The sequence below is a fragment of the Marmota monax genome, unplaced genomic scaffold, assembly GCF_021218885.2.
Source record: "Marmota monax isolate L192 unplaced genomic scaffold, Marmota_monax_Labrador192_F-V1.1 WCK01_AAM20220418_F8-fsc00051, whole genome shotgun sequence".
Lineage (NCBI taxonomy): Eukaryota > Metazoa > Chordata > Mammalia > Rodentia > Sciuridae > Marmota > Marmota monax.
This window is the reverse complement of record NW_026695202.1, coordinates 15,132,366-15,372,000: the sequence shown is the minus strand read 5'-3', so window position 1 is coordinate 15,372,000 and position 239,635 is coordinate 15,132,366. Positions and strand designations below refer to the sequence as shown.

Genomic DNA, 239,635 nt, shown 5'->3' with positions numbered 1-239,635 from the left:
GGCCCCGTCCAGCAGCCTCTTCTCAGGCCCCGCCTCCTCCCCAGAGCGTCCTCTCTCCCTGACCTGACTCAACTGTGGCCTGGGCCAGTGATTCAGGAAGGAGGAGGGTCCTGCAGTGACCGTTTTGATTGGAGCTTGTTGAAAGGATCAGCGTGGAGTCGTAAGCAGCCGGAGGCGGGGAAGTGCTTTCTTGGAAGCCAGGCAAGGAGGCAGAGTGGGACCCGGCCCTTGTGGGGGGCAGATTCTTGCCTGCACAGGGGGGCGGGTCTCGGATCTCCTGTTCTGAGGCCCCAGGGAGCTGGGGTTTGGGTGCATCCCTCAGCATCTGGTCCCCAGTCTCCTCATCCGTTGGGTGGGCATAAGGACTACTCGGCAGGCTGCTGAGACCACGCAAGGTCATGAGAGCAAAGCTCCTGTCTGCACAGTGCCCGGTCCCCCTGGTCAACGGCTCAGCGCTCATCACTGGTGTCCAGTGCCTGGAGGGCCTCAGGTACCTGCCCCAGGGCTGTTTGGAGGACTTGGGGCTCTGGGCTCTGTGTGCCCCCTGTCCACAGGGCCTCTGCATGCCCCCTTTGCTACCTTCCTCCCCTTTGAGGTCCCTCCCTGGCTCCTTGGTGGCTGGGCAGCGTGACTGCTTCTGCAGATGGAGGGCTCACTCTCCCAGAGGACACTGGCTCTTGTGGGTTGGGTCAAAGAGCTTCCCCACACCCGGGCCTCATCTGGCCTAGAGGGGTGGCTCCCCACAGCACCGATGCCTCAGTTTGGGACAGGCGGGAAGGTGGATCCAGGATACACAGGACTTGGCTAGGAAGAGACCCTGGCAGCTCTGCCTCCATTTCTTTGAAAGCTGGACTTGGCATACAGACTGTCCACCCTCTTCCTCCTGGAGATCTCCCTCTTGCCCTCTGGGCCAGCCGCAAGTGCACAGCCCACCCAGGACCTCTCCTGCCCTCTGTACCCACCGTCTGCCACCTCACTGTGGCCCTGGCTGTTTGAGCAGACGGTGGTGGCTGGGAACAGATGGTGGTTCCTGGCCACGTGTCCCCGGGGTTGGGAGGCGACAGCTGACCTGGAGGGCTGACTGTGTTCTCTGGGTCTCCAGGAGGCCCGGCCTCTCTGAGCCTCACTGTCCTTAGCTATGAAATGGGACAACCTGGCACTGGATGTGAGGGTGGGGACCCTGCCCTGTTCTCATTCACTCATTTGCCGGACTTTGTTGATTGTCCAGGTATTGACCATGGTCCCCCTTGGCAGGCGAGCGGAGCTGACTCTGCTCCAGGTCCTGCACCCCAGTCACCCCAGTTTTAGAGGAAAATTTCATTAGCCTGTTGCATTCCGCTGGGACCCCTGGTCTCTAACCTGAGCCTCTGGGTCAGGACTCACATTCCTGCTCCACAGGAGAGGACACAGGGCTAGCTGCAGCAGTGGCCCCCACCCCCAGCTCCCACGAAAGGACAGGCTGTGGAGGTGACCGGCTGTGACTTCCCACAGCTGCATCCCGTGCTGGCTGCCTGTGGAACTCACCCTGCGACCTGCAGGACAGGCCCTGTGCCCATTTCCCAGCTGACCCTACCCCGAGGCCCAGGAGCCCTTTGTGTGTGGTCCTGGGGGACGTCCTGGCCTCCCTGCCGGCTGCTGTGGAGCCCTGGGTGAGCTAGAGACTGGGCACCCAGACCCTGGCTCTGCCCCTGCTGTGGCTCGGGTGGCCCTGGATGGGCCCTGGTCCTCGCTGGGCTTCTGGTTGCCGTGGCCAGCAAGGGCCTGGGACAGAGTCACTCCCTGCTCACAGTCTGTGATGCCAGCCTCCTGGCACAGCTAGTGACCAGTCAGAGCTCAGGAAGTGCCTCTTGCATGGCGCGTTCCCAGCGTTGTCTCCAGAGCCAACAGGAACTTGGCGACGGGGCCGTGTGACTGAGCTCCCGTCCCCAGGCCCAGCCCTGCCCTCAGCCTGTGCGGACAGCAGGGGTGTTGAGCCAGCCAAGGGGCGAGTGCAGGGACGAGCCGCGGCCACCCTGCGACCCCTGCTCCCAGCCGGAGCCGGGGAAGCTCCCGACAGGTCCCTGCTGGCCTGCTGCACAACGGCCCTTGCCCTCCCCCCGAGTGGCGTCCCAGCCCATCTGGAAGCAAAGTTGGGTGTCCCCGATGAGGCCTTGGCCTCCCCAGGACACGTGGACCTGGCCACGACCCGAGGCCTCCCAGCCTCCAAGTGCGTGGCTGTGGAGGGGAGTGAAAGGTTCCCTCGTTAACTGGAAACTCCTGCTGCCTAACGAGGGAGAAGCGAGTGCTGACGAGGTCCAGAGCCCAGGTGTCTGTCTGCTGCCGTCCCAGGAGGAGGCAGGGGCTCGCCCAGGGAGAGCATGGGCTTCTGAGTGCCCTGCCCACAGGCTGGCTGGGCACACAGGCTGTGAGCCAGGGTGACATGGGGGCCAGTCACCAACTGCCCACTGTCCACGTGTCATCTGTTGTGACCCTTGTGTCCCCATTTATAGATGAGGAAGCCACTGGCCAAAGTCCAGGGGCTGGGGCTGGGGTTCAGTTTGGGGCCCCAGGACTGAACAGCACTCCAGCCCCAGCCAAGCTTGGAGGTTACCATCCAGAGGTGGCAGGAACCCTGCCAAGGGACACAGGGACAACGGCTTATCCTGTGGGCAGAGAGATGCCCCAGCTCCCAAGTCTACAGCATCAGGAAGGTGCAGATAGGACGGCAGGCCCTGAGGTCGGACGCCTCTGGTGGGGGCGCGATTCCCCCACTTGGGGAGGCTGGCAAGGCCTCACACCCCAGGAGGGACCGGCTGACCGACCCCTGCTCTGGGAACCCACAAGAAGGGTCTTGTGACATTTAGGAAAATGTGCAGAGCATTGTTTGGAGTAGCAGAAGCTGTGCATTGTCGAAGGTGCATTGGGGGACCAGCAAACACCCCGTCTCTGGAGTGTGACCAAGCCGCAGCAGGAGACACCCACCAAGCTTTAGACGAAATGCCTCTGGGATCACATCAACTAAAAAATATATATATTCAAAATACCAGATGATGTGAATGCAGAGGGCCAAACGGCGCAGCCAGGTGCTGCCCGGGTCACCCTGGATTGCTGCCTGTGGAACGTTTTCTGGTTTTGCTTTTGTTTTTTGGTTTTCCAAATATCCAGTCACGTGTCCTATTTTTACAGTGGAAGGAACACGTGAGTGCATCTCCCCGGGGGCCCAGCGCAGCCTCACGCAGGATTAAAAGAACCGTCCATAAAAGAACCATTAAAAGGATCATCTTGAGCCACATCTAGAACACCTGGGAACTGAGTCCGTCTCCACTGCGGTCTCTCGGGCGAACGCTCCCTGGTGTGGGTGGACGGACAAAGCCGCAGCTTAGCAGGGAATCATCTCCTCATGGCTCCCGTGCTCACAGTCTGCACCCACCGCGGAGCCCTGAGACTCTTCTGTCCCCTGCTCCCAGCTCCTCCCCACCCCCGCCGCCCGCTGCTCTGGGCCCTGGGCTCCCCCCGCCCAGAGCTGTCTTCTGGCTTCTGTCTCCTGTGGTCCCACAGCCTCTCCGGCTCCCCACACCCTCCACCAGGGTGGTACGTTGTCCCCGAGGGAAGACCTACATTGACACTCACTGTCACCCCGAGGCTGCGCCTGTTGGTGCTCTGCCCCAGGCCGGGCCGCCCCTGCTCACTCAGTGTCCCTGGCGCCCTGCAGCTGGAGTCGTGACCGCACCATTTCCAAATTGGCTTCTTTCCTTTTGTGACGTCCACTTGAGGTCCCTCCCCAGGTGTCTGTGGCTCCACAGCCCGTTTATTGCCAGCCCTGACTGCTATTCCACGGCTGGACGTGCCCCAGGTCATCCATCCGCTGGCTCGGGGACATCTTGGTGAATCCCGCCTTTGGCCAATCACAGAGAAAGCGGCTCTGAACGTCCACACGCGGGTTTTCGTGAGGACTTGGGTTTTCAGCCACTCTGGGTAAACCCCAAGGTCCAGCTGCCCCGTTGTGTGGCGAGAGCATTTTCAGCTGTGGGAGAAGCCACCGAGCCACCCACTGTGGCCGGGCCACCTCGCATTCGCACCAGCAAGTGCCGCACCTTGCTGTAGCTCCCGCCCGCCAGCCCTTGGTGCAGTCTCTGTGCGGGCTGCGCCCTTCTCCCCCACTGGCCTCCAGGGTTCCAGGCTCAAAACCGCCTCCTCTGAGAGGTCCTCCCCAGGCTCTGGGGAGGGGACGACCTTGTGACACCCTATTTGGTGGCTGGCTGGTCCTCTGCGCACGGCTCCAGTCTCCTTCCTCAAGGTGCCGGAGGTGTAGGGCGCGGGGCTCAGCACAGCTCTGCGGGTGAGCGGGGAGCAAACCAAGTGGTGACCTTTGACCACTGACGAGGGGTCCCCCGGGGGACAGCGATGCTGGCAGGGCAGCCTTAAAGGACTCTGGCGTTTGTGGAGGAGTGAGTGGGCTCCAGGTCGAGGGATTCAGCTCCAGAAAGAGCCCCTCGCTGCCTTCTGTGAAGTGGGCACCGCCAACCCTGTCTCCTGCTCCAGCAATGGTGGTGGGTCCCCTCAGAACAGGCTGGTGGCTGTGGGTGACAGCCAACATACCGTGTGTGTGCACGTGTGTGCGTGCTGTGCATCACCAGGTCCACCCTGAGCTGTGTCTGTCTTCTCTCCTGCCTCTGCCTTTCGAGTCCTTACCTTCCCCTGGCTCAGTAGAGAGGCCCAGCCTGGGCCCTCCCTCTGTCCCTCTCCCCAGGCTGGGGACCTTGGTACCACTTGGATTGGGGCAGGGTTGGCCTGTCTGCTCTGGGGTATCCCCTGGGCCTTGCTCTCACGGCCTGAGCCTCCAGCCAGGGAGGCAGGGCTGGGCTGTGAAATCTGGAGCAGAGACCAGCACCGACTCACCCTCTAACTCAGCCAATCTGGCCTGGCCACCCTCTCACAAGTCTTGGTCAGTCTGTAGCCATTTAGGTCAGCAGGAACAGAGGGGACACAGGAGTCAATGGTAGACATTTCCCTGGCCCCAAATAAGGGGCACTGACTTTCTAGGCTCCTGCAATCCATTCGTCCACCCATTCATGCTCCACCCATCCATCCACAATCATTCATCTGCTATCCTTCCACCTGTCAGAGGTCCACTCATTCCTCCCCATCCATCCTCCACCTACCCATCCATCCTCCACCCATCCACCCACCCATCCACTCACCCAATCATCCATCCATCTCTTCATCCATAATCCACCCACTCATCCTTCCATCCACTCACCCATCCATCCATCCGTCTATCCATCCACCCACCCCTCATTCACCCATGTCCATCCATCCATTCATCCACCCATCCATTTCCACCCATCCATCCATCAATCCATCCATCCATTCAACCGTCCACCCATCCACCCACCCACCCATGCATCCACCCATCTACCCACCCATTCATCCACTCATCCACTTAGGCATCCACCCACCCACCCACCCATCCATCCACTTGTCCATCCACCCATCATCCATCCACCCATCTACCCACCATCCATCATCCACCCATGCATCCACTCATCCACCCACCCACCTACCCATCCATCCATCCATCCATCTACCCATCCACCCACCTGTCCATTCATCCATCCATCATCCATCCATACATCCACCCATCCACCCAGGCATCCACCCATCCATCCATCCACCAGTCCATCCATCCATCCACCCACCCATTCATCCATTGTCCATCCATCCATCCATCCATCCATGCATCCATCCACCCACCCATCATCCACCCATCCATCCATCCACCCATCCATCATCCACCCATGCATTATCCTCTGTCCAACTGTCCACTCCTGCTGTTTGTCTGATGTCTGCTTTGAGGGCCCTCCTGGCCGTGGACCCAGGGGCTGCCTGTCTGGTCCCTGACTTGGTAGGGCTCATGACAGGCTGGGAGAACAGAGGTAGATGGAGAGCATGGGCCCTCATGCCAGGGGAGATGTGCTGTAACGGGGGCACCCAGTGTGGGTGGAATGTGACCTCCTGTGCTTCCTGGGGTGCTGGAGGATGTGGTCAGAGGTTCAGAGTGGGGACAAGGTGAGAGACCCAAGAGCCGCTGGGGCAGGTCTCAAACACAGCTAAGGAACCTGCAGCCTGTAACAAGCGTCAAATCCCGCACCACGACACTGGCCCTCCCACAGCGTGCGGAGTGCTCAGGGTGTTCGCGAGGCTGTACAAGTGCTAACGCGAGCTAGTCGCCCCCCATACAGCCCCCATACAGCCCGTGTCTGCCGGCAGCCGCGCCCCTGTCCCTCCACGGCACCTGGGCACGCCAACCTGCTTCCCGCATCTGGGCATTGCCAGATCCAGGCCTTGGAAACATGCCACCTGCGACCTTTGTGTCACCTTCTTCACCCGCCTCAAGTTTCCAGGGTTGGTCCTGCTGAGTCAGCCGGTCCCTCCTGTCCGTGGTCAGTTTGCTGGTCGCAGGCTGCTGGTGCTTCTCTGTTCAGGGACAGATGGTTCCCTCTGTGGCGAGTGAACCTTCATCCTGGCTGCTAGGAACACTCAGGCACGACTTCTGGACGTGTGTCTACCACTCTGGTAAATACATGGGTGCACGGGTGGGTGGAGTGGCGTGGCCGTGGTCAACCCGCAGCCGACTCCGGAGACCTGCCGGCGGCTCTCAGAACCACTGCACCGCTTTCCAGTCCCACCCCAGCGCACACGCTCACCAACGCTCGTTAGTTATTTAAACGATTTTTAATTTTAAAAAAATCTAAAATGTATTTCTATTATTATTTTCTGGTGCCAGGGATTAAACCTAGGCTTAACTGTTGAGCTGCATCCCAGCCCTTTAAAACAAGATTTATTTCTTTTAAAATTTGAGATGGGGTCTCACTAAGTGGCTTAGGGCCTCAATAAGTTGGTAAGACTGGCCTCAACTCTTGATCCTCCTGCCTCAGCCTCCTGAGCTGCGGAGATGACAGGCGTGTGTCCCTGCTTTGCCAGCTAGTTTTTAGTATAACCTCCTAGTGATCACGAAGCAGCAGTCACTGGGCTCTTCTTTGCATTTTCCTAATGATCCAGGTTGAGCACCTTTCCATGGGCTAGTTGCCGGTGGCACATCTTGTCTGGGAAAGTGGTCACTGCAAATCCTTTGGTTATTTTCTCATTGGGATATATATATATATATATATATATATTTAGTTGTCTCATTGTCATTTTTGGGGTAGTTTTTAAACAACTATATTCTGGATTTGACTTTTTGTTAGATACGTGATTCCCACATATTTCTCCTCCCCAGGAGAGCTGGGCAGGCCCGAGGAGGGACTCCCCAGGAGAGCTAGGCAGGCCCCAGGAGGGACGCAGGCGACAGCAAATGGCCTCACCTGCTCAGTCCCCAGCTCCACTCTGTCCTCGGAAGCCTCAGGGCTTACTCTGTTGGTCCCTGTGCCCTGGCACCTGAGGCCTGAGAACAGATGCCCCCAGCCCACGGGCCCTGGGCTGATACCTAAGATGACACATTATATGACTCGACCTTCCAGAACGTTCCTGCCCTGGGAGATAAAAGGCAAGGAACCTTATTGTTTCAGGGGCTTCCTGGCCACCCGCTTCCCTGAGCAGGGAGATGGCCAGTCCTCACTGGGTGTGCTGCTCACATAGGAGGTGACCGTTGGCTTCTTGTCACGGCCCGGATCTGGCATGTCCTGGAGGCTCAGGTGTTGCAAGCTTGGTCCCCAGTGCATCAAGGCTCAGGAGCGAGCTTTCAGGCCGAGGCTGGGTCTGACCTCTCCAGTGGATTAATCCACTTGATGAATAGACCCACTGACAGCTGGATGGACTGCCGGAGGGGGACCCAGCTGGAGGAGAGGGTGGGGGATGTGCCCTGGGCCGACTCACCACCTTCCAGCCGCTGCCTCCTTCTGCTGCCCAGCTGCCCTGAGTGGACAGCCCTCTCCTGCTGCGCACGTCCCCCATGGTGTCCCTGCCTGAGCCAGTCAGCCAAGGACTGCAACTCGGAACCAGAGCCAGAGGGGCCTTCCTCTCTGTCGCTCTCGCCAGGGATCTTATTCACGGCAGCCACGGCTGACCCACGCCAGGGCAGGTGGACGCCCCTTCCTTTTGAGTGTGGTTCTGCTGTGCCATGGACGTCCCTGCCCTGGTCTCTGCATTGAAATTGCTGAAACCACCCAGACCCGGCCTTGCCCTCACCGTGGCCGCCTCCTTCCCGGACACCTCAAGGCTGTCCAGGGGGCGCCTGCTGGCCGGGCTCTGTTTGCTCCCGGGCTCACCTGGCCATGGCCGGGTCCCTCAGGAGGGGTGGGGCCCTGACAAGCTCCTGACCCCTCCCCGTCTCCCTTTTGCACTTTGTGATCTACCTTTAAAAAGTGACAGCTTTGGTTTGGAGTGGTCCAGTCCCAGAGGTGCTGAGCAGAAGCACAGAGTCCCCGGGCGCTCCCAGCCCCCGCAGCGCCTCCCACCACCAGCGCCAGAGGGGCCGCCCGACACACCCCAAGTCCCTAGTTTGCTTTAGGGGTCCCTCCCTCGTCCAGCCACGGTCAGGTAGGACAGTGCTGCTGCCCCGAGCGACCTCCTCCTCTCCTGGCCCTGCAGGCTGGAGCTCTTGCCTGCCTGGGGCTTGGCCTTCCCAGGGTCCCGTGGTTGGAATCGCAGTCCGTGGCCTTTGCAGATTGGCTTCCGTCACTCAGTCACTGTGTTGGAAGCTCTCCGTGACTTCGTGAAGTGATTTTGAATGCTGTAACGGTCCCCTCTGGATGGCCAAGCTGGTTGGTCCATCACGTCCTGAAGCGCCTCCTGGCTGCGTCCCAGCGCCCCTCAGTGAATCTCAGCCGGTCTTCTCTCCCCGCTGGGCAGGTGGGAAGGAGAAGCCTGGTCCAGCCGAGGGAAGGGCCCGTGCAGAAGTCCAGCAGAGCCGGTGCCCGTGTGCCTGGAGCGGACTTCACAGGCAAGGGGAGGGGAAGCCCAGGCTGGGGCACACCAGCCTGCCAGGGCCCAGCATGCAGGGAGCTGGACCCTGAGGGTGTCCAAGGCGGGGAGAGCATGGCTTAAGAGGCAGACCAGAGACCAAGGCTGTCTGGCCTGGGGTGGGGCTCTGGGGGTGTAGGAGGCAGTGGGGAGGGGCTCGGGGAGCCCAGCTGTGGGGGCCGGACTCAGGCTCAGCCGTGCTGGGCACCGGAATCCTTTCTCATCTCCAGGCCGGGTTCTGCCGGTCCACCTGCCGGCAGCCTCTGCCCTGCTCCCTCCCAGGCCCTGCTCTCCAGCCTGGCTCTGGGGCAGTGTGACACAGTGGCCGTAGCGCCCACTGCTCTGCCCCAAGAACATGGCAGGGGATCTGCAGGGACTGTCTTGCCTTTGACATGAGCCAAGCGCTGGGCAGTTGCTCCTGTTTAATCTTCATGGTGGCCCCGGGGGACAGGTAGCACCTCCTCATCCTCTGGTGGGGAAGAGGCCAGAGGAGAGTGGAGGGGGGGCAAGGTCATCCCGGGGCAGGGGGCGGGCTGGGTGTGCAGAACGCCCCCTTGGCACGGGATTCCCTGCCCTCCCCTCCCCCTACCGCAACTCACCGTCCTCTGCACAATAAAGAGGGGTCCCTTGGTGCCTCTCCCTTCTGAAGGGCCCCCGGGGGCGTCCCTGACAGTAGGGTTGGGGGTAGCTCCTGTCTGTCTGCACAGGAAGGGGGCTGGTGGGGTGCGGGATTGGAAGCTGCGTCCGTACTGGACAGCAAACGGACCGCCCGGCCTCCTGGCGCCCCCCTAGGCCTTTACCTCTCCACCGCCCTCACTTGAGGGGGCTGTTCTTGTTGGAGCTGGACTTAGGGGCTCAGGAGGACCCTTGGCTTTTGGATGCCCACCTGGGGGTCCTGGAAGTCTTGGGGTCCCTGACACTTACCAGTAGCGGACAGATGCCCTGTCCCCCCCTCTCCTCTTCCCAGGTGGGTGTGCCGCCGGCTGCCCATGGGCCACTAGATGGCAGCAGAGCCCCACAGATCCCATCCCGAGCCCACGCGGCTGGTGCTTGGAGAGTGGAAGTCCCACCCTGGCGCTCTGCCTCCCTGGCTCCCTGTGGGCACTGCCGTCCAGGACAGAGGCCCTGCTGGGGCAGAGTGGAGCAGCCACGCCCACACCCTCTCAGTGTCCCTACACGGTCACCAGGCTGCCCTTGCAACTGTGCTGGGCAGAGTTTGGTGGGACAGGACCTGGACCCACCCTCGGGCCCTGCACACTGTGTGGGGGAGACCTAGAGTGAGGGTGCCCCGGAGGGGTGTCTCGCCCACCTGTGGTCAGGAGGTTTCCCGGGGAGGCAAGGGGGGCCAGCCGCTCCCGTGGGGATCTCAGGTGTGGCCCAGGCTGGGGTGCGGGGCTGACCCATGGCTGCAAACGGGCTTCCCCACCTGACTGCGAATCAGCAATTAAGAATCTCCAGGTGACCAGAGCAGAGCGTCCAGTCAAACGTGGGGCCCTTCAGCCTGGAGCCCATGGACTGGCCAGGCCACCCCACCACGTGCAGAGCCCTTGTTCTCTGCCTTCAGGAGGCTCCCCGTGGCCCTGTGTCCAGACCCCATTCTACAGAGGAGGAAACTGAGGCCCAGGGAGGGAAGCTGCCCCCTAACCCACCCCCAAGGGCTTCTGCTCCTCTGCTACGGCCCCAGGAGCTGCGTCATCCCGGAGGCCAGGCCCTGGCTACCTTCCCGCTTGGATCTGGATGCTTCCTGGCAGGTGTGAGGGACCCCTGAGGGGCCAGTAAGCCCCAGGCAGTGAGGGTCCAGCTGGTGAGGATGGTCAGACCATGATGCGCTTCTTTACACAAATGACAGCCTCTTGTGGGCCACCAGATTCCAGCCCACAGAATGTCCCGCAGCCAAGCAGGCTGCCTCCTTCCTGGGGACCCTCTGCCTCCTCCCCTCGCCAGCTGGGGCTCAGGAAGGCGCTGGGGCCGGCAGGGGGCGCAGTCACCCCGTCTGAGTTGTCCTCCTCTGGTCTGGGGCTACCTGAGAGCAAAGGCTTTCTGGCCCTTGGGGGAAAGGTGCCCTCTACGGCCGCACATCCTACTGGGCCCTGACGCTCTGGCCCTCCTCCTTCCCCACAGTCAACCTGAAGTGGCCCTTGGCGATGGGTGGTCCAGTCTGTTTCTCTTTGCCATGGTTCGGGTGAGTGGGCCCCGGCAATGGTGCACGAGGGGCCGGGCAGTGGGGGCCTTTTCCTTGTTACACCCTAGAGGTGCCTGGGCCACCCTACCCGGCCCACCTTCCCCTGTCCGGTCCCTTGGGACTGCTCGAGCTTGGGCAGGTGCTGGGCCAGTGATCTGTACAGAGGGCTGCTGCTGCCCGTCCCCTGCTAGTCTCCTGTGGCTGTCTTAACAGATGACCAGAAACTGGGGGTGGGGACACTTAAACACCCCAGGAGTTTATCCCTCGCAGTTCCAGGGGCCTGAGATCAGAATCCAGATGTTGGCAGAGCTGTCCCTTTGAAGGCCCCAGGAGAGCCCTTCCTGCCTCCTGGGCGCAGGTACCCTCGGCCCATGGCCACCACGCCTTCTCTGCCTCCTCTGCTTCTCCCCTTCTCCTCCTCTTTCTCCTCTCACAGGGTGCCCACTGCAGTTCAGGGCTCATCGGATGATCCAAGACCCTGTCTTCAGATAAGGTCAGGCTCCCGGATGCCAGGGGTCAGGACCTGGACGCCGACCCTGGGACAGTCCTCAGGTCACCCCGGGCGGAGCCAGAACTACAGTGTCAGGTTGCTCAGGGGACCCTCTGGGGCTGAGGACGGCCCTTTGGTCCCATCCCAGACGTCGCCAGGACACCACTCCTCCTGGAAGCCCCCTGGACCCCCGGTGGGCCTGGGCAGCCCTGCCTCTCTCCACCCGGCTCACCTCCTCGTGAGTCTGGGGCTGTCTGCCCCCCTCCCCTGGTCCAGCTGGGCCCCAGCCCACAGCCCCAGACCCCCAGCCAGTCCATGGGCTCCAGGCTGAAGGGCCCTACATTTGACTTGACGCTCTGCTCTGGTCACCTGGTGGAAGAGCCCCTTCCCCTCTGGGCAAGGGGCCTCCAGGGGCTGCAGCCCCACCCCAGCTGGATGCCCTTCCTGTCCTTTTACCAGGAAGACTCTGGGCCTGCTTCCAGGGCCGGGCCTCCAGGGCTGGGCCTCTGGCTGGGCCTCCAGCTGGGCCGCGGTCTATAGGCCTGACAAGCCTGACCTCTGGAATGAGCTGCAGGTTCCCGAAATCACCTCTTTTACCCCTGGCCTTTGTCCCCACCCTTCCCTCCTTTCTGTGGTCCCAGACCCTCAGGACCCGCTGCCAGAGGGCAGGTCAGGGCTCCCTGTGATGCTCATACTGACCAGCTGGCGCCCCCCACTCCTCCCAGGTGTCTTTCCTGGGCTCCTCCTCCTCCTTCCCTCCCTGCGACTGTCCCTTTCCTGGTCCTCATTTCCCTGACCTCGGCCGAGAGGCGCCTCCTGCGGAAGCCCACCTGGCTCCTGGCTGCGGGCGCCTCGCTCTCCTTTGAACCCTGGGAGCGCCCCTTTCTCCTGAGGTGGGTGCTCCCCCATCACCTGGGCTGTGGGGTGTGGCTCTGGTCTGCCCACCCAGTGGCCTGCAGCCCTTCTCTGGAGGCCAGGCACAGAGTCTCTGGTCTCGGAGGCCAGCACCCTGCCCAGGCCCTGAGCAGTAGCTGTGGACACGGTCAGCCAGCTGCCCTGGCCCTGACGGAGCCTGGCGGGAAGGAGTCTGGGCGTCACTGAGCCCGTGCGGTGCTGTGGGCAGCTGTGTAGGGCGTGACCCCTTCCTTGGGCCCTGTCCACCTTTGAGTTCTGACCCAGCGTGTGCGAGGCTGACCGAGAGGGGCCGCCGAGACCAGAGGCAGCGAGCTCTCCCTGCATCTGAGGCTCTGGCTTACGTGAAAAGATGCTCTGTGGTGTTATCCTGTTATCCCCTAAATCAATACGACCATTCTTAGTTTGGAAAAATGAACGCTCAGGGAGGAACCTACACCAGGCCTCAGGGACCGTGCGGGGTCTCTGCAGGTCCCTGTGCGCGGCATACCTGGCTTGTCCACAGGTGGCCTTTCTGAGGCAGGGCCTTTGGTCGCGGGTCTGTCCCCAGAGCCAGCCATTAGCTCTGGAGGAGGACAGCAGGTGCCGGGATGATGCAGCTCAGTTGCCAGGTAACGAGGGTCGCCATAGCAACGGCTGCCTCCTTGGAGGCAGCAGAAGCCTCCTTGCCCCCCACCCTGTGGACCAGGGGTGGAGATGGCGGGGTGGGGCTGCGCCCTGGCCACTGCTGCCCATCTCCTGGCTTCTCTCCCCCGCGCTCCCCTGCCTGCTCCAGGCTCGGGGGGGGGGCATGGGGTGAGGCCGGCGGGGCCGGGGGAGCCTGGGATCTCCTGCTCTTTCACTGGCTGTCCGTGCCCCTGCCCTCGGAGAGCTTTGGTTCCTCATCTGCCAGTGCAGGTGCCCATCTCTGCCCCCTTCCCCAACGGCAGTGCGTCTCCCCTGGGAGGGAGCTGCCCTGGCACATGGCTGCCAGGGCTTGTGTGGGCCCACGGCCAGGCACAAGGTGGACGTGGGGCAGTGAGGGCCAGGATGCCACAGAGCCAGGGTCCCGGCCTGCCGCAGTCCGGCTGCAGCAAAATAACCGGGGGGTGACGAGCAACTTGTGCACCTTGATACAGCAGGAGTGGGAGCCCTTTATTGTAGGGCAGGAGGGGTGTATATACATTCCACACGGCTTATCTAATTAGCATAAACTAGATACAGCAGTCAACCAATAAGGAATCTCCACACTTAATGGCTCGCTGGCGTTACTTCACAAACCACTCCCTCTGCAAAGTGCCAGGAGCCATCCTGACTTGTTTACAGACCCTAACACCGGCCAGTGGCACAGGAGCTGGGGGCCTTGGCATGTCCCTTGTCCTCTCTGGGCCTCCATTTCCTGGTCACAGCAGGTTCTCCTGGCCTGGACCTGCAAAGAGGGGTCAGCGGCCAGGGCCACAGGGAGCCCCAGAGGCTGAGGTGGGACGGCAGGCTCAGTCTCTCTGCCCGCTGCCATGAGGCCACTGTCCCCCATGGCTGCTGTGTTTCCTGGGAATGTAATTAATGATGTCCTCCCTGAGGTCATCAGGCCCTGGGCTGCGTCCATCTCTCCCCCTGGGCATTTCAGCTGCTGGGCCAGAACCCCGTGGCTTCACACGTGGCTGTCCCTGAAGTGGTGGGACCCAGCACCTCACCCTTGGCCTCTCTGTGCCTGGGTCTCAGATGGAGGCAGTGCAGGTCTGGTCGACCGGTGGTCAGGATGGGACAGGTCCAGTGGCCCAGCCCTGCTCTCCAGGACAGTGAGGAGGTCTAGGCCTCCCTCAGCAGTTTCCTTACTGGGACTCGAGGGGTGATTCTCAGGAGGCCCTACTCAGGTGGCCCTTGCGACACCCCCAGCCGGTCATGGAGCAGATGTCACTTGGGGGCCTCTGCACCCCACACCCCTGCCCACCCCAGGCCCTCCTGGCTGTCCCCGATCTCATTTTCATTTGTTCTCCGTCCTCTAGCCATTCGGTCCAGGTCACCCTGCAGTCCCTGTGTCGGTTTCTGGAGGGGCCAGGGGCTGCCCAGCTGCCCCAGCCCCTCGTGGGGCCCCAGTCCTGGGAGGCACTGCCAGAGCCCGATGTTGACGTTGGAAGCTGGGGACCCCTTCCAGGTTCCCTCATCCCCTCTGGTTGCCATGGAAACCTCCTAGCAACCACACAAACAGGATGTATCAGCCAGCCGGGCAGAGCTGCGGGAGGTGGGCAAATCCCTGGGGTCTCCAGGGTCAGGGGTGCCGTGGGCAGGCCAGGCCCAGGCTGGGAACGGGGAGCCCAGAGCCAGCTGGTCCACCCCACATTGCATTTCATTTCAAGTGACCATGGTGTCATCTACGGCACAGCTGGACCCAGCCTGTCCCAGGCACCGTGGGACCCATCTCTGTGGGCCTGAGGGTCATGGGAGCCTCCTTCACTTCCACAGGATGTGGCCCAGCTGTGTGACCCCGGGCGAGGTCACATCCTGTCCTTTGGCGTTAAGTGCACGTCATTGGCTTGAGAAAGGGACGGTGCTGGGAAGGGGCCCCCACAAGGCGCTGGCCCATCCTGACCCCATCCTGCCTCTACCCCGCAGCACACACACTGTGTGGCACTGGAGACGGACACACAGTCCCCACGGACTCACAGACACACCACGCTGCAGCCCTGTCCCACAGCCGCTCTGCGGGAAGGCCCCTGGGTCCGACGCTCGGCCAGACCTGTGGTGGGGTGAAGGGCCCGACACCCACCCCTCACAGCCCTGTGTCCTCCCCAGACCCACTTGGGCACTGTCCCCCAGTCCTGGCCCTTCTGGGCAAGGTCACATCCTGTCCTTGGTGTTAGGTGCACGTCATTGGCTTGAGAAAGGGTCGGTGCTGGGAAGGGGCCCCCCGCAAGGCGCTGACCCAGCCTGACCCCGCCTCTACCACCCCAACTGGCTGCTATACAGAGGGGGCCTGGAGCCTGGCAGGGGGACACCCCCACCTGACGGAGCCCAGGGGACCAGGCTGGACAGTCTGCAGGGCTCCTGGCCTGGGTCGAGCGCAGCGGGCTGCCCGGGTGGGGGCAGTTCCTGGGCCTCCCGGGGCCTGGGCGGGGGTGCCACCTTGGTGGGCTGGGGGGGCCAGGGTCAGCCCACGCGGCCTCCTTTTCCCTTTCTGGGGAGCAGAGTGGGGTCATCTTGATCCGCTTGTCCCCTGTACCCGGTGCCCATGGTGGCGCCTCGTCCGTATGCCCAACCTGGTGTGTGCGTGTGGAATGTGTGATCGTCCATGGGGACATGGGTGTGCACATGTGTGTGGCCTGCGTGTGACGTGTGACCCCACTGGGTGAGGTCACGTCCTGTCCTTGTCAGGTCCAGGTCACCTTGCAGTCCCTGTGTCAGTTTCTGGAGGGGCCTGGGGCTGCCCAGTTGTCCCAGACCCCTTGTGGGGGCCCAGTCTTGGGAGGCGCTTCCAGAGCCTCGATGTTGATGTTGGAAGGGGACCCACCAGGAGGTCTCAGGTCTCAGGCATCTGATTTGGCTGATGTGCTGTGTGTGTGTGTGTGTGTGTGTGTGTGTGTGTGTGTGTGTGATGTGCTGGGTGACGTGCTCGGTCCGTGCTGGGTGGCATGATGGGTGACGTGCTGGGTCCGTGATGGGTGATGTGCTGGGTGGCGTGCTGGGTGGCATGCAGGTGGAACAGGGTAGACTCATGGGGACTCAGGGTGGCGGTGGCGTCTGTCTGGGGGTTGGGGGCCCAGGGCTGAGTCGGGAAAGGCCCCAGGCTAGGATGGCCCTTCCTGCCCGAGGGGGACACGCTGCCCCACGGCCATCAGCACAGGTGCTCAGGGTCCCTCCCGGAGCCTGGCCGGTGCCCCGTGGGCTGGGGCATAGCAAGAAGGGCAGGTGGCTTCCACCCTGAGCCTGCCCTAGTGCCCACCCAGGAGCCCTATAACGCTGTCCAGGAAAGGCCACTGAAGGGACGTGGACGGAACCACTGAGCTTCCCTGCTGGGAGGGGCCAGCCGGTGGGCAGGGGCAGGTGTCCCCACGGGGGCGCTCCCCCTCGTCCCACGGTTCCCACGCTCCCGCAGCCTCTGCAGCTCTCCAGCCCTGAGGGTGGCGTCCCTCGTCCCACTGTGGACATGGCTGGCCCTGCTGACCTCGTGCCGCTCCACCTCTTGCCGAGGATTAGATGGCACTTCCTTCTCAGAGGGGCTCGGTGGGCCAGAGAGGAGCCCTGGACAAAGGACAGTGGCACAGCTATCCTGGGACACCATGCTGGGGTACGAGTGTCCCCTATGATGCAGTCTGCTGTCACCTAGTCATTAGGAGTGACCTTCTATCTCTCAGGTGTCGGTCAGCTTGCGTGGGAAGCTCTGCGGCCACCTGAGCGGGCACCCGGCGGCTGCTCCTGAGGCTCCATTTCCAGGCCCGCAGGCCCCCAGCCTGTCCCGTGTGGCTTTGAGCCCCGGTGGGCATCCTGGGCGTGTGGGGGAAGGGGGGCCTAGACACAGTGCTCCCAAGTAAGAGGGGAGGGGCTCCAGGGACAGCAGGGCTGGCGGTCACCCTGAAGGGGTCCCCACTCCCACAGGGAGCCATCGAGCCCTGGAGACAGAGGGCTGCTAGCCCTAGAGCCAGGCAGGGGCCCAGGTGTCCCCCGAATCCCGGAGACCGGGCACCAGGGGAGAAAGACCAAATCCTCTGGTTGCTCAGGGCCTGACCTGCAGGCAGGACAAAGTCCCCTCAGTCCTCTTTGCACTCCGTGACCCTCAGGAGGCCAGAGGAGGTAGCCAGGAGGTCTCAGGCATCTGATTTGGTCAAGTGCTCTCCATGGTGACCTTAGCTGGCCCCTCCAGCCACCAGGTGAGGAGGGCCAAGCTCTAGCAGTGGGTGAAGTCACACCCCCAGGCTGTGGGGCTGGAGAGACAGGTGGGGCTGGGCTTGGGCAGGGGACTCCGATTCCCACGCCCAGCGCACTCCTGGCAGGTGGCCGTGTTGAGGGTGGTAGCCACACGGCGCGCCTGTCACCACCTCCGTCGGGTGGGATGACGCGTGTGCCCTCATCCTTACTGCTGCCGTCACTCTGGTCAAGGTGGTGACCATCACAATCATCGTTTTCGATAATCACTGCTGTCGCTGCGTTTCTTTTCGTGCCTTAACCGTCACTCCTCGTTGGCACTGACTTTCCCGGCTCCGTGCCAACTCTCCAAGCAGCCGCACCCCGCACTCTGCACAGTGTCTGGAGAGGAGTTTTTCTTTTGGGTCCTGCCTTACCCCGCAGAGGCCAGCGAGGGGTGCCGCTCAACGTCCCACAGTGCACGGACCTGCCCTGCTGCAAGGCGACTGTCCAGTGCAAAATGCCCAGACCACCGAGCTTCCCGCTCAGTCCTGGGGGGTGGAGCCCCTGGGGGATTCTAGATCCTCTTTGGGCAGCTGAGTGTGGGGCCGTCAGGGCCAACGCTCCGCAGAGCAGACTTCCAGGTCTCTGCCAGATGCTGCCATTTTCCTGCCGTGAGCTGGGTCCCGTGGGCGGCTGTGACAGAATACCCCGGATGGGGCCTGGAGTGACAAACATCGGTTTCTTGCAGCTCTGGAGGCTGGAGGCCAGCACCAAGGGCTGGTCTGCTGGGTGCCTGGGAGGGCCCTCTCTGGGCTGCAGACCTCTGACTTCTTGCTGGGCACGGACCTTCTTGTGGCTCCGTCCTCCTGATCTAAATCCAATTGCCTCCCCAAGGAGCCGCTTCCCAGAGCCACGGTGTGGGAAGGTGATGCTTCAACATAGGGATTTGGGGGAACAAATGTTCAGAACACCCCCTGGGTGCTTTTTGGGTGTTTTATTGTGGGGGGGTCTGGAGATGGGGCCTGGCACATGCTAGACAAGCCTCTGCCATGGAGCTGCACCCTCAGTGCCACCTGTAGGATTTTTAGAAAAATGTTCATTGACGGGGTCTTGCTCTGCTGCCTGGCTGGGCTCCAGAGGTCCTCCTGCCTCAGCCTCCTGCGTAGCTGGGCGGGGGTGGGGGTGGCGACGGCACCACGCCTGCTTTGCTTATTTTTATTGTGTCGGGATTCCCAAATCTGCAGGGGCTGCACTGTGACCTGTACCCATGCTCACTGTCAGGTCAGGTGTCCTGCCCTTCCCCTTGGGCTTCCCCAGAGGGCACAGCCTCCTGGCTCCCAGCACCCCAGAGCGTTCCGCCTGTCCTTGAACCCCACAGGCCTGGAACCTCACAGCCGGGAGCCACGTCCACCTGCGTCCTGTCCACCTGCGTCCTGCGCAGCACCGTGTGCCGAGGCCCCCTCTCCTTCTCTGTGCAGATTCTCCTCCCTTTCCTGCTCCTCCCGCTGTGTGACTTTCTGGTCTCTTCTTCCCGGGGCGGACGTGGGATTCAGGTTAGGTCTTTAGCTACTTTGAAACGGCTGCCGTGAGGGTCCTTGCAGCCACCTGGTGAGCTCAGGTCCCTGGCCCCCGGGGTCCTCTAGGAGAGCCCCTGCCTGCTGCCCGGGGTCTGTGCGCTCAGCAGCCGGCAGATTCTTCCCACCTTTTCTGTACAGTAGTTATTTGGCATCTTAAAAATTTCTAAAAAAATGACTTTACTTTTTAGCACAATTGCAGCCTTAAGTGACATTAAGATAGTGAAGAGAGAAGGGAAAACAGAAAGCCAGACGTCCCCGACGCCCCCGCCAGCCCCCTCCACGAGCCGCCGGCATCAGGGTGGAGTTTGGCTCAAAGAATCCAGAAGCCGCCCACGTCCCGTCCCGAGGAGCCGAAGCCCACGCTGCCTTGGGTCTCCATGGTCTTTACCCCGTGTCCTGTCTCTGTCCCAGGATCCACGTGGCTTTTGGCTGTGATGTCTCCACGGGTCCCACTGGGCTGTGACAGCCATCCCTACGGGTTCCACTTGGCTGTGACAGCCGTCCCTTCGGGTTCCACTTGGCTGTGACAGCCATCCTTTTTGAAAAACGTTACCTTAAAAGCATCAAGATACTTGTAGATTCCTATGCAGTTGTAAGAAATGGACCCTGTGCATGTGGTGTCCAGGCACTCCCGTGGGAATTGTCCAGGCAAGACCCTGGCAGAAGGTCACAACCAGGCTGTGGACACTGCTGTGACCCACTGACCCTGCTATGCTGTGTGTGAGCATGTGTGCGTGTGCATGCGTGTGCATGTGTCTATGTGTGTGCATGCGTATGTGAGTATGTATGTGTGCATGTGTCTGCATGCCTGCATGTGTGTGGGTGTGTGCATCTGTATGTGCATGCGTGCGCCTGTGTGCGTGCACGTGGGTGCACGTGCGTGTGCATGCATCTGTGTGTCTGCGTATGTGTCTGCATGCGTGCGTGTGGGTGAGTGAACTCTGCAGCTTTGGCACTGATGCCTGTCCATGTCCCCACCACCACAGCCAGGGCACTGACCGGCTCTGGCCCCCAGGACACACTGCCCCCGCCCGTGGCCACGCCCCTTGGTCCTCCTGGCTCTCACCCTGCTGGGCCTCCTGGGCCTCCCATCGCTCTCCTCGCCCCTGGAGAGCCGGCAGGCTGGGTGTCCGCCTTCCTTCCCGTCCCTGCTGGGTCTTGCCCTGTGGCACGGGTGTGTCCCCTTGTCTAGCCCTTCCATCCACTTCAGGACCCCTGGACTGGGTCCAGTTTGGGGCTGTTATAGTCCAGCTGTGGTGAGCATTAGTGGAAGGGCTTCGTGTGGACACACGTCTCTGTTTCTCTGAGTTAAGGGCTTGGGAGCGCAACGCCGGGTCAACTACCCGGTTGCCTGTTCAGATTTTGAAGAGATTGCTAAGGTACCTGTAGATTCCTAGCAGTTGGAAGAAACCATGAGGCCCCTGTGCACGTGGTGTCCAGGGACTCCCTGGGGGAACCTTTGTTCAGACCCTGGCACAAGGTCACAGCCAGGCTGTGGACACTGCTGTGACCCACCGAGACCCTGCTGTGCTATGTGGCAGTGCCCTGACATTTGCACCAGCAGGGTCTGAGTGACCAGTTCTTTACATCCCAGGGCCACATGGTGCCACAGGCATAACTGAGCTGTGTGACCCTGAGTGAATGACTCAACTCCTCTGTGCCGATGTTGACAACACGAGCTCACGAGCCATCTGACGGTTGTTGTAAAGACTATCAATTAAGTGTGTGTGAGGGGTCACGGCGGTACCTGGTGGGCCGGGGTGCTCAGGCGCTGCGTGATCGCAATGGCGTGTCATGTGGTTCATCCAGTGTTGTTATTGACGGGGAACGAACCTCTACGTGGGCTGAGGTGCAGGGCCCATGTGTCCCCCAGCCTCACCACCCGCTGTCCCCCTCACCTGGAGGGAGAGCTTCCACCCCGGCTGAGCCGCCAGCAAGCCAGCCGTGTCCAGTGAGGTCGGCTGAGGAGGCTGGTCACAACTGGGCAGTGGGCAGGGGGCTGCCAGCACCTCCCCTGGCACCGTCTGTGCTGAGGCCTGGCCCTGGCGCTGCCCAAGGCCTTTCCCATCCTGCCTGCCTGGCGGCCCCTCGGGGAGCCCCTGACACCTGCAGGTGTCCCCCTTGGAAGCTGGGCCTGGGTCCCTGGGAGGCTGGTTGTGGTCCTGGGCAGAGCCTGGGCTGGTCACCTCTGAACCCTGTGGAAGGACAGGGAAAGTGTCAGTCGGTGGCGAGGACTTAGAACAAAGCAGCCCTCGCGGGAAAGAAACATCAATCAGGCACCGATGGAAACGCCTGCCAATCACCGGGGTCTCCTGGCCAATCCTGGAGCTCAGCCAGCTCCAGCGGGACAAGGGACCCTAAAAACACCTTTTCCTGTCCCAAGCCCTTCCCTTCCTGCCCAAGCCCCATAGAAGTCCAGCCCAGCCGAGCCCCACGGGTTTCTCCTCGGGCCCTCCTCCTGGCCCCTCTGTGGGTCTGACCGGGTTCCGCCCGGGAGTGAGTCTCAATAAAGCCTCGTTCGGGGCCTTTTAAATCTGCCTCCTTTGGTCGCTGCCCGCCTCGCCTGATCTCACAAGTGCCTTGCTTAGTCCCTCTGTCCATCCAGGGGCCTCGCAGAGGTCGTGAGGGGCAGGGTGTGGCATGCTCTGGGCCACGAGTGCCGGCAGCTTGGTCAGTGTCATCGAGCAGAGCCCAGGCTTGTTCCAGGGCATCTGCCCAGATGAGCCGCCCGTGCGTCCTTTCCCAGCCCCAAAGGACGCGGTTCGGGACAGGGACGGGACAAAGTCTGCAGAGCTGCCCAGACGCTGGGAGCCGGGTCAGGCTGAAAACACTGCCAGAGCCCCGCAAAAGGCGGAGGTCGGGGTGAGGCCGAGGCCTGGCAGACGGGCATCTTGTGCCCCACTTTTTGGGCTGGGGCAGGCCGCTCAGTGAGTCCCCCAGGGCCCGACTGGCAGCGGCTGCAGGAGGCTGTGCCTCTCTCCTGGTTCCCTGCCAGGCCTCAGAGGCAGGCGGCCCCTGGGGGAGCACTTCTGGGGACAGCCCGGTGGGGTGAGCATCTCCTGGCTTCTTCACTCCGCCTGAGACACCCGAGTCTCTCCAGGTGGAAGATTTTGGGTGGGGCCAGGCCGTCGCCCCAGCAAGAGGGCCCCCCCCCCCCAGCTGGCCCTCAGGGAAGTCCCTCAGTGGAGCCTGCCTTCTGATTGTCATGCAGAAGTCTGTGGCTTCTGCACCTGCACGGGAATCCTGCCAGGCAGGGGACAGGTGGCCTGGGCTTCAGGCAGGGGACAGGTGGCCGGGGCTCCTGCAGGAGGCTGCTTCAGGCTCTGAGGAGCTTGGGAAGAAGCTGGCCTTTGTCTGTCCCTCCTAAGTGACAGGGTCGACAGGGGTGGCCTGCATGGGCCCTGCAGGGCTTGGGGTGCCCCCAGGGATGGGGTGCAGGTGGGTCATGGTCAGCTCCGAGGTGGACAGGCTCTGCCCCCAGGGCACCCAGAGCTGGTGAGCAGCATCCACCCAGCAGGGGATGCAGGTCTGGGGTCCAGAGCAGCACCGGAGACCAGGGCTCCGCAGGGACAGAGAGGCTGGCCTCTGGGGGCCACTTTCCCCTTTGGCCCCAGCATCCCCTGGTCAATGAGGAGGACCCCGTGGGAGGGCAGGATGGGCACACCCCATTTATACAGGAGGCTGCTGAGGCTCAGAGCTGGCTCCCAGCCAGGACGCTGGGGCGGGGGCTTAGGAAGAGGCCCTGGCTCAGGCTCTGGGGTGGGTGGGTGGCCTGGCCGCATGGTGGCTGGCGAGGGCCCCGGGCTCAGGGGTCCAGGTCCACTTGGCCTAGCCTCGTCTGTGCCTGGCTTCCTCCTCTGCAGGGCAGCCCCCCTTTCCCTAATACTGTCACCCACAGGGAGCTGGTTTGGTGGAGAAAGATGTCCCTAGAGAGGACATCAGGATGGGAAGAGGCCCTGAGGCTGGTGGTCATTGAGTGGCTCTCTGGTTCAGTTGGGGGAGGGCTTAGGGTCACCTGCAGCCCCTGTTTTGGGGGGTCACCTGTGGTCCCTGTTTTGGGGGTCACCTGCAGCACCTGTCTTGGGTTTCACCTGTGGGGTCACCTGTGGCCCCTGTTTTTGGGTCACCTGTGGCCCCTGTCTTGGGTGTCACCTGTGGGGTCACCTGTGGCCCCTATCTTAGGTGTCACCTGTGGGGTCACCTGTGGCCCCTGTTTTTGGGTCACCTGTGGCCCCTATCTTAGGTGTCACCTGTGGGGTCACCTGTGGCCCCTGTCTTGGGGTCACCTGTGGGGTCACCTGTGGCCCCTGTCTTGGGTGTCACCTGGAGGGTCACCTGTGGCCCCTGTCTTGGGTGTCACCTGTGGGGTCACCTGTGGCCCCTGTCTTGGGGTCACCTGTGGGGTCACCTGTGGCCCCTATCTTAGGTGTCACCTGTGGGGTCACCTGTGCCCCTGTTTTTGGGTCACCTGCAGCACCTGTCTTGGGTGTCACCTGTGGGGTCACCTGTGGTCCCTGTCTTGGGGTCACCTGTGGGGTCACCTGTGGCCCCTGTCTTGGAGTCACCTGTGGGGTCACCTGTGGCCCCTGTCTTGGGGTCACCTGTGGGGTCACCTGTGGCCCCTATCTTAGGTGTCACCTGTGGGGTCACCTGTGCCCCTGTTTTTGGGTCACCTGCAGCACCTGTCTTGGGGTCACCTGTGGGGTCACCTGTGGCCCCTGTCTTGGGTGTCACCTGTGGGGTCACCTGTGGCCCCTGTTTTGGGTGTCACCTGCAGGGTCACCTGTGGCCCCTGTCTTGGGTTTCACCTGGAGGGTCACCTGTGGGGTCACCTGCAGCCCCTGTCTTGGGGTCACCTGGAGGGTCACCTGTGGGGTCACCTGTGGGGTCACCTGTGGCCCCTGTCTTGGGTGTCACCTGGAGGGTCACCTGTGGCCCCTGTCTTGGGGTCACCTGCAGGGTCACCTGTGGCCTCTGTCTTGGGTTTCACCTGTGGGGTCACCTGCAGCACCTGTCTTGGGGTCACCTGTGGGGTCACCTGTGGCCCCTGTCTTGGGGTCACCTGCGGACCCACAGCTGCTTTCCACTGCTCCTCTGCTGCCCGGAGGCTCCTCCCGGCTGGTCGGCCAGGCCCTCCCCTCAGAGGGCTCCTCCAGCCTCCCCTGGGCCACAGGTGCTCAGGGCCCGTCCTGGGCCTCCCCAGGTCCCACAGCCCCAGGTTCTGTGACTCTGACTCTGGTCTGGGCCTTCCCTGGGTCCTCCGTGACCCAAGTCCATCCCTCAGGTGGAGCCTGTCCTGGGCACCCTGCTGGCTCCTCGCCTTCTGTCCCCCCCTGCCCTGGCAGCTCCCTGCCCCTCCCAGTCCAGGTCCCCCATCTTCCCCACCCGGCCTCGGCTCCCTGGCTGTCCTGTGGCTGCTTATCTCCCCTGGACAGTCCAGGGGCGTTGGGCTCCAGGGTGGGGGCCCTGCTGCCGCTGGTGAGAGGCGGGGAGGAGGGGACACAGGTTCCATGACTGAGGCGGGGAGCCAGTGGGTGACGGGTGGGGTCAGAGAGGGGGAGGCCTGCTCTGGGCTGCTGGCTGAACCCCAGGTGGCTTGGCAGCTACTCCTGTCCCTGCTGCCCTCCGAAAGGTCTGGAGAAGGACGAGGGGGTGGGGGTCCTGGGGTCTTCCTCCCACGGCCCAGCCCTGGGCCCACTTCCCTTGGGAGAAGTCTGTCTCTGTCCCTTTTCTTAAATAAAACTTGCTGTCCCCCGGGCCTCGGCCTGTCCCAGGTGTGTGTCTTCAACAGGGGACGAGGACGAGGACCGTTCTTGATTCCCAGGACCCACGTCACTGGAAGGACGGCCTCTGGGCTCCAGGTCTCACTTCCTCAGGTGGCCGTGCACCTCCCAGTCCTCTAAGGGGGCCAGGACAGACAGACAGTCAGACGGACAGACGACCTTACGCGACACTGCTCCAGGAACCCCAAAGTGCTCCGCGAGCGTCTGCGCCTGGCAGCAGGCGGGTGGGGAGGAGGGGGCAGTGGGTCACTCAGCAGGGCCATGGAGAGTCCCGAGTGTGAATGGGCGACACTGGGGGCCGCGGTCCGTGACGTCACTGTCCTCTGGCCGGGCACACGTGCTGGCCCTGCGCATCCCGCGGAGGCCACCAGTCCTCAGAGTCTCGGCATTTCTGCAGGCCGGGCCCTGAAGTCACGGGGACAGAAGTTCAGATGGAAAATACGAAAGAAGAGAGTTCCAAACGTCCCATGGAGGGGCCCGGTGCGTGGGGACCCCGTTCTGAGCCTCTGGGGGCAGCGGGGTGCCGTGGGGAGGGGCCGCCTCTGCTCTGACATCCATTTAGTGCCATTTGAAGTGTTCTAATTAAAGCTCCCGCTCCCTCTGAAATACCAGCGATTACAAAGATGAATAATGGCATAAGGAACATCCACCTGCCTCGCGGTAAAGAGGCCCCGCGGCACCTGCTGTTAAGTGGGGATTGAGCTCCTTCCTCTCCCTGGGAGGGGGAAGGGACGCTCCCAGCCTCTGAGGGACAGGGCACTGATGGGGAGACCCGGCGTGCTGTGGCCAGCTGGCTGGGCTGGACAGTGGGGGCCAGGGTTCCAGGCTACCTCCCTGGTGATGGAGGACACACGGCTCCCTCCTCTGGGCCTCCGTTTCCCACATAAACAATGACAGTTTGGGGTGAGGTGACCTCTAAGGGCCCTGCCAACTCCGGCATGCTAGGGGGCGACCAGAGTTTCTGAGTTCTTCCCGATGAGTCGCACCTCCGTCCTGTGTCCCTGATGTCACCAAGCCGCCTGCGACCCCCGAGGTGAGACCCGCCCACCGGAAGCCACTGCCCAGGCCCCCCTCCCTTTCCCAGGGCTTTGGCTTATGGTCCACAGGCGGGTGGGCTCCGGACCCTCCCTGGCTCCCAGCGGCACCGTCCCCTCCTCTGCCTGCGCAGCCCCTGGCGGCCCCTCGTGGCCCCAGGGCTGCTGCTCCGCTCTCCGAGTTCAAACCAGCCTCTGGCCACAGTGAGCACTGTCACCCTCACCCCAGGAAGAGGAGGAAAGCAGCCACTTGTCACAAAGAGCTGCCCCTCTAGTTCGCATCCCCAAGCGAAGGGCGCGGGAGCCTTTTCCAGCGGCTGCGCCTCAGCACTGCCCAGGCCTGGGGCTCCCGGGCGTCCCCGGTCAGGAGGAGCCAGCGGTGGGCTCGCGGCGAACCTGGGGCTCCTCCTTGGGAGGCCTGGGGTTGTGACAGTGGGGCGCCATCCTGCTTCCACCCCGCCCAGGTCTGGGGATGGAAAGGCGCGTGGGTCTCCTGGCTGGGCCTGGGAGGCGCGGCTCCCGCCCCGGGCCCCTCCACGTGGGTCGGCGGCAAGGTTCACTGGCGGCTGGCGGCGAGGTCCTGACCTCTGTGCTGCTGCCTGGGGCGCGGCGGCCGTATTTCAAGGGCCTCAGTGGTGACGGTGTCAGTGGCCTCCCTGGCTCTTGGCAGGGTGGCAGGTGACAGGAAATCTGGTTCTCATTTTATGCTTCTTACTCTCATTGGTCCGTTGGCCTCGGAGATTCCGCCATCTTCTGGCATGAGGGACACCCATCACCTTGTCACTGGGTCCCAGGACTCGGCTTTGCCCGGGTTGCGGCCCGTCTCTGTCTTGGACTTGGAGGGACCCTTCCCTTGCCTTTCCCAGCACGGTGGAGGCCTGTGGGTCACCTCGTCTGCATGTGACTGGGAGTCACGGTCACCCAGGAGTGAGTCCCGTGGGTGCCAGGGCAGCCAGTGGCCCTGGCGTCCTTGGGTCTCTCTGGCTCCGTCTTTCTGGGCTGCTGCGTCTGACCAGAGCGGCTGCTTCTTCCCGCTCATGATCGAGGCTGTGGGGCCGGGGCTTGGGTTCTCCTGCTGAACACGCAAAACGAGACGAGCTCTTTCTCCTTGGAGGAGCAGGTCCCCAGCCTTCTCGGACGCCCGGCCGTCTGCAATGGAGACCCTTCTCCTTGCCTGGGGCCTGCTGCCGGTCCCTCCATTGCAACCCCTGAGATGCACTGGCCAGCCAGGCCACCCTGCCCTTAGGTTTCTACCACAGGCTGATCTCCACGTTGACGAGGGACGCCGACGCCTGTCAGGATCTGCAGTGTGCCACCCCCAAGGGCCTCAGACTGTGGCTGAACTGGAAGACAGGGCCATTAAGGTGGCTAGGCAAAACGAGGTCCGGCCGGCCACTTCCTCTTCCTCTCTGGTCCCTGTCCTGCGATGACGCGAGGGCTCCTCCATGTGCTCCCACTGTGATGTGCCCTCACCTCTGCCCAAGGCAATGGGGCCAAAGGACCAGAGGCCGAAACTTCTAACACTGTGGACCCAAATAGCCCTTTCCTCTTCATAAGGTCTTTGCCTCAGGTCCTGGACTTGGAGGGACCCTTCGCTTGCCTTTCCCAGCTGGTGGAGGCCTGCGTGGGTCACCTCGGTGGAGGCCTGTGGGTCACCTCGGTGGAGGCCTGCGTGGGTCACCTCGGCGGAGGCCTGCGTGGGTCACCTCGGCGGAGGCCTGCGTGGGTCACCTCGGCGGAGGCCTGTGGGTCACCTCGGCGGAGGCCTGCGTGGGTCACCTCGGTGGAGGCCTGCGTGGGTCACCTCGGTGGAGGCCTGCGTGGGTCACCTCGGTGGAGGCCTGTGGGTCACCTCGGTGGAGGCCTGCGTGGGTCACCTCGGTGGAGGCCTGTGGGTCACCTCGGTGGAGGCCTGCGTGGGTCACCTCGGTGGAGGCCTGTGGGTCACCTCGGTGGAGGCCTGTGGGTCACCTCGGTGGAGGCCTGCGTGGGTCACCTCGGTGGAGGCCTGTGGGTCACCTCGGTGGAGGCCTGCGTGGGTCACCTCGGTGGAGGCCTGCGTGGGTCACCTCGGTGGAGGCCTGTGGGTCACCTCGGTGGAGGCCTGCGTGGGTCACCTCGGTGAAGGCCTGTGGGTCACCTCGGTGGAGGCCTGTGGGTCACCTCGGTGGAGGCCTGCGTGGGTCACCTCGGTGGAGGCCTGCGTGGGTCACCTCGGTGGAGGCCTGTGGGTCACCTCGGTGGAGGCCTGCGTGGGTCACCTCGGTGGAGGCCTGCGTGGGTCACCTCGGTGGAGGCCTGTGGGTCACCTCGGTGGAGGCCTGCGTGGGTCACCTCGGTGGAGGCCTGCGTGGGTCACCTCGGCGGAGGCCTGCGTGGGTCACCTCGGTGGAGGCCTGTGGGTCACCTCGGTGGAGGCGAGGTGTGACAGTGACAGATGCTGAGAACACACCTGCCCTCCAGAGCAGCGTCCCGTAATGGCAGTGGCCCCAGAGACTGTGACATGCCCTGTGGGGGGCCGAGAGAGGAGGGGGTGCCTTGTCCTCTGGGTTTGTGACGCTGGATCTGGGGGGAAGGAGACAGGGAAGCAGCCCATCTCGGCTTTCAGGGAGGTGTGGGTGGGGAGGCCCAGCCGTGGCTGCGTGGGTTGGGGTGACCCAGCGGCCTGGGTGTTCACACCCTGCCTGACCAAGAGAGGCTGCCCTGCTCCTGGAAGCCACCTGCCTGCTGAGAGGGCCACTGTCCCCATGGCCTCGGCTGGCGGCTCCGACTGACCAGCTAGATCATGTGCTTCCCCGGGAGGCCTGGTCTGCACGCAGAGGCGGGTCACCTCCTCCTGTGAGGTCCCCCAGCCTCTGTGACCCGCCCCACCACAGCCGGCCACGGAGGCTCTGCCAGCCTCCCTGGTCGGCCTCTCCAGGCTCGTGTCCCCACACGTCACGCGTCCTGGCGGAGAAGGAGGCAGCTCTGTGCTGCTCCCTGGGGAGGGCTGCCCCTGGCGTGACCCTGGGCCGCCCCCTCCTCCCTCCCAACTCCCACCTGCACCTTTCACTGAGGTAATCCACGGTGGAGAGAGAACAGCCTTCCTGAGCCTAGAGCCTTCTGGAGGGTCGGGGTCCCTGAGTGTGGCCTGACTGGCCAGGGCAAGGGGACCTCATTCGTGAGCTGGTGAGGTCGGATGCATCTGGGAGATGGCCTAACCTCTACCTCCTGACATGCTTCCCCTGCTGAATCCACCCTGCCCTTGCTGTTCTCTAGCAGGCAAGTACAGTGCTACCCCAGGGCCTTTGCACCCACTGTCTCTCAAACTCCAGGGACTCAAATCACCTCTCACCAGGCTGAGGTGAAGGTCAAGGACCCCCTTGCCTCTCCTGTGGCCAGGAGTGGGGGTGCCTGGGTGCTTTAAGAAGGAACCTGAGGAAACCCCTTCTCAGGCTCTTCATCTCACCCACTGCACCCCCGGGGCTGGCTGGGCTGAGGGTCCAAGTCTGGCCCCCTTTGGAAACCTGGGGGTGCTTAGATCCCATATTTTCTTCTTCCTCCTCCTCCTTCCTTACCTCCTCCTCCTCCTCTTCCTCTCCTTGCCCTTTCCCTTCCTTTGCGCCTAGGTCTTCGGGGCTTCCGTGGGCAGAGGTAGAGCCCCGTGCCTTGGCCCTACGGTGCATGTCTGTACTGGGGGTTCCTGATTGTCCCCCGAGTCCTGCTTGCCGAGCACACCAGGGCTCTGTGTCTGCCTGGGCTTCCTTGTCCCCGAGCAGGCAGGGGCCGCTGGACACAGGTGGCTGAATCGCCAGGGGCTGAGCGGAGCCTCCACCTCCAGCCCAGCCTCGGGATTCACAGGGCCACCTGTGTGGGCCGCCGTGTGTGGCTGTGGACAGGGGCTGGGTTGGGCCAGCACCGTGCCCACGGTCCCCGTCTCCTCCGTGGCCCTGTGGAGTGTGGATGAGCCGTTCTGTTGGGCGGGCTGCAGCCCCACGTGGTCAGCTCTCGGGTCAGCTCTGTGCCTCTCCCTCATGGTGGTGACAGACTCGGGATCTGTCAGGGCCTCAGCCCGGTCCCCCACCCCGTCCAGGCCAGCCCTACCCCTGTCGGTCACGGCCTCCTGCTCCCCCGCGTGGCCGGAGCTCCCTGGGCACAGGGCTGCCTGAGCCAGCACGTGGCCCCAGAGACGGGGGACATTTGCTCTGGAGGTGGAGATGGGGACTGTGGAGTCTAACCTGCTCAGGAGGCAGGGCGGCCTGGCCCTGGGGGAAGGTTCTGGAAGAGCTGACGGGTGCTTGGGGAGGAAGCCCCTCCGTGGACAGGGCCGCTTGCTCCCTTGGCTGTGCAGACATGGCCACATGGCCGTGCCGTGGGCACACCATCTCTCAGACGTGCGGTGGGGCAGGAACGGCTGCTCGTGTTTACCCTCTAAACACGAGCGCCCGTCACCACGGCAACCGCCAGGCTGCCAGCGATCCCCCACATCTGCCGGCACCTGGCGTCCTCGGTGCGCGGTCGCCCGGTGACTCACCGCCCTCACAGATGGGGGCTGGTGCTGCGATTATCCCACCCTACAGGTGGGGAGACTGAGGCTGGGAGGGGAGGGGCTCACAGCAGGGCAGCGGGCCCCTCCCCCAGGGTGTCCAGAGCAGAGGCTTCCCATGGGGGCACCTTGGGGTCCCTGTGACCCGTGATTGGAAGCCCACAGCCCAGTTGGAAAGAGGCCTCTGCTCGCTGTCCTGGTGACCCAGAGGGCTGGAGTGGGACCCTGGGGTACCCAGGCGGAGCCCGAGGGCTCTCAGGAGGGGCGGGGTGTGCGCGGGAGAGAGGGGCCGCCCACTGGGATCTGGCTGTGGCTGTGGACAGGACACCTCCTTTGCCCCTCGGCTCCTCCTCTGGAGATGGACTGATGAGGGGTCACGTGGACACGGGGTGCTCCCTGAGGGGCCCCTCAGCCTTCACCATGCTGGCTGACGCCACGTCCCTGAGGGCTCTCTGAGCCCACCCTGTCCTGGGCCTGTGTCCAGGCCACCCCCCTGGCAGGCTGCTCCTCGGCTGCTGAGCCGACAGAGGGAGCTGGCCGAGGCAGGTGAGGCCCTGTGACCCCCGACCCCGCCAGGTTGGGCTCCAGCTCAGGGGGAGGCCTGGCCCCGGCCCCAGCCCCTCTCTGGCAGACAGGGCAGAGGGGACTGCGGTTCACAGGCTGGTCCCCAGCCCTTGCCCAGGGCCTTCCCATCCATGGCCCCCAGGGGTGGGGTGGAGAGGAAGGGCAAGGGCGGGACGGCCACGTGCCCATGTGAAGGCAGCTCCTGCCCTGGCCCGGCTGGACGCCCTCTGGGTGCTTCCCGGGATCCTACTGGGGAGTGGGTGTAAGGGTGTCTTAGGGGGACAGGGCCTGGGGCCGCAGTGGCAGGACCCAGAGCCCAGCCCTTCCTCCAGCTCCTGGGGAGGAGAGGCCGGTGCACGGAAGTGGACAGGCCAGCGCTGTCACCACTAACTGCGGCCTCAGAAATGTCAGCGGCTGCTGAAGGACCTGGGGAGAGAGGCTCCATTAGGCAGAGGCCAGAGACACGCTGCAGGCCACACAAACAGCCTCGGTGACGCGTCCGCCCACGGAGCGGGGTGACATTTGCGTCATGATTTGGTGGTCTCCTAGGAGAAGCTGCCAGAGACAGCTGCTAGTGACAGTGGGAAACACGTGCAGGACAGTCCCGCGGGGCCCGCGCCCTCTGGGGTCCCTGGGGAGGCGAGGTGGCCGGCACCCGGCGCCTTCTCCAGACTTGGTCATTCGGCAAACTGCCCGCTCTGCCCTCCCTCCACCAGCCCTCCCTGGAGCCCCGTGCCCGGGGGGCGGCCTTCTAAGGGTCCCTTTCCCCTCCCGCGCCCCAGGAGACAGGAAGCTTGCCTCCGGCTCTGCAGGACTCGGGCCGCTGGCCCCCCAGGCTGCCCCCAGCTCCTGAGGCCCCAGGCCCTGCCCTTGGTCCTCTCCCTCCTGTGACATCCCCCTCTCACCCAGTTCCCTGGCTTAACCCCCACCGACTCGGCCACCCCACCCCTCAAATCCCAGTCCCACACGTGACCTGCCACCTGTCCACCCTGGGTCCTCGTCACCCCCACCCCGCTCCATCCCTCCAGTGGCTCAGACCCCAATCTGGGGCCATCTCCCTCCCTCCCGCGCCCTAGCTCCACAGCTGGCCTCCTGGGGATCCCAGGCCCATCTTCAAAGTGCCGCCGAGTGGCCTCCCTGCCTGGACAGTCACTGACTGGCCACGGCCCCACCTCCCGGCCCCTCCCGTCCTGCTGCCCTTTCTCACCAGCGCAGCGGCCCCCGTGCTGCAGTCACAGCCTGGCCTGCGGCTTCCTGCTCAGGCAGAGGCCCCCGTCCCCTGTCCCCCCGTCCCCCGTCCCCTGTCCCCCGGTCCCCGTCCGGCTGCCCAGCTCTGTGGGCCCTGCCTGATCAGCCTCTTTGTGTCCCTGGTGAAGAGGTGAAGGGCACGCTGTGTGTGCACCTGTCCCTGGGCGTCACGGCCGGCCATCAGGGCCTGCAGGGAGGCAGTGTTCAGCTCTGGGTCAGGACAGAAGCCCTGCTGATGGGCCCCGGGGGATGGGTCCTGGGGATGGAGCAACCCTGGGGGCGGGAGGCCCAGGGACCGCCCAGGCCTGATGCTGGGACCCTGGGCAGGCTGTGACAGTGGTGGCATTCCAAAAGCACCTTGATGCAGACCCAAGAGAATGTTCTGACTGATGGGACATCAGGTCCGTGACACAGAGGGTCAAGGGTGACCCTGGCCTTGGAGCTGCGTGGCTGGAGAGAGGACCTCCACTCCCTGAGGTGGGGGTCTGGGGAGGGGGTCTGGGGGTGACAGATGTGCCAGAGGGACATGCTGACTTGGCGATGCTGGCCACTTGGTCCCCAGGGCTACGGTGTCCCCAGGTCCTCAGGACCCTGCCCCCCATCGTGGGCTAGTGTCCTCCGGAATGGCTAGGGCCTGGGTTATTGAGAAGGCCAGGGGCCATGGGCAGGCGTGGCACGGGGTCCTCTCCAGATGCCGCCCCTGCCCCTGGACTCCACCTCCAGAACCAGGGCCATGAGCTGAGCAAATCCCCGCCCCCCACACACCTGGCCAGGTGACCCACGGCGGCAGTGAGACTGCAGGAGGCAGCGGGAGGCCGGGCGGGGGGGGGGGGTCGGGGCGACTCCTCTCTCCTCTCGCAGTGCAGGAGGCCCCACGTCTGTGCTCGGGTGTCGGGAGTCGGAGGCTGGGCTCCCCCGGAGGCTCCAGGGGAGGCTCCTTCCTGCCTCATGGGGCTCCCGGTGCCGAGGCCCCAGCCTTGTCCGCCCACGTCCCTGTCCCCGCTTCTCATCAGGACACCAGTTATGGAGCGAGGCCCTGGCGCACCCGGAGTGGCCTTACGAGCCTCTCTTCACGTCCCTTCTCTCCTGTCCCACCCACGCTGCCTTCCATGGGCTCTGGAACATTCCATGCCCACTGCCCATGGCAAAGCACCAGAGGAGGCCTTGGCCTCTGCACCCTGGGAAGAGGCTGTTGGGGAGGGTCCCTCCAGGCCACCTGGGCGCTGCCAGGCAGAGTTGGCGTGTGGTGTACGTGAGCTCCCGCGGCCCCCGCGTTGGCCTTGATCTCATGGGCTGCTTGGGGATGCAGTGGGGCCACAGGTGTGACGGTGACAGCACGTGGGGTGCGCTCAGGACTTCCCGCCCCTCCTCTGGGAGGACGGCCTTTGGGTCCCCAGGGTCTGGAGGCAGGTCTCCTCCCAGGGGTGACCTGGGGGTGGCTGGTGGTGCCAAGTGAACAGGGTCTCCGGCTGCAGCACCACACGTCCAGACGGCGACCCAGAGCAGGGCCTGGGCACAGCGCACTCACAGTGGCCATGGAGGTCCTGCTGGGTGAGGAGAGGGGCCAGGGACAGCGTGGGGAAGCCGGCCGCACGGTCGCCCGACAGCTCGTCAGGCCTTGCGCTGGACAGAAGCGGCCTTTCTCCCTCTCAGGCCTATTCTGGGCTCGGCAGGCCGTGAACATCTGACCAGGAGGTCATTTTCCCCACCAGCACTGCAGCGGGCAGGTGTGCTGGCCACAGGGAGGGAGAAGGGCGGCCCGGAGCAGGGCGGGTGCAGGGCTGGGGTAGCTGCTACTCTCTTGAGTGAGGGGCTGGGGTCTGAGGCCCCCAGGTGGACCAGGTGTTGGGGGTCTGTGGCCCCAGGTGGACCAGGTGCTGGGGGGCCGGCAGTAGGGGTGGCAGCTGCCCCTGCCCACATCTTCAAAGCTGCTGGGACCCCGTGAGTCTGGAGGATGCCCTGGAGTCACCTGGCCTCCTACAGTGCCCATGCCCTGCCTCCACAGGAGTCACCCACCCCTGACTATTGAGGCACCAAGAGGCAGCCTGGCTCTTGCTGAGACCCCCTGGGCCCTCACCTGTCGGCGTCCTCCTCCTGCTGGCCCTGAGGCGGGGGCTGTTTCCATCCCTGATTTAGTGACCTGAGAACTGACCACAGCAGGCAGGTCACACTGCCTTCAAGGTCACTTCCTGGAGAGCCAACTCTCCCCTGGGATCACGGGCCGCGGGCCCTCCTCTCCTGCAGTCTGGACCCCTGCAGGGGTGGCTGGGGTGGCAGGGCCTGGCACAGCCCCCTGTCCCCACGAAGGTCTGGCCTTTCCCCCTTCTGTCCTCAGCAAGTGTAGGTGGCCCGGTCAGAGCCCTGCCCCGACAGCCACCTCCCGGACCTCCGCTGTCGGAGGGACGTGGCATCAGTGAAGTGAGGCCTGCAGCAGGGACTGTCCTGGCGATGCGGGTGACAGTGGGGGTCTCTCCCCGGAGGAGGCAGGAGGTCAGAGTCCGGGAGGGGATGTGAGGCTGGAGCCACGTGAGGCCAGCGGAGAGGGCGTGGGAGTCCCCGGAGCTGGAAGGGCAGGAGGGAGCCCCGGGTCTCCAGGAGGGCCTGGCCCGGCCACACCTGCTCATGGGCCATCGGGACTCGAGAACTGGGGAGGGCACTCGGCCCTTGAAGCCCCTGTGGAGGGCGCCCGCCTCACAGCAGAAGGGACCCCGCGGGAGGGGCCGGACAAGATTCTCTCCCCAAACCATCCCAAGTGTGCATCCCTGTTCTCAGCTGCCGGGGGACAGGCCACCTTGCTCTCCGAGTCCAGGTACGGTGACCGTGTGTGAGTGAATACTAGCGCCAGCTCCCACCCGCAGGAGGCCCAGGGGCTGGACTAGCTGCGGCAGAGGCCATCTGGGCCGTCCCTCCCCTCCTGCCCCATCCGCCCTCAGTGTCCCCTGCTGCTGCCCCACTCCTGCCCTGAGATCAGCGGTGACATCCCATCTGCACACCCAGACGCCCCATGGAGCCGCGGCTGCCAGGTGGAGTTTGTACCCAGAACCCAAAGGAATCCCCCCCCGCACCTGCTCCCCACCTGTCTGGCTGCTCAGCTGAGCGGTGGCTGGCGAGGGCCTTCGAGGGCGTGGCCTGGGCTGGAGGCTGCTGGGCCCCAGAGTTTCCAGGGGAGGAGGACCCGGAGTGGGGGCAGGGGTAGGGGGACTGGGGACTGCGTGCGGGGCTGGCACCTGGATGACCAAGGTCAGGGCGGAGTGCAGGGTGTGAAAGGGGCAGTCTTTATTTCCAGGTCATGGAGGCCAGGGCAGGGGGCAGGGGACAGACCCCACATCACTCAGCCAGGGCCCGAATGGCTGTGACCTGTGTGGGGTGGTCCTGCTCGGTCCCCACAGCAGGCCCAGGAGGGAGCTGGGCTACTGACCCCCTTCGTGGCTGCACTAGTGCTCGGGGGTGGTCCAGCGGCTGGCTGCTGGTCAGCCCAGGGCTGCATCCGGCCACCTGCTGGCTCCTCGCACTGAAGACTAGGAGCCCCCTGGGAGGGCAGGTTGGGGTACGGCCGACCCAGGCTAACAGGGGCTCCTGCGCCCAACACCCTGGGGACTTCCCACCCAAGTCCCCTGGTCGAAGCCCAGTGCCTGCCCTGCCCCCGCGGCTGGTGGCCTGGGGATCCTGCAACCCGCTAAGCTGGGCTCCTCCCCTGTATGGGGGACACCCCTCACTGGGCTGAGCGTGGAGCGAGGAGCATCCGCAGTCCCAGGTCTCTGTCCTCCCCTTCCCTTGGTTTGCCTTTGGCGGTCCCACGGCTGGTGGCTCTGCCCTGGCCTGGGCCCAATCCCCACGCACTGGGAATCGGGCTTTCCCAGAGCACCCCGGCTCCTCAGGCCCACCCTCGAGGTCCCTTGTCCCTCTGCCAGAAGCTCCGGCTGCTCCGCTGCCCGCTGCTCCGGGCCTTGGTTTCTGCAGAGCATCCTCCCTCTCTGCCTGCCTCAGACTCTGCGGAAGCTCCTGGAGGGGAAGTGGGGTGTGGTCAGTAGCCTCCATCAGCCAGGGCTCCCCGATCCTAACGCTGTCTGGTCACCCCACCTCCTGGCGTTTCTCAGCCCCAGGGCCCAGCCTGAGCCCCACTCCTGTCCCCCAGGCCCAGGGCGCTACCTGGTGGCCTGGGCTGCTGGCTTCCTCTCTGACCAGCTTTCGTCGGCCATTCCTGTGGCTCCCAGTGATGGCTCCGTGTGCTCCGCGGGCATCCAGGGTGACCGTGGCCTGGCCGGGCAGCCCCTCAGCCCGCAGGCCCATCCGTCCCAGGCTGGCAGGACGGCCACGGCAGCCCAGCCCTTCTGGTGCTCCTTCCCGGGGTCCTCCTGCCCCCCGGGGTACACCTGGGGGCTGGACAGCCCCGGCCCCCCTCTGGGGCCCTGAAACCCTGTCAGGTCCCAGAGGCAGCTGGCAGCTTGGGGGGCTTAGAGACCAGACAGTCACTTCTTGTCACCTGTAAACTGGGCTCCAGTCCCTGTGCTGGGAGGGTCAGCCGTGGTGGGGAGGCGCTGTACAGCCCCCATTCAGCATCAGGGGTGGGGTGGCTGGGAGGCTGGGAGGCTGGGAGGCTCTGTCTTGAGGCCCATTCTGGTCTCTGCTTCTTGAGGGCCTCCCCTGGCCTGGGCCAGCATTGCAGAGCTGTCACAGTGGCCCGCGGGTGGGGGCATCCTGTGGTCCCCAGTCCTGCCTTTGGTCACAGGAGTTGCAGTTAGAGGGATCCCGTCCGCCTCTGCTCTCTGGCTGGATTCCACTGCGGTTTACGTGCCTGTCCCCAGCAGGGCTCAGCGCCTGGGCCTCCCCCAGTCCCCCTGCCAGGTATCCCCACGTGGATGATGACTCCCGGGTAAACGTGTCCTCCCCCCACCCCGGGGAGCTTGGAGGTGGTGGGCAGTGGCCGAGCTGGACAGGGCCTTTTCTCCTTGTGGACGACTTTCTTTCTCATGCTGACTGCGCCCCCCTGCGGCCTCTGTGTCCTGAGTCTCCCCTTTGGGGAGCAGGGGGTTTCCGCAGGGACTTTAGGACTCGAGACTCCTCCGCAACCCGGATCAACTCCGTTCCCCGAGGCCCCCGCCCCGTGTGCTTCCCGACGGTGGGAGCTTACTGGGGGCTCTAGGTCAGGGTCACCCAGGTCCCTGTGCTGCGTTGGCTGTGCTCTGGGGACTGCTCTGGACTTCTCTTGGACCTCTTTGTCCTTTCCTCAGCGTCACTGTGACCCCACTGTCACCCCTGTGGGCCCCCAGAGGCGCGTGGGCAGTTTGTCGCTCTCCAGGGGTCGATCGAGGGCTGTTTGCCAGGCAGAGATGCTATTAGGGGAAGGGGGTGGGCAGGACTCAGACAAGTGTCCCTCTCGGGAATGGAGGGATGGACAGATGGCCGGCAGCAGAGCGCAGCGTAGAACACGGCTGGCTTGGTGTGAGAGGTCACACGGAGGCTCGGAGGGGGACCGGCCATGGTGGTGGTCGGGATGTCCTCCCTGGGAAGTGACAGCTGGACAGGGCTGGGAGGGGTGAGGTCCCTGCTGCTCTTCCCTCTGGGTGCTGTGTCCCCAGGTCCCTCCTTGGCTGTGAGGTGCCCCTTCCTGTCATCTCAGGTCCCTCTCCCCTGCGCGTCCTGTCCTCCGTGGGCCGGCTGGTGGCCTGCAGCCCCCCCCACCACGGTGGCGGTGGCATCTGTTCATCCCGCAGGGGACCTGGAGGAGTCTGTCCCGGCCGTTGGTGTATCTGCTTCCAATTTCCCTAGTTTTTCTTTTTTGATTTTCTTTGTAAAGTTGCGTCACGGTGTTTGCACCGTGATCCATGCTGGCCGTGGGTGGCTCTGGGTGCAGAGGTGAGGCCCTGGGCGGGGGAGCGCTGGGGACACTGAGTGGGCTCGAGTCCCTGCCCCAGGCCCTCCTGTGAGACGCCCTCGGGGGGCATTCACTCTGGAGCCTTGGAGGTTGTGAGGAGGCTCAGCCTGGTCCCCATGTGCCCGGCTCAGGTCCCCGCCCACCAGCTCCACTCCCCTGTGGTCAGAAAAGGAGCTCAGAGCACCCCCGCCCCGCTGGCTTCGCGGTGTGCAGAATGGAGAGGTGGGGACAGCACAGCGGCAGGAAAGGTGGGGGACACCTCACACCAGGGGACAGGTGGCCCTCGGTGACTGGCACAGATGCACGGTGGCACCCTGGGCAGGTGGCCCCTGGGTGGTGCGCTCACCTGCACGTCGGCAGGGCTGCCGCCCGGTGCCTTGGCCATCAGGGGTGTGCTCTGCTGCTGACCTTGGAGTGCGACTGTGGCCATCAGGACCAAGGGGAGGACTCTGCCTCATCCTGGGGTGGGGACAGGGTGAGGGGCCGGGAGGCTGTCCTGCCACCCTGGAGGGGCCGAGACCCTCCCCACGTGGGGCTGGAGCCTGGGGGCGTCTCCCTCCTCCTGGGGCTTCTCCGGGGCCTTGGTCAGTGCGTGGGGCGGTGCCTTCCTGCCCTGGCGTCTGTTGAGGAAGGCCAGCTCTGGGGGTCCTCGCCCCCTTTCCTGCCCTGGAGCCACTGTCTCCCACCATGGCGCCCTGACCTTGGGCCAACGTCCTCTGAAGCTCTCCAGCAGCACAACCTGGACTTTCAGCCCTAAACGGACCCAAGGTGTTGGTCATCGATGAGGAAGAACACGTCGGCGTGAGAGCAGGGCCTCCACGGGTCTGCCCCGCGGGCCCCTCGTTGCCTGTGGGACTTGGACGCATCCCTGGCCTCCTGGGCCTCGGTCCCCCTCTGCGGGAGGTGGGCTCCTTCCTTCTCCACGCAGCTGAGCAGGGCTCCTGGCATGGATGGGGCTCGTGCCCGGCACTGGCCCATGGACAGGCTGCTGTCCGCTCTGCCTGAGGGCAGCTCGGGCTTGCTGGTCAGGCTCTGGGGGCCTGGCAGCCACCTCCGGCTGCACTGGGGCCACAGCCCCTCCCTCCCCGAGGTCCCTGCTCTGGTCCGCTTTATAGGCTGTCAGCAAGGCCTTAAGACCACGCTCCCTGCCTCGTGGGGTCGGAAGAGCTTGTACCCAGCTGCTCCTTGATGCAAAGCCACTGGGTCCTTGAGAGACAGGGAGTAGGGGTGGAGGTGGGCACCAGGAGCTGAAGGGCCAGGGTTAGATGGGACGTGTCCCCAAAGCTGGTGTGAGAGCGTCAGGAGGTGTAGCGGTACTGGCCTGGGCTCCACACTGTGTGCCCCTGGACATCAGCTCTGTCCTGTGTGCCCCTGGACATCAGCTCTGTCCTGTGTGCCCCTGGACATCAGCTCTGTCCTGTGTGCCCCTGGACATCAGCTCTGTCCTGTGCCCCTGGACATCAGCTCTGTCCTGTGCGCCCCTGGACATCAGCTCTGTCCTGTGCGCCCCTGGACATCAGCTCTGTCTTGTGCCCCTGGACATCAGCTCTGTCCTGTGCGCCCCTGGACATCAGCTCTGTCCTGTGCGCCCCTGGACATCAGCTCTGTCCTGTGCGCCCCTGGACATCAGCTCTGTCCTGTGCGCCCCTGGACATCAGCTCTGTCCTGTGCCCCTGGACATCAGCTCTGTCCTGTGTGCCCCTGGACATCAGCTCTGTCCTGTGTGCTCCTGGACATCAGCTCTGTCCTGTGTGCCCCTGGACATCAGCTCTGTCCTTTGTGCCCCTGGACATCAGCTCTGTCCTGTGTGCCCCTGGACATCAGTGCTGTACAAATGAGCTTGCACAGATGCCGGCGGGTGCAGAGTCCCTGGCCCATGCTGGGTGCAGTGTGGCTTTTGAGAGGGGTGGTCCCTGAAGGCTACATGGGGCCCTGGAAGACTTAAGAACCTCTGGCAACATGTGCTGCCTCCTCCTGAGACCTCGCTCCCTGGGCATCCTGGGGGCTGGCTCAAGGGAGGAGTGGGCATGTTTCTGCTGTCCCAGGGGAGAGAAGTGGCCCAGCAGGATGCAGAGTCTGGAGCAGGAGCAGGAGGGCAAGGTGCTGGGGAGGCTGGGCTCTGGGGAGGCTGGGCTCTGGGGAGGCTGGGCTCTGGGGGAGGCTGGGCTCTGGGGTGGCTGGGCCCTGGGGGAGGCTGGGCCCTGGGGATGGCTGGGCTCTGGGGAGGTTGGGCCCTGGGGGAGGCTGGGCCCTGGGGAGGCTGGGCTCTGGGGTGGTTGGGCCCTGGTGGAGGCTGGGCTCTGGGGAGACTGGGCTCTGGGGAGGCTGGGCCCTGGGGGAGGCTGGGCCCTGGGGAGGCTGGGCTCTGGGGTGGTTGGGCCCTGGTGGAGGCTGGGCTCTGGGGAGGCTGGGCCCTGGGGGAGGCTGGGCCCTGGGGAGGCTGGGCCCTGGGGTGGTTGGGCCCTGGGGGAGGCTGGGCTCTGAGAAGGCTGGGCTCTGGGGAGGCTGGGCTCTGGGGAGGCTGGGCCCTGGGGTGGTTGGGCCCTGGGGGAGGCTGGGCTCTGAGAAGCCTGGGCTCTGGGGAGGCTGGGCTCTGGGGAGGCTGGGCCCTGGTGGAGGCTGGGCTCTGGAGTGGCTGGGCCCTGGGGGAGGCTGGCTCTGGGGTAGCTGGACCCTGGGGGAAGCTGGGCTCTGGGGTAGCTGGGCCTTGGGGGAGGCTGGGCTCTGGGGAGGCTGGGCCCTGGTGGAGGCTGGGCTCTGGGGAGGCTGGGCCCTGGGGGAGGCTGGGCTCTGGGGTGGCTGGGCCCTGGGGGAGGCTGGGCTCTGGGGTGGCTGGGCCCTGGGGGAGGCTGGGCTCTGGGGTGGCTGGGCCCTGGGGGAGGCTGGGCTCTGGGGTGGCTGGGCCCTGGGGGAGGCTGGGCTCTGGGGTGGCTGGGCCCTGGGGGAGGCTGGGCTCTGGGGAGGCTGGGCCCTGGGGGAGGCTGGGCTTTAGGAGAGGCTGGGCCCTGGACAGGCTGGACTCTGGGGCAGGTTGGGCTTGGGGAATAAGACCCTGGGCTCTGGGACAGTGGCCTGGACACTGGGGTGGAGCTGGAGGTGGGTGTTGGGGTTCGTGGGCAGAGAGAGGGCGGGAGAAGATGGGGTAGAGGAGATGCCCGGGTGGGGGTCAGGAGTGGGGGGTGGGAGAGGCTGCTGGCTGGGTGTGAGGGGAAGTGTCCACCTCAGGCCTCCCTGGGTGGGACGAGACTGTCCTCAGCTGCTCAAACAAACAAAAAAATCGACCACCAACCCAGGGCCTTGGGCTACACCGACGCCTTCTCTCACCGCCTGGAGGCCAGGAACCCAAGCCGAGGGCTCTGGGGAGGGTCCTGCTGCCCCTCCTGGGTTCTGGTGGCCCCGGGTGATTCCCGGCTCCGGACACAGCGTTCCAACCTCAGCCTCCGCCTGCAGGGGGGCTCTGTGTCCTTTCCTTCTCCTGAAAGGACACGGCCCTGGGTTTGGAGCCACCCTGAGTGCAGGACACCCTCTCTTCAGGCCCTTGACTGGGCACGTTTGCAGAGACCTCCTTTCCAAAAAGGTCACCGTCTGGCCTTGCAGCGGACGTGAGTTTTGGGGGCATGCTATGGAGCCCACATGGGGACAGGGACTTGGGTCAGGTACAGGTCCTAGAGGCTGCTGGGTCCCGAGCCCAGGGCATTGGCCACCTGGGCTCAGCCCTGCCAGAGACGGGCTCCGTGCTGATGCTGGTGTGACCGCAGCACAGCTCTAATGTCCCCCCAGGCCCAGGAGACTCAGCCCTGCTGACCGGAGACTCGTGGAGAACAGCGGATAATGAGAACTGCACCCCAAAGTGCCTGTTTTTGGGTGTTGGAAGTCATTTTCTGAACGGGGCCAATCAGCTTGAGGACCTGGGTTCAGGGAGAGGAGGAGAAGCACGTCTCTGGACCACAAGGCACAGCTGGCCCCAGGCGAGGCCACATCAGCACGAGGCCACAGGAACCCAATTGCCCTGCGGTCCTCCTGCAGGCCAGGTGTCTCTGAGCCTTCCCAGAACTGTTCTGCTCCCCAAGGCTGTCCCTGGACCCTCCAGGTAGCCCCAGGCCTGGGCTGGATAATGTGGACCCTGGCTCCTACCAGACAGGAGGCTGCCTGGCCCCGGCCTCAGGGTCCTCTTCTGTGGAAGGGACAGTGTGAGCATCGAGAGTGGCCAGAGGTGAGGGCCGGTGGGGCAGCCTGAGTGCTGTGTGAGCACATAGTAGGTGCTCAGGAAAAGCGGCAGAAGGGCCGACCAATGGAGGAGGAGCCAGATGAGAGGGAAAGGGCAGGGCTGGTCCGTCAAGGCCAGCTGCTCGGAGGGTGGCCGCGGTCTGGGCCAACACACAACACGGAGTGGTACCGCGGGCTGGCGAGAGCTGAGGGAGGTCTTGCAAACTGTTGAGTGCTGTCCGTCTGTGCTTCCTAAGTAACCAGGAAACCCTGGTGGCCAGCCTTGCCCGCTATGCCCAGCTGCCCCTTCTCGTCCCCCTGGTGCTTCTCAACGTGGAGCTCCTGGGCGCCGGCGTCCCCCGGGACCTGCCAGGAGCGCAGACGTGGGGCTCCTCCCGGATTCAGGGAGCCAGGAACTCTGGGTGGGGACGTCTGCCTGTCACACAGAAGTGCCCTGGGGAGCCCCCCAGGGTGGGAGTCTGGGCTCCCCGCTTCCTGCTCAGAGCCCCCCCATCTCCTTGGACTGCAGAGGCCTCCCCAGATCTGCCTCCAGGGGAGGGGCTGGCCTGGTCCAGGGCAGGTGTCGGGCGTCCCAGCTGGCCATCCTGGCCACCCTTGCCTTGTGCTGTCCGCGGTGCATCTGCAGCAAAGGCCATTGGTAAGGTCCAGGCGCCTGCAGCTGCCCGCTGCCCTTCACTGCGGATTCTCCTGTGGACGATTTTGGAACTGCCGCTGCTGCCCTGATTGGGTGGGCAGGTCTCTCCCTCCCCGGGCCTCAGTGTCCCCGTCTGCGGGTGGGGGCTTCTTGTCTGGACCCCAGGCTGCTGTCCCTGCGACTGGGGGCCCGCAGCCCCGTCCTCCGCTCCCCCGGGCCCTCCGCCCAGGCCTCTGTCACCTGTTTGATTTGATTTAGGGACGGGAGTCTCAATTTTTTTGGTGGTGTTGGTGCTGACGGTCTATCCCTGCTCAGTGCCAGGTGCCAGGTTGGCACTAATGTAGAAAAATTAGTCTCATCAGGGCTGTGCTCAGCGCCCTGGGTCCCCGGAGTCTCTGACACGTTAATTAAACTTGATAAATGCTCTGTCCAGAGACAGCTCTGAGCAGAGGACCGGGCACCCAATCTTATTAGCTGGACACATGCGCCAGTCAGTGGCCTGCAAGGCAGGAGCTCCTCAGGCCGCAGCCGGGGGACAGAGCTCTGTCGCTCAGAGGGGCCGTCCTGTGGCCCCTGGCTGTCGGCCGGATGCCCATGCGTCCAGGGAGGGCTCTGGGCATCAGGCCGGCTTGGTCTGAGGGACAGCACAGGCACCGTGAGACAGCCTGAGGGGGGCCCCATCTCGTCACTTGTCTCGTAGGACGCTGTTAGGTGGCTGTATTGGGCTATTTGCTTTGTTATAACCTCTGACGGCGCCTGATTCACGCATCAGGCTTCAGCACAGCTGTGTGGAGGAGAGCCCAGTGTGCGCGGTTTCCGCCTAGCTGTGACTCAGGCATCCTCTGGGGCCTTGAAATGTGTCCCTGAGGATAAGGGCACCCTTGCATTGGTGTCAACCCAGAGCCCATGTCCTTAGGAAGTCCTTCCTTGATCTCCCTCAAGGCCACTCCTCTTCCTACCTTGCTAGGAAATGACTGAAGCTGTAGGAGCCCAGATGCGGCCATGGGGGCCGGAGATGTGGTCATCGGGGCCAGAGATGCGGCCATGGGGGCGGGAGACGCAGTCACAGGGATCAGAGATGCAGTCACAGGGGCCGGAGCCGTGGTCATGGGGGCCAGGCAGCCTCGGCAGCCTCAGCAGCAGGAGTCCCCATCCGCCCGAGGCTCATGTAGGGAGGGGTGGGGCTGCGTCACATCGTCTCTGCGAAGTGGTGACAGGGAAATGCCACGGGGCTCGGGAGAAATCGGTGGCATTTGTGACAGATGGCCACGGGCCGAGTGTGCGATGTCCAGGCACGGAGCGGTTCCTACGTGTGACTTTGCTTTTCCAGAGCAGCTCAGCGGCCTCCGGCTCCCCTCCCCCGGGGTTGACCCAGGAACGGGGAGGGTGCTGTGGCCGAGGTGGACCCCGCGACCTGCAGGGCCCCCAGGGCTCCGAGGCCCGAGGCCCGAGGAAGGGCGCAGGTGAGCCCTGGGGTGAGCCAGCTCGGCCTGCTCCAGTGGGGTGGCTGTGGGCCTGCGGCTTCCCCTCTCTGGCCCTGACTCCGTCCCTTGCCATCTGAGACACTGGTGACATCAGAGCAGGGAGTCCACCATGCGGATCCCCTGGCTGAGCACTGGGGACACCGGGCGACTCAGGCCTGGCCTTGAGGATGTCTCTGTTGGAGGGACAAGCCACACACAGACCCCAGAGGGTGGCCCTGAGCCGGGGCGGGGGTGCCCTGGGGTGGGGTCACCAGGCAGAACCACCTCCAGCTACGGCGGAGCCTGTCACCCGTGGCTTGGAGGCCTGCTCTGCCGTGGATTCCAGGGGTATTGGCTCAGTTTCAGGGGCGCCCTGGTGGCTGTGCCCCTGGCACCTGCGTGGTCATCGAGCACCCATGGACCCTGCCTCTGAGCCTCGCCTGGGCACATGACACACGCAGACCCCGCTGCAGGGAGTCCCAGGTCCCCAGGGTGGCCCCCGCCCCCGCCCTGCCTCCCTGGGGGCTCATGTGCCCAAGCAGCAAGCTCCCCTGGGAGATGCAGTCCCTGGACAACTCCACCTTCTGACCACTGTGGCTGCATGCAGACTGCAGGGAACCCCAGGGTGTGCCAGGGCCCAGCGGGGCCATGGCAGAGCGTCAGCCGGCCTCGCACAGGGCTCCCGGGCATCACTTAACGAGATCTGTGAGGTCTGCCTCGTTACTTGCCAGACAGTGCCAGTGTCATGTCCACTTACAGACGAGGAAGCCGAGGCCACCATCCGCCAGCACAGAGCCTGGCTCGGGTCCCAGGGAGGCCAACTGGCGTCCAGGTGCCCAGTCTCTAGGTTGCCTGTCAGCTGGAGGGGCCTCTGGATTTTGCAGGGACACTGTACTGGGCCTCGCCTGGCACTCGGGGTCACTTCCTATGGCCAGTGCGTGCCCTGCACCCCGCCCTGCCCCACGCCCACTCAGCCCCAGCGCCCTGTTGCACCCTGAGTGACGGGAGGAGCCTCCGCCTGTGGTCAGCAGCCTCCCTCAGAAGTGTGACCATCTGCCTCAGCTGCGGGGGGCGACGGGGGGCACAGAGTCACCAGGGAGCCAGCTGCAGGCCCAGAGAGGCCCCAGCCTGGGGAGCACAGGGGCTGAAGTGTGCCCAGGACACTTGGTCCCGGCAGGGGGACAGATGGCCTTCCCAGCTCAGCCTGCTCTGGGGACGAGGCCAGGGACGTCCCTCACCTCCTCGAGCCTCGGGCTCCTCATCTGTTCACTGGCTCTGGTCTGGAGTGCGCGGCCAGCTGACCTGCAGTGGGATCTCAGGAGACAGTGTCACTCGGGCCAGGGTCTCCGCTCTGGCTGGCCCCACTCAGAGGTGGGCAGCCGTGGCAGTGTAGTCCCCAGGGGAGGCCTGCGGGCAGGGGGAAGGGGACACTCCGGGGCTCAGTGGCCAGCAGGACCCCCTCTGGCTCCCTCCGCCTGGAGAGAGGTTGGAGTTGGGACCCACACTGACTCCTGGTGGTGCAGAGCGGCTGGACCCGGTGGCGGGTGGTGGGAAGGAGTGACGGGGACGCGCTGGTGACCAGGAGGTGTGGGGGGTGGCAGACTAGGCCGAGGGCACAGGGCACACTCACGTCCCATCAGTGACCCAGCCAGGGCTCCAAGGGATAAGCCAGGCCCCGGTGGCTGGTGACAGATCAGGCCATCGCTTCTCCCTCTCAGGGAGGAGTCACTGGGCCTTCCCACCCAGTGTCCCTGCCCAGCCCGCCCACAGTGACATCGGTGTCCCCGTGCCCCCAGAGCACTGCCCTGACAAAGCCCGCCCTGAGCAGCAGTCAGAGTGCAGGACGGGCACAGGGCCCGCTGCCTTCCTGCCGCCCTGGAGCCCTGGCCATAGGACACTGGGAGGCCACCTGGAGTGTGGTCCTGTGGCCGGGCTGGAGCGCCTGAGGCTCTGGGCTCCATCCCCCCCCGCCCCCGTACAGCTCAAGCGACAGACCCAGAGACTCGGTCCTGGCACTAACTGTAGGGGGTGGGGACAGTGTCCTCGCTGTGGGGCCTTCTCTCTGTCAGTGGCCCATCAGGCAGGGTCCCCCCCCAGGGGGTCGTGGGGCCGCAGGTGCCAAGGCGGAGGTGGGAGGGGCCTCTCCTTAGTGACCGAGAGCTGTCCCCTGGTGAGGGTCCCACTCCCCAGCCTGCGCCTTGGTGCTGTGCTGGTCGAGAGCTGAGAGGTCCCCAGGGAGAGGGAGGCTGTCACCAGGACCTGCCATGGCTCCATTGACCTGGAGTCTGAGAATGCCACCGGGCCACCTTGGGAGCCTTGGTTCCCTGGTGGAGGCCGGCTGATGGCTGCGGTGGGGAGGGGACCTGGCCAGGGCGGTGGAGATGCTCTGACTCGTGTCCACGACCAAAGCCAGCTGCAGGGCACACGCAGTCCAGGAGGGAGCGCTCAGGCCTTGGGGACAGGGAGCCCGCCAGGGGTCAGGGAGTCTACTTGGGGACAGGGAGCCTGCCTGGGGTCAGGGAGTCCACCTGGGCAGGCTGAGTCGCTGGGGAGGCCTGTGGCGCAGCCTGAGGGGCCTGAGAGAGGCGTCCCCCCCAGGACGGCCACCTCCGTGGCTGTCGCTGTACTTTGTAAAACCTGGCCCTTCCTCCTCCTTCTCGGCTCTGCCCGCTATCCACACGGGTCACGGTCACCGCGCCTGACCTGCGTTTCTGTGCCGGTGTTACAGGGTGTCGGGGGAGCGACTCGGCACAGGGCTCCGCACCCCCCACAGATGGACAAAGCATCGTCCTGGGCGGGCGGGGAGGGCCCAGGACTGACCTTGAGGAGCAGCTGCCAGGCGCTGGGAGGAGGCCGCGTTTTGCTATTGTCTTTATTTGGAGTTAAACAAACGGAGTCGGGAGGTCTGTCTGGATGCCAAGTGACGACTGGTGGGAGGCGGGCGGCCAAACCGGTATGGGCGCTCCCCAGCCTCCTCCCGATCAGATAAAAGGACAGGCTCCTGCAAAGGCGCCCAGTGGGGTCCGGCCTGGCCCCGCCTCCCCCCATGGAGGAGGCAGCCCCCAGGACTCCTCACCGGGCCTCATATGCTGCTCCTCCCATGGAGGCTGAAGGCTGTGGCTTCCCCGGCCTCCGGCCTGGGCAGGGCTAGATCTGTATTTTCTTCAGTGAACCCAGACTGGACCACAGACACTGCACCCTCTGGGGCAGGGGTAACAGATCAAGGAGGGCCAGCTAGAGGTGATGCTGATGTTTGAAGCCAAGTCCTACCCGCAAAGGTGGGTGGGGGACGCTCAGGAGATGTTTTCAATTTGAAATAAGATGCTAAGGGACACACGGGTCATGTTTTGGGAGAACTTTAAAAAACTGAGGGACAATTTGCAGACTACTGCTGTTGACCACTTGGAAGTGCACAGTGAAGTGACATTTAGTGAGTTCACAGAGCCCATAACTAGCACCTCTTTTAGGTTTCCACATTCTTATCATTCCAGAGGAACACATGGATCCCCTAAAAATGGTCCTCTGCTTCAAATCGCTCGTTTGAGTTAACAGGCAGATGTCTGGTCCTGCCATGTTGGTTAGGAGGCGTGTTGGAGAGCTCTCTGTCACTATAGCAAAATACCTGAGGCAATCAGCTTATAAAAAGAAAAGGTTGGCCAGGCGTGGTGGTGGTACATGCCTGTAATCCCAGAGGCTTGGGAGGCTGAGGCAGGAGGGTTGCAAGTTCAAAGCCCTAAGCAACTCAGACTCTGTCTCAAAATAAAATATAAAAGGGAACTGGGGATGTGGCTCAGTGGTTAGCACACACCTAGGTTCAATCCCTGTTCACCCCCCATAAAAAGAGTTTTCTTGATTCACTGTCTGGAGGCTCCAGTCCAAGAAGAGGCAGCCCTGGTGCTCTGGGCAGGGCACCCGCTGCGGGGAGCCCGTGACAGAGCCGACTGTTTACATCAAGAGCCAGGAAGTAGAGAGAGAAGGGGTCCCACACCCTCTTTAAGGGATACCCCCAGTGACCTGAGAGCCTCTGCTAGCCCTGCCTCTTGAAGGTCCACTGTACTTCAACAGTGTCACCTGGTGACCAAGACTTTAGTGCCCAGATCTTAGGGGACATTATCCATATTCAACCCACAGCAGGACTGGGTGCTGAGGAAGGGGGGCGTGTGGCCCTGGGGAGGGAGGCTTTGGGCTTCGGCTGCCACCTACCCTCACTTGGGGGAGCTTCTGAACCGCGAAGCCTCCCGACCCTGGTGTGGCTGGGAATTGGAAGGAGAGACGCCTCCCCTCCTCATCACACGGCATCTTGATCAAGCTTTGCCTGAAGGCAGACAGCCCAGGCCCTTCTGCACCTTGGGAGCCGGGAAGTTCTTCTTTTGGCTCAGGTCGGTTTGATGTGACCAGCCCCATGTCCTAGTTTACGACGGGGACAGTGGAGATGAGGGAGGAGGGCTTCAGTGCTGGTCCGGCCTCTGCCTCCTCCTCCAGCCTCTGTGACCCCGAGGTGGGGCTTGAGGTGACAAGGGTCCCAGGGGCTGTGGCCTCGCGGATTAATCCACAGATGCTGAATGGACGGCTGGAGGTGGGACCTCGCAGGGGGCAGGAGTCCCTGGGGTGGCTCTGGAGGTCACCTCCCCCAGCCCCTTCCCTCCCCCCTGAGCTGGTGTCTCTCCGCGCCTGGCCCTGTGCCAGGACGCAGCCTCACCCGAGGCCCAGAGGGTGGCAGCTGCCCGGCCCGACCCTCCCCCAGGTGCTCCGTGGAGGGGGTGGTCCTCCTCCCGCCCACTCGGGTCGGCCAGGACACACAGGAAGCCCCTTTTATTCACTCCTTCATTGACTTGGCTGTGACAATGCCGGGGTCACAAAGGAACTCCGAAATCTCTCAGCAGCTCCCCTGGGGACGTGCTCCACATAACCTCCAGGGGACTTGCTGGGCCTCCTCCATCCCCAACCCGTGTTCTGCTGGGCCTGTCTGTGCGTCAGCCCGCCCCACGGCAGAACAGGGCCTGGCTGCAGCTAGGGGCTTCCCAGCGGCTCTGCCCCACCTGCCCCAGGGCCTTGTCACCTGCCCCCTCTGCTGGAAGCCCCCTGTGAGTTCCAATGGCACTTGCTCTTTTCAGAAGGGGGCGAGACGCTGCTGAGCTAGGGCCTGGGAGCCGAGAAGGGCTGGGCGCCAGGAGGCCAGTCCCACAGCAATGTCACCCAGAGCAGCTCCCACCGCACCCTGACCCTGTGAGGGAAGGCAGGGCTTCCAGCCCGGCCAGAGGACGCAATCTGCATTTGAAAATGGCCTCCCGGGCTGCCTCAGGGACAGAAAGGTGATGATGATACTTCTATTTTTAAGAAAGGCCAACCCCCCTGGTGGCACCCCGAGGAAAGGGCAGCTCCCGGTGATGGACAGCCTCCCGCCAGGGCCCATCAGTGACTCAGCAGCTGCGGAGGGTGCAGGGCCTCCTGGGGCCCCAGACCTGGTGGAGGGAGGCCGGGGCCAGGCTAGAGCTCCACCCCTGGAAGCCTTGGATTTGACTCTCTGGTTCCTGGCCCTTCTGGAACGCTGCGGTGGGCCACCCGGGGCCTGTGCTGGCCGCTGGACACAGGGCTGAGCTACCCCTGTGGTGAGGAGATGGGGCGCGCACAGCAGGGTGACCTGGGACAGAGAGCAAGGGGGTCCTGGGAGCCACAGCCGGGTGATGCTGGAGAGGGCCTGGCCCATGGGGGTCCGGGGAAGGAGGAGGGGTTGGCCCAGGGGCGGGGGGCTGCCAGGCGGAGCTCGGAGGACGCGAGGACCCAGGGCGCAGGGGCGAGTGGGGCAGGACGTGGGGCTGCCAGTCCTTGGGGGCTCTGAGCGTCCAGCTGATGAGCGTGGACTGCACCCGGGGGTCCTGTAGAACTGGGGGAGGGGCTAGGAAGGAAAGGGACCCGGCTGTCATTCACAAGTGACTCTGCATTGGAAGTCAGAGCCGAAGACCACACAGGCCTGCCCTGGGTGTCCGCCCAGGGCAAGGGCTCGGGCCCGTGAGCCTGGTGGTGAGGTCGTTAGCCCCAGTTACAGAGGAGGAGCCTGCGTCCAGAGAGGCGAAGGACGGGCCAGGCCCTCGGGACACGGGGTGCCGCCCGGAGGGCCCGTGGCCCCTCTGCTGGTCTTCACAGCCCGCAGGACCCCTCCCCACGGGGCTGGCCAGCTTGGCCCCCGGCCTCAGTGGAGTGGCGGGTGCGGAGCAGCGTGTGACAGTCCCCGCGTCCCGGGCTTGGTTGTTCTCTCTTAATCGCTTTTCTGGGGAAACAGCTGCTAGCTCATGAGCCTCCTGTGGCGTGGTCACCTGGTAGGCCATGGAGGCCCCTGCAAGTGGCCACAGGGTCCCCATCCTGAGCCTCCTGAGCCACCAGAGCCACCTGGCTCAGGATCTGTCACCCAGATCCTGGACCCTCAGGAGCTGGGAGAGATGTGGGTTCACCATCTCACAGTCCTGGACTCGGGGCTCTTTGTCACGCGGCAGTGGGTGGCTGAAGCACATGGCTGCTTGGTGGCACATCCAGGGCTCCAAGTCCCAAACTCTGGCTCTTGTTCTTCTACTCAGCCTGCCATGGTCTCGATCCCTTGCCCTGATGTCTCTTTCCTCAGACTGCAGGTCCCATCCCGTCCCATCCTGTCCCCTTCCCCCCCCCCCCCCCCCCCCCGCCGCTAGTGACAGGCCCTGGGGCTAGTGGTTGGGTCCTCATGCCACCCCGGCCCCAGTCACTGTAGCCAAGGCCGTCCTCCCAGCCTAGCTCCCGGCCCCGCCCTGGCACCACCTTCTGTGTCCTGCCTGGTCCCACCGCCTCCCACTCTCCCCTTCTCGTGGCAGGAGGGACACAGTGCTTGTCTCAGGGCCAAGTCCCTGGAAATGCCAGGTCATGGTCACACCCCGTCTACAGACAAGGAAGCCGAGCCCGGGGCTGGGGGTGGACAGAGTGGGACCCCCACTCATCCCAGCCCTGAGTCAGGCCCCGGGCTACCCCGCGTTCCCCTCGTATTGTAATCCTTGCAGGGACCCCTTGGGGTGGAGATGGGAATCCGGTGTCCGCTTCACCCATGCCTCAGTCGGTGTTGCTGTAACAAAATGCCCAAGGCGGCGTCACTTAGGAACAACTGAAATTTGCTTCCCACAGTTCTGGAGGCTGGAAGTCTGAGACCGAGGTGCTGGTGGGCCTGCGTCCAGGGAGGGGTGCTCTCTGCTCCCTGATGACTCCTGATTCTGCGTCTTTCAGAGGGACAGGGCTGTTCCACCTGGCACAGAGGCTGGAGGGCAGGGGCCCCTAAGAAGAGCACCCCGTCTTTCCCTGGGTGTGGGCAGAGGCCGGGAGCACCCGGGGCCGCAGGCTGCTGGCCGCACCCCCTGAGGCTCCCGTGTGGCGCTTTACAGACCCACACGCAGTCTGCAGGCGAAGCCAGGAAGGAGCAGCCACAGGGCCCCCTTTACAGACAGTGGACTGGGCTCCCGAGGGAGAGGTGACTAGCAAGAGACAGGTGGGCTGCCAGGGAGCTGCCCGCCCAGGGTGAAGAGCAGGGGGGCTCTCAGCAGCCAGGCTTGCCCCAGGTCACACCCAACTGGGTTCCACTGGATGGTCCAGGCTCCCAGCAGGAGCCAAGCCCAGGCCGCCATCGGCTTTGGCTTGGGAAAGGTTGAGGCAGAGAAGCTTCTAGAGCCAAATAGAGAGGCACATTCTATGGACACAGCTCAAGGGTCGGGCACAGGGTGCACAGTCACGAGAGCCCTACCCTGTCCACACTGAGAGCCGTTGGCCCACGGCTTGGTGGCCGTCCAGGGAGGTCTGTGTCTCCCTGCCTCCATGGTGAGGTTCATAATTTTTACACACTGAAGCATTTGAGCCTTTGGCTGAGAATCCAGGCCATCCATCCATTCACCCATCCACACATCCATCCATCCATCCACCATCCATTCATCCATCCATCTATCCATTCATCCATCCACCCATCCACCAACCCATCCATCCATCCATCCACCTATGCATCCATCCACCCACCCACCCACCCATCTATCCACTCATCTATCCATCCATCTATCCACCTACTCATCCACCCATCTCTCCATCCATCTATCCATCCATCCGTCCACCCATCTATCCACCCATCCACCCATCTATCCATCCATCCATCCATCCATCCATCCATCCATTCATCCACCTATTCATCCATCCATCCATCCACCCACCCATCTATCCACCTATCTATCCATCCATCCATCCATCTATCCACCTATTCATCCATCCACCTATTCATCCATCCATCCATCCATCCACCTACTCATCCACCCATCTATCCATCCACCATCCATCTATCCATCCATCCATCCATCCATCCACCCATCTATCCACCCATCTATCAATCCATCTATCCATTCACCTATCCACCTATGCATGCATGCATCCATCCATCCACCTATGCATCCATCCACCTATGCATCCATCCATCCACCCATCTATCCATCCACCCATCCATCCATCCACCCACCCACCCACCCATCTATCCACTCATCTATCCATCCATCTATCCACCTACTCATCCACCCATCCATCCATCCACCCACCCACCCATCTCTCCATCCATCCACCCATCTATCCATCCATCATCCACCCATCCACTCATCACCCATCCACCTCCCATCCGTCCATCCGTCCACCAACCCGTCCATCCGCCCACCCCCCCTCCCCTCCCTCCATGCCCGCGTCACTCTGTGCCTTCTCCTCTGCATGCCATGTGAAGATCAAGCAGTCCCTGGCCTTGGCCCCTTGCAGACTTCAAGCCCTAGAACTCTGTGCTCTTTCCTCTGTGACTGGTCTTGTCAGCAGGTGGACAGGTGAGGACAGGCAGTGAGCAGGACACATGCTGGGGAAGAGGGAAGAAGGAGAGAGACTGTGGAGGCCCTGGGTATGCTTGGGGGCCAAGGCAGGGCCAGGAGGGGCCACCTGAGATGAGGCTGGTCAGATCTGCAGGAGGCCAGGCAGGGATGGGGAGCGGGGCTTCAGGTGGGGAAAGAGGCCGCCGGAGCCGGGGCAGGGGAGGGCCAGGCTCTGCTGGGGCACACTACTGGAGCCAGGCCCAGGGGCGGGGCAGATGTGCTGCCAGGAGCTGGCCACGGGCTGGAGGGCTCGCAGGGCCAGGCTGCGGGATCGGAGGCAGCTCTGACGGGTGGTGGTGGCTGTGGGGCTGGGATCTCCCTGGGTCTGGGGCTGACTCTGGCCTCCAGGGGGGGCAGGTTGGGTAAGGAATGAAGTGCTGCCCCAGGGGGCTGTTTGGACTCCCGGGAGCGCTGTGCACCCAGGCTCTGTGGGCCTGGCCCCGCTCCCCTGTGGGAGCCTCCTTGCTGGTCCACTGACGGCCGCAGGGCCCTGTCCTCCCAGCCTGTTGCCCACCGCGGGAGCCTCCTTGAGCCTCCCTTTGCTGGCCCGGGGAGACCCCTACTAGGGTGCAGTGGGCTCACCCCAGCTGAGGCTCCAGGTCCCGGGTTTCCTTGCAGAGAGAGGAGGAAACGCAGGGTAGGTGGGGACCGAAAGCCGTCGGAGGATTGTCCAGAAGAGGGGGTGAGGGGCATGGCTGTCGGACAGCAGAGGGCCTGCCTTGCCCCGCTGCCTCCTCAGAAGAGAGTGCAATGCCCGGCCCACGGGCCAGGTGAGCTGGGCCTACAATCCTGGCTGTGGGACCCTGAGAGAGTGACTTAACCTCTCTGTGCCTCCACTGCTGCATCTGTGATGCAGGGACATGGCTCCGCCCACCTCATGGGTGACTTAGTCAGAATGGTGTCTGCCACAGCAAGTGGCCCCTCAAGGTCAACTAGAGTCACAGCTGCCATTATTCTGCAGGGGATGGTGCTGCCTGAGTTGGGCAGCGAGGCTGCTGGTGCCTAGGACTTGGGCTGAGACGGACCTAGTGGATGGCATGCAGCTCTCAGGGTGACCCCCTCTGATGGGGCAGGTGGGCGGCAGGAGGACCAGCGCCTGAGCTCCCGAAGGCCCTCCAGGGGACAGCAGGTGTGGGCTGAGCCCTGAGGCTGGGAGGGTGAGTGGGCGGATGCCCAAGGGATTTAACAACAGGCACAGAGGCAAAGGCCGTGGGGCAGGGACTGCGGACCTGGGGCTCTGGCTGACCTTGGGCTCTGGCTGACCTTCGGTTCTGGCTGACCTTGGGCTCTGGCTCACCTTGGGCTCTGCCTGACCTTGGGCTGGTGGCCCAGGCCAGGTCCCTCCTCTGCACTTAGATGTGCAGCGTTGGACGCTCCCCCACGGCCCTGGTTTCCCAGGTCAAGCAGCAGCAGCGCTCTGCCGGCCTCAGGTGAGGCTGGAGTCTGCAGACCCTCAGAGCCTCCTCGGTGCTCCCCGCCCGTCTGTCCCAGTGGGGACTGAGGAGGAGGCAGGCCCGGCGCTGGCTGCTGACAGCCTTCTAATTGGCGTGGGAAAGGGGCGTTGTGATTCCTGCTCCGACTCGCAGCTCCGATGACAGATGCTGTCAGATGCTTTTAACAAGCCCTGGGCTTTGCGGGCCAAGGTACCCCCCGGGCCAGAGCTGGGATAATTGGGTCCTTCAAAAACACCACGGAAAGAGACAGAGGCAGCCCTCTCCAGCTCCGTCGCACTCGCTGGCACAGGGTGGACTGAGGTCCCCAGCCAGACCCCGGTCAGCCTGGAAAATCCCCAGAGTCCTGTCCCCCACTGTCCCCACCCCACTCGGGGTGGTGCCCCTGCTGGCCTCAGCCCCCGGGCAGGGACGCAGGGTCCCACTACTCCCCTCCCAGGAAGCCAGTCCGCTGGGCGGGGTGGCAGGGCTGTTGGAGGAGCCCCCGGCCCCCCACTCCCTGAGCTGAAGAGCTGCTGGCTCCCCGCTCCCAGGTGGATCCCGGCACCGCTGTGCACACAGGCGCCTGCTAATCAAAATCAGGGTCGACATCTGGGGCTTTTGCTGGAGATGGCAGTTCACGCTCTGCCGTCAGCAGACAGCTGAAGCCTCGGGTTTTTCCTGAGCTCGCGGCCTTAGCTGGGCAGAGGGCTTCTGACGTCCAGATGCCTCTGTTTATCTACCCAGCACATTTGGAGAGGCTTTGAGAGGTTCTGAAGAACAAGTTTGTCCTGATAGGGACACAAACAAACACCCTCTTTTGGAGCCAGGAAAGACCATGTGAGAGTCCAGTTCTCACTTACCCGCTGTGTGTCCTCAGGCAGGGGCTCCACCTCTCTGGGCCTGTCTCCTATCTGTTGATGGGGCTGTGCGATGGCTTCACTGAAGCCCCCATTGAAGGTGGAGGAGGCCCTGAGATACACACCGCAGCTGCTGAACAGATGTTTCCAGAATAGGGTTGTTTAAGATGGCGCGCGGGGTGACAGCCGGACAGTTAACCAAGAAACCAAAAAGGAGCAGGGGCCACTCCCTCCCACGCCTGCCGGCTCCTACGCTCCTGCGCCTGGGCAGGGACGTCCAGCAGGAGGCCCGGCTTCCAGATAACCCTGGGGCCTCCCTGAGCTCCCTCCGCCCACTTGGCTCAGCGGGTTTTGGGGTGAAAGGTCCTGAGGCACAGAGAAGGCAGCCTCGAGGGGTCTGTGCGGCAGAGGCGGCCGGGGCAGAGGGTGGGAGAGGGAGACCCTGGTTCCGGAGCGGATCCTGGCCCAGGTGTAGGACGGTGTCCTCCTGAGGAGCTTCGTGTGGGGTCCGTGTGACCACCTGGACGTGGGTCTCAGTAAGGCCACTGTGGAAAAGCCAGGGGCCACCTGGTCTCTGTGACCTGAATCCAGAGGCAGGTGGGGCTCACAGAGCCACCAGGAAAGGGTGTTTCCAGGGCTGCCCCAGGCCACCCGAGCCGGAGGGAGGTGACAGGGACAGGCCTGTGCTGGAGAGCTGCCCGCTGCCCCTCTGCTCTCTGCCCACACCCAGTGAGGGGAGGGGCTGCCGCCTGCAGGGCCGCCCTGGGCTGGCCTCCTCAGTCCCTGCTCCTGCCTGGTGCCCTGGGGCTCAGTGGCTGCCCACAAAGCCCCAAGGGCCCCACTGGGCGCTCTGAGGGTCTGCAGGCTGCACGGCCCCGAGGCAGCTCGGTCAGCTCCCTGGGGGAACCCGAGTCGGCTGCAGCCCTGGCGGGGCCAGCCCTGCTCCAGGTGCCGTCCCTCCTCACAGGGGCCTCCTCCCCGGCCTCCCCCACCTGTTGCAGGCTCCGCCCCCTGACCTCCTCGCTGCCTGCCCGGGCACTCACCTTTCCTGGGCTTGCCGGGCGAGGTCCCTGAGGTCCAGGGCATCTCCTGGCCGAGTCCCCATGAGGACAGGTGGCTGAGGGCCAGATCCTCCTGAGTGAAGGTGGGATGCGCAGTGTCCCTCCTGAGTGGGTCCTGGCCGTCCAGAGCCACCGCCTATGAGAATGGAGGGTCTGCAGGCCCTCTCCAGGTCCCCTCCAGGTCCCCTCCAGTCCCCTCCAGGTCCCCACCTGGTCCCAGGTCCTCTCAACAAAGGTCCCATTTTTGCAGAGGACACTGAGGTCCTGGGGGCAAGTGCAGGGTGACGGGGAGGGGAAAGCCGAGGACATCGGCCTTTGGCTCCCAGAGGGAGGGCAGAGCAGTCGGCAGGCGCTCCAGCGGGCTGCGGGGTGGGTGGGGTGGGTCCTCTTGGCCTCCGTGGCTCTGGCCCGTGCAGCCCGCGTCTCACCCTGCTCCTCTTGCAGGGGCTCCGGCCCAGAGCCTGGCGCGGTCCTTGCGGGTACTGACTGCCATCTTTAGGAGTTCTGTGGCTGTGTGCGCGGAGCCGGGATGGAGCCCAGGCCTCGGGCACGCTGCGCAGGCTCCACCACTGCCTGGACCTTCTGAAACCTTCTTAACAATGACAGTGACGAGTTCCTCAAGTTTAAGAAGTCACGCATGTCGATCACGTACTAACACATGACGCCAACACGCAGGACGTGCCCCGTGCGTCTGTGGCGTAGTAATGCACATTAGTGAGGAGAGTGGCCACTTCCTACTGAGAAGCCTGACTGAACGGCTGGCCAGGGGTTCCGGGCGGGGGTGGCAGGACCCTGCAGGAGAGACGTGGCCTGAATGGGGTCATGGCGGGGACACCAGGCTGCCCTCTGAACTGGCCTGACACTCTCCTGCTGGACACTTGGCAGTCCTGGTTGGCACTCCGCACCCTCACCTCCGGGCCTGCTCCCGGCCTGCTCTGCTCCTGGGCACAGGGCTCCATGCTGGATCGTGAATGCCCTGGGCTCTTCGCCCACTGTTTGGGGACACGTCCTCCTCTTCCTCCTCGTCTGGGCCTACCTGCCCACATGGGGACAGCTCTTTCCGGGTGCCCCAGCTTAGGGGGCCTCCTGCCCCATCCCTCCCAGTGGCCCCCTGTCCTTCAGGGCCCATGTCACCTCAGTCACAGGACACACTCTCTGGCCACCAGTTGGTGATCTTTCTCTGCCCGTGGCATGGTGTGCCCTGTGGGCACAGGCATCTGGCACACAGGAGGGAAGGTGACAACGTCCAGAGGACAGAGGGACATTTGTCTAACCTGTCTGTTGAAGCGTGATGTGCTGGAGGACCCCACAGGCGCCTCTGAGCCTCCCTGTCCCCTCCCGGGCACTGCCCATACCCCTACTCTAGAGTCCCTGCTGCAGGTGACAGGAAAGCTGGGTGTCAGGACAGGCCCCACCACCATGGCCACGGCCGGCCACACCCTGGAAGCTGGGCCTTGGGCACGTGGCCTGCAGTCCTGCTTGGAGGCCTGGACACGGCGGAAATGCGTGCAGTCGCTCACTGAAGGTGCAGGCCACACCGGAAAGGCAGTGACCACTGCAAACCAGAGGCCACCCCTCGTGTGTCACAGAGGACAGGCTCTAGGGACACTCACACAATGGCATGTTCATGATACCAAGAATGCCAGCCAACAGCCACATGGCAGCAGGGACGTCACACCACACAGAGTGGACAATGCCAGCAGGTGAGAGGACCTGCCCCCGGGGGATCTGTGTGCAGGCCCCAGCAGGCCGGCGACCGTGGGCGCTCTGAGTGCAGATCTCCTCTGGGCCCCTGTCCCAGGCCGGGCGCCTGCAGGGGCTGGGGAGCACAGTCCAGTGCCACCACGGGTCCTCGAGGGGCCGTGCTAGCCGCAGGCTGGGGGGGCAGCCAGGTCAGGGGGCAGGGACACCATGCCCTCAGGCCCTGGGACCTGCACTGGTGGGGAGGAGGTGAGTGGGCCGGGTGGTGCTGCAGGGGACCAGGGTCACTGCAGGACGGGCCACCTCGCACCTCTCGGAAGATCCAAGGCTGGCCGGCTGCCTGGGGCCGGGCCTCTGGGTTGCGGGTCTTCATTTTTATTTATTATTTTTTTGTGCCTCGGGCGCTTACAAGGCGGCGAGGAAAGCGGTTTAGAGGTGACGTGGCAGACGGCAGACGCTGGGCAGCTGGTCCCTGGTGGCTTTGTGGGGCGCTCCCCATGCTTGGTTAGGGTCCCAGCTCCGCCTGGCCCTCCCCACCCAGCTCTGGGCCTGGGACATCGCTGTCCCTGTTCCCCCGGGGAGCCGTGACAGTGCCCCCCACGAGGAGTGAAGCAAGACAGTGGATTTGTAGATCCTGAGGTTCTTCCTGGGTCCAGGGTGCTGCTCCAGGGGACAGGGAGGTGACAGGCTGTGACCTTTGACCTCAGGGAGGTCACAGCTGGTGGGGAACTAGCCTGGTGACCAAGGATCACGGGGTGGCCCCAGACGTGCCGCGTGCAGGGGGGCAAGGGGAGGCCACGCGGGAGCTGGGTTTGAACTGGCCGGGAGGGTGCGGCAGGAGCCCGTGCAGAGCGCAGGACCCAGAGCCATCAGGAAGGCCCGGCGAGGGCAGCCGACAGCCCAGCACGGGCCCCGCTGCCCCACCCCACCTGCCCCGCTCTGGCTTCTCAGGAGACAGGCGGTGAGGCTGGACCTGGGGCCCAAGGAGGAGGGGGCTGGCGTCCTGCCCCAGGAAGATGGACACCAGCCCTGTCCAGGGGCCTGGCCCTTGTTAGAGCCTCCAGGAAAAGAGGGGCCTCAGCAAGGCTGGGGGCACTAGGGGACACTGTTGCTCAGACCCTCCCTGGTGTCTGAGGGACAAGTGGCAGGGGCTCCAGTGACAGGGCCCAGGTCTGGCAGAGGGTCCCGTGAGCCAGGGGCAGCTCCGTGTCCTGTGGCGCCTGGACGACCCTCATGCCACCACGGCCGTTTGGGAGCTGCCCACCCTCCGCCTCAGGAGCGGGGCCTGGGCCAGGATGAAGGTGGCGGGGACGGGGGACGGCATGCTGCCCCGAGGGGCCGTGCACAGTGCGGGTCACTTCCTCAGTCAGCAGACATTCATGGAGGGTGGACCACGGCCAGGCAGCGCCTCAGCAGGTCAGCGTGGCCCCCAACCCTTGGGAGCCCGTGGTCTGGGGAACCAGACAGGCAGCATGGAAGGCCATGTGCGGGCGGCCCGTGCTCCTGGGTCAGGAGGACAGGGAGAGGGACAACAGGGAAAGGCCCGTGGGTCCAGTCCAGGGGAGCAGGTCACCCCTGACGTTAGCAGGCCCAGGCCCAGACACGTCATGGACGCAGCTGAACCCTCCGACAGAGACGTACACATCTCCCCACCTCCTAGAGGACATGATCCGGTCCAGGAAGGTCCAGTCAAGTGCCCAGGGTCATGCTGTCCGGGAATGGCCAGGACAAGCTGTTGACCCAGAAGGCCTTTAGCTACTCTGCCATCTTGTGGGAACCTCCCGGGAGCCGAGTGTGGGTGCAGGGGAGAGCAAGGGCGGGTCTCCAGTGGAAGGACGGACCCGGGAGAGGGTCCTGGGTGGAACTGTCCTGCTCAGAACCCCTGCCCTCATTTCCATGTTTTCCACAGGCCTCAGTTTCATTCTGACCCTTTGGGGGTTGGGGGCACATCATGCTTTTTTGTGTCTGGCATAATATCTTAAATACTCATTTGTTACTTTGTGTATCAGTGATTATCTCCTTTTCATTGCTGAGTAGTGTTCCATTGTGTGAATAGGCTGACCCGTGTCTGTTCTCCCGTGGATGAACTGTTGCGGTATTTCCAGTTTTTTATTGTGAATTGAATCTGCTATGACTATAGGGTACAGCTCCATGTGGGGGTGTACGTCTGAATTCTTCTGAGACAAAATCTCCAGGAGTGAAGCTGCTAGATCATCTGGCAGGCGCATGTGTAATGTCACAAGAAACTGAACGGGTCTCACCTCGGTGTACCGTTTTCATTCCCATGGGAAATGGATCTGTGTCCTCTGTGGTAAAGCACACCTGACACACATATCAGCTTCATCCTTTTTAGGTGGGCAGTTCCGTGGAGTCATGTACATCCATAATGTCATGCAACTGTCCCACGTCCCACCTCCACAAATCTTTTCATCTTGTAAAACTTGAACCTTAGGCACACTCAGCAATGACTCTCCATTCTTCCTCATCCCAAGCCACGAAGTCCCCACGCACTTCGTCTCTCTGCACTTGGCCACTCTTCTTCACCTAAGTGGACTCCCACATTGTCTGTGTGTTTGGGATGGTTTATTTCCCGGAGCATAATGTCCTCAAGGTGCATCCAGGTTGTGGCATGTGGAACGTCTTCTATACCATAAACACGTGAGCTTCACAATGCTGATCTGTCAGCACTGGTTAAACCCCGGACACTGGGATTTGTGCACTGGGTGTATGTAATTATATCACACACACACACACACCCCAGACAGCACTCGCCCCACAGGACGGCTAAGATCAACTCCCCGGACGTTGTAGAGGTGTGAAGCGAGCTTCTCGGGCTCGCTGGTGGGAGGCCAAGATGTGCAGCTGCTTTGCAAACCTGTGATGTTTCTTACAAGTGAAACGTGCCCTGGTGGTCCCCGTCCGTCCTCAGGTCTACGGAGGCTGCAAGGTGGACCCTGCAGGAAGGCCGACAGCATTCGTTGTGACTAATAATGGAAGACCCAGATGCCCGTCAGGGCTGAAGGGACCCTCCACCTGTGCCCTCTCCGTAGTGCAATTCAAAGGAGCAGAGAAAGTTAACTATTGCCGCCGCCGTCAGAGTCTCCAACCTTGGCTAACCCAGGACTCGGACACGAAGACTCCCATAGGTGACGTCTTAGGACAATGAGTCTTGGGGCAGCGGTCCCCGGTGGGGCAGGTAGCCAGGGACTGACTGACTGGGGCAGGAGGGAACGTTGGGGGTGGGCGGGACCGTCCGGCCCCTCCACAGGGACTCCGTCCCATCAGGTGTATTTATCTGCTAAAGCGAATTGGGTTTCAGATCCTGCTTTGAGCTCTGGGTAAATTCTGCCCCAATACTGCAGTAAAGGGGGTGCGAAGGTTCCAGGTTCCTCGCAGGGGAGGCCGAGGAGGAGCGTGGAGGCCCCAGAGGAACTGTGCTCAACGCAGCCTGGTCAGCTCGCTGGGCCAGAGTTTTAAGGGATTTGTAGGGACTCAGTTTTTGTGCCAAATTCATACATGAAAACCTAAATCCTGGGTGCGGCTGTGTGTAGGTGACGGCGATCTCCAACCAGGAGGGGAGCCCTCGGCAGACACCAGACGCGCTGGGGTTGGCTCAGACTGCAGCCCCCAGAAGTGTGACAAACCCTGTTATCTGAGTCGCTCAGCCTGCGGCTGGTGTTTTGCCGGCCGAGACCAAGATGAGAGGTGGGATCAGGGACAACCCAGTCAGGACCCGGCCTTGCCGCTGACCAGCAGATCAGGGGCGGTGGCCGGCCCAGGGCTGGGTGCTTGGGCAGAGGCAGCACTGGGGCTCAAAGGTAGGTGGTCCTTCCGCAGCTCGCACGTACGTGTGCACCTGTGTGTGTGCGCATGTGTGTGTGTGTGTGTGCATGTGTGTGTGTGCGCATAGGGGTGGGCAGGATTCCACGAGGGGACATCTGCCGAGGGAAGAGGGAGTCCCCCAGCCGTGTCCCTGCTGTTAAACTAGCCCCTAAAACCAGGTCTCGCCCAACCTGCTCCTCCAGGAAGCCGACTCGGAGGCCAGCCCCACCTCGCGCCCGCCCCCTGGGGGTGAGGGGGGAGCCAGGCTCTGGCACGGGAGGGGCTGGGCATGGTCCCTAGAGGACAGGCTTTGCAGCCATTGCCGTCCCCACCTCCCCGTTTGGAGGACAGACCTGCGTCTGGGGTGGGTGGGAGGAAGTCCTGAGGCCCTGATGGCAGGTGGCCAGTGGGGCCGCGGGGCAGGTGGGGGTCGGACCCCTGGCTCTGGAGGCCTTTGCCCCTGAGCCTCCCCCAGGAACAGTCCCCAGCTGTTCACCAGCAGGTGATCTCTCAGGTCAAAATCCAGAGACCGCCCCGGCCCCCACAGGGAGCCCTGCCTCACCTCAGCACCAGCCTCGCGGCTGAGCCCCCTGGGTGCTGCCCTGCAGGGCGCTGGCTTTCCTGAGTGTGCTTTTACGTAAGTGCTTTTTGTCCCCATTGGAACTCAAGTCCAGAAAGACGGCCTCTCCTGTCCGTGTCCACCGGGCATGCGGAGCAGACTCTGACTAGGAACAACCCGGATCCAACAGCCTCTCATTTCAGGCTCAGGGCTTTCCTGGGCATCTGGGGCTCCGGGCTCTGTGCTGCGGCACATCGGGTCTCCATCCACGGGAGGGTCTCACCGTGCACCCACAGGGGCGGGGGGGGGTGTGCCCGGTGGACAGAGGAGCTGAGATCACTTCTGAGGATGAAAACCCCACTTCTCAGGCCCCATGTCCGAGCGCTTGTCCTGCCTCATTTCACCTCCTCTTCCCAGGGGGCTCTGGAATCACAAAAGGGTCTTTCATATGCAAACAGCACGGTTCTGCTAAGGAGACCTAGAAAGAGCCCCTGCTAAGTTCCCTCCCACTGCAAGGAAGGCAGCTGGGCGGAGGCCAAGCCTGGAGGCCGCTGTCCCTGGTGACCTGGTGAGGTGGTGGCCAGCAGGGACGTGGCTTGACCTCTCAGGAGCTTGGGTGGCTGAGTGAGCCCCTCCCCTCTGTGCCTCCATCTCCTTGTTGGTAAGATGGGGGTGATGAGGGCTAGTTTGGGGGGGGACTTGAGGGCCCTGACACCCACGGCAGCCCGGCACAGGATAGACGTTAGGTCCCAGGAGCACCTGCTCCCCGCGCTGCCCGCAGGGCCACTGCACATGCTCTGCCTCTCTGTGCCCACCCACAAAGCTCCTGAGACGGAGGAGCCCTTGGGATTCCAGGCAGAGACCCTTAGAGGGGTCGATGGCACCCAGAGTGGCCGTGATGCTGGATGCGTGCACCCTCCATTCACAACTCTGTGCCGGAGGGTCATCACTCCCCAGGGAGACAGAGGACACCTGGACTGCAGGTGCTGCCCCCAGACTCCCGAGCACCCCACAGGCACTCAGCTCCCAGGGGGCATTTGACTGTGCATCGCTGCACCTCACGTCCCTCTGACTGTCCCCAGAGTCCATTTACATGTATCACAGTCACGGCTGGTCGTGTGGCCTTCCTGATGGACACACACACCAGGTCCACAGCGGCCCAGGAGCACAGGACGGCGTGGCCGAGGACGCCTGGGCGTGTGCAGGGTCCACAGGCGCAAAGCAAGCGGGAGGTGGCCGTCACGAAGAGGGATTCCGCACAAGCCACCAGGGGAAGAGCAAGATCAAAAGGCAGTGGCGCTGGTCCCTGGGTCTTTGTGACCGTCCTGCAGCCTCCTCTACCAGCCTCCTTTTCAAGACCATCATGGGGATCTCTGGCGTTTTCCTGTGCCGAAGCTGAATGGATTTTACCAATAATGGCCGAAATGAGACAGAAATGACACCCTTCACGGCTGCCCACAAAGCGGCAACACTGCAGAGATGTCCCCCTGTTGGGAAGGAAGGTCACGGAGCCGTTGGGCCCAGAGCCCAGTTCCAGCTCCAGGAGGAGCAAGAACCCGCAAAGCCTCCATCACAGGACGCTGGGGGACATTGCCGACGGCAAGCACGATGTCCCTGCGAGCGAGGGGCAGGGGAGGCCCCACTGCAGAGAGGGGGCACCGGCTCCCGGCCGGGGTGGGACGACAGGGGTTTTGAAGAAGGTAAGTCCAGTCGGGGACAGGAGCCCCTCCACCTTCACACGGGTGGTGGCCCTCCGTCCACTTCTGTTTGTATTGGTCATTTCCCCTTTCATCAGTGTTTCCAAATGACACGTGGAGATTGTCCCTGTTTACAGGTGGCCCACGGATGCTTGAGGGCAAGGGCATGACCAGATCTAGGTCACCGGCATGACTGTCACCCCACCTACTTATTACCGTCATTTCAAAATCATCATTTACTATTTGTTTACTTGGTAAAAGGCCCTTTTGCCATGCACATTTAAAAACATGTCGTGGTTGTGGGTGGACAGCGCATCTGTGTTTTTATTTTGATGTGGTGCTGGGGATGGAACCCAGCGACTCACACGTGCCAGGCAAGCGCCCTACCACTGAGCCCCAGCCCAGCCCCGTCACCGCCCACATCTCACAGCTGAGAAGCCCAAGACTCAAGGAGGTGAGCCACCTCGTGGAGGTCACAGGGTGACCGGCTCAGGGTGGGGAGGGACAGGCTGCAGCTCTGTCCCCCGTGCTCCTTCCACGGTGCCACGTGCCTCTGTCCCAGCCGGAGCGGGAAGTGGCTGGCTCCTCCTTGGTGGTGGAGGGCACGGTTCAGGAACAGAGCCCATTCTGGAGCTGCTATGTGTATCAGTCAGCTTCCCGCTGCTGTGACTAACAGGACCTGACCTGCACCGTTATGGAGGAGGGGCCCTTTATTCGAGGGCTCACAGTTTCGGAGGTCTTGGTCCATACAAGGCAGGCTCCACTTCTCGGGGCTCAAGATGAGGTGAACATCAGGGAGGAGAGTGTGGCGGAGGGAAGCCGCGCACATCATGGTGATCAAGAAGCAGAGACAGACTCCATTCTCCAGATACAGAATATTTATACCCCAACGCTGTGCCCTGGGTCCCTCCTCCAGCCACACCCACCGCTTCAGGGACCCCAGGTCAACCCAGCGGGGATTAAGTCCTGATGGGTCAAGACTCTCCTCTGAACCTTCTCGCACGTCTCCCCCGTGAGATCCGGGGACCTCACACTGCGTTGGTGCTGGTGGGAGGAGGAGCTGGGTGGCAGGTGGGGAACTGCGCCCCCCAGGGTCGGGCCGACTCCTGCGCAGGCAGAGGAAACTGAGGGGAGCCCCCGCCGACCAGCGCCCGGACCCTCTCCAGAAGGGACAGACTGAGAGGGTGACCTGGCTGGGCAGGGGACACCTGAACCCAGGGCCCTGCTGGGGCAGGACTCGAAGGCCACTGTTTTGAGCTCTCTGCCTGTGGTCTTCAAGGCCACCCGACTCCCCCTGACCTTACGCCATAAACCTGTAGCCTGCAGACAACGCTGCCCCCCTCTCCTGGGACCCGCCCTTTGGGAGCGCTGCTTTCTCCCTATCACGCCAATAAACCCTGTCCTTGGCTCTCACCCTTGTGCCCATGGATTTCATTCTTCTAATTCATCAAACAAGGACCCACCCAACCCCACGCTCCGTGCTGCAGTGTCATCTTCTGGTGGCCAGGACGTGGTCTAGGACAGGCCCATTTGAACCAACTCTGGCCCACCAAGAAAGCCCAGTGCTGTGTAGACGCACCGCGGCTGTTTTCTGGGCTCTGAGAGACCCCACAGTGGAGCCATCTGGGGAGAAAGGGAGTTTACTTGGCCAAGATTTGGGAAGCTGTGAAGTCCACGGCCCCAGCAGGTCGGGGTGTCTGCTGAGGGCTTGGGGGCATTACCTCAGTGGCTGAGGCTGGCCATCTCCCACGTCCCCTCCACTGTCCCCTGACCCCATCCCATGTCTCAGCCATAGGTTCCAACAGCATCGTCTCAGGAGGGACCTGCTCTGAATCCTCTGAAGCCGTTTCCATCTGTCCCACCGAGGGGCCCCTCAAAGCTCCAGTGGCCACTCTCCTTTCCGCCCTCAGAGCTCTCCGCCCCAGCTCTTGGTGGGAACCACGGGCAGATGCACTGAGTCCCACGCAGCCCACGAGGACGGCGCTCCGGGGGCGGCCCTGCAGGCCAGGCTCAGCGCCCGCGGGTCCCCGAAGGCAGCACAGGCAGGCCAGGAGGGACAGCAGCCTGCAGGGGCGCGGGCCAGTTTCCACTGTGGGCAGTGAGGGCTCCTTCCCACCAGGGCCCTAGGGACAGGGTGCTCTTTGTGTAAGTTGCCAGGGCCAAAAGGAGTCACTGTGTCAAGTCCTAACAAAAAATACAGCCAGGAGGCTGGGCAGGAGGCCCAGGCACCGCGCCTGTGATAAGGGCCATTACCAGACCAGCCCTGAAGGCCCTGGGCACCAACGCCACCCTCAGGAACTCTCCCAAGGCCTCCCCCACTGCAGCCTCCCCCAGCCACGGAGGCCAGCAGACAATGGCCTGGCACACAGTCCCCTGACGGCCCGAGGCCCGCTCCTGGGTGAGCCCTGTGAGCCGTTCTCTTCCACACCTGTGCCTCTCCTTGGCCTTGACGGCCTCCCCCTGCCGAACCTCCCCGCGCACGCAGCTGGCCGCCAGGGTGCAGCGGTACCGCGGAGCAACGCTGCTGCTCGTTCCCAGGGGACCCGTCCCCCCGCTCTGCTGTCATTCAGGTCCACCAGATGCAGGGCCGTCCTCCCCTGGCCCCTGGCCCCTGGCCCCTGGCCCCGTCTGTCCCGGGTGGTCCTGGAGGACGGTGGCTCCCTGGCATTTCCAGCCCCCTCCCCCGTAGGAAGGCTGGGTGAGCTGGACTGAGGGCTGTAGCCCCTCTTGTACGTCCATTTGGTCATGCAATGTTTATGTGGTCAGCAGCAGGAGCCGATCCCAGGCAGAAGGGCGCAGAATCTGCACCTCGGGAGCAGCCTCACCAGTTGAGCAATGGAGGGGGCACAGATGCCTGCCTTCCTGGGCCTCTCAGGAGGTCACTGCGGTCCCCTCGATGGCCCCTGGAGCCCCCATGAGCTCCAGAGGCTGGGTTAGGCTCCTCCACCGAGGTTTCCCTCCACCTTGGGCCAAGTCCAGACCCTCACTTCTGTGTAGTCCTTTGTGGAGTGTGTGACAGTGACTCGGGCACTGGCCCTGGTACCTGGAACTGTCTAGAATGCCCTCAGCCGCACACTGGCCTCCTAGGCCCTCGGTGCCCCACCTCCACCAGAACCCCCGTGAGAGCACCTGTGTCCAGCTCAGGTGCACCCAGGGTCTCCGACAGTGGCTGCTGACCTAGCCCAGCCCCTACGTCACAGCGATCCTAACTGCCGGAAGGTTCCGCCTTCAGCCGTCCCTGCCCACCTGCCCAGGGCAGCTTGGTCAGTGGGCCAAACCCCTGCTGCCCTTCCTGGCGGAGGAAGTCAACCTGAACACACCCTGAATGGCTGTGGCCTCCTCTGCGGACAGACCCCAGACCCCGCCAGGCTCCTTCCCTTGCGAATCCCCTCGCCCTGGCCCACTTACTGTGTCCTCGGTACCTGGACTTGCAGATGGCGCCCACATGCGTAGTTACTGGAGGCCTCACAGCTCACAGGCCCAGTTACCGTCCCTCCGTCTGCCCACCTGCCCACAGTCTTCCTCCCCAACTCGGAATCCAGGCAGCAAACAAAATCTCTTCTGTGCCCAGGATGGCCCAGGCAGGAGGTGTGGCACCGAGTCCCCCCGGTCCTCCTGGACGCTGCAGATACCGCCGTGCTGCAAGGCTGGCGCAGGCCTGCGTCCGAGAGCACCCCCCACCTGCAGTCCTGTCCGGGGCCACAATTTCCTCCTGGTGACCACCGTCAAAATCTGGGTCTAAAATTCCTCTCACCCCCACTGGGCCACTCCACTGGCACAGAGCCGCCGGCCAGCAGCGGTTCCAGACCTCGAGTGTGGCCTCCCTTCCTCTGCACTGCCAGCGCGGGCAGCAGGGCCCGAGGCACACGGAGGGATCTGGGGCCTGTCTGGGAGCAGGAGCCTCATCTCCTGTCCTGATTAACTACTTACCTCTGGAAGGCGAGCCGCAGCTTCTGAAAAGCCGCCAGAATCTGCTCTGTACAGAGGTGTCCGGCTCCTGAGTGATGCTAACAAACGAGCCGGTCACTGACACCTCACAGCCTTCCGCACACTGGAGTCCATCCTGAGAGCTGTGGCGACTCCACCTGCCTGGCTCCATGACAGGCGGGTGACAAGAGCGGGTCTTAGGCACACAGTGAACTCTCCGTCCTTCTGTCTGCTACCGAGGGTCAGTTCCACCATGCGACCAGCGCACTGGTTTCATTAAAGAGGTTCTTGGCATAAAGTTAGCTAGTGAGATCGAAATAAACACACAGACTCAGTTACCTTTTTCTATGACCAGGTCCGAGACGGCTCCCCCTCTGGTTCCCACCTCGAACCACCAGGTAGGGCAGCAAGGATTACTCAGGGCTAGCAGGAGAGAGAGGGAGCACGCCAGGGAGTAGCCTTTTATTGGGGAACAAGAAATTCAGGGGAGAATTCCATCCAGTGAAGGTTGAGAGGGGCCGAACTCCAAGATCAGGGTCAGTGATTGGTCCCTGGGGTCAGTGGTCAGTCACACCCCCATACGGACAGGCTCTCGCACCAGGAGAGGGCCGGGAAAGCTCCGACACAGTTTAGCCAGAGCGCCTCACACCCAAACCTGGAGTTGCCCAGTCATGTGTGAGAATGGCTCCCCACAGGTCAGGGACAAACCTGCAGATTGGACGACCCGGACAGGAAATAGATTCAGAAGTCACTGCAAACTCCATGTGTATGTGTGCGTGTGTGTGCACGCGTGTGTGTGTGTGGGGGGTGTGTGTGGGGGTGGGGCAGGGCAGCACCTCAAGAAGGCAGCCGGGGTCCTGGACACTGGAACAGAAGTTCTCCAGCAGGCCCAAGGGACCGCAGCAGTGTGATGAGTAGGACGTGTGTGTTTTGGTCCCTGTCCCTGGCTCCAGCCTGAGCCCCTAGCACCACGGCCATCTCCTGGGCAGTAAAGGACTGAGGAGCAGCTCTGTGCTCATCTCGGGTCTTGCCCCTGGTTCCCAGCCCAGAGCTCCTACTCCCTAGGAATTTCCTGGGTGAAGGAGTGTCCCAGCGTCCTGGGGGGGGGGGGTGTCACCAGAAAGACCAGGCCAAGATTGGAAGCTCGGAGCTTCCAGCTCCACCCCATCCTCTGGAGCAGGGCCACGTGACGAAGTTCCCGTACGATCCCGGAACCTGGCACTTGGGGGGCTTCCAGGTTGGCAGCTTCCTCGTGCCAGGACAGCCCACCCCAAGCCGCAGGGACAGGGCTCCTGGGCACGGGCCCTTCCAGATGCCGCCCACGCACCTCATCAGGCTGCTAACATGATGTCCTTGGTAACAACTGGTGAATGTGTCCCCCTGGTTCTGGGGGCCACGAGGCAGATATTCAAAACTGAGGAGGGGTCCCGGGAAGCCCACTTTTTAGCCAAGTTGGACAGAAATGGGGAGCAGGAAGGAAGACGGACACACGGTATCTGGCCTGGCAGCCTGGAGCAGGTGTGGGGACGGCGGGGACACAATGGCCCGCCTCAGCCCTGAGTCCTCAGAGGCAGCCAGCGTCTGGGGAGAGGGACGGACACCTGCCGGAGCCAGTGAGAGCCGACAGGCCCCCCGTGCCAAGCGTGGGCACCGCCTTCTGCATCCTGGGGTTCACACTGGCAAAGACCCCCCCCCCGGGTTTCTCCCTGGTGAAGAGAGACTACATCTAAAGGGACCCTGCAGGTGGGCGTGGGACGACGGTGACGGGCTCTGCCAGTGCCCGACTCAGGCAGGAGGAGTCTGCCTTCCACAGAGGAGTGAATGGAGCCAGGGGAACCATCTGCCCTGGGCCTCCCTGACCTTTGGCCCCGATTCTCCTGCATCTGCCCCCTCCAGGAAGGGCGCTCTGAGGGTGGGGGGGGTCGGGGCGCTCTGCTCACCAGTGGGGACAGGACGTCCTGCCCACCTACCTGGGAAGGAGCCAAGGGAGACAGGACAGAAGGGAGCCACCAGCAAATCAGAACTGGGGCCTGGCTCCTGCCAGGTCAGGGGGCCCTGGGCAGGGGGTGGAGCAAAGCTATGTTCAGAATCTCCCATGAACTTCCCCGGGGCAAACGGACCTGGAGGCGGAACCGCCTTCTCCCCCTCAGCAACCACAACGCTGCTGTTAGGTGGAAACAGAGTGTCCCTAAATCCTGAAGGAAAGGCGGCCAAAGCCTAGGTCAGAGCTGAAACAAAACAAAATAAAAATGAGGAATTCTGATGCATCGTCCCTGAGAAGGCTACTAGAGGGGCATGAACCAACAGAAGGAGAGCAGAGGGGAGGAAGCAGGGCCGCCCCAGGAGATGGAGGGGCTCAGCAGGAGCCGGGGACGGAGCCCAGCACAAAGGGGCGGTTCACAGGAGGCAGAGTGGAGCTCCGCAGGGCACCACCGGAGGGAAGTGACAGGCTCTGCTGACGTGCAGCCACCGAGAGGCCACTCAGACGGTCAGTGGCAAATCTGAGACTAAACTCATGGCAGGCAACAGAAAAGAAGCGCATGCAGGGGGCATTCCTGAGTCCAGGACGGATGACCAAAGCCCAGGAAGGACAGGGATCAGACAGCGGCTTAAAGACACTAACGACTGGTGTTGACCTAGCCAGGATGAGCATCACGGGAGAGGGGAAAGGAAGAGTGTGACAGAGTGTGTGTGAGTGTGAGAGTGAGTGTGTGACTGTGTGAGTGAGAGTGAGTGTTGTGACTGTGTGAGTGTGAGAGTGTGAGTGTGTGGGAGTAGGAGTGTGAGAGTGTGTGTGTGAGTGGGAGTGTGAGAGTGAGTGTGTGAGTGTGTGACTGTGTGAGTGGGAGTGTGAGAGTGTGTGTGTGTGTGAGTGGGAGTGTGACAGTGAGTGTGTGTGACTGTGTGTGAGTGGGAGTGAGAGTGAGTGTGAGTGTGTGACTGTGTGTGTGAGTGAGAGTGTGTGGGAGTAGGAGTGTGAGAGTGTGTGTGTGAGTGGGAGTGTGAGAGTGAGTGTGTGTGTGAGAGTGTGTGTGAGAGTGAGTGTGAGTCTGTGTGTGTGAGTGTGTGACTGTGTGAGTGGGAGTGTGAGAGTGTGTGTGTGAGTGGGAGTGAGAGTGTGTGTGTGTGAGTGGGAGTGTGACAGTGAGTGTGAGTGTGTGACTGTGTGTGGGAGTGGGAGAGTGAGTGTGAGACTGTGTGTGTGAGTGGGAGTGTGAGAGTGTGTGTGAGTGGGAGTGACAGTGAGTGTGAGACTGTGTGTGGGAGTGGGAGTGTGAGAGTGTGAGTGTGTGACTGTGTGTGTGAGTGGGAGTGTGAGAGTGAGTGTGTATGTGACTATGTGTGTGAGTGGGAGTGTGTGCATGTGTGTGTGTGAATGTGAGTGAGTGTGTGAGTGTGAGTGTGTGCATAGAAGTGTTACATGTTTGGATGGACAGAGATCATCAGTCTCGGCTTGTAGTTAGAGTGCTTCTTTGGTCTTTGAGGGAGACTTGCTAACCTGATAACAGGTGGTTTTCTCCTTTATTTTCTTTAAAAGGTTTTAGAATTTTGCTGTTTATCTTTGGGTCTTTAATCTGTGCATTAGATTTTTTGGGGGGTGGGGTACCAGGGATTGAACTCGGGCACTCGATCACTGAGCCACATCCCCACCCTATTTTATATTTTCTTTAGAGACAGGGTCTCACTGAGCTGCTTAGTGCCTTGCTTTTGATGAGGCTGGCTGTGAACTCACGGTCCTCCTGCCTCAGCCTCCTCGGCCTCTGGGATTACAGGTGTGCGCCAGTGCCCCTGGCTGTGCAGTAGATTTTTGCAGAAGGTACGGAAGTAAACCGGTCACACCCTCCAACACAGCAAGGGGAAATGAGAAACATAATTAGCAGGAAAATACCCGTGAAAGAACCCTTCAGAGTACAGAGTGTATTAGAGGGTGGGGCAAAGGACAAGGAAATGTGAAGGTTGTTGAGCAACGAGGGCGCGGCTCTAGGCGCAGGGGGTCAGCCGCCTCCAGGGTCCAGGGGCGGGAGAGGAGCGCAGGTGTGTTTTTGAGATGCTCACTGAGACTAAGGTGAGGGGCCAGTCCTTGAAGGCAGGAAAACAATCAGCTCCAAACAGAATAAGTGAAAGAGTCACATTTAGGTAAAGAATAACAGGACAGAGTGAGGGGAGCGGGGGAGGGAGACCGGTGTGTGTGTGTGTGTGTGTGTGAGACAGAGAGAGAGAGAGAGAGAGCGCACAATGTATGTGTGAGAGCAAGCAAGCACAATGCTTCCACCAGCAAAATGGTCATCTAAAAACGGTGAGAAATATCAATATGCAGAAAGAAGATAACTGTCTACTTAGCAAGAACACATTATTATTTTTGTAAAGAATGAAGGTGAAATAAAGGCATCTTCAAACACTCAAAAAAATAAATAAAAGAACTGTAAGAATCTGCCCCAGTGGATTGTCATTAGAGAGAATTCTAAGTAAATATGAAAATAATAATTAAATCCGATGCATAAGAAATCACGATGCACGAAGGCAGTGAATCAGGAGAAGACTGATTAGCAGAGCACAGCGCCTGGCGGGTTAGAAAGGCGTGTGTCGGTCTTACCCATCAATGATATGGTCTGGATGTGAGGTGTCCCCCAAACCCACGTGTGAGACAGTGCGAGGCGGTTCAGAGGGGAAATGACTGGGTTAGAAGAGTCTTAACCCAGTCAATGAATTCACCCCCTGACAGGATTAACTGGGTGGTCCCTGAAGAGGGGGTGTGGCTGGAGGAGGTGATGACCCGGGCGTGGCCTTGGGGTCTACATTTGTATCTGGAGAGTGGAGTCTCTCTCTCTGAGCCTGATCACGGTCGGAGCTGCTTCCCTCTGCACAGTCTTCCACATGATGTTCAGTCTCACCTTGAGCCCCAGAGGAACCTCTGAAACCGCGAGCCCTTAAATAAACCTTCCCTCCTCTACTTTGTCCTGGTCGGATCCTTCAGTCACAGCAGTGAAGAAGTGACTGAAACAGGAGTGACAAGAATTAAAAAGCCTCTTGTGTTGCTCAGAGAGAGTCAAGATTACCAATGGATCTCAGAATTCCTTATTAAAATCACCATGGTAACCTCTGAAGGAATAAAAATGGAGTTTATGACTTTAAATTAATAGAGGAAGAAAATAGAATGAGGTAAAAGCACTTCACTCAAAGAAGTCAAGGGAGGAGAGGAAAGAGCAGAACTGGTGGGATGATTTGAAAGCACCAAAACTGTATTCTAACTACAATAAATATAAATGAAGCAATCCTAGTACTAAAAGACAAAGATCATCATACTAGATTTTACAAAACTCTAGCTACACACTATTTGTAATAGACACACCTAAAATATAAAGGCATAGAAAAATTGGATGCCACTCACTAAAAGCTCTATCAATACCAGGCCATGTGATTTCTTTGTAAAACATCTTACTGGAGATTAAAATCCTATTCACAGTGATGAACAATTCCATTAACTAAGAACTGTGTATGTACCTAATAATAGAGCATCAAAACATGAAACAAGAACTGACAGAATCACAAAGAGATCAGTCCACCACCATGTTGGAACCTTCTCTACCTCTCTCTCAGCAACTGACAGGTCGAGAAGGTGCGAGTTTGGGAGAGATACAGAACAGCTCATTAGCAAAACCATTACACTTAATTTAAATGACACACATTGAACCCAACACCAGACAACCATAGAAGACAAAGTCTTTTCAAACACAAGCGGGCCTTTATGAAAATGGATCAAAAACTGTATCATGCTCTGATCACTGTGTTTGTAATCTTGAACAAATAATTTTTAGATTATGAGAAAATCCCAGGTTTGCAAAAAGTATGCTTTCATATAAGTTGTAAGTCAAAGATCAAACTATAATGGGACTTAGAAAATAATTGATAAAACACTAAATATTAAAACCTGAGGGAAGAAGCCTAAGTCACTGCTAGGTTCCCATCCTCATCTCAGGTGGAGGGAAGGCAGCGCTGCCTGGGGAGCCGCCTGCACATTTGAGTTCCATCAGGGATGGGTCCCCCTCTCCCAGCACAAGCCCAGCACCTCCTTTGCCCCCAAGGCCATCATATGGCACCAAGGGACAACTCCCTGGGCAGCAAGTACTCCTTCACTCAGGTCACTGTCACCCACGTCCCAAGAGTGGACTCCCACACCCAAGGGTCTTCATGTCTATCCCTGAGATGGCAAGCAGCAGGCCCGCGGTGTCCCCCTCTGCAGCTCAAACCTGAGACACGGCAGCAGTGCTGCCCGGGGCTGGCCCTGCGCAGGGTCGGGGAGCACGGCCGCCGTGAGTCTCCTCTTACGGCCCTTCCTGTGTGACGTTCCCTAGGAAATCCCAGACGCTGCAAAAAGAAAGGTGAAACCCAAGAGAACACAGACTAAAGCCGGGCTGCAGGTCGGCCACCCGCAGATGGCCCTGCAGCCTCCCCGGCAGTCTCCCCCGGCTTACCGCCATTGTCCCTGGCTGTCCCAGAGGACGACGACGCGCCCTTGTCTCTCAGCCCCCCAGGTCCCCTCTTGCCTCATCCTCTCCCCTCGTCCTCCTGGTTATGGGATTCCCAATGCCCACCCCTGTCCACCCCTGAACCCAATTTCCTCAACCTCAGAAGGTGACTGCATCGGGAGCTGGTCTTTAAAGCCGTCTTTAGGGTGGACCCTAATCCGAGGACTGGGGTCCTGAGGAGATCAGGACCCAGCCGCACAGAGGGAGACCCTGTTGGGACACGGGAGAAGACACACCTACAAGCTCCGGCAGAGGCCTCAGGAGGACCCAGCCCTGCAGACACTCTGGGCTTGGCCCTCAGCCTCCAGAGCCCCTCCGCAGGGCCGGCTCTGCGCAACTCCATTCCCTCCCCAAGATACCTTATTATGTGTATGCAAATATTTCAGAATTCACCGCCCACCCCCACCCCCCTAAAAAAAAACCCTGAAACCCAGAACACTCCTGATCCCAGGCCCTTTGGTAGGGGACATCAACCTGCAGCACACTCTATCTCCCGGGGAAGGTGGGAGCAATAGAGAGATCTGGACCCAGTGTCCCCCCCAGTCACTGCCTGCACCGTCCTTCCCAGGACACGCGAGATCTGGGGGTGGGAATTCCATCTTCATCTTTACAAGCTTGTGCCAAATGGTTTTCCAAAGGGACTGGTACCAGTCCAGGTCCAAACAGAGATCCAAAGACACACGGGATCCAGGGGGCCAAAGAGAGAGGATTCCAAGGCCCTTCACACCAGCGCCCTTTAGGAACCCTGCGGAGCAGATCACCAGTGGAGGTGAGCACGTGATCAGAATTTGCATCCAAGTCACCTCTGAGAGTCTAGGAATCAAAGCAGAAGCTGCGTGGTCCACATTAGGAAACGTTCTCGTCCACAGTTGGAGAGGTGGGGCTCTGAACATTTCTGTGACAAAGCTGAGTGTGAATAGAAGAACAGGCTTCAACCCACAGGGTGTCCTTCTTGGTTTTGTTTGTCATTAATCAGCCCCTAAAAACGCTGGAACCCTCGGGAAACGGCTCGGTACATCCACCCCGAGTCCTAGTGCAGGCTGGAGTGTTGCTCAAGAATTCCTCGGAGTTTTCATTGTGTTCCATCTGCAGGAAATCTTTTAACCAAAGTGTTCAATAAATGAGTGCCAAGGACTCTGAGCCCTGGAGCCTCGGGGAAGCGGAAGGATTAGGGACACTCGGTGCCAGAAGAGAGGCTACGATCCTCCCCGGAAGCCAAGGTGGAGACAGGAATTAAGTGCGGAGAGCACCACTGGGGGAAGAGGTCCAGGGTTAAATCCACCGTTGTTTTAGGAATCCGTCAACACACGGGAGGACCTTTTCATGAGAGTCCTAGTTCTAACTGGAAAAATTTATATTTGGAAAGGAAGGAAATGAAAAGGGTTTATTACTTTGCAGCATCTAAATTTGATGAAATGTTCAAAAGAATCATGATCTTTTTTAAAGTGTCGGCTCATAGAAATATTCATAGGAGAAAGTCCCCCTGAACAGAGGCCAAAAGACTGGGGACACCTGAGCTGGACCCTTTACACATATCAGTCGAGAAGAGGAGAATCGAGAATAAATACCTGCATTTAGCCTCGTCCTCCTGAGCTTACCTGGCACCTCTGCCTGCAGAAGGAGAATCTTCTCAGTTAAAACACGGTCTGCAGAGAAGAAGAACCTGAAGACGCCAACAGATCCAAATCCACGTTCACAGAATGCAACTGTAGTGAGACGGAAAGCTACTCCGTCACCAAATCAAGAGTAAAAAGACCGCATTGAAGGAAGAAAATCAACTTCAGAAAATCATCAGGACACCTACAGGTCTACCCCTGCCATAATGTGACGCGCTGGACGATACGTAAAGTTCAGGAAACGCACGGTTTTAATTACCTTTAGCCACTTGCCCTGCAAAGCACCCCCACGCCCCTTATGCCCGATGGGCACCCTTTGCCATTCCCACCAGCAGGGAGGGTCCAGGTCCCCACACTGTCACCAGCATGGCATGATCTTTTAGATGAGGCAGCACTCAGGCTGGGAGTGACACAGGGTCTGGATCTGCGGGTCCTGGATGGCAGTCGATGCCAGTATCTTTCCTGTCTGTCTTCTCTGGAGGAGGCCCATTCAGATCCCACCAGGCTCAATGGAAACTTGGGCTGTTCATCTTTTTTTACGGAGTTGCCAGAGTCCTTGGTATACTCTGGATAGTGGACCCTCGTCAGATCCACAGGGTACAAATATTCTCTCCCCTCTGTGTGTCCGACGTCCTTCGCCACCTGGACAAGTCATCTGAAATATGAACCTTTCTATGCTGGTGAAATCCGGTTTATCAATCTTTCCTTGTGTCACTTGGACTTCAGCGACACATGGCAGAAACCATCGCTCCATTCCAGGCCACAGGCTCTGCCCCAGATTCTCTCCTGAGCCTGACAGTGCTGCCTGTCCCTCAGGCCCTCGGTCTGTCCCCAGCAGCGCTCACACACACGGCCTCTCTGTGACGTGAGGTTTCAGACATTCTTCCTTGCTTGCTGAATACTGGTGGCCCCCTGGTTGAGGAGGAGGTGACCATGTGTGAGGCTTCGTATTCTTCATCTCTACGGCTTCGAGGGCCGGTTTTGAAGTGGCAACGTGTGGCCCTTCCACCTTGTTCTCCTGAACGATCGTCTTGCCTGTGCGAGTTCCTTTGAATCTCTACATGAATCTTAGATCCAGCACACGCTGCAAGGCAGCCGGGTCTCACAGGGATCGTGTTGAATCTGCAGATAAACTTTTAAAAAACACATCTTTTTGTAGCTGCAGAAGGACAGCAGGCCTTTGTTTTGTCTGTTTTTTATGTGATGCTGAGGATGGAACCCAGCGCCTCACACGTGCTCGGCAGCGCTGGCCGGAGCCCCAGTGACCCCAGCCCTGGGGTGAGTCTGAGGAGCGCTGCTGATGCCTGGCTGGGGCCAGCAGAGGTGGCTGTCTGTCTGCCTGGTCACCCCCGCTGGGCTTCACCTAGGGAGTGGGACTGCGGTGCTGAGCTCTCTCCTGCACCTGCCGCCTGGCGGGCCGCCAGCTTCTTCCATCCAAGTCTGGGACAAGTGAGGCCCAAGAAAACCGGAGCTCGCCAGCCAGCGGCCTTCTCCCCACCTGTGGGAGTCCTGTGGGGTTTCTTGTTAGGCGTGAGCTTTGGGAAGGAACAGGGAAGAGCACATTTCCTCCATCTTCCTGGAAATGTGGGTCAGCCTTATTTTCTTTTAAAAGCCCCCGGAGCCCCTGCCTTCTCCCCACATCCTGTTCTCTTCCCAGACAGTATCAGCCTTTATTTTCACGACGCACCCGAAATATGCTCACCTTAAAGTCCTTTTTTCAGATGTTTCCATTAATTTCATCTGAAGTTACTAATTCATACTAGGATTTATTGGGGTTTGTCAGCCATTATTCTTTTTTTTTTTTTCAGACATTCAAAACTTTATTTTTTAAGAATTGCCTTCGAGGGCTGGAGATGTGGCTCAAGCGGTAGCGCGCTCACCTGGCATGCGTGCGGCCTGGGTTCAATCCTCAGCATCACATACGAACAAAGATGTTGTGTCCGCTGATAACTAAAAAATAGATATTCTCTCTCTAAAAAAAAAAATAATTAAAAAAATAATAAAAATTGCCTTCGTTATAAATTTGAATCTGGGAAGTGTGTTTTTCTCCACAAAAAGAGCATATACACAGGTTCAGCAGAGAACATCATTCTTGAAAGAACATCATTAACAAGGTCAAAGATGATATCCATTGGCATTGATCCATCTTCTAAGGGACAGAGCAATCCTGGGATCACTGAGTGCCACCGTTTGTAGGGTTGACAAAAACCAGAATCTGTGGCTTAGTTCCTCTACTTCACACCAAGCAATAAAAATCAGAAATTCCACCAAGGGAAAACGGCTCCTGGAAGAGTCCCCAGATTTTCCACTTGAGACGCTGTTGGGTTCCTGTTTCCCACTGGCCCTTGGAGGGTCTCCCCAGATGGAGATCCACGATTCTGCACCTCTTTTGTGCAAAGGTGAATGAAAACTTTGAGCAGATCAGGATACTGGGTGTGACCTCGGATATTTAAAAACACTGGTTCAGGTGAGACTGGACGTGCACCTATGGGTGTCGGTGTTTCCCAGGCCCGGGGGGGAGGGGGGGTGTAAAAGAATCTGGAGAGGCCTGGCCCTCTGCCTACAGGACAACCAGCCCCTGGACAGAGCTGCCGGGCCTGGGTCTAATCCTGACCAGGAGCCAGAATTCAGGACAGGTTTCAGACATGAGGCCATGACTGACACAAAGGGCAGGAGGCGTCCTCCTCGCTCACCAGAGACGTCACCGCTTCAGGCTACAAACCAGGGACCGCGGAGAACAGGAAGTCCTTGCCGGCTGTGCTCTTAGAGAAAACGTCTTCACGGGCTCAGGGCTCTGGTTTCCAGGTGCATCCTGGGGAAAGGCTCCGCCCCCCTGCCTTCCCCAGCTGCAGCCATTTGGGGTACCTCCCCCACTCCCTGGTCTGCAGTTCAGAAACGTGGTTTTTTAAATCCATGATCAAAGGGCCATGAGATCACGGCCGTGTTCCTCCTTGTCTCAGGATCATCCCCCCGAAATGACCGAATCGGACTTCCCACACTACTTTCTGACGTGGGGGTGACTCTTCTCTCCCCTGGCCCCCACTTCAAGCAGAAAGCCTGGCTCTGCTGCTGCCCTATGTCCTATCGTGCCTGCGACCCTGAGGCTCAGCTGTCGGTGTCTAGAGCACAGTGAAGCCCACTCTGTGAGTCCAGCGTCTTTCCACTGGTTTCTTGGTATAGTCTGCTGCCGGGTGGTCGCAGCAGGGACCCTGTGCTCATGTCAGAACACAAGTCACAGCAACATCTGGATCAAGAGCCAAATGTCCTTCCTCTGTTTTTCTTATTTTAAAAAATAATTTACTTTTGCTATATTTTATGGGCTGCAACCTTCTATCCCATTTGAAATAAAGTGAAATCCAAATCAATGAAATTTTCTTTAATTGCATGTTTTGTTCATTTCTGAGGTGAATAAAATGCACCATACATTCTGTGCCCCTAGGAATTTAAGGTGGATGGTGTCAACACACCTGGAATTCCACACCTGAGCTACAGCAGACCCCCACACCTGAGCACAGCAACCCTGACACCCTGGAGGAGAGACTGATGGGGGACCCACAGGAGAGGCCAGGATTTCTCTGTGTGTTTGGAAGCACGGAGGGAGGCTGGCAGAGAGGACCCGGCCAGTTTCTGCTTTTGAAGTCCCTGACCACAGTCACGGCTGTGCAGCTCCTGCCCACTCATACGGAAGATCTCACCAAGTTGTTTAAGGACACGGCTCCTTCTTTCTTCTTCTGCTTTGTGCCCTAGAGGTTTTCATCTGGTCACAGTGCCACAGAGCACCGTATCCAAGTGCCGACACCCCCACACCCCATTCCCACCTCAGAGTGAAAGCCAGAGGTCTGAATGAGTCCAGTCCAGTGCCAGGTCCAGTCCCCTTTCAGGCTGTGCCCTGGAAACACGGCTAGGGGGGTCCTTTCTCTCCAGCCAGGCCCGGGCTTGGAATTCCCACCAGGCGCAGCTCCGCAAGGTCAAGCTGAGAAGGCATCTGGGTCTCCAGTCACCACATTGGTGCCCTTTGGTCCACTTTCACTCTTTGGCATTTGCCCCAGGGAACCTGGCAGAGAAAGAGGTTGGGAGTTATGTGCAAGTGTGGTTTATAAAATTCCAGTGTGGAAAATAAGACACGGACCTACCCACGGGGGCATGGGCGGATAAATGGTGGTACTGGATTTCCAGACACTAGTCAGAAACTGAAAATCATGCTTCCCAACTATCCTTAGTGGGAAACCCCCCAAAATCCAATCTGTTATTAAGGTCACAAAACGGTTCATAAGGAACAAATATTAGTGCTTTGTAATAGGATATATCATAGGAAAAGGACGGGATGGAACTACAGAAATATTACTATTCCCTGGGGGAAAAAAGGTTAGATTTCTCTGACTTTTCAAGATTTGCTACAAAGAACATGTTCTACTGATTTTTATATGCAAGTACAGTAACAAAAGTCAACTTCATTTTTAAAATAACCGCGACCCCTATAAAAAGACCTTTGTAAGCACGAAAGGAACCTGCAGCACCTTCCTCGGTAAAGGTCGAACAGCAGCCACGGTTGCCGCTGATTGGCTGCCGCGGAGGGTCAAGGCCGGTCTTCAAGGAGGCGGGGCTTCGGCCCACTTCCGGGGCGGGGCCTCGGCCGCCGCCGCGCGCTCCGGAGCCGGGCAGTCTCCATGACAACCGGCAGGGCCCGAGCGCGGCCTCAGCGACGCCGCCGCAGCCGCCGCGCCGACCCCGCCCGCACAAAGGCCGCGCGGTGACCGCCTCCGCTGTCGCCCCGCCCCGCCCGGCCGGCGTCTGCACCTGCCGGAGGCCGCGCGCCGCCCGCGCCCCGAGCTGACCGGGAAGCAGTTGTGAGCGGCGCCGCAGTGACTCATCCGCCTGGTCGCGTCCCGGAGCGGGCCATCTTGGTGGCGGTCGGCGCGGCGGACCCAGCCTCGGAGACCTCAGGTACGCACCCCACCCGGCCCGGCGCCCGCGGCCGCAGGTGCACCCTTTGTTCTCCCCCAGGTGGGCGCGGGGCCCCTCCCGGCCGCGCGCCCCCGCGCCCCCGCGCGCAGCCGGAGCCGTGAAACACCCTCCGCTTGTCCCCTAGGGCCGGGAGCCAGCCCGCCTCGCCCAGCCGTGGCCCCTCGAGGTCTGCAGCGAGGAGCCGCGTCCGGAGCCGCTGGACCCCGCCGCCTGCCTGGGCTGGCCAGCCCGCCCCGCGTCCCTGCGCCTGCGTCCCGAGGCCAGATCCGGGTTTCCGCCGCCTCTGCGCTCACCCGTGGGCCTCTGCCTGCGGCTGACCTCGGCCAGCATGGTCCAGCCGCAGACCTCCAAAGCTGAAAGCACGGCCTCGGCAGCTTCTGCAAACGCCCAGATGGATGACGTGATCGACACCCTGACCTCCCTGCGCCTCACCAACTCTGCGCTGAGGCGGGAGGCCTCCACGCTGCGGGCGGAGAAGGCCAACCTCACCAACATGCTGGAGAGCGTGATGGCCGAGCTGACCTTGCTGCGCACCAGGGCGCGCATCCCCGGGGCTCTGCAGATCACCCCGCCCATCTCTGCCATCAGCTCCAACGGGACCCGACCCATGACCACACCTCCAACTTCTCTGCCAGAGCCCTTTTCTGGAGACCCAGGCCAGTTGGCGGGGTTCCTGATGCAGATGGACAGATTCATGATCTTCCAGGCCTCCCGCTTTCCGGGTGAGGCCGAGCGAGTGGCCTTCCTTGTGTCCCGACTGACAGGGGAGGCGGAGAAGTGGGCCATTCCCCACATGCAGCCAGACAGCCCCTTGCGAAACAACTATCAGGGCTTCCTGGCCGAGCTGCGGAGAACCTACAAGTCCCCGCTGAGGCATGCGCGGCGCGCCCAAATCAGGAAGACTTCCGCCTCCAACAGGGCCGTGCGCGAGCGCCAGATGCTGTGCCGACAACTGGCCGCAGCGGGAACCGGGCCCTGCCCTGTGCATCCGGCCTCCAACGGGACCAGTCCAGCGCCAGCCCTGCCCACCCGAGCCCGGAACCTTTAGGGATCCGACACCCCCCTGGTAGCATCTGCAGTCACCAGGTAGCAGAGGCTCTATGCTGCGGAGAAGAAATGTGCATACAACCGTATCGCCCCACTTGAAGACATCCCTCCCTGCCTCGCCGTCCATTGGAGGTCTTCCTTCCATCCTTCTTGGTGGTCACCCCTGTTGTGCTTCCTGTCATGGGTAGCTCTGCCTGCTGCCCACTGCATGCTTCCCTCTTGCTTGCAGCCCTCTACTCCAGTGGTCACAACCCTGCTTTCCCCGCACACTGACCCCACAGCGCCCAGGGACTATTTGGGCTGACCCTCTCAGCCCTGCTGTTTGTGGATGCTCCTACTGTACCCCTCTCTCCAGGTGCCCTCTGCAGCCCCCCTGCCGGCTGCCCTGCCCTTGGCAGTGAGCTCTGGATGGAAAGAAACAAGTTTGGCCAAGCTGGTGGCCTCTGTGTACCTGGAGAGGGTCTGGCTGCCTGCCCACCACGGATCACCAGCCTTGCCAGGACCAGTATAGCCAGCAGGGCCTTGTTGGTGGCCAAGTGAGCACTCTGCTGGGGGCAGCCCTCGCCATGCAGGTGGACACAGTCTGGCGTGCCTCATTGCTCCTCCGAGAAGGATGACCCTGCAGCTGAAGGGGAAGCTTCCAGAAGATGCCCTCCAGTGTCTGATGGCACAGGAATGGGGAATCTGCACTTGCCCACTGAGGAAGGCCACAGTAGATCTGGGACCCTGGGCAGTGTCATCAGGCTGCTGTGGCGGTCTCCAGGGGGGCGCTCACAAGCTGCTGGTGTTCAGTCACCCCTCTCCCCTCGTCACTTCATGGTGGGCCTTGCCTCGGTTGAAGCCCACTCCCTTCTCCACTCAGGTGCCACATGGCCTTCACCTCAGCCTTTCAGCCATCCACGCATCTCCAGGTCTCCAGAGATGCCACGTGGCGTGCCCTCCCCACATCTGGGCCATTTGTCCAAGAACAGATAGACTCCCTCTTAATGAGACCCCACTCCTCTGGGAAGCATCATTAAGCACTCAGACCCGGTGTCCTGCCCCTGGTCACCCCAGCCAGGGTCTGGGTGGCATGGTAAAGGTGAAGAGCTGCGGACTGCCTTGACCTGATCAGTGACGATGCAGGGCGTGGCATGCATGTCCTGATGGTGAGGGACAGAACTGCCCTGGCTCTGGGTGGATAGCCTTGGTCTCCTCTCTGAGGTACAACCAAGAAATCACACCCTCAGGGAGGCTCGGTCAGGCCCTTCAGACTGTGGTGCTCCCCCCGCATTTCAGTACCAAGCCTGCTGCATTTACAGGACACCCGACCACGGCGGGGATGGGGCACCTTCCCCTGCGTTAACCTGCTACGTGAGTGGTCCTGGCCTGACCACAGGAGGACCACATCTGCACACACTCCAGATGCCTCTGTCTTGGGATCCCAGAGGTTGGGTTCTGGGGCCCATCCCCTCTTCTGGAGAGTTTTGATGATGCTGGGAAAAGTGACCCTGATTCCAAGCAGCCACTGCCGTGTAAGGCCAGGATCTGCAGGCTGTTGGGGTCCACAGACAGGCAGCTGCTCGTGATGGGCTCTGTTAGCCCAGCCGCCCTGCTAAATAGCCGCCGGATTCAGGCTTCCGGCTCCCCTGGGGCAGCCCAGGCTGCCCAGTGGGACCATGGTGCTCAGTGTGAGGGAGGACCCCAGCACTCCAGGGCCTGCCCCTGCGCAGCTTCCCAACGCTGTCTCCACGCACAGCGCCCTCCCTCTCTAGCAGCGGTCTGGGTGAGAATGGCGCCTGCCAGGTAGAGGTGTCTCTAGGTGGTGGGTACAGTGGCATCTGGGGAGTAGGGGCTGTGGGGGGACAAGACACCTGGAAGGCTTCTCCAGGCCCAGCTCAGCCAGGGAGGAGACCAGACATGGAAACACGTGTCTGTCGTGTCACAGCCCTGGCTCTGCCTGGTGGCTCTGTGAGGGGGACCATCTGTGTTGGGCGTGGAGATTCAGAGTTGGGCTCTGCACACTCAGGACCAGAGCCCTGCGGGCCAGGCTGGCCGCCTCCCTGTCCATGGCCGCTGGCGGGCCTGCGGCTTGCTGCTGCTCTGGGTGCATTTGGTGACTTGGTGGTGTCCTTCTCTTGGTGCTTATGTTGGGGGTGGGGCTGCCATTGTGTATCCTTGGCCCTCTCGATAGCTCCCTGCACCTCGGAACCTGGAGCAGATGAGAGAGGGCCCAGGCCCCCCTCTGCCCTGGACTTGAAAGAAGCCCACACTGTCGGTGCTGAGGGACCGCTGTGGCTCTAGTGTAGGACATCTTAGTCCCTAGCCCAAAAGGCTAAGACCCAAGCCCCACGCAGCCCCCGAAGGAGACCATAGTGATGGGGCGGGTGTGGCTCTGAGGACGGTGGGGAAGGAGGTGCTTTGTACAGTACATACTTTGGGATTATTTCTCTTAATTTTAAGAAAACAAGTAACAATTTACACAGGGTCAGGAGTAGAGTTGACAGTGCATGTGAGGGAGTTCTGTTTCTCGTGTTGTTGACACTTTGGGACATGTTGTGGCTACTGTCTGGGCTGCGTGTTGCCCATCTGGAGAGTAGGCTTCGCTGCGTTCCAGGCACGGAGGTGAGGTTTGCTACAGAGCGGCTCCTGGCCAGTGTGTGGTGTGACCTTGGGATTAACTTTGTGTCCTGAAGCGTTTTGGTGACTTCTAGGAGCCAGCCTTGGCCCCAAGCGAGTATCTGTTGAGGTGTGGAGAACCCATGTGATGGTGTGGCAGGCCCACCTGACAGCAGCCCGTGGCCGGGGAGAATGGCCCCACTGCATGAGCGTGACCTAGGCACTCGGCCTGCAGGAGAGGAGGGGCTGCGGGGACACAGGCCAGGCTGGGTCAGCTCAGGGAGTGTCCCGGGGCTGGACAGAAGGGGTACACTGGGGCAGGATGCTGGGTGATGGGGGAGATCCTCACAGAGGTCCCCGTGAGGTCCCCTCTTATGGCCTGAGCCATGACTCTTGCCCTTTTCTTGGGAAGCAGTTGCTTAGGGGCTTGGAGAGGAGGTGGGAGATGGCTGCTGCGCCAGCAGGACCGTGTCCCCCCCGTGGTCAGGGCAGGGTGACCCTAGTCCGTGGCAAGTATGCTTGGAATTGAGAGCTCGGGGCAGCTTGGCAGCACTCGTGGGAGTCAGGGGCAGTGTCTCATCTCTCGGGTCCCTGTAGGATATGGCGGGGCTGGCCCTGCACAGGAGCGTTAGTGGAGGGGAGGAGACCCAGCTGCTCCACAGTGTCACTAACTTGGCAAGCCAGGGACACCGTGACCATGTCCTCCGTTCTCCGAGCAGACCTGCACAGGAAGGAGATTTTGGAGAGTCAGGTGGAGGGAGACGTACAGGGTGACACCTGGTGTCCCTCCAGCCTACCCCCACTGCCCTGCGTAGTTTCTTTGTGTTTTATTCCTTGTGACATCATTCCACGTGGCTATTGTCACCAACACGTCACGGCGTTTCCCGTTGCTGATCATCACATGTGAAGTGGCTGTGGAAGGACAGCAGAGCTGTCAGGAGCTGATGGAGCTCTGCACAGGTGTCTCCAGGTGGGCCACTTCCCCCTGACAGCCTGGGGTGGGGGACTGGATTAGAGAAGGTGGAGACCTTCGAGGTGTTCATGCTGCTGAATCCACAACACTGCCACCAGCAAGGGTCGGGCCGTCGTGCTGGTATTGGGTATTGTCATCAGGCTGAATATTTGCTAATTTGAAAATGAAAAAAATGGGCTTGTGTTTGAGTTTCGTCTCTTTGATTTCCAGCTCAGCTGAACCTCTGTTCACGCCATGCAGCTGTGTCTCCCCCCTTGTGGGTTGTCAGTGTCCTTTGCCCACCCTGCGGGGTCTGAAAGTTTGTATGAGTTCATTATCTATTAAAGACACTAACCCGGTGTGTGCTCTTGGCTCAGTTATTCCAGGTTTTGCTGGAGTCTGGACATAGCCTGCACCCCCTCAGTGCCGCCCACCAGACTGTAGCATGAGGCCACAGGGACATTGTGTCTGCCTGTAACACGGGGCCAGCAGGTGCAGGAGTGGATGGCTGGGCCTTGGGGTCCCCAGACAAGCCCCGGGCGGCCCTCACACTCTGGTCTCTGCCAGAGATCACTGAGGACCCCAAAGAGCATTTTCTCACATAGGTTTTTTTCCTACCAACACTTACCCCATTATCAATTAAAACAAAGTTTAAAAATATTATTTAAAAGATAAGATGGAGCTCATGGTATGTCGACATAAATATCAGTGTCAATGAAAACTATTTTCCAAAACAAAAGCCCAGTGGGAAGGGCAGTGTTGTTGTGCAGCTCTGCAGAGTCCTTCACTGTGGCTCGTGGGAGACGCTGGGGTCTCGGACCTGCTTCTGAACTTGGCCTTGGACCTCTGAAAAATCCCACCGAAGGCTCGAGCCAGGGGGCAGGCACGTCGTAGTTTATCACGAAAACAGTTGGCCTCAGAGACCCCCGAAAGGCCCCACTTTGAGAACCACTGGGTGTGAAGGGACAGGAGGAGACAGTCCTGCCACTTCCATGTGTCCCTTCTGTGACTTCTTTCATTGCTTTAAACCTCAGGTCCTTTCCCCTCCTAACCCTCGGCTCCATCCGGGTGGATTTGGCGTGGGGCGTGGAGCAGGCCCTGACCGTCTGTCAGAGACCCAGGGCTGTCCTTGGGGGACATGTCCCGCCCAGCGGGCTCCTCAGGGTGGCAGTCTCACCACAGCCACAACCCCTCCACCCCCTCGGGGTCCTGCATCTAGCCCCTCACCCACTCTTCAGACCTAGGGGCCTCTCCCGCTCTTAGCCATTTCACCAGATGATTAAAGTGATTCTGAGGTCCCAACACCAGCAGGGTGTGAAAGGCACCACGGCCTTGGTGGGCTGTGGGCAGGGCCCCACTGTCACCCACCAGTCGCCCCTTCGCCAGCCAGCAGCAGGCCTGGCTGGGGGCTCCACGCTGAGTCCTGTGCCTGCTGCTGCAGGAGTGGGGTAGAACTCCATGTCCCAGCTGGCTGGCCTGCTGTCCAGTGGCTGGCCACTGTCCTCGGCCACGCTCAGGTGAGTGCTTGGTGCCCTGCTGTCGTCTCCAGATGGCTGGTCCCAAGAGATTTACAAGCACCTGCCCCTGCCCTGCCCTGGTCTGACAGTGCAGAGCCGAGGGGCCAGCCCTGCCCATCCCCGCCAACTGGCCCCGTCTGAGGCTGGAGACTAGGGCCTCTGCCTCAGGGACTGCGACTCTTGCTCCTCTGGGCTTGCGTCCATCCTAAGTGACCCATGTACTAAGTGATCACCAGCAGTGTGCACACGTGACCCCATTTTGTAAGAAGAGACCAGGACACAATGGGCGTGGGGCTTGGTGGCAGAGGGCTGCCCTGGGCGCCGGGTGACTGGGCCACGCCCTGAGCAGCTGCTCTGCCAGGCCCGGGGTGGGTGCTGGGGACACAGCAGGCAGAGCTGGAGACTCCATCTCTAGCCATGCCGTCCCCTCCCAGCAACCCAGGTGTCACCTGGCCTTTCCTTCATCCCAGGCCTGGCCTGTTACCAGGCGACTGGCTTCTCCACGGTTCTCAGGCCACCCCGAGCCGCTCAGGCCTGATGGGTAGTCTTGCTGCCACCTTGCCCTCCTCCACCACCAAGACCAGGACCGGGTCGGGGGCTGCTGCGGGGCCCATCTGTGCGCCCACCCCCCACCCAGGTCACACCTACCGAAGTTGTCACCTGCCCTTGTCGCTGACCTTGCATTCCCCTCCCCACCCACTGTGCTCCTGGAGGGAGGCTGGCTCACCTGCTGTGTCCCCACGCCCAGCCCAGGCCTGGCAGAGCAGCTGCTCAGGGTGTGGCCCAGCCACCCGGCGCCCAGGGCAGCCCCCTGCCACCAAGCCCCATGGCCATTGTGACCTGGTCTCTTCTTTCTTACAAAATGGGGTCACCTGTGCACACTGCTTGGGGTCACTCAGGACACGCGGAACCCGTGAACACCATGACCTGGCCTCTGGGAACTTGACTCACAGCGGGTGGGGTTCCACCTTGGACTTGCTGCCCTGACCCCAAGGCCCGTGTCCTCGAGGTCTGGCTAGTTCACAGCCTTCGTCTCGTGAGTGACGCTGGGTGGACATCCCAGCCCTGCAGGCCCCCAGGGAGGGGGCATCTGCCGTCATGGTCCGCGGTTCCCTTCTCGCCTCTCATGAACCACGTATACAGGTGGTGAGCGTGCCCGTGTGTGGCTACCTTGCAGGGCTCACAGCGGGGGGACCGTTCCTCGGAGGATCCCACAGACGTCACGTCTGCAGCAGAGGTGCCCGTTGGCCACTGGAGACCAGAGTCCATTGTTCCCATTGGTACGTTAGAGGTTCTGATTCATTGCTATTTATTAATGTTACCATTTGTGATAGACTGAAAGTGTCCCCAACATTCATGTGTAGGGTCCTCACCCCTGCTGTGATGCGCCAGGGAGCAGGTGGTGATCAGTCCGTGAGGGGGCCTTAAGAACCTGTGGACCCCAAATTGTGGCCGAGGCTACAGCTGAGAACGAAATGCAGGAGCCAACTGTGTCTGGAGCTGGGACAGCAGCCACTGGCCACCTGTGCCCTGCATGGCCACCTATTCTGGACTACATTTCCCAGCCGCCTTTGCAGCCAGGCGTGGCTGAACCACCAGATTCTAGTAGGAGGGGACGAGGGGTCCCTGGTGCTGACCCTCTGGCCACGGTGACTTGGGGATGGGGTAGTGAAGGGGGCAGATGCACACCACGGAGGCGCCTGGGGGAGGGCTGCCGGCTGGCCAGGACACCCACTCTTGGTGTCCCCGAGCGAGAGACAGGCCCCAGGCCGGAGCTCTTAGCAGGGGGAGCCTTTGCGGAAGCCCAGGGGGGCCACCAAGAGGCCTGGTGGGCGCTGGTTTCTCCTCATGGAAGTAGCTGGGGAGGAGCCGGCTTTGAGGACCCTGTGTAGTCAAAGGCACCTCTGGGAAGGGGACAAGGGCAGGTTGGTCCTTCTGGGTGTCTAATTGGCCAGGGGACCCCCTCCCTGCCTGTCCCATGAGCAGGAGTCAAGGGGTCGGGGAGGCCAATTACCCAGTCAAGGGCCACAGCTGAAGCCGCTGTCTGCAGTTCCCAGATGTATGGAAGTGAGGCCCCGAGCTGCTCCTGCGGGGAAGGCAGTGGCACTGAGGCCACAGTGCTGCAGGACCCAGGACATACGAGAAGGCATGTGTCGGAGCGCTGTGCTGTGACCCCCACCAGCTGCAGGGCCACCAGGAAGGTGGCTGGGCAGAGGGGGCCGGGGCTTGCCGGCCTGGGAGGGCCTGAGGTGGCAGTGGGGATGGAGGAGAGCCCTTGCTCTAGCTGAACTGCCCCCCAGCTTCTCCAGGGCCACGGAGAGCTCTGGCCACAGCCCCGGTCTGTGTTCAAGCCGACTGCTCTTCAGAAATAAGCAGGGATCAGCTTAAACACCAAGAGGCCATCCTGCAGACAAACTGACCGGAAACCTTGGACTCTGACAGCAGTGTCAGCAAGGGACTCCTACCTAGCAGGACCGGGGACTCGGGGACTCGTCTACTTAAATTGTCAAATGCAAAAACCAGGACCAAGCTCCCTGGCAGCTTCGCGGCCGAAGAGAGGAGATGTGACTGGTCTGCTGGGCGCCGGGAGCCGTCGGGCCGGGAGCAGCCGCCTGGGCATGCAGCTCCCAGGGCCTGTGGGCGCCCTGGGAACCCGCACCACCAGGGCCAGGCACCTGCGGGCCTGAGGGCGGCGGACCTTCCCCTGGGGCAGGGACAACTGCATACAGCAGTCAGGGGGAGGACCAGAGGGCAGGAGAGGGCAGCGTTCCAGACGTGGGTCGGGAAGCCCTTCCTGGAGGCTGGATCTGGGCCAGGCCCGCAGGACACCCGTGGTCGGCCTGCAGGCCGGTGGGCCTAGACCTGGAGGAACGTGTTTTCAGTTTGGGGATGTAGTGAATATACGATTCTATATATTTGATAAAAGTGGCTGAATGCAGCCGGGCACTTGGCACTCACCTGTGATCCCAGCTGCTCGGGAGGCTGCGGTGGGAGGTGGGAGGATGGAAAGTTCAAAGCCAGCCTCAACAACTTGGTGAGACCCTGTCTCAATAAAAAGGAAAAGAAAGGGCTGGGGATGTGGCTCAGTGGTTAAGCACCTTGGGTTCAATCCCTGGCACGCGCGTGCGCACGCGCACACACACACACACACACAGAGCTATGTAACACATTTTACTATGCTATTAAAAAAGTTGTGTAATGATTTTATAGAATTTTGTTAAATGAAGGTGTTTTAACTTTTTTTTTTCCTGCTGTGACCAGAAGACATGACAAGAACAATTTGTGGAGGAGAAGTTTATTGGGGGCTCTTGGTTTCAGAGATCTCAGTCCACAGGGGCCGGCACTGCTGCCCTGGGTCTGAGGTAGGCAGGACACCATTTCAGAAGGGCCTGGAGAGGAGCACAGCTCAGGAGGTGACCGCCAGGAAGCAGGGAGCTCTGCCTTCCAGGGACAAGATGTAAACCCCAGGGACACACCCCCAGTGACCCACCTCCTCCAGCCACACCCTGCCTGCCCACAGTGACCACCCAGCTAATCCCTATCAGTGGATTAATCCACTAATTAGGTCCCACCTCACCTAACCCAATCCGTTCCCCTCTGAAAAGTCTTGCATTGTCTTATACACGAGCGTTTGGGGGAGACTCACATCTAAGCCCTAACAGGTCTGTAACTCCCATTGCTGTTCCTCCCTGGTTGGCGATCCGTCTATTTATCTACCTATCTACCTACCTATCTTCATTTTCTAAAACTCCAGGTGTGACTCACATACTGTGACACACTGGGAGCTTATGTGTAGCTATGTGCTGTGGCACATGTGGGCACGGAGTAAACACCACCAAACGTGGACACGGGATATCTCCGTCACCCAGAGTCCCCTGTGCCTCCTGCTCATCATCTCCCACCCCTGCCAGGCGTTTCGACAGTTCTAGACCTCCAACCCAGAGCAGGAGCCAGGCGGAGGCGGCTGGGCTTCTCGGCGCAGCAGGATGCTTCTGGGGAGAGAGGCGTCCGCCTGCTGCGTTCTTGGCCGTGGGCGGCTCGGGGTTGCTAAGGGTCCTCCAGGGACCGCTACCCTGGCTCACCGTTCCTTATGCCTTCACCTGCGGGTGGGGGTCTCCATCTGAGCAAGGTGCACAGGGGCTGCGAGCCTGCCCGCAGGACTCTCCTGCACCTGTGCTGACGCCTGCCTTGGGTGACCGTCCGGGAGTGAGATGGCCACCTCAGGGAGGGGAGTTCAGCTCCATAAGAAGCGGCAAACCCCAGTACAGGGAAGTGACTAAGAGGCCTACTGGTGGCAGCTCTCGGTGTATGAGGGTCCCTGGGACGCCCCTTCCTGTCCCCATTCTGTCCTCAGCTACTCTGGTGGAGAGACATCTCATGTGGTTCTCTTACCCAGTGAGTCCAAGCCTGCCTCTGCTGGGCATTGCTTCTTTCCCAACATTTTAGAAAAACTCAAACATACATAAAAAGTCAGAAAAACCTGTGGACATCCTTATGTCCCCCGGGGAGTCTCCTGTTGCCGTCTGCTACATTTTCTTTATCGGTATCAGGTAAGAGGTGCCTTAGTACAGTGTGCTTTTTAGGCCATCAGGATACGTCACTCAGAAGCATTTCAGCCCACATTTTACTAATCAGAGTTGGACCCCTGTTTTGGGGCGGCAGGGGGTGTTAATCTACACACAGTGAAACCGGTGCACCTCAAGTATGCCACCTTAAGCACAGCCCCTGTTGGTAGAGGGAGCATCACCTCACCCAGAATGTCCCCAGAGTCCCACCCAAGTTCCAAGTCTTTGCCAGTGCCCAGGATACAAGGATACTCTGCATTCTTCCTTAAAAATATTTAAACATTTAATTTTAACGTGTAGGTCCACGATCCACTGCAAATGGAGTTTTGTACCTGCTGGTTGGGGGGGGGGGTTGGTTTTCCCCATAGGGACTCAGCCATTGCTTCAGAACCAGTCCTCGAGAGACCTCCTGTTCCTCCCTGGACTGCCCTCGAGGAGCTGTCTGAGTCAAATCACCCAGCGCAGCTGGTCTCCTGATCCCTGCTCTGTCTCTGTGACCCTGGTGTCTGTCCAGTGCCACACCAGGCTGTTCTGATCACGGCGGCCTTCCCGTGGGCTTTGAACTCAGGGGCGGCAAATCCCTCTGACCACTCTGGTCTTCCTTTCCAAGACGACTCAGCTTGTGCAAGACTGGGCGTCCGACACAGCAGTCCCTATGTGCACCTGGAGGCCTGAGTTTATTACGATTAAGCAAAGTTAAAGATTCAGTTCCTCACCTTAAAAACGCGCAAGAGAACATTTCTGTTCCCAGAGGAAGTTCCATGGTGCTGTGCTATTTTTAGGTCCTTTGAAATTCCATATGAATTTTACTCATTTCACTCCTGTCTACAAAAAAAATCCCACAGGGGCTGACTGGGAGGACCCCGAAGCCGGAGAGCAACGTAGAGCTGAGATTTCAGTAGGACGGTCTCCCAGGCACTGGTGCCGTCGCCCCCCACTTCACCCAGGATCGAGCTTCTCCTGGCCGGTCTCTGCCCACGGCTGGTCAGTGTATTCCCCAGGACTTTCCGGTTCTTGACGCTACTGTAACTGGAGTTTTTATTGAGTTTCATCTTGTTTGTTGCTCATGTATAAAAACAAAGCTGATTTTCACATTGGCTTTTGTCCCGTGGCCTTGCTGGGACACTTGTTAGTTCTCCGTCATTTCTCAGACTCCTCAGGGATTCCGCCTGCGAGCCGCCTGACTTCTGCTTCTCATTCTGTGCCCTCTGCTTCTCTTCTTTGGGCTCCTGGAGCGCCGTGGTGTCCTGAGTGACCCACTGGCTGAATGGCTGCTGACCTGCCGGGGATGGTGCTGGGTATGTCACCTTTAAGGACAATGTTAAGCTTTCAATGGCCCATCACACTCAGGACACTTCCCTCTCTCCCTAATTGCTTAGATTAAAAAGAAAAATCATGAATGAAGTTTGGATTTTGTTAAATGCCTTTTGCACCTGTTTGAGTGATCGTTTTATTTGGTCCCACAGTTAGTTGGTTTCCAGATGACAAACCAAGCTGCGTCTTTGGGATGAACACAACTTGGTAACTAGGTCCTCTCCCTTTTACAGACTTGCTGATCCTCTGTGTCTGCCGTCAGCAGGGAAGTCGGATGGACAAAGGCTCTTTCCTGCAGTGACTGTGTGGGTGTCCCTGGGCCGAGCTCCTCCCCCCTCTGTTTCCGGACAGTCTGCGGAAGTTGAATTATTTCTTCCATCAACGTTTGATGGGAAATCTGAGTGAAGCCACCTGCGTCTGGAAGTTTCTTTCTGAGGTGCTGATCCCAGCCTCCGTTTCTCGGTGGATCGCGGACCGACTTGGGGTCTCTTTCCCTTCCAGTGAGCTTGGGGGGTCTGTCTTCCCAGGATCTGTTTGCAACGCTCTCATTCTCTGCAAGTCTGCAGGATTCGGTGGCTTCTTGTTCACCTCGTAGTATTGGCCTTCGGGACGTGCCCCTCTTTGATCATTCTGGCCAGACTTTATCAATCTGTCCATCACAGCAAAGCCCCAAGTTTTACGTCACTGGTTTCTTCTGTTTCTCTTTCCTGCTGTGGATTCTGTCCCTTTGAGAGCTTCCTCCTGCTCAGTTTACTTCTTTCTTCGTTTCCAAGTTTCCTAGGAAGGAGGGCGCCTTTAGCCTCTACTTCCCAGAAGCAGCGCGACTTGGGGGACTTGGCTCAGAGGACTCTGCCCAGCGTCTCAGGTCTGAGTGCCCCAGGGAGCTGGAGCCGGGGCTGGTGGGCTGCTGTCAAGGCTGCGCCCCATGGCGGGCCCCGAGTGGGGCCCAGGGAGCAGCTCACGGGCAGGAGGCTGCCAGTTATTCTAAATGGCCGCAGGCCCCAGAGTCAGCCTTTCAGAACTCACTGAAATGCCAGCCATTTCCCCTTACCTGACTTCACGGTGGCCCTTCCCCACTCCTTGTCTAAGTGGATAATGTGGTCTGGACATGAGGTGTCCCCCAAGTTCCTGCGTCGTTCACGCAGCACCGTCAGAGAGGCAGCGGGGGCTGAGCTGGGATGGAGTCCGCCGTCTGGCTGTGTCCAGAGGCAGACGGTGGGGCTGGGAGAGTGGGTCGCGGGTGCCCTGGAGTCCCCCCATCCTGTCCCGCCATGAGCTGGGCCACCCTCCTCCACTGTGCTCTGCCTCCCCTGGACCGAGAGCCACGGAGCCGCTGCCTACGACTGGCACCTCGGAAACCATGAGCCCACAGACTCTTCCTCCCCTCAGGGGTGCTTGCCGGGCACTTGGTCACGGAGTCACAGAGCCGACTGTCACAGCGGAGCCCTTGGAGGCCCGAGGCCACCCTGTTCCGGCCACGTGGAACTCGCGCCCTTCCTTCTCTTGTCTCTTCCTCTCAAGGACTCAGGAGAACGCTCACCTTGCAGGGTCGGGGGCTTGGCCTCCTTCTCGGGCCCAGAGAGGTGTTATCCTGGGGCTTTCTCCAGCGGAGCCTCGACTGACTCTTTAAAAGCAATTAAGGAGGAGAAACGACGTATCCTATTCCAGGCCCACAGTCTTTCATTTTTAAATATTTGCAAATCATCCTTCATTACTGTTTCTTTTCAAATATGCCTTGGCTACCTGTCCCTGCTCACTGTTTCTCACGACCTTAACTTTTTACAATGTTTATTAATTTGCTGTTTATAAAAGTAGCACATGTTCATTATTGAAAATTTAGAAAACAGTCTAAAGAAAGCAATAAGATCAATGCAGTTTCCCCACCTCTCCAGAGAGAGCTCTGCCGTTTTAAAACAGGCTCCTCTCTTCTCAGTTCTAAATACAATAACTTAGGCACAAAATAATCCATATTTGTAATAATTTGAGCGATACTAAAAAATACAGAGTAGGACATGTGAATAGCCTTTGGTCCCTTGAATGCCCTGCTGATTTTAATATGGCTTGTCCCAGCCGACTCAGGTTGAATTTGGGAGGACATGGGGTCATTAGGAGGGACGAGGTCGATCTCTCAGGGCTGGGCCGGTTGCCAGGACAGCAAGTGATTGTGAAGCAGGGTTGCCTCTCGTGTTTTGTCCCCGACCTGCCCCTCCTTGTACTGCCACGAGTGGAAACAGCACAGAGCCCCCAGTGGGACTGCACTCTCCGACTTCCCAGCCTCCAGAACCATGAGCCCAATAGAGTTTTCTTTTAAATTAGCTGGTCTCGGGTGTTTTATTATAGCAACAGAACACGGACGGACACTCCCTAATCCTCTCCCTAGGTTGTGCCCACTGTGTGACCCTGCAGGTCCCTTCAGCCTTGTCCTATACCACTCATGTACCCGCCAAGGCAGAGCTCGGCCATGTGGTCCAGCCTGAGTGGCACCACCCAAGAGGGAGATGCCTAGGGACTAGTCTTCTCCTAGTCCCAACCCTGGTCCACAATCAAGTTTGCGAGTTTTTTTTTTTTAAACAAACCTGCACATTTCTTGTTATAGTCTCTTTATTTAACTGCATCTGATTCACTTTTACTCTCTTGCTGATGGCTGCTGGGTTCATCCGTCCTTTTCTGGTGACCACAGTTCTCAAGTTTTCATGATCCCAGTAGCTTCCAGCTCTGGGGCTTCCCACTGGACAAACCCTCCCCTGGCAATGAGGCTCTCTCCCTCGGGGAGACGTGGCCTCCTGTCCCGACTCCCTTTCTCATTAAATCTAATGGGCTGAAGTCCTGGCACCAGGTGAGGGAGATGACAAATGGCCTCCTCCGCACACATCAGCCACTTCACCTTTAATCATCTGGGCTCTTCAATAGGAAATCGTCCATTTCATGGAGATTTTAAAATTCATCAGCATAGAATTGGGCCAAAGTGTTCTCTGAGGCTTTGAAGATCTCTGCGAGCGCTCGGTCCCCCTCTCTGCAGCCTTCAGCCTATTTCTGTCTTTATTGATTGGATTCGTTAGGGATCGACTAGACTAGCGTATTCGTTTGTTTTAAATAAGCTGTTGTTTAAAACCTGTCGTTCGTTCCCTCTTTCTTCTTCATTACTTCTTGATGCTTTGCCCGTCTCCTTCCTCCCACGCCGGCAGCTCCCAGCAGGTGAGGGGGACTCGGGTTCCGGCTCCTCCATTCCCAGCAGCTCCGGCCCCTTCCCGGGGTGGCGGGTGGCAGGGCTCCCCGGCGTCCAGGCCAGGAGAAGCGGACCGCAGAGGACTGTGCTTTCTTCTCCGGGGATTTTCTCACATCCTGAAAGTACCAGTGGCAATTGAGAGTGTCTGGGGCCATTTAGTTTAAGTTCCCTGACTAGTTCATGGGTTCATGACCCCACACGATCCTTTGCTCCCTCGGATCCACGTTGCAGCTGTTGCTCTGCATGACCCACTGTCACCTTTGATGCATAGCCTCCCCACAATCTAGGGTCTCAAGTCTGTCACCTCCAGGTGTCACCCAGATGTTCAACAACATCTAACCTGGTGTTGACAGTGACAGTGTGTACCACGAACCTCCAATGTCCCACAAAGATCACACCCAGGTCTCCTTCCTATGGAGGTCCTTATGGCTCCGTGTGTGGCCATGCCCCTGAGAACGGGGGACAGCAGGCTGAACACCTCACACATGCGACATGAAGGACAATAGCGCCCAACTCAGGCCTGCTGCAAATGCTCTGAAAATGCTGGCCTCCGTGTCAAGGACACGACAGGTCACACGAGAAGCGAATGACACAGAGGTGGATCCCAGACCCCAACAAGGCAGGCCACCTTCCAGATTTTGTCTTCATCATTAAAAATAAATAAATAAGCAAAGAAACGAACAAGCAAACTATAATCTCCTACCCTGGATCGTAAACAAAATCCGTGCAGGTCCCACACGAGGGGCTGATCTCTTCAGGACACTGACCGGGATCCTCTTCCTCCTTTCCTGCAGGTGCCCACCCGGAAATCAGGCTCCTTCTCTGGCTCTGGGGTGGAGGGGGCGTTGTAGTCTACGAGAAGCAGAAGTTTGTACAATTATTTCTGTCTTTAGTTCTCAGTCCAGCTAGAGAAGAGGGCTCAGTGTGCTTGGGAAGAGTCAGAAGGAAGAAGAGAACCGTGTGCTCACGGGGTGCAGCCAAGCCGGGCCTGTCTCCCAGCAGAGCCCCTGATCCAAGGAGACCTGGATCCTGGCCCTCCAGGAGACGACGGACTGTGAAGTTCAGACCAAGGTCACGTGAAGGTCTGGAATCAGCTGAAGGTGATTTTTCAGATCTTTCCAAAAGTGTAAAAAAGAACAACAAGATGTGAGCAAAGAGGGAAATCCAGGAAGGTGGGACCTGCGTCAGCGGCTCTGCACCCCCGAGAGCACGGGAAGGGGGAACGGGAGCATTTTGGCACCCGGACAGCGTGGGGGCGCGTAACTGTGGCACCCAGGACCTGCCACAGCTGGGGCTCTGACAAAATCCTCACCTGGATTTAAGGTTTTCCTCCAAAACCTAGGCATAAGGAATAAATTGTAAATAAACCAGCTCTTTTCTGTCTTAGAGCTTAGCTTCAAGAAATCAAGTTGGCGCTAAAAACCTCAGTCCCTGAAATTGGATCAAGGTAACCTAGAATGCTGACGTCCCCAAGCAACCGGAGAAGTAAAGTTCTCTTGAAAAAGATAGAGTCACCGGAGCCTCAGATCATATCTACAGGGAATTTTCAAAAACAGAAGCCAACACACAGGGAAGAAAACGCAGGAAAGAGAACCCACTGGCCGCAGCTGAAGGCCCCACGGTGTCCCAGACTGCGCGATGGCAGGACAGTCCCCAAGCAACCCGCCTGCTCTTGGGGATGAAAGTGGAACCTGAGTATACAAGCAAGGAGGCAGAACTAGGAACAGTCACAGGAAGAACTAAATAGAAACCAACAACAGAAATCAGGAACTCAGTGGTCAACAGCTGAAGAGAGACCTGGAAGTCCACCATCCACAGTGACACTCTGAGGGATGAAAGAACGGGGAGCAAGGGAGGGGACAGTTCCAGACAGCAGAGAGAGAGCAGTGACGCACCACCGGAGTCCAGCAGCCCGGGCAAGGATGGAGCAGAAGTCACACGTGACGTCATGACAGTTGGAATTGTCCAGCTGCTGACAGGTGTGAATTCCCAAGATCCGGGATTCCCAAGACTCACTGAACCCCAGCTCGGTGAGTAGGAATCCTCAGCTCTGAGGTGGCAGACGAGAATCTGGAACCAGGAGGAAGCTTCTATCCAGCCAGAAGGGAGGCGGGGGTTGGGTGGTCGAGTGGGAAACCACCCCGGGGGGGAGGGGGAGCAAGGATGCCACTGGCACCTGTGTTCAATGACACCAGAAACGAAGCCAGAGGAATTACAGGCTCAGTGTGGTGACAGAAAATAACCGCCACCCAAGGTCATATACTAGACAAACAAGCCACAACGGCAAAGAGAAGGTGGGGATTTGTACCCCCGGTGACAAAATCCCCCCGGGGGGTGGCAGAGAAGTCAGAGAGGACCCTAGACTTCCACCTTCTCCAACAGGAGCAAGTCAGAACCCCTTCCCCCACTACATGGCACCACAGGTGGCCCCATAAACTAGGTCTGAGTAAGAGCCAGAGTCTCATGACACGGGCGCCAGTGTCTGGGATTCACTGAAAGCCACTGTCACACGGAGAACAAGAGAATCTCAAGAGAAAAGACCAGCAAGGAACGCAAACCCTGAGCCAGCAGACGTGGGGTCCGTGACAAGGACTGCAGAGCAGGCTTCAGAAAAAGAGTCTCCGTGAGCGGTGGCAGCAAGATGGAACCAGTGGACAGAAGACCACAGCAAAGAACTGAGGACGCGGAGAATGAGCTGGAAAATCGTGGACTGAGCCGCAGAATGAAGCGGACTGAGGGACATGGATGGTTCTGAAGACAGAACAGCACAACTACACCCGAACAGCAGACAGAGAGAGATTTCTGGAACCTGAGCCCTAACCAGAGATCTACGTCCATGTTGTCAGAGTCTGGGAAGGAGAGGGGAAGGAGGGTGGGAGTGAAGAGCAGGGAAGAAGTCTGGCGGGAATTCCCCACTTGTGTTAAAGGACATTGACCTTGGGCTCCAGGGGTTGGACAAACCCGATGGACAAACCCAAAGCACACCCACCAAGGTGTATCGGAGCCAAACCGTGAAAACGGAAGACGGGGAGAAACCCTGAAGGCAGCGACAGAGAAATGACACCCAGACGGCGGCGTCTCCTCAGGAACCACGTGGCCAACCGTTCCAGATGCTCCAAAGGAAGGACTGACCGCCCAAACTCCTGTCCCCGGCACAAATATCCTGGGAATGAGGGACAATCAGATGTTCTCAACTGAAGGCAGACAAAGAGAATTTATTGCCAATGGACCCATCCTGCAATAGTGGCCAGAGAAATTCTTGAAATAGAAAGAAAATGATGATAGAAGGAGTCTTAGAACACCAAGGGAAAGAGTAGAACTGTGAGTGAACACAATAGGCTCTCCTTTCTAGAACCTTCTACATTATGTTCCAGGGTTGAAGTAAGACTTATAATATTGTCCAATGCGGTTCTTAACGGATGGAGAAGAAATTTAGAACAATTTCAAGCAGGCCAGTAGAGGGACTTAAAGGGGGCTGAGGTTCCCATATTTCAGTATCACTGTAGAATGTTAACAACAGTAGACCACAATAAATCACGTTTTTATATTGGAATCCTTACGGCATCCACTTTAAAAATCTATGTCATGAAGTACATGCAAATGTATTATAGATAAATCCAAACGAAATTCTACTTAAAAAGTTCAAGTGCTCCCCAGAGATGCAGGAAAAATAAAATAGAGAAACAAACTTGTAGTAGACTACAGGGTAAAATCGTAAGCTCGCAGATCACAATGACCACATTGAATGGAAACAGTCCATATGTACCAATTAAAAGACAGAGTGGCAAAGTGGATTAAAAAGTGACCCACACCATGCTGTCTAAAAGAAACCTCTCCTCAAGTAGAACTGTATACACCGGCCGAAAGTCAAGGGATACAAATATGAAGGTGAGATAGAGAGACTTTCAGACCAAAACTAAGAGAACCACTGTTAGTAAGTGGACCCTCGTAAAGGAAATTCTAAAAGTATTTATACAAGAAAATGACCCCTAGCAGAGGGGTGGACATGAGAGTGTGTGGACAGATACAGAAGGACACGGCCACAGTGAGGTATCACGTCACCTATCTGATGACTGTCATGAAGAAGGCGTAGGAAACGGTGAGGGCCTTCGTCCACTGTGGTGGCACAGGATGTCACAGACGGGGACTTTATAAAGAACAGACATTTGTTCCTCACAGTTTTGGAGGCTGGAGGCCCAAGATGAAGGCCCCACACTGGTGTCTGGAGAGGGCTGCTCTCTGCTTCCAACTTGGCACCTCGCTGTACCCCCAGAGGGGAGGGACGCTGTATCCTCACGAGGCAGAGGGTCAGAGAGCATCCCTCAACACTGAGCTCTTCAGCCGGGAGATGATCCCATTCCTGAGGCAGCTGTCCCCAGACTGGGCACCTCCCAGAGGTCACGCCTCTCAGTACTGTGGCACCAGGGTTGGGGGGTGCAGAGGAGAACTCACGCATCGCTGGTAGGAATGATCCGAGGTGCTGCCGCAGTGGACGCCGGTACAGCAGTTCTGCAAATGGGGAACCACGGAGCTCGGCAGGCCAGCAACTCTGCTGCTGGGATCCACCCAGAGAACCCCAGTCGGAGATCCGCCCGGGAACGTCTGCACAGATGTTCACAGCAGCCTTGTTCATCAGAGTCTGACCTAAAATTGATTTGGGTGGTGGCTGCACCGCCCTGCAGATGGGATTTAAAACACTGACTTGTGGTTTACGGGAGAACTTCAGGACTCGTAAATTCTGTGTCAGTAACATTGTTAAAAGCTACATGGGCGGGGGAGTAGCTCAGGGAGAGAGTGCTCACCTGACATTCATGAGGCCCTGGGTTCAACCTCCAGCCCACGCGCGCGCACACACAGGCACACACACACACACATACAGGCTTGCACACATGGGGTGTGCATTTTTAAAAGAAGTTAAGCAATACCTGCCATTAGGAAGGTGGTCGGCGTGGTTAGAAAGACCTTCCTCGCATGGTCGCCTGGGGGTGGCAAAGTCGAGGTCTAGTTCCTTAAACAAGCAAAGGAGGGATAGAGAAGTCTCTAGGAAAGGGAGAGGAGGAGAGGAAGCCAAGACAGGCAGAGATGGGATCATAAAATGCTCCAGCCCCAAGAGCAGGAACAGAGAGGAGGAGGAGCAGGGAGGAGGGGGACAGGCCACACAGACTAAGACGACAGGTCCAAGCTGGACTTATCAGAAATCACACTAAAAGTAAACGGGCCAAATTCTCCAGGTGAAAGACGAAGACTTTCCCAAACCCTGCAGGCTGCTTACGAGAGCTACGCCTGCAAGTTGAGGGTTCAGAGAATTGGAAAATAAACGATGGAAAACCATGTGTCATGTGAACACTCGCAAGAGTCAGCGTGGCCATGTCCCCAACAAGCATGGTAGCAGGAAGGAGACCAGGCTGGTGGCGGTGCAGGCCACATCCAGCTGAGCCAGACAGCAACTCAGCTTTATAGCACAGCATCGGGGGAGGCCCTGCAGCCCAACAGCACGGCCCAGCAGAGCTCAGGCCAAAGAGCCTCACAGGGGGAAGAGGGGGGACATTCTCAGGCCACTGTCACATCTCAGCGATGCACATAGCAGCCTACAGACAGCCGTGAGGATGCAGCAGGTCGGAGACACCGAGGGCACCCCTGGCCACCAAACCCGAGGCACTGCACCAGCTAAAGGATGCACCTCATTTTCAAGGTCTCGTGAAATGATTCATTTTTAAATTGCCCCTCTTTGGGCCGTGAAGGAGGCCTGACCAATGTCAAAGGACTGAGGTCACATATGGCAGCCTCCCCCAGGCATGGAGTTGCAGCTCAGGAACAAAACCGACAGCGACGTGGGGGTGCTCCACCAGACAGTGCAGGTCAGGGCAGAATCGTGCGGGTTAGAGAATATTTTGATGTGAATGAAAATAAAAGCCGGGAAAATCAAAACGCAGGCCCTGAGCAGCACCTAGAGAGCTACGGCCACCAACATGGAGAAATAACAGACCTGGGGCCAGAGCTGAGCCGTTTCACAGAGGAGATGCCGCGAGCCAACGGACGAGCTACTCCGCAAGAGGGGGCGCAGGAGAGAGCCCGGAGGTTGACACAATAGGAAAAAGCACAGGAGGGTTAATGAAATCCGAAATTAATTATTTGAAAATACTGAAGGGTCAAAGTTCACTGTCGGTGCCTGTTTCCCTGGAGACTGGCCTCCCAGTGCAGAGCTGCCTCAGTCCTGTCTGTCACAGCCAAATGGAGCCTGGGGCTTAGGACAAGGGCTTCCTGCAGTGCAAGGCTGGGGTCCTGGCCCCCACCCCTGGCAGGTGCTGGAGCACCTCTCGTGAGATGGCCAAGCTGCAGAGTTGGAGGGAGCCAGACCCTGCCTGTGACAGAGGGACACTGGTATTTACCTGACATCACAGCACCCACGCCAGAAGCCCAGGCTGTGACAGCCCCCTCCTGGTCTGAGGTCCCTTCAGGTCAGACAGTCCTGTCCAGCCACGGAGAGCAGGCGGGGTCCCAGGGAGAGCAGGAAGGGTCCCAGGGAGAGCAGGAAGGGTCCCAGGGAGAGCAGGCGGGGTCCCAGGGAGAGCAGGAAGGGTCCCAGGGAGAGCAGGCGGGGTCCCAGGGAGAGCAGGAAGGGTCCCAGGGAGAGCAGGAAGGGTCCCAGGGGGGTCCCAGGGAGAGCAGGAGGGGTCCCAGGGAGAGCAGGAAGGGTCCCAGGGAGAGCAGGCGGGGTCCCAGGGAGAGCAGGAAGGGTCCCAGGGAGAGCAGGAAGGGTCCCAGGGAGAGCAGGCGGGGTCCCAGGGAGAGCAGGAGGGGTCCCAGGGAGAGCAGGCAGGGGTCCCACAGGCGACTGTGCCCATCTTTGAGAATCTTGTCACCCACATGGCTCTAGCAAAGTCACTCTGTGTGACAACCACCCACCCTTGTCTGCATGACCAGACTCAGAGACAGAAATTGTTCAGGAGAGAGAGAGAGAGAGAGAGAGAGAGAGAGAGAGAGTGTCAGAGAGAGAGAGAACCCAGCCAAGTCCCAGCAGGCACCTCATCTGGAGCATCAGGAGGCCATCAGAGGGTGCAGCGGATCCAAGTCCTAAACCCCGAGGCTGCGCAGGTTCACTAACATGGCGCTAAGGCTTCGCACCTAGACAGAGTGGAGCTCCTGCTGTGGGGGAGCACCTGCACCATCTGTGGCCCTAAATGTCAACACGCACGTCCTTAGAGAGGGAGGGGGTTGGCCTCAGAACAGGAGGCTGTGTGACAGTGGGGGCTGGAGGGACGCACCTGGAGGTCGGGGAAGAGGCTGCAAGCTGAGCCCAGGGAGTCCCCGGCACCTGGAAGGGACCAGGACCTGGATTCCCACGGCCCTTCTGGCACTGGGTTCAGTCCAGTGTGGCCCACTTTGGTCTCTGGCCTCCAGGCTGGGCTCTTGTGTGGGTCTCGAGTGTCCCCAAAGGCCCATCTGTTAAGGCTCAGTCCCCAGCCCAGAGGGCTGTGGAGAGGTTGTGGAGCCTTTCACAGGTGGAGGGGTCACAGGGTCAGACCCTCAAAGGGGACTGTGGGACAGCAGCACCCTCCTCTTCCTGTCCTCTCTGCTTCCCAGCCGTGAGCTAAGCTGTGCTCTGCCCCTCGCTCCTGTCATGATGGGCAGCCTGGCCGCAGGCCTGAAGCCATGGCCCATCAACTCCAGACGGAAACCCCTGAAACCATGGGCCAAAATAAGCCCTTCCTCTTTTTAAGTGGGTGACCGCAGGTGTTTTGTTACAGTGATGGAAACGGACTCACACGGACTATAGGCAGATCAGTTTGTGTTGTTTTAAGACATCAGATTTATGATGAGGTGTGACATCAACGACAGGAAACTAGGTAGAGGAAACCGTGGAAAACATTACAGCTCTCTACTATGAAATTTATACGAAACAGGTGAATTTCTAGAAAAACACAATGCTCAAGATTGAAACAAGAAGAAAGGGAGAATCTGAATAATCCTGTAGTCATCGAATCTGTAACTAAAATCTTCCCACAGGGAAAACTCCAGGTCCACACGTCTTCCCTGGAGATTCTGCCTTAGGTTTGAGGAAAAGTAACACTGCTTACCCCAGCTCTGGTAGAGAAAGGGAAATTCACACACCTCGTTCTGAGAGGAGGACAACATGAGAGCAAAGCAGCAGGCAGGCAAAGATCTAAACAAGATACTAACAAGCAACCCAGCTGCAAGGCAGACTCAGCATGCTCAACGCCATCACATCAGCAATTGAAGGAGAAGCCGGGCACAGTGGTGCAGGCCTTTAATCCCAGAGGCTCAGGAGGCTGAGGCAGGAGGTTCACAAGTTCAAAGCCAGCCTCAGCAAAAGCGAGGTGCTAGGCAACTCAGTGAGGCCCTGTCTCTAAATAAAATACAAAATAGGGCTGGGGATGTGGCTCAGTGGATGAGTGGCCCTGGGCTCCAACCCTGGTGCCAAAATAAATAAATAAATAAATAAATGAGGAAAACCATGTTTACAGATTCTGAAAAAAAAAAAACACTGGATAAAGTTCAAAATCCAAAATCCATTCATGGGAAAGGGAACCCTGAGAACACTAGAAATATAAAGAAAGCCCCTTCATCCAATGAAGGGCACCAAGAAAACGACCCATAGAAGATGGGATCTCTGTCTGGGCGGCCACACCCCTGTTCTGCTGTGGCCTGGGGGCCAGGGCGCTCAGAAAGGCAATAGAAAGAGATGAAGTTGTGGGGCTGGAAAGGACTTGTCATCATCACAGAGTATGATCATGGACAGAGTGGATCTAGAGCTTCTGTGGTTATGAGAATTAACGAGAGCTTGGCAGTTGCATTTCTATATATCAGAAACAAAAAAATGAAAATTAAAAATATGCTATTTAAAAACTGAACAACTTCATGCTAGCAAACTAGATAACTTAGATATAATCGACACATTCTTAGAAAGACACAAACTTCCCAAACTGACCGAAGGAAAAATAGAAATCTAAGTAGATAAATCAAGGATGGAGTTTGTAGTATGCACACAGACAAAAACAAAAACCCCACAACTTCCCACAAAGAAAACCTTGGTCCAGATGGCTTTACTAGTGAACTCTGTCACATGTTTAAAGAATTAATACCAATTCTTCAAAGTCTTTCAAAGAATCAAATTCTGTGAGGCCAGTGTCCCTCTGACACCAAAACCAGACAGGGACTTCACAGGAAAACTACAGACTGACATCGATTATGAATACAGATGCAGAAATCCTCATTAAAATACCAGCAAACTGACCCCAGAAACATGCAAAAGGGGTCTTTGCCATGAACAACTGGGGCTTATCCCTGGAAAGCAAGGTTGGTTTAACAACCAGAAATATAATAGAAGCTAATCAATAAAACAATAAACAGAATCCACATGATCATCTCAACAGGTGTAGAAAAGGCATTTAGCAAAATTCAACACCTTTCATGATTCAAAAACAAAAACGAAACAAACATCAACAAACAAGGAATAGAAGGGGATTTCCTCCACCCAGTGACGGGCACCCGTGAAGAATGCATGGCCATCTTCCTACACGGTGGTGAGAACTGTCCCCTCCCTTCTGAGAGCAGGAGTGGGACAAGGGATCCATCCAACCCCTTCTATTCAACATGGTACTCGAGGTTCTAGCCAGGGTGGTTAGGCCAGAAAAGGGGCACTTGGGTTGGAAGTAAGAAGTCAAACTATCTCTGTTTGCAGATGACATAGTGTCATATGTAGAAAACCCCAAGCAACTCTCTAAAAATGTATGAGAAATAATAGATGAATTAGCAATCTGTTGGGATACAAGGTTGACATACAAAATCTATTACATTTCTATATATTAACAAGGAGCAATACAAAAATAAAGTTCAGAAAGCAATTGATTTTAAATTGCATAAAATAAAATAGTCTTGAACACCTGCTGTGGCTTTGTCCCGGGTTCCAGGATCATGGCCCCACACGACACAGTCTCTGGTCTTGGAGAGCTTCATGTGGGGGATGAGGAGCCGTGGGGACGCAGATCGGACAATGACAGACAAGGGTCACCTGTCAGGCGGGGTGAGTGCCATGAAGAAAACCCCTGAGCACAAGGCGCAGGGGGCAGAGAGTGATGGGCAGGCAGTGTGTGGAGGGGCCCAGCCTTCGGCAGAGAGCTCAAGGGGGGCGGGCTGAAGGGTAGAGGGGGAGGCACCCAGGCAGAGGAACAGCCCCGGGAAGCCCGCATCAGGACTTCAGTGCATCTGAGGACACAGGGGAGGGGCCGTGTGAGAGGGTCTCGCAGAATAGAGGTTGGGGACCAGAGAGCTAGTGGGGACCCGGCCTCGGGGAGGCCCCAGAAGGGCTGGGGTAAGTGCCATCAATGCCCTGGAACTCTCTTGCCAGAATCTTCCATTGCAACTGTATGTGTGTGTGTGTGTGTGTGTGTGCGTGTGAGTATGCGTGCGTGTGAGTATGCGTGTGTGAGTGAGTGTGTGTGAGTGTGCATGTGTGTGTGAGTGTGCATGCGAGTGAGTGTGCCTGTGTGTGAGTGTGTGTGAGTGTGCATGTGAGAGTGTGTGTGAGAGTGTGCGTGAGTGTGCCTGTGTGTGAGTGTGTGTGTGAGAGTGTGCATGTGTGTGTGTGTGTGTGTGTACAGGTGCTCCTCGTTCTCCGTAACCCCATCCTACATTGACAAAGCCACGGGTTGAAAACACCTTCAGGGTTGGGATGCAGCTCAGGGTCCAGCACCTGCCTCGTATTCACGAGGCCCTGGGTTTGACCCCCAGTACTGAGGGGGGAGCATTTAGTACCTTTACCCTCCCAAGCACCAGCATCCTGGCTGGGCAGGGCCGAGCACTGAGGAGCACCCTGATGTCCCCGTGGGGCTGGACCTGGGAGCTGTGCTTACTGCTGCCACCCAGCGTGGCCAAAGAGGGTCAGACCGCGCGTCATGAGCCCAGAAGAAGATCCAGACTCAGATCTGGAAGCAGCTCGCTACTGAACACACCTCAAAAATCCTCAGTCAGACGGACCACGCACGCCTGGGCCGTGGGCACCCTGCTCTGACCCTGCGTCAGGCATAGGCAGAAGACCGCGGGGTGACTGGTCCTGTGGACCTTGGCCGGGTGCCGGGGGCCGTGTGGGAGCAGTGCCCAGTGCTGTCGCCTGTGCTGTGTTCTCAGGGCCAGCCCTGGGGATGGCTTTTGGAGGGGGAGCAGGCCGGCTCTGCCACGCACGACCAACATGGGCCCCAGGGCCAGTGGCCGACAGCCCTGCACAGGCCTGGATCCAGCCGGCCTTCCTCCCCATGAAGAGTCCCGAGAAGTACCCCAAATCCAAGGGCACGGAGCTGGAGGGAGCTTCAGGCTGGATTCGTCCCCTGGTGGCTTTACAAATAGACCAGCCTCTGTGCAGGTGATATGCTCATGCTGAGGCCAAGGTTAGCGGGATGCCTAACTGGCTCAGAGGCCAGGGGAGCGCTGTGCCTTTGGGCTCCAGGCCCCAGGTTGGAAGCTGGCGAGAGGCCACCCACAGGTACTGGCAGGGTCTGCACCTGGCGGGGCTGTCCTTCAACGGAGCCTGCTGGGACAGACGGAGAGCCCAGTCCAGGGCTGCAGAGGCAGCAGCTCACACGGGAAGCCGGGGCTGGCGATGGCAGGCCGCTGGCCCAGGACCTGTGCTCACAAATGCACATGCAGATCCCCCCGGACCGGAAAGTGGCAGCTCACAGATAAATGGAAAAATCTGGAGCATAATTAACGTAATGGCCGTCTTCCGGCCCACAGAGTTCAATTTGCTGAAGCCACGTTTCACTCCAGGGCTGTCCTCCCCGCGAGGCCGGTTTCACAGAGATAAGGGGAAGCTGCTGAAGGGTGATCACTCTTGGAGACGGTCCCTGGCTGTGGGTTAGGGGGCGTCATTACTCAGACGGGGGACAATGACCGCGAATGTTGCTGGCGGGCTGGGTGTTCTGGATGTGGCTGGCCGCCCTGCTGCACTGTGGAAGGGCCAGACCTGAGTCCTCCCAGAGCAGGGGTCCCCTGCCTTCCCCACAAGGCCCAGCTGCTCTGCCCGCGGTGGGTGGGGACTGAGCTGTGTCTTGACAGAACAATCTCAGAGGTGGCCACGGTGCTGTCAGCAGCTGAGCGCGGCTGTCCCTGGTGTGGGTCACAGTGGCAATCTGCCCACTGAGAACATCTGCTTTCCCAGCATCCCTTGCAGTTAGGGGTGGCCTAGTGGCACTTTCTCATCAAAAGCATGTGAGTGAGAGCCACCGGGGCTGGCTTCTGGGAAAGTTTTTAAAAGAACCAGAGGCAGCTTCCATTTTCCTTTAGTTGACCTTTGTGTCCTTCTTCCTGCCCGGAATGCAGAAGTAGTGCCTGGATCTCAGCAGCCATTTCACATCCACTGGGATGAACGTCACAGGCTGAGGGGACAGAAGGAGCCTGACCATGGCTGATGGTTGAACCTAACCAGCTGAACCCGACCTCTGGACTTGCCTAGGTGACAAAACAAGCCCCTTACCGGCTGAGGCCCTGGGCTCAGGGCTCTGTGATACTAATGGGGACAGCGGGTAGCCCATCTCTCGGGGGCTCAGGCCAGATGTCCGGCTGGAGCAGGCCAGCCTGGGGGGCAGAGGACGTCTCCAGAGGCCTGGGCAGGTAGCTGGCCAGGGACTCTTGGGGGACCGTGCAGGGGGTCCCGCTGCTGCTGGCTGAGGGCTTGTGCTCCAGACGGCCCAGGGTTGGCTCAGGACTGTGCGTGTGACCCAGAGGGGCCCGTCAGGTCTTCCCCAAGACCTTCTGTCACACAGAGGAGCCCCCCTCCCCAGACTCGGGGGCGAGACCCTGCTGAGCTGAACTCCCAGCTGCGGAAGGGAGCAAAGGCAGACCCAGCACCCAGAGGGCACCCAGAGGGCCACCGTGTGGAGAAAGCTGTCAACCACGCGGCTGGGAGTGCAGACCGCCGCGCAGCCCAGGCTCTCCTGCGGTGGTGGGACCCTGGGAGCCGCGGGGAGCAGGCAGGCAGGCTCAGGCGCAGGCGCGGCTCTCAGGGGTTCTGGGCCACCCTGGCTGGGCCGGGCCCTCGGGGCTGGGAGAAGGTGTGGGCCCGAGCCACGTGCCGCTCCTGACGGGTCAGCAAGCCCCTGCGGAGCCGCAGCTCTGTCCTGGGCCTGGGCAGCACCCACAGCAAGTGCCTGGCAGGGCCAAGAGGCCAGCTGTGCCCTGCCTGGTCCGGGCAGCAGAGGGAGCCTCTGAAGGACCAGAGGGAGCCGGGCAGCTGCAGGGTCCTGGTGCCCCTCAGCCCCCACCGTGCACCCTGGCTGAGCACAGAGGTGACCCTGAAACCCACCACAAGGCCTCCAGGTGCAGCCTGCCTGGAGGGAAGATGGGTGGCCCCGGCCTCGCACCCTCCTGGGTAGAGGCCCCCAGCTCAGGAGCCCGTTGCTAAGAGACAGAAGGAAGCCTCCAGCTGACACTGGACACCCAGAGCAAAGGCCCTGCTTAGTAAGAACCAGGCTTTGTCCCTGGACACAGGGGTCTTTAGAGACCAAATCCCCTGGAGCTGCCGAGAATTAAAAGGACAGGAGTCCAGAGAAATCCCCAGGCTGGGGACAGCAAGGGCTCAGCCAGCGCCTGGCCCTGCCCTCTGCCCCCTCCAGGCTCTGACAGAGCAGTGGAGGAGGGGCACGAGGGAGCTCATTCCTCTCAGTCGGCCCCGGGGCCCTCACCACAGGAAGGGTGCAGGTGTCACCTGGACACCGCAGGTGCCTACTCCTAAGTGCCACCAGGTGCCTACTCCTAAGTGCCAACACACACACACTCACACCTCACTGTGTACTGCGCCACACCAAGCCACACGCCATGCACTGTGACAACTGGGCCAGATACAGTGTCCCCAGAGGCCATGCCCTTTCCTCCAGGCCGCCCTCTGCCTTTGCCTAGAAATCCTTAAGGCCCAGCGTTACATGTCAGCTGATGGGAAAGGCTGTCCCTGGAGTCCTTGTAGCCAAGAAGCCCAATGTCCCCTTCAGGGCACGGCCTGGCCTGGCCGTGGGTCCTGGGCCCCTCACAAAACCCCAGAGCAGAGTTGGCAGCTTCCCACTGAGGCCTGCTCCTCACCCCGGGCAGCTCTCCCTGTGGTCATTAAGTCAGGAGAAGGGCTGAGTGTGCTGCCCCTGCGGCCCCTCCCCTCGCCCCCTCCCCACAGGAGAAGGAGTTTCCCTCGCTCTGCTCAATTCTCCGAATTTGTCATTCTAGTTGAAATAGCCTCTTCAGTAATTTTCTTCAAAATGACCGTTTAAGATCATTCACGGTATTTCTACATGATTGCCAGTCAAAGTTAAGAATTTAGTGCTCGGGAAGGAAGCTGTCCATAAAATCAAGGGAGCCAAAGACGCTTCCTTCCTGGTGACCGCGACAGCCAGTTTTCTGCCTCCCTCCCATCCTGAGCCTGTGCCATGGGGGTCTTAGGGCTAAAGGTCCACAGTCAAGAGAACACACTGGACAAGCGTCTTGACTTCTAACTTTGCCACCCCCTGTAACTCAAGCATCTCATCTGAGCCTCAGTTTGCTCACCCTGTAAATGGGAAAAATCCTGTGACCCTGCTTACAGAGGGCAGGTCAGGAAAATAGATTGCAGTTGGCAGAGGATTTTGTGGCCGTGGAAACCACAAAACCTGAAAAAAAGCACCCAGGTGTCCAAATGTGCACGTGTGGTAAGTCCTGTGTCCCTGGCCCCGAGAGCGCGGAGCACGGGACCTGGGATGCACTCCCAAAGGTGAAGAAACTAGGAGGGGGCACCAGCAGCTCAGGGTTCAGGCGACCACTGTACTTGCTGGTTTTGGAGCTGCCACCTCCATGTCCCAGCTCTGGGCCCTGGGCACACCATGTGACATCCTGAACCCCAACTTCTTATCTTCGGAAAGTGGATCGTGGCTGCATCCTCCATATCAGCTGGATGTTTTTGGTCCAAAGCGCAGGAAACGACCCCAACACACCCCTGCAAAGGACTTTAAACAAAGCACGTTTCTTGTTCAAACGTGGGGTCTCTTCCTGGATCTCTTCCGTGACACCGGTTGGTCTAGAGCTGCTCCCAGGGCTGCCTGGTCCCCAGGCAAGTCCCTCCAGAGAGTTCCTTTGCCCAACTCTCCTGGTGTCACTCTGATTGGACCAACCTCAGCCACACCCCCAAGTCAGAACCAATCACTGGATGGCATATTCTGATTGGTTAAGCTCAGGTCACATGCTCTGGCCCTTTGCAAGTAGAGTCCCTTTCTTTGGCGTTCCAGGGGAGCGGGAAAGGGGTTGACAGCCAGGAGGCCACAGTTATCCACTGCTGTCCACCGTTGGCTCCTGAGGTTCATCAGCCCCTTCCTCCTCCCAAGAACGTCCAGACGCCCATGCCGCAAACTTGCTGTGTCCCCAAAGGGCGGCGACCCAGAACCACCAGGCTATTGCTGGGTCCCAGGGTCAGGATCACCGGCTGCCAAGTCCTTCCCTCAGGCCTGGGTGGAATGTCTCGGGGTTTAGGGAGGCAGAATAAAAGGGTTTGGCTCACCAACAGCTGCGGCCAGTGAGGAAGCTCCAGCGCAGCTCAGTCCATGGGTCTTAATGTCCTGGGACCCTGATCCCTCTGTGGTGCTCTGTCCTCTCCGAGTGTGGGCTTTTTCCTCCCCGGGATTTCCTCATGGGTGTTACGATAACTGCCACAGCTCCAAGTCACCTCACCCGTGTCCATGTTCAATGGTAGAAATGATGCGATCAACAAGGAGTTCTGAATGCGCCAGACCACCGCAGGCTGCACGCAGAGACCGCCTCAAATCGTGTGAGGAAGAAGGGGATCCAGTAGTGTCCTGTGTACCAGGTGACCCACAGGAAGGGTGACAGACCTCAAGCCCGGTTCAGCTGGGTCCCAAGGGGCAGCCTCGTTGCTGTCATCAGGTGACAGTGCCCTCTGTCTGCTCCTGCCCTACTTTGGTGGGTGCTGAGCTGGGGCTGCTCAGCAAGATGTCCACACGTGACAGCTCCAGTCCTGGAAGCCAGGGGACTCCAGGGGGTGGCTCATTCTGTGTTGTGGGGCAGCAGCCCAGAGACCCAGGAAGGGGGTACCCCGCCCCCTGCCACGGACCAGCAGGGGGCTTTCCCAGCCCATGGCCTGCAGGGGCCTGACCCCCACGCTGCCTCTGAGCCCAATTAGAGGTGGCGCCAGGGCAGGATGGACGGCAGGAAACAAACCCAGAGTGCGGCCCTCACACGCAGATGTGATCAGCGGAGCCCTGCCACGCCCCCACAGGCCAGCTGGCCACAGGACGCACAGCAGGTACAGCTGCCTGCTTGCCCAGCAGGATGTCCCTGCAGAGCTCTCCCTGTTGAAATGTCTTGGTGCCTGACACCCCAGGAGTCTCTGAAGACAGGTGTGTGGACAGCCAGGGATGGGAAAGGAGGTGAGATCTGGGGGGCCCTACTGCGTGCCAGACTGCCACCTCAGGCACCATCTCCTGACCACACGGCTGCAGTAACAAACAGCCCCAAAGTCACAATGGCTTAACTCCAAGGTAAGTTCTTGCTCATGCAGTCTGCTAACGGTGCAGGTGGTCCCCAGGGCCATGGTCTCCCAGAGATAGCTCAACATCCTGGTTGGCGGGGGCACCAACGTCCTGGAGCTGCCCATGAGGTCAGCTTGGCCATGCGGTCGAGGGAGAGAGCAGAGGCTGCCTCCTGAATGCCTCTGCTCACCTTTCCTGGTCACAGCAAGTCACCTGGGCCCACCTCACTTCAAGGGTGTGGAAGGAAGAGAGGTCCTGGAACTTGCTCATCTTTTCTGCCCCTGAGCCAGCTGGTGTGTGGTCCAGCAATGGTGAGCACCTTGTGTGGCTGTGGGTTTGGTCTCTGTTGTGCTGTGGCCTGGGTGCTGTGTGTGGCCTGGGTGGCTGGGTCATCAGGCAGAGCCCCCAGGACTGCACCCTGGTGGCCCTTGGGAAGGGGGGAGCAGAACACACAACCTTGCCTGCCCCTGTCTCTGGCCACAAGATGCCCCCGCCTGCAGGTGAGCCCCGAGTGTCCATCACTGAGAGCCTAAGGAGCCTCCTTCCTCTCCCCGTTGTCCACCTGTGCTATGAGTTATTGGCCATGTGATGCCCATGACCTCCAAGGCTCACTCATGAGCAGGGCCACGCAGGGCACAGCAGTCACATGGCCCCAGACTGTCTGGGTCCCTGCTTGTCCCAGAGGGTGGACAGGCAGCATGCTCAGGGTGGACACTGCCACAGCCACTCAGGAACTTCTCCAGCCGAACCATCTGGGGTGGACTGTCTGGCTGTCCGAGGGCACAGACACAGTGTGGGGCAGGGAGCGGAGGCCTTGTCCACCCCCTCTCTCGCTCCCTCACTGGGCAGATGGAGGCCAACATCGTGGATGAAGATCCTTTATCCTCCCACAGAAAAGGGAAGAAAACCCAGAGAGGAGGAGCCGGCCCAGCGTCACTCGGCCAGCAGAGGGCAGACCCGGGTGGTCTCCCTGCCCACCCACCCGTCTGTCGGTCCTGAGGGCTCCCTCTGCCCCTTGCCTGGTTCCTGCTCAGGAGGCTGGAGGAAGAGCCTCCCGTCCGCGTCCCCAGCCTGTCCTGCTGTCCCTTAGCCACCGCCGGGGAACCGTGACTCTCTAGCTTAGAGCAAGAGCACTCACAGTGTCACTGTTTCTGGGGTCAGGGGTCTGGGCGCTCACTGGGGTCTCATGCTCAGGTCTCAGGCTGCAGTAAAGATGGGGAGGGGGCTGGGGTCACCTTGAGGCTGCAGTGGAGGAGGCTCCATCCCAGCTCACTCGTGGGATGGTCCTTGCTGGCTACTGGCAGGGGACACCACTTCTTCACCCTCAGGTGTCCCTGGGGCAGCTCCCAATAGGGAAGCTGGCTTCTCTCAGGTGAGCTGTGGAGTGGGAAGCCGGGCAAACGTCCATCTCCGAGGTGCTGCTACGATCAAGTCACCAGGGCCAGCCAGGTCAACGGGAGGGGGACACTCGGGCCTGAGCCCCTGCAGGTGGGGTCAAGTGCACACCCTGCGTCCTAACGTGGGGCTTGGAACAAACCAGTTGGAGGTGCTGCCTGCTCGGCTTTGGCCAAGTGCCAGGGCCACAGGAGAAAGGTGAGGGGCGGGCAGAGCCAGGCTGCACCCCAGTGATCCCTCCTAAGGGACTTCAAGGGGCACAGAGGACCCCAGTCTGCCTGGGCCACGGGCAGTGAGCTGAGCACGTAGGCAGGGTGTCCGGGACCTCATCTCCATGGGAGCAGCCTGGCCCGAGTGCCCAGTCCCTGGGAGAGCACAGACTGGGGCTCTCTTGAACTCGCCCCCAGGGCTCCATGTTCCCTCCGATTGGGTGACTGGCTTGGCGGTGACGCTCGTGAACGGAATTCTGAGATGTGCCCCGGGATTGGAGTCACGCGGCGTCTCGAAGCTCCCAGACGTGGAGTGACTGCGATCTGGGGCAGTGCTCTGTCATCCCTGCAGCCTGGGCAAGGTCAGGCAGAGGCCATCTCCTCTGTGAGCCCGTGTCGGTGACTCACTGTCGTCCATCCCAGCCCCGTCCGAGCGGGTAGTGTGGTTTCAGGACTGAGGCAGGAAGGATGGACAGGACAGCGTCTGACACTCACATCTGAGGCTGCCCAGACTGGCCGTGGGACGTCACCCACTCATCCACCGGCTGGTGGCTGTCTGTCCCCTGGTCCTGTCTGGTGCGCTGCTGGCTGGGCTGTTGTCAGGTGCCATGTGATGTTCTTCCCAGACTCCCTCCCGGGTGGCACGGCGCAGGAGCTGCCACCAGCCAGGTGTCCTGAGGAGCCTCCTGCTGTCTGTCCCCGTCTCCGGAGGCTGGCGTGCTGTGTGACATGCCCAGCCAGGCCAGGGTCACGGTGGCCACCTCCTGAGTCCTGGCTCTTTCCTGATCCTTTCACCTGTCCACCTCCCTGGCCAGTGCCTCTGGTGACGCCGGTGGCCTGTCCGAGCATGACACAGACCTGGTGTGCCCAGCATCACCCAGCCTTGCTTGTGTCCCTGTTTGGGGACGTGAAGTCCCTCCTCCACGAGAGCCGCACGGTGCCCAGCCTCCTGGGCCTGAGACGCAGCTCTCAGGACCTCTGCAGCCTGGGGACGTGGACGCACCAGTGTTTGTGCCTCTCCCTGGGGTGGCACCTGGGGCCCCTTGAGAGACAGCTGAACCTGAGGAGCTCTCCAAAAGCCTGGGTCGTTGTGACAACATCAATGCTTCTCCAAGCCAGGGGACAAAGGGACACTTCCTGATGCCTTCTCCAAGCCTGGCTCCCTGCCGGGCCCTGGGCTCGGAGATGGGGGTCCGCTGGCCCTGGTGCGAGAGGAAGAGCCCACGGTGCTCTGGGGCTCCATGGGGAGCCTCCAGCAGGGGCCATGAGGACTGGGGGGGGCCTGACAGACTCAGGTGTGACCTGTCTTCCTCTGGGAACCCTGCAGTGTGGTGGCTTTAACTCCATTTTATAGAAAAGAATCCAAAGTTCTGAGAACAAAGCAGTTTCCAAAATAAACCAGGTACAGATCCCAGACGGAGGACCGAGTGTGCCTTCTATTCTCACATTCGGGGTCTGAAAGTCACTGTGACTCTGCCTCAGGCTGCCATGCTGGGGACAGAGCGGGGCCTGCTCCTGGGGGTCCCCAGAGCGCAAACCACAGGAACCTCCTGAGGCCTGAGGTCGTGTGTGGGGCCTTAACCTGGTTCCACGGCCAAAGCCGTGACCGAGCAGTGCGAATGACCCTGAGTAGCCTGAATGGGGTGGGGGGGGGCAAGCCCCTCACCCAGGCCAGGGGGAATGGGCACTTGAACTGGCCTGTCTTGGAGGCCCTCCTCTGAGGTCATGCAAGGCCATGGCCGGGGGTCTGTCCGTGACAGCTCTTCTCTCCATGTCTCTTAGAGGTATCACGGCCCCGCTCAGGCGCGGGCCCCCCTCAGGTGCCCAGAGGGTGATGTCTGAAGTGGCCGGAGCTGGCCTCGCATGCCTGATTCTGACTCAGGTCTGAGGAGTCCCCGGCCCAGGGCTGTCCCGCTCCCCCACGTGGGGGGTCCCGGCCTCTCTGAGCCTCAGCCTGCCCTCTGTAGAGAGGAGGCAGTGGCTGCTTAGGTTACTCATCTGTGGTGAGGAAGAAGCCCAGGGCCACGGCCACCACCCTGCAGGGAGGGCCTAGCAGCTCCCTGGCTGGGCTGTTGTCAGGTGCTATGTGATGTTCTTCCCAGACTCCCTCCTGTGTGGCATGGCGCAGGGGCTGCCACCAGCCAGGTGTCCTGAGTAGCCTCCTGCTGTCTGTCCCCATCTCTGGAGGCTGGCGTGCTGTGTGACATGACCAGCCTGCACCCGCACACAGAGCCGCCTTAGCCGTAAGATGGCACCAGGTCTGGGTTCCCAACAGCCTGCAGGGAGGTGTTCCTTCCTGCCTTATGCAAATGAGCAGATTTTGGCTGAGAGCGTTTGAGTCATTCGCCAAGTTTACCTTGTTCAGAGGGGGCAGCACTGGCCGCCTGGGACACAGTAGCTGGGGAGGTGAGGACAGGGTGGGGCACATGTGATCAGGGGAAGGGGCAGCGGGCTGCCCTGGCTCAGGGAGGCCAGCTCTGTCTGTAGCCCCAGACAACCATGTGGCTTGGATGCCTTCCACGTTCCCGGGAAGCAGGAGCCAGACGCCTGGGGACCAGATGCAGGCCCAGGCTCCCGGGGGATGTGATGGCAGAGCCACCTGCCGTTACTTCATTCATCCACTCATCCATTCACCAGCACGTCCACCCATCCCGCCCTGTGCCCTGCCCAGAGCTGAGGGCAGGAGAGAGATCAGAGGCCCTGCGCCCAGGCAGCTCCAAGGACCCTAGTGCAAAGGAGGCCTTGGGCACAGAGCCCCACCAGGAGTCCCCGAGCTCAGCTCACCCTCCCACCAGCGTGGGGAGCGAGCCACCATGCCAGCCAGGCCCCGGGGACCAGGCCACTCTGCTGTTGCATTTCCTTCTTTCGCTATGACAAACAGTACGTCCAGAAACACCTGGCACCCGTCTCCTGGGATACTCGGAGAAGGCCTGGGTATGCTCATCTTCACATTTACTGACTAATGACAAATTGCTTTCTAAAGTAATTGCATCAATCTACACAATTACTGTCTAACTCATTTCTGGAAATTCTATTTCATTCTTTTTCAAATCTGCCCTGGTTGGTTTCAGGATCTCTTGCTCCTCACTCACCGCCCTCCTTTGGCTTCTGTAACCCTCTGGTCTGGAGGCTGGGCTTGGTTTGGTTAGTTACTGGTTCTTGCTCCTGGCCCTGCACCTTTGTGTGTCTGGGGACTCCCGTGGGTATGGTGCTCATGGTCCTCAGAACTTTATCTCAGTCCCCTAGGGGGGGATCTGGGTTTGTTTGTGAGAAGGTGGAGAAAACCATTTTAGTCCAAGTCCTTAGCTCGGCCAGGCTTTTGCAGACAAGGCTGGAAGTGTAAATTGGGCCTGTGAACTTGTGTGGGCTGGCCTGGGGGACGAGAGTTGGGGGGATTTCCCTGTCTTCACAAAAGCCCCGAAGGCACAGGAGGTGCAGCTACGCTCGTGACTAGCCTTGTGGGTTTCTGAGGCTCATCTGAGGTCACCATGGCCAGCTGGTGACAGAGACAATGATACCTTATGGGCATCGGATTATGAAAAGAATAGTGTTCAACATTTATTAAGCACCACTGTGTGCCAAACACTCCACGGGACCGTACGTGTGACCCTGATTATGAGGTCAGCACATGGGTGACCCACCCCTCTTACAGACGAAGAAAGCTGAGGTCCAGGGAGGGCCACACCTGGCCCCAGGCCCCAGACTGGCTGCCCTCCCAGCCTCGGGCACAGAGCTGGCCTGGGTTTCTGATGTTCACGGCTTTATTATTCTGACCCCAGGGGCGCCTGGGAGCTGAGTCCCGCTGCCCGGTGGCTCCTGGGCTCCAGGCGGCGTCTCCACGGTGGAGCTGATCGGCCCTCGTCCTGGGGCAAGTCGGGGACTCATGCTGCTCTGAGCAGAGGCAGGGAAAGGAGGGGCAGGAGGAGCGCCTTGGGCACAGTGCCACTTCACGTTGGCAGCCAGGCAGCCGCTGCCCGTCCAACCGAGAGGCACTGGCAGAGCTCTGGGGACCAGCTAAGGACGAAGTCGACAGACTAAGGAAAAAATCCCTCCTCCAGAAAGACAGCTGAGCCCAGCCGCTCCTGCTCCATGGCATCCCCAACGCTGCCCGCTCCAAGTCCTGTCTGGAGTGGCCTCATCCTGTGGCAACCGCAGGGGTCACCTGCCCCTGGACACAGCAACATCAGAGGCACCAGTGAGCCCTTCGGCTCTGCCACGCTCCAGGCTGGGCCTGCCGCCCCTCAGCCCCTCTGTGAACCCCACACCCAAGGCTGGGTGGCACTGGGGACACAGAGGAGCCACGCCCAGTCTGGTACAGGGACGGGAGCTGTAGAGTGGGAGCCCAGCCTGGGCGGGGGCAGGAGGGCTTCCCAGAGGGGGTGTTGACCAAGGCTCAGCAGATGAGTGGAACCCGCAGGTGCCTCCCACCTGGTTAGCTCCTGCTTGACCTTCAGTGTCGGAATCAGTGTCGGAAGCGAAACCGGCATCACCCAGGGGCCTCAAGGGTCCCCCTTGTGTCCTCAGCTGGCTTTTAATGAGGCCTCCCAGCAACCAGGGGTGCCGCAGGAGAAGGACCAGAAGGTTCCACACACCACAAGCCACTTTTCAGGCTCTGTGCAGACACGTCACCCCCAGGATGTCATTGAATGGGGGAATCAGAAACCCAGAGGCCACTTGTCCACGGCAAAACAGTCCAAGGCAGAGCGGGGCTGGGCCCAGATCTGATGCTTCCCCTGAGGCCCGTCTTCACGAGCAGCTCAGAACCAGGGCCTGGACAGCAGCCCTGGGTCTCCAGGAGAACGTGGCCAGAGTACCAGGTGCAGGGGACAGGGGACATCTGGGACACCCAGAGGAACCCATGCACATGGCCCTCTGGGCTGAGGGTAACAGTTCTGGAGCTCTCTGGGCCTGGAGTCTGGGCCTCTGGCCACCTGCTGCTCCCCAGGGCTCAGGGCCAACCTGACAGGCTCCGAGGCTCCACCATCCCAACCCCCTGAGAGATTTCAATTTCAGGAAGATTCCAGACTTTCCCAGAGTCCCTGGCTGGACAGGGCCCTGCTTCACAGTCCCAAGAATAGAGGAAAGGGTGCCAAGACCCAGCTTCCTGGCCTCCATCACAGGAGCAAAGGCCCTCCTCCCCCTGCCTCCCCAGCCTCCTCCTCCTCCCTGCCTCCCCAGCCTCCTCCTCCTCCCTGCCTCCCCTGACTCCCCAGCCTCCTCCTCCTCCCTGCCTCCCCAGTGACTCCTCCCTGCCTCCCCTGACTCCCCAGCCTCCTCCTCCTCCCTGCCTCCCCAGTGACTCCTCCCTCCTCTCCCCTCCTCTCCCCTCCCCTCCCCTGTCCATTCCTCTCCTGCAAGCCCAGGGTGACAGCACTTGGTCTGCCTCCAGGGCTGGCCAGGAGCCCCTCTGCTCCAAGGCTCAGGCTGTGGACAGGTGGAGGAGGGTGTCTGTCTGGCCAGCCACGGAGGGCCCTGTGGGTGGCCTTGTCACCTGGTCTCTGAGAGGCACTCTGGGGAGGCGGCTGGTGGTGAAGTGCAGCCTGGCTCTTGGCAGGGCACGCAGCCTTCCCTGGGCTCACCTCCGTGTGGGGGTGGAGCAGGGGGGGATGGGGGCTCCCTGGGGGGGACACAGGCACCGTGCTCAGCGCTCTGTGATGTGAGGCATCTGTTCAGAGAGGGCTACTGAGAACGCAGAGGAGGAGGAGGGTCACCCGGCCAGGGCGACTGTGACGCCCCCCCCTCGAAGGTGACCTTAGAATTGAACTCGAAGGAGGAGGAGGCGAGCTCGGCCACAGAAGCAGGGTGGACACCTGCGTCCAGGTGGATAGACCCCTGTGGCCAGGGCAGGTGTCCAGGAGTCCAACAGCAAGTAGGACGGGGCGTGTGTGTGTGTGTGTGTGTGTGTGGAGGGACCTGAGGGTGGACAGTGGCTGTGCCCCTCCTTCATGGCCCCGCCCCGTCCCCCTCCACACAGGGCCGGGTCCCTCTGCAGACAAGATTGCAGAGGACAGTCCTTGCCACCAACTCCCCCAGGAAGCCGTGCCGAGAAATGCAGGGAAATCACCTGGTTCTCTTTGAGGCTGCTTCGAAATTGCTCTTCCCCAAACCCTCGTTGCTGAGAACCCGTCACATCCTGCCGCCTCCCAGGCGTCCTCACAGAAGCTGAATTACTGGTCCCCGCCCCGGGTGGCCACTTAGCTTGTCAGCAGCGGAGCGGGCTGGAGCGAGTGCCTCGGCCCCCAGAGCTGGCGGGAAGCAGCCTGGTGGCCCTGGGACCAGAACGTGCCGCTCTCCGGTGGATCACGTTCTGCAGCTAAACTGTCGGGTCCTTCAAGGGAACTGTCAACCAGGTCAGGGGACCCTGCAGGGTTCTAGAACATGATCCTCTGCGCAGCCGCGGAGAGAAGCCTGGGCGTGGAAATCAGGGTGGTGGCGGGGAGGGCAGGGGCCCGGGGGCCTCCTGGCTGACGTGTGCCGTGTGTGGCCCCCCGGCCTGATCACCTTGCTGCCCAGGGCAGTTGGGTCATTTGCTCTCCCTTCTCTGGTCATTCAGAGCAAACCAGGCTGAATCCAGCAGCTCCCGGCTGCTCAGCCCAGCCTTGCCCACAGGAAGCCTCTGCTGACCCCGGGGACAGCGCTCCAGGCAGGGGAGGCGCTGGCCACTGGATGCCCAAGAGCAGACCTGGACTGGCAGCCCTTCAGGGTGAACCACCAGGAGGGGTGCGGGGAACGAGGGTGCCCAGGAGCTCAGGAAGCAGACGGAGGGTGCCCGGCTCCGGACTGGGCACGGCAGGGGTAGGGAGATCCTGCCCAGTCCTACTTGGCTCTGCCCACTACCTCACATCTTGCTCAGGGGCCCCAAAGAAGGGAAACCCCCACCCAGAATCTCACCACCTCCTCTGGGAGTGTGGTCTACACTGGCCGTCTACACTGCCTTACCCTCTGGAGAGGGCTTTCTCTCACTACTCACAGAGGTGGCTGTGGCTGAGGTCACAGTGACACAGTGTGACCTGGACCCGGGGATGTGCCCTTGAGTTTTCAGCAGTGTTTGCTCCTTGGCCCCAGGCCCCCCTGGACCCCCAGGCAGTGCCCCCCGTGTCGCCTGCTGTGCCCTCCACGGCAGCTCTGAGCCCCGGAGCGAGAGGCCATGCCCCTGGTCAGGTCCTGCAGCATCCTGGAGCCCCATCTCCGGCCCCGCCAAGCAGGGACCATGACGCCTAACTCCCCGCAGCTGAGCCGGGGAGGCTGTGGCAGGGGTGGCCTTGGAGGTACAGGAAGGAGGTGAGGAAAAGAGCGGCCGCCCTGGCCCCCGGGACCTGCGCACTCTGCGACTGTCCGGGGCCCTGGACTTCAGGCCACCCATGCAGCTCTGCCTCACGGGTCCTGCTGGGAGGTGGTGCTGACGTCAGGGTGCGGAGGCCAGAAGGCTGCCGGGTGGGGGACAAGACCTTTGTCCAGATGGCACACGTCTAGTGGCCCCCGAGCCCACCGTGACTGAGTCATCTTGTGGATCCAACCAACGTCCTGGCACCTGCTGACCCTGAGGCCCAACAGTTCCCTCCCCGGGCCTGTGGCCAGGCAGGCGGGGACCCAGGGCAGGACAGAGGTCTGCCCGGGTGCTGTGCTTCTCACTGGACACTGTTCCTCAGAGCCCTCTCCTGTGGCTCCCAGGGACCTGGGCCCCCTCCCCTGGGAGCCTGGTGGAGTGGTGGAGGGGCAGGGGGCTCCCTGGGGATGAACCCCCCCAATCCCGGGCAGAGGTGGGGGTGGCCCAGCCAGCACTGATCCAGAGGACGCCCTGCCCTCCCGAGCCCAGGGATTGCTATGGAAACCAGGACCCCGGCCTTCAAGACCAAGGCTAGAAGGAGGTGGCGGCTTGGGGTGGTCTGAGGCCTCAAGTGGGCAAGCAGAGGTGGGGGTGCAGGCTGCGAGGGGGGTCCCTGGGCCCCAGTGGAGGCCACAAGGACCCCAGCAGCTACTGGGCCAGGAAGCTGAGGGGGGCCACCCAGGGGTACTTGGGCCATCTAACTGCCTGCCACAGGGCCAGCCGGGGAGTGGGACAGGAAGGAGGGGCTCTGGGGCTCTGGGGGCTGAGATGGACTCAAGCACCTGGGAGTCTCCCGGCCGCCCCTCAAGCAGACCCCACGGTTCCCTGAATGCTGTGAGGTGAGCCCCCTGCCCACCCCCTCTGCCAGCCGCTACAAGCCTGGCCTCCCCGACCTCGTGTCTCAGGAGTCCTGGAGCAGGTATCGGGAAGAGCGGAGGAAGACCCCAGGGCCTTCTTGACATGAGCCCCGGCCAGGAACCCGTCAGATCCGTGGGCTCAGCAACCCCGGCTGGCCGTCCACGCTCCAGGCCGACCCTGCGTGGCCTGGAAACCCTGCCAGAACGGAGGCCCAGGCTGCTGAGGGGGTCGGAGCCCAAGACCCTCTGCAGCCAGCACTGGAATCACAGCCGAGAGCCGCTGCCTGGGAGGGGCTCCCGCCTGGCCCAGCACTCTCCAGTTTGCCAAGGGCTTCCCCTTCACGCTGTCCAACCTCCCACGTCCTGGGGGCAGGCGGGACAGGATGGCATTCCCACTGTGTCAGCGAAGGAGCCCAACTTCCTTGGCAGATGTTGCCTGCTAAGAGCGGGGGCGGGACTCGTGCCAGGTCTGGGGCGTCCCCGGCACGGGCCTGGCTTCCTCTCCCTGGGCAGCTGCAGGCTGTCGCAGGTGGTGTGTGCCCATGCTCCACTCTGACAGCCACACCACGAGGGTGTGCCAGGCCCTGAGCCAGGCCTGTGGGGCTCGGGCCACCGTGGGCAAGGCCAGCTCCTGCCGCCTCTGGCTGCAAGCCACTGGGAGGAGAGCTGCTCCCTCCTGGGCCTGGACAGGACCCTCTCCCACCGGGCACATTCCTACTTGTCCCTCAATGCCCAGACCAGGGACTCTGACCAGGGGCCACCAGTAGAGCGAGTGGTTTGGTTTGGCTGGGGCAGGGCAGGAGGGGTCACATCCCGCTGGCCGTGGGGGTCTTGCCTTGGCTGAGGAGGGAGAGCCATGGACAAGTCTCCAGGGCCTGACGGGCTCCGGTTCACACGTGTGGAAGACGCTCTGCCTCAGTAGCCGCTCGGTCTGGCCCCTGGGTGAGCGGTGAGGACTGTCCTGTGCCGTGTTCCGAGTGTCACAGAGCCCTGTTTTGACGGTACAGCTGGAAGGTCCCCCTGGAAACAGACATTTTTTTAGGCATTTCAGCAGATGCTCATGGCAGAGGGCTCTGCGGCCCCTGAATCTGGAAGAGCGGCCTTTTCCTGGGACTTTGGTAGGTCTCCTGGACACTCACTGTGCGCCAGGCCACAGGGCACAGGGCTCAGTCACCCGAGTCCGTGTCCCACAGGATCGTTTCCTAAGAGGGAGGGACACTGCAGAGAGAGGGGTGGTGGTCTTGGCAGGCCCAGGGACACAGGGGCCCTGGGAGGGGCACAGGGTGAACTCCCAGGCGTCTTGACCCCAGGGTGCTCCTTCTGAGGCACGTCTCCTGTGATACCTGGGGACACCTGTCCCGGGCCTCGGGGTCGTCCTCCTGAGCTGAAGTGTGGATTTGGATGGTACAAGCCGGAGGGTCTCGTGTCCCCAGGAGGGCGGGCAGCCGCTCCTAGTGGGCCTGGGCGAGCAGCTGAGGGCAAGGGGAAGTGCCTTGGCCCTGCTGCTTCTGCCCCTGACTAGGGGCCTTCCGTCACCATGGTAGTGACACCCCAGGCCAACACTGGGAACATCAGTTTGGTCCCCACATTCCAAAAGGGCCTCCCAGTGCATCAGCTTTGATGCACTTTGGGAAGGTGCGTCCCAGAGAGGGAATCCATCCTGCCCAAGGCCACACAGCAGGTCACTGATAGCCAGCAGGACCCGGGGCTGACCTCTGGTGTGAGCCTTCCTGCACTTGGTCAGGGAGCCTTGGGGTACTCCAAGCCCTCGAAGAAACTGAGGCAGGCGGCTCTTCACGGCCGACCTCAAGTCATGAGCGAGGGGACAGTGACACTCACATTCCAGGTCCTGGCACAGCCTAGCCTCTGACTCAGGGAGTCGGCATTTCAGCAGCCACAAGGAGCCCTTCCCAGCCACGAGGGCTGCCCACAGTAAAGGAGCGGAGGGCACTCGCTCAGCCGCTCTCTCCTAGTGCCCGCTGCAGGTCAGGCCCTGAGCCTGGCCAGGGTGGCCGCACCCTGGACAGAACTCCTACCTCTCAGGAACTCCTGTGCCCACGTCAGGGTCAGCAGAAGATGGACAAGAGGAAGCAAATCAGTCGATGGACAGGGGCCTGGACCCCCAAGAAGGGTCCCAGAGTGAGCGTGGAGAGGGAGATGGGGTGGGCGGGCACGAGGCCCCTCTGAGGGGTGCGCTGCAGCGAGGGCAGGCAGGGCTGGAAGGCAGGGGCAGAGGGCAGAGGCCAGGGCACCTGCAGGCCTGGCAAATCCAGGGAGGCAGGGAGGCCAGTCCTGGTCAGGGTCAGACTTCTTTCTAGAGTCCTGGGGCTCAGCTTTGGCACCGTCTGAGTCTAACTCCTTTGTCACCCTGGATGACCCGATGTGCCCACCAGGTGCGTCCCCCCCAGTACGTTCCATCACTGCCTCCTGGAGGCCGGATACAGCGTGGACGGCCCTCAGTCCCCACCACAGAGGTCAGCAGCCCTACTCCCTTCCTGTTAGCAATCGTATCAGCGTCAGCCATTGCATGCAGCCCCCTGACACCAGCGTCCAGCCCAGGCTGCTTCAGTGCTGCAGGCAGCGGGACGTAGGTGGGCAGCAGGATGAAATGCTGCCGGGGGCCAGGCGTCTGCGCCAGGGTCAAGGCCAGCCTTCTGCTGCCCGGGCTCTTCCCAGAGAACTCCCTCCCGGCCCCGGCCCTGCCCCCCGCCCCGCCCCGCCCTGGCTCGAGCCCTTAGCTCCCCCAGCTCCTCCACCCTGCAGCCCCACCCCTTGCTTTTGTTCCCTGGGGCCCCAGGGCCCCACAGAGGAGCTCAGAGCTGCGTCCTCCTGTCACCGGAGCAGATGAAGTGCCACCTGCTCCCCTCTCTGGAGCTTGTCACTTCCAGTTAGCAAGTCCCTGGGGAGGCTGCTGCTCGCCTGCACCTGGAGCCCAGGACCCTCCCTCCAGGCCCCGGCCTTGGGAACCAGCTCCCCGGGAGCTGCAGGACACCAGCCAGGGACCCCCCAGAGCCCGCACCCCTTCAAGGCAAAGTGGGCCGTCCCTCGTCCCCTGCCCAGGGGAGCCTGTCCTCCCCCGGAAGCCAGGATGGGCTCTGCCCACAGCCCTCCCTGGCCCGGGGGAACTTGCTGTTGAGACCCACTTCTCGGAGCCATCCTGGGCCAGCCGGGAGCCCGGTCAGGGCTGGAAACTTCTGCAACAAAAACCGTGTGCCTCGGAGGTGGGACCAGTCCCCGCCCACCGCCGCAGCCTCCCACAGGGACAGTCCCTTCCAGAAGGGCCTCCTGCTCCTTGTGCCCTGAGGGGGAGAGAGACTCAGTCACCAGGCTCTCACATCAGCCCACCCAGTCCATGTCGCCTCCCTCCTTGGGGTCCTCCTCGGTCAAATGGGGCACAAAACAGGCCCCCCCAAGGGTTAGTGAGGGATGTGGGGAACCCCCAATGGCCATCCTCCACAGAGCCCATGTGCCCTCCCTCAGCCGGCTCTGCTCACACCAGGCGCTGTGCAGGAGGGTCAGGGTTCTGGACCTGCCAGAGTGCACTTGGGATAACTACACACACTTATGGAGCGCTTGCTGTGTGCCCACAGACACTTATGGGGCGCCTGCTGTGTGCACCCTCGTTGGGAGCCCTCCTGCATTGGCTCATTCTTCCTCGTGGCAACCCTGTGGTGAAGCCTCCATCCTGGTCCCCCATCCACAGTGCAGGACAGGCTCCAACTGCGTGGCACCTCAGGCTCCCTCTGCAGCACCCGCCTCTCTTCGGGGCTTTGGCAGGGACTGGGAGCAAGACAGCCTCTTTGCCTTGTCGTGGATGAAATTGGATGAAATAATAAAACATTATTGAGCCTTAAAAGGGAAGAAGATTCGGACCCGCGGTACGACAGGGGTGAGCCTTGAGGACACTGCAGGGTGGAGTACGGCTGTCACAGGGGACAAAGACCCCACGATTCTACAGCAGGGGTCCCTGGGAGGAAGTCCACAGAGACAGGAGAGGGGGCTTCCAGGGGCCACCTGGAGGGGGGGGAGCTCGTGCTTAATGGGCCTTGAGTCTGTTTTGCAAGATGAGCCAAGTCCTCGAGGCAGATGTGACGATGGCAGGAGTCACCTGAGAGGGCGTGACGCAAGTAAAAATGCTCACAGAGATCCTTTGCAATTAAAAAAAATTTAAAAATTAGGGGAAAAAAATCGGCCCATTTGAACAGGGACAAGAGAGGGGACAAGGACGTTTTGAACACCTGCTGGGCGCTGGGCACTGGCTGGGTGGGGCACACCTGCTGGGCACAGGGTCACTGCTGCCACGGTCAGGGCCAAGGGGAGGCGGGTCCTGGGTGAGGGCGGTGCCCAGGGCCAGGGTCAGTGCCCTGTGGCCTGGAAGCTGCCGGTGAGGGAGGGCAGCGCCCAGACCAGCTGCGTCAGCGACTCCGGCTGGACATGGAACGGCAGCCGCGTCTCTTTTAAGCCCCTGCAGCGCAGACTCTGCGCAGGGCTGGGCGACAGAGCGGCTGCTTAAAAATGGTAATGGGGCTGCGAGGCCCTGGGAATCCAGATGCGCTCAGTTCTCTTCATCCAAAGCAGAAAACGGAGGCGGGCTGGCGGCGGGGCCCACGCCTGGCTTCCCGCTCGGGTCCCTCCGGAGCCTCCGCCGGCTCCCAGCAGGTGCCTCTTCAAGACACGTTATCGATTTGGAATTCTGAACTGAATCCACCTCATAAAATATTGCTTTAACAAGCTTATGATCAAACTCCGTGTGCGATGTCCCTTGAAAAGGAGGCTCCATCACGGGGAAGACCGATGGCCGAGCCAAGCTTGGCCAGGGCTGGCGCCGGCACCCCCAGACAGGAGGCCCTGGCTCCAGGGGTGGGAACTCCCCAGGGCTCCCAGCGAGATGGGGCAAACCTGCCGCCGGGCTCTCCAGCCAGGACGGCCTCAGCGACCCCACCTTGCCCTGCAGACCCTCTTACAAACCCCTCTTCTGGAATTTTCTAGGCTTTTCATGAATTCCATGATGCCTGGAGCTGCCGGCCTCTGAGCAGCTCGGGGTACAGAACGCGTCCCTGGTTCCTCTCCCTCCTCTCTGAGCTATGAAGTTCCTGTTCCCCACAGAATGCTCCGGGGGCCTCAGACGTGTGGGGCGCCCCCAACGCCCAGCCCTTCCGCTCCAGGGGACCCCAGCTGACCACCTCAGGTTCCACCCGAGCTACTTCCCTGGGGTAGCACGGGATCTCACAGGCTAGGGGCTTGATCCCCCAAACTGCCCAACTTGGGACCTCACTCAAAAGACCCAGGTTGTGGCCTGATGTGGGCCACCTTCTCAGGTTCCGGTGGACGTCAGTTTTGGAGGGGGCACCTTCACCCAGCCCATGTCCACTGATTTGCTGGAGTGGCTCACCGGATTCAGAGGAGCGCTCTGCGCACTGGCTGGTTTGTGACAAAGAATGTCACAGACGATTCTCTGATAAAAATAATATGGCACTGTACTTTATAATGTCAAGCCTCCCCTCCACATAAGCTGCTTTCCATTTTCCTTAAAAAAAAAACAAGAATGTTACCCACGAGCAGGGCCCGGGGGAGCCCTCTTAGCACTTCCCCCTGTCCCTCCCGGGCCCCCAGTCCTCGGGGCTGCTGGAGGCTCCCCCAGGTAGGATGACTGGACACAGGCCAGGCCAACCCACCCTCAGCCCCTTCCCTCCCCAGGGTGGGGGGCAGGGAGTCCTGCCTTGGTCCCCTGGACCCTCCCTGTCCTGAAGCTCACCTTCGCTTCATTAGCACACGGCCACACTCATCGCCCCAAGGGGACCTGGGAGCTGTGTGCCAGGAAGCAGGCACGCGACTGGACACGTGTTCCATGGAGGCCAGCGGCCCCCTCCTCACTGCTGTCCCCATCACCCAGGCCCTGGTGGCAGGGACAGGAAGATGAGTGAAGCCCACACCACAGAATGAAGGGCTCCCGTGCTCCTGCCCAGAGCCCGGGTGCTGAGGGACAGGGGCGGGGAGGGCGGACCCAGGCGGGGCAAGCTGCAGTCCCACGTCCCTGTAAAGGCTGGGGAGGCGCTGGGTCAGGAGAGGCCCTGTGCTTACAGAAGCTGAGCGGAGGGACATGCCTTGTGGAGGACGAGGGGACCGGGGGCCAAGCGCTGGTGTCCAAGCACAGCCAACGGGGTGACCTAAAACAAACCGCGTCCTCTCCCAGTGCTGGGGGCCCAAAGCCCAAAACCATGACGTGGGCAGGCTGCACTTCCTCCAGAGCCCCTGGGGGGTCCCTCTGCCAGTAACCACTGCTGGTGGCCCCAGCGTTCCCAGGCTCAGCCACGTCTTGGCTCTTCCCTCCAGGGTGTCCAAATCCCCTTCCCAGGAGGACACCAGCTACGGCTCAGGACCTGGGAACGCAGTGCGGTCCCGCGTGAACTCCATGACCTCTGCCGAAACCCTGTTTCCAAATAAGGTCGCACGCTCAGGTCCAGGTAGACTGGACTTTTAGAGGGGACACTCCGAAGCCCGGGGCAGGAAGGAGCAGAAGTCTGAAGATGTTGAGAGAGGCCGGGAGATGAGTCCCCAGAAGGTGCCGCACTGCTGCCCCCTGACCGTAGCGCAGTGAGACGGACTTGGGACTTCTGACCTCCAGACTGTAAGAGAGGGACTTTGGGTCATTTCTAAGCCACTCCATTCAGGGCACTGTGTCACAGCTGCCACTGGACACAGCCCTGGGCTCCTGGGCTCCTGTCCCCAGCAAGGCTGTGCTAAACGAGGGGCGGCCCCCACCCCGCGGCCGGCTGCAGGCTGGTCTGTTCCACGGCGCTGTTACCAGTACTGGCCAGTGTCCAGTTAGGAAAATCCAGCTCTGCGAGCAGAGGCGACCTCTGGTCACTGTCACTCCCGTCAGGGCCGAGGCTGGTCCTTGGTTCTGCAGGCCACGACCTGCATCAGCCTCCTCAGGCCCGAGTCCTCCGTCAGCCGGTTCTTTGCAAACTCATGTCCGGCCTCAGTGAGGGAATGGGCCTTGGCCAGGGCTCGGCCTGCTCAGCCGGGAGGCTTGGGGGTTGGGTGAGGGACACCCCAGGCCCCTCCTCCTCCCCACTCTGCCTGGCCTCAGCAAAGCCACCTCGGGGGCTCTTCCCACTGCACCGCACACCTGAAGAGGCCACTCCGGGCCACCCCAGGTCCCTCACCTAGTCCCTGCCTCTGCCCAGGGGGAGGATTATTTGTGGCTCCCCCCTTACCCAGGGACTCTCCGTGGGCCCCCAGGGAGGGCCGTGCTGGGAAGGGGGGACCCCGCCCCTCCCTGCTGCTCCCACACGCTCCCTCCAGGACAGCTCCGAGGAGGCTCAAGGGTTTCCAGCCAGGAAATGGCTCCGCAGTTTGCCTAACTGCCAGCAGCCTGCGGCCTCACGGTCGGTCCGTTTGGAGTTTCCCGTCCCAACACTTCGGGGGCAGGACAGGATTTTTAAATGATCCTTCCGTCTGGAATCCGAGTGTTTCCCTCCTTCCCCGGGGAGCCCCTTCTCCCCGGAGGCCGTCCTGTTGCTGGCTCTCTGACCAGCCCACGGCTCACTGTGATCCACATCTGTCCTGAAGGACAGAGGCGCTCATTTGTGGAGCTCACTCGGGTTGGACCTGGACCTGAGCTTGGACCGTCTGTGGAGAGGAGGTGGCAGAGCTCAGCCTGGGCAAGGACACTGGTGGGGTCATGGGGTCCAGCACCAGGAGGCCACAGGTGGGGAATCTGCCCAGAGGATGAAGGGCCTTTTCGGCTGAGCCTGGAGTGTGGGGGTGCGCCCTCCTCCCGTCCCCCTGTGGGTGCCAGGGTCCAGCACACCACTGGCCACGAAGAGCCACGCTTGAGTGAGGAGGAGCTGCAGTCCACTGAGGAGGACGCCTGCCCGTGGGTGTGGGCGGCAGCACCCTGTCCCAGGACCAGGCATGGAGGCCCAGGGCAGACACGGGCGGGGACAGGGGGCGGGATGAGGTTGGACAGGCCACCTGTGGTCAGAGGAAGCCTTTGCTGTGAACCGGGAGGAGCCCTTCTCAGTGCCCCTCCAGATGTGGGTGAAGCTGAGAAGGGGAGGGTGACCAGGTGCCTTGGACACTGCAGAGGACGGCCAGGCTGGGCAGGGGCTCAGGAGCTCTGGCCGCTTGTTCAGAGTTTGCTGGATCCAGGTGCAGGGGCGGAGGGGGCAGTGGGGAGGTGACACGGCAGCCGTCAGCATGGGGGCTGGATCTAAAGCCTGGAGAAGGGCCAGACGGCCAGGAGGGCTGGACAGGGAGAGCCCAGGCCCGGCCCTGGGTCACAGTGTTCAGAGCTGGGGGTGGGGGCGGCCCAGGTGCTGCTGGTGGGGAACAGGCAGGGGTGGGGCCAGGGGAGGGGGCCGCCAGCACCCGGGGTGGGGAGGGGCCCGGGCTCGTCACACATGCTCAGAGGCCGAGGCAGAGGAGAGAAGTGGCTGTGGGGCGGGGTGCTGGAGGTGACATCCAGCGGGACAGCCACCAGCTGGTCATGCTGGGGACAGCATCCTAGAACCTTGCTCTGAAGGACACCAGAAGAAGGGTTCAGCTAACTGGGCCCCTTTCCTGTGGGTGGAGGAGACGCCCAGCACGCCGTGTGCCCATGAGGAGCACCCAGCAAGGAGCAGCAAAGGTGACGGGGACAGAGAGGCCGGGGAGAGTGGGGTGCAGGCCGGGACGGCCAGGGCCCTCTTTGGGGGCTCCTGCCTGTGGAAGGCCCAGCTCAGCCTCACTTGGCGGCTTCTCCTTCCCCGTGGAGAGTGAAGCTGGCCACTGGAGGCCGGAGAAGAGGGAAGGTGACAGTGGCCTCGTGGGGAGGACGAGGGTCTCCCTGTCGTCTTCCTGCCCCAGCCCTCCGAGGCGGGCGCTTTTCCTCTTCGTGACTCTAGGCTCACAGTGGGCGCTGCGTGCCGAGTGCCCCTCGTGACACTTTCCTGGCTGGAGGAGCAGCTCCGGGGGGTCTGCGCGGTGCTGCCAGGGACAAGGCGCAGCTCGGGGCCACCTCTTCCCTGGTGCGCCCGTCCCCTGTCTCCTTATGAAGAGGGACGGGTGACAAAGCCCACTTGTGGCCGTGCCCCTATTGCGTCGGCCCCGGGAGGCTCTCTAGCAGCAGACCGGCCACTCTGGGGGCCGCAGGCCTGTGTGGTCCCCAGGGCCATCCGCACCCTGCAAGGGCACGAGCGCCAACCTGAGCGCCAACCCGAGCGCCAAGGCCGCACGAGGCTCCCTGTGGCTGCCGCCCGGGTGGAGGGCGACGGGCGCTGTTCACCCGGCTCCCTCCCTGGTCACTAGTGATGTCCCTCATGGCTTTCTTTCTCCTGCGGTACTTTGCCCACTTCCTGCCGAGCGGCGTCTTCCTTGTGGCCCCCGAGCGCCATCTTGGCTGAGGAGCCCGTGGAGCCCTCGTGGGGGCCTTGCAGCCGCCCTCCTCCCACTGGCTGGCTGACTGTGTCTTTGGCACAGAGGTGTTTCCTTTTCCAGGTGGCATTGCAGCCTCCCTGCAGAGGCGGGAGCCTGGCCCTGCTGGCCAGTGCGTCACCCTGGACCTGGGCGAGGGAGCTGCCTCTTGGGTCTCTGTCCTCCCTCCCTGCGGGCAGCCGGTGGCTGGCGGGTGACTCAAAGCACAGGGTCCCAGCTCTCTGTGGCTGTTGAGAACACCCAGCCCCGTGGTCCCCGGCAGATCCTCCAAGGCCAGATCTGCCCTCTGTCCACTCCCCCTGGCCTCCCCACAGAGGTGGGCGCCAACGTGCGCAGCCAGGGTCCCTCCTGGGGCTGCTGGAACACAGTGCCACAAGCCTAGCAGCTAGAAACAGCAGCCGCGTCCCCCACAGTCCTGCAGGCCGACGTCTGAGGGCAAGGTGTGGGCAGGCTGCGCTGCCCCGAAGGCTCCAGGGGCCAGTCCTTCCTGCCCGCCAGCTGCCGGGGGCTCCAGAGCTCCTTGGCTTTGGAAGCATCACTCTTCTCTGCTCTCATTAGTGCATGCCTCCTGTCCCCCCCCCCCCGTTCCCCTCCCCAGCCCTGTAAGGCCTGCGGTGACCTCAGCTTGTCACACACAGCCTCAGCACACGGCCAAGGCTGCGTTCCCAAGGAGGTCTTGTTTGCAGGTTTCAGGGTTAAGGTGTGGACCGGTGCGTGGGGGCCACCAGCCAACCCACTAGGGGCGCTGTGAGCCCTCAGCCCCCACAGCCTTCTGAGCTAGACCCTCCTCGGCTTCCAGGGAAACCCACCTGAGACAATGCCCCTCCCGTGGGGACCAAAGGACACTCGGAGAAGGGGACAGAACTGAGGTCTCAGAAGGAGGGCTCAGCCCTAGGCCCCCCCTGTCTTGATGGAACTTGAAAAGCTCCTCTCCTTTCTTGGGGGGTCCCACTTCCTGGTTTTTAATGAGAAGATGGTTCCTTTCTTGGGGGTCCCTGGCATCCTGTGGCCAGGTGACGCACACAGTCTGCAGCCACTCAGCACTCAGCACTCAGCACTCAGGGGAGGGAGGCCCTGCCCGCCCTGGCACCTGGAGAGAAGTGCCTGCTCAGGGAGCCCGCTGGGCTCTCCCGGCCGCCCAGCACCCCAGAATGGCCCTGATGCAATTCATCATGTCCTTCCTCCACCAGGAAAGCAACCAAGCGAGAAAAAGGGGGTTTCTTTTCTCAAATTGCTTTTTGCGTTCTCTGACAGAGCCCGCGCTGCCAGGGAGTTATTAACTCACGGCCTGGCGAACGTGGGTCGGCCACTCAGGCTGGGAGCGCGCAGGAGAGAGGAGCGGGAGGCGCAGTTGTGGCCGAGACGCGATGGCCCTGCGTGCGGCTCACGGAACGGAATAAATACGTTCAAGTCCCGGAGCCGTGGGGGTGCAGGCGACCTGTCTCCCTGACGCATCAGCACAGAGCCCCAGATAAGGCAGACAAAAGGGGGCTTTCGAGGTTTGCAGAGGTTTCTGAAGCCACCAGGAGGCCTGGAGACAGGTGGCCGAGGCCGGGGGAGGCAGGGCCAGCCTCTGCCGGGGGTGGGACAGGAGAGGCTCGGCTTCTCAGTGAAGTGGGAGCGGTGATTGCTAGACCACAGATCAGCGTGGGGCTGACCCTCGGCTTGGACACATCTCACTGCTTCTTTCTGGAAACTCTCCAAGGCATCGTCCTGGAGCATCCCTGGTCACGTGGGCAGAGCCCGGAGAACAAAGCCTTCCGTGTAATAACGGCCACTAGGACTGACCCGGACCCCCACAGAGAGGCGCTTGAAAAATACGGACCACGTATGTGACAGACCCCTGCCCCGCGCATCAGAGTCACCTCGCACAAAAGAAAAGGAATGAAGGTGGGAGCCTAGTCCCCACGTCAGCAGGTGCCCAGGGTGGGTGGGAGGGACAGATAGGAAAGACGGGGCCGCCCTGGTGGCAGGGCTCCTCACCCCCGCTGGAGCCCCGCCTGGCAGCCCTGCCCTGAGTCCTGGGACGTCCCCGACACAGACTCCCAGTCCCAGCATTTCATCACGAGAACAGAGCGTGGGGCGGGGGGTGGGGACAAAGTAGGATTTAGATGTTTAGAAGTAATGACAGCGAATGGTCCTGGCACTTACCAGGTGCCTGACATCACTCTGTCCCAACACACGGAAGGCACCTGTGCCGGGCACCAGGAAGAGAATAAAAATGCCACTGTGAACGCTGTCATTCGAATCCACCAAATGTCACCTGATCAGCTCACTCTTCTTCACCATAGGCCTTTGGGGGCAGGGAGTGTCACCCCCACTGTGCAGGAGAACACTGAGGCTTGGGGAAGTGGAGAAAGAGGCAGCCTGGTGGCCGAGGGACGCCGATCCTGACTCCTGTCCCTCTGCTGCGCTTGGTCCCTGGAGGGGCCGTGACTGTGGAGCGGGGAGCTGAGGGCTGGAGGAGGCAGGAGGAGAGTGAGCCCCTGGCAGCCCGGCCAGCAGCAGTCCCCAGAGCTTTCCCAAACCGTCACAGCGGTTCCCGGTTCCCCACGTCCAGGTGCAGGTGCGGCCCCGTAGCTGGTTTTCCCATGGATTAGTTCAGGCTCGGAGAGGCCAGGGCTGGCAAACCGCTTCCATCTGAACAGAGGCTGCCTGCGACTGGGTTGAGAAGGACCCTGAGGCTCAGCCGGGGCTCAGCCGGGGCTCAGTGGGAAAGCTTGCTGGTGAGTCCTCCACGGGCATCAGCAGACGAGAGGCAGGAAGGGCCTGCTGCTCTCCAAGCCTGGGCGAGGGAAGGCTGAGGCCACTTTCAATACAAAAGGACAAACAGCTTTGCCACGACACATTCATGGAAAGTCAGACGTTCCCCCAGCTTGTGCTTGTACCCTTGGCCCCTGGAAAGTCCAGTCTTCACCAGCTGAACCAAGATGCTGGGAGGAGGTGAGGATGTCCAGAGGCCAGGCCCTGGAAATGGTGCACAGCCCAGAGTTCTCCAGTCCTCAGGGAGGGTGGGCGCTCTGGGCACGCCAGCTCGCTCTCCACGGCTTACACTGTGTGCCACAGGCGGGCCCTGCTAAGGACAGCTCCTCTGTGATTAGCTCAGAGCTCCTGGTTGCAAAGGAGAACAAGGTGGGTGGAGGGTGAGGCCTGGTGGGGAAGAGCTCGGCTCCCACCCGCAGTCACACCGCGGCACGAACTCCTTGTCATCCCTGGGCTGTCCACTCATCTAAAGTGCCTGAGGAGCTCCAAGTCACCTTCAGATGGCTGTGGGGACTCCTTGGTCACAGTGACAACACACATCTGTTCAGCTGTGTTTAAGCACTTACACACAACTTTCTCATGTACTCCCCACTGTGCACCAGATGAGCATCACCACTACCACCACCACCATCATCACCAACATCACCACCAACATCACTATCCCCACCACCATCACTACCAACATCGCCACCATTACCAACATCACCAACATCCCCACCAACATCTCCACCATCACCACCACCATCCCCACTACTATCACCACCACCATCACCACCATCATCATCACCACCATCACTACCACCATCACCACCACCATCACCACCATCCCCACCACCATCACCACCATCCCCACCACCATCACCACCACCATCACCACCACCATCCCCACCACCATCACCACCATCATCATCACCACCATCACTACCACCACCATCCTCACCATCCCCACCACCATCCCCACCATCCCCACCACCATCACCACCATCACCACCACCAACATCACTACCATCATCATCACCACCATCACCACCATCACCACCAACACCACCATCCCCACCAACATCACCACCATCACTACCACCACCATCCCCACCATCCCCACCACCATCACCACCACCATCCCCACCACCAACATCACCACCACCATCCCCATCACTATCACCATCACCATCCCCATCATCACCACCACCACCACCATCACCACCACCAACATCACACACATCACCAACATCACCACCATCCCCACCACCATCATCACCACCATCACCATCATCATCATCATCATCACCAACATCGCCAACATTATCACCAACATCACCATCATCACTATCATCACCATCATCACCATCATCACCATCACCATCACCCACTACCATTGCCATCATCATCACCTTGGCCCCTCTGAAGCTCAATCTTTGCCAACTGAGCCAAGAAGTTGGGAGGAAGTGAGGATGGGGGCCAATCACCATCATCATCACCATCCCCATTATTACCAGAATCACCATCATCATCACCAACCCATCACCATCATCATCATTGTCACCATAATCATCATCATTACCACTGTCACCATCATCATTACCACCATCATAATTGTCACTATCTCCATCATCAACACCACCATCGTCACCATCACCCATGTGGACCTCATCATCAGGAGGATTCAAATTCAGAGAGAACCTGGCTCTGAAGGAGGTGTTTGAAGCCAGGGCCAGCTGGCGCCTATGCCTGCACTCTGGGCCCCACTGCCTCTCACCCCTGGTAGGCGGGGCCTAGGGTGGTCATCGCAGCAGCAAGTGGCTTCCTAGAACGGTACAGAGAACGGCTGTCGGGGAACATGTGGTCCTCAGGAAGAACAGGTTTGTTCTGGAGGACGGGCTGTTTCCAGGGCCTGTGGGGGGTCCTGGACGCCCCCTCCCTTGGTGGGGCCACGGCAGAGGAGAGCAAGCAGAGGGGAGGAGGACTGCCCCACCCCCAGGCCTCCCCCTGGATCCAGAGGGTCTTGACTCAGATCAGGCTTAACAGCGAGTGAGACTGATTTCCTGGTGTCTCTAGGAGCAGAGGAAAACAATTCTGGGCACAGCTGTCAGCCAAGGAGGCCATCGCTTCCCATTTAGACTCACGCACATGTGTTCGGCCCGCTGGCGGGAGCCCCTCCACCAGCCACGCGTCACCGTGGCTCCAGGGACCCAAGACTGTGGGCCCCAGGGAGAGGGAGCATCCGCAGAGCAGGGGCCCGGGGACCACTCCCCGGGGCCCCAAGGCTCACTCGGCTTCTCCAACCTGGAATCCCCTCAGGACCTGCTGGGTTGCCCTTAAAGATGCAGGTGCCAGCCTGCTCCCGGTGACCGTCTAGTGCCGGGTCAGCCTGGGGGCGGGCACCGGCTCAGCCCCGTGGCTTCCCTGTCCAGCTGAGTCAACAACCAGGGGCGCTGGAGGCACTGGCAACTGCCCGCCACCCCTGGTGCTGGACGCCTGCCCGGGGCCCTCCTGTGCCTCAGCTCCAGGGCAGAGTCCCCTCCTCCAGGATGCAGACCCTGAAGGCCGGGGACTCGACGTCCATCTTGGCTTCAATCTCTTGGCCTGGCTCCCCACAGTCCCTCTCCATGTCAGGGCCTGCTGCTGGGACCCCTGCTGTGTCTCCTCTGTCCTGGACCCAGGGAGGGACACGTGGTGGAGGCTTTTGACAGGCACGGCCCCATCTGGGTTCCGCGTGGAGGAGGGAGAATGGGAGCGTGAGGGACTGCCCACAGAGGGAGGCCACGCCGCAGGTGGCAGAGGGTCAGGACATGTCCGGAGCGGCTCTCAGGGCAAGCGGAATGGCTACCAGGTGCTCAGCAGAGCGCTGCGTTGCTCGCGTGGGGTCACGTTCTGGGAGGTGCGGGGAGGTTTCACGGCTGTGTGGACACACCCAGGTGGTGCAGGTCGGTCACTCCACAGGGCCTGCTGATGCCATCCAAGGACAGGTGACACACACACTGTTTCACAGGCGGAGAGCCCGGCAATGACCCGAGGAAGGGCTGGGTTGGTACATGAGGTCACCAGCCAGGACACGCCTGTCATTATCATGTGTTACGTGGGACACTCCGCAGGTGCTGTGCTTGCCCACGACACACAGCATGCAGGTCTGTGACCCAGCCTCCCCACAGACACGCGGCCACGTCCTGTACTGTGACATGCTGGTGGCTGCGTGTGGCCAGGTGACGGGAGTCTCCCAGCTCCATTACCGCAGCATGCCGCGTGGGCTGAATGACATTCTGGGGCTGGGGCTGCTCGTGCCAAGAGCAGGGCCTGCCAGCCCGGGGCGAGGCGGGGGACGCGAGGCAGGAAGACAGGTCTCTCTGCGGCTGGGGGCTGTCCGTGTGGGGAGACGGAACAGGCCATCAGGCCCGTCAACAGGCAAATAGCTTCACAGAGCACGGGGTCGGGGATGCTCCTGAAGAGGGGGCCTTGTTGCTGAGGCCTGAGTAATAGGTAGGACCGGCAAGCAGGGATTTGAGGTGGGGGACTTCTGGAAGGAAGGAGCCTGGTGCACTGAAGGACAAGAAAGCCTGGCGGACGGAGGGAAATTAAAGCAGGTGAAGGGTGGAGTCGGAGAGGCCCCGACCTGGGGAGCCCAGAGGCCAGGGACAGGTCAAGGGGGGAAGGAAGGCTTGGGCTTCAGAGTCACACCCTGGATCCACCCTCGTCAGTCCACAAGGATAAAACTGAAGTCAGCACCCGAGGCAGCTCCTGGCAGGCCCCAGGCAGCAGGCAGCCGTGGTGAGCGGGCAAAAGAACCAAAGGAGACCCCGCATGGTGGCCACTCCTGTAATCTCAGCGACTCGGGAGGCTGAGGCAGGAGGATCACGAGCCCAAAGCCAACTTCAGCAAACGTAGCAAGGCCCTAAGCAACTCAGTGAAACCCTGTCTCTAAATAAAAAATAAGAAAGGCTCAGTGGTTAAGCACCCCTGAGTTCAATTCCTGGTGCCAGAGAGAGAGAGAGAGAGAGAGAGAGAGAGAGAGAGAGGGAGAGAGAGAGTTAAAGGTCTTGCATGGATGAGTGAACAAAGAGGAGATCCCAGAAGAAAAATGAAAACTGCGTGAAACAGATGCAAATTTGAGAACTAAGATGCACGAGGACTTCAGTAGAAATCCACTGGGTTGAGATCACAGCACACGGGAAGTGACAGGGCATAAAAAGACCAGGATCGTAAAACCAAATCAATAACAATTACTCAAATTTGAGAACAGAGAGTAAAAGTGAACCAGGAGGAGACAACATGGGCCCACAACGGCAGCTACGTCTGCATCCTGACCTACGAAAAAGAGGACTTAGGCACGGACCTGATGCTTCATCTAATGATCAACTCAGTGTGTACCATGGACCCAAACAGAAAACAGAAAAACAGAAAACTTCTTGGAGAAAACAGAAGAAAATCATGCTCCTGGGCAGGGGTGGGGGTGTGTTTTTAAACACAGCACCTTGCTGGGGCGGAGATGCCAAGCCCGGGGTGTCTGCATTCGCGAGGCCGCGGTGGAAGGCGGCCTGGCAGGTCTGAAAGCCAGACACAGGCTCAGGACCCCCTCAGCGACTGCCCCCCCAGGGCCAGCCAATCAACCTGAAAACTCAGCCTCTACCAGAGCCTGCGCGCCAGCCCTCACCGCCAGCCCTCACCGCGTCCTGACCCGCAGCTGTCCATTGCAGCAGGCAGCAGGTGACCCTCCAAACTGCAGCACACCCTCACCAGGAAGCTGTGGTGTCACGAAAAGGCACACTGCCGGGCACAAGAGCCACTGGAAAGGCCCCCACTCCATGGCGCGAGTCGCGGCATCCCGGGAAGGGCAAACCTGCACACTCAGGGACTGCGGTTCACAGGGGCTGGGGCTGGGGCTGGGGGTGGAGAGGGAAGCGCAGAGCTCTGGGGGCGTGACACCCACAGGCTCTCCTTGCCGTGCCCCCCAGGACCCGCTGCAGGGCTCGGTGCTCTGAGCGCCTGAGTCTGAGTTCCTAACACCTAACACAAGTCTCGGGGCTCCTTGGAGAGACCTGATCCCAGGATGAGGCAGGAAATGCACAGATCAGCCCAGTATCTCCCAGTGCAGGGAGGTAAGAGAGGGTTCAGGGGACACTGAAGCCAGCTGCCAGGGCTGGCCCAGGTGAACTACAAAATAAAGTGCATTGAGATTTGATCATCACCCAAGAATAAATACCCACGAGTCCCTACTGGAACAAAAAACTGATTGGATAACAAAGACATGGACAGAAAACCCCGAATTCAAGATTTCTTGTTTGTATCTTGCAACGTGGAGAGCACCGACAAGACCACCGTGGTCACACTGTCAAGGCCAATGTCCACCGGGATGAGTCACGTTGACAGCACGTGCCCTGGGCGGGTGTGATGAGGCGCTTCTCCTCGGCACCCTCCTCCTCCGGCCCAGCCCAGCCCAGCCTAACCGTGGAACACCCTGTAAACAATCCCGAGTAAGAGCATCGGCAAAGCAGGGGGCAGCGATCCCTAAAACTCTCCAGGCCCCAAAGTCAGGGACGTCTAGAAACATTCACAGCCGGGAGGACCTAAGAGAGCAGGAGAACTACGAGGACGAGGGATCCGGGAGGGGCCTGGGACTGAAAGGGACCCAGGGAACCTGCATGAAGCCAGGTCTGGCTCACACTTAGCAGTGCTGTTAATGTGCCCGTGTCCCACATGAAGGGGGATGGCGGGACAGGGACAGCGGGTGTCAGGTGATGGAACACGACACTGCCTCAGGGGTGATTCTGTGAACCTCAAACTATCAAAAATGTTAGAACACTGTTTTTAACAACCAGCAGAACCCTGCAGGACGATGCCCCAGATTATGGTGAGTCCTTAACCAGAGTCGTGCCGACCCAGCCTGGGGAAGAAGCGCCTTTGAAGAAGCAAGGGCTGGCATTAATGTGGTGGAAACTGGCGGAGCGCTAAGGCAGAGCTGGGGGACACAGAGGCACACGCCTCAAACACAGAGCCCAGGCAACTGGACAGAAATTCACAACCCCAAAAGAAAGAAATTGGTCACCTGGAACTCTATGGCCAGGGAGAGCAGTCTTCAAAATCAAGAGCCAAAGAAAGAGCTGAGTGAGTGGAAGACAGACTTGATCCCCGGATCCGCATTTTAAAAAGTGCTACGGGATGTCCTCCGAGGCTGACCAGCTAGAGGAATGGGACCCTGCGTTCTGAGGGGACCACGGCTTGAACAGAGAGCCACATCCTCTTCACTGTGGCCAAGACTGGGAATACCCCTGGTGTCCGCTGGCGGATGAGTGGGTGGGGAACGTGGGACGCCCGTGAGTCCGCACCACATCTGACAGCTGTTCCCACTGCGGGGGAACGAGGCCGTCCGCCGTCCCAACACTGGGGCACCCTGAGGACACGCTAGGTGGAGTCGGCCAGCACGACCTACCTCGGAGTGGCACTCAGGTGTGGGACGAGAGGGGACAAACTGCAGCAGAGCAGAGGGCTTGGGGGGCAGGGGTGGGGGGTGGGAACCCCCAGGAGAGCTTGGGTCAAAGGACACGGAGTTTCAGTCACAAGATGACCGTCCTGGAGGCTCCTGCCCAGGCTGCAGTTAGCGTTGTATTTCCCCTTGGCATCAAGGACAGTAGGTCTGAATGTCCCCTCCTCAAAGAACAACCCAGGTGTTGGGAGTCTCCCTGAGAACTCTCCAGGCCTTTCAGACATGGCGGCGGGCAAATTGCCAGCAGGCGGCTAGAACTCCCCGGGCCTTTAAGATAAGGAGCCCCTAATGCAACATGGTGGCGGGCAAGTTGCCAGTGGGCGGATAACAAGTTGTTTTGAAAACCTTCTAATTGGCCCTCCCGTCTTCCGAACCCGTGGACAGTTCGTGCCCCCCATGAATCTTATGCAGGGTGGACGTGTGTGCACCGTAGGTGATGACCTGACCTTTACTGTGATTGGCCCCGGGAGCTTCCTGGTTGAAGGTAACTGACTCTCACTTTCTATATAAACTAGCACCAGCTGGCAGTGAAGTGCTTCGTCTTTGTCACTGCTCTGTGTGTGTGCATTTTAATCTCTGACGACGAGCCTTGGCCTTTCACCAGGAAGCTCCGTAAGGCTTGGGTCCACCAAGGTAGCTGCTGACCACTCACGGGCCTTGGAGCAGCAGTGTCCACCTTAGGTAGATACTGAGAACAGCAATCACGGACAGGGAGAGCAGGAGGCCTGCAGGAAGTAGGTGGTCAGCAAGGTCAAGGTTCCGGGCCAGCTCCACGCAACCTGTTTTAGGAGGGCTGGGAGGTGTCCAGTGGAGAAAAGGGTGGGGATGGACCAGGGAGAAGGCTCCACTGTGCAGGACACGGGCAGGGAGCAGGGAAAGGCCACGGGAGCCCTAGGTTGGCCCCGGGCTCACTGGGCAGGGCCCCGTGGGAGGGCAGCGTGGGCAGGAGCATCAGGGGTACAGCACTGAACCTGGAAGGAGGGGCCTTGAGCCCACCCAGGAAGAGCCTCGGCTCACCACCCACCATCCACTAGGTGCCCGGGATGTCCCAAGGCACCGGGGTCGTGTGTTCTCCTGGCCCAGGGCCCTGGGGTCAGTGTGGAGCCAACGGGCGGCTGACCTCCTGAGGAGGGGCTTGGCAGGGGGCCTGGCAGCTCCAGAGGGAGGTGGAGAGGGACAGGGCCCCCCACCAGGCACTTCTGCAGGACTGGCCGAACGGGCCTCCAGCTGGCCTTCGGGGGGCCGTCCTGCGGAGGAGTAAGGGCTGGTGGGCTCCCCTGCTTCCAGGCAGCACCCAGAGGCCAGAGGAGACCCAGTGGAGGGGAGGATCTGAGCCCACAACGCACCACAAGATCCAGGCAGCTGCCTGCTCCCGGGGAGGGAGAGGGGCAAGTCCCCGAGCCCAGCCCCCTGGGCCAGCCTGTGCCCCCGCCGTGCAGAGGAGGGCGTTGGCCTGGGAGGTTTCCCAGTGTCTTGCCAGACAGAGGAGGGAGGAGGGTGGCCTCCCAGGCTCTGGGGCGAGCATCTGTCCAGAGGGGCAGTGGGCGGGGGACAGTCCACCCCAGGCTCAGGTTCAGTTTCCGGCAGGGGCAGCCTGGCCCACAGCTTCCACACTGAGACAGCCTGCGGCCCGGCCACCCTGCTCCCAGGCTCGGTCAGCGCCTTCCCTAAGGCTGGGTCAAAGCGACCACGAGGCCTGGCGCGCACCGGGCCTCCTCTGGTCATTCAGCAGGCCCTCGGCTGGCAGTGGGACGGGGGTCGCTACTGGGTGTCCCGCGGGGTCAGCAAGATGCAGAGGCTTGAGAGAAATGCAGGCCCCCAGGAAGGGTGGCCTGAGCCAGGGTGGAGCCCCTGGTGCACCAGAGAACACCCTGGGAGGCAGAGGGGTGTGCGGAGGGCCTGGCCCAGAGAGGGCAGCCCATGGGGACCAGCGGGGATGAGTGGGGCCAGCGCAGCTGCGTGTCAGGGGTCTGTGAGCAATGCCAGGGGCGGAGGAGAGGACCCGTCTGCCCAGGCAGGGCGTGGGGGTGAGAGGAGACGGGGTGGGTGTCCCCTGGGAGCCCTGCACTGTCCTGCAGTCCCCTCACCCTTCCAGACCTCGGACTCCCCGCCCGTCAATGGTGGGTTCCCCTGGCCTCGCGGGTTATTAGGAGACTAAAGCTAGTGTATCTGAGGGGACAGACTTGTCCCCTGACTAGCTGAGCATTTGTCAAGAGCCTTCTATGGGTGACCATGGAGCGAGGACCATGCTCCGGGCTGCGGGGAGCACAGAGTGGACAGCGGCCCCTCCTCCTCCAGCTCAGCCTCGGGTCCCAGCCCTGCTCTGGCCCTTCTGTCCTTCTGTCCTTCTGTCCTTCCAGATGAGGAAGCTGAGCAAGCCAAGGAGGGGCTCACCGTGCCCAGGCCCGTCCGGGGTCTGGCTGCTGCAGGAGGGTGGGGTCTTGGAGACCCCGCCAGGCCCCACACTTCCCGGGTAGCTCCGAGGACCACGTCCTTGCAGGGCCTCGCTCTCCCTCTCCCAGAGCGTTCCCAGTGAGGGACGACTCAGCCCGGGAATGGGCTAGTTTGAGCCGCTGGAAATCTCAGCTGGGATCCTGGCGTCTGGGGAAGGGCCGGGCTCTAAAAATAAACCGCTCGCCTCAGCCCGAGAGCCTCCGGCAGGAGCCTGAGAGCCCGGGCTGCCGCGGCGACACTCCCGCAGATGCCTGCGGCCCCGGCCCGGCCACCGCGCCCCCCTCCCAGGCAGCTGGCCCCTGGGATGGGCTGGTGGCAGGTGGCAGCCAGGAATATTTGACCCCGGCTCTTGGAGGCCCCCCATCCCCACAGGCTCACGCACACAGAGCTCCAACCTGGGACGAGCGGCGCGGAGTGGAGCGTGGCCGGGGGCTGCTCCCGAGCACAGGCCCCAGGACGCCCAGAGCAGCTCCCCCAGGCCAGCCTTCCCGGGCTGCTGGACAGTGACCAGCCTCCCCACAGGTAAGGGACGGCTCCCTTGGGGACGAGGGCGGCTGTGGCCTGGGGGTGGGGAAGGGGCTCCCGGGAGGCAGGAGCAACTTTCTGTGGTGGCCTGCATCCTCTCTGGGCCCTGGGGGTCCCGGTTCAGGCATCCAGCCGCTCTGGAAGGGGGTCCCGGCGCCACTTACTGCCTCTCTCCGTGCCCCAGTCAGTGGGGACAGCTTGCCCTTCTGTCTCTCCACAATCTCAGCTACCACCCAGGCGTCAGCGTCCTGCCGCCTCCCTATTTGCTGCCCCCGTTAGCGGGTCTGGGGAGCCAGGTGGGAAAGTTTCAGAGGAGGCGTCGGGTGTGAGAGGAGCCTGGGGCCTTCGGCACGAGAAGGGGTCCCCTCCCTGCTCTGGGGACGCGGTGGGGGCAGGAGAGACACCCAGAGCAGTCCTGCCTGCCGGCGGTGGGCAGGAGCCGTCCCAGGGACAGGCTTAGGTGGGTGGACTCGGCCTCCCCGTGGGTCTCCAGGTCCCGAATTCCGTATCAGACGCCGAGGTGTATAAAGGGGCTGGTTTCTACTGGGGTGGCTTCGGGCCCGCGGAGCCGGGCTGGTGTGAGGGAACTTGGAGCTGGGCCCACCTGACCCCTCGGGCTCACGGGGGCCAGCAAGTGTGGCTTTCTGCCTCGGGGCTTTCTGTGCCGGGTGCCGGGGTCACCCTCACCTGAGGGTCAGAGAGCTGGTGGACTAAGGAGTGTCCCCTCATCAGAGGGTCAGGTGCTTTGGGCCGGAGGGGTTTGAACAGCCTTGCCCGGCTCCTGGGAGAGGAGTCACGAGGGGCGTGGGACGAGGTGGGACGTTTGTCTCCGCCTGAGGCTGAGCTGGCACGTGGCTCCGCCAGCTCCTGCAGTGGGGCTGGCCAGGTCAGAGCCAGGTCAGAGCAGTAGGTGAGAAGGGCTACTGGGGACGTTTGGTCCAGAGGTGTGGCTCCAACGGGGAGCCCAGACCCAGGAGGAAAGCGCTCACAGTGGCCAGTGGAAGAACCCTGGGCAGCCACATGGGGCCTGGGATTGTGCACGTGGTACTTGCAAAGAGTAGCCAAGGCCCCTGAGCAGGGGCCACACCTGACCCCTGCTGTCCACTCCAAGTCACATCCCACCCCAGGGCTGGTTCCCTCTCCCTGCTCCCTCCCCCATGTGTCCTTAGAACCCCCCCCCCCAAGTGTCCTAAGCAACACCCAGTACTTCTACCACCTTTGCATGTGACCTGAGGTTGGCATGGAATTCCAGCTGGGCATGCTCCCGAGGCCAGCACCCCAGACCTGAGCACAGCTCTCAGGCCTCTGGACTTCGGTCTTCTCGTCTATAAAATGGGGTGAGGCTCTCTCCCTTGCCACTGGCTGCTGGAGGGGTAACAGCGCCACTCAGTACAGGGTGGCGTCTGGGGCAGGGGACACTGTTCATCAAGGTCTGGTCTTCTCCTGATCACACTGGGAGCCTCCAGGTCCATTACATCCCAGCCTGGAGCCTGGTGCCTGGTAGGCCCACAGCAGTGCTGCTGGACACACACGCGGGGTCACACAACCTGTGGCAATCCTTACGTGGGCACCACGAGCCCATCCGCGTCGGATGGTGGGGACAATGTCCATGGAAGCAGCCTCTGCTCCCGGCTGAAGCCAAGGCAGACAGATTTGGGTCCACAGCCCTGGGGTCACCTCTCACAATGGGGACAGCCTCCTGAGGGCAGAGCTAGGTGGCCATAGCCATCGGTCATTGGGTGCTGGCTTCACCTGGGGACACCAGCTCGGCTCTGGCTGGTTTGGTTCCCACTCAGTGTGGACATGTGGACACCGCCTCATCCCTGGGTGCCTTGGACGTCTGCTCCCGAGAGGCCCCCCAGACCCACAGAGCCCCCAGCCTGGCACAGCCGCTGCAGCCACCAGGAAAGCGGAGGGAGTGGGAGGTGGTGGCTGCTTCCCCACCCCGTGGAGAGGCCACGGGATGCAGAGGCCTGGAAACCGAGGCGTGTGCCTGAAATAGCAGTAGATTTATCAAGCGCTGCTCAGAGCCGGGCTCGGTGCTCGAGTCCAACCAGTGTGCAAACACTCGACCTTGAGCAAAAGCACAAATACCCTAGTGCCAACGAGTGGCCACCATGGAGTCCCCGGCCTGTCCCCAAATCCCTGCTGTGTGTGCAGCTCCTGCAGAGGCGGCCAGATACCCCTGGCCGCGGAGGCCCCTCTGGTGGGCGCTGGGTCCCGCCAGCTCGCTGGCCCAGCTGTGGGGCTGAGGGTGAGTCTGCCCCAGGGAAGCCCTGACGGGGGTCACCGTTCAGCCAGGTCACCAGGTCCACTGCCCACTGAGGAGAAGGGGGCCTCCTCCGTGTCCCTACGTGGCCCTGCCCTGGCCAGCTCCTACTCTAAGTGCCGCGTGATGAGCGTGTCCTAAGCTCCGCGGCTCACAGCGGCCGACATGCGTGTTTCCTGCTCCTTCTTGGGTTTGGCTGGGGTTTCGCTGAGCTCAGCTGCTGCGACCGCCCTGGGCTCCAGGCTGTGGACAGGTGTGGGGCCTGCCCTCTGCAGATAGCAGCAGGAAAGAAAAGGCCATGTCCTGTGAGCTGGGGGTCTGTCTGCTCACGTCCCTTGGCTATTGTCACCTGTCCCCACAGCCTGCAGGGCGCAGTCCCAGGCCCACAGGTGGAGCCGACTCCAGGGGGTGCTGCAGTCCCAGGGTGGAGGGAGGGCGGAGGAGGGGCACCCTGTCTCCCCTTTATGCCCACTGCCTCCCTCTGATTTTAGTCACCTGCCTGTCCCCCTGCAGGCCAGGTGAGGACAGCCCTGGGCCAGCTTCCCCTGGGGGGTGGGGGACGGGAGTAGAGGTTTCTTCAGCAATGAGCAGCCACACCTGGGGTCACAGATGGGTGTCAGGGAAACAGTCAAGTGGAGTCCAGAGGGGACGTCAGCACCTGAGTCACTGCCGGCCTCCCAGCGTAGAGGCCCAAGAAGAGGAACGGAGAGTGGGAGCCCGGCGAGGGGGCAGCAGTGTCTTCTCCAGGAGGCAGCCGCTGAGCATGGAGCAGAGGAGAGGGCAGGGGGCACGGAAGGGCACTGCCCAGGCTCAGGCCAGAGGCAGAAGGTCTGTGCCCCAGGTAGCTGGCTGCTCTGCCCTGCCCCTGCTGTCCCTCTCTGGGCCTGGACAAGACGGTGGGTGGCTTGGGACCCTGTGGGGCGGCTCCCTCGGGCCCCAACACACTCGCCCGGCACTAGCTCCAAATGAAGTGGTAACAGGAGCCTCTGATCTCATTAGTGAGTCACAGTGTCCTGCTCTTCAATAATTCATAGCTGGAGCCTCTGGCCACAGCAGCTCTGGAGAATGACCCAGCCGGCAGCCGGCAGAGAGGCCGCCACTCGAAAGGTCACTCACAAATACTCCCCTTCTTGTCAAGTCGCAAAATGAGGAATCTGCGGCCCCAGCGCCCTGGGCTAGGAAGTGTTTAAATACCAGCTGTCGCAAACCCTGCAGGGGACAGGTTGGCGTTTCCTGGTTAAATGTTCCTGTCTCCAGAGAACTGGAGACCGGGCAGAGCGCACACCACAGGGAAGGGATCCACGTGCAGAATGGCGCCTGTGTCCTGGAGCTGGGCCCCGGGTGCCCCCTTCAGCCTCAGCCTATGCACCTGTGAAGCAGGTCGATGAGGCCTGCCTGGGCCAGGCGGAGGGAGGGACGGGACGGCCAGTGTAAGGGTAGGCGCTGGGGTTCCGAGCCAGGGGGAGACAGCAAGGGAGGGTCCCGGGCCCAGAGAGGGGAGGGAGCAAGGAGAGGGAGGGTGGCCCCCACAGGCCACACTCACATGGTCTAGAGAGACCCGGTGACCTCAGGGGTCCCCCTGCAGGCTGTGCGCACAGAAGGCCCAGCACACTTGGCCAGGAGGGCCCCGGGGACACGTGGGAGCTGCTGTGGTGGCCGCCCAGGGTGCCAGGCCCCAGCTGCCCCCTCTCCAGTCACTCAGAGGTCCAGGCCCCCCAACATCCTCTCTAGCTCAGAAAGGAAGCCGGCTGGGGAGGAGCCGTCTTAGCGATTGTCCTGCGGACCCCGGGATGAGGGGCCTGGCCTCTTCCTGCCGCTGTCCCTGCCACTGCAGAGGGGCCACACTAAGCTCCACTCTGCCCACAAGGAGCCGGGCCTGGAACCAGGTGGCCTGCAAGTAGACGCCTGCCCTGCCGCCAGAGGTCCCTGGCGATCACTCGCCTCTGTGTGCCTCAGTTCCCCAGTCCTTACTTGGGGTGACGGCAGCACCTGTCCCTGGGTCACTGCAAAGACAGCAGGTTCTCGGAGCAGTGCTGGGCGGGGCTCGGGAGCCTCTGCTGAGCCCCAGCCCTGAGCACTGGCGCCCCACTTCACGGCAGCCCAGGGGAGGCCTGACCGGGGCCTGTGCTCAGAACGACTCAGACAAAGCCCTTGACCTTGGGCCTCGAGGAGTGGACTCCGGGCCTCGTGGGCTTCGAGATTCCTTTCTGCAGTTTGAAGTGACCCCTCTCCTGTGGGCTCTTCTGGGGGGAGGGGGAGGACCTCTGGAACTCCTACTGGGGAGTTGGGCAGACCCTGGCCGAGCCCGTCTCTTCTAGGAGAACCACCTGACCCAAGGGGCCATCAGACCTCCCACCAAACCCCGGCCCCCAGCTGGAGAAGAGCAGCTGGCCAGGGCTGCCTTCCCAACCCCCATTCCCTGAGCTCGGCCCTGGCCCGGCCACACCAGGGACATGGGACAGATGACAGGTGCCACCAGCCGGTGGGGTTGGACGGGTCTCTTGGGGAACTCCCTGGGGTCTTCCAGGTCCTCCCCGGGCCTCTGAGCCCCCAGGGGCTGTCCTGGCCGTCTCCCTTGAGCGTCCCAGCACCCGCCCCCCCGCCTGTCCTCCCTCCTCACCTTCTTCCCCCGCAGCCTGGTGGCTGGGACGGAAGCTCGCGTCTCCTTACAGTTCAGAAGTGTTGGATGTTTTCTGTCTTAGTGAGTGGAGTGTCTCCTCTTCCTCTCTCCACAATGTACACGAGAGCCCTTCCCCGCTGCCCGGCTGCAGAGGCCCGCTCCCGCCGTCGCCTCCTCTAATCCCCTCCACTTGGTGGCAGGAAGGACCTCTTGACCTCACACGCCTGGTGTCCCCGAGGCTCGGGGCTCGGCCGCTGCCCTCCCCGTGTTGCCTCCAGAGGCCTCGTGGCTCAGGGCCTGGGGGGCCCAGCAGCAGGACCTGGCCCTCATTCTCTAGAGGACCCTGAGGCTCAGGGAGCCAGGGCCACGCACCAAGCCACCTGTGATGGTGGCAATGCTGGGCCTGGACGTCTACTGGCCTGGCCACCAACCCGGCCCTTGTCTGTGATCACACAGGCAGGACTCTCCCCAGGGGCCGTGACCGTGCAGGGCCCGCCCCCCACTGGCCCTCAGGTCCTTGAGGAGTGGGACTCCGGGCCTTATGGCCTTCCCTCCCTAGCAGCGCCAGCTGTCCCTTCTCCCCACAGACCAGCAGGGGCTCTAGTTGACCAGGCCGAGTCCAGGCCTGTGGTGAGCAGATGACCAGTGGGGCCCTGGACACAGGGGTCCCTTCTCCAGCTGTGGCAGCCCTGGCAGGCCACTTCCTCCTGGGCTGCTGCATGTGGCCATCCCCTCTCTGCATGAGGCCCTGAGGGAGGAAGGGCCTTGCTGGCCACTCGGCTGGTGGCTGAGGACCCCCCACATGGGCTCTGCTGCGAGTACCCGAGGAGCAGCCTCTCGTGGACACTGGGCCCCTGTGTGACCAGGGCTGGGTGAGCCTGTGTGGTGGCCTGGAGGGGTGGACAGACCCTCGGAGTCCAGGACTCTCCAGGGGTCGGTATCAGAGGCTGCCCGAGGCATTAGACCTTCAGGCCTCGGGCCCAGGCAGGCCCAGGCGTGGACAGTGCTGGCCAAGTCACTTGATCCTCAGACCAGGTCTGTCCCACTCTGAGGTCTTCACATTTGCTGTTCCCTGTGCCGGAGACCCTTCCCTCCTGCCCCCAAGTGTCCCTTCAGCATCTCTGTCCCTCCCTCTCCCTTTCCCACCAGCCTCGTCCTGTGCCTTGGAGAAGAGGAGTTTGGGCTCCTTCCCCGTCCTCTGGTAAGGTCAGGGGGAGGACATGACCACAGTGGCCCCACTTGTCACCGGCCTGGCCTCGTGGACCGAGCCTCTTGTGAGAGGAGACGGGGCCACCAGTGAGAGGCTGTGGACCTTCTGGTTCCGTGACGTCGTGTTTATGCACCCTACTTCAGGGCCACTGCTGGACTAGCAACCGCACCCTCAGGGCCCAGCTCCCGTCCCCTCCCGGGAGGAGCACAGGCGTCAGGGACTCCTTCCTGCCTCCCCGGCCTGCGGTGGGCGCGCAGAACTCGTCCAGAGCTTCGAGCTAGGCTCCAGCCTCTGATCTCTCCAAGATCAGTCACCGCAGGCCGCGGGCTCCTCGCCAGCTCCACGCCGCCCGCCAATTAGCTTCCCCCAGCGTGCGGAGGCGGCTTCGCCAGCCAGGAAGACTGGAGGACAATTAGGGTCCTCGGTGCCTCCCGCTGCCTCCCGCCACCGCTGCTCCTGGGAGGGGAGCACGGAGCATGGAGCCACCTCAGTGGGGTCCCTCTGCACCTTCCGGACTCTCCATGTTGCGAGGTCACCACCCAGAAGCAAGGATCCCAGGGCCGTGGCAGCCCTGTGGGTGGGCAGGGCTGAGGCCAGCGGAGCTGAGGCACCAAGGAGGGGCCGTCCAGCGGGATGCAGAGGGCAGGGGGCTGCAGAGTGGGACTCGTCTTCAGGACAGCGCTGGGCACCCATGGGGCCCGGGGAAGGACCAGGTTCCAGGGCCTCAAGGGCCCTTCTGTAAGCAGCTCCAGGACGCCCACGCCAAGGAGTTGATGGGGTGGGCAGCAGGCGAGAGGGAGAGGGCCCGGGAACAGGCTCAGGGGACAGCTGCCAAACTGGGCAGGTGGGACAGCCGACCGGCCAGCTGTCCCAGAGGCTGGTGGCCCCTGCTCACTGTATGAGCTGGGCAGGTCCCTGGGCCTCCCCTGGAAGACAGGCCTAGTAATTCTCTCTGATGAGAATCTACGGGTCATAGGGTTCAGCAAGGTGCTTTGCAAACTGAGAAATTCTGTGCTGTGTAGTTGCTAGAAGGTAGTTGCTAGAAGCCATATAATAGTGAAGAGGTGCGGCCCCGCCTGGCACGGGGGGCAGATGAGCTGTGTTGGTCCCGGTGGCCCCCAGGCTGTCCCAGAAGATGCAGCCCAGGGGCTGCGAGGGTGCTGTGGATGTGCACAGCCTGGCTGTGTGACTTGTGAGGGCTGCTTCACCTCTCTGTGCCCCAGAACTGGCACATCCGTCACACCATGAGTTGATCGCTCTGGAGCACAGCTGTGCAGAGCGTCACCTCACCGTCCACGGGGGCCAATAAATGTGCCGAGTGGCCCTGACCGGGCGGCTGCACCTATGCGCCTCCCCTTTGCTGCCTGTGTCTCTATTGTGAGGTTGAAGACTCCAGTGCCGCGCCCACGTGGTGGCACCCGCGGTCCCTCCCCAGCTGCTCAGTCTCCCATGCCCCGCCCCATGCAGCCCTAACCCAATTCTGGCCTTTTCCTGTCCCCGGAGCCCACCTCGGCCCTCTCAGGGCCCCCACCCGGGGCTCAGTCACACTCACCACCTCCTCGGGCAGCCCCAGTTGGGGATGTCATGAGACCCACCCTTCTGTACCCGGAAACCGGAGCTGCGTGGGGAGGTGGCTTCCCAAGACCTACAGCCCATGGGTGCAGGGGTGGGGTGCCGGGGTGGGGTGCCGGGATCCAAGCCAACCTGGACCCCTGCCAGCATCACAAGCCTGGGGAGGGCCAGTCCCAGGCTGGCCATCGCTGGGTGAGCTGACCACCTGCCATCTGGGAGCTGGGGTCCTGGGGCAGGCCTCCCAGCTGCTCTCCACCTGTCCCTGCCCGTCACCCCCTAAGTGACCAGGACCCGTCACGCAGCGTCCCTTCTGGGCACTTTAGAAGCTGGCCCACTGCCCCGCCCCCGTGGTCAGGTCTAGCCACCTTTTCCCGGCGTTCACAGCGCCGAGCCCTGCCCACAGGACACTGTCCTCCCCGGCTTCCCTGGGTGGTGTGCACCCCTCGGCTGGGCCTGGGGCTCTGTCTCCTGTGCCTTCCTGCTGACCTTTGACTCCCCTCCAGGCACGGGACAGGAGGGGTGGGCCTCGAGACCCTGCACTTGGCTGGACTCCTAGGTCAAGGCCTCTGCCCTCTGTCCTCAGTCTGCTGGCTCCTCTGGGGCAGGGCCTGGGTCTCATTCCCCTCTGGTTCCTACGGCCAGCACAGGGCCTGGCCAGAGGAGCTGGACGTCCCAGGAGTAGAGGACACTGCCAGAAAGAACAATCTCATAATGAAGGCTGGGGAGCGAGGAAGGGCCTAGCTCTGGGGGTGACGTCCAGGCCGAGACCTTGTGACACTGGCCAGGGGCGTTGGGGGACCAGCGTTCCAGGGAGAGGGGACAGCAGGAGCCAAGGCCTGGGCTCGGGAGCCAGATGGGTGGGAGGACCCGAGACTGAAGTGAGACCCTGAGGCAGGGTGTGGCCCAGGGTGAGGTGTCAGAGCGCCCCCAGGGCCCCCAACGTGCTGGGTTTCCTGGCGTCTCTGTGAAGCACCCCCCTTTCAGGGGGGGCGGGGGGAGTGTGGAGCATCAGGAACCCAACTGGGTCTCGGGTGGAGGAGCCGCTTAGGAGGCCATAGGCCAGGGCCTGTCCCCCGGGCGCCAGGTGGTACCTAAAGAGACTGTTTCAGTTCTTCTTGCCGCAAGTGGTGGCAGGGCCGGGGGATGGGCAGCAGCCCTGCAGACTGACCGGTGCACGCTCCGCTGTGGGCAGTCCCCAATGAGGTTTTAACATATTAATCATCGAACTGAACTTGGGGTCCCTGGACACAGCTGGTGCTGGACCGGAGCCCTGGCTGGAGCTGGGCTGGCACCCCCCTTTACTGGTGCCACCTGCAGGGTGGGGATGCCCGGGCCCCCTAGAGGGGCAGCAGAGGGTGCTGAGGGACGGCGGCAAACGGCTTCCAACCCCAGCTCCGCCCTGGGTGCCCACCAACCCCAGGTGAGCCTGAGCCTCGCCCTGCCACCTGCACAGTTGGGCAGGCTGGTTGGCAGGAGCAATGACCGTCCCTGTGGACGCCCAGTGTGGGGCGTGGCGTGGAGCAGACCTCACGGCCCTCTCTCGCCCCACCTCCTGGCCCTCTCGCCTCCGCTCTGGACTTCATGTGGCCCTGGTCCCCCACCCACCCCTGGATGATCCCCCTGTTCCTTCCCAGGTCTGTCAACTGACACCTGAGTTTTCCCGGGCTCCACCTCCCGACCGTCCTGCTTCTGCCCACCTCCAGGTCGCCGCCCTGAGCCCTGGCACTGCCAGCCAGCCGCTGACTCCACCCCCTGCAGGTTGGCGGCTCCTTCTGGAGGGGTGACGCCCAGCGGGGGCCTCAGCTCCTCCCTGCCCCCCCCAGGAAGCCCCATTTGCACTGGAGTTTAACACGTGTGCAAATCTGTGAGCAGGGGACACCAGGCGCCCTGGCTCTCCCACCAATGGCTGTGCTCCCCTTGCCCTTGATCTTGTCGCTCTCTTTGTAACTCCAGATACTACTCGGGCACCTCTGTCCTGCGCCTCTGCGCCATCTGGGGCTCGGCTCTGAGATTCCAGGCTGGGCTCCCCCCACTCCCCCTACTCCCCCCACCCCCTTAATGGCCCTAACTGACTCCATGATTTCTAACAGGCCACGGCCACTCTCCTGGCCCAGCCGTCCGGCCTCTGCCCCTCTGCTGTGTCTCCCCCAGGCCAACAGCCCCCCTGGACACCTCTGAACAGGTCTGCCTGGCCCCCAGAGCACCGGCGGCCTGGGCCTGGGTGTCCACCCGGCACCACCTCCCTCCCCAAGCCCCACCTGGCCCCTGTGTCCTGAGTGGCCTCCCGGCCCCTCTCAATCCCTCAGGCCAGCCGCTGCCCCACCCCCACCAGGTGCAGGCCATTCCCTGGTCAGGAGGGTCGGCTCCTTCACCTTGAGCTTCAAAGTCACCGTCCGCAGGCCGGGCCCGCCCTGTGGTTCTGACCCCCCCCAGACGCAGTCCTGCTTTTTCTCCCCATTCCTGCCCGCAGCTATGACCACAGTGCCTGGGCAGGGCCTGGCCCTCAGTGGGTGGGCTGCAGCCCTGCACGGCCTCCCAGCCCCTGTCCATCCACCTCTGCTTCTGGCCCCTGACTACAGGAGCGCTGTGCGCGTGCAGCCTGGGCTCAGGTGTGTGTGTAGCCTGGGCTCAGGTGTGTGTGCAGTCTGGGCTCAGGTGTGTGTGCAGTCTGGGCTCAGGTGGTCATGTAGCCTGGGCTCAGGGGGTCATGCAGGCTGGGCCCAGATGTGCATGTAACCTGGGCTCAGGTGTGCGTTCACCTGGACCGAGGTGCACACGTAGCCTGGGCTCAGGTGGGCACTCAGCTGGGCTGGGTTGGGCATGCACCTGGGCCCAGTGTTTGGCTGGGGCAGGGCACACCCGCGGCTCCCCTTGTCTGGAGCAGCCCTGTTTGGCCCTCATGCTGTGGACCGTCCGCTGGTGCAGAACCTCCTCCTCTGAGCTTGGCTGCCCCAGGCCTCGGGAGCGTGGACTCTCCTGAGTCTCGTCCTTTGTCCCCGCTGGCCTTGCCCCTCCGAGAGCTCTCAGGGTCTCCTCCCGCTGTGCTTGTCCTGGATGTCACCAGGCATGGGGGCCTCCCCCACCCGCCTGCTCCCCGTGCCCTGACCTGGGCCTGTGCCTCTTGTCAGCTCGGGTTCCTTGGGTCATTATTTCCTATCCACGGCTGCCCTTCCCCATGGCCTCTGCGCTCTCCAGCCGGCCACTCCCCGATGGCGGCATCTGTCCTGCTCTCCGTCCCTGGGCCCACCTCTGACCGTAGGGCGTTCTGCTCTGTGCCCCAGGGTCCCTCGTCTCCACAGTGTCCCTCCATCTTGCAGGTGCCTCACTGTCCCTCCTCCCTCGTCGTTAACCCCGCATCTTCCACATCCTACTGTCCACTGCTCGCTCCGCTTCCTGGGCTCTCGCCCATCGCCGGCCCCTGGAGGACCCACCAGAGTCCAGAGAGGAAGCCAGCGACATGGTGCATGGAGAGGGCAGGGCCAGCACCTGAGAGTCCTGCTTGGCCAGACCTGGGGCTGGATGTCCCCTACTGGGGCAGAGGTGTCCGAGGGAGATGCCTGCCACTTCCTCCTGCCCCCTTTTCTGGCCTTTCCTTCCTTCCAGCACCCACTCTCACCTACCCTGCTCCCCTGAGAACAAGCAGCGCACAGAGGAAGGAGAAGTTTGGCCAAAGGTCATCAAAACAGCCTTACAGCTGACTCCCAATGTGCTGTGTGACCTTCAGGAAGCCACACAACCTCTCTGAGCCATAGCTCCTACTCACCTAAAAATGTAAATAATCTTCCTGCCACCAGGAGCTGTGGTGTGGGCCCCGAGGTGACCCTGTGACTGGGAGACAGCTGCAGGGAGGGCTGAGCACGGCTGCGCTGGAATTCCTGCATCCTTCATCCATGTGGATGTCCGTCCCCAGAGAGAGGGCGCCTGGCCATCCCCTCTGGCCTCTCCCATTGGCTGCGGCTCCGAGGTCAGGCCCTCAGCACTCAGATGTGATGGGTTGATTTGATTAAGGTCCTTGCCACCCGCCTCTGCTGCGAGGGAGGGCGCTGGAGGGAGGCGCAGGCCTGAGGGAGGCCGGCATTAATGGAGATCATTATGCTCCCGGCGGCTAATCCGCCGAGGGAGGGATTGGCTGCTTAACTCCACCTTAATGCTCTGCTTCAACCCAGAGCCTTTCCCATGACGTGGGCAGAGCAGCCGGGCATGGCCATGTCCGCACGGCGGCCTGGCCCTGGGGGCTGCAGGCAGCAGAGGGAGGGGCGCGGCTGGACTCCCTGCCCTCTGGCCTCCCCGCCTCCCCTCTCCCTTCTCCTGGGCTGGGCAGGCTCCTCAGGCAAACACCCCGGGGTGCGGGGAACTTCCCCAGGTACCGACTGCCCGAGCCCCTCGCTTCCCCCTCCTCGGCTCACCGTCCAGGACTAAGACCCCAGCGCCCTGGGTCCTGTCTGGGCTGCTCCTGCCCAGCCTCCCGCTCACCCTCGGCGGGATCCAGCCCTGGCTGGCCCTTGCCACCTGCGCCCGAGCACCAGTGGCACCTCATTGTCAAGGCCTCCGTGGCTGGGCGCCACCCACCCCGCAGGCTGCTCCTGTGGAGGAAGCCCTGTCTGCTGGAAGTTCCGGGCTCAGGGCAGCCAAGGCCCACGCGGTCACCCCACCCCGTCCTCCCGCACAGCTGGGCTCCAACTCCAGGGACGTCCAGGGCCAGCACTGCGGGCACCAGGACAGCCCGATCCCTGCAGCAGGCCCCTGGGGGTGCCTGAGAGGAGGGCTGAGGCTGTGGCGGGGGGCAGAGGCCAGGTCCTGGGCTCCTCCTGACGCGTCCCGCCTCCCACTTCTTCCTGACACGAGGTGGCCCAGCCCAGACCCACGCCAGCCGCTGGACCACAGGGGAGTGGGCTCAGCACGGTGCCCCCAGGCCTCTTGGTTCCACACTGTCCCCTGGGAGGCTCATCCTGTGGACTGTGGAGGCAGCAGGCAGAGCCTCCCTCTTCAGCCTCCTCACTTGGCCAGAGGCTTAGCTGGGACTGATGGCCCCGTGGCACACACAGAGGCCCAGGCCCCCAATCCCACCACACCTGATCCCCAAGGCCAAGGGCAGGAAGGCCCTGGCAGAGGCCAGGTCAGAGCCACAGGTACAGGAGATCCTTGGGGACCCACGGGCTGACCAGCCACCTCGGAGTGGAGGCTCTGTGCCTCTGGGGCTCTGCACCGTGGCAGGGGACTTCCCCTCCTCAGCACCAGGGTCCCCCACCGTCCACGGGGCAGGAAGCTGAGCCCCTCCTGGGGACCCTGCCCGGGCCTCTCCCCCAGGCCAGGGCCCCCCAGTGGAGGACGACCCCACGAGCCCTCGGTACAGTCATCAGTGCCCTGCCCACAGCGGCAGCTCGCAGGGCTCCGCATGCCACAGGCGTGCACACGTGCAAACCTCGCCCAACCCCGCCCGGGTGGCTTGGGCCTCTGATCCCAGGAGAGTCCGAGCCATTAGAAATCCCAAGTATGTCACAGGCCACCTCGGGATGTTTGGGTAGCCTCCATCCACTGGGGACAGTCCCATCATGCACCAAGCCTATCAGGCCCAAGCACTCCCCCTGGGCCCCTCCCTCATCTCATGGCTCTCCCTCCACCCCTGCCTCATCCCTGCCTCCAACCAGGATCCAGCCACTAGGACCTCCTGGCTCTTCCTCAGACCCGGGTCCTGGCCCTCCCCGGGCTCCAGCAGGGTCCTCCCTGCTTCACACCTGACCCCTCAGAGAGGCCACCACCAACAGGATCAGAGCAGAGGCCAGGGGCTTCCCACTCTGCCCACAGGCCAGCCTGAGGCCCGGGAACCAGGGCCTCGGGGCGCCTCTCCCTCCACGCCCTGCCCACCAGCTGGAGGGGCTGCGGGGGGGTCAGGGCCGGGAAGGGCCTGGGCAGGGAGCCTTCAGGGCTGGACTGAGACAGCTCCCAATCCTGGCTCCCCAGCTCGGGGCGACCCCGGGAACCTCCAGCGGCCCCCGGTGACCTAGGGAGAGCCCAGTGTGGCTCTCACCTGCTCCTGCCCCCAGGACTGTGTGGCCCGCTGGCCACTGTCAGAGCCGGGTGCTCAAGTTGGCGGCTGAAGCCGTCAGAGGCCAGGGTTTGAGGTGACTGGGGAGGGGGCTCCTGGAGGAGGAGGAATTGGAAAGACTCTTTAAGCCCAGGAGGAATGTGGACGGGCAAGAGGGCAGGCCGGGCGGAGGGGCAGGCGGAGGGGCAGGCGAGGCCCAAGGGAGCCGAGGCCAGACAGAGGTTCCCAGCCGGGCCCTGGCCGGGGGCCAGCAAGGGCTCAAGGACATGCCCACGGCTGGGTTGGAGCGTGTGGACACCACCCCTCAGCAGCCAGCCCTCAGGACAGCCCTCGGTGCTGGGCGCCAGACTCGGTTCTGCCCTGGCCAGCGCCTGCTGCTGAGGCAGGAAGTCAGTGTCGCGGGCAGCCCCACGGGCCCAAGCCACCATGGAGAAGTTCCGGGGAGCTGGGGGCTCCCCAAAAGGCGCCCTGGTCAGGCCTGTTGCTCAGCCACACGGGGACGGGAAGCCCCCTGCAAGGGCCCCAGGCGTGACCAGGACGGGCCAGGGAGGGCCGGGGGAAGCCAGGGGAGGCCCAGGAGTGGCCTCAGTGGTGGCACTTCTGCCACCACCCTGCCATCTTCACAGCCCTTTCGTGTCAGCCTGCAGACGAGGACACTAGGCTCAGGGGGCCAGGGACCTGCTGGGCGGGGCAGAGCTGGCTTCTGGCCTCAGGTTCCCCCAGGTTCCCCCACCAGGGCTGGGGTCGGGGCCCAGAGCCCTCGGGGAGCGGGCAGAAGACTAACATGTCGGGCTGGACTTTGAAAGTCACCGGCCCCAGGGGAGGGGGGTATGGATGAGCCAGGAGAGGCCAGGTCAATGTGCAGCGGAAAGTTCCAGAAGGGGCTTCCGTGAAGGCACGTGAGCTGCTAGGATGGCCATGGCCCTGGGGCTGGCAGGGCCCGGCTGGCCTCGCTGCAGAGGCCGCCCCACCGGAGCCGCCGTGGAAGCCCTGACAAGGAGCTGATTGTGTCCTGAGCTTTGATTTAAACCCTTAATGGATTTTTTCCACTCCATCAAGAGGCCCCGGGGTCCAGGATGATAACGCAGATCCGACCTGATGCGGCTGAGCCAGCTCCACTCCACCCCTCCCAGCCGAGCCGGGCGACACAGGGGAGCTCGAGAGCTGAGGCCTGTCCATCCCGGGCCCCCCAGCGGGTGACAGTCATCCTGGCCGCCGTCCCACGTGCCCCACTGCCACGCCCTGCAGACGTGAGCACTGTCCACTGTGGTCCCGGGCGGGGAGAAACCCAGGCTCCAGGGCCCGGTTCCCACACCAGCCCGAGGCCTGTGCCCTTGCCAGGGCGTGCCCCGTCCTCCAGGGCCCTGTGGCCAGCCGCTCTGCACAGCCTCCCTGTGGGTGGAGGACACCTCGCCCCCGGCCTCTCCCAGCCCTGGCCCTTCCGCACCAGTCCCCAGCCCCCAAGGAGGGCCGGGGGTGACATGCTGAGGCCCTGTCTCGTCCTGGTCCTCGCCCCTGTTCCTCCGCTGCTCCACCCTGATGGTAACACGCAGTGACAACAGCAGCTGACACATTTGTAGTCTCTGCAGGTGCCCGGCGCAGCGTCCAGCGGCTCCCACACGTGAGCCCCCGGAGTCCTCTCAGCCCTTCTGCACGGAACACACACCATATGCTGCCGTTTTCCTGCTGAGGTCACTGAGGCCCAGAGAGGCTGAGGCCTTGCCCAGGGCTGCACAGCTCCCAGTGGGAGCACCAGGGGGAAGCCTTAGGCCCTTCTGCCCCTGAGAGGGGACTTCTGATGGAGGAGAGCAGCGGCTCCTGCTGCCAGCGTCTGGGGACAGGAGCTCCAGATGTGCGGCCCCTCCCCCCTTCCCTGCTGTGGCCACTTCTCTACCGTGAAGGGCCCAGGGGCCCCGCAGCCCTCGGAGCCCGAGTCACCTGGGCCGTGTGCGGCGCAGTGTGGGACGCCGGGAGGGCCGCAGCTGGGCTGCAGAGGCCCGCGCACAGCCGGGCGCGTCCTGCTTTGGGAGGGTGCAGACCTGGTGCCTGGCCTGTCCCCTGTGCACTCCTGGGTCTCTTCTCCGGCCCGGGATGGTCTGCCGTTGGGCGCGCAGGTCATGGGGTTGGCTCTTTGGGTGAGTGGCTTGTTTCTGAGCTTCAGTTGACCTACATGTAAAATAGGGGGGTAACGCACCCCCTCAGGGCTGCCAAGGACTCGGCACTTACACAGTGTTTGGTTGGTGCCTGCAAAGAGCAGGTGCCTTACCACCTGCTCTGCACCTAGCCACACCTGCTGCTCTCTGAGCCCCCTGGCCTCAGGTGGCCACAAGCCCCTCCTCCACGAGGCTGCTGCGTCTCCCGCCCTTACACCCACCTGCCTCCCACTCCAGGAGTGTTGTGCCTGACCAGGTAGAAAGTCTTTCCAACTTGCAGTACTGGGGATGGAAACCTGGGCCTCCTGTGTGCTGGGCGAGTGCTTTACCACTAAGCCACAAAGGTCCCTGCCCCTTTTAAAATTCTATTTTGAGGCAAGAACTCACTAAGTTGCACAGACCGCCTTCTTTCTTGTCCCCTTCTTGGGCCTCCTCGTTTTCCTGCTTCTGCTCTTGGCTGAGACCTTCCGTGAACAGGTGCGGTGGTGTGGGTGCCCTCGGCTGGCTCCTGAGCTGGGGGAGCGACTCCAGTCTTTTGTTGTTATTATATTTGCTAGAGGCGTCATAAGTATCTTTTATCATGTTACGAAATCTCCTCTATTCCTAGTCTGCTAAGCGTCTTTAAAATCCTGCCTGGGTTGAATATCATTAAATGCTATTATTAAATCGACTGAGATCTGCATATGATTAGTTATTATAGACTAATGGGGTGAATTACATTAATTGTCAAGGCCTCATCGATCCTGCCTTCCGAGAGCAAATCCAGCTTAATGAAGACGAATTGTTCTTTGCATACATAGCTCCGTTGTGTTTGCTAGTATTTTATTTAGGATTTCTGTATTTCAGTTTTGGTCTCTAATTGGTCTTAAATCTCCCTTTTATATTTACTGCTACATTGAAAATCGCTCTGAAACCTGCTGGCTTAAGGCTCGCTGATCTCATCTCGCGTGGCTCTGGGTCAGGGATCCAGGCTGGGCAGGGTGGGCCAGCCCTGAGCTCTCGGCGGCCTCGGCTGGGAGACCTCGAGTCTGCGAATGGAGTCACATGAGGCCATTGGTTTATGGGCCTGGCGGTCGGTGCTGACAGTGGACTAGGGCCCTGGAGGGGCTCTCAGGTGACACCCACAGGGAGCCCCCCATGAGCTTGGGCTTCTGCACCCAGGGGGAAGGAGAGGAGGAGAGAGGAGGAGGGCCAGGGGCATTCCCTGCACCCTTTAACCCTTCTTAGGTCTAGCCCACAGCTCACACGCCATCTCGTGCAAGCTCTATGCTGGTTCTGGAGGTCATCGGACTCCTCCAGCCTCCAGCTAGGGAGAAGAGTGTCAGTCCTCCCTGAGAAGAGCATGTGGACGGGGCAGCTGTGTCTGGGAACCCACCTGGAAATGCAGTCTGTCCTCTTCTTTTGCAGGTCCTCACCAGCTCTATGTATGAGGCTGCGTCCTGCCTCTAAAACAAATAGGAAAGTACTCCCACTGACCGACTCTGTGCATAAACTGTCTGCACGGCTCTCATTTCTTCCCTAAGTGTTTGGCAGAGTCCATCACCGAGGCCACCAGGACCCTGAGAGCTTGTGGAAGGTTCTGAATTATACATCAAGTGCTTTAATAGATACGGGACTAGTCTAGCTTGTCATCTTCTAGGTCAGTTTTCCTCTGCTGCACCCTGACAACCTGTCCTCTGCTCATTCAACTAAATTTAATTTTGTGGACATGAGAATGCCCCACTCTCCTCCCCCAACACGGTGAGGTCTGCAGACACGTCTCTTTTTCATTCTTGCTATTGCTTCCTATTTTCTCAACCAATCACACGAGATAGTTATCAATTCTTTTGCATTTGAAAAAAAAAATCATATATACTTTTCTGATTTTTTTACTATTCTATATTTCTTTTCCAATTTTATTCTTTTTAGATCTTTCTACTTTAGGGGGTTCACTCTGTTGTTTTGGGGATATAGGGGGTTGGTCTCTTGAGATAGATGCTGAGGTAACTTCTTTTCCCACCTAAAACACAGGTTTTTAGGCTATTTTTTAAAGAGCTGTCTTCGCTGCTTCCTGCATATTTTGATGATTTATTTTTATTATTGCTCAGTCCAAAATATTTTCTGATTTCCAATGTGACATCTGGTCCAGCTCATAAATTTAGAAACAGTGGGAATGTTCTGATCGCCTTGTAGTTACTGGTTTCTAGTTTAATTCCACTGAGGTCAAAGAAGATATGATTTTCATTACTTAAAATTTGTCAAGATTTGCTTTATGGTCTACATATAATCTATGATGGCGTTCTGTTTCCTATGTGCTTGGTAAGAATACAGATTCACTTGTTATTTTATAACGTTCTGTATACACCTGCTAGGTTACGGGGTTTTGGTTTGTTTGTTTGTTTTGTACCAGGGATTGAACCCAGGGACACTTAACCACGGAGCCACATCCCAGCCCTTTTAATATTTTATTTAGAGACAGGGTCTCACTGAGTTGCTTAGGGCCTCACTAAGTTGCTGAGGCTGGTCTCAAATTTGCAATCCTCCTGCCTCAGCCTCCCGAGCCTCCTGGATCAGGGGCGTGCGCCACACTGGGGTTAGGTTTCTTAGTCATGTCTGTTCTCCCCTGACCACCTTTCCTCTGCTCATTCTATGGTCGCTAAGTCAGAGACGCATTTACCTCCCTGTCTCTTCATCCTTGAGTTCTGTTTTTTTGCTTTATTTGAGATGTTGCTGTTGGTTCCCTCTGAATTTAGAGTGGGTTTGCCTTCTTGCTAATGGAAAATTGATCATGACAGAGAGTCCCTCTATAACTCTCTTTACGATTCTGCCTTAAAGTCCACTTGGCCTGGGGGGATGCAGCAAAGCCTCCTCTCTCTTGGCGGAGTTTGTGATTTTTCTCTCTCAAGTGGGTTCGGGTCAGATGTCTCCCTAAGCCCCGTGCAGCTGGGGTTTAAAAGCCAATTAAGCAAGGTGCTTTCTGGCTTCCAATACGAGTGCCGCGTGCCGCTTTTCTGTTTGCCCCTCCTGGTCTGTGACTATTTTTAGAACGTTAGACATTTCTTACTTTACCGTTTCGGCGTCTGCCGGCTCGTTGGCTCCACAACCTTTATTTCCTGTTAGTGGTTGCCCTGGAGATTACAGCCTGCGTTTCCCACTGAAGTCCAGTTTGAACGGACACTTTCAGCACTTTATAGAAAATGCAGACATCAGTCGAGCACCAGTCTCTATGCCCTGGAACGTCCTTTGTCCTGGGGGCTGCTCCGGCCTGCCCCTCCTCTGGCTCTGCATCCCCCACACTGACAAGTCTTGGAAGTCCCTTCCACCTGCGCCATTTCTTCTACAGCAGGATCTTTCTAGAAGTTCCACGAGCAGTAAATTACCCGGGCTTTTTTTTTTTTTTCTTTTGGTCTGAAAATATTTGTGTTTCCTTTTATTTTGGAAGGATTTTTTCATAAGGTACATGATTCTAGGTTGAAAATTATTTTACTTTCTGGTTTTATTTTCAAAGTTTTTAATTGACAAATCCTTGTGCGTATTGGGGGGTCGGCTGGGACGCGTTGCTATGCGTGGTCAGAGGGGAATGGTCAAGTGGGCCAGCGGCCATCCTGAAGCTGCCGCTCGGCAGGTGTCTGGCTCCTACTCCGGGTCGGGGTCCTGGGGCAGTCCTTCTCTGGCTGTGTGAGTCTCTCTCTGTCTTTGGTTTGGGGCAGTTTCCAGGACGCACCTGTGTGCGGTCGGAGCTCCTCATGTTCTTGGATCTTGACCTGATGCCTTCATCAAATCTGAAAAATTCTTGGAGAGTCTTTTCAGACGTTGCTTCTGCCTGATTCCATGCTCTTCCCCGTTCAGGGCTGTTTTGGGCCATCTCTTCTGGAACATTCCTTTTCTCCTCCCTGCTGCTCTGACCCTCTGCTCCCTGGCTGACAGTCCGCTGACCCTCCACCTGCTGAGGTCAGTTCCTTTGTGTTTCAGATCCCATTTCCCACCTGCCCCTGTGTCTGCACAGTCCAGCGTCCTCTGTTCTGCAGAGTAGCCGCGGCCTCCAGGGTGGACCTTTAGCTTTGCCTCCCCCCATCCGGCTCCTGCTCTCTACGCCCGATGATTCTTAAACGGAGGTGAACGTGGAATCAAAGCTCACAGAGCCTCTTTAGGGCACCACGGTCCTCCTGAGGACTCTAACCCAGGGGGCGTTCACTTAGGAGGGACAGCGCAGCCGGCCCAGGCCTGGACGGGGTCTCAGCTCCAAGGAGGGGCCCAGCTTGGAGACATCCAGGTCATCAGGGGATCTGAGGAGTTCTGGGCTGTCCTGGGCCATCTCTTGGCCCCAGAGGCACCTGGGATCCACCGGGCTGCACCCCGCCTGGCTGACTGGAGTGGTGAGGCTGGGTGTCCCCAGGCCCCAGCCCATCTGTCCCTGGGCAGCTGGCATGCCCAGACCCAGCTTTAACTGGCCACTGACGGAGCCCCAGGCCCTCCTGGCAAGGCCCCCGACTCTGCCTGAGCCGCTTGCCCACCGGCCAGCACGTCCTCACAGCCCCACCCCCTGGCTCAGGGGGACGGTGGGTGCAGAGGGGGACACTGGCAGCGGCCTGGAGAATGTGGACCCTGCTTCGTCCTGTTACAGGGGGAGGCAGCACAGAGGCCCCTTCACGCCCCAGTCCCTGAGGTCAAGGGAGGAGGATGTCAGTCACGCTCAGAGCCAGAGGCAGGTGCTGACGAGGGGCAGGGAAAGGGACAGAGGGGTCCTCTCAGAGAGGGGAGGGACAAGTGCCTCTCCTGCACCCCAGTTTATTGGAGATCCCAGAGAAGGTTCCAGAGAGTCCCACCCAGGCCACCTCTTGGCTTCTGACTGACAGCAGGGTGACGTCCGACCCTGAGGTCCCCACTGCCATGACCACTCTAGATCCCCTGGCCCCTGCCCACTGGTCCCAACTGGATTCTGGAGCGTGTTGCAGGTTTTGTGGTCGGGAGGGACCATCCCTACCTGCCGGAGCCTGGTCCCAGAAGTCTCCCCCTTGGTGTCGCTCGGGTTCCTCATCCCAGGGCTCCTGCTGCCCGCGTTTCCTTGTGGATAACAAGTAGTTTGCCAAGGACTGTGACGTCCCCTGTCCACTTAGGCCAGCAGGGCCGCAGTGAATTGCTCTTGGGGGTCAGCACAGTGGCCCGTTTGACTGAATCATTCCCTGGACCTTGGTCCCCATCTTCGCCTATCTGTCCCCAAGACTCCTAAAGCTCCAGAGGATTTTCCCCACGTCGAGCCCCTAACGGCTCCCCACCACCCAGGCCCTGCTCCTGTCCACCCCTCAAAACCCCGTCACCCGCTGTGGCCCTGGGTCTCCCTTCCGGCCAGGCTGAGCATCTTGGGACAGCCTGACCTACCTGTCCCCAGGCCCCCAGACCCTAACCCTGGTCGTGGGGCCAGCTCAGAGCTGCCATCCCCCCAGAGGTGACGGAGGAGGGGCAGAGGTGGGAGGCCACAAGGAGAAGGGGAGGCTCGCCCTCGGGGACGGACTGGTCCCAGCCAGCAGCTCCTCCCCACTACCCTTCCCTTCCCGCTGGGATGCTGTCGGGTCCCCTGACTTCTCTGAGGTCCGCCCCTCCCCCTAAGGTGGGTAATGACCTGCCCCCTGAGGGCTGCTGTGGGATCCCAGTAGGTCACATCAGGTGACCCGGTGGCCCTGAAGCAGCAAACCCCATGTCTAGGCTCCTGTCACGGGACTTCGATTTCTCCCCGGGTCAGAAGCCCGAGCGGGAGCTGGAGTCCTTTCTAGGGTTGCTGTGACGATGGCCACAGGCCACCTCTCCCCGGTGCTGGAGGAAAGAGTCCAGGCGAGGGCTGGGCTGGCCCTCCAGGGCTCCGGACAGCGTCCTTCCCGCCTGCAGCCCCTGTTGGGTCGGCAGCTGTGTCACCCGGTCCCCCCACCCCCCCTTCCTGCATGTGCCTCTGTGCCTCCCGTGGCCTCGAATCAGGACCCCCCCCCCCCGTCACTGGATTCAAGGCCGATCCTGATCCTCATCTTAAGGAATCACATCTGCCAAGACTCCATGTCAAAATAAGGCCACATTGGATTTTCAGGCTGGACATGGACTTGGGGGAGGACATCAACGCCCTTCGGGAGCTCAGGCGGTGTCTGCGGTGAGATGGAGGAGGTGCCACGCGTCAGAATCTCCGGGGGAGGCTGTGCCCTCCTCGCGGGGTCCCCTGGACATCTGGTGAGCCCTGGCAAGGGGTCCCTGGTGGCGGAGGCTTGATCTGTGACGTCAGACAAATGACATTTTTTGAGCCTCATTTTCTCCTATTGGCAAAATGGGGTGATGGACGCTGGCCTGTCCGCCCCAGCTGACCAGATGGTGCTGCGGCTCAAGATCATCTTATGGGGGCTCACCTAGGCGCTCCTCTAGAGAGTGGACACAGGGGCAGCATCCCTGTCCTCCTGGAGGCCCCATCTGTGGGCAATAGAGAGCCGACAGCAGGGATGGCGGGTGCTGGGAGAGTGGGCGGCCCCGGGCTGCTGCCGCGGGGGGCGCGGGGGCTGCCCAGAAAGACCCAGAAACACGTGGCGCAGCTGCAGCCCCATCTCCAGGTCCCTCCAAGGCGCAGGGGACTTAATCAGGAGGGAAGCTGTTGCCAGCTGTGTCCACGGGCTGGAGAGACCGACTGCGGCACCACACCAGTCCCCTGCCCGCGCAGATGAGCCTGGAGGACAGGGACGCGCCCCTCCCAGGAGGGCACCCGTCCAGCGGCTGATTATCTCTCTGCACTCAGCCAGGGGCCTATCGAGGTCAGGCGCTGGGCGGCCCTCTGCAGCGGGCTCTGCGGAGCAGACTCCGGCCCCTCTCCCGCTGCTGACTGGGGTCCTGGGCACCAGCTGCCCGGGAGAAGTGGACAGAAGAGCAGGTAGGGCCAGTGGCACCCCATGTGGTGTGTGGCACTGGGAAGGCGCTGGGCGGGAGTCAGAGGCGCTGGCCTGGTGGGAGTCCCGACCCTGCCACACACCAGCCGCCCATCTCGTCCCCCCCAGCCTGGCCGGGTTGCCTGGGAGTCAAATGAGGCTGAGCCTCTACCTTTCGCGTGGACGCCCACCCTCCCCACCCCACGGAAACCTGGCTTCGGGGGCGGGTGGGCTCCGTGCTGAGCGGTCTGGCCCGGGTATTGACCTCCTCAGGACTTCCAGAAAAACACAGAAAGTGGGTTGCAGAGTCTGCTGTAGCGTCAGACTCACGTGCGTGGTTTATCTGAGGTTAACTGAAATATCCGTGTCAACCTGTCACTGCGCCGCCTGCATGCCGTAGCAGGGAAACCAAACTGGGGCCGCGAGACCTGATCTGGGTCAAATCGGGGGCCGTACTGGTCCCTGCTGGACCCCCGCTTCCTGTCAGGACTGGCTTATTCCTCTGGAGCAGGTCTGGGCTCTCCGTCGGGTTTGGCTGTGGCAGCCCTCACCAAACACATTTACCGGAGACGCCACGTCCCTGATGGTCCTCATGTTCAATGCTGGGCTGTAACAGTTAGCTTGTGCTATGTAACAAAGAAGCCCCAATCTTGGGGGCGTCGAGTCACGATGGTGTATTTAGCTCACGATTCTGGGGCTGCCTGGGACGTCCAGGGTCTGGCTGGGCGTGGCCCCTCTGTGCAGGGCTTTCTCATGCCCCGTGGCTAGCTGGCAGGTTGGCTGGTGGTGGCATGACCTAGGATGGCCTTGCTCGTGTGTCTGCTGAGAGGAACACTTGGTGTCCCTCTCCAACTGGCTGGCTGGGGCTCATTTACTTGGTGGCCTCCGTGTCCCACATGCAGTCTGAGTGCGAACCCAGGTACATAGGGCTTTCTAAGCCCCTGCTTGGCTCACACTGAGCAGGTCACAAGGCTGAGCTCCGTCAGCGTGGGAGGGAAAGGTCCAGACCAGGGAAAGAGGAAGGGGAAGACGATGGGGCCATTTTTAGGCTGTGGTTATCTTAGTCTGTTTTCTGTTGCTATAGTAGAATCCCCGAACGGGGTAATTCGTGCAGGAAAAAGGTTTACTTGGACGCATGGCTCTGGAGGCTGGAGGCCCGTCCAAGACAGGGCGGCTGTGTCTGCTGAGCGCCTTGTGCTGCTTCCACTCACGGCAGAAAGCGGAGCCAGAGCCCGAGGGAGAGAAGCTCAGCATGGGCGGCCCCCGCCAGAGCCACCGGATCCCACGGGAACTCATCCAGTCTGCGGGAGGGAAGCCTCACTCACCAAGGAGGGACTGCCCTCCACCAGGGCGCAACCCACGGCCCAAACACCCACACCAGACCCGGCCCCAGCGAGACTCGGCCGCACGGGGACAGGCCTCAGCTCTGGGGCTGCCTGGGTCAGGCGGGGCGAGGTGGAGACATGTGCACAGAGAGGCCTGAGGACACGGTGGCAGGAGAGGTGCCGTCAGGGACAGCGTGGGCAGGTTTGCTGCCTGGTGACACGGGGACACGTGCTAGCACCAGCTAAGGTGCCATTAAGAGCCAGTTCCACTGGGTATGGGTGCCCCTTGCTGGGTGACAGGTGGCCTTCACAGCAGAGCCTCCCGGAGCAACAGGAGCCTCTGAAGCACAGAGTGGCCCCGGCTGAGCCCCGGGAGGGTGCTGGCCCCGCGCCTCTCCCTGGGCCCGTTTCTCCGCTGAGCGGCAGGGTGGGTTGGCGCGGCCTTCTGCCCGCTGCTCAGCACCTGGCACAGGACACTCAGGGATAGGAATCAGACACGACCCTGCCCACCGGCGCACAGTCCCCAGGGCCCATGGGTGATGGGACCCTCAGCAGGGGCTCTGGAGGCCAGAGCCAGGGCTGGGGTGGGGCGGTGCCCAGGCTCCCTTCCTGCAGAGCTGCGACCCTCAGGCCCACGCGCACAGGGGACTGTGGGGACGCTGGCCCCCGTGCCTGCAGGGGAGGCTGCTGCCACTGGCTGCCAGCCCGAAGGCTCCAGGCGGCTGCTCCAACATCCAGCTGAGACCGGCCCCAGGCCGCCCGGCTGCAGGCGGAGTTTGGGGTGCCCCAGGGCAGCCCCTCCAGCACAGAGGACGAGCCGAGGGTCTGGGGGCCTGTGAGTGAGTGGGTGTGAGCGGGTGGGCGTGGCTGTGCTTGCACATGGGAGTGCCCACGTGCGAGTGTGCATGGGTGCGTGTGCACTGGGCACGTCCTGCACTAGGGAGCCACGGCCGGCTTCCCTGTGAGTCTTCGGTGTCCTCGTCCCAGGAACAGCTTCTGAGGACAAAGGAGCCCTTTCCCAGCTTGGGCTGCCCCGGCTGGAGGGGGCAAGGCCTGGCAGGGGGGCTGCAGCCTGGGTGGCCCCGGCCTGGCCTCTGCTGGGAGGCCTGCCGGAAGCCCATCTGCTCTGCGTCTGCTGGAGGAGGGTCCGGCTCTTCCGTCCCATCTTTCCCTGTCTGTCCCAAGGCCACCGCCTCGCCCTGGGGACAGCCCCACACCTTCCTGAGGGGTGGATGGGCGCTTCGTGCTCCCACACCCAGAGTCCTGTGGCTTTGGTCTGCTCAGGGTGCTGTCAGAAAACGCCAGGGGCCACCGCGGACAGGGGCCAGGGGCCACCGGAGGCAGGGGCCAGGGGTCACCAGAGGTAGGGGCCACAGGGGGCAGGGGCCAGGGGCCACCGCAGGCAGGAGCCAGGGGTCACCGCAGGCAGGGGCCAGGGCTTACGCAGCAGACATGTGTTTGCAGCCTGGGGCTGAGGTCTGCCCTGAGGTGCGGCTGCTCACACCTGGCTCACACTCCTGCCTTGTCCTCACAGGGGGTGACAGACCTGTCTCTTCTTCCAGGACACTAGTCCCATAAGGAGGGACCGGCCCCTTGAGCTCACCACCTCTCAAAGCCCCACCTCCTGATGCCACCCCACCGTGGTCAGGATGCCCTCAGGTGAACCTGGGGGACCGACGTCCAGACCCTACGCTGGCCAGTGCCATTCACCCCTCGGTGAACACCTCCTAGGGCGGCACCATGCCCGCCGCCCCCAACCTCCCTGGCACCCCCTCCCCCGTCCCCCCACCAACCCCCTCCCGCCCTGGTGTGTGCCCCCAGGCTTCCTCCAGGCACCGCTGGACAACTCAGAGTCCAGGCGAGTCCCACCTTAACCTTCAGACGCTCTGAACCCAGAGCCTCGCCTCCCCCAGTCCAGTGAGGCGTGGCCCAGGGCCAGGGACTGGTCAGTTCCCCTGGCCTCCCTCACCCTCCCCAGTGTGGGTGTGGTCCTGACCCCCGGGGCCTGGCTGGGGCCTGGCTGGGGCCCGATGCGGCTGTGAGCCGGGGTCTGCTTCCTGAGCATCTCTGGAGACCCCCTCTGTGGGTCCCTGGTGGGCAGTGCCTCCCTCTGCCTTAGTTTCTGGGTCTAACTGGACTGCAAGAATGAGACCCTAACCCCTTGTCCCAGTCCAGACCTCAGGGAGGAGCCCAGGAGGTCCCCGGGACGGTGTCGAGGTCGGGGTTGGCTGCTCCAACGGAGGCCCCAGCACAGAGCTGTGGCTCTGACGGGCAGCATCCAGGAAGGCCCAGGAGGGGCCCTGCACCTCTGGTCTGGCTGGAGGGACGCCAAGGCCAACCATCACAGCGGCCAGGCCTCCGCTGACCACCAAGGTGGCCTCCACCTGCTCGTGTCTGCCTGGACCCCAGAGGAGGAGGCATGTGAGAGCCAGTCCCCCTGGCCAGCGCTGGCCTCTCGGGCTGGCCTTGCTGCCCAACTCAGCCCAGGCTTGCTCAGCCTACCACGCTGTCCCCAGCCCCACGTCCAGCCTGCTGCCTGGAGACCTCCCCTCCACCAAGGCCTGGAGGGAGAAACTGTCCCAGACAGGGACGTCCATAACCCAGCCCAGGCAGCAGGGGCCAGCCAGAGCCCCGGGAAGCCCCCAGGACAGGGACCTTCGGGGACCAGTGCTTCCCCAGGGATGGCTCCTGTGACAGGTCCCCCACACCTGTCTCCCTCCCTGTGCTGACTAGGAGGGGGTCAGTTGGTGGCCCGTTCCTCCTCCAGGGCTGGGGTCCCTCCGCAGGAGGTGGGCACCCTGATCCTCATGAGGGTGTGGCCCAGGCGCAGGCTGTGGTGATGACAGGCAGCATCAGGAAGGCCCAGGCTGGTCCCCCGGCCTCTGTGTCCTCAGCCGGGGCTCCAGGCTCCTCCCACGCTGCGCCCCTCTGGTGACCAGGACCGCTTACCTCTCGGCCAGCCCAGAGCGGACAGCTGGCTCCAGCCCTGGCTCAAGCAGCACCTGACGGACGGGATTCCCGGGAGGCCCTGGAGGTGCTGGGTGCCGTCCAGCGGCCGTGGCCAGCGGGAGGAAAGGCTCCCGTCCCGCAGGGAACCCTCTCGCCCTCCGGCCAGCGTCCCATGTCCAGCTGGGCCCAGCCCTTCTGGGAGGCTGGGACTGTCCCAGCAGAGAGACACTGAGTGGTCAGCACGACCTCACGTCCTGGACGGGAGCCTGGACGCTGCTCCGAGCACTTTCCCGCGAATTGCAGCCTCCTCAGCGGGAGCTGCTGGCCAGCTGCTGGGGACAGGGACGGGGACGGGGAAGGAGGGAGACGAGACCTCCCATCTGACCTGGCGCTGGGCCAGGCCCTGGTGCAGACGGCCCCCCGTGTCCCCTCCCCACAGCCAGGTCTCCTCGGTTACCCCTCAGCAGCTCTCCAACCACAGGGCCCAGGGCCTGGTGGGAGGGGAGCCCGTTCACAGTGAGGAGCTGGGCTGGGGACAGTGGCCTGCTGGATCCCGGGTGGACAGCCACAGAGCCGCCTGTCCATTCAATCACTCAGCACTCGACAGCCAGGTGCCGGGAGGCGGGTGGCTCGGGGTGGCCCACTCGGTCAGGGCGCTTGCCCCGGGTACTTACCTTCCTCGGGCTCTGAGCCCTCTGGCCCTTGGTCTCTGGATCTGTAAAATGGCCCTGAGCAGTGTCTGCCGTGAGTGGCAGGCGAGTGGCCTGAGATAGGACGCGTCCAGGGCTGGGGAGGGGCTGGCACAGGTGCCACGCGGAGCCCGGGGCAGGGTGCTGGGGCGGGAACGTGGGGACACAGTCCCTGCCTCCAAGGCGCACAGGACCTGGAGAAGCTGGCCTGGGGACCTGACCCGTGGTCGTCCTTCAGCGCAGGACAAGGGACGTCGTACTGGGCGCCACTGGGGTCGGGAAACAAGAGGTTTCGTCCCCTCCGTGTGCCGAGTGTGGGGGACGTGGCGCAGGGCTTGAGGGACCCCTCTGGACCCCTGCTGGGTCCCCGCGGGGCTCACTCCACTTGCCCTGCACCTTGACGGCGTCTGCCCTCCCTTCCCGAAGTGACCCCAGCTCCCGGCTCAGTGGCCGCAGGACCCGGCCGTCCTTCAGCCTGTGTGTGAAGCAGGGATAACAAGGCCCACCGTTCCCAGGACGATAAGAGAAACGAGCGAGTTAATGGCTCCAAGTCACCTGCGACAGCCACCCCATGTCACCAGGTGACGGCAGGAAGTGGTTACCTCTGAGAAAAATGTGTGGGCACCTCTGGGTGGAGGCCGGATTTTACAAACGTCCAGCACGATGTTTGTCCTTAATGCTCACCCCTGAGCCTGCCACCCACCTCACATTTCCTTGTGTCCCAGAAATCTTAGTCCTGACTAGGTTTAGAGAAAGCTACACGTGACCGCGTCGCCTCCTGGCTCCCTGTATCAGTCTGTTTTCTGCTACTATAATGAAATACCTGAGGCAGGCTAACCTTGTAAAGACAGGAGGTTTATTTAGCTCAGAATTGTGGAGATTGAAAGTCCAGAGAAGATCGTGTGGCTCAGGAAGGAACCCATGGCAAAGACAGAGTCGGGGGGGGTCCCCCGCAAAACCCAGGAAGCCCGAGAGGCGGGCACCAGCCTCATTCTTATCACAAGTCACAAGAACTCAGGGGTCCCAAAGCCCCCTGACCCCTTCAAGGTCTTGCCCCCATGACCTGAGGACCTCCCACTGGGCCCCACCTCTCAGAGACCCCAGTGCCCCCAAATTGCCACACTGGGGACCAAGCTCCCTGCTGGTGGCCCTTTGGGGACACACTCAAGCCACAGCAGTCCTCTCCCAGAGTGGCTCCCCCCATAAGATCAGCAGAGGGTGGGGACAGTGTCAGCCCCGAGCTGGCCCCGAGCTGCCGGCCAGGCCTGTGCCCCGTCTCCTTCCTTGGTGCCTGTTCACAGGAGGCTCTGCCCTGCCGGCCAGGGAGGCCCGCAGTGGCCAGAGCGGCCACCTCCCCAGGGAAGACCACGTCCTGGGGGCGAGCGGCGGCTCTCAGAGCCTGAGACACGTCCCCATTTGTCCCCGCTCAGTGCTCAAAGGACAGGCAGGCGGCTGAGTGGCCGAGCAGGGCGGCCAGGGATGGTGGACGCGGAGGCTCTGGACGGTCCCTGCACGGAAGGGCTTCCTCCCGCTGGACGGCGGGGGGAGGGGCCCAGGTGTCCCTCTGGCCCCTTTTCCTAGCTCTGGGAGCTGCCTCGAAGGTGGCACAGCCCGGTCCTGCCCAGCCCCTCCCAGGTGTCCTCACCTTGGCTGGCTTGGAGAGCGGGGCCAGGGTCACTGAAGGCCAGTCAGCGTGACGACAGTGAGCCTCTCCTCGAGGATGGGCCTCTGCAGCCTGGGAACTCCTGCTCCTTGTTTTTTGTGTGAGGAAGCTCAGAGAAGGCAAGGGGCACCCCCAGGGTCACACAGCAGGAGGGTGCAGGAGCTGATGTGAGAATCCCCTGCTGCACCGGGAAGCCTCTGGCCCTGCTGTGTCGTCTTAGGCTAGACCCCGTGTCCTCTGAGCTAGACCCCGTGTCCTCCTGGCCCCTGAAGCCCTCGGGGTCGGATCAGCAGGGCCCTAATGTGCTGCATGTGACGGGCTTTCCACAAGCTTTGTCGGGGACAGGCGGCTCTGAGGGGACACGGAGGTGGCATCGTCAAGACACAAATGATGAACCTGCAGAGGCTGAAGGTCACCCTGATGGCAAGTGGCTGGGCCAGGGTCACCCTCCCCATCCTCCAGGGACCTCGGGGGCAGCAGAGGTGGCACAGCCCCTGTGGGCTGGCGCTCTCGGGCTCCTGCTCCCTCCCGCCAGCCGCGGGCACAGGCAGCGGTACTCACAGGGCGCAGGGCGCAGGGCGCAGGAAGCTCAGCTTCTCAGGCTGTGCTTAGGTCCTCAGGGGCCAGGCCTGGAGGAGCAAGGTCACCTGCTTGTCCCAGAGAGGGAAGTAAGGGCTTCAGCCGCGCCCACAGGACCTGGCTGCAGGGGATGGGGTGAGAGGACGGCGCTGTCCCCGAGGCCCTGTGGCCTGTCCTGTTGGCTGTCATTTAGACAGACATGCGACGTTTGGTCACTGTCCTCTGGTAGGTGCCAAGGTCCTGGGGCAGGCCCTGGTGGAGCCCTGTCCCCGGTGCGCCCTGGCTCCTGGCCGCTGCCTGGCACAGGGTGGGACCCACAGAAACCTGTGGAATAAACGGTTCATCCATGAAGAGCTCCTTCTGTACCTGGGGGTCACACTGCCCGGCGGGAAGGGTGGGCACAGCCGGACACACACAAACACCCCGCAGGCCTCCGTGAGCCTGCGGGGTGGCCCCGGGTGAGGACCCGTCCCCTCTGAGCCTCCGTGACAGGAGTGAGGCTGGCCGGGTGGGGGAGGGGCGGCACTGACATGACCTCGGGGGCTTTGGTGGCAGCTCTGGGAAGGCCTCAGGGTGGCGGGCGGGCTCTCTGGATCTGGAGAGGAGCTGCCAGGAGGGACCCGAGGACTCGGCCTGACGTGGTGCCGGATGTGTGACATCGATAGAGCAGGGTTGGTGTCCCTGGGCTGTGCAGCCAGAGGAGGGCTCAGGCCGCCGGGAGGGGACAGGTGAGGACTGTGGGCACCAGGTGGTGGCCATGTGAGGGGTCAGGGGAGTGAAGGGGGGTAGGGGGACGAAACCCAGCAAGAGGTGGTGGAGACTCGGGGGCCGAGGCCACCAGGGGCCAGCCCCGCTGCCTGAGGGGTGTCTGATGGGTAGGGAGGCCCTTCCCGCGGGGGGACAGAGAAGCAGGTACCAGGCTCCTCCCGCCCTCCGTGCCCAGCGCCTGCCCCTTCCTCTCCCCTCCCGTCTGCCTGGCCCCTGCCCACAGACCCAGGCCCCACCACTCAGCCCAGTTCCCAGCACAGCGTCCAGCAGCTTGGTGGGCGCCGGCTCTCCGTGTCCCTGCCGTGTCCATGCCCGTGGGCTCCACACCTGGGGACCCAACCAAGTGCAGCTGGTGACATTTGGATAAAAAGCTGGAGTCCGCAGGGCACAGGGCGTGTTTGGTCACCAGTCCTTAAACGACACGAGGGCTGCCCTCGCAGAGCCGAGGCGGGCACTCCAGGAGGCCCAGAGGCGGGGGCTGAGGGCTCCACAGAGGCTGCGCCCCTCTCGCCGGGGCCTGAGCACGGTGGCTCCGTGGCGGACTCTCCTGGCCACAGGCTGTGCTCCCTGACCCTGCACTGACCACTCACCCGTACCCCGTCCAGCCACAGCCACAGCCACAGCCGCTCCAGTGCCTACCGCCCCTCCTCAGCCCTCACCCACGGCTCCTCGCGGCTGTCCCTGCCCCCCGCCCGCCCACAGCACCTCCTGGGCGCCCGGCCTCCGTCACCTCCACACGTGCGCAGGGTGTGGCTGCGAGGCCTGTCAACAGGGGCCTCTGCCCCAACAGCCAGAGGGGAGGGGAGGGACAGGCCATCTGAGGGGGGCGGCTTTCTCCCCAGCGCAGTTCTCCGCCTGCGGGAGCCAGGCTGCGGGGCTGTCCCCAGCACCTCCACTCTGCCAGACGCTCTCTCCTCTGCAAAGCCACCTGGCCATCGTCCCCAGGGATAGGGCCGCGTGGCTGGGGCAGTGAGCTGTGTCTGGTCCTGGGACGTGATGCACAGTGCTCAGGCTGGAGCCTCGGGCCCACCTGTGGGCACAGGGGAGGCCGGCAGAGCGGGAGGCCGGCAGAGGGGAGGCCGGCAGAGGGGAGGCCGGCAGAGAGGGAGGCCGGCAGAGGGGAGGCCGGCAGGCGACGGCCCTCGTCAGGGCTGCAGTGACCCTCCCGGCTGGACCAGGCGACTTCACACATCATTATCTGCCGTGGGAAGAGCAGCCGCACTTGGGGTGCGGGGAGAATTAATTAAAGCTGGGGACGCTCTCTCAGGCAAGGCAAGTGACAAATGTGCTTGTTAATAATGCATCAGTGCCAGCTGCTGACGTGGCCAGGCTGCACCACGCCTGGAGAGCCTGCAGGGGTGGCCAGTGGTCCCTGACCCCAAGGTGGCCGGCCCAGGACCACCCGGGCAGCTCCACACACGGTTCAGGTCCGGGCTGGGCCCCGTGGGGGGAAACTGGGGTGACCCAGCCAAGCTGGGAACAGCCTGGTCCCCCGGCCGTGACGGCCAGGGCTGAGTCTGGCGGCTGTACCTGTCACTTAAAGGGGGACAGGAAGTTGGCAAGGTGGCCTTGCCGTGCTGGGGACGCTGGGCGAGTCCTGCCCTTCCTGACCCTGTCTCCTGGCCTGCAGCAGGGGCCACGTGGGTCTTGGAAAGTCACCGGCGGGTCCAGGTTCTGGGCTGCAACTCAGCAGGGGGTGCCCAGGCCACCCCAGGTGCTCTGGGGCAGGTGGCTGCCTCCTCTCTGGGGCCGGGCAGGGGTCTAGAGAGACGGGGGCACACAGTGACTCTGCCCAGGCCCACTCGCACCCAGGGAGGAAGGCTAAGGCGTGCAATCTCCAGCTGCCCGCTGTGTGGCCTTGGCAAGCCGCTTAACCACTCTGATCCTCCCTGCCCTTAGCTGAAATGGTACAAAAATAACGCCTTGCTCATAGCAGGCTGTGGGCAGGTCCCTGAGCCTGGAAAGCAGACTCCTCTCCTCTCCCCTCTGCCAAGGGAAGCGGGCGTGGCTGGCCCTGGTCATCCAGGAGAGCCCAGACGGGGTGTGCGGGTGTCCTAGGCCACAGGCACGCTCTGCCTCAGCCCTCTGACCCTGGCCACGCCCGTCGGGCCCTGGGGCAGCTGCCAGAGGGTCTCACTCACCACAGAGGTGCCCAGTGGCCTGGCGGCAGCTGGCACACAGCCACACAGGCCAGGGGCCACGGGCCAGGGCTGCGGCTCCGCCCTGCTGCCCAGCCTGGCAGCCCTCCCCACTGGGAGCCTCCCCAGGATGGAATTCCAAAGGCTGAGCCTCCGCCAGAGGGTCTCCTTTCCCTGGGCTTCGTGGAACACAGGGTTTTGCAATAGCGGAGGCCGCTCCGAGAGGCCAAGCCAATCAGTCCACAGCAACAGGAAAGGACGCCCAGCAAGATCCAAGAGGCCGGGTTCCGCCTGGGCCTCAGGGACCAGAGCTGCTGACCCCTGGACAACCCGCTGCAGCCAACCAGCTGGAGCGCGGGGCCGAGCCCCAGATCACGCAGCGGCCCGCCGAGGGGCCAAGCAAGAGCGGGCACAGAGGGGGAAACTGAGGCCCGGGGGCAGAGCCCGCCGACCTTGCTCCAGGCTGAAGTCGGGCCAGGCGGGGGGGACAGACCCAGGTCAACCCCAGCTCGACCTCTGACCCTGGGCAAGTCACGTGAGAATGCGTAGCAGTGACTTCTGGGGTGACTGAGGACTCCGGAGGCCGTCTGGGTGGCACCACAGGGCACAAGGCACCCCCTGAGCAGAAGCCCTAACAGGCGTTTATTGAGCCAATACTCTGTGCCCGGCCGGGAGAGAAGAGAAAAGGCACATTTGTGCCCCAGACCAACCTAAGGAGAAAGGGCGGAGCGCACCCTTGGGGCAGTTAGTGACCTGCCTAGGCGCTGTGGTGGCCATGGGAGAAGCCCGGGCAGAGATGCCCCAGTCCAGCCTCTCAGGAGCTGTGCGGCCTTTGGCCCATTACACAACCTCTCTGGGCCCCCCTGCTGCAGCTAGGAGAGGAAGGCGTGGCCTCTGTGAGGCGTCATGGTCGTGGGGGCACTTGCAGGAGCAGGTGACCACAATCGCTGTTGTCATGGCTGTTCCCCGAGGCCTGTCCAGGAAGAGCCGGGCTCTGTGGGGAGGGCCTGATGCCCACACTGGGCTCAAGCATCAATGTGCATCAACTAATTCTCGTCTCTGCTCCGGGTCTGAGGCCCCTCGTGTAAGAGGTCAGCCGTGACCGTGAGAGCCGCCAGCCCCGGAAGACGGCTTAGACACGAGGGCGGGCGGGGTTGAGAGGATCCTGCCGTCCACCCTCAAGCTGGGGGCTCCCGAGGTGCGGGTGGACACTCACGTCCAGCAGGACGGGTGCTCCCTGCCCACTGCGCTTGACAGATGAGGTGGCAAGGCTGTGGGAAGTCGCCAGGGGACACAGCCCATGTCACCAGCTGCTCTGCGGCTGGGGCAGCCTGGAAGCCAGGCTGCCACCTCAGGTGTCACCTCTCTCCACAGTTCCTTGTGGTGACATAAGGACAGGATGTGACACCCTTGGGCTCTCTGTGACTTAGCTCAGGTCACCAGGAGCAGAGCCTGGTGTCACCGTGTGCTTCTGAGGAAACGGAGTCTGGGGAGGCCAAGCCAGGGTCCAGTCCTGGGGTCTCCCGGTGGCTGTCCCTGCAGCCCCCGCACCCTGCGGTGCTGGTGGCAGATGTGCTCCCCCTGTGAGCCTGGTGGGGGCACCTGAGGGCTCGGGGCCAGCAGGCCAGCGGGCAGCCTGGGGTCGGGCTCGTCTCCGGGGCTCTGCTGCCCACGTAGGTGGCAGGGCCCTGCTGCCCGCTCCTCCTGGCTGCTGGGTGCTGTGCCCCTTCTTTCCTGCAGTGGTGGCCTGGCAGGACCCCAGGCTCCATCCTGTGGGCGTCGGTGAGCAGAGGGTGGCCAGGTCAGCGCTGTGCTGGCCGGAATGTTGTCCCTGCTGCAGCCAGAAGGCCAGGGGACGCAGCAGCCCCGCCACTTGGGTCTCCCCGGCTGGCGGCAGGGTGCTGTCAGGTGGGCCCCTTCCTGGGGGCTGGGGAAGAAACTGTCCCCCAGCTCACTGTGGTGTGGACGGAATCCAGGTCTGATGGGGACCGTGTCAGACGGCAGCCCCCTCTTGTCCTGCCCCAGACACCTGGAGTCCGGCCCCTCTCACCTGGGGTCTCTTGGGTGCTACTACCCACCCAGGGACACACACTCTGCTTTTAAAGAGCTCTTGTGAGGTGGCCGGTGCGCCCAGTCACCTCCTTGTCCCAAGGTCAGCTGCTCAGTGCTCTTGACTAACCCACAGGTTCCCTTTCACCCTGCAGCAGCGTCTCGAGGTAGCAGTGGGCAAGGCTGGTGGGGTTCGAGGCGGCCCTGCCTGGGCATCTGCCAGGGCCAGAGGAGGGAACTTGGGCGACACACGTGGCCAGGAGGGAGGCCGGCTCTGGAGCAGGGAGGAGGGGCCTGAGGCTGGGTGGCAGACTGTGCAGAGAGCTGGTCTCTGGTTCCGACTCTGTGTGCATCTGGCCCGGGAGGCCCCTGGACCCATGCCCAGCTCCCTGCACCTGCATGCCCAGGTCTCCGGGACAGTTGGCATCTGCACAGGGAGCCTGCTCTGCACCTTAGGACCACCCACATCCTGCAGATGAGCTCGGAGGGCAGGGACCAGGCTCAGGCTCAGCATCTGTCACTACAGCGGTCCTGACCCTGGCCGCTCGGCCTCCAGACACGGGGGCGGGGGGTGGGGGGGCGCAGTTCCTCCATCATTTGGGAGAAGGGCAGCTGGTCCCCCCTACAGACAAAGGCACAAGAATGGAGGGGTCAAGCAGGCCCTGCCTGGGCTTCCATCTCCCCCGGGGCCTCCTTCCTCCCTCCAGCCAGGTCCTTCCTCGGCCTTGGGTCAGTAAGGAACCGGCTGTACCCCTCCCCCACTCCGTCCAAGGTCCAAGGCCAGCCGGCAGCGGCCCCTGACCCTGAGCAGGGGGCAGGCCTCACTCCACTCCAGCAGAGCCCTGGGGTCCCTGCCTTAGGTCTTGAATTCGGGCCAGGGGCCTGGAGGTGACATCCCAAGACCATGAACAGGAGGGACGGCCTGGAGGCCTGGGAGGTGGGTGACCGCTGCTCCAGAGGGAGCGCAGGTGGGGAGGCGCGTCCCCTGCCCCCCAACCCTGTCACAGCCCCCAAGCCCCGCCCCCGGAGGCGGGGCTTGGCGACCGAGGTGGAACGCCTGGGGCCCAACTTGTAATTAAATGGCAGCGATTTTGACGTGGCAGGTGATCTTCTCGGGAAGCCTGGCTTTAAATTTAGCTTCCTCCCCAGCCAGCCCTTTGAAAAGGCTGCGCTCCTGGGAGACGGCATGAGTCATCGGCCGCCCGCCGCCCGGTGAGCAGCGGCGTCTGCGGGGGAGCGGGCCTCCGAAGGCAGGGGAATAGTAAATAAGGCCGGGGCGGCCGGCGGGGCGCACCGCGCAGGGCGCGTCGCTGGCGGCAGGTGCTCAGAAGTGGGGCAGGGGACGGGGTGCGGGGGAAGCCAGCCAGGTGGCTGTGCCACTCCCTCGGGCCTCCAGGCCCAGCCCCCTGGACCCAGCACCGCCCTGCTGTAGGGTGTGTGCGCGCCGCGCGCCCCACTCCCGCAGGTGCAGGGGGAGCTGGGAAGTGCTCCCCCAGCCCACAAAGAGAGCCTGGAGCCCCTGGGTGCCGTCTTATATGGCAAGAAGGGAAAATGCTCTTTGTCATAGGAACTGGGTTGAGGACGCAGAGATGGGAGCTCAGCTGGGGTCCCTGGGTGGCCCAGGTGGTCACTTGGACCCTCCTGAGGGAGGCAGAGGACTTGGACCCCAGGAAGCCCACAAAGAGGAGCAGAGGGCGTGTGGAGACGCAGGCCTGGAAGACTACAGTGATGCAGCCACCAGCCAAGGACACTGCGGCCACCACCAGGAGCTGGAGGGCCAGGGAGGGCCTCCCTAGATTCGGCCCTGCAGAGAAACTGGGCCCGGGAACTGGCGATGGCCTCCTGCCTCCAGAACCGTGAGGGGTGAACTCCCATCTGTTTAGGCTCCAAGGTCACTTGGTCACCTGGTCAAGTTCGCCCAGCCCCGGGGCACCAGTGTACAGAGGCTGGGAAAAGGGAACCCAGTCCATGGTCACCTGCCCACAGTCACCTGGTGAGTGGCCAGGGGGAGATTCACACCCAAACCCATCAGTTCCAAAGTCCCTGGCCTCCAGGAAGAGCAGGAGCCCCTTGGGGGACCTGGGACCTAGAGAGCTGCAGCGGCTCCCCCCGCCCTTAGGGCCAATCACAAATCTGCGGCCTGATGTGGTGACACCCTGCTGGGGAGAAGCAAGGTAGGGCCCAGGGGGCACCGTGGAAGGAGGGGCATGGGGTGTGAGCAGGCCACAGGGCCACCTCTGGATGATGCACAGGAGGCCACCACAGGTAGGGAGGGATGCACGTGTCCCCTGTAGAAGGGGCAGGCAGAGGCTGCGCTTCCTGCTGTCACCAGCAGCCTTGGCACCTCCCCTCTGTGGCACAGGGCCCTGCTCAGGCCATGGGGGCCCACTGGGTGACACAGCTTTAGGGGTCCCCTGAACGCACTGCACATGCGCGCGCACACACACGCCTGGGCCCACCCGGGAGGTGCGGCCCCCCCACCCCGCATGCCAGCGCCTCCATCACACCCCCACAGCTCACCCTTGCGAGGCTCACCACACACACTCCATACACACAATCGTGCACACACAACCACGCACACCGTCCACAGCCCACTGCCTCCAGCCCCTCCCCTCCCTTTCTCTGTCCCCTGGGGCCCTGCCAACGTCCCAGGCTCTGCCTGCAGGGAGGGAAGGGACTGGCCCTCTTAGCACAGCCTGAGAATTGAGTTCCCAGGATCTGGCTGCACCTCCCAGCCCCAGTCCTGCTCCCCTGGGTCCCCCACCTGCTTCTTCACCTCTCTGGTCCTTGTCCTAGGCAGATGGTCACGTCCCCTCTGGGGATGGCCTGCCAGGGGCTGGGTGAAGTCTTCTTCGCCTGTCCTGTCTCGATCCTTGGACTTGGAGGGTGGCGCTCTGCTCTGTGCTGTGCCAGAGGCCGTGAGAGACCCTGCTCCAACCCTGTGCCCTGGCTGCCGCCTCCCCCGCCCTCCCGGTGGCCCTGACCTCACTAGCTGAGGTGTCTCTGGTGCCCTCTAGCCATTGGTCAGGACCCTTGCCTGGTCCTTGAGGTAAGTTCAGCAGCTCAGACCATGTCCCCTGAAGGGGGGGAGGGCACAGATGCCTGTGTGACAGATGGGGAGACCAAGGTACCCCACTGCTGCAGGCTTGGAGGATGTGCCCTGGCACCACTCTGCCCGCCAGCTGGGTACCCTGGCACACAGCCAAGCCTCCCTGAGCCCTGTTATCCCTGAAAGGAGCACTGAATGCAGCACGAGAAGTGCCATACGGACCCCCAGCTGCTCCTGATCAGCACTGGGGTCTCCGGCAAGTTGCCTGCACTTGCTGAAACTGGTTCACACAAAACTAGGGGGAGCCCTCCCAGGCCCGCCCTTCCCCAGTGCTGCTGAGGGCACCTGGGAGCCAGGGAAAGTGAAGGGCCGGAGCTCAGAGGTCAGGCATATCCAGGTGGGAGTCCAATTCTGCCCCTGCCAGCTGTGTGGCTCAGAGAAGGCGCCTAACCTCTCTGAGCTCAGGTTGCCTTGTCTAAGAAGGGGGAAGGACACCACCCAGTGCTGTAGTTAGGAATAAATACAATATCCTGTATGAAGGGATGAGCTTTGACCCCTGTCCATGAAAACAGAATCAGACCCAGCTATGCGGGCAACTCGGGCGGTCAACACTAGGTAGGACGCTCTCCAAGGCCTGCCCTCCAGATGCTTAAACTTATTCTCTTTCCAAAAATGGTTAGGGATGAACCACATTCCTGGCCATTCCCCCCGCAGGAGGATGGGTCAGCTAGGTCCCCCCCCACAAGTCCTTTGTGACCAGAGGCCACAGGGCAGAGACCGAGGGAGGTGGGGAGGTCGAGGGGCACTGGCTTGAGGCCAGACAGTGAAGCACTGCCTCTTCCTGCTGGTGACAGATGAAACGGGGTTCAGACAAGAAGTGGGGGGATGCTGGGGTGGAGACAGGACAGGACCCCAGTCTGGCCCAGGAGGGTCAGGACAGCCTGGAGGGAGGGTGTTGTTTGATGTGGAGAGTTCTTTGCCTGTGGCCAGCTGACCCTGGCATTGACCGTCTGGCTCAGGGTCTGGCTGGTGGGAAAAACCAGCAGGGGGGTGACGGGGGAGGGGCGCTCCCGGAGCAGAGGGCAAGAGGGGCAGCGCGCGGGGGTCTGTGCACCTGGCAAAGGGGCAGAGGCGCAGGGTCCGGCAGAGGTGGAGGGGGGAGCAGCTGGGAAGGAAGCAGGTGAGTGTGTGGGGACGGGAGGGCCGGAGTCGGAGGCGGCTGGGAGAAGAAAGGAAAGACAGGAGGAAGAAGGGAGGAAGGGCAAGGCGGAAAAGAGGGAGGAGGAACAAAGGAGCGAGGAAGGAGCCAAGGAAGGACGGGGAGGAACAAAGACGGAGTAAGAGGGAGGGAGGGAGGGAGGGAAAGTGAGAGGACGAGCCGCGGAAGGAAGGGGACAGTCGCAAAAGAAACATTCGGAGAAAAACAAGGGTGGAGAGGGGAAGAGCGGGGGCGCCGCGAAGGGAAGGGAGGACAGCGAGGAGCGCGAGGGCGACGGCCGGCGGCGGCGAGGGGGCAGCAGAGGGCGCGGAGCGCGCGGCGCGGCGGGAGCGCAGCGGGCAGCGGCGGCGGCGGCGGCGGCGGCGGGCGCGGGCCGGCGGCATGAGCGCGGCGGCGGCGGCGGGCGCAGCGCGGGGCTCGGGGCTGCCGGGCGGCGGGGCGGCGCGGGCCGCGGAGTAGGCGCGCGGGGCGGGCGCGCGGGGATGCGGGGGTCGGCGGGACCCCCAGCCCGAGCCCCGGCTCCGGGCCGAGCCTCGGAGCCGCGCCGCGCCGGGCGCGCCTAGAAGCGGGCGCCGTGCATCCAGCGACCCGGAGCCGCGGAGCCCGGAGTCCCCGCGGCCCCCGGAGCCGGGACAACTGTTGCGGCGGCGGCAGCGGCGGCGGCGGCGGCGGCGGGGGCGGGGGCACGGCCGGGCGTGGGCAGTCCCCGCGCCCCAGCCGGCGGCTCCCGCGGGCGCCGGCTCCGGCTGCGGAGCGAGGAGCGAGGAGCGAGCCGGCGACGAGCACGAGGTGAGCGGGGGCGGCGCGGGGGAGGGGGCGCCGGGCGGGGGTCGCGACGGGGGGCGGGGCGGCGGGGGCGGGTCCGCGCGGGGGGCGGGGTCTGCGGCCCGGGGCGGGGAGCCGGGTGCGCGAGCCGCGCGGGCCAGGGCGGGCGCTCCGGGCGAGGCGCGTCAGGTGCACTGGGTCCAGGGCTCTGGAGAGGGGCCGGGGACGACCAGCCGGAGTGTAGAGCAGGAGCCTGCGGGGCAGCCGGTGCCCAGGCGTTGGGGTCCGCTCCGGGGCTCGCCAAGGTGGGGATCGTTGAACCCGCGCGAGAGAGGAAGGGGCCTGGGTTGGAGGAACAGTCCGGGACGCACCGTGCAGGGACGCGGCAGCCGGGACCGGAATCCGCGTCCGAGGTGGGGACCAGCGTCCAAGGACCGAGTCCGGGAGCGCAGCAAGCCGGAGCCCGGTGCGCGCCGCGCGGGCAGGGACCAGGCAGGTTCACGCTGCGGACCTGGCAGGTTCCAGGAGTCCCGGCTGGGCGGCGTGAGGGACGGGAAAAGCCCCCCAAGTGCGTGCCCCTCAGTCCCACTCCGCCGCGTGGTCCCTGCGGAGCCACCGCCGCTTCCTGGTGCCGAATCAATATTGATCCCGCGCTCGGGGCTGGGTGGCCCGGCAGCCGCCTCGGAAGCTCATTAGCTCCAGCGGTTGCTATAGAAACGAGACCCCAAGCGTCTTCAGGTTATGTTTATTCTAATTATTATTATCATTATTAGTATTAGTATTTGTTACTCAGCCGGAGAAAAAAGAAGGGAGGAGAAAAACCCAGGGCACCCAGCTGCCTCCAACTGTTTGCCTTGGGAGAGAGGGAAGCGGCTGGTGGGCCAGGCCACTCCCTTCCTGGTGGCCTCAGGCGTGCGGGCTGCCCCCCAACCAGGGGTCAGTGGGTGGGAAGGGGTTATGTAACCCGTGGGGAGAGCTGTGTGTGCCTGTGTGTCTCCCCTACCTCTCTGGGCCTTGTGGTCCATGGGCTGAGTGACAGCTCCTGTCCAGACGAGGTTGGGAAGAGCAAAAAGTGATGGCAAGGATCTCTGCACTCCTTGAGCCTCGGTTTCCTCATCTGAAAGAGAGCTTGATCCAGGGCCATGCCCACGGCCAAAGGTTGCTATGAGGTCACAGCAGAACCTGGAAGTTCCCAGGCAGCCATCATGGCTGTGTGACCCCGGACAGCCCCTGCCTCCTCTGGACCTTGGTTTCTGAGTATGTAAACTGCGGGCCTGGCCCCAGGCATGGGCTCAGAGGCCTTCAGTCCCCGGGGGCTTGTGACTTGCTGGCTGTGGTGGCTGAACTCCTCAGCCGTTCAGACCCAGACTGATGGCCAGTTCCTCCTCCCGTCACCTGGTTCCGATGGCCTCAAGCGCCCAGGAATGGGAAGGTCCAGGGGCCTTTGGGAAGGGCAGTCTCTGGGTCGGTCACGGGGGTTAGTTGGAAATGTCATTCAGAACCTGGATCTGAACAACTCGGTCCTTGGTGTCAACCCAGGACCATCCCATGCCTGTCGGACTTGCCCAGAATGGGGACCTGTCCCTGTCCCTGTGTCTGTGAAGGCCCCATGCAGGACCCCTCCTCCCAGCATCCTGCCTCCCCAGAGAGGCTCCTCTCCTGGCTGGAGGGGGTGTCGAGCAAGAGGTGACCAGAAAGTCCTGCTGCCCGGCCGCTCTGGCCCCGTGGGGCTCAAGCTGAGAGCATCGGGCAGGGGCTTTGGCCATTGTCTTTGATGTCACTGTCTCCCTGGTTCGGGCTCTGTCCCAGGCATGTGAGAGGCCCTGCACTGACAGGGCAGGTGAGGGAGGTGACTGGGGGGCGTGAGTGTGTATGAGTGTCCCTCTCCTGGGCCACCCAGCCTGGAGCTCACTGGGACAGCTGGACTGGGCAGGAGGTGGAGGTGGAGGGGCTGGGGCTGCTCCAACCTTTGTGGGTGGCCCTGCGGAGGGAGAGCCGCCTGGAGCCCCGTCCGTCCCTGCCCCTGCAGGAGGGGTGCGGCCTAGAGCTCCGTGCACAGTGATACGCAGAGGCCGTGCCCTCCTGGCCCTGCAGGCCCGAGAGCCAGGGGAGGGCGCGCAGCTGGGGCAGCCTGGAGCAGGGACCCCCAGGCTGGGCGAGGGGGTGGCTGGAGAGCAGGTGGGCGGGGAGGGGCCAGGTGCTGGCAGTGGCAGAGGGCATCTGGTGCCCGCTCTCTAGGAGAGTCCCTAACCCTCAGCCACCCCCCTCCCCTCGGAGCACTTCATCCGGAGGGGAGAGGGCTGCCCAGGCTTGGGCTTCCAGGGGCGGGGCCGGGGACCCCAGGTCTGGCTGCTCAGCCGTCCTGTTGCCACAGAGGACTTTGTTTATACGGCCACAGCTGCGCCCCGCTGCAGTGGGAGTGCCCTGGGCAGGGAAGCCCAAAGGCCACCCAGCCAAGGGCTGTGGGGAGTAGAGGCAGAGCCCCCGCGCCTCACCTGACCCCCGCGCCACCCTGCGCCCAGCTGGCAGTCACTGATTGTGTTGCACAGAGAAGCTGAAGCTGAGAAGCCGGCTCAGGAGGTGGGAGTGAACACCAGGCAGGATGTCACCACCCCACCGCCACCGCATTGCTGGGAGCCAGGGCCGGCACCCGTGGTGAGGTGGAGGTTCTGCCGACACTCACCGCTAGTCATCGTCCTGTTTGTCTTCCTCTGAACTGACCCAGAGTGTGGCTCAGTCTTACCCTTAGAGGAAAGATTTCACCTCCTTGCTTAGGGAGGCGCTGTCTCTGCTAATTCAGCCTCTGTGGCTTTCACTTCTGTCCAGTTGATTCACACAACAGATTTACACTGGTCTTAGAATGGACGCTGTGGCTCTCCCCGCTGTTCTCTGTGGCAGTAACTGAAACCATCTATCATCAACTCCTAAAACAGTGGGGCTCCTTTCCTCACCATCCTCTGTAGGGCACGGTCCTGGACACCTGCGGCCAGAGGGTGAGGAGAGGCGCGCTCCTGGGGAGAGCTCTGTGGTGCCCCAGCTCTGTAGGTGCTGCTGACGCTGCCTGGGGCCTGGCAGGAGGGCCCACTCTTCCTGCCTCCCTCCCCCGCCCTCCTTCCTGCAGCAGGGCTCTCCTTGGCCTGCTGCCTGTGGGACCCCTGGGAGGCCGAGGGGACCCCATAACTGCCTGTGGGCCCCCGGGCAGCTTCCTACCTAGACGCAGCCAGAGCGGGGGCACCCGCTGGAGGACGTGTGAAGGACCCTGCTGCGCTGGAGCCCTGGAGGTCCCTCCCAGCCCTGCGCCACCCCCACCTGCTGTGACGAGCCCCTCCCTCCTCTGCTCTGGGTCCTGGCCAGGTTGAGAGTGTGCGGGGACCTTCCTGGGTCCCTCACTGGAAGCCCTTCACCACAGCCCAGGGCCAGTAACTTGAGGACATGGGGCCCCTGAAAGTACCAGGAAGGCACTGCAGTGTCCGGGGTCCTCAGCCTGGGAGCCCTGCTCCCCTGGCCAGTCTGGGGGCAGGACAGAGGGAGCAGAACACAGCCTCCCGGGCCTTCTGCGGCCTCTGGGAGGCGGCCTGCAGGTCCTGCTCATCTCCACGTGCAGATGGGGACAGCGAGGCCCAGAGCAGGCTGGGGATGCGTCAAGGTCACACAGCAAACTGGGCGTCCTTGAGGGCAGAGGATGCCCCACCAGACACGGTGGGCACTGTCCAGAGGCCTCAGGCCTGGGGTTGGAGGGGGCAGACACTCCTGGTGACCAGGGAAAGCAGCCGGGCGCTCACCCCAGAGTCCCCAGGGCTCCCTCCCTGAAGTCCTGCACGTGCCGCCCGGTTCTGGGGCTGGTGAATGGAGCACCTATCGGGGCGGGGCGCCCATCTGTCGCCGGTGCTCCCTCGGCAGATGCACGCACGCGCCCCGGTGAAATTAAGAAATAATGCATGAGTTTCCCAAATTACACCGTTTAACACTGAATTAAGCTCTGCACGCTCTTAACAGAGCCCTGGGAGGGAAAAAAAAATTTATTTTCTGTTCACACTTCCCTGGAAAATGAGAGAAACCCTGATCTTCCAAACCCAGCTCCATAATCGGATTATCCCTCCCCGGGCGCAGCGCCCCGGCCACGCCTGGGGACGGCTGCGGAGTCCGTGTCCTGCGCCAGGTTCCGAGGCTGCTCGCGCCCGACGGGCTCAAACTAAAGTGGCGTTTTCTTAGACACTGGCACAGGTTAGAAATCAGGGCATCCCCGCCGCACCCCAGCGGGGACCTCCGCTTCTGCCTGGCCGCGCGGCGGGCGCCCGGGTTTTGCTTTCCCTTTGGGCTCCTTCCCCGGCGGAGGACCTGGTTTATAGACCAGCAGGAAACGTGGGCAGCTTCTCTTCCTTGCCTGTTCCCCGGCACCTGTCCCGTGGGGTCGGGGCCAGGCCCAGGGACAGGAGGGACCATTTGGATGGAACAGTCTGGCAGTGGAGAGGGGCAGGGGGACCCAGGAGAGGGGCGGGAGGGCTTCCTGGAGGAGGCGGCTCCAGCTGGGGTCTCCGGGGTGGGTAGGGCGCGGTCTCCCAGGAGCAGGGCAGGAAGGCTGGACGTGCGTCTAGCAGGGGCGTGGCCTCCGGGGCTCTTCAGATTTCAGCTGGTGGCTCCGGGTGGCTTCTCAGGCTCTCCTTAGTTGGCCACCTAGGACGGGCTGCCCGGTTCCCTGAGGAGAGCCGAGCGGGACGGCAGGGAGGGGCCGAGTCAGCTGGGGCGGGGGCGGAGGCCTCTGGCCCAGGATCCCTCTCCCGGGCTCCGTGTTGGCAGGAGAACAAGGGCAGGGCCTTCCGTGGAAGTGAAACCACAGCCCTGGACTCCGACTGCAGCGTCCAGGGAGCCTCTTCCTCCCCCCCAGCCTCACTCCTCAGCTGCCATAGGCCTGGGCTTTGGGACGTGGGTCCTGCTGATGCCCAGCCCGGGCTGGGCTCCGAGCCTGCCTCTGCAGCCACAGAGGGCGTGGCGGAGGCTCTCTGCACCTGCAGGGGCTGCGTCCTCAGGAGCCCCCAGGCCTGGCCTGCCAGCCCTCGGCCCCACCCGAGACCAGGGCCTCCGAGGGCCATGTCTGTGCTGTTGATGGTTCGGGCTTCTGGAAGCGTTGGGGACGGTGGGGACGTGGCATCCCTGTGTAGCTGCCGGTGTCTGCCCCCAGGAGGAGAGGCCTTCGGGGAATGAGCCAAGCCACTGAGCTGGGCCCATCACCAGGGCAACGGCCGAGGGAGGCCGGGGCTGATCTCCCGCGGGGTGCGGGGCTCCACCTGCACAAGTCTCCCCTCCGCCTGCCCCTTACTCTGGGACTTGGGCAAACTGTGTGACCCCTGGAGCCTCAGTGTTCTCACCCGGGAAATGGGTGAGCCAGGCGGCTCCCCCAAAGCCTCAGTGAGCTCAGCACCTGCCTGCCCGCCCAGGGTCACTGCAGGCGTCACCGTTGATATCGCTGCGTCGGTGACCTTCCTCTGGGGCAGCTGGGCAGGAGCCAAGCGACCCTGGGCCCCTGGGATAGGGACCTCCGTGGCAGGAACAGGATGGAGCCGGCAGTGAGGTCGCCGCCCAGCGCCATGGCAACTGCAGGGCGGGAGGGGAGGCCAGCCCGGGCCTGGGCGCCAGTCCAGCTCCTCTGCTGATGAGCAGCCTCGGGCTTCAGTGCTGCCCTTTTCAAAACCCTGTGGATAAGAGCGTCACAATAATTTGCACAGGTGGTCGTGGGGATTGGAGGTGGGAACTGAGAGGTTTCAGGTACCCAGATCAGTGACAGTGGGAACCCTCCCAATTACCCCCTGGCTCTGGAGGGAGAGAGCTTGAATCCTGTTCTGTGCTCCAACTAGCTGTGTGACTTTGGGCTGGTTACATGCCCTCTCTGAGCCTCGGTTTCCTGGTCTACAGATGGGCACAGTCTCCACCTCTCAGGGTTCTTACAAGAATTAGGTGAGTCAATCCAAGGAGCCTGCTTGGTGCGAGTCTTGGATGTAGCAAGGGATAGTAAATCTTCCTGTCCTTGTTGTTATCAAGCCTCTGTGATACGTAATGGAAACAGGAGGAGGCTGTAGCCACAGGGCAGGTCAGAGCTCCTCCGCTGAAGGGTGGAGGCTGGTGTTGCTGAGGGCTCTGCGGCCAGCGCCCAGCCCAGGTCAGCTGTGCACGGGGAGGGAGGGAGGGAGGGCCGGCAGGAGCCAGGGAGCCTCAGCTCGGGCGAAGCCTGAGGACTGGGCAGAAGCTTCCCCGTGGGGCGGGGCTGCAGGGCCACCCTGTGCTGTGCACAAGTGACCTCGTCCCTAGCAGTTCAGTTCTGGGCAGAGCCGGGTCTAGCCCAGGGCTTCCTGTCCTTCTGCTCAGAGATCCCTGTGCTAAAGGAAACCCGTCGTGTCCCCCACCCCAGGAGGACACTGCCTCCCCTGGGAGCCTTCAAGCCTTGGAATGTCACTTGGGATGTGTGAAGGAGAACTGGGACTCGGAGGAAGGGCCCGGCCCATCCCTCCGTCCCTCCTGGGCAGTAGGGAGCACGGGCAGCTCCAGAGCAGGGGAGTTGGGTGGTGGGGCCGAGTGGGTGGCAGGCCTCCTGAGGGGTCCCGGCCACAGGGCCAGGGCAGGGTGTGGAGGTCCCTCCAACCTGCGGGCAGAACCAGGCCACTGCAGCCTGGCTGCAGGCTGCTCCAGAAGTGGCCCCGCAGGTCTCCCAGACAGTGTCCAGGCCAGGCTGGCCCGGGGCATGCAGAGTGCCCCAGGGAGGACTCTGCCACTCCTTCCTCTGGTCCCCTGGGGGAGATCAGGGAGACCAGCCCCGAGAAGGCCTGGCCTGGCCCCCCCCCCCCAGCTCTGTAGTCAGAGCTGCTGGCCTCCACGGGGCCTCCTCGGGCCTCCTCGGGCCTCTTTGGGCCTCCTCGGGCCTCCTCTGACCCAGAGTTCCCGGGAGGTGGATTCTGAAGACTGAAGAACTTTGTTTCCCGCCCCCTGTGGCTTCCTGCGGGGGGGGGGGGGGGGCGCAGGTGTCAGGCGGGAGTGGGAGCCATCTGCCCAGCACATGTGGAGAGTTTGTTCCCTCCCAAGATCACACTGGGCTTGCCTGGTGGGCTGCTGTCTCTGGGGACACGTGGACAGTCACCTGTCCTGTCCTGAGGCCTGATTCCTGCTAAGAGGAGCCAGGTGTGGGGTATGATGCAGGAGGAAAGGGAAGGGTGGCCATGAGGACGGGTGGAGGGACACCAGCGGAGCCTCGGGGGATGATTCTGGAAACTTCCAGCGCCTCAGCATGGCCGTCCTGGCCTCTGTGGGAAGCTGAGCAGGAACCCAGGCTGCGGAGGGCCCACCCCTGAGCGCTCAGGCCAGTTACCCCAGCCACCAGGTGACACTTATGTGGCTGGAATGCCACCCCCGCCCCACGCTGTGCCCAGGCAGACATTGCCATTCACCCACCTGGCAGGACCCAGGTGCCACCCACCCACACCAGAGGTGACAGCTGACTGCCCTCCTTGCTTCTGTGTGACTCAGTGCCCTCCTGGTGGGGGACAGGGAGAAGGCAGGCCAGCCCAGGCCCCGGTGTGGCCCTGCTCCCCACGGTGCCCAGCTGGTTCTGTCCTTCCCTTCCAGGGACACCACGGTCCCAGTGGGTCCCTGGGCAGGAGCACCACCCTCCCACCGAGGGCACCCTGGACCTCCAGCTGGACCCTGGCACCAGGAGGCCAGCGGGCGAGGGCCTGGCAGAGTCCGCTCCGGCTGGCGAGAGATCAGGAGACTTCGCTCCCGAGATTCAAACAACTGGACAATCTGTTCCGGATCGATTTAGCAGCACAAGAGTGAAAAGAATCAGAAAATACAGTGTGAAAGCTGTTTTCTCCCGGCTCAGTGGGGAGGAGGCGGAGCCGGCCTTGATTTGCAGAAGTCCAAGGCTGACCCAGGTCTGTCACCTCCTCCTGCCCCTCCTCCCCTCTGGCCCGCCCCTGCCCGCAGCCGCCTCCCCCGCAGCCTGGTTGGCAGCCAGGGGGTCTCAGAGGGGCACTGCCCAGGTGCCAGCCTCGGGGAGCCCACGTGGACCTTGGGCGGATCACAGTCATGACAGGGCCTCTGTGTGGCCACGGACACTGGGCAGAGAACCACCTTCCTGCCCCCTGTCAGTGAGGCCCCCGCTGCTCCCAGGGCCCAGAACCAGGCTGGCACCGTGGATTCCCTGGGAGTTTCCCGTCTGAGGCTGGAGGGGAGGAGGACGAGGAGGGAGGACGCAGGACAGGACACCGAGGCCTAACTGGGGAGGTGGGGTCAGAGCCCATCTGCCATCTGCGTCCAAGCCTGGCCTCTGGGTGCGCCTCCTCCTCTGGCCAAGTGCTGATTGTGATGTCCAGCACCACGGCATAGTGGAGTTGCCCCCCGGAGGGACAGGCCCCCGGGCTGCAGGGAGCAGGGGTTCGTCCCTGGGGGGCAGGAGCAGTGGAGCCCCCAGATGGCCTGTTCCCGTCCCTGGGAGGAGAGGAAGTCCAGCATCGAGGAAGGGCTTGGTTTCACAATGGCCTCCTCCCCCGCCCCCCCACCTCGGCCCCACAACACCTGAGGCCAAGAGTCTGAGCCTGAAAGAACCTTGACTTTGAAGTCAGACCAGCTTAGACCCAAATCCCAGTAGCTCAGCTGCTGTGTGACCATGAGCAGGCGACCGAGCCTCTCTGAGGCCTAGTTTTCTCGTCTGCAAACCGAGGGCAGGAGCCCCTCGACTTTTGAAAACTACAGGAGACGGGGCTGCAGAACCTCCCAGCCCGGGGCTGGACGGAGCAGGTACTCAGGAGTCTTCCTCCCGGCCCACCTTGGGGGGGCAGCTGCCTACATATTTTGTCTGGGTGCTGCCTCCAGAGGCGGCAGACCCCACAGGTCCCCACAGCTGACAGTGGAGGTCGAAGCCACAGCACCAGGGCCTTTGCAGCCAGGGTATCTGAGCACCTGTCCTGAGGCACCCTGAGATGCGTGGATGGCCGGGTGGCCGCCTGGTGTCCTGGGGGGAGCCAGAGCCTGGTTGCCCTCCCAGATCTGCCACGGGCGAGCTGTGGGACCCCCGTGCTCGATCCTCCTGCCACCCATGTGTGGCCAGATGGCACCCCACTACGGGAGTGGAGGTCACAGAGCCCCATCACCTGGCCAGGGCCAGGTGCTCCCCCCCGCCAGGCGAGCCCACCTGTCCTTCCTGGCCACTCGCTGCCCGCCCAGGCCTGCTGCCGCCTCCCCCCGGAGGCCCGCCCCCGCCGCCCCAGTTCTCACTGGGATTTCTGCCGACAAAGCTCTTTCAAGAGCCCTGTTTGATGTTACCTCTCAGTTCCCGGAAAATTCTGAGCCACTGTCCCCCAGAGCGGCGAGCTAATTAGACCTCCGAGTGCGTCTGCCCAGATGTCAACGCGGACTACAGAACTCAGCAACTTTTCTCCCATTTCTAAGCAGCATTTGTTGTTTCTGCCAAGCAGGAAGCCCCCTGGTGTGGGCAGGCCGAGCCCCTGGAGCCCCGGGTGCTGCTCCGTGCTCCGGGCAGGCCTTGGGCTGTGCTCCCTGGAGCCTGGCTGGGGAGCACGACACAGGGCCCCAGGCTTGTCCGGCTGCAGAGGAGGGTCACCCCCACGGGCAGCCGGGCTGGAGAGGAGCCCCAGCCCCAGGAAGACAGAGGAACACCCCAGGGCTCCGGCCTTGGCCTGCGTATGGCTGCACCAGTTAGGCCTGACGGCAGGCCAGCCCCCGCCTGCCCCCCACGGCCTGGTGACCCTCCCTCCAGGCACACGAAGAGGGCACTAAGGGCCATCTCCACAGACCCCAACAGGGACCCCTGTGCACCTGCAGGGGTGCGTGGGCCTAAGCTGGTGTCTGGTTTGGGGCATGGATGACAAGGGCTCGCCCTCTCCCGTGACGTCCCCGTGCCCCGCACCCCACACTCATCTTCCAGGGTGACCCGCGGGGGAGGGGCCAGCCGACCACGATGGCCAGGGGGCTGGTGTCATGCCTGAGGAGCTCAAGTTGAGGCCTGTCGGGCCTGGGGGCCACGGGCCGCAGGAGAGGTGTCCAGGAGGGGGCCGTCCTTCACATCTGCGCTCAGTGGGCAGCGAGGGCTCTGGGGTGCTCGGAGGGGGGACGGGAGCCTCTTCCTGCCACCTCTGGAGGTGCCCGTCTACCTCCCTGTCCAGCCAGGGCCTGAATGTGACCCACAAGGGTGAGCGCAGCTGACCAGCCCCCCCCCCCCCCGTCATCAGTGGGCAGCGACCCTTTTGAGAGGAGCGTCTGGTCCCCGCCTGCCTTGTGGTGACCTCAGCAGCTTTGGTGCCAGTTACGCAGAGTGTGGGCGGGAGCTGGTCAACACCAGAAGTGGCCCTGGGCACGGGCTGCCACAGACCCGTGGAGGGGTGGCCGGCCCCCAGGCCCGGGAGGGGCTCAGAGCACCCCTGGGGGCGTGGGGCTGTGCACCACCCCTGTGGTCTCCCTGGGCGGCCCCATTTGCATGATTTTGGAGTTGATTGGCCTTAATCACAGCTGACAAGTCTCTGGTTGGAGCAGCAGCTGCTGCCAATTACCCGGTTGGTGACTTGGTTTGTTAGAACTGCTCCGCAGCGTCCCCTCCCCACTCCCACTCCCACTCCCACTGCTCCCTTCACTACCTGCCCCCCAAGAACCTGCTGCGTGGTGCCCGGCAGGTGCAGCTGGCCACTTCTCCAACCTGCAGGCCAGCGCCCTGGACCCCCGGGCAGGGCAGGACGAGCAGCGGCTCCCAGGGCCAGGGTCTGTGCGCCGTCCTGGGAGGCGGGGCCTGGCCTAGGGTTTCTCAAACCAGGGCTGCCCGTTTGTGTTCATGAGGCTTTATTAGATCACGGCACCGCGGGAAGGTTGTCTGTGGCCACTTCTTATCTACAATGGCAGGGTGACAGAGGCCTGGTGGCCCGGGACAGGGACTTCTACTATCTGGCCATGTGTGGCAAGTGCCCTCCTCTGACCTAGCCAGTGGCTCTTGATGAAGGCCCCCAGCCCCCGACACTCCGAGCCAGCAGAGGTGACTGGGGTCCTGCCCTGGTCAGCTGCTCCTGAGCAGGGCCCAGGACGGTGCTCCAGGCGCCCCAGCCAGCCCTCCGAGGAGCTCTCTGTCCACCGGGGCTCTGCTGGTGTGTCGGCCAGTGTCCGTCACTGCCACAAAACATCGGAGCTAACTGACCCAAGAAGCGGGAGGGTCGCTGTGCTCACTTTGGGGGTCTCGGTCACTTGTCCCTGTTGATCAGGCCTGGCGAGGTGGCACATGGTGGCGGGGTGTGTGGTGGAGGGAGCCCCTCCCTCAGGCTGGGGACACCGAGGAGGGGGAAGAGAAGGGCTAGGTCCCAGTGGACCTCATGGTGGGAAGATTTCCGCTTAGTTCCACCTCTTAGTGTTTCTACCACGTCCCAGCAGCGCCCAGCGGGCCTCCGTCCTCCAACACGTGGGCTTTGGGGACATTCCTGATCTCATTCTAGCGTCTGGTCACCACCCCCGAGACAGATGGGGAACCTGAGGCTCTGTCTGGTCCAAGGCCGTGCTGGTGAGCTCCGGCCCTGGCTGGTGCCCATCCTGACCTCACCCAGGAGCGCAGCTGCCCAGCCGGTACCCGCTGGGGTCTCTTCCGAGTCTGGATTCCACGAGGGGCCTGCTGTCGCGTCCTGGGGTGCAGCAGTGTGACCAATGGGAGGCGGGGCCTTTCTCTCGCCCGGTCTCTGTAGGCAGGTCGGTGATCTACATGTGTCTAGAGGTCACCCACTGTCACCTCTTTGAGCACTGGATAGAGCCCATCCCCCAGGTCTCTGAGTCACCTGAGGCCAGGTGGCAACGCAGGGTTTAGTGCAGGCAGCAACTCGGCATCTGCAGGGCCTCCCCAGCCTCTTCCCCAAGACCTGGGAGGTGTAGGCACGTGGGGGTGGGGCCAGGTGAGAGGCGACCTGGGGATTCTGCGGTAACCTGAGTCCTCCAGGTCAGATCCCCCTGATTTACCAGGACATTTTATCACCTGGTGGCCCTCGCTTAGAAATGAGGGCCAGAGAGAGTTTATGACCAGGAAGCCCCCCAGGGCAGTGTCCCCGGGACTTAGCAGGAGGCTGGGAATCCAGCAGGGTCCAGTCCTTCCTGGGATCGGAAAACCCCGGTCCTGGGCGCAGGGAACGCGGCCTTCTGGAGAATGTGGGACCCCCTGCCCCCCGTGGGCCCGGCTGGCTGTGGTGGGCCTCTGCCCTCTTCCAGACTTTGGATTATGTGCAAACTTTGTTTGAGACTGAGATGGAACCCGGGGGCACTTAGCCGCTGAGCCACCCCCAGCCCTTTGTTTTGTTTAGAGACGGGGCCTCCCTGAGTTGCTTAGGGCCTTGGTAAGTTGCTGAGGCTGGCTGTGAACTTGAGATCCTCCTGCCTCAGCCTCCCGAGCGGCTGGATGTTGGTCGCCGCCCGCCCCGGCCTGTACACACTCTTTAAGCCTTGGTGCCAGGTTCACCTGCTGCCCTCCAAGCCCGGATGGGGTCCGTCCCTCTTCCTGGGCCTTGGTACCCTCCACCATTCCAGGCAATGCCCTCTTTGCTTGTTGTCAATGACAGGTGTCAGGATGGGACACCCTCGACACCCCCTTAGCCTGCTCCTGGGTGCCCCAGGCCCTTGCTTCTGTGCCCTGTCACAGCTGTGCCCCCCCCCCGCCAGCACTGAATCTGGAGGCCTCGGTTCCGGTGGTGCTGCCCCTGATTGGGTGCGGGCGCCCTCCAGGTCCCCTAGAAACAGGGCTGCTGTGGGTGTTCGAGTGAGGTGCCAGGGCCCAGGCCTTTGCCCAGTAGAAAGGGGGTGCTGGCGATGGCCCCAAAGCCAGGGGCTGGGATAAGAAGCCACCGTGTGCAGGGGGACCTAAAACCCTATCCTTGTGGCCTGCTCACAGCTGGCCTTCCTGTGGCCCCACCCTGGGACCCGGGGAAGGGGGACTCCTGCGTGCAGGACAGCTGTGAAGAGCAAACCGAGCCTTGCGCCCTGTCCATCCTTTCATGCATCACCAGGCTCAGAGAGGCCAAGGGACTTGCCCAGGGTCACACAGCTGGGAGGAGGCAGAGCGGGAACTTGAGCCGGATGTTTGGACCCGAGCAGAGAGCTGCCATGTCCCCACTGAGTCTTGGGCAAGAGGCAGGGAGGGGAAGCCCCCTCACCTTGCTGGGCAGCTGCGACCCCACCTGGCTCTTGGTCCTCTGCAGGGACACCCTGCCTACTCTCATCCTTCAGGGCTCTGCTGCCAGGCGCCTGCCATAAACTCTGCACTCCTGTGTCCACCTCTCTAGGTCATGAGAGCCAAGCCCCCTCCCCACCCGGGCTGCGCGAGGCTCCTCGGGTCTCACGATGGCCGCCCGCCCCAGGCTAGGGACCAGGGCTAGATGAGGGCCTCCGGGCTGCTGTGCTCTGTCCACCAAAAAGGATGAAAAAGGAGTTTATCTCCGGCCTGGCTCAGGAGAGGCCGAGCTCCAGGACCGGGGAGGGAGAGGGCAGCTGGCTTCTGAGTGGCCCAGCTTTAAATGCCACCCAGAGCTGGGCACTGGACGCAGTGGAAATGCCAGCTTAGGTTGAGAGGGACGAGGTACGTGGGGGCCTGGGCCTGGGGGGCAGGGGCCGTGCGGCTGCACAGCCAAGGCCCTGGGGCCACTCTGCACAGGGGCAGGAGGGGCAATCCTCCCTGGGGAGAGGACTGGGGGATGGGCCAGGGGGACAGGAAGAGGGTCAGCCAGGAGGTCGGCCCAGCTGCTGACGACGCTCTGGGCAGACCCCTCTGGGCTCTGGGCTCCTTCCTCAAGAGGCTGACTGTCCCCTGCAGATGTCACCAGTGCCTGGTATAGAGGGGCTCCTGCAAGGACCCACCGAGCCCCACCTGACCACAGGGACTGAGGCCCGAGAGGGGGTTCACAGGCTGAGTATGAGCGGGTGGGGCCTGGGATGGCCCTGTCCAGCCAGAGGCCTCTGTTCACCCTAGCCCTGGACTGTAGCCAGGGTGCAGAAGGCAGTGAGCCCAGAGACGGCTGCGTAAGGACCAGAGGACGGTCACTCCAGGGTGCGGCAGCCCTGACCCCAGACTGCAGCTGGGCCCACCTGCCCACCCGGGCTCCACCGAGAAGGGCTGGGCTCCCCCAGACGCACAGCGGCCTGGGCCTGTTGCCCCGCTGACTACACAAGGCCCAGCACCCTGCTGTCCTTTTGTTGGGGCTTAGGATTGATTGATGGCGACCAAGAGCCAGGAGAGGGGCCAGGGCCCCAGAAGGGGAGTGGCCCAGGTCTGTCTGGGGTCTGGCACCTGAGTCAAAAGCCTGGCGGGTAAGGACCCTGGACGTTTCCAGGTCTCTCTGGTGCTGGGCACAGGAGCGAGGCCGGGGTCCCTGCCCTGGACAAGTGCCCAGGCCGAGGGCAGCCAGAAGGCTGCAAAGCCCCCGCAGACATGCACCTTGTGAGAGGCCACAGTGATGGTGTCTGTCACCAGGGAGGTGGCCTGGGTGGCGAGGAGCCCTGTGTGGTGCCCACGCTGGCATGTGACCGCCCGGTCGTGACCGTCTCCTCCACTGGCCTCTGTGTGGCCTTGACAAAGTGCCCATGAGCTCCTCTGCCTGGCACCCTGTGTCCAGGTCCTCGTGTGGGGTTGGGGACGGGGCTCAGAGCAGAGCTTCGGCTGAGGGGCGAGCTGGATGCAGTGGCCAGCAGTGGGGGCTGGGGAGCCTCTGGCGCTCCCTCTGGCTCCCCTGCTGGCTCCCCGCGGGCCTGGCCTTCTGACCTCGGTTTGGACACATGCACTTCCTCAGCGGCTTCCTGTTCTCCGCGGGCCAGCCCAGAGCGGCCAGGCAGAGGCCAGGGGACAGACCCCTGGCCCACTCAGGCCCCTGCCTGTGTGGGGGCCACACTCCTCCTGAGTCTCCTTCCCGCACACAGTAGGTGCTCATATGGTGCACCTTCTCCACTTGCCCTTCCATGTCCTTTTTTCTGGGTTCCCCACCCCTTCCTCACCGGCCCTCTTTATGGATGGTTCCTGTGGGTTGTGAGGTAACCACCAGCACCCACTGTGCCGGGAGCACCCGAGCCCTGCCCACCTATGGCACCATCCCTGGTTCCCTTCCTCGACCCCGCATCCAGCTCAGCCCACCTCTGGGCCTTTGCACGTGCCAGGCAGTGGTGCGAGCCACTGCAGGTCCAGCCTCCTTGGTCTGCTGCAGGCCAGCCCACCTGTCCCCCCTTGGCTCCCAGCACTGTGCTGACCCAGACCTCCCTGCGCCCTCAGGATGCCCCAGGTTGTGGCACAAGGACGTTTGGTTGCTGTGCAACGTAGGAGGGATGGTGAGAGGGAGGATTCCTGAATGGAGAAATGATGCCGCCTCGGTCTCCTCCTGGGCCCTGCCAGCCCCGTCAAAGTGGGGTGCTGCCCGGGCCTGATGGGGGCTGAGAGACTCAGGGCTTTGGCTCCTCTTCTCCTGGGTGCCTGGGTCCCTGGCACCAAGGAGGCCCCAAGAGAGCCGCAGGGCCACCCACCGAGGCATCGCTGCCCCTCCCCCGCCTGGCACTTGGAGTGAGTCACTCTCATGTGATGTTTGTGCTTCTCCACCGGGAAGTGCCGCGGGACTCCAGGCTGCCTTATCTCCTCCCTGCAGCCCAACAATCCGCGGACACAGGCCGAGGGTCGAGTTGCCAAGGGCCACGGCTGTCCCTGCCCACCCCCTGCGTAACCAGGGAGGAGGCTCAGGGAGGAGGCCGAGGGGGGCCGGGAGGCCCCAGGAGAACCCAGCAGCCAGGAGCTGCCCGCATGAGCCCCTCCCTCCCCGGCTCCGGTGTCCACACCTGCAGGGCAGGGTGACAGCCAGGCCAACACCCTGGAGAGCCACAGAGCTCTAATGGGGACACAGCTGGCTCAGGGTGAGGGTGTGAAACGGGGGGCGGTAGGGACAGGGTTTAGAACTTGGACCCAGGGCTCAGAAGTCAGGGGCCAGGGAGGGGGCCTTCTGTGGGCATCAGCTGGCCGGTCCTCCTGAGCGAGGGGCCAGGGGGGACGGGAGCGGTCTCCAAGCTGCCGCCCTGCTCACCCGCCCACAGCCCCCTGCAGTCTGCGGGGCTCCCCCCACCCCCGCCTGGCCGCCGCAGTTCCCGTCCAGGTGTCCGCTCTTGGAGGTGAAGTGAGTGTGTATCCAGCACCTACTGTGCGCAAGGCATGGTGGGGGATGTGGAGGCACGGAAGTCCCCACCTCTGGGAGCTGGTCCCAGTAGGGAAGGAAACCGTGCCGCCCGAGGCCTAGCTAACGTGGGAGGGGACTGGAGAACCAGGGCGTGGGGGCCAGCTCTGTCCTCTAGACGCTGGCCTTGGGAGGAGCTGAGTGGGCAACACCAGATACCCGCTGTCCGCGGTGCCCCGCGGCCTCTGCTCCGTTCCGTCCACCTTCTGTCCCCACCAGGGTGGCCATGGTTGCCTGAGCCGGTGAGGAGGCCGAGGCCAGCGCACTAACTCACCGGGTCACCCAGCGGGCAAGTGCTACCACTCCACAGAGTTTGGGGACTGAGGGCGCTGTCACGCAGAGCCACTGCAGCAGACCTGCTTCAAAGTACACCCGCCGCCCTGCAGCTCTGGGCCCATCCCTGCGCCTCTCTGAGCAGCGAAACAGAGACGCTCACGCCCGCGGTCACTCCAACGGCTCAGCACGTTCACCAAGTGCCCACCTGTGCCCCGCCCCCGCTGCTCAGGCAACGGGCAAAAGCAGAGTGGGCTTGGCAGGGCTGGCTCCGTGGGCACGCTAGTGACCCCCGGGCTGGGCGCCAGCAGGGCTCGGCTCACGGTGCTGCGCTAGGCGCGGGGCCCCATCCGGTCCCTCACACTGTGGTCCTGCAGCCCAGCGCCCCGACAGCAGGTGGCCAGGTGGCTCTGACCAGTGTCTGTTTCTCAGATGTTGGCCCCAGCCAGCGCTGTGAGGGGACGTGTCCCAGTTCCTCCTGCGGCTGCCTCCTGCGAGCACAGGAGGGTCACAGGGACAAGCTTTGATCTCGCCTCAGGCAGCATGGAGTCTGAGCAGTGTTTATTCCTGGTCTTCGCATTCCAGGGATGTTTCATAACCTCCTCGCACGTGTTGTCCTGAAAACAGACGCGTCACCAGGGGCGCGGGGAGAGGGCGGCCTGGGGGCCGGGGCCTGTTGGCGCTGGTCAGGGCAGTCCACGGTGTGCGAGGCCCAGGGGCCAATGGGGGAGAGCAGCCGGGTCCCAGTCCCTGCCTGTGTGAGGCTCCTACACACCCATGGGCACCTGCCACCCGCAGGGCTGCCTGTCCCCTGTCCTTGCTGAATGCTCGTCCACGTTAACGCCAACATGACTGTCACTGACAATCCTGCAAGTCTGGCCACTGAGCATCATGTGGCTGGCATGATGACTGACCCCACCCTGCCCGGGCCGCAGGTCCCAAGGCCGCGGGGCCTTTCCTGTCCTGTTTGACGTGCCGTGCTCGGCCCACAGTGGCAGAGCGGCAGGGCTGTGGGATGGGCGTCGGCAGGGGCACCAGGCCAGCTAGGGAAGGCACCTGGGAGAGGGCCACTCCCCGCCAAGGCCCAGGCTCTGGAGGGCGCCACCAGCTGCTGAGAGCCCGGGTGCCCGGGCGGGACCTTCGCCTCCCCTGGCCTCCCACCCTGCCCTGGGGAGGGGGGCGAGATGGCTTGGGGCTTCCACAGTGACCAGCCTGTGTCCTTCTCTGTCCCCGGGGCTAGAAAATTCAGGGCCAGGGCCAGTGTGGCTCATGTCTGAAGAGGACCATGCCCCTGGGGCAGTGTCCTGTCCCTGACCCCTGCTCCCATGTGCCCTTCTCAGAGTCGCTCTGGAATGAGGGCACAGATCAAGTAGGCCGCACAGCCCTGGGGTGGGGAGGGCCAGCGTTTGGGGAGCCCTCTGCAGGAGCCACGGGGTGCAGAGGAGAGGCCTGGGGTGGGCTCCTCGGTGGAGCCTCAGGCACCGAGCACAGCTGGGAACAGAATGTGCAAAGGCTCAGAGGAGCCATGGGCCTTGGAGGCTGAAGCTGGAGGAGCAGCCTTGGGGTGGGCGAGGCCGGACCTCCTAAGCAGGGTGAGCAGGCAGGCACTTGGGAAGCCGGCCTGGGACCGCGGAGGTAGAGGCCAGCTGGGAGGACACGTGGGCTCCATGAGGGCGAGGCTCCCGCACCCCGTCTCAGCTGTCACACATGCGCCTGCGGATCACGTACCCCATAAGCCCCTTCCGGCACAGAGGACTCTGGGACTCGATGGCTCACCCAGGTCACATGGGTTTGGCCTCAGGCAGAGCAGCCCAAGCCCCAGGCCTGGCCGCCCTGGGTGGTCCCCGCAAGAGGAGATGCACTCGGCCAGGTGCCGAGGAGGCAGGGTGGGCTGAGGAGGGGCAGCGGGAGACCCCAAGGCTGCCAGAGCCTCAGGCCAATGGTGTCCCTGTCACCCCCCACCAGGCCATGGGGCCCTGCCCCAGGGTTCCTCCCCGCCGCCCTGGTGGCCTGGCTCATGTGCAAGGGACCTCCCGTCCCGAGGGTCTAATTCATCTCCCAGCTCTGCTGCTGCCACACGCCCTCCGCGGCTCCCCAGCCTTGCCAAATTTGGTGTTTAAAAATAACCCTCCAACCTCACAACAGCAGTCCCCGGCTGACCCTGGCTGCAGACCACAGAGATGTGGGCCGGACTCGTGATTCCAGGTCAAGAGCGCCCAGGGGGCCCCCCGAGGCAGAATGTCCTCCAGCTCTCCAAGGGTCGGCTCGGAGCTGCCATCTCAGGTGGCTTAAACTTTTTCAAGAAGCGAGCCCGGGAAGACAGACCTCACTGCGCTCGCTGGGGGCCTGGGGGTCTGGGACGCCTTTTGGGCGCTGGGAGGTTGAGTGGGTTTTGGAGCCTGCTTGGCCTCCTGCCTGCAGCCAAGTGCTGTGTGAGCTCCAGCACGTCACTTTGCATCTCTGAGCCTCAGTCTCTTCCTTTCTGAGATGATCCGCCTCCTGGGGCTGCGTGGGGTTTGCGGAGATAACAGTGAGGTACTGGACAGTGTCCAGCTCACCCACAAAACAGCCAGGGGATGGCAGCCCCCAGGGGCTCTGAGCACCCAGAAGCAGGGCCCAGCAGGCTGGGCAGCAAGTGGATGTGAGGGTCCCGCTAGAGCAGACGTCACCTATGGCAGGTCCTGGGCGGGGGTGCCTGACTGTGTGACATGTCCTATTCCTAGTGTTCATGGTCCCCAAACCCAGGTCCTCTCTGTGGCCCCGCAGAGGGCCCAGGCCATTGCTTTGGTCTTGTGACTGGGCAGGGAATGTGTGGCCCGAGGCAGTGACCGTCTAGGACCAGGCTGGCCCTGGGGCCCTTGGGGTGTCTGCAGCCACCTTCTGGCCCAGAGGGAACGGACATGACTGGCCTCCCCAGGACTTTGCCTCCAGTCCTGGTACTCCAGCCCCTCGGGAGCCTGGGCAGTGAGGGCCCCACCCTGGACCACTGTCCAGCAGTGGGTGGTGGCTTTGACTGCTGCTGACTCAGGCCAGGCATGAGGTGGACAGGGGCCTGTCGGCCTGCAGAGCCGGGGAGCAGTGCCCAGGCTGGATGGGCTGGACTCAGATGAGTTAGATGTGGGGACCCCTGCTGGGGCAGGACCTGCCCAGCCTGGACGCAGGTGACCCTCGCATCAGGCTCTGAGATGGCTGTGATTTCAGCGCCACAGAAAGAGGCCTGAGGGCTGGCTGGGTTCCCTCCAGGCCTGACTACTGGGCCGTGCCCTCCGCTCTGGCCAGGGCCTGTGGCGGTCATGGGGTGGAGCTGGTGAGCTCCCTCCACAGCACAGCCAGGGGACAAGGACTCTCCTCTGTCATGTCCCTAGAACCCAGATGGGAGCCTGGCTGAGTTGGAGGTGGCAGGTGGCTGCTGAGAGGAGGAAGGGGCACCAGTTTGTGAAACCGGAAGCCAACAGACAGGCCTGGGGGGAGGGGCGGGCTTCTAGGCAGCAGAGTCAAGGGGGGCTTCCTGGAGGAGGTGGCATCTGAGCAGCTTCTGACTGAGCTGCTGCAGGACGGGACTCACAGCAAGGAGGGCCAGGCGCCCCAGGGTGAGTGACCCCCCAAAAAACAGGCAGTGGACTTTGTAGGGATTGGCGCGGCGGGAAGGAGCCCTGCCCTGGTGCAGGTGGACCTGTGTCACTCACCCAGCTGGCCCAGTAGCTCCTGGACTTGAGCCCTGATCAGAATGAGGGCAGCCCCACCCTATAGGTCCTGGAGCCTGGGGACTTGACTCTGCCCCCCAGCCTCAGCTTCTCCCAGTCCGCGGGTGGTCGTCTTGGGCCCAGGGCTCCGTGGGCTCAGCGTATTTCCAGGGTGGGTCCTGAGGTTGCCCTGAAAGGAGATCTCTCCTAAGCACTCAGATGCTTTAATCTCCGTTCGCCCTCCCAGGAGGCCAAGGGAGGCAGGGGGGGGGGCGGGCTCTGAGCAATTAAGCAGCTCTCAGCCTGGGGAACTGCTGGGCAGGTGGGAAGGGGAGGCTCCCTCTGTGCTGAGACCTGAGGGGCCCTCCCCCCGGCCGGGCGAGCCCCACGTCACCACCAGGAGTCTCGATGCGAAGGCTGCCAGCCAGGGGTGTTCTGCAGGCAAGCCACCCCGTCCTGGCACACCAGACCTCCTGGGGTGGGCACCCCGTTGCTCAGCCCCCCCCCCCCCGCCGCTCTGTGGGGGGGGCGAGGTCAAGGCTGCGAGCCTGGGTTTCAACCTGTCACCCCGGGCTGGTTTCCAACCTCGGGGTGTCGGAGTGGCTCCCCGGTGGCCGGTCCTGCAGGCCTGACTGCCCACAGGATGCAGAGCTGCCTGCGGCCCCCCTGGTGGCCCCTCTGCCCTCCCGGACCAGGCTCCAGGAGCCGAGGGCGGGGTTCTGGGACAGTCTGAGCTGGGCACCGGCTGCCCTTCCCCCACTCCTCTTCCAGAGCCGGTTGTCAGCTGCGTCTCTGCAACTGTTCATCTCAGACCGTCTTTGGGGACACTCAGTGAGGGCCTCCCGAGTGGACCCAGGACTGACCAGCGGGAGTCTTCTCTGTGAGCACAGGGAGGGGCTGTGCAGTCCTGCACGGAGGCCAGGACCTCCACCTGGCAGGGGCAGCCCTGGGGGCCCCACTCTCCCGGGGACGCCAGGCCAGTGGGGCCCCCCAGTGCGTGCCCTTTAGTGACCGGCTTGCCTCCCTGAGCACAAGGTCCCCAGGTCCATCTGCCCTGTGACAGGGTCAGAATCCCCTGCTTTCTTAAGGCTGAACAGTACTCTGCGTGAGTCCCGGGAACCTTGGCCGCTTCCCGCTCAGCTCTTGGAGGAGCTCGTGGCGGGGACCTGCTTCCAGCGCAGGGCGAGCTCCGAGCCTCGTGGCATTTGAAATATTCATTTGTTTGTGTGGCTCGTCGCTGTCCTCGGGGAAGGCACACCGCTCTGCCTAGTCCTGTTTGGCTTCTCTTTAGTCCCCGCCGTGTCCCCAGGGCCTGGGGAGCCCCTGCCCAGTGCTCGCCCTCGGGCCAGGGGTTAATGGAAGTCCCCGTTAGGGACGCGCGGCCCCGCGGGTTATTTCCACCACCTGAGCCGTCGTCCTCCTCTGATTCAGTCTCATTTTGCGGTGAAAAGAAAAGGAGGTGGCAGGTGATGGTGGGGAAGGCCGTTCATTCCGGAGAGGAAACTGGATGGCTGGTTTCCACCCTCGCCGCCCTGCGCCGCCCGCAGGTCCCCGCCGGCGACCAAGGCGGCCGCCCACACCCAGCCTCCCCCGGGTCTCATTAAACAGGCGGCGCTGCACGGATCGATGCCAGCCAAACGATGACCAGTTGTGGCCCGCAGTCCCGGAACCGGCTCGCCCTGCTCCTGTCCCTGCTGTTCTCTGCAGGTAAACCCTGGAGGCGGGCGGGAGGGGCGTGGTCAGCGCGGCCCAGCCGGGCGCTGCCCTGGTGCCCTCCGACCAGCTCCCGCCCATGGCGGGCCGTGAGGACCTACTGTGCACAGCACCCTGCTCCCTCGCCCGCCTGCTCGAGGGAGAGCCCGAGGGCCCTTTGCGCACGGCCCTGCGCAAGGACACTGAGGCTCAGGGCTCACTTGCCTGAGCCAATACAGCAGGCTGGGGGCTGGGAACCTGGCCCAGGCAGAGCCCCGGTACTGGGGCCACCCCACGGGTTCCACACCAGCTCCCCACCATGTCCCCTATCAGACTCCCAAGTACAAAGATGGGAGCCGGGGCTGACCAGAGAGGCCTCCCTTGCCCTCAGCAGAGGGGCGGCCCAGCACACCAGCCAGCGCCTGCTCTGAGCGGGGCCAGTGCCCTCTCTGCCGGAGGCTTCCTGTCTTTCCTGCTCCCCCTCTGTCCACGGTCTCTGTCTCCGACTGTGTTTCCTCTCTGAGCCACTGGTGTCCCATGGTGGTTTCCAGCCCCCACCGCGCTGCTGGGCACAGCTTAGCGGGAGGCCACGAGGGGTTGGGAGTGGGGTTCTCCAGGCATGGGCTTCCCATGCATGGGCTCCTCTGGTCCTCAAGGTCCCCTGGGGCAGAAGAACCTCTGGCCTCCTCCTACAGATGAGGAAAGGACTCAGCAGGAAGCAGCGGCCCCATCAGCTCTTGCTGTGTGAGGAGGGGAGCCGGGCACTGCCCTGAGCCAGCACAGCCTGCTGCTGGCCCCACAGGGGGAAGCCAATGGACTGGGACCGAGGAGGGATTGATGGCCGCGGCCACCCTCAGCTCTGGTCCTGGCATGTGGCTCTGCCAGGTTGGGGTCCCACCTAGCCCATGAGCATCCCTGGTGGGCTTCCTGGACAGACTGAGGGCCGTGCCCCAGAGCTGATCTGGAAGGACTACGAGGGGCCTGGGAATCTGCTTTGGGATGAGTCCCCAGGGGTGCAATAGGCCAGGCCAGGGACCGTGCCTTGAGGACCATTGCCCTGAGCCTCACTTTGCCCTCCCTACAGTGGAATCCATGATCTCTGTCGGCAGATGCTCCATCTGGGCATGTGCAGTCACCTCTGCGTCCTGGGAGAGCTGTTTCCCAAGGTCAAGGGGATCAAGGGAGCCTAGAGGCTCCTGTGCCCCACCCCGCAGAAGAGGGTGCTGTCCTTTGGGGAAGGGGCACAGGATTTGAGTCGGGGCACCCCAGCCAACCTCTGCACCGGGAGCCTGAGGGGCGCCGCCCACCTGCCAGCCCAGCCCCTCCTGGCCTCCCCGGAGGCACAGCCTGGGGGTGAGTGTGGGTGCAGCCTAGTAACCTCGGCAGACAGCTCCCAGCTGGCTGGTGGAGGCTTTGCAGAGCCAGTGCCTTGTGGTTGGAGAGGCGCATTCAGCCAGCGAAGCCCCTTTTCAGCGATACAAATTAGATACAGGATCCCTTTTATGAAGATACTAATTAAGCCTGAGGCAGCGGCTCCAGGGTTTCCATTGTTCAGCCTGCACTCCTGTGTGTCACCCCTGCTGGCTGCTCATAAATACCATCCTGGGCCCCAGGCCGGCAGCCCAGGGCCTCCCTCTGGAGCTGGGGGAGGGAGAGCAGAGTGCTGGCTCCCTGCAGTGGGGAGGGAGCCTGGGAGGCCTTGGGGCAGGGCAGGGTAGCAGGTGGGCAGGACCACTGGCTGGAGGGGCTGCTGCTAGAACCCAGTCTCCTCCATGCCTCTCACCCTAGGGGCCAGCCTGTCTGTCAGTGGCCCCACCCAGGAACAAGTGGAATCCAAGCAGGCCTGGGTTCGATTCCTGCTCCCCCTGCTTCCCAGCGCAGCCGCGTCGCTGCAGGCCTCTAAGCCTCAGTTTCCCCGTCTGTAAAGTGGGATTCCCAAGCCACCTGCTAGGGTGGCCACTGGACTAGACGGGATGGGCCTGCGAGGCGCAGAGTGGCCGCTCAGTCACTGTGAGTGCCTCCTAGCTGCTGGAGGGGTCCCCGCGAGGGGGGCCGTGGCTCTTCCTGGAGGAGCCCCGAGTCCCTGGCCTCAGAGTACACAACCAGGGCTTCTGGGGGAAAGGAGCCAGGAGGCTTCCCGGGGAGGGGGGGCCAGCAGGACTGGACCGCTGCCTATCCTGCCCCTGGGCACAGTGGTCGGGGTCCCACGGAATCTGGTGACCTGTTTTTCAGTCTCCTCCGCGCATTTCCGGGTCTGCGAGCCGTACACGGACCACAAGGGCCGCTACCACTTTGGCTTCCACTGCCCCCGGCTCTCGGACAACAAAACCTTCATCCTCTGCTGTCACCATAACAACACGGTCTTCAAATACTGCTGCAACGAGTCTGAGTTCCAGGCGGTGATGCAGGCGAACCTCACGGCCAGCTCCGAGGGCTACATGCACAAGTGAGTTCCAGCCAGCCCCAGGGCCGGTGCCACAGTGACCCCTGGGGAGCGTGACCCCCGGGGAGGGGCCCAGGCAGCCCAACAAAGCCTCCAGGGTCTGCCCTCTGAGAAACCCGAGTGCCACGCCCGCCTCTCAGGCCTGCTAGAGGCTCCCTGGGGTCGTGTGCATAGATGGTTTCAGGTAGAGAAGGTGCCGGCGCCTGGAGTCCCCTGGGCCCAAGTTCCCACGTTCATTCAGCCTTGTTCAATAATATGGATCGACACCATCGACTCAGAGGTTAACCCTGCAGTCCTTTCCCTAAAGTGACGAAAACACATTGAGATCAGGCTCCTGAAGGAGGGGGCCGAGGTATGGGAGCAGAGATTGCAGGTGGGAAGCAGGGGATGGGCTAAGTCAAGGCCTGGAAGATCAAAACCGCCTGTCTCTCTTACTGTGGGCCACACTGAGCATCTTCACAGCTGAGGGCCGTTTGTGCTTGAACTGTGAGCTACCTGTTTGTGTCCCTTTGCATTTTGGTCTTTTTATTTATTTATAGGAATTCTTTATATAAGAAGAAAAATTTTCGTATTTTGCCTTTGATTTGGTGATTTTTTTTCTCATACTTAATTGTTACGCAATCACATTATTTCCAATGATTTTCTTTTAGGACTTTTGGGTTTTATATCATACCGAGCAAGGATTTTCCTAATGGGGTTATTAAAAATCCCCCCATGTCATCTCTACTTCTTTTATGTTTTACTTTCTTTTTTAAAAATCTATCATTTATATCAAAAGACTTATATTGATGTAAGTTTTGAGACAGGAATTCAATTTTATTATTACTGGGGTTTTTTTTTCCCCCAAAATGGGGAGGCCACTTTTTCCAACACCATTCACTGAATTGTCCATCTCCTCTCTGCTGGTGTAAAATGCAAATATCGTGTACCATAATGTGCTAAACTGGAGTGTCAGGCAGATGGTGAGACTCTCCGTGATCCGTTGGCTGGTGTCTCAGTGTCTCACTCTGCTAACGACGGTGATCTTTAGTATGTTTTCACATCTCGGCTTATTCCCCGGGCTCTTGGTTATATGAACGTTTGAATTAGCTTGTGTAGTTCTGCAAAGAAACAGAAACAAACAAACAAACAACAACAACAAAAAACCCACCAATCTAATCATGATTTTGAACTGAGATCATTTTGAATTCATAGGTGAAGCCAAGAAATGACTTTTCGTATGTGGAGTATTTATCTCCAAGGATACAGTATATTTCTATTGGTTCAAATTTTCCCTCATAGCACTTCACAGTTTTCTTCGTAGAGATGTTGTACTATAAGTTTTGCATTTGTTCCTACTTATTTCTTTTCATGTTGCTATTATAAATAAGGTGTTTCCTTCCACCCTGTCTTCTGACTGCTCAGATGATAAAGGTGGTAAAAGCTAATCATTTCTATTTATGAATTTCGTACTCAGCCAACTTACTAAAATGTCTTATCTTTGTAACACTTTTCCAGTTGATTCTCCTGGGTTTCCAGTTAGGATGATTTTGTCTCCTACTTTCTAATGAGTATGCCTCCCTTCTTTTTTCTTGTCCAAGTGTGTTGGCGAGTACTTCTAAAACAACGGTGTTGGCTCCTCTTTATTGGTCAGGCATTCTTTCTTACCTTCCTCCTAACTTTCACGAGATGCTTCAAATATTTTCCCAGAAAGCATGAGGCTGGCATTTTTTTCCTAGTCAGGAGACATGGGCTTGAAAGGGGTTGTTGTGGAGTGCCTGTGGAGGAATTAGCAGGACCACTGGGGGCAGTGGGCTCGGAGCTGAGCCTCCATCTCTCCATCTGTCGAGGGGACTCCCAGGGCTTTGCATCATGCTGTGCTCACTCAGGGGGAAGCTGCGTCCTCCCTTTGGTTGGGCAGGAGATGCAAACTCCCCTCCTCCCCCCAGGCCAGCTCCCCAGCCTGCCTTCCTCAAATGCACGGCTTCCCCTGAATATCTTGCCATCTGCTCAGGCCTTAGAATAATTCTGTGTGTGAAGTCGCTCAGCAAGCCCCGTCCGTCACAGCGGGACTGGAATCAGGCCTGCAGTTTGACCCGAGCCTTTTCTAAGAACAAGGGCCAATTCGTGAGGGAGCAGAGCGGCACCAGGACTGGGGTTAGGACCCGAGGGGCTGCGGGGGCCGTGGAAGCCTCTCGGAGGCTTGGCAGCAACCCGACTGCAGGGGCTGGCGCCTGGCGCCTGGGATCCTTGTTCCGGAGCCCACAGGTTTCTATAATCTGCACACTTCCCGGGATTGCACGTGGAATACGCCACGGCTGCTCGCGAGCAGCTGGACCACAGAGGAAGGCCCTCGCTGGAGAGGACGGGACGTGGGAACCGGAGCTTGAACTTGCGCTTTTACTCCTCGACCTTAAGAAGCACCCAGGGAGCGCCTCGGGCGGGCTCTGCGCCCACTCTCCCGCCTGCCTCAGCGGCCGCCCATCCTTAGCCATGTCACACTGGGGAAGATGGGCACCGAGCAGGTGAGCCACCTGCCTGGGGAAGGCGCGTGGCGGAGCCCGGGAGGCCCGGAGTTGCCTGGGAATCCTGGATCTTGGCGGATGGAGGCAGATCCGAGGGGGGAGAGGCGCAGACAGGGCTGTGCCGGCCCCTCTGACCTTGGGCAGGTCATTCTTTGTTGCCCAGGGGCTGTGGGGCAGGCCGGCCTCTCCCACCAGATGCCAGCAGCGCTCCTCCCACCGTCCTGGCCTCGGCCCACGGTGCGGGTGGCCCGCACACCCCTGCTCCTGTGTTCTCCAGCGTCTTCCTGCCCCCTTCCTCCCTGGGGGGTGGGAGGCCTGGTGTGATGAGCCCCCACAGACCTGGACTCTGCCCACCCGCACTCTGCGTCCTGGAGGGAGGCCGGGGCGTCCAGTGTGCTGAGAGGCAGGCGGGAGCCCACGGCCCAGGGGCCTCCACCCGAGATCCCTGCAGGAAGTTCAAGGGTGACTGGGGACCAGGGGGTGGCAGGGCCTCCTGGGGTGCAGAGGTGCTGGGACCCTCTCCTGAGGGAACCTGGGGCCAGGAGGGCTCTGAGCTGTCCTTGTGCCTCCACGGGACAAGGGGGCCCTTGAGCACCTGGGGTGACCAGAGGCCCAAGGACGGCTTGGGGCTGTGGCTCCACGAGGGACGACCTGGGGACGGATCAGGGCCTCAGGAGCCCCTGTCCAGCTGCCTGGGCTCCAGGACTGTGGGCCAAGCCCAGGTGGGCTGGTGGCAGAGGGGCAGCTGGGGAGTCTCGGGTGGGAGCCAGCATCAGATTGTCACCAGATGGTGGGGACGGGGCAGGAACAGCTCGGAGGAGGCGGCTCAGGGAGTCTCCGAAGGCCTGGGCGCTGCTGCTGTGGCGCGGGCACAGGGGTGCGGGCACAGGGCGCAGGGCTCTCCCCACCTCCCACGAGACCCGCCCCGACGGCCTCCTTCCCCGTGTCAGGGGCACTGCGATGTCTGGGTCCCAGCCTCCCCCACACGACCTCGCGTCCCTTGTAACAGGCCTCAAGCTCAGGGTCCAGCCCCAGGGTGGGGTCAGAAGTCACCAAATTGTCTTGTCCCCCACTCGACCCTGCCAAGCCCTGCTGGGTGTCGAACTTCCGCTCACCACACGCAGGAAGACTGGAGAGCTTCTAGAACCATCTTCCTGACCCGAGTGCCCTCCGCCTCCAGGGAAGGGAAGGAGCATCCTCAGGACCTGCCCCGGTTTGGGGCCTGACTTGCTGCCACCACTGCAGAGAGCTGTCCACGGGAAGGAGGCCCTGCTCGCCCCGCTCTCTGGGGCTGAGGCTCAGAGACAGTGAGAAGAGGCCTGGAGCCACACAGCACTAAAGGACACGCAGGGCCGGTCCTCTGTCCCAGGATCCCCGCTCAGCGAAGGGTGATGAGCCCCCCGGGTCCCGGGGCCTGGGGACAAAGGCTGTTTCTGGCTCCTGCTGTGTCCCTGGCCGAGGAAGTGGCCTCCTGGGGACATCCCAGGTGGAGATGCCAGGCGCTGGCTCAGGGCTGCTGCTGGGCTGCGGCACCTGCCCTGCTGCGTGGACCACCGCAATCCCCGCCACCCCGCCGGCCCGCCCAGCCCTAGTGGTGGCACTGGGTGGGCCTGAGTCCTGGACAGGAAGCTGTGAAATCACCTCCCTGGCACCAAGGACCGTGCCCGGCCCAGCTTGTCACATGACCAAGCCTGTTTTCAGAGGGGCATGGGTGTCCCTCTGAGATGCCCCCCAGGGAGTGGCGGGGACACTGTGACAGGAACAGCCTGCCTCCCTGGGCTTCCTGGGCCCGAAGCCAGGCCCTGCCATGGACTGCTGTGTGGCTTTGAGCAAAGCCCTGTGCCTCTCTGGGCCTAGGCCTCTCCAGCCTCCCTCTGGGCCTTCGTTGAAGGAGCCGGCGCTTAGTGGGTCCGTTCTCTTTCCAGGCCCTTCCTTGAGGCCCCACAGCTTCACCACGGAGCAGGCAGTGAGTGACCCCTTCACAGACGAGGGAGCACAGGGAGAATTTGCAGAACCAGGATTTGAACCCGGGTGCCCTGAGCTGTGCATCCCCCAACTCCCAGCTGCCGCTGTCCCTGGCTCTGCGGGCCTCGCGTCTGCCCCGAGTGCAGCCCCTGCTCTCGACCCTGGGCCGTTCCTCCGGGTGGAGTTAGCCTCCAGCTCACGTATTTTTAATTGAAGTTTTAAAATCCTACCAGGCCTGACTCCTCCCAGCTGGCTGGCCACCCGGGCAGGACAGGGCCAGGAGCTGCCCGGGGACGGGTCTGTGGCCTGGTGGCCCAGCCTGCCACCCCCAGGCAGCGGAGGGGGCCCGGTGCTGGCAGCACCAGCAGGGAGGGGCGGGTGGGCAGCGGGTGGACGCCAACACCAGCCACTGGCCACAGAGCGCGATGACGGTGACCCTCGGCCAGGAGCTCTCGGAGGAGGGAGAAGCGGAACAAGCCCTCGGATTCTGGCAGAGGCTGGGCCAGGGCCAGTGGACACCGTGGGCAGAGGCAGGAGAGCCCCTCGGTGACACTCGACTCCAGCCCTCGGAGCCCCAGGGCCCAAGCCCGGGGACGAGCAGCTCCCGCCCCTGCGCCACCTCCCGCAGACGACTCTGTCTCTCGGCATCTTTCCTCGTCGGTCAGCGGGTTGTCCCTCTCAGCACATGGGCACACGGCGCCGTCTAAGGACTCAGAAGCGCAAGGCCTGGGCCCTTCACACGGCTAAGGTGGCTGCTCGGGGTCAGCGAGCGCCAGGAGGACGTCGGCGTGGAGGCCACTTGGCCATGAGCTGTGCTCACAGCTGGGCACAGAGACCCGCGGGACCCAGCGCTGCCCTCAGGGCCTCCCCGTGTCCAAGGGCGGACAGTTCTGCAGGACAGCGAAGCCCGCAGCACTCTGGGAGCGTCACGGCAGGCTGCCTGGAGGGGGCGGCGGCAGAGCAGGGCGCTCGGGAGGTGGGCACCGTGCGGACAGGCGGGCAGCGAGGCCCAGCCTGGGCAGGAGTCCACGCGCCTGCTGCCCTTTGCTCCCGGGAACCGGGTGCTGCGCTCTGGGCTGGGTGTTCGGGGCTCAGGCGATGCTCTGTGTGGGGACTTCCTTCTGCTGGACACGACCGACCGCAGACAGCTGCCCCCTCCCCGCCCCTCCCCCTCGGCCCCGCGGCTGCCGTGGGAACCCTGAGAAGCCACTCTGGGGCTGCAGGAGAGAGGACGTCGGGGACAGCCAGGCCCGCCTCCCTGTCTGCGTGGCCACCTGTCTGCCCCACATTCCTGCCCCGATGCCGAGTCAGGCTGCTGCTCCTTCCCGGCAGGAATTCTGTCTAGAGGCCTCCAGAAAAATCCAGTGTCCCCTCTGTGGTGGCCGTGGTGGGGACCTGGCCACAGCGACCTGCTGCTTCCCCTGCCCCCCAGCGGGCGCCAAGCCTGGAGCGTCGGCCCTGGGGGTCCACACACCTGTCGGGACACAGCCGCCTCCCTGTCACCCCGGCACCCAGCGAGTCCTTGGTCCAGGAACTGAGTGACCAAGTGAGGGGAGCACTGCTGGCCGGGGCAGAAGGCGCCTGGCCCTGGCCCTGGCTCAGCCCTGGGAGGCCCAGAGTCCAGAGGAGCAGCCCTGCTTCCTGCAGAGACGCTGAAGCCAGGGCTGCTCCAGGTCTGGAGAGATCCAGCTCCTGAAAGCTGAGACTGGAGTCTGTGGCCTCTCCTCCAGCCCAGAGATGGGCGGCGGTTCTCTCAGGAAACACAGCAAAGCCGGGCAGGGGAGGAGTGAGAACCAGGTCCCTGGCTACAGCACCATGTGCCCCGCTCAGGTGGGGTCTTGGGGGTCCCAGTGCCCTAGGGGCCTCGTTTGGGGGTTGGGGAGCAACAGCTGGGCCTGACTCTGCTCGTGGGTGCGCGTTAGCCCTCCTCCTTGGCGCTGCTGGCACAGCCACCGAGCAGATGCCACAGCAGGGAGCAGCTGTGGGTGGCGTTTGAGGGACTAATGATCCGGTTCCTCCAACAGCTGCAGGCCCTGCGAGCACTGCTCATGGCTCCGTGGCACCAGGGCTCAGAACACGGCTGACCCTTGGGGAGCAGCCCCCAGCCTCAGGGAGGGGTGGGGGAATGGCGCGGTGACCAGAGGAGGGGCGGGCACCTGGAGCCTTCCTGGGGCTGGCGGCCTCCCACAGGGGCTGACGGGAGGAAGGAGAAGGCAGGTGGAGAGCTACGCAGCAGAAACGCAGCCTGTGCAAAGGCCCCGCGTGGGCGACAGGCAGACGGCGCTCCTCAGGGACCAGCGCTGGCCACAGGGAGGCTGGGCTGCACCTGGGTCACAAGGCCCCCAAGAGTCCCGTCACCTCTGCCAGAGGAGGGTGCAGGCCTGGGTGCTCAGTGGGGGCGGGGGATGTTGGTGGATGAATAAGGAACAGTGGGGGGGGACCCCACCACACAGCCAGAGTGAAAGGCCCCCAGGAAGGGACAGAAAGGCAGGGGACGGGTGGGCCGGGGGCCACCGTGACTTCAGGCCATCGTGGAGATCCCCGAGCCGAGGCCCTGAAGGACACGTGGGGGGTGAGGTGGCCCCCGGTGTCCCCAGGCTCCACAGCTGCCCAGGGGTGAGACAGGAGGTGTGTGCAGGGTGAGGCCAGGGGGGACGGGCAATGGCCGCCCAGCCACAGGGAGGCCCGAGGGAGGCGGCAGGGTGGGCGGAGCCTGCGTCAGGACCTGGGGTCCTCCAGGGCAGGCCCAGGACCGGGGAGAAGGCAGCGGGGCGGGGGGCGGGGCCGAGCCTGGTGCCCGCTGGGAGCTCCCGCGCAGCCCTGGCCCGTGCCCCCCGTGCCAGCCGCCTGGGCAGGGCCGTCCGCCTCATGTCCGTCGGTCCGTCTCTCCCCAGCAACTACACGGCCCTGCTGGGGGTGTGGATCTACGGCTTCCTCGTGCTGCTGCTGCTGCTGCTGGACCTGCTCTACTACTCGGCCATGAACTACGACGTCTGCAAGGTCTACCTGGCGCGGTGGGGCCTGCAGGGCCGCTGGATGAAACAGGACCCCCGGCGCTGGGGGGACCCTGCCCGCGCCCCCCGGCCAGGGCCGCCGGCCCCGCAGCCCCAGCCTCCCCCGGGCTCCCAGCCGCCGGCCCCCCAGGCTGTGCACACGCTGCGGGAAGATGCCCACAGCCCACCGCTGATGTCCTTCCAGAGCTCGTCTGCCTGGTGAGTGACCGCGGCCAGTGCTGGCCGACTGAGCACCTTCTCTGGATCCTGCGCTTGGCTCCCTGGTCGTAGTCCCTGCAGCTGGGGAGGCTGAGGCAGGAGGACCGCGAGCTCAAGGCCAGCCTCAGCAATCTAGTGAGGCCCTGGGCAGCTGAGGGAGACCCTGTCTCTACATAAAACGCAGAACAGGGCTGGGTGGCTCCGTGGTCGAGTGCCCGTGGGTCCAATCCTGGTACCACAGGTAAGAGAGGTGGCAGCGCAGCTTGGGAACAAAGCCCAGAAGCCGACGCGCTGGGCGCTGGTGTGGGAGCCGCTGCCGCTGCGCGTCACCTGAGGTTCCTGGCTGCAGAGTCAAAGCAGGAGAGGTGCTGGGTGTCCCACTGTCACTGACCGGTCAGTGGGGACAGAGGGGCTTCAGGGCACGGGAGACTTTCAGCCTGAGGTCAGGAAACAGGGAATCACTTTGTTCCTGTCCGTGCCTTGAGTCACACAGGGCGTGGGGTGACTCGGCAGGTGTCCCGCGGTGCCCTCAGGGAAGAGAGGAAGATGGGGTGGGCAGGGCCTTGGAGGGTCAGCCCTTCGGGACAGCTGCCCCAGCAGAGCCCTGCCCACAGGCCGTCCACATTAGGCCAGCTGCTGTTCCTGCCTGGTTCCGTGCTGTGGGGCCGGCAGACCTAGGTTGTCCCAGGCCCTGGGATCAGGAGCCCACTGCGAGGCTGGCAGTGCCCAGTCGGGTGCCTGGGTGTGGGGCCCAAGCCAGGGCGGCCGAGCTCAGCCTGGGCACCGGAGCTGGGGCACAGTGTCCCCTCCCCCCCACGGCGCCCAGAGCCTCCCGCTGCCCCCCACCCCCACCCCGGCAGCAGCTCCCTCTGGGTGAAGGCCTTGCAGGTAGCCCAGGGCCCAGCGCCACTCCCAGCCCCGTGACCGGGTGGACGCCTGGCCCTTCTTGACCTCCCAATTCTGGGGAAGGGGTCAAGGGGAGAGCCCCAGCCCTCCCCAGGGTCGTCCTGAGGGTTGAGTTAAACACCAGCACATAGTAGGTGTGCAGCTCACCTCTGGGGTGCCTCCCGGGAGGTGCAGCCGAGCTGGTCCATGATCACTGGTCACTCTGGGTAGCCACCGTCCCTAATGAATGACGCAAATAATTAACACGAGGCGCCAAGCGGCGGTGCTCGGGGACAGGAGGAGCGCCTCCGTCCGTCCTGGAGGAGGCAGGTGGGGCCCGCTCCGCTCAGTGGACACCTGACCCCGTGGGTCCTCTGGGCAGGTCTCCTGTGGCGTGAGGTGACGGAGGACAGAGGGCAGGTCCCCACCCCAGGGGAACAGGGACACAACCGCAGAGCAGGAGGGTGAGCGTCTGCTGGCGACGGGGGCGTCCTGACCGGGGTCTGTGGCCACAGAACCAGGGGGCACCTGGCGCCTCCAGGCCTGCAGAGCAGGGCAGTCTGGGGTGAAGCCGCGTCTCCTGCAGCTGGGGCTGGACGTTGGCCAGTGGCCCTCCCCAGCCCCTGGGCACACGTGCGTCAGGACGGCTCCTGCCTCTGGGGTGTGCCAGGGCCAGGTGTGACCGTCGTAGGTGGCATCTAGCGTCAGAGCCGGGCTGCCCGCCCGAGAGGCCTGCAGTGCCCAAGGGAGCACGTCCAGTCTCACCCGAGGAGGACACCACCCTGTGGACCCTCAGCAGCACCGGCTGCAGGCCCCGCTGCGTGGCGCTGACTGGGCCCTGGCCCCCAGGCAGGACCACCAGCTGCAGCCACAGGGTGGGCACCCGCAGCATCCAGGCCCCAACGCTGGTCCCCACCCCCTTCCAGCCTCCACCTCCCCCCAGAGGGCCTCAGCTCCTAGACTGGCCGCACGGCCCCTGCCCGCCTGCCCTTCATTCCCCTCTCAATGCCTGCTCAGCGCCTGGCTTCGAGGCACCCATCAGGTTTCCCTGGTAACTCACCCCGGGAAGGAGCTCTCTGGGGCTTCCACAGATGAGCGAACACGGGCTGCAGGCCCAGAGAAGGTGAGTGGCTTGCCCAGGGACACACAGTAAATCGTGGGCTTGAGCCCAGGTCTCCCAGGCCACGCCTGGCCTGAACCCTGTGCCCCGGCCCCTGCCCACTCCTCCAGAGCCTCCTCCCACCTCACCCAGCCGGAAACACCCCCCACTCCAGCCCCACGTCCCGCCTCTCCATCAGTGCTGGGCCCGTCATGCCTTCCCCATCACCCCGGGGGGGCTCCTACTCACCCTAAACCTCCCCGGGCACCTGTCACCCAGGAGCCCAGGGGGGAGGTGCAGGACGGCTGTGGCTGGAGGAGTGGAGGCTGCCAGCCCCCAGGCCCTGAGGTCGCTCGGAGCCGGGGGAAAAGGCCCGATGTGGCCGGGAAGGGGGTGGCCTGGGCATCTCAAGTCCAGGGGGTGCTCAGGTCCCCGGGTCCTGTTGGGTTGGCAGTCTCCTGTGCACTGGGTCTGGGCCAGCTCCCCGCGTCCAGAACAGGCTCCTGGACAGGCCAGTGCTGCCCATCGTGGGGAAAGCAAGGGCGAAACAGAGGGGCCCCGGGAGCCGGGTCCTCTGCAGAGTGGGCTCATGGCCCTGGTCCTGCAGGACTTGGGGGCCTGGTGCCACCTCTGTCCCCTGGCTTCCCCCAGGACCCTCCACCTCCTGCAGACCCACCAGCCTTCCCTGAGCAGTGGGGCCCCCCGGACGCTCTCTCCCCAGCTCTGCAGCCAGAGGCCCTGCTGTGTGGTTTCTGCTCTGCCCCAGGACCTTTGCACCTGTCCCCGCCCCTCCCCGAACAGCTCCCCTCCCAGATACCTGTAGGACTCACTGCCTCCTTCCCACCTGGTGCCTGCTCGGAGTCACCTGCAGAGCCGCAGCCCCCGCCCCATCTCGCCATCCCTTACCCTCCCCTGATCCTTGGTTGGCTTTGCCGCAGCCTGACGCCACCTTCCTGTTGGCTTTGGTCTGTGGGGATCCGTGTGTCCCATGGTCAGCGGAGCCCCCCACACCAGGGCAGCACCTGGCACACGGTGGGCACCCAGGAACCAGATGCCGAGTGGGCGAGTGCCTTGTGCCCGGGCCTGGTGCGCAGGACAGTGAAGAGTAGCCCGGGCAGCTCTGCGGCTGGACACCCTGAGCTCCGTTTTATGGAGGGGAAACTGAGGCCAAGCGATTGGCTTAGTCACCTGCGGGTCAGCTGCAGGGGGACTGGATTCCAGCCAAGTGTCCCCAGGGGACAGGAAGTCTGGTTCCCAGGCGTTGGCATGTCAAGCCCTCTCTGCTCAGGTCCACTGGCCACTGAAGCAGCCTGGCGCCCCCTGGCCCGGCCATTTGAGGGCCGCCAGCCACCAGGCGGGGGAGGAGGTGCCGGGCCGGCCGCAGGGTGGGTTCTGCTCCTTTGGGGTCTCTCCCTTCCCTGGCCCCGCGGGGAAGGTCCTTCCTGGCCCTCAGAGCCTTGGCCGAGGCACCAGCCGATGCCCATCTGGTCACTTACTTCCTTCCTGGGCAAGGCACCCGCCCAAGACCCCCGGGCACGCAGTTAGCAGTGCCACCCCCGGGCTCATTTCACACCAGTTTTGCTCCTAGCCACCCTCGAACAGAGCGGCCAGCTCCTGCCCCAGGTCCTGGTACACGGGGAGCCCGGGCACCTGTTGAACGTCCCCGAGCCTCAGTGTTCCTGTCTGTAAAACAGGCACCGACAGGTTCACCTGCAGGAGGATCCTGAGCTCAGAGTAGGGTCCAGTGTGCGGCCAGTCTGCAGAGGACCCGGACCATCCTCGTCACGGGGGTTGACACTCTTTAGAGTCAGAATGACGAGGAGAAGCCCAGCCCCCGAGTCCACACGTGGCCACAGCCACGGCCACCGCGGGTGCTCTGCCCTCCCCGGTCGCTGACCACCGTGCGCCTGCGATTCTGCGTCTCCGTTCTCTCTGCGAGCGTCTGTCCCACCGGCCATTGTCCTGTGGACTCACTTAATCTCTCTAAATATCGCTTCAGCAGCCACGAGGCCGTGAGCAGCATTAATTGAGCCATTTCCCTGCCGCAGAGCGGGGCTGAGAGGCTCGGTGGAGGGTTTGTTTGACTTTTGTTTTGCGATGACAAGTACCGGTGGCGGGGCTCGGGGACAGCAGCCTGGGGGGCAGGAGCCAGCGAGGACGGCTTCGCCTGGTGTGTGCCTCTTGAATCGTTCCCTGCCATCAAGTTCCAGCGAGGATGTGGGGGGAGGGTGGCCCTTTCATGGCCCTGCCCACCAGTGCCCGCCACGTGGAGGTGGCGTGGTGGCAGCTGGTCCCTGCGCCCTCTGGGCCCACTCCCTGGGACGCTGGTGGGTGAGCACCTTCCGTTCCGTGGTTAATTAATTCCGCTCCCTCTCCTGGAGCGTCCCATTTATTTTACGGCGCCCCCAGGACAGTCGCTAATCGCAGTCATTTCCATAAAGCAGCGTTTATTTCCCAAATCCTCGTCCTCGCGCCTGGAGACGCGCCTCCCCGGGACTGTTTACTTAATCCATTTTTAATTGACTCTAAATCAAGTCGCCTGTTTAGGAAACGCAGACCTGCCCTAGCCGTGTCCCGAGGGCTCGGGGTCCTTCCTACGTACCCGACCGCTCGCCGTCCCTGGCAAGAGCTGACCCTCAGATCGTGGGGGTTTGGGGAGCCGTCGTCAAACGTGGCCGCGATTAAAAGTGAAATTACATAAGCGTGTGATTAATTCAGCTCTAATAGACACCAGGGTGGCAACACTGGGGACATCACTTCCTAATTATTCTGCTGGGTTCCCGGTCTCGGTGCTCTTGGGGACGTGGGCCTCTGTCACGTCTGCAGGGCTGCGTGTCCCTCCCTTCCTGAGCGGCAGCACCGTGGCCGTATTTACCCACGGACACTGGCAGCAGGGGCCTGGGTGGCGGGCCGCTTTGCACCCTGGTTTCCTGGGGTGCGTCGACCCTGAGAACAGGCAGCGGAGCCTTGGCCAGCCGGCATGTTGCCACCCGTACCACCTCGCCTGCCCAGCGGTCTGTGGGCCTCACTGTGGGGACCCAATGTCCCGGGTGCACTTGAAAGAGAACCGCGGCCTGTTCCTGGGGACACCCACCGACAAGTTGCGGGACACCTGTTCTAGGTCCATCCCTGACTCCTTCCAGCCCCTGGGCCTTCCTGGACAGAGCAGGGGACAGGAGGCCTCCGTCCCCTCCCTCCCAGGAGCTATCGAGGGCATCTCTTTGCCAGCTCTCTTGCACGGTCCCTTCCGCGTCTCCCACACGGTGCTGGGGGGGCGGGTGTCACCCAACACCGTCATGGAGGTCACCAGAGAGCCACAGGTGCTGGGAACAGAAAGAAGGACGCAGAGCGCCTGCCCCGGGACCCGCCCAGGGGTGCGTGGAGAAGCCGCTCTGCCCCTCGGACTCTGCCTGGAAGGATCCGTGCATGTGGCCAGGGCGGACAGACGGAGGGAGGCTCGGGGACCATGCAGGACGCGCGTCCAGGGTGCACCCGAAGGGGCCCTGCGATTGCCCCGTCTGTCCCTGGTTTCCCCAGAGCTCCCAGGTCTCTGAGGCCAGCACAGCTCCGTGGGGGGGACCGCAGCTTTGGGCAGTTCAGGCACAAGGACCCTCAAAGACACCTTCCAGGGTCTCACAGGGACAGGAGCCTTCTGTGGACTCAGCCCCTTCAATGGCCCCAATTCCCTGCTGCCCAAGGCCATCTCTGAGCCTTCATGTCCCTTTTTATGACCTTGGGGAAGCCTGCTTGCCTGTCTTGGGGGACCTCAGGAGAGTGGGGACAGGCCCCTAGGAGCTCGGCTCCCAGGGGGTCAGTGCCCGACAAGCCCCGTCCCTGGAGGTCCTGCCCCTCGGCAGGCAGGGGACCCCGCCGCCCACCCTCCGGCCGGCACCTTAATTAAAACGCCCAGGGACTGCGGTGAGCGGGGTGCCCGCAGGTGGGTGGTCAGCAGACCCTGAATGTCCCGGTGAAGCTGCGGATCTCTAGCCCCCGGGAGCAGAGAGGGCGTCCCCTGTGTCAGTTTGACAGGAAGTCCATGTCACCGCTCGGGGCTGCAGGGAGCGTAAGGTAGAGAACGAGGAATCACCTTAGAGAGAGAGGAGCGCGGCCCGGGGAGGGGCGGCTCTGACCGTCCCCAAAACCAACTTGGCCCAGGGGCTGTTAATAGGCCCCCGTCCAGATCCGCCGCGGGAGAGGGACACGGGAGCGTCTCCATCAGCGCGGCTCAGGAAGGGCGGCTCCTCCTCCGTTGAGACTGTGGCCCTGGCTGCTAAGATATTTGCTTCCAAGAATGGAGGCTGTGGCACAGCAGACGTCTCCCAGCCTGGGCCCTCGCTAGGGGCAGGGCAAGGAAGCCAGCCCCGCCACCAGAGGGCGCCGCCCCTCACCCTTGTCTTCCGGTCCTTTCCAAGGCTCCCTGGAGGGTGCTGGGGGACTTGACTCCAGGCTGCTTCCAGACCAGGGCTTGGGGGGCACTGGGTGCTGCGGCCGGGGGTGAGAGGACAAAGCTCGTGGTCTCCTGGGACGGCACGCCAGGTTGTGCAGAGCCCAGCTGTGTGACCTTGGGCGGGCTCTTGACCACTCTGAGCTGCAGAGACCAAACACTCTCCACCTGCAGGGGCTCCTGAGGGGGCTCCGAGGATACGGGGAGGACTTGGTGCAGTACCTCTCTAGGCAGGACCCGAGACCACCCCACTCCCCGTCTCCCTCCACCCCTTGGGGAATGGGGCACCTGCCGGGCACAGCCCCCCCCCTCTGTTGGAGGGTGCTGAGGGCCTGGGTCCAACCGAGAGGGGGACCCAGAGTGCTGTTGCTTGGTGACTCCGGGACCTTCGTATCCCCGGCGAGGCTGGCCTCAGATGTCCAGGATTCAGGACAGAAGCAGCCACTGCTGGGCGCTGGTGGCCACCTGGGCAGAGCCAGGAGGGGCAGCCGCAGGGGTCCCGGGGTCTCCATCTGCCTCCAGCGCTCCTTCCCAACGGCCACCCCAGGCCAGGGACCCCGGAGACGCTTCCCCGGGGCCTCAGGGGCAGGGGCGTCCCGCGGCCTCAGCCCCTTGGGCAGCCTGGCTTCCAGGTCCCCTGCGGACTGGGCCGTCCTGCTGCCCAGTGATGCCGCCTCTGAGCCTCCAGCCCCGTTCTGGACCCCCACTGTCCAGCTGCTCCCACAAACGTGGCCCCCGAGTTCCTATAGCCAGGGCCCTCTCCTCGGGCACCGGAGCAGAGGGACCTCAGGGGGGCCGCTCATCCTAGGGGCCCACCCGTGTGCGCGGAGTGGAGAGCTGTACAGGGCTCACGTCTTCCCAAGCCATGGGTCAGTCATGGTGCCTCTCAGCCATGGCACAGGGAGGGGGACATGGGACTCCACTAAGTGCTGCTGTCCAGGCTGGTTCAAGGAAAATATGGAGCAGCGGGGCGTCTGGGGAGAGCCCCGAGCCCATGAGCAGAGCCGACCATGGTGGGTGGAGGCAGGGAGGCTGAGGGAGGCCACCGAGGTGAGAGGCCTGGTGACGAGGCCCTGTTCTGGAGGTGGACAGAGACGGTGGAGGGCCGGACCTGGGCGCAGGGGAGAGAGCATGCCAAGGACTCCCGGTGTGACTGCAGTGACCAGTGTCACCACTGGCCAGGAAGGACCGTGCTGGGACTCGGCACAGAGGGGAGGCGCAGGGGCAGCGGTGCATCCCGAGTGGCCAGGAGCGGTCACAGCCAGCAGGGCTGAGAGGTGCCAGAGGTCAGGTGTGTCCCCAGGAGGGCGGGGACACTGCCCCTTCCCGGGAGGTGGCCTCTCCCTGGCCGTGTTCCAGGGGAGATGAGCAAGTGAGCCGGTGCGTGTGCGCGGGCGGTGGGCGTGGGCGGCCTGGGGTCTGGGTGCCACGGGCTCACTCACGGGCTTGGGTTTGACCTGGTCGCGCCCTGCCCTGCTCGGGCGCCAAGCAGCAGGGAGAGCGGGGGAGGGGGGAGGTGGCCGCCCAGCCCCAGCCCCAGGAGCACAGACTGGAGGTGCCAGGCCGCGCGGCCAGAGCTGGGAGGGCAGGACGAGGCGCGGCCCAGAGCGGCAGGACCTTCAGGCCCAGATGGGCTCTGGGCCAGGGCAGGGACACACGCGGGTCAGGTCCCATGGCACCCCACCAGTTCACCCCGCCAGCCCCTCAGAACCGTGCCAGGGGCACCTCCTCCCCGGGCCTCCCTGCCGCCCACTCTGCCCAGCAGAGCCGTGGGTCTGTCTCGCTGGCCCGGGGGGAACAGGGGCTGCGTCCTGCACAGTCCTGGATGGGCATCCGGGCCCCTCCCTCGGCTCCCTGCCCTGGGCTCGCTGGTCACCTGGGGCCCGTCCCCCAGCCTCGTTCCCTGGGTGAGATGGCGGAGGCCGATGGCTCTCTGACCCTGCGTCTGCTAATGGAGCCCTGACTGGGGACAAGAATGGATGCAGAATGCTCTGAGAATTTCAGGGCAGGAAGCGCAGTCTCTTCCCGGGGAGCGGGGGGGGGGGGGGGGGGACAGAGGCTGCCGCCGGAGGAGGCCTCCCGAGCCGTCCGTCCGTGGCATTTAATGCGGAGTGCGGGCCTCCGTCAGAGCAAGGGCATCAAATATTTACAGACAGCATTAAAAATTAACCTCAGGATGTGGCTGTTCCCAGAAGTCAGGGGTGAGGAGACGGAGGAGGCTGCCTCCGGGCACCAGCAACGGCCGCTCCCAGGCCAGCCCAGCTCCCGTGGCCCAGTCCCAGAGCCGCGGCAGCCTCCGCCCTGCGTCTGCCCAGGCCCCTGGCTGTAAGCCCTTTGGGGCTCCCAGTGGCCTGAAGGCAAGGACAGGCCCTCGGCTCAGCATCCCCAGCCCTGGCCCTTCCTCTCTGGGACTCAGATTTGCAGGATGGAAAGGAATGAATCTCGCAGATGGGAGGAGGCCAAGGTGGAAGTGGAGACATTCCAGGAACCAAGGGCAGCAGGTGCAAAGGCCCCGAGGCAGAGAGCAGGGCCCTGTGCCTCAGAAGGGAAGTCGAGGTAGCACAAGGGAGGGAGGGAAGGGAGCTGGAGGCCACCAAATAGGCTCCAGGTCTGCAGCCTGGGAGGAAGGGGCAGCAGAGGGGCAGGAAGTAGGAAGGGGCACCCATGGGCCTGGCCGGTGGGTTGGTGGGAATGGGCAAGAAGTGGGGCACCCAAGGACTGAGCCAGAGGGCACGAGGGGCGGGCTTGGCACTGGGGATCAGCAGAGCACAGGATCCTGGGTTGCAGCCCCCAGGACTGTAGGAGAGAGAGCAGAACAGGAGGGGCCGGGAGGAGCCCCCCCCAGTGGGAGGCAAAGCAGGAGGGTGTCAGGTCCAGAAGGCCCAAGACGGGTGCTCCGGGAGGGGCAGGGGCAGCTGAGGGGCTGCTGACCACCCTGCTTCTGCCCACTGTCCCCATGTCCCCACAGCACGGAGCCCGCGCCCCTCCCCCTCCGCCTGATTCTGCACTTTCCGGGACAGAGGGAAAGACGGGGAGTACTGTCGCCCCATAGGACAGCATGCCACAGCCACAGCCGCGGAGACGGAGACGCACTCTGCGGGAGGCCCAGCAGGGGTGGCTGGGGGACCAGGGCCGCTGGGGACACTGCACAGGATCTCAGGACAACTGTTCTTCGTGCCCTTTTTTTTCTTTTGGTACCAGGGACTGAGCTCAGGGGCACTCGGCCACTGAGCCACACCCCCAGCCCTGTTTTGTATTTTATTTAGAGACAGGGTCTCCCTGAGCTGCTTAGCGCCTCACTTTTGCCGAGGCTGGCCTTGAACTCACCATCCTCCTGCCTCAGCCTCCCAGCTGCGGGATCGCAGGCTGCGCCTGGTCCTTCTTGCCTTTCTATGGACGAGGAAACTGAGGTTCCGGAAGGTCACATGACACACCCAAGTCGAGCAGCCAGTGCGCTTTCAGGTCCCAAGAGGCCTGTCCACTCAGCACAGTGCCCCACCTTCCCTCACTCTGCCCCTCGCGCTCTAGCCAGCTGCGTGACCCATCAGCCTGTTGGGCTACAGGCAAAATAAAATTCCCTGGACAGGGCTCTATACCCCCTTTTGAAATCCCTTCCCCTTTCCCCCGGGGGGTATCAGGGATTGAACCCAGAGGCTCTTGACCACTGACCCACATCTCCAGACCCACCCACCTACCCCCTTTGCGTTTTATTCAGGGACAGGGGCTCATTGAGCTACTTAGGGCCTCGCTAAGTTGCTGAGGCTGGCTTTGAACTCGCGATCCTCCCGCCTCAGCCTCCCAAGCAGCTGGGACTACAGGCGTGGCCACCAACCAAGTTGCTATTCCATGCACTGCCCTTTGTAACCTCCCCACCGCGCCCCCAGCAGGACAGTCCACTGAGGCTGCAGGAGAAAGGAGACTCCTAGTTAGGTAAGCGCAGAGGCTGAACGAGTGTCAGCGGTGTGCCAAGTTCACAGGGAGCGAAGAGGCCGGGCCACAGTCAGCCTCCACCTGCTCCGGGGACAACAGGTATCAGAGCCCCGGTGGGCTCAAACCCAGGCCCAGACATGCCTTGCTGGTCCTGATTGGCTCCCAGGGACCACGCCCCCATCTCTGGGCCATTCACTGTGCCAGGGGGTGGGGCACAGTAAAGGGCTCCTCCAATCAGGGTTCACCCCTGAGGTGGGTGGAGCCGGGTGGGAGGGTCTCCGGAGCCTGGGCCCGCTGGGGAGCCGGCAGCGCCCGGTGGACTTCCCTACGGGGAAAGGGGCCGTCGCACCTGCTCCCGGCCTGCGGTGCCACTCGGATGAGAGGTGCCGGCGCCCACGACCGTAAACGGGCAGAACTGCGCCGCGGCCACTGGGGTTGCTTTGTGCCCAGGGAGGAGTGCGCACCTGCAGAGCTGCTGTCGCCTGCTTCAGAAGGTGCAGAGCAGGGACACCAGGCTGCCTCCCCGAGGCCGTCGCACCCCTATCAGCTGGGCGGCTGGAGGTGTTCCGAGATGGCATCCTTAGGCAGTGTCACCGTGGGCATCGCAGAGGGCACTTGGGCTGTGAAAGGCATTGTTGACCATAGCGGCTTCGAGGGTCATGGCCCAGGGAATGTCGCACTGGCTCAGCTTGATGAACTTCAGCTACCAAACTTCCCAACACCCAGGCGTCCTGGCACCGCGACACTCCAGACCCCCAGCCCCTGAGTTACTTTGGCCCATTCTTGAGCTTAGCCGAGTGGATTGGGACAGTATGGCTGCAGGGCCTGGCCTGTCACCATGAGGTCGGTCACTGGTGACCAAAAGGAGGCAGATTGAAAGCTGCTGAACGAAGCTCTATTGAGACTGGCTCCGGGCGAGACCCTGCACCCAGGCTCAGCTGGACTTGGACTTTTATCGGGCTTAGGGCAGGAAGGGAGGTTGTAGGGTCCCTTGTCCTCCTGAGGTTGGTCGGGGATCTTGCTGAGCTCCATGTCCTTCCAAGGTTGGTGAGGAGACCCCGCTGATTGACAGGTGGTCATCACTGCTTGTCTGTGGGCGTCTGATTGGTTGTTCTTTTGCGCATGCGGGTTGCCTGGTGCTTTGTTCCCTCAGCCACGGCAAACCGACCTGACAGTCACACCATGCTTTGTCCTTGTTGACTGCAGTGTGGCCTTCCCTTGTGTGGACGCTCCACAGAGTGTGCATCCTGTCCCCTGATGACTTGTGGGTCCTTTGCTCTGGGACCACATGAACAGCTGCTCAGGTTGCCAGCAGACCCCGGGTGCATGGCTCTTGGGACAGCACAGGTGTGTCATAACAAGGTGCCACAAACCCAGTGGCCTAAAGCAACACATGGTTAGCTTCCTGCCCTGGGCCAGGGCTTCCTCTGGAGACCCCGGGATGGATCCCTCGGCCCTGCCTTTCCCAGCTCCGGGAGGTGCCAGCCACGCCCCCCTCGGCAGCCGCCCTCTGCCCGGCTGCTGCCACGGCCACCTCTCCTTGACTCTGACCCTGCCTCCCTCCTGTGGCCCAGCCACATGACCCCAGCAACCCCCATCTCGAGACCCTGAGTGTCACCCCAGCCACAAAGCCCATTTTGATCTGTAAAGGGACAGGCACAGCTTCTGGGGATTGGGGACAGGGAGAACAGTGGGTGTTGTGATGGCACCTATGCATGTCCCGAGGGTGACAGGGCAGGCGCGGATTCTGCCTTAGGACTTCCTGCCAATCACTTTTACAAAGAGGCCCAGGCTGAGCCATTTGGGTCCCACTCGAGTCACGGGAGAGCTCCTGCCGCGTCCCCTCGGGCGCTCACTGTGGGCAGCGTAGTCTTGGCCTCTCCCGTGGGCGCACAGGGGTGGCTCTGGGGGCCTCAGGCTCCTCTCTGCCCTTGGGCCACCTCACAGGCAGCACCACCTCCGAAGCCTCCAAGGACAGTCCCCAGGTCGCACCCTTGGGATTGCCGGGCCTCCCGCCAGTTCTCAGCGTCCCCGCGCCCGCTGCCTGCTCCCTTTGCAGAACACAGCTGTCCCCACCTGGCACATGTGGGGGAGCGCCTGGCCCCCAGGGCTACTGTCAGGGCTGAGTGTGGGAGCTGCTGTCATCTTGTGTCGGGAGGGACGGTTGTCTGCAGCTCACCTGGCAATCACTCATGCTGGGCGGCACTCCCCTGCCTCAGCGCCCATTGTTGCAGGCTCCCCAGGCGCGGAACTTTCATTATGATTCAAATTGCCAGGTGCTCAGCTTCTCCTCCCAGGGATGCTGCAGACGCCAGCCCCCGGCCTGCCAGCTGCGCGGCTCCTCTTCCCGATGCCAGGCTCCGCCTCGCAGGACTGCCTGCCCGCTGCCCGCTAGGCCTGCTGGTCCCCAGCCAGGTGGCCGTATGGCCTGGTGCTCAGCGGCACAGACCGGATCCTGGCTCTACCACTCACTCCAGGTGTGACCCTGGACAAGCTACGCAGCCTCTCTGAGCCCCAGGGTCCCCAAGCTGTGCGGATCATGGTCCCCAGCTCTCAGGGTGGCTGCCGTGGGGACAAGGCTCAGAACAGTGCCCGGCTCAGAAGAAAGGCCCAGCACAGTGGCCGAACTCCCAGCCTCTGATAGAACCAGCGACGGTCTTCCCTCGGCTCCCAGGGCCCCAGGTCCAGCAGGTGCCCGTGCCCGGCAGTTGAGGGCCTAGCCCCTCTCCAGATGCCCCCTGCCGGGAATGTCTCGGGCCACCCACAGCCACCACTGTGACCCTCCACGTGGCCTGACCAGGACGCTCCCTCCTCCTGGTGTACTCCTGGCTAACTGCTCGGGGTCAGCACCCTGGAGACTGCCCCGACCTCCTCCCAGGCCAGGACCTGTGGGACCCTCGGGAGCCCAGACCCTGGAACATGCCACTCCTGCTTTGGGGTCCTGGTGTGGCTCCAGCTCAGCTCTCAAGGGCAGGGCGTGACTCGGTTCCAGGACCCCAGCACCCAGCCCTGGCCTGGACGGAGAGGACATCACAGCAGCCAGTTCTGCAAGCCCAGGGGACCTGTCGGTGGCCAGCACCTGGTCTCCACGGGGCTGATTGACAGTGAGGGGCGTGTGACCAGCAAGGTGTCCGAGAGGACAGGCGGCCCCACAGCAGGGCCAGGGGCTCTCGGTTACAGAAGCCGACAGTCGCTCAGGGACTTTCCCTGCTCCCATGGGTACTGCACGGCTGGGGCAGGTCGCCATGGAAACAGAACAAAAAACTGGCCTCGGCCAAGGATTCCCTCCGGAAGGCGGTGTGCTGACCGCGTCCCCAGAGCGGATGGGCTAACGGCCAGGCCACATCCAGGTGGGCCAGCCGCAGCTGTTCCCAGCAGAGGGCCGTCCACAGTGGCACGAGTCCCGCGGCCCGCAGGAAGGGGGTCCTGCCGGCCTAAAGTCCTATCAGGCGGGTGCCCAAGGCCCTGAGAGCCAGGCACTTGCCCAGGGTCACCAGCCCGTGAAACGCAGGACTGGGATCTGAGCAGACCCCGACTTTGAGGCCAGTGTCACCACCACTCAGTGTGCCCAGGCCGGTGGGAGTCGGCTGTGCCCAGGGGGCGCTTGGCGAGTGGGTCCTGAGGATGTGGGGGAGGTAAAGTAGGGTCGTGTGCCCCGGGCAGCGTGGCGAGAACTGGGCGTCCTGCAGAGCGGAGGTCATGATGGAGGTACCTGGGAAGAGGTCCTGAGGTCCCCGCCGAGGGCTAAAACTGCGCCTCGAGGGAAACCTGAGTAGAGCGAGATCTTTCTAATGTTGCTGATTTTGAAATATTTCATTTGGTTCAAAATAAGATGCATAAAAATGTGGATAAAAAGCATAAACGATAAGAAAGCAGCCCAGGTCCCCGCGCAGCACGAGAGCCAGGCCAAAGCCACCAAGGCCCCCCACCCTCTCCACCTGGCGCTCCGAGGTCCAGAGCGCGTGTGCCTCTCGGGCATGACTGACTGCAGCAGCTGGTGCCCTCCAGGGAGGTCCCCGAGGAAGGCTGGGGGCTGAGGCCCAGCGGCAGGGCGGCCAGGAGGAGGCTCAGAGGAGTGGGGGACGCGGCCTCCCCCAGGAGGAGCCGATTCTCCACCGCAGCCGCGAGCTGAGCAGGAGGGAGACGCTCATGCCGGGCGGGCGAGGAGGCCAGGCTGAGGCCCCGTCCCCAGCCCCCAGGGGAGACCAGGCTGAGGCCCGACAGACCTGGCTCCCTGACAAGCCTCCTCTCTCTTCCACCGCCCCTCAGTCCCTGGGGCTCCCGGTCCCTGCCCCTCCCAGGCCAGCGTCACTCTCCAGGGCTGTGGGCACCACCACCCAGGCCTGGGCAGAGAACCCGTCCAGGGCACTTGGTCCCCTTCCCTTTCCCGCCCCTGTGCCTGTGAGGCAGAGGTGGGGGTTCTCATGTCGGGGGCCTAAGCTAGAATCCTGACGTGGAGGCCCACACCAGAGGTCGGCAGAACCCTGAGTCATCTCCTGTTTTGTCACCTATGCTTCTGTTCATGTGACCCCATCCCTCCCTGACACACCCGATGCCATGCGCAGGTCCCTGGAGCAGGACGCCCTGCTGTCCCCAGGCTTCCCTGAGCCTCTCTGGCTGATCCCCCCAAGGTCACCTGATTCCACGTTTCCACCTGAGAACCAGGCGGGGGTGAGGGGGGGGGACGGGCCCTGACCTCCTCCTGGCGTCCCCCCACCCCCCGCGGGACGTCATGCTGTTTTCCAGACCTGCGGCCCAGTCCCCAGGCTTGGTGGCTTTTCACACCGCAGATCTAGAAGGCCGGGCTGGTCCCACCCTCCTGGTCCCCGGCTCCCGCGTCAGTGGCCACAATGGGACATCGCAGTGTCCTGGGCCACCACACCCGTCACCCCACTCTCCACGCCCACTCCTGCCCCCTCCCTGGTGGGGTCTCCCGGGGTCTCTGCCGCTCTCTGCTGTCACATGGCCGCAGTGTCCTCGAGGGCCTGGTTCTAGGGCCCCGCGGACGTGGGCATCCCTGGAAGCCCAAGTCCTTGTTGACAGGGACCTACGCATGGCCCCGGGTCCTCCTGACCCCCAGCAGAGTCAAGGCTGAATCGTGGCCACGCTGCGCGGCCCCGGGTTCGGGGGCCCTGGGCACAGCCATGTCCAGCACATCTCCTTTCAAACGCTGGCTGGGCCACCTGCTGCCTCACGCTGCCTGTCACCCCGCGTCACGTCTGGGTGGCGTGTCCCCTTCGTCACTTGCGTGCCCACCTTTCGAATCAAGTCCTCACTGGGGCTGATGTGATGGCTGTCGGGGGACAGTGCACCATCTTAGGAACTTTGTTGTCACTTAGTGACCGACTGCTTTGGGCACAGCTTTAGGTTTTCAGGAAAATGGAGCCGAAAGCGCAGGGTTTCCTGCCCCCTCCCCTCCCCCCCACCGCGGTTTCCACATCACCAGCGTCTTGCGTTTCTGTGGCTCGTCTGTGACAAGGTGACAGGGCACGCGTTACACCACGGCTGGGACCTGAGGGGCTCCTTCCCCCACTGCTTCTGCCGGCAGCATTCAGATCACACAGGACAGGCCAAGTCCAGGCCTGGGGTAGACAGGCTGCCTGCGCTCACCCGTGTGCTGTGTGAGCTAGGGCATCGTGCTGAGCCTCTCTGGGCCTCAGTTTCCTTCTCTGTGCAACAGGACTTACTCATGAGGCTCTGGTGAGGATTAAATGAGTGATCTCTATGGAGAGCTCAGAGCAGCGTCCAGCACAAAGTGGGTGCTCAGTAAGTACTTTTGAAAGTGTGAATCTCCAGTTTACATTACATGGGTGGGGGATGCAGGAGGGACATGCTTCTCCGGCACCCCCTGCCCCCACTGCGAGTTCTCAAGGCTTGGATGACACAGAAAACTCAGCCCAGAAGCCCTGCCCTGAGGATCCAACTGCACCAAGACCTGAGCGCTGAGAAAGTGAGCCCTGCATAGAGGCCCGGGGGCCTTCTAGACAGCAGGCCAGCAGGTGCAAAGGTCCTGTGGCAAGAGCACCAGAGATGCTGGGGACCCCCAAGGTGGCCCGTGTGGCTGCAGAGGTGTGACGAGGGGCATAACAGGAGACAGGTCGGAACGCAGCCAGGCAGCCTGGAGAGCACCAAGGCCGTTAGAGGATTCTGAGCAAAAGAGACAATAAATATTTGTTCTGAGCGTTAGGTGGCCCGGGATCAAGCTGTCTTACTGTGCTTCCTCCTGCGTTTCTGTGCCGAGGATCAACTGGGGGGAGGTGAGAGCAGCGAACTCGGTTGAGAGTCTCCGCACAGTCCAGGCAGGGAGGGTGGTGGCCTGGCCACAGGAGCAGTGGCCAGAGTGGCTAGGTTCTGGTCTGTTTTGAAATAGAGCCGAGGAGATTGGCGAAGGATCAGACGGACCTGGCCGTGAAGGAGGGCGGGGAGCAGCGGACAGCGCTGGGCCGGGAGGCCGGGAGGCCGGGAGGCCAGGAGGGGAGGGTTCAGGGGAAGTGCAGGGGTCCGCCGAGGGGACCTCCGGGGGCCGTGGGAGAATCAAGACCCAAAGAGAGGTCTCAGCGTGTGACAGTGATGCCACAGATCTCCACGGCAAGCCCTGGAAGGGGAGCAGAGGACACTGGTGCCCTGGGCAGGGGACAGAGTGGGTCACGGGCAGCTGCTGGGGCCGTTCCTGTCTGCATCTGCCCAGGTGCTTGCCCCGTGAGCCAGTCCGCGGAGGAGGGCACCATCCTGGGGTTGGAGGGCGTGGGCACCGTCCCAGTCCTGCGCAGGGGTTTCCTGCCAAAGAGAACACCCAGAAGCCTCTGCTGCTGTGGCCATCTGCTCCCGGGTGGGGACACCGTGTGCCCCGCCCGATCCTGGTGCCCTGGCGCCCTGTTGCCCCAGGCCTCCCCCGCGGGCTCCGATGGCGTCTCTTGCTGAGACTGGATCTCGCCCACCTGCCAGCGTCTCTCTTCTTGGTCGCAGACTCTCCCTCCCGGGTCCCGGGTGATTTCTCTTTCCTGGGAGATGCGTCCACTTCGCGAAGGTCCTCGGATCCAGCTCAAGGTTGAGGGTCGTCCCCTGAGTTCCCTGGACTCCTGTTCTGCTCCTCTTTGTGGCTTCCTCCTCGACCTGGGACACGGGTGCAGCAAAACCAGTGAGAAGCGCCCTTCCACGGAGACCTTGGCCGTCCGCGCCCCTGCCCTGTGGGGGGAGCTGGGTGGCCGCCTGGGAGCGGCGGGCACTGGGCTGGGTCCAGGCTGGTCTAGGGCTCGGGGTTCTCCAGGGAGCAGCTGCGGGAGGTGTCCACCAGGAGATTCTGTGGGGAATGGCTCGCAGCGTCACGGGGCCAAGAGCCCCAGCCCGGCCAGCTGCGAGCAGAGGACAGAGGGGCCGACGGCCTGGGACCCGGGGCTGAGGTGTGTCCCCGCCCAAGCCTGCGGGCAGAAGACCCGTGTCCAGCTCCAGCATGGCCTGGGGACAAGAGCAGACTCTCCGCCCGGGTTTTCTGACCAGGCCTCCCCCGAGGAGGCCCGTCCACAGGGGAGGCCCCGGCGGTCCTCAGACTGCCTCACCTAGAGACCCCCTCACCGACACACCCAGAAGGACGTTCAGTCCCACACGTGGCGCCCAGCGGCCCATCGAGAGTCACACAAAGTGGACCACGCAGCTGGAGTGGAGGGATCAGAGGCAGGCAGCAGGGCCGCGAGGGCAGCGGGAGGGAGGCCGTTCGCTCCCTCTGGGGGTTTGCTGGTGGATCATTAGATGGGGTGTGGGAGGGGCCAGAGGGGACCCCAGGACCACAAGGTGAGCAGATGGCAGGTGGCGTTGTGCCATCGAGGTCGGGACATCTGTGGGGAGGGCTCGTCCAGGGAGGAAGACGGGAACTCTGGTTTTTGGAATGCCGAGTTTGAGAGGTCTCTTCGAGACGGAGTGTGGGTGGAGTTGGAGGCCGGACAGCGTCAGCAGATGGCACTCACGGCCGTGGGAGGAGGTGCCATCTCAGGATGAGTAGAGATGACCGGGGAAGAGGCTGCTGGGAGGTGGGGCAGGGACAGCAGAGGGACTGGCAGACCAGGCAGGGAGTAGGGGAGGGGCCCGGAGAGAGGCTGAGCCTCCAGGACACGAGAAGAACCACTGGAGTCAATGGTCTGAGAGGACGGGTACAGTGGACCGAGACCTGACCACCAGCTTTAGCAGCATGGAGGTTGTTGGTGACCTTGACAAGGGCAAATTCTGTGGAGTAGTTGGAGCCTTTTGAAGAGGTTACTGTAGAGTGGGAAGTGGAGCGGGAAAGCGAAGGTACAGATGGTCCTTCTGACATGTGTCTCCCCTCCTAGCCTTCTGCTTTGTGCATCACTGGATTTACCAAGAGTTAACATGATTCATTGTTGCCAAAGAACCAGCAGCTGGATTTATTAGTTCCCTTTTTTTCTTTTCTATTTTTAACTCCATTTCAGTTTTAATTTATTTATTGCTTTCTTATATCTATATTGGGTTTATTTTGTCTTCCTTCTCTGGCTTTTTGAAATGGATGATTAATTCATGCATTCTTGTGTATTAATAAAAATCATTAATTTTTAAGGCTATGAATTTTCCTCTGAGCATTGCTTTGGCTGCATCACTAGGTTCTGAAATTTTTTTTTTATTCCTAAAAATGGTTTTTTAATTTTTGTTTTGAAAAGTTTAGCTATTATTGTCTAAATATTTTGCAATTTTTATTAATTTATTTATTTTGCTCCCTTTGACTCGACAGTTATTTTAAAGAGTTTACATACTTCTTGGTGCTACAGTTTGTTTTCTGAGCTTGTGGTTAGTATTCTCAAATTCTATTATACTGTAATAGAGAATTCTGTTTCTACTTTTGAAAATTTAGGTCTGATAGTCCCTTTTTGTGTGTGCATTTTCAAAAGCATTTTTATAAATATCACATTGTCTTCTACTCACACCCACCCCCAGACACACACACACACACACACACACACACACACACACAGAGTCATTGGCTTCCCATATTCTTACTGGTTTCTGCCCCTTCATCTGTAGTGGGCTGAGGAGGTGAGTGAAGACACAAGGCTGCAGCCCACTCTGCCCTTTCTTCCTCCATCCCCAGCGGTCCTTGCTGTGACTCCTGAAGCTCCGTCACTGCGGTCAGTTCTTCCTGACGACCTTCATCCTGGATCCGCTCACAGAGCCTTGGTTCCTCTCTCTGCTCTTTCTTGCCTACCTTCAGCTTCCCTCATCCTAAAGCCAGAGCCCCTGGTTTCCCTGGGCTGCATCCGTTTGTCATGTTTCTGCCCGTCCTCCCTTTTAAAGTGGGACACGATTCACGTGACACAAGTCTTAGCGTTCAGCCATTTTTAACCGCACGGTTCCGTGGCCCTGAGTCCCGACCTCTCTGAGTCGCTCTGTCCCGGGCACCTTGTGTGATCCAGTCTGAGGGTCCTCTCTTTAGCCAGTGTGTGTGGCTCGTTGACGTCCACTGGCGGGGCGGACGCGCTGGGTCTTCCTTCTCTCATCGTAGTTCATGAAATGCTTCCTGCTTTGATAACTTCTGTGGGTGCCGATTTCCCCACATGTCCTGTTTCCTTTGTTTTACTTTTTGTATTTATGCCTTCTGATAATTTGGAAGGCTGTGTTTTCGAGTCCGTGGCTATCTTCGTAATCACAACGTGACACCATAGACTTAAAATCCGGTTTTTCTTATGCAGGACTTATTTCTCCCTATTAGGGAGAAGGTCGGAATCCAGAATTCTCTGCTTCCCTCCCATTTGCTCCCAGCATTTTATTTTAGTTGATTACACTTTCTATTTACCTTGATGCCTCTGACGTCACCTCAGTTTCTGAGTAATCAGACTATGAATGAATGAGTCGCAGTTGTCCGTATCGCCCCCCATCTCACCTCCGTCCGTCCCACGTGTCACATCAGTTCTTTGCTTTCTTTTTCGTCTCTTCTGTAATAACCCCCATCCCTGGATTTCTTTCAGACGTGGCCCTCGAGTTAAAGAGACTCTGTGCTCATTGCCAGGGGCTCTTCTCAAGAGTGACCCCATTGCCCCTCGGTTTGCCTAAGTGTCCTCTGTAGGGTATTTAAGAAGGGCTCGTGGGAATTATAATCTTAAATATATTCAACAGGTTTTTTGTTGATTTCATGATCACAAGATGGTTTATCGGGGCTTTAAATTCTTGGCACATTCACTCATTCAACAAATATGGATTAAGTCCCTACTGTGTGCCAGCTAGCCCCTGGTGATATGGCGATAAGCAAAGCCTGCAATCACCGTGGTCCTCTGTAGCCCAGCGGACTTCCACTACAGGGCGTGGGCTGCTGCGTGACCACCTCATCTGCCAAGGAGAGACTGGCGACCGTGGCTGCTCCTCCATGGGCAGAGGCGGGATCGTGGCTCCTCCACAGGTGGGTGGTCGTCTGCTTCTCGTTGTGTTGCCCACAACGACTCTCCCTGTCAAAGCTGAACGTGTCCCTGCAGGCGGTCTCCACACTCCTGCCCCTGCCCGCTGGTCTCCAGCCATCCAGGCATTTTGGGGGCACCTGCGTGTCCTCCCCATGACTGTGTATGATGTGGGCATGTTCAGTGGAGTGACTCTGAGATACATAATGGGTTTTGTCATCTTGCAGATGGCATCTGTGTGTGTTTCTAATATTTTCAGTTTGTGGTGGCACGGGGGACCGGGAAATTGGTCATCCAACCAGAGCAGTTTTGAGGGCCACGGAGGAACGATATTAAAAATTTTGTCAGCACAACCTGTTTTTTTAACTGAGACTGTGCCCAGACAAGACGGCCCACGGTGACCTGGTGACTGCCGAGGCGGATGACGCGGTTGAGTCTTATGTCGACCTGGTGTCTCTCAGATGGGACTCACCCCTTTATATCTGCTCCGTCGTTCTGATAGACGTCCTGTTAGTCTGTTGGATTTTCTAGGTGCTTGTCGTCAGTTCACTACGATCCTGGTTCTGTTCCAATCCTATATCTGCATTTTTCTTCTCTTATTGCATGGGCTAGGGCACAAGTGCTGTCCAGAGCCACAGGGACAGCACGTGTTTTTGTCTTGCTCCCAGAATTATAGTCACATGATTCACCAAGTCCACAGGACACAACCTGGCCTTTTCTGTCCCTGAGACCCCAGACAAATGACCCCAGCAAGTTCCCATGGAAGAGACACTAGGTGATATTTTGTTTCCTTCTGTTTCCTCAGAAAGCCTTTTTGCCGTGCCTCAGGATGGGGGAGGTGACACCCGAAGCACCCGGTGCAGCCTCCAAGGACAACTCAGACAGAGACACCAAGAGGAGCCCAGGCGGAGGCAGCGGCAGAGGAGGAGACGCCGTCTGTGCCCAAACCCCCCTCCATGGACTTCTAGCATCAGGAGCAAACTCAGGGCTGGGGGCTGGGGGCTGGGGTGCAGGGGAGGGTCCTGGACCACCCGTCCGCAAGCAATAGTTCTCCTTTGGGCTGGTGGCTTCTGAGGGTGACTCGTTGTGGACTCGGGTGACAAACCAAAGTGACCCCGGCCGACTTGAGCCAGAAGGGTTCCGGCCGGTGGGTCCCACCCGGGGTCCACGCACCGAGGCCTCCCTCACCTCTGCCCCCTCCCGTAGTGGCCCGGGGCCTGTGGTGTCCGAGTATCGGGTGTGAGTGTGAGTGTGTGCGTGTGTGTGATTCAGGGTGTGTGTTTGTTCGTTTGGTTAGTTTTTACTGCGGTCCCCCTGCACGTCCTCTGATGGGCACAGGTCACCACGTGGCTGGGGTCCTGCCAGCGTCCTCGCCTAGGGCCCAGGCTTCTTGCTGCAGTCAGCAGCAGGGGGCCAGCTGGAGCCGTGTGTGAGGCCAGCCTCAGTGCCTCAGGGGCCCTGGGGTCTGGACAGTGCCAGCAGGTGGTTCTTAGGGACTCGTCCCCACCACGGAATGGTAGGAGCACGCCCCAGCTGGCCGTGTGGAGGCCGCCCACTGCCACACACAGGAGCAGCTCGAGTGGGCAGGCTACGGGGGCCACGTGGCCAGCAGGAGGTCAGCCCTCGGGTGCAGAGACCCAAAGTGCTCCACAGCCCAGGGCCCCGATGGAGAGCCATCGCTCAGCTACCCCGCGGCCGCCCAGGGTCTCAGTTGCTCAGCACGTCCAGGTTAAGCACCTGCCCTGTGCTGGACCCTGTGCCGGGCAGTGATGGGATGAGAGGTGAGTCAGGCCTGGTGTCTGAGAAACTCGTTGATCTTTGCCAGACAGGGTGACGAGGCCAATGGAAAACCAGAGCGGAAGGTTCTAGAAGGTTCTAGAAATCCATCCACTTTAAGTGGGGACTTCCATGCAAACCTGTAACATTTGCCCATAGAGCTCACCCTCACCACCCCCTGCCCTGCTGCTGCCCCGGGCACACAGGGAAGAACAACCGGGGGACAATCCCGTCAGTCCCCAGGGCGGGCTGCAGTGTAGACGTGCTCCCTCCACAGTGTTAGGCCAAACCCTCCCAGCTCTCCCTGCTCAATAAACGTGTGTCCCTCCTGCGCCCGCCGCCTCATTTCGTCGGCCCCACTGCGCGCACACCGTCCTGCTCAGCAGCGAGCAGCGCCCCCAGGCCCCTGCCCGCTGGGAGGCTGGCAGTGCCCGGCTAGCAAGCAGGAGGGCGGCCGTGGTGGGGGGGCCTGCCGAGGAGTCCGTCCGTCCACGGGACAAGGGATGAGGCTCTGTGGAGCTGGGCAGCTGGGGCGTCTCAGCCTGGACCTGCGAGACAGACCACGTGGGAGTTCAAGATGACAAAGGGACGCGGGAGCCGAGGCTGGTCCTCCTGGGCAGAGCCCAGCAGGACGGGGTGCGGGTGGCCACGCCCTGCCCACACTGGGAGGGCACCTGAGGGCCCGGTGACCGCC

The 239,635-nt window shown here is 62.0% G+C and overlaps 3 protein-coding genes and 3 long non-coding RNA genes across 15 annotated transcripts; 5 read left to right on the top strand and 1 right to left on the bottom strand.

Moving 5' to 3' along the window:
* Positions 1–202: 202 nt before the first annotated feature.
* LOC124083084 (uncharacterized) lies at positions 203–3,288 on the top strand. The gene is made up of 2 exons (XR_006848610.2): positions 203–490; positions 3,166–3,288. It is a non-coding gene; the product is annotated as an uncharacterized LOC124083084 (long non-coding RNA).
* A 49,706-nt stretch (positions 3,289–52,994) lies between these two features.
* Positions 52,995–55,717, bottom strand: LOC124082791 (uncharacterized). Its single transcript, XR_006848486.2, has 2 exons — positions 55,463–55,717; positions 52,995–53,156 (listed from the first exon to the last, which is right to left on the bottom strand). It is a non-coding gene; the product is annotated as an uncharacterized LOC124082791 (long non-coding RNA).
* Positions 55,718–81,144: 25,427 nt separating this feature from the next.
* On the top strand, positions 81,145–86,290 carry Rtl6 (retrotransposon Gag like 6). Its single transcript, XM_046429599.2, has 2 exons — positions 81,145–81,313; positions 81,459–86,290. Exon 2 carries the CDS (start codon positions 81,663–81,665, stop codon positions 82,380–82,382), a length of 720 nt encoding a protein of 239 aa, XP_046285555.1. The 5' UTR covers positions 81,145–81,313; positions 81,459–81,662; the 3' UTR covers positions 82,383–86,290.
* A 35,591-nt stretch (positions 86,291–121,881) lies between these two features.
* On the top strand, positions 121,882–126,721 carry LOC124083047 (basic salivary proline-rich protein 2-like). The gene is made up of 6 exons (XM_046429609.2): positions 121,882–121,952; positions 122,867–122,917; positions 124,794–124,994; positions 125,249–125,329; positions 125,653–126,270; positions 126,446–126,721. The coding sequence occupies exons 1-6, from the start codon at positions 121,882–121,884 to the stop codon at positions 126,528–126,530; spliced, it is 1,107 nt and encodes a 368-aa protein (XP_046285565.1). The 3' UTR covers positions 126,531–126,721.
* A 17,464-nt stretch (positions 126,722–144,185) lies between these two features.
* Shisal1 (shisa like 1) lies at positions 144,186–239,272 on the top strand. Of its 10 annotated transcripts, XM_058574222.1 has the most exons (7): positions 144,369–144,489; positions 166,418–166,554; positions 167,108–167,239; positions 206,209–206,307; positions 208,525–208,738; positions 216,099–216,416; positions 237,971–239,272. In XM_058574222.1, coding segments are annotated over exons 4-7 (600 nt in total). In that variant the 5' UTR covers positions 144,369–144,489; positions 166,418–166,554; positions 167,108–167,239; positions 206,209–206,240; the 3' UTR covers positions 237,972–239,272. The 10 variants fall into 10 exon arrangements, with proteins under 10 accessions (XP_058430210.1, XP_058430205.1, XP_058430207.1 ...); XM_058574224.1 differs by lacking the exon at positions 167,108–167,239; XM_058574227.1 differs by lacking the exons at positions 166,418–166,554; positions 167,108–167,239 and having other exon boundaries at positions 144,186–144,489.
* On the top strand, positions 224,979–232,972 carry LOC124082943 (uncharacterized). The gene is made up of 2 exons (XR_006848565.1): positions 224,979–225,345; positions 225,813–232,972. It is a non-coding gene; the product is annotated as an uncharacterized LOC124082943 (long non-coding RNA).
* Positions 239,273–239,635: the final 363 nt, after the last annotated feature.

What these genes read in the sequence shown, in the direction of transcription:
- LOC124083047 (XM_046429609.2), top strand. Translation starts at nt 121,882, where the DNA reads ATGACGCCTAACTCCCCGCAGCTGAGCCGGGGAGGCTGTGGCAGGGGT. An exon ending in TCTCAGGAGTCCTGGAGCAG is followed by an intron (nt 122,918 to 124,793) that starts GTATCGGGAAGA and finishes CCCACAGTAAAG; the next exon opens with GAGCGGAGGGCACTCGCTCA. An exon ending in CCTCAGTCCCCACCACAGAG is followed by an intron (nt 125,330 to 125,652) that starts GTCAGCAGCCCT and finishes CTGGGGCCCCAG; the next exon opens with GGCCCCACAGAGGAGCTCAG.
- Rtl6 (XM_046429599.2), top strand. Translation starts at nt 81,663, where the DNA reads ATGGTCCAGCCGCAGACCTCCAAAGCTGAAAGCACGGCCTCGGCAGCT.
- Shisal1 (XM_058574227.1), top strand. Translation starts at nt 206,241, where the DNA reads ATGACCAGTTGTGGCCCGCAGTCCCGGAACCGGCTCGCCCTGCTCCTG. An exon ending in GTCCCTGCTGTTCTCTGCAG is followed by an intron (nt 206,308 to 208,524) that starts GTAAACCCTGGA and finishes CCTGTTTTTCAG; the next exon opens with TCTCCTCCGCGCATTTCCGG. An exon ending in TCCGAGGGCTACATGCACAA is followed by an intron (nt 208,739 to 216,098) that starts GTGAGTTCCAGC and finishes GTCTCTCCCCAG; the next exon opens with CAACTACACGGCCCTGCTGG.